The 235984-nt window shown below is 43.2% G+C and overlaps 3 protein-coding genes across 16 annotated transcripts in view; all 3 read left to right on the plus strand.

The window, feature by feature from the left end:
* TENM2 (teneurin transmembrane protein 2) overlaps window positions 1–336 on the plus strand; it is a 1578682-nt gene extending 1578346 nt beyond the window's left edge. For all 5 annotated transcript variants that reach the window (XM_030572355.1, XM_030572352.1, XM_030572354.1 and 2 more), the window contains one exon: window positions 1–336. This exon is cut by the window's left edge and continues 1562 nt beyond it. The gene's annotated coding sequence lies outside the window, so the exon portion shown is untranslated.
* Window positions 337–43707: 43371 nt separating this feature from the next.
* Window positions 43708–187976, plus strand: WWC1 (WW and C2 domain containing 1). The gene is made up of 23 exons (XM_030574090.1): window positions 43708–44275; window positions 120266–120375; window positions 128560–128763; window positions 131094–131170; window positions 132130–132209; window positions 135747–135876; window positions 136359–136487; window positions 138876–138949; window positions 145064–145306; window positions 149043–149132; window positions 151819–152351; window positions 161091–161199; window positions 161780–161860; window positions 162920–163006; window positions 163954–164146; window positions 165684–165836; window positions 166136–166236; window positions 167184–167334; window positions 169958–170122; window positions 173039–173131; window positions 174098–174328; window positions 186090–186211; window positions 186825–187976. The coding sequence occupies exons 1-23, from the start codon at window positions 44157–44159 to the stop codon at window positions 186889–186891; spliced, it is 3342 nt and encodes a 1113-aa protein (XP_030429950.1). The 5' UTR covers window positions 43708–44156; the 3' UTR covers window positions 186892–187976.
* Window positions 187977–193810: 5834 nt separating this feature from the next.
* Window positions 193811–234766, plus strand: RARS1 (arginyl-tRNA synthetase 1). Of its 10 annotated transcripts, none has more exons than XM_030574091.1 (16): window positions 193811–194188; window positions 195530–195646; window positions 202897–203031; window positions 203998–204186; window positions 209287–209398; window positions 210551–210651; window positions 220620–220741; window positions 221021–221141; window positions 221473–221602; window positions 222490–222594; window positions 224004–224182; window positions 225204–225313; window positions 229366–229471; window positions 232220–232392; window positions 233547–233794; window positions 234542–234766. In XM_030574091.1, the coding sequence occupies exons 1-16, from the start codon at window positions 193997–193999 to the stop codon at window positions 234649–234651; spliced, it is 2250 nt and encodes a 749-aa protein (XP_030429951.1). In that variant the 5' UTR covers window positions 193811–193996; the 3' UTR covers window positions 234652–234766. The 10 variants fall into 10 exon arrangements, with proteins under 10 accessions (XP_030429951.1, XP_030429954.1, XP_030429956.1 ...); XM_030574094.1 differs by having other exon boundaries at window positions 193811–194041; XM_030574096.1 differs by lacking the exon at window positions 195530–195646 and adding an exon at window positions 200300–200376 and having other exon boundaries at window positions 193811–194041.
* The last annotated feature ends 1218 nt before the right edge of the window (window positions 234767–235984 follow it).

Here is a 235984-nt window from a genome sequence, read left to right on the forward strand (position 1 = left end):
TTACACTATTGCAAATGGGCACCACTTCAGATCACCCTGTACATACATCAGCCAGAAGGCACAATCACTGTTTCAGATTTTAAAATTATTAGTGTGTTTGTTTGGTCGAGAAACTGAGACAATCACATTATGGTCACCACAAAAAATTTAAAAAAAAAAAAAAAAAAAGCTAAGAACTTTGGTACAAGAACTTTTTTGTAATATACATGTATGAATTGTTCATTGAGTTTTTTATATTAATTTTAATTTGCTGCTAAGCAAAGACTAGAGACAGGCAAAGATAATTTATGGCAAAGTGTTTAAATTGTTTCTACGTAATAAAGTCTCTAAAACTCCCGTGAATTATTTGTCTCTATTGTGGAAATGTTTTGAGAAAGAAAATTAGCTGTGGGTCTGTCTATGTAACCTAGTACATGAAACCTTTTAGATGCAGAAGTGAGGTGCTAGTATCATACATTCTACAAATTCTTTTAGTATCCCTTCCTCTGGACTCCAGTTAAGCTATGCATTCACCAGCACCTCTGTTACAAGTGTTAAACTGGCAGACATTTTTGAAAGCGTTTGCCATGGAGCAGAACAAAAATAATTTGGGGAAACCAATGAAATACGTTACGTTAATAAAGCGACTGAAAAAGTTAGGGGGGAGGAGCCCTACAGGTAGATGTGCAAATATAGGACCCAATTCTGCAACTGGATATGTAAACCGCAAACAGAGCCATTCTACCATCACTGACTCAGTTTTAGAGGCAGGCCATAATTACTTTATTGCATCCTACCTTTACGAAGCCTGTAGCTGTTTCTATCTACCATTGTACAGACAGTCGAACTACTACTGCTCTCATTTACATTGGTGTACATTGACTTAGCAGAGTTTTTTTTTCTCGACTCATGCTAGTATATCTCTGAGCAGACTTTGTTCTAGTGACATCTTATTCAAGGTTGTTGTCCAATTGGTGAGACAGCTGGCATCAGATATTTGTGCCAGCCTTTTAGAAAACTTTTCATTTAGCTCTAGTGGCTACCACTTTGGGGTTCTTAATTAGGGTTGCCAACTTTCTACTTGCACAACACCGAACACTCTGCCCCACCCCTTCTCTGGGGCCCTTCCCCCTGCTGATTCCATTCCCCTCCTCCCTCCATCGCTCACTCTCTCCACCCTCACTGATTGACTCATTTTCACTGGGCTGGGGCGAGTGCTCCAGCTGGGGAGGTGGCCAGGGATGAGGAGGTTGGGGTACAGGAGGGGGCTCTAGGCTGGGGGGTGGAGCCAAAGGGTTTGGAGTATAGGAGTGGGCTTCGGGCTGAGGCAGGGGGTTGGGGTTAGGGAGAGGATACAGGCTGTGGGCTGCGGGTGAGGGTTCCAGGGAGGGGCCACAAATGAGGAGTTCAGAGTGCGGGAGTGGGATCCAGGCTGGAGCATGAGGGGTGAGGGCTCTGGGATGGGTCTGGGGTTGAGGGCTTTGAGGTGCAGAAGGGGGCTCTGGGCTGGGACCGAATGGTTTGGAGGGCAGCGGGGGGGGGGGGGTCAGGGCTGGGGCAGGGGGTCGGGGTGTGGGAGGGGGGTCAGAGGTGTAGGATCCGGGTGGCGCTTACCTCAAGAAGCTCCCAGAAGCAGTGGCATGTCCTCCATCCATCTCCTACATGGAAGCATGGCCAGGTGGCTCCCTGCACTGCGCCGTCCACAGGCGCTGCTCCTGCAGCTCCCATTGGCTGCAGTTCTCAGCCAATGGGAGCTGGAGAGCTGGGGCAGGGGCTGTGTGAAGAGCCCCTTGGCTGCCCCTACGCGTAGGAGCCGGAGTGGGGGACATGCCACTGTTCCGGGAGATGTGTGGCACCACAGCCGGCAGGGAAATGCCTTAGCCCTGCTGCGCCACCCAGTCACTGGTGCTGACTGTAACCGCCAGTGTCCCTTTTTGACCAGGCATTCTGGTCGAAAACCAGACACTTGGCAACTCTATTCCTAATTCAAGTCCAAACACCTACTCTTCATTCTATTAATAGTTCCAGATGGCTTGCATGGCCAGATTTTTATATGGCTGAAGGAATGCTGAAATGCATCTGAGCAGTTCTGAAGCGGAAGCTTTACTGAGTTCTATTGTAAATTGCAATCTTTTCCCTGAACTAAGACAGTTTATTCACATTATGTAGAAGTTTAATTTTACTTTTGTGAAAGGCTGCAGAGAAGATATTGCTATTTCCACTGATATCAATGAATATACACTATTCATTGTGTCCACTTATTAGGCCACATTTTAAGAAGTGAATCCAATAATTTCAGTTACATTTTTTTAAAAAAGCGCGCACACATTTTTATCAACTGCCTGATTGCACCACTACCACCCCACCCTCCAGGACTGGTAAACATGTAATTGCCATTCTTTGCTCGTGTAATTAGCAAATTTCTTGAATTTCAATTTTGTTTTTGAGTATGCTTTAAAAAAAAGTGATTATCAATAGCTATACAAAACAGATTCACTCTGTTGATGAGAAACAGCCAGCCATGAAAATAAAGTTAAATATTTCTGCTATATGCAAAAACAGGAGGAAAGTTTGAAGTTCCTCTCTAATGTGACTAATCCTTTGCTTCTGGGGATACTAGAAGGAAATTTGTCAGTGTCCAGTTTCCTCCTGCTTTTAGTTTATTTATGTAATTAGTCAGGAATCATCCCAAGGTGAATTTAGAGAGCAGTTCTATATTTGGGACTTTGGGCCTCTTTATAACCCAAGAGGTGATGTTCTTATGAGTTGTGATGGCAACAGAGACCCTTGAGTTAATTGCAGGCTTGAAGTCACTGCGTTCAGTTGTGCTGGAAGCAAAACAATGTGACAAGTTGTGTTGTACCTTCAGCACTTGGAAAGTGCGTCCATTTATTAGTATATAAAAACTAGTGTAGAGTTTGCTCTATCTAAAATAAGTTTTATACAATAGACTCAAAAGCTGTATGTTCCCCTCTGCTGAATGACTTAGTGCATATTTACTAACCACATATGGGCTATTTTGTTTATATCACATTGACTGTTTGCCTGGGGTGTTGGACTTGATGCTTCATTTTATTATCTGACTTTTGACTACAGGGTCTAAACAGGTGAGTTAAGCAGTGCCTAGCAGTTGTTGGAAGTTTACTTTGCCTTCAATGTAGATGTGGGTTATTTCTGGCCTGCGCTAATAGGCCAAAATTTCAGTCCATTTTGTATTATGTGTGACAGACCCAGACCAGTGGGGTACAGGAGTCTGGTAGAGGGCAAATATACTGGTCGCTGGATGAGTAGTTTTCTGTTCCCTGAGTGATTGGAGCAGGGGCTGCACTAGAGTAATCAGGAAACTGCTAGAACCAGTTAAGGCAGACAGGCTGATTAGATCACCTGCAGGCAATCAAGGCAGACTAATCAGGGCACATGGGTTTAAAAAGGAGCTCACTCTGGTCAGGTGAGGGGGAGCCAGAGGAGAGGATGTGTGTGTGAGGAGCTGGGTGCAAGAGGCACAAGGAGCTGAGAGGGAGAGGGAGAGGGAGAGGGTTTGCTGCTGGAGGACTAAGGAGTACAAGCATTATCAGACACCAGGAGGAAGGTCCTGTGGTGAGGATAAAGAAGGTGTTGGGAGGTGGCCATGGGGAAGTAGCCCAGGGAGTTGTAGCTGTTATGCAGCTGTTACAGGAGGCACTATAGACAGCTGCAATCCACAAGGCCCTGGGCTGGAACCCAGAGTAGAGGACGGGCCCGGGTTCCCCCAAACTTCCCAACTCCTGATCAGACACAGGAGAAGTTGACCCAGACTGTGGGGAAGATCACTGAGGTGAGCAAATCTGCCAATAAGCGCAGGACCCACCAAAGTAGAGGAGGAACTTTGTCACATACGGGATTGCTTTTGTGTTAAGGAAGATTTGAGGATGGTGAGGGGAGGGGAGGAGTCACTGGAATTCCTCCTTTATTCTTGTACTGAGATCCTATACATTTAAAAATCAAAATCAGTGCTCCTTTATATTATCCCTCTGCATTCGAATAAAGCAAAAGGGGCCATGATTACAGACAAGGGTTAGGAGCTATTTTATATTTAACTTCTACTAAGTGGGGAAAAGGGGGCTGTATCATGCTGTCAAGAGTAGGATTCTAGCTCTGTTCTATCTAATGTGCCTACATTTTAGTTCACTAATACGATCTGATTGTTATGAAGCATTGACATTTCATTTAATGTGTGTTGATAAACATTTACCCATTTCTTATGCAATCATGTAACAAGAGGCTCTCTAATAAATGCCTCAGAGGAAGGTGACAGACTGAAGACAGCATTCTCTGAATAGATTTAAAGCTTTAGGAGACTCCCCCATAACAGGAATTACGTAGGATTATTTTCATACCAAACATCAGACAGAGCTCCAGCTACATACTGCAAGTGATATAGTGCACATTTGAAGAGAACAAATATTAATAGCCCCTACGGATGTGGAATCTAGGCATCAAAACAGATTTTGCCCTACATAGTTGATTAATTAGAGCTTTTATTGACACTGTATGCCTGTCCTGAGTTGGTGTTACACAAAGAGTAATGAGTGCAGTCTGAGTGTTATAATCAGCACTGTTGACTTTACAAAGTTATGAAAGTATGTTATCATACACAATGGCTACTGGCTAGCTCTTTTCAATGTAATTACAATAGAGGAAAACTTCAAGTGTATTTTACTTTCCCATTAAAAAGTTTACTGAGGCCTGGTCTACATTGGGGGGGATCGATCTAAATTATGCAACTTCTGCTACTTGAATAACATAGCTGAAGTCAACATATTTAGATTGACTTACTGTGGTGTCTTCACTGCAGTGAGTCAACTGCTGCCGCTCGCCTTTCGACTCTGCCTGCACAGCTCACAGCGGTGGAATACAGGAGTCAACAAGAGAGCGCTTGGAGATCAATTAATCACATCTAGACTAGATGTGATAAATCAACCCTCACTGGATTGATCGCTGCCCGCCAATCTGGTGGGTAGTGTAGACATACCCTCAGAGTACGTAGGACTTTGCAGACTTCACTCTCAGGATTTGACTTATCCTAATTTCTGAAACAGAGACTGCATCTGCAGGGAGATTCCAAATTACCCTAAAACGTGTTGCTTTAAGATGATCTTCCATTTCTATGCTGAAATATTAAGTTAGCTGCCCTGCCCAACTCCTTTCTCCACAGAGCTTCTCCACCTAGTGGTTCGTAGGTAGAGCTGATTGGAAAATGTTATAAACGCCATTTAAATATTAGCCAAATAAATTATGATCAGATACTATTCCCCTTTTTTCTTTAGATATTCAGGGTGGGGTTTTCAAATGCATTTGCATAACTTAGGAAAAGCACAAATCCTGTTGATTTTCAATAGAATTTTTCCTGAATGTTTTGGGTATTTTGAAAATGTAACCTTTTATAGCACCTACTCTACTGGTGGTCTTTATGGTTTCCCCATTTCCCTTTGCTGAATCTCCTTGTTCTAGTCTCCCCTCCGTCCTTCTACAATCCCTTTACTTTCCCCATTCTCTCTCACCATGACGCCATCTGACATATGTCCATCCCCTCATACCTCTTCGAGGGTTCTCCATTCAAATCGGCCTCTTTTTCTACCGCTCCTCTACTTTCTTTTAGGGTTACTTATGGGGTTGTGATTAACCTAAAACCAAGGCTTCAGTGGAGCAAATCCTGTTTCTACTGTGGGAAAGCAATTTAAGTGATCACATTTCACTCTCCCAGGTTCCTCAGTTACACTGTCCCAGCTAGCCAAACCTGCCTTTACATTTCCTCCACTTAAAATGTATTTGGTCATGTGCCAGACTAAGGATACCCGTTTCACAGAAGTCTTTGCTCTGCTGGATGTCACAATCACTCCCTTGCCATGCTCAGGCTGGCCTCACTCTTCAATCAATCTGAATATTAATTGGTTTTTGTCTGGTATATCTGCAGACAGGTATGAAATGGTTACCCATTTGAGATGCAAGCCAGCAGCACACTGTGGCTCAGCTATCTCCAGTGTCCCAGACATGCTGGGACAAAGGCTGCTCGTATTGAGAGGTGCCTTACTCTGCAACTAGCCTCATAGATGTCAGTGGGATTATGCCTGAAGAACAATACTCCTCAGTGTGAGTTAGAGGAGCAGAATCTGGCCTGTTGCAACCAAATGACACGCAAACTGCAAATACACAACTGTGTGACACGTACGTCTGCTTTGACTTTTCAAATCCAAAACTCAAAGGGTAGTGAGGCAAGGTTTTCCTGCACTGTAAACTTTAAAGCCCAAGAATATGGTTCTGTTTTGCACTACTGGTACAGTCAGATGGAGAGACAGTGTTTAAGAACATGTTTCCTTAACTGCAAGAGTAGTAGCTTAGATTTTTTTATAACCAAAGGACTTCTACAGGTCTAATTTTGCATTTTTAGCTTCAACAAATGAGAAGTCAGTTTTGCTTTTCTGGTTTTCATGTATTAGTGCAATGAATAGGCTGGGCCATGGTTGTGAATACTTAGAATGTTTGATTTTAAAAGCCACCTGCTAGCGTTGCTTTTTACAAAGTAATGGAAACATTTAAACTTCGGTTTTAAAATCAAATTTGTGTTTCATCCTCAATGTGATAGTGTCCCTTCAGCTGCCTGTGGAACTTACAGCTTTTTTTTCCTCTTGCAGCTGTACCACCACCCTAAAGCCACACGGTGGCATCTTTGTCTGCAAGATGTTCAGCAAGTCAGCGGCCTATTTTTGTTTTGTTTTTGATAGAATGAAAAATATGCATTTTAAACTTCTGGGTTTATTTGACTCAAGAGTGTTGCAGCCTGTAATAAGACAAAGGCAGTGGATCCAAACACCTCTGATATTTGTGAGAAAGCAGTGTGGAGAAGGAAGTATTTAGAGACAGATTTCTATTTTATTCAAGCACCTTTTTTTCTAATGGCTGATCTAATACTAGATCAACCCTTAGATCAAAACACCCTATCCATCAATTAGTTTGAACAGCAAGGTGAGAGGGATACACAGGGTTGGGCTGTTCAGTATGTATCTGAAGAACGTCAACAGGCTTGGATACCTTAGGACTGTTTCTGTAATATACTTTCATTAACATTGCATTAAAAGAGCTCTGGTCTCTATGGAGTCCTCAGGATCTCTACTTCCTGTAAATAAATACTACTCTTGGAGAGCATGATACTACTTCGCTGCCCAAGAGACCGAACACGTGACCTCCTATGAGGTCTTTCTGGGTTTGTTGGTCAAGTGTGCCTATGTTAATAAGTAAGCATCAAACTTCCCCAAAAATCCAAGTGCATCACACCTGACCTACACTGCCCTGGGAAGCAAAAGGTAATTTACAATTCAGTGCTCTGTGCTACTCCATGTCTTGTGCCCACCAGATTAATTCTCTTGTTAATAGCCTAGCAAACATTTCTAAAGGATATATTAAGTGTAGATCAAAGATCCAAGAATGTTCAACGTTAAGTTTTGTGATTTCCAAGCTAGGAAATTCAGAAGGTAAGGTCACCACAACAATTTCCACTTCATCACCTTGCCCGTCTGAGGGGCTTTCACTATCTAATCACAGCAGGCTCACTCACCAGAAGGGTCACACCCTCACTCTGGCAAAAAGGAGACTAATTAACTACTCCTGGCCTGTTCAAAACTAGGGAGGCACATCTGCAAGGCTTGTTCTGCGGAGGGGGTTAAAAGGGAAAATCTGCCCCAGGAAGGGGTGGTGAACAGGAAATGGGCTGTCCTGCCTTGTCTCTCTGATGGCTGATACAGGAACCCCAAGAGAGAGTCAGCAAGAAGCCTCACTGCTCCCAAAGCTGCAAGACCAAGCTGCAGAGCAATATGCCCTACAAGGAGGAGTTGGAGTAGACACCATTTACACTAAGCCCAAAGGGCTGACCCAGGAAGACTGCCTAAGTTCCAGGTCACCCTTACCCCTCTTTATTTTCCTATGGACTCTCCTCTCCCATAAGAGAGGAAAAAGGGGAGAGGACTCTTCTTTTGTTTGCCCCAAGAACCTCCTTGGGCACCCTGCCTTCTCTCTCTGGCTTCTAGGATAGAGAATTGTCTAAAATGGTAGGGCCATGACTGGGGAATAACCCTCTGGAGTGGAAGTTTGGGCTCTATATTGTGTGAAGGGCACCAATTTTTTTTCCCCTTGGCTAAGATTCTCAGGACTTGATTTAGGCATTCTCTACAAAGACAGTGTAAGGACCTGAAGCGGGGTCTGGAGGGGACCCCTGCTGCCCACACACATACTAACCTAGTATTTATTTTAACTAGGTGGAGCTGTGCAAAGGTGTCTAGATCACTGCCTATATGAGCCTGTTAGTCTAAGACCAGTTAGCAAAGATTTTTCTCTTGAGCCAAAACCTATTCAACAATTTGACTTTCTTATCTTCAAAGAAGGAATTAGGAGTGGAGGTCCCAACTGAGTTAAACAGAAAATGTGGAATATAGGAAAGTGTGACCATGGGGCTTGGATGAGTTATCCATTTAGTACAGTAGCACCATTGACAGTTGGCATTACTAGGTGCTTCAGTGGAATATTTGAGGAACACTGTAATAGGCAGCTGTAGAATAATCTGCCCATAGGGAGAGTTTCTTCCTAACCCCATTCATTGATGGCCTGAAGTAGGAGGTCTCTCTTTTTCTCAACTTAGTTATTTCAATCTTTACTCCAAAACTTGTCATGTGGCTTTTCCATATATGTAATAAGTAATCCATCCTTGGTGAATCACACTAAAATCTGCCTCATTGATACTGTGTGGCACTGAGTTCCATTGTTCATGGCCACAGAGGAAGATGGAAGAGAACCATTAGATAATCAAATCCCTCCCCCCCTGCACTTGATCTTAGCCAAAAGCCCTAGAAAAAGCACCTTTAACTACCAGCCTGTCAGAGAAGAGATGCCTCAGTGCTTCGGAAAAAACAGTCAGAACTCTATCCTGGCAATTTCATCTCAGAACATTTGTTATGATTAAAACTTTATTAAAAAATTCTATCAGAGCCTCTCCAGAAGGCCTGGTTAATACAAGATCACTGCACTTTGCAGGGTTAGATATGTGGTTCTGAGCTTTATGTTTGGAATCCCCTAAAGCAATGATTATTTTATTTCTCTAACTAATAGAGACGTTCACTAGTATTTAACTGGCATCCACAAATTCATCATATAACACCATATGCAATGAGTTTCATTAGAATTTACAGAAATCCATTACATTAACCTGGCTAGATTAGTAGAATTCATATCAGTTTATATATTTCAAGTTGGGTTTGATAATATGGTATATACTGAAGAACCTACAGTACTTTGGGCCAGTCAGAGGCTACCTGAAGTCAGCTACCCAGTCAAATAGCACCAAAAGGCCCAGAAGAAGAAACCTCTCAGCTGAGCTTAAAGTTACTAAAGGGGCTGGATCAAGGCTGCCAGCATGCTCTACCCCAGCAAACCTAAGACTCCTGTCACAGGTGAGCACAAGTCACACTACAGAAGGGTGAATATAGACTAGATGTATCTAGTACTGCCCCAAAGAGCAGTTGGGAACACATGTCAACACAAAACACAACAGGTTTTTGCTGCCTCAACACAACAGTTGCAAGCCTGCCAGTATCTCTCACTGGTAGGGCTTTGTATCTTCAGTTAGTTTACAGCAATTTCTCAATGTAATTAGATTTCAGTGTCCTCCATTCTGAGCCCTTCCCAGGACAGGGGAACTAGTTTGCTGTCAGATTCCTGTAGAAGTCTGCTCTGTTAATATTGTGTCAAGTAATGAAAAAATACCTTTTGTTCTAAAGGTTGGGGGTTCTGGCAAAGTTAGTCAGAGTTTTGCAATGACTAACTTGTCTTGTCTCTATTTGAAACAGTGAGGGCCAAGCCTGGAACCATTTATCCAAATCAGCCACATTATTCCCCATCCTCTTCTTCTGACTTTGAGAGACTTTCAGTTGAATGAGACCCAAATCCAAACCACTCCTAGTCTTGGTTTTGCATAACTACGCTCCATGTACTAAGGTGTGGCACATACACCACCCACTTTTGGCTATCACTGTTGAATCATTACAGGTAATAACAAGAGATTGGAGCATCAGAGATGTTCCTAAATTTCCCAGCGTTGTTGCATACTTATTTGTGTAGTTTTCCTGTTCACACAAGACAAGATTCTGTTCTCAGGTACACTGATGTAAATCTAGAGTAATTATATTGATTTCATGGTACTCAGATACAAAACCAATCAGCACAGGCCAGATTTTAGCTAGGTATTTCAACTATTATGTATACAATCATAAGCAGAGATTTTACCAAGATATAGTAAGGTACGATTACTGTACAAAATATTACAATAAGCTTTATCAATAAGCTGAACTTTAAAGAATTGCCCCTCAAAATTAACCACTTTATAATGACTTTTCCATAGAAGGCACATCCTCTCTCCACTCTGCAAGGTGGAGTGATACCAAACAGGAAAGATTATAAGACCCTTAATTTTAAAGTAAGCCTGTTATATAAAGATATGAGGGAAAGTATGGGCTTTCCTGGTAGTCCCAGTGGAGGTATTACATGCGACTACGGCTCTCTCTCTTTAATTGCAAGTGATCGGTCTTTAGTACTTTAGTTTAATACTTGTAACTCAAATGCCTGAATAATTTTCAACAGCCTAAATAAAAATCTTTGCCCGCAATCAGATTCCACTTATATGTCATAACTTGATGTCATGATCTTAGCAGTGCTCTACTCATCTAGACTCTCTTTCTGGAAAAACAGGGTAGACAAGACTTGAATTTCTAATATAAAAAACTACACCCCTTTTGAGACTTTTTAAATAAGCAAGTCAGGACATTTACTTTTTTCCTTTGTGCTACAATAGAGAATTAAGCAGCCTCAGATTTTCTCCCATGTTTATGGTGTTTAGCCTGAAGGGCAAGGAAACTGAGAAGTGGGGGCCTACATAATTCAGAACAACAACAACAATTAGAAAAGGCAAGTGTCCACAAAAAGATTAGAAAAGATAATGGTTTGTTAATTGTCACTAGAGATGAACAAAGATTTTGGGCCAAAACATGCAGGTTTAGTGACACAGAAAAGTTTTGAGAACTTGTCTGTTTTGCCAAATTGTTTTAGTTTAAAAAAAAATCAGAAATAATTGAAACAGTGCATTTTGAACTTCTTGAAATGTTTCAATTTTTCAGTTTGAAATGACTGTGTCCAAATTTCCTTTAATTTTATTTTTAAAAGTCAAATATTTTAAGATGGTCCAAATGAAATATTCAGATTTTGTGACAACAAAACATTATGTTCAAACTGAAAAGAAACTATTTTTAATTTTTTTGGCCTTGCCAGCCTACTGAAAAATCCATTATTCAGACTGCATTGATTGCCACACATTCTTCATTACTAGTCCACTAGAAACAGCATGGACTCTCCTCAGAGAGCTAGAACAAGTATATCACTAGGCGACAAGTTCTGTTTCTGATGGGGGTCAATGAAGCCTTGGGAGGCACAAATAGTAATTTGGGCTTCAGTCTCAGTAGGAGCTGGGTAGCCTGGGTGGGTTTCTAAGCTGTATATTGCTGCACCCATGAGTGGCAGGTGAAGCTTCCCCTTCGGAAGGCTAGCCCCCTTCCCCGGCTCTTCTGGCTGAGGCTACATCTCCACTTGCTGCTTTCAGCCCTCCCATGACCCTGGCAAGGAGGGGAGGAGGGAAAGGGGTGTGTGGCTGACAGGTCGGCCTTGGCTGAGACCACACCTGAGCTGTTGGTTCTGGCTGGAGCTCTCAGCCCAGAGCTCCTCTCCCATTCCGCCCCTTCTGTTCGCAGCCTCACCCATGGCCCGACCCCCTTCCACCTCTTCCCCTGCAGTCCTGTCCCCATTCTGCCCCTACTCCACCTCTTCCCCTCCGGCCCCTCCCACCGCTCGCTCCTTCCCCCCGCCCCCACTGCTGCCCCAAGATTAGGAAAGCTCTGTGCCCCCGTCGCAGCTGCAAGGCCACAACAGGCAGTGAGAGCTCCTCCAGCCCTGTGGCTGGGGGGAGATTTTTCTGAGGGCCCCAATTCCACTACTGTCTCCCTCCCAGTGGAGTGAGGTTTGGGGAGGCTTAGCCTCCCCGAGCCTCCATTACACTCTACCCATAGCTGCACACAAGCAGTCAGCAAGATGCTGATGCCATGGAGCTGAAGAACTCTAAGGAGGTTGCCAAAGATCATTTTCGAAGCACCCAGGGATACACAAAAGTTAAAACATAAGATAGGTACAACAAAGCCAGAATGTACAACATTAGGTGCTCAGGGAAAAGTTCTGCATGGACTGGCTGTTTAAGCCTGCCATTCAGCACACGGACTAAGGACACATCCATGATAAAATTATTTTACTGTGAGTTTATAGGATTAATACAGGGAAGCATAGGCACCGGCTTTTTCCTTTGCCTGGGGGTGCTCAACCCCAGCCCCTACTCCACCCCTTCCTGCCCCACCCCCACTCCACCCCTTCCCCAAGCCCTCCCCACCTCTTCCTGCCCCACCCCCATTCCACCCTTTTCTTCAAGCCACCACCCCTGCCCTGCCTCTTCCTGCCCTGTCCAGCGCCTTCCCCTCACACACCTTCTGCGCACCACAGAACAGCTGATCATGGCAGGCAGGAGGTGCTGGGAAGGGGAGGAGTTGATTGGCGGGGATGCCAGCGGACAGGAGGTACTGGGCTGAGGGGAGGAGCTGGCTGCCAGTGGGTGCTAAACACTTTTTAATTTTTTTTCCATGGGTGCTCCAGCCCAGGAGCACCCATGGCATTGGCACCTATGCAGGGAAGGAGGAGGAGAGTCAGGACTAAGTCAGTAGTTAGGAGGATGTGGAAAACTCTAGGCCAGTGTGTGGTTGGAAGGGGAGTTACTGTGACTGCCTCCATCTTGACTCACAGCAGGGATTGAACCCAAAGCATGAGTCTCTACAGCTCAAGTGGCAGGCTGTGTTGAGGAGAGTTGCAATAGTCTCACATCCTCTGTGGATCAGGCACAGAGGAGGATATATAACACACGCTGGTGCATAGGCATTGACTCCAAGGGTGGTCCGAGGCTCAAGCACACCTGGGGAAAAAATAGGGGATGCGCAGCACTCACCAGTCATAGCTATTAGGCAGGGCCACCAATGTGCGGTTTGCTAGCTGGCCGGAGCCCTTGGGGGAAGAGGTGGAGCAGAGGCAGAGTGGGGGGCACCCACCCAGAAAAATAAAATTCAGAGCCTATGCACTGACGGGTGAGTTACATACTGCAGGGAGTTTTCAAAACAGCACTGAGACAATGTGGGGAATCAGTGTACAGTTTAACTTGTTTGATACTAGAGACTCTATGTCAGAATGCAAACTCCATTTTGAATGTGGGACTTGTCTGCTTTCTCTGTTGGCTTTTTACTTCCATATTGGATTGAAATTCCAAAGGATGGGGACACAGGGCTAACAATGGAGGGCTGTTAAACCTTCAAGATCCTCTAGTCAATGGAAAACCTCCTTGGACAATGAGTTGGCTTCTGCCCAGCAGAACCAGCCTGCTAATTTAGCTGGTAACTAAGCAACAGATTACCTTGTGGGGGACTTTGATCACCTGACAAGGCTGATCAGGAGATCACATGACAAAAGGGACTGGAGGTTATAAAAGAAAATGTCTTTCACGTTGAGCGGGGGAGAAGAAGAGCCCAAAAGCAGAAGGCTGGTTGCAGAGGCAAGTGGAGACTCCATGATCTGGGGGAGAAACCACATGGGGAGAAGGATCCTGGATTCCTTAAAAGAATCTGACCTGAGCCCAAAGATAAGGAAGGTGAGGCAGGAAAACGTGTATTGGTGTTTTATCTAGATATATTTCTTGTAAAGTAAAGAAATATTGTATTAGAAACGTTTGCACGATCTGCATATTCTGTGCTTAATTATCATGCTCTCTCAAGAAGTAAAAAGTAAATCAGAGTGCCCACAAGGTTGAAGCTCAGAGAAACATGTGCTCAAGCAACTGGTGTGTCTTGGGAGGCAAGAACTGTTCCTGAGGCCTAGAGCAGCTGGATTGCATTGTCCCCCTTCCACAGTAGGGTAACAGACACTCTGCATCCAGGAAACGTACAGGGAGGCCATAGAAAGAGAGAGAGCGGCAGCCTACCCAGATTAAGGGAAGCTTAAAAGCACATTGTTCTCAAGTGAGAGACCTATACAGAGCAGCCTGAGGAGTGTCCGGCAGGCAGAGCTTGACCAAAGCTGTGGCAAGCACCAAAGTCAGGCTGCAGTAAAGGCCTGGGTCTGTACTTCATGAAGCAACTCAGGGAAAGGAGGGAGTTGGCAATGGTGGCCAACGTGTCCTTACCCTTTGATGAGGATCTGTTATCTTCTGAGGAACCTACATATGCTCAGGAGACAACCATGCACCTCTATGATTAGATGAAAAGTTGGGGGGAGGCATATGAGCCTCAGTACAAGTCAGGGTCACCATAGCATACAACATTTTTTGTAGAGAGCCATCAGCGACACTGCTATTGCTAGAGAACTTTGCAAGCACTAGCATTTACACAGCCACAGATCCATTAGCTTCCCTAAGGCTGGAAAGCCCCAGAACCAAATCTTGCAAAAATTTTGTCATGGAATCTTCCCGTATATCCTGGCCATTGTAGATAACATTAGGAGTTGGTGTCAGAGGGAGCACCTCCTTTGCTGCTTCAGTGATGACTGTGCAAATTTGAATAAATCTATTGCAGAGGAGGGATAGCTCAGTGGTTTGAGCATTGGCCTCCTAAACCCAGCATTGTGAGCGCAATCCTTGAGGGGACCACTTAGCGATCTGGGGCAAAAATCAGTACTTGGTCCTGCTAGTGAAGGCAGGGGCCTGGACTCAAGGTCCCTTCCAGTTCTAGGAGATAGGTATATCTCCAATTATTATTATAAAAGAGCTACATGAGAGGTGGCTTTTTTCTCCACAAAAGATTGCAAAAGCTTTTGGAAGATCACTGTAACTTGCTCAGCTTGGCACTCCCTAGGACCATACTTGATAAGTTTCCCCAGGACCGTACTGGGAAGAAATATCATACACCATTTTAAAGATAAACAAAACCACATACTGTAATTGCCAAGATACATGTTATCATGCAGAGTCAAACATATGACCTGCCTACTTTGATGGTTCACTTTGTTGCACATGTTACTGCCATGGGGATTTTAAATTGCCAGCCTCACAAATAATGGTAGAAATTATTATTACATCTGATATTCTTAAAGTTCCCAGCCTGAGTCCCTTTTTATGCTAGAAAAAGTGTTCAAAGGAAACACTGCCGCTCATTTAAACAGTTACAGACATGCCACTGGGAAAGCTGTAATAGCACATCACACAAGCCTGCTGATGCCCTTAAAGCCCTGGCTATTAGGGAGTGAAACCCAAAACTGGGCAAGACTGATTACAAACCAACTGGTCACACCAAGATTTCTCATTATATTTAAAAATAACTAATGTTTTGTCTCAGATGTGACCAGGGTTTGGGCTAGTAATTAAAGATTAGATGAGTTAATTTCAGTGGCATGAAAAGAATGGCCAAAGCAATTCCTTTGATCCCTCTGTATCATTATAATTTTTCAGCTTGCTATCTCGTATAGCAAGTATATTAAGGCCCCAATTCTGCAAGCATTTAAGTCACATACTATATAACTTCACCCATCTCCGTAGACCCATTGGTTTCAATGTGACTACTCACAAGGTAGAGTAACACATACACACACACATGTTTGCGGGATTGGGACCATATGTGAAAACTAGCCCCAGATTGCTAGCATCTCCAGTTTAACTAGAGCACTCTAAACAACATGACCAATCCATCAGTATCTGTTACTAATAAGTAATTAAAATGCATCTGCAAGACAACATGGCTCAGAACACTAATTGGGTCATGGCAGACATGCAGTTAAAGAAATAACTGATAGTAATTCTAGGAGAAAAACACAAGTGTTCAGAGTACATATGATCGGATCACTCCCTGTTTCTGCTCCCATGCACTGAGGGGTGTATAAAAGTTTGTCCCTTTTGTATTTCTAGGTCTTCAAAAGGCTTATGATGATGACTACCACCCTTTTGTTACAAATATTATTCATTAGAACTAAACATACAAGTAAACTGTGCTTCTGCAATTTGAAGATTTCTCTTCTCATAAACACTAAATAGATTTAATTTGTTTTATAAAATCAATATGATACCACTCCAAAAAAAAAGTCTTCTAGCACTGTAGGGAAGACTGGAAACAACAAGCAATAAGACAGAGAACTGTAAGACAGACATTCACCAATGGGAAGATCTAAAGGGTGATACACTAAGCCAAATTCACCCCTGCAATAACTCCATTGCACCCCAGGGAAAAGGTCAGTCCACTGAGTTTAAAGCAAGTTGGCCTGGAGTTTCATAATATGAATCCACAGGATAGAGAGACCTGAACCCTTAAGAAACTAGTTTGTATTCACCACTTATTTTGTACGAGTATTTTTATGCTGCAGAGGCTGGATCTTATGAAGGACTAGGAGCTAGTCATGGATTTCCTCACTGAGTAGCCTCATGCTTCCTTGTAAATTATTTGCTAATATTTTCCATTGCCCCTTCAGTGGCTGCTGTTTAGGATGGTATAGCTTTGAAAAGGTGGGGCATTTGACACACCATTAGCATTGTCCTGCCCCAAAGCTTCTACGTTCAGTGGCAGTATGCCTTTGCTCAATTTTAACAACTAGATGTAGGAGTCTCTTAACACTACTGGCTCCTGCTGCCTAAAGATTTCTTTTCCAATCTGTTTAAAATACAATTTTCACTTTTACTTAGGCATGATATTTTTTCAGGCCCTCTCAGTACATCTTTAGTCCAAAGTATGCAACTAACCATCAGTGAGAAATTCTTCTACGCCAGAGATTCTCAACCTTTTTCTTTCTGAGACCCCCCCAACATGCTATAAAAACTCCATGGTCCACCTGTGCCACAACTGATTTTCTGCATATAAAAGCCAGGGCTGGTGTTAGGGAGTAGCAAGCCGAGCAATTCCTGGGGCCCCATGCCACTGGGGCATCTGCAAAGCTACATTGCTCAGGCTTCCACTTCAGCCCTGGGTGGCGGAGCTCAGGGCCCTGGGCTTCAGCCCCATGTAGTGGGGCTTCGGCTTTCTACCATGGGCCCCAGTGAGTCTAATGCTGGCCCTGCTTGGTGGCCCATCTGAAACCTGCTCGTGGCCGCCCAGGGGCCCCAGACCTTTGGTTGAGAACAACTGTCCTACACAAATTAAAATAAATCTGATAAAGTGGGTGCTACTGAGTGGCACTCAACCCCATAATCATCATCCAGGCTATTCTAGGTACAAGGTAGAGCTGTTTAACTAAACCAGTGTTTCCCAAACTTGGGACGCTGCTTGTGTAGGGAAAGCCCCTGGCGGGCCGGGCTGGTTTGTTTACCTGCCGTGTCTGCAGGTCTGGCCGATCGTGGCTTTCACTGACCACGATTTGCTGCTCCAGGCCAATGGGAGCTGCGAGAAGCGGCGGCCAGTATATCCCTCGGCCCGTGCCGCTTCCTGCAGCTCCTGTTGGCCTGGAGCAGCAAACCGCAGCCAGTGGGAGTCAGAATTGGCCGCACCTGTGGACGTGGCAGGTAAACAAACCAGCCTGGCCCGCCAGGCGCTTTCCCTACACAAGCGGCGTCCCAAGTTTGGGAAACACTGAACTAAACCCATTCATCCCATTACAATAGCTCTTATCAAAGTTACAATGTGCTTTCCCCAGTTCACTCCAGTTTTAAAGATGAATTCACCTTTTCCATTTGTGTACCAGGAACTTTTGAGGGATCCATTTTTACTAGACAAATATAAGTGTGTAAGGCAAGATCTAGAGCACACATACTTGAGTATTTGTGGAAATCAAATTTCAGTTCTGTGTGCACAAATATTCAGATGCTGTATTTTAATGTGTAATAGCAGGGAATCAGATCTATGCGCTAAGTTCTAGCACCAAACATTACCACAAGAAAGCTTTTAAGATCTAATCTACATTTAGTAACATCCCCAATTCAGCAATAAGCAGATCTGATTAACTATACGAGAGTTAGGTCTTGTCTACACTTACATTTTATAGTGCTCTAACTTGCTGGCTCAGGTGTGTGAAAAATCGCCCCACGGAGCACAGCAAGTCTGAGCATTTTAAAGCGCTAGTGTAGATAGGCTCCGAGTGCTCAGAGCTAATTCCCTCATGGAGGTGGATTACCAGGAGCGCTGGGAGAGCTCTATCCCAGACTCATGCGCAATCACACTCGCACTTCAAAGCGCTGCTGCGGGAGCATCCCCGCGGCAGCACTTTGAAGTTTCCAGTGTAGAAATACCCTTAGGCTAATTTGTATCACTGTAGGCTCCTTTTCAAGTTATAAATAACAAGTCCCATTACAGGTCAGCCTTAGACTATGTTGAAAGGTTTTAGTAACTGCAAAAGTCCTACCAAATCACAGAAGAGCTCTGGGCCAATCTGTAACCTTATCTCTTACCTCAATGCTACTGTCTCACTGCTGAAGGCCTTTATCAAATGGTCTTTAAAGAACACATCACAAGGCAGCAGGAGAGGGGGAGGATAGCTCAGTGCTTTGCCTATTGGCCTGCTAATCTGAGGCTTGTGAGTTCAGTCTTTGAGGGGGGCCATTTAGGGATCTGGGGCAAAAATCTGTCAGGGGACTGGTTCTGCTTTAAGCAGCAGGTTAGACTAGATGCCCCTCCCCCTCCAAGGTCCCTTCTAACCCTGATATTCTATGAGGGGTGAGGCTGTTTTTCCAGGCTGTGACTGTATACTCACTTGTCCATAATAAAGATAAGAAGTTAGTTTCCAATTTTAAGTTTCTACATCCATACATAAAAGGGAATCTGTGTGTGCCTGTCTCCTCAATAGTCTGCACTGAGATGAAGACAAAGTGGCTGCCTGCTACTACAGACAGCAGAGTCCCTGGAGATTTAATCTCCATTCACAAAGTAAGGCATAACCCAACTCCCCCCACAGAATCTCTTGCTTTGCACAACGTTAGCAATTTACCTGAACTTTCTCTTCTATCAATACACAAGCCACCCTTCCACTGATTGCAGCAATGTCTAGTTCTTAATTCTTCACTTGCCCTCATTTTGTTTAAAGTACAGAGTTAGTTTCGCTTTGCCCTCAGCACAACTTGAACAGATGTCTCACTCTCCAAGACGCACATAAAGTGCCTATTACTAAGAGCTATGGATAGTCAGACTCGTATTACCTGACAATATGAGACACTTGTGAAGGCTACTGCTTTCTTCTTTAACCCTTCCTGTCCTTTTTACAAGCTAGGGCAGAGGTGAGAAACTTTTTGGCCCAAGGGCCACATCCGGGTATAGAAATAGTATGGCAGGCCATGAATGCTCATGAAATTAGGGATTACGGTGCAGGAGGGATGAGGGCTCTGGCTTGGGGTGTGGACTCCGGAGTGGGGCTGGGGATGGGGATGAGGATGAGGGATTGGAGGTAGGAGGGTGTTGGGACTGAGGTTCGGAGGGCTGGGGAAAGGGGTTGGGGTATGAGAGGGGGTTGGGGGTACAGGATCTGGGCAGCACTTACCTCAAGCAGCTCCCCGAAGCAGAAGCATGTGTCCCCTCTGGTGCCTACACAGCAGAGTGTCCAGGCAGCTCAGTGCACTGCCCTGTCTACAGGTGCCACCCCTGCAGCTCCCATTGGCCATGGTTCCCGGCCAATGGGAGCTGGAGGGGCCAAGCTAGGGTCGGGGCAGTGTGCAGAGCCCCCTCACTGCCCCTATGCATAGAAGCCGAAAGAGGAACATGCTGCTGCTTCCAGGAGCTGCGTGGAGTGGGGCAAGCTGCTGACCCTGCTCCCTGGCGGGAGCTCAAGGGCCAGATTAAAACATCTGGAGGACCAGATGCAGCCCTCGGGCTATTGTCTGCCCAACCCTAAGCTTGGTGGCTTGTCTATAAATAACACATAGGTTTAGATGTGGAGTTAGCTTAAATTAGCTGACACATACAAATGTAAAGTTTGGGCAATGTGATGGGGTGTGTCCCCCCACCCCCAGGCATGAAAGGGTTATGGTGGCCAAGCAGGACAATTAACTCCCCAGGCTGCGCCTGGAGGAGGAGCCAGGGAGCAGGGATTTAATTAGAAGAAGTTGAGCTAGGCAGGAAGTTGGCAACACAACAAGCTGCAGGATGTAGGCTGCAGTCAGTACCTGGGAAGAAGGAGGTGTTTGTCAGGACTATAGAGGGCAGCCCACAGTTACTCCATGGGAGGAGGGAGTTGGGAGGCTGGCAAACTCAAAGAGCAGGGAAGCCAGGAAGGTAGGAGAAGACTTGGAGGAAAAAGTAGCAAGGAATAGGAGTGCAGACCTTGACTGCTGATTTGAAGGGCCCCTCAGCTGGAACCAGAGTAGCGAGTAGACCTGGGTTCCCCTACCAGCCACTGGGAATGTGGCATAGACCAGGCAGAGGACAGTGCACTGCCTGGGATAATTTGTTCTGCAAAGACTTTGTTACACACATTCCCCGACAACCCCCAAAGGAAATACTAATAGTCATGTGGCTGGAGGGCTATGTCACAAAGAGGAGGCTGCAGTTTCTGGAGCAACAGGGGTCCACAGGCTGAGAGGATGAAGGGAGAGACACAGCCAGAGGAGAGTGCAATGCTTGGCCAGACCTGATCCCCAGAGCGACCAGAAGGAGGCACATCTAGGCGTGAGTGCAACACATGACAGGGAAACAAATTGAAATCAAGAACTGATAACAAACTAAGTATGTATTGTATTTTTTCCCATACACTTGTGAAATTCTCATCCCCACACACAGTCTGAAAAGAGAGATTTATGTGAGGGATCAAGTCCTCCCAGGGCATGAAACCTTCACAGCTGTCCCGTGACAGCTGTACAACTCCGCTTATGGGCTGCAATAGAAATGATTCAGCCTCTTTCAAATTCATCCATGTAGTGTTTATTGCCAGTGGCGCTGCACAGTAAATGGACTCAATCCCCAATACAACCTCCCCTGTGATCGCAGCTGAGTTCCACAGCAATGTTCCCTGCCAGGGCCGGCTTTAGGCCAATTCCCTTGATTCCCCGGAATTGGGCCCCGCACCTAAGAGAGCCCTGCGCCTTGGGCGCCTTTTTAATTTTTAATTTTTTTTTACATACCTGGCAGCGGTCAGGGTCTTCATCGGCATTTCTGCGGCGAGGGGTCCGGAACGAGTGAAGGACCCCCCCCGCTGCCGAAGTGCCACCGAAGACCTAGACCGCCGCTGGGTATTCGAATTGGGCCCCACAGTTCCTAAAGCTGGTCCTGTTCCCTGCACCACTTCCCCTCAACCTGTGCTCCTGCTTGATTTGGGGCCTTCTGTAGCTAGAAGGTTTCTGCCACATGCCCCTGTCCTCTTCCCATGACAATGTAAGAAATCCAGGTAGTAGAAGGCCTTAGGGGCAGATTTTTAAAAGTATTTAGATGTCCAGAGATGTAGATAGGTGCCAAGTGGGACTTTCGGTTTCAGTGCCTTATTTTAATTTTAGGTGCCAAAGTACATTTCACAAAATTGGCCCTAAGTCCATTCCTCTCAGACAAAGTTTGGCCACAATAGTTAAAACTTGCGTGTTCATTATAGTGGCTGTTCATCACTAGAAGACACCCCTGGGCTGCAGTGATGGTCCCATGAACAGCTATGCTGGCTTCAGGGCCACTTTGCATTTGCAGTGCAGCACAAAGCAGCCCAAACGCAGGGGAGAATGTGTGCCATAGACCAGAGGGTACAAGAAGTGCAGCCTTCTCAACTGTAGGCCCAAAGAGCTGGAATACCCTCCCAAAGGAGAATGGGAAGAAACCTACCCTCTCTATCTTCAGGTCACGAAGCCAGCCCTCACCTCTTTGCATGTCTTAAGGGTAGAAAAGAACTACATCTCACAAACAAAGTCAACAAGTAAACCAAAAGCAGAGAAGAACTACCTGAAATAAAAGGCTAGATCAGGGCAGATATGTTTGAAGATCTGGGCCTTAATTAACTATCATTGATTTCAGTGGGAGTTAGGAACCTTATTGCCTTTGAAGATATAGGCCTCTTCACTGGCAGGTCTCCCTTGTTTTGGTATTTTTTATGCTTATGTATGATGCTTAGATATTGTGCCAAAGGGTGCTTTAGAAATGCACATAGACAGAATACTCAATTCTCACAAAGATTAGATTACTAGGAGTAGATTAATATACTTCTTAAGGGAATACCTGCCTTTTTTCAAGATTCTCTCACTCTTCAGTGTCTCAAGACTTCCTTAGGCTCTGCTGTCAACTTCGATCATGGCATTTTCATGTTTGCCCAACAGAGGGAGGCTTTAGAGTTATATTTTCACTGTTATTCATTATGATTTTTTTTAGGTGTATATTTAGATAATTACAATAGAAAACAGTTCAGGACATACATTTTTATACCAAATTTAGCCTGCTAGCTGGTTCATTGATTTAATAAGTACTGTGTTGCTTTGAAATAGCTCCAAAATATTAAAATATAGGCTTTGATTTGGTGCTCCTAATATAACATGCAGTCTCCGAACAGAGTGTGTATGCAACTGTCTTGCTGAGGTGTGCCACCTGAGTTCCTGGCTTATACTAGTTCAGGGTCGGCAACCTCTGGCACGTGGCTCACCAGGGTAAGCACCCTGGCGGGTTGGGCCAGTTTGTTTACCTGTGCGTCAGCAGGTTCAGCCGACCGCGGCTCCCACTGGCTGCTGTTCACTGTCCCGGGCTAATGGGGGTGGCTGGAAGCGGCGGTCAGTACATCGCTCGACCCGCGCCGCTTCGAGCAGCTCCCATTGGCCTGGAGCAGCGAACCGCGGCCAGTGGGAGCCACGATCGGCCGGACCTGTAGATGCAGCAGATAAACAAACTGGCCCAGCCCGCCAGGGCTTTCCCTACACAACCGGTGACCCAAGTTTGAGAGATACTGCTAGAGGGCATATATGTGTCAGTGCTCCATCTGAAGACTTCTGCCTAGCAATAGAAAGCCACAAATAACCAATAGTACATTGATCTTGTGTAGGAGCATGTCTCTGGTCATGGTAGCTTTAAAACCTGTTATCTGTCAGCTAGGGGAGAGCTATAGCTCAAGTAGTAAAGACCTGTGGTTTTGGTGCTGAATATACTGGGTTGGCGTTTCACTAAGAGCTGTATGTATCTGCTGCTACGGTTAGTTACATAGGTCACAACTAAGGATTAGAAAATGCTGATTAATGGGATGAAAGAACTGAAAAATCTGCATGTGACTGGTGTTCCTGAGGGAACTAGAAGAACACGATGACCCTGAACTGGTCTATACTTTTTTGGCTGTTTAAAGTTTTTGATCCACCTGGGTACATGCACTTTGAAACAAGTTCTACCCTCAGATTGACTTCACTGTGGTTGCATGAGAGCAGAATTTGGTGCCTTAATTCAGTCTCCCTAGCAACTAATGAGTGCAATTCAATTCATGCACCATTCTGATGTTCTGTGTATCTTTCTGTGTTGCAGAGGCTGCTCTAGGACAATGGTTTTCAAACGTCTGTACTGGTGACCCCTTTCACACAACAAACCTCCGAGTGCAACCCCCCACCATAAATATATTTAAAAGTGTTTTTAATTTAACACCATTATAAATGCTGGGGGCAAAGCGGGCTTTAGAGTGGAGGCTGACAGTTCACGACCCCCCACATCATAACCTCATGACCCCCTGAGGGGTCACAACCCCCCGTTTGAGAATCCCTGCTCTAGGAGATATATAAAGCCCCGCAAGTCAGCTTCCCAGGCAAACGATCAGTGGGGGGTGTCAGCTGACTATGGTCTGCAGACTCAGGCGGGGAGGGGGAAGCAATTTCCAACCTGCAGACTCCACAGCAGCCCCCACAGGCAAGGGCTTAGCATGCTCTTCACCCACCCCCTGCTGCCCTGGGTCCTGCCCCGAGGAAGCGTGGGGCTGCTCCATCCCCTAGGCACCCCCCCCGCTTAGCTACCTCTCTAGCCAGTTTCGCTGAAGCCCCTGCAGTCAGATTCCCACAATGCATCCTTAGGACTTAACCCCTTCCTGCCTGTGCTGTAGCCAGGGACCAGGAGGTGACTGGGTTATTTCGATGGCCAGCAGCAGCCTGGAGGTGTTAGCTGCCTTTCAACACTGTATGCGCGGGAAGAGACAAGCTGATTCCAGCCATAGGGGAGAGGGGCTTAATGGGGAAGAAATGAGCTCCGCAAAGATATGGGCCAGGTTAGTGTCATCATCCCACCCCCGCACGCATGGCTGGAGGTAGCTCCTGTCCCTTCCCTCCCTCACAGTGCCGAAACGCTGCTGCTGGCCATATTCTGTTTCTTCGGGAAGACATGGCGCCAGGTACCAGAAGAGGCAGGTCAGTCCCTAGGGCCCAGCCAGGCATGGAGGGTGGAGAGCACCAGGCAGGGAGGGTTGGGTCGGTCGGTCACCGCTCCGTGTGAGAGAGATGTATGGAAGTGTGGGTGTGTCACCTCTCCCCGTGTGGGGGATGGGGGTGTATGACCCCTCCCCATGTGAACCCTAAAGATAAGGTAAATTAAAAAGAATCCAGCTTCACAGCAGTTCTTTTTAACAGGCTCAGTCAATCTTATGTTAATTGGAGCGTTTGTAGGGCATAGTTCTGATTGATTGTCGCTGAACTTGCTTGAATACGAGTAATTTTACCAGGTGTCCCATATTCAGTATGGGAAAATATGGTCACCCTATCTAATCAGAGAATTCATAGGTTGATCTTCTGCACTGTCCATGTTGGCTAATAATTATACACGTTGGTTTGTAAATTTGACAAAATAAAGAAAAGGCCTAATTGTCATCATTGCCAATTACTACACAGCAGAGTGAGTTCTTAAGCTTACTCCGTTAGGGACAAATTTCTACCCTTGGATATGTGCATATTGTTCCCATTGAAATCAATGTCTATGCTGTGTATACATCTGAGTGCATTGCTTATGGTTAAGGCTACGTTTTAGTCATAGGTATTTTTAGTAAAAGTCATGGACAAGTAACAGGCAGTAACGGCCTGTGACCTGTCCATGACTTTTACTATATAACCCTGACTAAAACTTGGGAGAGGGCAACCCGGTTGCTTGGGGGGACAGGGACTAGTGGCTTGCGGCCTGGGACCCTTGCTGGTGCTAGGGGTGGTGCAGGTTTGACGGGGCCAGCAGGCTCCCTACCTGGCTCTATGTCTCCTCCCACAGGAGCAGTAGAGTTTGGGTGTGGAAGGGAACAGGGGCATGGAACAGGATGAAGCGAGCTCTGGGTGGCGTTTATCTGGTGGACTTCTGAGAAGCAGCGACATCCCCCTCACTCAGCTCCTAGGGGGAGGCGTGGCCAGGAAACTCTGCATGCTGCCCCGGACCAGAGCACTGGCTTCGCAGCTCCCATTGGCCGGGAACCTGTCATCTGTACAGAGACACCTTTAAGTTGGCCTATAACATGTAAACATTTGGGGATCCTTGAAATGAAAGATGCTATAATCAGCATCTTTGATGTTGGATGACAGTTATGTACCTACATCCATATTTCAATATATAAAGGTCTCCTGATTTTTCTGAAGTGCTGGCTACCCACAACCTCCACCAACTTCAGAGATTTGCCTCATCTATCTCCTCTAACTATTCTGTCTCAAGCACACACATTTTACTAGCCCAGCAAATTCTTCAACTACTACACTCGTTTCTCGTTTATCCTCTTATGTTTCCTTTGAGACATGGTAGGTGTATAAACCCGCCCGCTTATTGCTCTAGCTGGGAAATAAGTGTTTACGTTCATATGCTGATGATCCTCATTTAGTTGAATAAGAATCAAATCTCTTATTTTATTCTATGGGCTCTCTTGAGAGCAAAGGTATAATGATGGTAGTGCAACCCAGTAGAATTTAGTACCACTTCACACTTCAGGATCGGGGCATAAAGTGGAAGTCATAAAATAGCATCTGGATTACTTAATCAAGTAATAAGAATTCCTTAAGGAAAGCCCCAGTCAGATGGTAGATGTCTCCCTAGTGAAATGATAGTCTTTTAAATAAACATTGTTTCTTTCTTGATTCTAATTTGCATAGTGTCTTGGTGGGGGCCACCACTTCATTAGCAGTTTCAGTCAGTCCCCCTGCTCCAAAGACTTTTAAAATTATTTATCCACAGTGGAAGAGCTTCAACAGAGAGACTGAGGGACCCACTTCTGCCTCCACCCACCAGAATATCCCGTAACCCAGTGGTTAGAGCACCCCCATGCATGGGTGGCAAGTTTGTAGAGATTTTGGTGGTGCCCAGAACCTGCCCCCCAGCTCTGCCCCCCCAAACTCCGCCCCCACCTACCTCAGGCTGTGGGAAGGGGCTCAAAGGGGGAGGTCTGGGGTGCAGATCCTGGGCTGGGGATTAGGGTGCAGGAGGGGTGCAGGGTGCAGGCTTTGGGCTAGAGTTTGGGTGGTGGGTGCAGGCTCTGGGCTGGGGCAGGGGGTGGGTGTGCAGGAGGGGGTGAAGGGTGCAGGCTTTGGGATGGGGTTTGAGTGCAGGCTCTGGACTGGGGGGGCATAGGAAGGGGTGAGGGGTACAGGCTCTGGGAGGGAGTTTGGGATGGGAAGGGGGAGAGGGTGCACCTTCTGGGGAGGGAGTTTGGGAATAGGAGGGAGTACAGGGGTGAGGGCTTTCGGTCTGAGGATGAGGGGTTCATGATGTGGGGGGGCTCAGGGCTGGGGCAGAGGATTAGGGTGCAAGGGGATGAGGGTTCTGGCTGAGGCTGGGGCTGAGGGGTTCATGCAGGGGAGGCTCAGGGCTGGGACTGAGGATTAGGGTGCAGAGGGATGAGGGTTGGGGCTGAGGATGAGGGGTTCATGCTGTGGGGGGTGCTCAGAGCTGGGGCAGAAGATCAGGGTGTGGAGAGATGAAGTTGGGGCTGAGGATGAGAGGTTCATGCTGTGGGGGGTGCTCAGGGCTGGGGTAGAGGATCAGGGTGTGGAGGGATGAGGGTTGGGGCTGAGGATGAGGGGTTCATGCTGCGGGGGGGGGGGCTCAGAGCTAGGGCAGAGGGTTGGGCAGTGTGGGGCTGAGGACGAGGGGTTCATGCTGCGGGGGGGCTCAGGGCTGGGGAAGAGGATTAGGGTGCGAGGGGATGAGGGCTCTGGCTGAGGATGAGGCGTTCATGTTGCGGGGGCGGCTCAGGGCTGGGGCAGAGGATCAGGGTGCAGAGGGATGAGGGCTCTGGCTGGGGATGAGGGGTTTGGGGTGTTGGAGAGGCTCAGGGCTAGGGCCGAAGGGCAGGGTAAGGGCAGCCTGCCTTGCCATTAGTGGATGGCGGGCGCTAGGACCCTGGGGCAGCAGACAGCAGTTCTGCCGGGAGCCGTTCTACTCCGCAGACAGAAGCAGGCAGGGGAGAGGGGCACAGTGCTTGATGCTTTCTGTCAGGCAGGGACGCGCTGGGGCGGGGCGGGGCGGGGCGGGGAGATCCGCAGGGGTCAGGGCCAATCCAAACAGGGCTGGGGGAGAGACCCAGCTCCAAATATTGCTGGAGCAGGTCCCCCAGCCCTGAATATTCCTGGTGCTCGGGCACCGCAAATGTATATAACTTGCCGCCTATGCCCCCAGGAAGTGTGGGGGGTGTGGACTTGTACTGGACATCTTCCACCTCCCAGGTGAGTGCCCTAACCATTGGGCTAAAAGTTCAGGGACGTCCACCGTCTCCATCATTTTCAGCTAGTAGCACCTGCTCTAGTGAGTAATGCCTGGAAACACGTACCAAATCAGACCCTACAGGAGAGTAAGGTAGAGGAATGCCTGTCTGTTCCTGGTTTGTGCATCACTCTGAGGCTTAAGTGTCACGTGGTATGGTTCACCAGGACACATGCTCAGAAGCATAGATGCCTAGGGAACTTTTACTGCAAAAATTTAGGTACCAAGCTTGGGGGCAACTGAACAAGGGTTTTGTGAATCCCAATTATGCCTGATTCTGGGATTTAGCTCCCTAAAGTGGCAGTTAGGTGCCGTAGTGAGGTGGTTACCCAGCTCCAGCCCTGAAGTGGTTAAAGCAGCCCTGGAGAAGGCTGTAGCTGGAAAAAAGCTGGGCTGATTGGAGAAGCAGGCACAGCTGGGGCCATGCCCCAATCAGGCTGTGGCTGGCTCTATAAGAGGGCTGAGGCTCAGAGGCTGAAGAGGATGCTCTCTCTAGCTTCAGAGAGAGAAGGACTTGGCTGTCTGGGAAACTGAGAAGAGTATCTAGGGTGGAGCAGTGCTGGGGAGCTCCAGCCTAGCAAAGCTGCAGGCCAAGCTAAGGGCCTATAAAAGGGTACTAGGGTTGCAGAGGGGCAGCCCAGGAATAGGCAGAGGCAGCTGGCCAAATGATGAGTGGTTTACAGACTGCCATCTGCCCCAGTGAGTGGGGACTAAATGGTGACTGGCAGTAGCCACTGAGGCAAGGTGGGGATAGAGAGTTGGGGGATTCCCCTGGGTGGAGAGACCCAGATTGTGGGTTGCTGTGTGTGGGCAGAACCCCTGGGTAAAGGGCACCAGGGTCTGGGAGGGACATGGGTCCAGCGGCAGGCGAGACACCGGCCTGCAGAGGGCACTCAGCACTGGAAGAGCTAATTGCCTGGACGACCAGCAGGAAGTGCTGCAGTGGTGAGTCATTGCCCCACCACAGGTGCCTAAATCCTTTTGTGACTCCAGCCCTTCAGTGCTCTCTGCCTCAGTTTCCCCATCTATAAACTTGGGGATAGTGACAGTGACTTCCTTTGTAAAGTTTTAGAATTCTAGTTAAATTATAAGCTCTTTGGGGCAGGGAATGTCCTTTTGTTCTGTTTTACAGCACCTAGCACAATGGGGCCCCAGTTCATTGCTGGGTCTCCTGGGTGCTATGATAATAAACATAATAAAAATAACATTACACTGATTAAAGGTGCTAGATTAAAAACATGGTGGTGGTATGAGTGGATGCTCAAACTGCCATGGGGGCAAAAATATTCACTTTTATCTGTAACCAGCTGGAGCCTGGCAAAAAACTGGCTATCAGCCTTGGACATTGCCACTGCACTCTATATATTTGCAGCCTTGAGGTTTGATTATTGCATCTCATATCTAGGAATGAAGCCACATAGCTTGAAAAAGCTGCAGCTGATACAAAATGCATCCGCTTAGCAACATAAGTTGCCATGAACACATCACTCCAGTGCTCTATTCACTGCATTGACTCCTTACTGAACAAAGAGCCTAGTTCAAGTCTCTGCCCTGACATTCAGAATTCACCCTGAGATTGGCCCTAGTTAGGTGGGATTCTCATCTCTTCTTCCAGGACCTGGATTACCCATAACTGCTATGCTCCTCTACAAAAGAAAATCTATTAACCAATAGTGGGAGGCTTGTGTAGGAGACTGAACTACAAAGTAACTCACATTGGAAAAATAATCCCAACTACTGTATACACCGATAGGTTCCAACGTAGCTGTTACCACCCAAGAAAGAGAGTGTAGAGTTACTGTGGATAGTTCTCTGAAAACTACATAGTGTGCAGCAGCGGTCAAAAAGGCTAACAGTAGATTAAGAACTATTAGAAAAGGTATAGAAAATAAGACAAAGTATCATAATGTCACCATATATAAATGTGTGGTGTGTGCCCACAGCTTGATTACTGTGTCTGGTTCCGGTAGCCCTATCTCAAAAAGGATATAATGGAACTGGAGAAAGTTCAGAGAATGGTAACCAGGATGAGCAAGGGTATGAAATGGTTTCCTTATGAGAAGAGACCAAATATATTAGGGCTGTTTGTCTTGGAGAAGAGTTGACTAAGAGGCAGGGATATGATAGAAGTCTATAAAATCATGAATGGTGTGGGGAAAAAAGTGAACAGAGAAATGTTATTGACCCTTTCACACAATAAAATCAATAGGTAGCAGGTTTTAATACAAACAAAAAGAACTTTTTCACACAGTTAACCTGTGGGACTCATTGTCGTGGGACGTTGTGATGGTCAAAAGTATACCTAGTTTAAAAAAAGAACTAGATAATGGATTTGAGCCAAGATGACCAGAGATGCAACCCCCCATGCTCAGGGAGACCATACACCTCTGACTACCAAAATTTGGAAGTGGAAGAAGGGGTGACTCACTCTATGATTACCCTGTTTTCTACCCTCACCATGACACTCTGGGCAAGATGTACCATAGTCTGACCCATCATGGTAGCTTCTGATCCTAACTTTCCCAATATCTAGTCTAAACCTAGACTCTGGAATCCACTTCTGCAACTCTATTACTACATAAGTAGTGAGAGAAACAGAAGTGTAAGGTATGTTTGTTAAACAACATCTATTTTATTTAATGCTCTCTTTGTTCATAACCAAGGATATGTTGTTGTCATACCAACTTTGAGAATGCTTGGGTAACTTGTGTCAATAAAGGTATATGATTAATTCTGAAGGGGTTTGCCAATGAAATCTGTTTCAAGTTATAAGAATCAGGTATATGTCTAATTTAATCAAATCCTACAAACAAGCTTCTCAGATACACCACTCCATAACTAAATCCACAAGGCTGATCCTAATAAGATCTTTTCTATCTCATTTCAATAAGTTACTTAAGATCTGTGCTATTCAATAATATGAACTGTATTTTCTACATTACTTACAGATCAGTTTTTGTATTTCATTTTCTTTCAAAAAAACCTCTACCAGTATAGGGGATAGTAATTTTAAGATTAGGTTGTTTTCTGATTTGATTTTATGTTGTGGACCATTTTTACAATATAATGAAAAATTAAAGGACATGTTAAAGAGTTTCAGAAGTGCCCAATGTTGTTGCAACTATTTAGACAGTGCACCGGCATGTGATAAGGAAAGACAAAGTTTTCTCATCTTCTGGGCAACTACAGTGAGGCAGCAGGAATTACAAGTTGACTGAGACTCCTGCAGTATTTGTGCTGATCCACAGAGATTTTTAGGAGGTGGGGGTGGGAGGCTGATTTTGTTTTACCTCTGCTTTTTTAACTAAAAGGAGCTGGCAGTATGGACCAAATCCTGATCCCACTTCAGCCAGTGGCATAACCACTAATGGCTTCAGTGGGAGCAGGTCTAGCCCTATATCACAATAATCTCATTTTAAATAAGCAGTGGATTAACAACAGAACCTTGGGCTCCCACAGTCAAGTGGGGCAAGATCTTGCCTTGAGTTAGAGGCTGAGCAGCAGGCAATGGCAAGGTGGGCTTTAGCTCTCTGGGAGGCCATATGTGGCAAGAAAATGAAGCATGTTGAACTAGGAGACTCCATTTGGGATAGTGGTAGCTGCAGTTTCATTGGACCCATTTCCTATATAGTTTTAATCCACTGTGTGTTTGTAAAACAAGTAACAAACACCTCACTGTTCAGTCTCCTACCCTCTATGGCAGTGGTCCCCCAACTTTTTACCTTGTGCCCCCTCTTACTCCTGTCTGCTCCCACCTCTCCATCCCCGAGCTGAGGCCAGGAGTGTGGGGGGGGGAATGTGGACAGGGGAAAGAGGACCAAGGTGGGGGCCACATCTGGGGGGCGAGAGCAGAGTCAGAGCCCTCGGGGCTGAGGCTGGGGTGCTGCTGGCTGGAGGCCAGGAGTAGAATGTGGGGCTGGCAGCCAGGACCCCAGATGTGGGGCTGGGAGCAGTGCCCCAACTGTGAGTCTGGGGGCCAGGAGTGGAGCGGGGTGGTGCTATCTCCTCAGCCCCTATGCCAGCTGGCCTGGGCCCCAGCCGCATCCCCTGAATGTTCCTCCATGGCCCACAGTTTGGGAACCTATGCTCTTATGGTTTAAGAGGACATCAGGGCAGAGAGCTGGCCCAATCTTCCCACCAATCAAGAGTGAGAAGAGAACAGCTCAGTTATTTTAACATGCATGAGAATGTGATGCTGGCAGACTAGGTGCCAGCTCTTGCCAAGGCTTTAGGCCTCAGCCAAACACTGAGGGTATGTCTACATCTAAAATTTTGCAGCGCTGGTTGTTACAGCTGTATTAGTACAGCTGTATAGGGCCAGCGCTGCAGAGTGGCCACACTTACAGCAACCAGCGCTGCAAGTGGTGTTAGATGTGGCCATACTGCAGCGCTGTTGGGTGGCTTCAAGGGGGGTTCGGGGAACGCGAGAGCAAACCGGGGAAGGAGACCAGCTTCGCCGCGGTTTGCTCTCGCGTTCCCCGAACCACCCTGCAAACCGCAGGGAAGGAGACCTGCTTGCTCGGGGATTCGGGGAACGCGAGAGCAAACCGGGGAAGGAGACCAGCTTTGCCGCGGTTTGCTCTCGCTTTCCCCGAACCCCCCTGCAAACCGCAGGGAAGGAGACCTGCTTGCACGGAGGTTCGGGGAACGCGAGAGCAAACCGGGGAAGGAGACCAGCTTTGCCGCGGTTTGCTCTCGCGTTCCCCGAACCCCCCTGCAAACCGCAGGGAAGGAGACCTGCTTGCACGGAGGTTCGGGGAACGCGAGAGCAAACCGGGGAAGGAGACCAGCTTCGCCGCGGTTTGCTCTCGCGTTCCCCGAACCCCCCTGCAAACCGCAGGGAAGAAGACCTGCTTGCTCGGGGTTCGGGGAACGCGAGAGCAAACCGGGGAAGGAGACCTGCTTGATTACCAGAGGCTTCCTCAGGTATGCTGGGATACCTGCTTATTCCACAGAGGTCAAGAAAAGCGCTGGTAAGTGTCTACACTTGATTACCAGCGCTGGATCACCAGCGCTGGATCCTCTACACCCGAGACAAAACGGGAGTACGGCCAGCGCTGCAAACAGGGAGTTGCAGCGCTGGTGATGCCCTGCAGATGTGTACACCTCCTAAGTTGCAGCGCTGTAACCCCCTCACCAGCGCTGCAACTTTGTGATGTAGACAAGCCCTGACAAATGCATTGGTTGAAACCAATCCAGCTAACCTGGTATGGTTAAGATGGGTACTGGGCTTAAAATAATGTTTAGAATTTAGACTTTAAGTTGCTACATATATACATCCTACTTATGTCTGTAGCCAATGCTTTAAGTATTATTCCTTATGTGTTTGTTGCATAGGTCCAAACAAACATTTTACAGCTATGTAGCTCACCCCACAAGAAAAAACTTTACCTAGTGCAAAATGCTTAAGCTTTATGAAAGATATTACCTCTTGTCCATCAGGAAAGACTGTCAAAACTAAACAGGCAATTGTGGGTCATCACAATACAAAGACTTTAATTGTCCCTTCACACTCATAAACAGGCTACATGCAAAAGGGCTCATCCTATCAGTTTGAATTCTGGAAGAAGGCGGGTGGGGTGGGAAAGAGAGTGAACAAGAACATTTTTCATCTCTTTTTTGCTGTTTGGACTCAGGGCCCAGAGCTATGAAACAGAAGCAGAGATCCTCAGGGTCATCCTGGGTTTGCCCTAAAAGACATTCAGTGCTGACCGATTACTACAACTCTGTCATGTTTTGTAACCACAGACCGTAACTCATTTGTGTATATCTATTTGCCTACTTTAACCTGTAAATAACTCTCATTTCTTTTTCCTAGTTAATAAATTCTTAGTTTACTATAGGCGTTGTCACATAAAAATTGACCTGGGTACGTAACTGGTCTCTTGGAACCAGAAGCAACCTGAATCTTTTGTGATCTTCGGTGTATAGCAGAATTCAGTAAGTCCAACTTGCCTGTGTGGCAACATACACTGGAATGCCCAAGCAGACTGTCTGTGACTCCATGGCAAGATTGTTACAGTGCTCCAGGAGTTCATATTTCGGGGTTGATGCTCTATAATTACATTTCACACAAGCAGTCTGAGGTCTCTACCCTGCTTCTTGACAGTCTGCCCTGGGGCTGGCACGCCTGGTCGGAATCACCCCAGACAGCGTGGCGGGGAGGCTCTAACAAAATACTGAAGATAAAGGGCAGATTGTAAAAGGCAATTTGTTTTAGGTGAAGAAAACAGGTGGGTGACCTTGCAGCACCTGGAGGTCACCAGGAGGAATTTGTTCCCTCTCTGCAGACCTGTTTGCCAAGAGATAAATAGCTTTTTAATGCAGGTGTACAAAGTGCCAAAGATTGCAAAGGTGACACGTAGCAAACAGACAGCTGAGTAACTTATAATCACCAGCCCCGAAAGTGAAATTCCACATGACTCATGCTTTTACAGCAGGTGTCCTCCAGAGAGTCACATTCCACTTGGACAGAACTCATTTTAAAGAATCTTTACATTGGATTTAAGAGAGAAGCAATCCCAAACTTACCATATTGTAAGCCAGTTTCTCTCAAATTGGGGTCGCCGCTTGTGTCGGAAAATCCCCTGGCAGGCTGGGTGGTGTGTTTACCTGCTCTGTCCCCAGGTCCGGCAGATTGCGGCTCCTACTGGCAACGGTTCGCTGCTCCAGGCCAATGAGAGCTGCTGGAAGCAGCGCAGGCCGAGGGACATACTGGCCACCGCTTTCAGCAGCTCCCATTGGCCTGCAGTGGCAAACCACAGCCAGTGGGAGCCGTGATTGGCCGGACCTGAGGATGCGGCAGGTAAACAAACGGGCCCAGCCCACCAGGGGCTTTCCCTACACAAGCGGTGACCCCAGTTTGAGAAACACTGTTGTAGGCTGTTAAGGGAAAAGCTCTTGACTGTTTGTTTGCCCTTGTTGTTGTAAATATTTACAACGTCTCATAGAAACCCCTCTTCGGACAGTGCTGAAGCCCTTTGCCATAATTATGAACATAAAGCCATCAAAACATCCTAATCTTGCTTACATAACTAAACCTATGTGATGTTGGGCCCAATCGTGCACTTATCATTCAGGATTCTTCATTAGGCAAAATGCCCACTGAACTGGGCATCAAAATATTTTTCATTTGAAAATATTGATCCATGTTAAAGCCAAAGAATTTCCCTGCAATGCATATTTCTTTATTGGATAAAGGCTACAGCCTTTAATGGAGTTTGCAAAAAAAAAAAAAAAAAAAAAGGTGGGGGGGGGGATATCTCAGCTAACATTGAATTGGAATCACATGGAAGGCTGAGAAAGAAGCAGCAGGTAAGAGAAAAATAACATATCTTATTCCAAACCTGATTTGTTAATTCCTTGAAGTTTGCAACTAACAGGAGATCTTATTCATTATTTAGTATTTAACATGTTGATTCCTTATTTACCCTGTCAGTCTCTCCACAGCCTTATGCTGAAGAAGTTGAAAAAAACAGCTGCATAAATTATTTGAAACTTCTTAAGGAGTCATTTGGTTTCCTTGCATACTATGCTCAGGTTTCTTTAGTAACTGGAAGCAGTTACACTTTATACATCTTATCATTCATTTTTTCCATTGCTCTAGATGAGATCTGTTACATAAAATTCATGTTTGCTGTAACGCTAGTGTTGTACATGGAGCTGTGTCTGGGGTGGATTTAGACTATGTAGACCAAGGCACTGATACTCAAAGGTATTTAGGATCCTAATTACCATTGATTTAAATGGGATTTAGGCACCTAAAGACATGGACCGAAGGCCCCAATCCTGGAAAAGGATCTGTTTGGATAGACCCCCTATACCAAGTCCTACTGATTAAGTGTTGCCAACATGATCCTATCACAAGTCTTGAGATATCTGCTGTTTCTTAAAGCAGTTTTTGTGATTTTAGATTTTATGGTTGTAGTGAAAAACTTGAGGAGGTGGCCAAAGTGTACCCTACATCCTCAAAACCTGGAAAGTAAATAACAGAGCAGCTGCAATTTATTTTTAAAAAATCTTATGATTTTTGAAGTTGTCATGATTTTTGAATGCTTAGGGCTGGCAATACTCTTGACTTCGGTTTGATTTGCAGAATTAGGGTCTACATTACTAGGGTTGCCAGGTGTCCGGTTTTCAACTGGAATGCCTGGTCGAAAGGGACCCTGGTGGCTAAGAGTCCGGTCAGTGGCACAGGAGGGGCTAATGCCTGCCTGCCGTGACTCCGCATAGCTCCCGGAAATAGCAGCATGTCCTCCCTCTGGCTGCTACATGGAAGCGCAGCCAAGTGGCTCTGCACGCTGCCCTGTCCGCAGGTGCTGCTCCCGCAGCTCCCATTGGCTGGGAACTGCGGCCAACGGGAGCTGCAGGGGACGTAAGCCTCCGGGAGCTGCCTGAGGTAAGCGCTGCCTGGAGCCTGCACCATCACCCTCGCCTACACCCCTGTCAAGCTCCTTTCACTCTTTACAACAAAGAAAACAAATAAAGAATTAAGCAGTGTTATCAACAGGCCTATTTTAAAAGAGTTCAGTCACTTGTTGCTCCATGTGGGCACTCTATTCCAGAACAAAAGTAACTTTCTGCCAGAATAATTAGTGCACTTCCCAATCAGAGTAATTCTGAAATAAAATCATTTTATTCCAGAATATCATCTGCTTGGGGAGCTATTTCAGAATAGCTGGTCTGGTCAATTTCCCCACGTACAGGAGTCCTAACGATCCAAAAAAACCCAACCCACTTCTGAGGGCCTCGTAGCTCCAACAGGCTCCATGCCAGACTAGCAGTAATCAAAGCCCATTTTCTTTTCCCTCTGAAAAGCCACTTCTCTAGGGCTGGTTCCTGTTTAAATAGCTGCCTTCCTGGGATCTAGTGAAAGATTCCATGCCACAACTGGCGAGTAACAAAGGTTTCATGGCCCTAGGGTGACCAGATAGCAAGTGTGAAAAATCAGGACGGGGAGTAGGGGGTAATAGGTGACTATATAAGAGAGAGCCCCAAATATCAGGACTGTCCCTGTAAAATTGGGACATCTGGCCTTTCCCTTGCCCTGCCTGACTGCCTAACTCTTGTCTCACTATTGCAGTGTGGGATATGCACCCTCCAGGACAAGTGGCTTCTGGTGTTTTCACCACCAAGTTAATTACATCCCAGTGTAAGCACAACTGCAGTGACTTGTGTTTAGGTGAGAACATAAGTAGATTCTTAAATAAATAAAAAACATAAACCAGGCTTTGGCCAGCAACTCACTGTTTACTATATTTAGAGAGATCATGGCATTAAAATGGCTGCTGCTATCTAATAACTTATAAGATAGTCTATCAAAATGGACTATACAAGGTGTATACAAGCTACAACTGGGTTCCTTGGTGCTCTGAAAATACAATAATAATCAATGGAATGGCAGTGGATAGCACTGAGCCAGGAACAGAATGTAAGAGTTCTGAATGCCTTGTTCTCTGCTCTGTCCTACATACAACACTTCCTTTTCCATATGTAAAGAACTTACCTATGAATCATCTCTTCCTTTTGTTTGCTTGTGTGGCAATAGTCACCTGTTTGTTTATTACTTCATAATTCAAACAGATTTTGATAACACTGAATTCCTTTGTTGTGAGTAAGAATGGAAAAAGAGGATGAGTAACAATGCAATAAATTCCTGCTTGTGTACATGCACACATTTTAATGTGCAGACATTCATAGGAGTTTTTAAAAAAAGGAGTGAAAGAAAATCATGGACTAATAAAGGGCTTTGAAGTTGTATATACCTGGAAATATTTCTCTATATATTAAAAAAAAATCTCATTTAAAACAATATATCAAAGGGTAAATACAACTTAAACATAGTGTGCGTTACAAGAGAAGACTATGCTATCTGAATACACGTGTATTTTGAGCTCACTGCTCTCCTTCTTCTTTCTCTTTTTTCCTCATCCTTCTATGTAATTTTAAAATTTTAACTGCTGCTGATCTTTTTCTGCTATACTATTACCTAGCTCTCTTATAGCGCTTTTCATCAGTAGACCTCAAAGTGCTTTACAAAGAGAGATAAGTACCATTATACCTAATATAAAAATGGTTAACTGAGGCACTTGCCCATAACAAATCAGAGGCAGAATGTAGAACAAAGCCCATGTCTCCTGACTCTCACTCCCAGATCCTGTCTAGTGGACTGCACTTCTGTAAACAGTTTTGATTATTCACTAATGGACTGATCTGTTCCCAGTAAAGTCAACGGTAGTTTTAATGTAGAGACACAGGCATTCCTATTCTGGATCAAGTCAGGGGACCATCCAATCTAATATCCTGTCTCTGACAGTGGCCCATCATAGATGCTTCACGGGAAACTGCAAGAAACTCCACAGTGAACAGTTATGGAATATCCAGTTATGGAAGCTTCATCTAATCAGTGACTGGTTTATGCCCTGGAGCTATGCCTTTCTATTCCCTTTAAAATTCATTTTTAATTCCTTTCTAATGGTGATGCTCTCATTATCTACAAATAGGAAACCTTAAAAAAAAAGCTACTAAGCCCGTGGCCTCAATGATATCAAGTGTCAATGAGTTCTGCAGGTTAATCAAACTTTGTGTATTTTTTTTTTTAATTTTCCTTTCATCAGTTTTAAAATTTGCTGTCTTTCAATTTAGTTGAATGTTCCCTTGTTTTTCTGTTATCAGAGAAAGAAATAAGAGTGCCTTATTATGGGTAATATGAATCTTTCAAGAGCCAAAAGGGGTGTCTCCTGGTTAATGTTTCCTCATGCCCCAGTTTTGCCTCACCAAAGAAAGAGGCGAGGGGTATGTAGAACCTAGAGGATGTTTCCCCTCAGCAGCTCAAGACAGCTGCAGCCAATCAAGGGGAGCATATATAAACAGGCAAACCTGGTAAAAGGTGGTTGCGGCTCTGCAGAGGAAAAGGAAAGAGAAGACAACACATGCATATGTGTGCGACTACCAGGGCCGGCTTTAGGAAGCGTGGGGCCCAATTTGAATACCTGGCAGTGGTCTGGGTCTTTGGCGGCACTTCAGCGGCGGGTCCTTCACTCACTCTGGGTCTTTCGCAGCACTGAAGGGCCTGCCGCCGAAATGCTGCCGAAGACCTGGAGCGAGTGAAGGACCTGCCGCTGAAGTGCTGCCGAAGACCCGGACCACCACCGAGTGAGTGAAAATTAAAAAGACATCTAAGATAGGTGCTGCTTTTTAGGGTGCAGGGCCCTCTTAGGCGCAGGGCCCGATTTGGGGGAATCAGGCTAAAACCAGCCCTGGCCACTAACACCACACTTTGTGACCTGTAGGCTTTCAAGATGTATGTATTTTGTTTGTGGTTTAATTTCTGCTCTGAGCATTACTTTTTCAGGAGGTAGTTTCAAGAGCTGAAGATTCTATTAAAGGAGTTTACTGTATGGTTTAGTCCTTCTAAAATAGGGTGACCAGATGTCCTGATTTTATAGGGACAGTCCTGATATTTGGGCCTTTTTCTTATATAGGCATCTATTACCCCCACCTCACCCCAATTTTTCACACTTGCTATCTGGTCACCCTATTTTAAAATAAATTATTCTCTTCCCAAAAGGCTTCTTTTTTTCTGCAGGGCTGTTTCATACTCATGAGAAGGCTGATAAAACCAGGCATAGAATATGTTTATATCCTTTGTAGATCTTATAATATCCCCTCAGTTTTCCTTCAAAACCAAACAGTTCTGATATTTTGTTAGTTTGTACAGAAACTTTCCTTTGCCTGTAATATTCCTAATATCTGTCCCTGAATTTGTCTCTAATTATGCTGTTATCCTTTTTGAGGTAGGATGACCTGTTCTGAAGTAAATGCACTATTTTTTTTTCTCCCATACCTTATGACTCCTGATGCTTGTTTGCTTCTTGAGCACTAGCTTCTCCATGAGTGGCTGTTACTTTGGAACCTAGCAAAGTATAAAAGTAGTTCAAGCTTTTTCTTACCGTGAAACTATTAATAATGGATGTCACTTCCCATTGTGATGTCCATTTAATTAGCTTTGTTAGGTCACTTTGCAATACCTGTCTTTATTCTAGACTAGGGTTGATGATTAATCACAGTTAACTCATGCAATTAACTAAAAAAATTAATTGTGATTAAAAAAAATTAATTGCACTGTTAAACAATAGAATGCCAATTGAAATATTAAATATTTTGGATGTTTTTCTATGTTTTCAAATACACTGATTTCTATTACAACACAGAATACAAAGTGTAGAGTGCTCACTTTATATTATTATTTTTATTACAAATATTTGCACTGTAAAAATGATAAAAGAAATGGTATTTTTCAGTTCACCTCATAGAAGTACAGTAGTGCAATCTCTTTATTGTGAAAGTGTAACTTACAAATGTAGATTTTTTGTTTTGTTACATAACTGCATTCTAAAACAAAACAGTATAAAACAAGTCCCCTCAGTCCTACTTTTTGTTCAGCCAATAGCTAAGAAAAACAAGTTTGTTTACATTAACGGGAGATACTGCTGCCTGCTTCTTATTTTACAGTGCAAATATTTGTAATAAAAAATAAATATAGTGATCACTGTACATTTTGTATTCTGTGTTGTAATTGAAATCAATATATTTGAAAATGTAGAAAACATCCAAAAAATTTAAATAAATGGCATTCTATTATCGTTTAACATTAAAAAAATTAATCAATCGCTTGACAGCCCTATTCTAGACTAACATATTCTTCTGTGTCCTTGACAAATTTTGCCACCTCTCTACCTTTTTCAGGTCACTAATAAACAGGTCAAATACTAGTCCTCACACAAGTTAAGGAACCTCATTATTAACATCTGCCATATTGAAAATTCCCCATTTGTTGTTGTTGTTTTCTTTTAACTAATTTCTCATTCATGACAGAACACCACCTATCAGCCCTTGTGAGGGACACTGTTGAAGGCTTTGTGAATGCTAATGAAGTGCTAGTGGATATTTGGCTAATATGCCCAATAGCTGTAGTAGGTGAGAAGCACAGCTTGCCTCATGTGTCATCCTGAGCTCCTGCAGATCCCCTTTGGATCTCCTAGGTTTGGAGTTAGGCCCTGGAACATATTTTCTATAGGAAAGTTTGGAGGCAGGGGGTTGGGTGGGGTGAGACTTTCTACCTGGGGAGATTATCATTTAAATTTCCTCCCCAAAATGTCCTTTGACATAATCAGAAGAAGAGAATGAACTGGGCCTGTATATAGCACATATGAGACAATTAGAGTCTTGCATTCTGTGGATTACTGGTATATCAGGTTTAAAATACCTAGGCTCTTTCAGACAGCTCAGATTTGCTCTTCATCCGTTCAAGGGCAACCTCTTCAGTATGGGTTCCTTTGTGTATACGTCAGTCACTGAGATTCTGTTAGCATTAAATACAACATGGGACTTTTCAGAGGAGCAGAGATTTGTCCCTACAGTCTTGCCTAAACGTGTCTCCTAGTAATATGAAAGTGGCAGCCTTCCCTAATAGAAGTGGGTGTATAGTTCACAAAACATGCTGGAATGAAAAATGATGTATAAATCAAAGATGATTTCTCTAGTAGTGAAAGAACACAAATGGGAGAATGGGTTTCATTCCTGACACTGACTTTAATGATCACAGGGAAAACCCCTAAGTGCTCTGATTCTCAGTTCTACCTTGCATGGGTGATGGTATTAATTTAATAAATGAAGTGTTTTGATATACTCAATTGGTATTAAACTGAAAGGATTAATAAATGTATTTTACCTTAAAATGGTCACTAGTCAAAAAGTATAGGTAATCTAGCTAGGGTGACCAGATAGCAAGTGTGGAAAAGCGGGACAGGGGGTGGGAGGTAATAGTAGGGTGACCAGATATCCTGATTTTATAGGGACAGTCCCGATTTTTGGGTCTTTTTCTTATAGATGCTCCTATTACACCCCACCCCCTGTCCTGATTTTTCACACTTGCTGTCTGGTCACCCTAAGTAATAGGCATCTATATAAGAAAAAGCCCCAAATATTGGGAATGTCCCTATAAAATCGGGACATCTGGTCAACCTAAATCTACAGACACATCGGGATGCTTTCAGCATCCCAAGAAACCTTGGCCAGTACAGTGTGTGTGTTCAGCTTTGTGCTGTCTTCCATACACTGCTCAGTGTGCCTAGGATTATTTTTCTCTCTTGGTGCACGAGATGTGCAGGGGCGGCTCTGTTTTTTGCTGCCCCAAGCACGGCAGTCAGGCGGCCTTCAGCAGCACGCCAGCAGGCGGTCTGCTGGTCCCGCGGATTCGGTGACATTTCTGTGGGTGATCTGGCAGTCCCGCGCCTTCGGCGTACCTGCCGCCGAATTGCCACTGAAGCCGCGAGACCAGCAGACCTCCCGCAGGCAAGCTGCCAAAGGCTTCCTGACTGCTGCCCTCACAGTGACCAGCAGGCTGCCCCAGGCATGCGCTTGCTGCGCTGGTGCCTGGAGCTGCCCCTGGTAGGGTGGGAGCCACAAAGGGACATAGGCATTGCAATGGTGAATGTCACAGCTCCTAAATATTAGGCACTAAGAAAAAATCACAGGAACAGAACTATGATCTGAGCTAGGCACCTGGGCAGCTAGGCACCTATACAATGCATGAGGAGAGAAAGGCAAGTAGGAATGTGATCCATAAAAGCCAGTATGTGAGGTGGGGAGCTGCCTAAGCTAGCCAATGGGAGATGCCAACAAGGGGCGGGGTACTTAGCCCCACCCTGTCAAAGACTTAGACACCTAAGCACCTCCCTGCAGCCTAGACTTATCTCTGCTTATCAACCCACAAACAGGAACCTGCTGCCCAGAATCAGGTGGTTTAGGTGCCTGTGCTGCTGCTTGAGGAAATGAGTGAGCCCCTGACTCACTCCACACAAAATGGGAGGCGAGATGGTGATGTCACCCCTTTACCCCATGGTTAGAGCACTTGCTTGGCATGTGAGACCCCAGTTTTCAATCCTTCCCCCCTCTGGCAGAGAAGGGGAATTGAACCAGTCTTTCATCTCCCCGGCAAGTGCTGTAACCACTGGGCTAAAAGTTAAAGGTGTACCCCACCATGTTCTTCTCTTCCTCCCCCACCCTTGATTTTGAATGGACCCAATTCAGTAAGTGACCTCTGAGCTTGTGAACTGGATCAGGCCCCACACACAATTGAAGTGGCTGAACCCCTACCTTTCCTGGTTTATGAATCATTCTGGGGTGTATGCAGGAGCTAGGCATGTGGATGCCTAGAGAGAGGAAGCAGTGTACATGCCCAGAGTCTGCAACACAGGTGCCAAGGGAACTTTTACTTTAAAAATGTAGGTGCCAAATGACAATGTATGCCACACCAAGGTGATGTATTCCTCCTGTGATCAGCTGTGACTTTCTGGATTGGAATGGTAGGGTTTCACCTGTAAACTCACTGGGGTAAGGGCTATGGCTACTTAACACTGTGTACAGAGCAGAGACATGCTGGGCTTGGCAAATAATAAATCCATGCATTCATGATCCAGCTCACAACCATGTTAACCTGAGCACAGAGGGAGAGCAGGATTTTACAAGTGGGAACGCTAGGGCAGAGAGAGCCAAGGTGATACAGAGGGGGAGGGAGGCAGGGACGGAATCCCACCAGCATTTCCCTGTTCCAAGCACCAGCCCAATCTGCCTAGGAGCAGGGCTAGCTTGAAACGCCCCAGCCCATCGCCGCCTGGGGGAGCAGATGCCTTGGGGCCCACCTGACAGAGGGGAGGTGCTGCGAAGGGCCCTGGCCGGTGCCCTGGACAGGTGCTGCTCTGTGCCCAGCCCCCAGCGCCTCCCCGCCTGGGCAGAGGGAGGCGCTGTGCTGTGCCCACCCCCGTGCCCTGGGTAGGGGGCGGCGCCTGGCTCCGGTGCACCCCTGTTTACAGTAGCGGCGGCGGCGGCAGCGCTATTACCTGCATTACAGTAGCACCTGGAGGCGTGAGGCGAGCCCAGCGCTCCCCGGGCAGGCGGGGCCGGGCCGGGCCGGGCCGCAGCGGCAGGAGCCGTCTCCCCAGCTCAGCCGGTGCCGGTGCCAGGCTGGGCCGGGAGCAGGCGGATCGGAGCCACCCCCAGGCCCCGGCCGCTCACCGGGCAGCAGGAGCCGAGCGGAAAACGGAGGCGTGAGGGGAGCTGCCGCCTCGGGGCGCTGGATAGCGCTGGGGAGCCTGTGCCGGTGATCGCCTGGCACCGCCCCCCCCCTTGGCGCCGGGCACCTGGCACCGCCCTGCCCCGTTCCCCCCGCCCCAGCGCCGGGCACCGGCATCACCCGGCACCGCCTTGCATCGCCCGTTGGCCCCCGAGCGGAGGATGTGACTCCCGCCGGTTCCTCCTGGCAGTGATCGGTGCTGCTCCCGGAGCTCTGGGCCTTGCAGGGAAGGGGAATCCTCGCCCACCCCCCCAGCTCTTCCCACCCTCCCCGCTTCTTCTGCTCTTGCGAGGACCAGGGGCTGAGCTCTTTATGGGGCAGTTCAACCCGGCCTGGAGAAGATGCCAAGGAAGGAGCTACCTTTGCCAGAGGGCTGGGAAGAAGCCCGGGACTTCGATGGGAAAGTGTATTATATCGACCACACCAACAAAACCACCAGCTGGATCGACCCGAGAGACAGGTATGAGGCCGGACCGGTTTGACTCCCTCGCTGCCATTCAGGGAAGCCAGGCAGGTGCAGGGAGAAGTGTCTGTTCACCCAGCCACCGCCTGCCCTTGGCAGGAGCACAAAGAACCTGATGCTAAAGGGGCACCTTCTTGAGACCTAAACTGGGGCTCACTGGACTTCCCCCGACAGCTAGCCCAGGAGATAGCTGTGTTTGTTCAGCGTGTGTTGCTTCAATTGCCAATGGCGCAGACCAAAGAGGCTTTATTACCAAGATTTGTAAAGCACCCAGCACTGGGTGCACGTTTACATGGCTTGGATTACTTTGATTTCCCTCCAAACCACTTCTCCTTCTATGCGGAGGGAGCTCTCACCACTATAGGATATACCGCCAAACCTGGGTAGTAAGCTCAGTGTTAGGGAACCAGAGCAAAGAGGCTGGAGAAAGTGATGTAGCTACCTTGAATTTTGCCTGATCCCCACAATCTTTTGTCAGGGCACTGCTAGGTTGGAGCTTGACTCGTAATAGCTTTCATATTGGTGGAATGAATATACCAAAACATATTTTCAGGGACTCCCTGGTGCTAATCTGCTACTCCTGGATAAGGTTTTTAGTAAACAAGTGATTTGGTTTTCATTGATGAATAAATGCATTGATCAACCATATTTATGTATTGATCCTGTTTGGCACTTCTACATGCTACTATAATAAAAATTAAAAATGGTTAGGACTAAATTCTCTGTACCTTTCTGTGTGTGTGGGATGGGGACTTTACATTCATACCCAAGCCTGCAGTTTGACTCCATTGAGATGATTCAGTTTATAGTCTTTGGAGGGGCAGGGGGATTTCCACTCCTGTAACTTTGGCTACTAAGAGCCCTATTTATAATGTTCTTTTTGTCCTCTAATCATAAAAAGTGACTTCTTAAAGTTTTGATCCTTAAATACATCACGATGATATATTACTATATAAAGTGTGACTTGGGGAGTTTACCTTGGAATGTCCTGGTTGCTTTAAATTTGTCAAGACTATTAACATTCTGCAATTTTGGGCCACATTCTTCCCTAGTTAGACAGGTGCAGCCTGACTGGTTGCCTTTATTATTTTTGCACTGCTGACACTCAGAGTTGACTTTAGCCTTTTGTTTATGTGTGTTAAACAGTGGAGAGCTAAGTGGCAGTGTAACAGCTACTTGGTAACCATTAGAATGTTAATGAAAGTGAGAGACATCCCTTGGCTGATGTAATGACCTTCTAATTGTCCTGTATGCTATAGTGAACCTCTTGCTCAGCTCCAAAAGTGCCAATTGCTTGAAGAATTTTCAAAGATCTGCTTTGATATGCTAGTAATAGTCCTCTTATATGTCTACCCTTCAAACTAATTTAAAATTCATAAAGCCACCACCTTATTCTCTTTCTTTTAAATCTATTTACAACCTGCCTCTGCCATGATGTCTAGAAATCATTTCTGTCTGGCATTGGTAGGGAAAGTGGTCAGTTGAACTGTTTTTTGTTTTCCTTAGCCTTTCATCCATCCCTCAAACCTAGACTGTAAATTCTCTGGGGCAGGAACTATCTTTGTTGCATGATGTACAGTGCCTAGCATAATGGGGTTCTGATCCTTGATTGAGATTTCTAAGCAGTATTACAAATATTTGGGGGAAGGGTCTTTGTTCTGGCTTTTGTTTCCAATTTCATTCTTTTCACAGAAGTGTCTTGTCCCCTTTGTTACTTCTGCAGATCTGACATGCAAGCTATTCTTGTTAGCAAACATATTGAAATCACTATTGCATTGTGCTAACATCCAAAGAATCCAGTCAGGATTGGGACCTAATTGTGATGTGCTCTACAAACCCATAGTGACTATGGGGCAGGGACTAACGAGCTAAGATCAGTGGTGATATTACTATTACTATATTATAGTATACCAGTGCTTTACCATAGCACATTCTAGGTTTTGGCCCATCTCTTTAAAACAAAATATCATGACCTACATTCCTATAGGTTATTCATGGAGTCATTCGTCTCCCACAGTGCTTTTCTTTTTCTCTGTCTCCTTGTACTACTCTTCAGCTTCCTTCTTGACCCTCTTTGCTCTGATGTGTGCACTATTCTTGTGTTGATCATTATTATAAATTACACTCAAGTATTAAAAGCACCTGCTGTGCATGATTATACCAGTTATTTTTCAAATGTTTTGTCTACTTAAGTCTGTAAGTCTCTTTTTAAAATTTTACAGTTAAAATTAGCAGCATATGATCAATTCAGTTTTCCTGCTAAACAGTGGAAAAGTCACTGAAACTGTCAATTATATTTTAGGAAGAGAGATAAGGTGAGGAGAGACAGATAGTGTTAACAAATTTTAATTACTTGTATGTTTACTGCAACAACTGAAGAAGGGAACTGCGCCTCAAATACTATGTTAAAATTTCTAAATGCAATAGTGATCTATAGCTATAAAATTTCATACTTTGTACTTTGATGAATTTCAGGATTCTTTGACTTAATGAAACTATTTTTTAAAGAAGGTCATAGTCCAAAACAATTGTAACGAGCACAAGGTGTTGCAGAATGCTGTTGTAATAATTTTAAATAGTTAAATGGAGTAAGTATCTTAAGAGAGTCTTTCCTGTTGTGTGATAATTTACAGGTCTGGTTCAAGCTAACTTTTTAAATTGATTATTTCTCTTCCTCCCCTCCCCCCCCCAGCAATTGATTCTTTGTATCAGTCTTCCATTATATTTGTCAGGATGCCAGTGCCCACACATTTGTTTGATTCTAGTTCAGTTATTCATCTGACAGCCAAATGTTTGTTAGCCATGAGAATGAATGATTTGTCCACTTCCTAACTTTACAGGATTTCAGGGAGCAGCTCCATTCCAGGAGTAGTCTTTTTTGTGCACCCTTATTATTCTAATGAAACTAAACAAAACCAAAAATATGTTAGCACTGGTGAGGACTAATAGTGGCTTCTAAAAATTCTGGTCTTCTCCCATATAGGTAATCACATAGAATATAAACAATTGCAATGTACAACTATGCACCTTATTTTAGGTGTGTGTGTTGTGCTACTGCAACAACATGGACTGTGTATTTACTACTGATAACCAGGTTTTCACTGTTTTCTACAAAACAACCTGATATATGAAATTTTTCAATGATATTATGCTAGAAATACATATGGTACTGAGAAGCCTTGAACCTGAAGCTGTTCTTTCACTGGTATGAATTAGGAATAATTACTGAACATTGGAGTAACAGCAGTGTGAAACTGGTGTGAGGAGGCCCACCAGGCCCTAGCATATTTTCAGACTGAAATGATTTTTTACCTAGTACTGTTACAAGTAACCTTTAAAATTACTGTAACATAGTTCACTGCAATTGATAGCCATTTGTAAATAGTCAGCTTCACTATTTTGGGGGGGAGTGGGGTCTTTCATGCAGCAAAAAGGCAGAGATAGTATATAAAAAAGTGATTTGCTGTAAAACCACAGATTGCAGTGGATATGGAGGCAGATAGGACTTAAAACTGCTTTTTGAACTCATTTCCTTTAAATTGGCCAGATTTCAAGTTGACAATGGCCATATAATATCTGGTCAATTCATTCAGCGAGATGGTAACTAAAGATAAGAGACTCAACTTTTAAAGCTTCCCTAAATCCCTCTTTCCAGTTTAATTTTGTGTAAAGAAATATGATTAGGGATACTGTATAGGTGTAGTGCTTAAGTTTGTCTGTATAGTTTTTGTTATATTAGTTGATGTTGGATTTGTAGTTAGACATGTTTTGTGTTAACTGAAGCTTGTTAAGTGAATTATTGCAGGAGTGTGTCTGGGGATGCAACATAATGCAACACCGGGAAACTTGATACTTAGGAGAAGTGACTGGCAGAAAGAGGGTTCTATAATCATCTAAGAATCAGCTGACCTACTAGAGTTGATTGTATCATCTGAAATTATCCAATTAAACTGTAGAATAGAATCTTTGGCAGTTGTTTTCAGCAGTCTATCATTCTCCTGTCCATAAGCATGGGTCACAGCATCTTCTTGCTTATATGTATAAACAAGTGATGTATGACAGCACCAGAAGGATTCAGAAGTTCACTCTCATGCTGGATAGAATGAGCCAAAAATTGTATGGTGTGCTGCAAGAGACATGCCTTCAAAAGCTGACCTGAATTTCAAAGCCCTGAAGGCTTCTGTAGACTTTAAAGTGATGATGAAGGATGAGGAAGTGTAACTCAGGAGTCCTCAAACTTCATTGCACCGTGACCCCTTTCTGACAACAAAAATTACTACATGACCTCAGGAGGGGGGACTGAAGCCTGCGCCCCACTGCCCTAGGTGGGGATGCCAAAGCTGAAGCCCAAAGGCTTCAGCCCCAGATAGGACACCTGTAACCTCAGCCCCACCACACAGGGCTGAAGTCCTTAAGCTTTGGCCCCAGGTGATGGAGCTCAGCCTTGGGCTTTGGCCCTGGATGGTGGAGTTTGGGCTTGGGCTTTAGCCTTGAGTGGTGGGGCTTGGGCCCCGGGCCCCAGCAAGTCTAACGCCAGCCAACCATTAAAAAGTGTTCGCGACCCACTTTGGGGACCCCGACCCACAGTTTGAGAACCGCTGGTCTAACTTATTCTTTTGAGCCTCAGTTTTGCTGTGGCCTGTGTGACAGTGGTCCCTTCTGCCTCGAACCATAGCTTTGGTCAGAGCAGAAACAAGTGCGAGGGATCCATGTCTGCTTTCTCAGTTGGTCTCAATGCACTGCAGAAAGAGAAGGGTGTATAACAGGGGTGGGCAAACTTTTTGGCCTGAAGACCACATCTGGGAATAGAAACTGTATGGCGGGCCATGAATACTCACAGAATAGGGGTGAGGGCTCTGGTTGGGGGTGTGGGCTCTGGGTGGGGCCAGAAATGAAGAGTTCAGGGTGAAGGAGGGAGCTCTGGGCTGAGGCATGGGGTCGTATGGGCTCTGGGGTGGGGCTGTGGATGAAGAGTTTGGGGTGTAAGAGGGTGCTCTGGGCTGGGACCAAGGGGTTTGCAGTGCAGGACGGGGATCAGGGCTGGGCCAGGGGGTTGGGGCACCTGGGGAGACTTAGGGGTGCAGGCTCTGGGCGATGCTTACCTCAAGTGGCTCCCGGAAGCAGCGGCATGTCCCTTCTCTGGCTCCTATGTGGAGGTGTGGCCAGGTGGCTCTGCACGCTGTCCTGTTCGCAGGTACCACCCCTGCAGCTCCCATTGGTCGTGGTTCTTGGCCAATAGGAGCTGCGAGGATGGCATGTGGGGAGGGGGCAGCATGCAGAGCGGAGCCCCTTGGCCTCCCCTATGCATAGGAGCTGGAGGGGGGCTATGCCGCTGCTTCTGGGAGCTACGTGGCACGGCCCCTGGCACTGCTCCCTGGCTCCAGTGGGAGCTCAAGGGCCAGATTAAAAGAGTTGGTTGGCTGGATCTGGCTCACGGTCCGTAGTTTGCCCACCCCTAATGTATAAGGAGTGGAAGAACTTTTGAAAACTCCTATTTTGAGATTAAAGGACAAAGATTTAGAAAAAGCAACTATAATAAATTGCTTGCATGTTGCACGTATAGCATCACTTCAGTAGCATACAAATGTCGTACAATACAAATATTTACCAATGCAAATATCTTAATATATATAAACAATGGATGTTCACATGATGGTAAATCTTCTCTTCCTCAGTCAACATAAGTTTTAGACTAGAAAGCTGTCAGGCATTTCTAATGGCCTGCTAAATTACTTCACCTAGTCAAGTGGCTTAGTCATAGTGTGTTTCTGCAACATGAAGTTGAAGTAGCTACTTATTTATGAAACTGTGAATTATGAATTCTTTCCTTAGGGCTAATTCAGGATGAGGCTTCCTACAGACTGGTGTTCCAGAGACCTGCATTATTCAATAATGCATGTTCCTGAAACGATCGTATTCTCTGAGTGACAGCTTCATTTATGCTGATGCAGACCACTCAGCACACATTTTGATACAATGGCGCTAGAATTCTCATGGTCATTTTTCAAATGCAGAAGACACACCTGCATAGTAATTTAGACCCTGGGTTTTAAGCTGTTTTTATGATTACCACTTCGTTTTTACATAAGATAACAGGAAAATTCCAGAAATGTGATAGTTCAGGCTGGTATCTGATCTCAAACGTAGATGTAAGTCAGGAATTGTACCAGTACAAAATTAGCTTGATTTGAGACAAGAATTTCACTTACTTTTTCAGAATAAAGAGTGTTTTGATACCAACAAATGCATCCGGTGAAGTGGGTATTCACCCACGAAAGCTCATGCTCCAAAACGTCTGTTAGTCTATAAGGTGCCACAGGACTCTTTGCTGATTCCAACAAAGGTATTGTCCCTGGATCCTGCGAGGGAAATAGGGGTATTATTCCATCTTCAGAGCCTATGACTAGCTGGAGTCTGATTAGTCTGAAACTCCCTTCCTCTCTGGAATGGAGAAGCAACTTCCCCACCGTCTCCTCAATTTTGGGTCCTCACCACAGTAAATAGTTCTATGCATTCATGCCATGGTATGGCTCACAGTCTTCCAAGGTTACCTCAGAATGAAATCAGCTGGACTCTGATCAATTCACCTCTGATGGTTAGGCAGTGAAAACTGATAAGATTCTGGCCAGTTCTCACTCTTCTGCAGCAAAGCTGCAATAAGCATCAGAGGCATTAGAACTGTCTGTAGACTCTGGAATACAACAAACATCAGTTAGCCTTCCAAATGTGGAGTATAATCTCTGCAATCATAAAGGCTTGAACGCCTTTTAAATTGAGAGTTCAAATTTTGCAGAAGTTGACGTTTGCCTGGAATAGCTTTCTCCTCCAAGTTCAAATGGATTTCCAAAATTTGGCTATATGATCCTATAAAACAGTTAACTCTTTGGAAAGGGAATGGAGTACATGACTAACAGAAGAAACATGCCATTTAGGGGAAATGTTGATGTTTTATTCACTACAGGTTGAATTTTCTTATACAGGGATTAAGATTGAAACAAATCCTTAGAATTTAGGAGTTATAGTTTTGAAAATGCTTGCTATGGAAGGGTTAGACCCAGTATGTATCTATAAATTGTAATAGCCTGCATATAAATACATTTTTCAGGTTTGGTGTGATACTTCAGTGTGACTTGGCTCCTCTGTTTGGTTTTACTTTTAAAACAAAATTTCACAGCCATAAGTATAGCTCTGTGATTCACTGTCCATCTCTGCTATTGGCAGCTCAGTGCATTAATCTGCTTCAGTGGAATGCAATTAAATTTAGCTAACTAAAATGTGAAAGCTCTCCACATGCCTCAAAATAAAAGGGCAATGAGAAGCACAAACAACAAATAATGGTGCAGTGCTGATTTGCAAATGAAAACCAATAGTGTACGAAGGAAAAATCTCAGAGATGTGGGGCATTTCTCCTCTGCTTTTGTTCCGTATCCAGACTACTTTCAGCATGCATACTGGAAGAAAGGCTTTCCTAACCTAATGCCTGCTGTTGCCCTTTTTTACTGGTAGCCAGCCAAATACCCAGTTGTTATGTGAATCTGTTTCCCTCTCACATATACAGTCTCCAAAGATAGTTGTTAAATTAATTATAAAGAGCAGTCTGTTTAAGTTACTGTTAAGAGCCAGGTACAGATTTCACAGGATTCTGAGTCTAACCCTGACTGTGTGGGTGATAAAGGGAACTGAGGACCCTTTCCTTTTCCCTATGACGGTTTTGTGTTCTTCAAGTACTGTGCTTGAATACAATTGTGTTTTTATTTTTTCAGAGCAGTAGGGTTGAGTGGGTTTGTACATGTTATTTGTGTACACACATGCTTGAAGGGGGAATATGGAAAGCAGAATTATTGGGACATTTAAGACTTTGCTTAAACTAGAAACATTGAATTTTACAAGATGAACTGAGTGTAATTGGTCAGGAGGTGCTTCTAATTGAAGCAAGTAAGTGAATCAGAGCTTGAATGGGGAGCTGAAATCAATGTAACCTCTTCAGTTATGTAAATCGAACTTTCTTTTGGTTATCTAAGGGCTTGTCTACATCAGAAAGTTGCAGCGCTGGTGAGGGAGTTACAGCGCTGCAACTTTGAAGGTGTACACATCTGCAGGGCACCACCAGCGCTGCAACTCCCTGTTTGCAGCGCTGGCCGTACTCCCGTTTTGTCTCGGGTGTAGAGGATCCAGCGCTGGTGATCCAGCGCTGGTAATCCAATGTAGACACTTACCAGCGCTTTTCTTGACCTCCGTGGAAGGAGGAAGCCTCTGGTAATCAAGCTGGTCTCCTTTCCCGGTTTGCTCTCTCGTTCCCGGAACCCCGAGCAAGCAGGTCTCCTTCCCTGCGGTTTGCTGGGTGGCTCCGGGAACGCGAGAGCAAACCGCGGCGAAGCTGGTCTCCTTTCCCGGTTTGCTCTCGCGTTCCCCGAACCCCGAGCAAGCAGGTCTCCTTCCCTGCGGTTTGCAGGGTGGTTCGGGGAACGCGAGAGCAAACCGCGGCGAAGCTGGTCTCCTTTCCCGGTTTGCTCTCGCGTTCCCGGAACCCCCCTTGAAGCCGCCCAACAGCGCTGCAGTGTGGCCACATCTAACACCACTTGCAGCGCTGGTTGCTGTAAGTGTGGCCACTCTGCAGCGCTGGCCCTATACAGCTGTACTAATACAGCTGTAACAACCAGCGCTGCAAAATTTTAGATGTAGACATGGCCTAAGACTAACAGGACAAACCCCACATTGGAATTTGTGATCATTTTATGTGGTTGCAAAGACTACCTGTAGTACAGTGGTTCTGTTTTCAGTTGAGTATTAACACTGTCATATATGAGTTAGGGGAGGGGCATTACTGTTAAGTACGTATCTCACAATTTACCCTCTGAAGTATACTGCTATGGCTTTTATCTTAACTATAGTAGCCCCTGTCACTAGTTTTGTTTCAGGATGATAAAAGCCTCATTTTTTTCTCCTGTGTTAAATTCATGTTAATACTTGCTTAGCCCCCTCATTGATCTTACTGCATGGCCAGCTGATGAGGTATATCTGCTTTATTATATAAATATTAGTATTAAACAAGAGTGTGAGCTGAAATATCAAAAAATATTTCGATTCTGAGAGAGCTTCACCAAATTGAAGGAGGGTGGGTATAAGGACAAATCTTTCCTTTCCCCAGCTGGGATGTATCTGTGTAATTCAGATGAAAGTTGCTGAAACTTGATTCTTTTCCAGACAGGTCCTTGCTCATTCTTAACTCTTTTGTTAAGAAATTAATAGCAATATGCACCATAGTCATATGATAAATTTCAGGGAAGGCATAAGAATTTGCTTCTGTCTAGAACCTTAGCCTTGATCTATGCTACAAATTTATGTCAGTATATCTGCATTGCTCAGGAGTGTGGAAAATCCACACCCCCGAGTGATGTAGTTATGCCGACCTAACCTGCAGTGTAGACAGCGCTTTGTTGACAGGACGGCTTCTCCCACTGACATAGCTACTGTCTCTCAGGGATGTGGAGTACCTATGCTGACAGGCGGAGATAGCATCTTCACTAAGTGCTACATTGCCTGTGCTAATGCAGCTCTGTAAGTATAGGTGAGCCCTTAGTTGTAGTCTGGAGAAAAAATATCTACTTCCAGGATCCTTAATTTATCGGTGACATTACTATCAAACACTCCCTCCAAGAGAACATTTCTCTTCCTTGCCTACTTATTTCCAGGAGATGATGCCTAAAAATGTCTTGATTAACACTCTAGTCAGGTATTATACAACATCTCACTAGTCATCACTTCGGTGAAAACACAGAGTGACACTTTGGAAACTTTTTGATACATCTCCTTTTAAAAAACTCCACTGCTATGAGAGCACTAATATATTTTTGGAAACTTTTACATCAGCCAACTTCAAGACTGTGCTAAAAGAGTTACTTTATCTGATATTCTCAAGAAGATTTCAAACTTGCTCCTGGGTAGTCAACTCAAATATGGTTGAAGGTCTATTAGAGCTGTCTTGTATCCAGACTTCACATTAAAATGTTTGACCAGTGGCGAATTTAGAGTTAGTGGGGCCCTGTACGCAGCTTCATGTTCAGCCTCCCTCCCTCCCTCCCTCCCCCCAGGACCAAGCCAACAAAACCAATATTCTTTCTTAGCTGCCCTCCTCCCCCGATTTTTCATTCTTTTTTTCTTTGTCTTCATTGTATATTATACATAATGGGAAGTAAATGAAAATAAAGTGAGGTACCTTGATTGGGTCAGGGAGTTGGAGTGTATAAGAGGGGTCGGGGGGCAGGCTCTCGGAGGAAGTTTGGGTACTGGGTGCAGGCTCTGGGCTGGGGCAGGGGGTTGGGGCATGGAAGGAGGGGCGAGGGGTGTGGGCTGTGGGAGGAAGTTTGGGTGCGGGCTCAGCTGGGGAAGGGGGTTGGGGTGCAGGATGGGGGTAGAGGAGCAGCACTTACCTTGGGCAGCATGGCTCCCAAAGCAACTGGCACACAAACCCGTCCGGCAGCGGCTCCTAGGTGGGGCAAGCCAGGGGGTCTCCGTGGTGCCCCTGCAATTTCCATTGGCCAGAGTTCCCAGCCAATGTGAGCTGTGGATTCGGCACTTGGGGTGGGGGGCAGTGCACGGAGACATCCCCCATCCCAGGGACATGCCAGCTGCTTCTGGGAACGAAGTGGCACAGAGGGAGGGAAGCAAAGTGGGCAGGGAGCTGCCTTATCCCTGCTGCTGGCACCTCTCTGTGCGCAACTTAGGGGGAGGTGGGTTAGCAGGTCTCTGGGCGCTGCCAGGGGTACATGGAGACATGCCAGCAGGCGGTTGCTTCCAGGAGTGGCGTGGGGCCACCAGACATGACACGAATGCAGGCAGCCTGCCTGAGCCCTGCTGCTCCACTGGCCAGGCCTCAGGGGCAGGTTGTCAGATATTTGTCCTGCATTTTGGGTACTCCCCTGTCATTGGAGGCCGTGTGCCACCACACAGTTTGTTTCATGGTAAATCCGCTCCTGTGTTTGACTAATAAATATAGAAAATACAGGATCTTTATATTATTTACATTATTACATATCTCTTGGTATGATTTCAAATCAGGACCGACGAACAGCTGTCCAAATTGAGTAGTCTCAGCTCTTATCCACAATGAATAGTCACTTTGATATTTCCTATAGATAAATTCCTGATGATTATTGATAAAAGTAGCTAAAGAACAAGGCTTCGGTGACAGGAATTTAGAAATTTTGTCCAAAGCTATCAAGGTGGCCTGGATGAATGGGTGATTTAAAAAAAAAATGTGATGACCTAAATTTAGTTTTAAACCAACAGTTAGTAAGAATGGCTATATTTTCCTTCAGTTTTGTTTTTTACCAAGTGTTTGGATGGCCTATTGTTAACTCAATTGATCATACTTTTAATTGTGATGCATAATAATATTAAGATAAATTAGGGAAAGCTTGTCCAACTTTAAGATTTCACCTTTTGTCTTTTATATTTCCATATGAATTTTAATAGTGCTTCCTGCCATGTTTTTAATGTCCTATCAGGAATGTACTGAAACAAAACTAATAACTTTGAGAGGCTACATTATCTAGCCAAGAAGTTTCATATTTGTTCCATTCCTTCAAGTTTCTTATTATTTTATTCCACAGTAGAGGATAATTTGCCTTAAAAAGATTTCTGTTTTTTCTCCTAAATATTATTCCTAAATATTTTAAAGATTCCTTTACTCATTTAAATGTATTTAGCTGACAACAGTTTATTTTGACTCTTTTGGGAATATTAATTCCTAAAATTTCATTTTTTGGTAGTTTAGTTTGGAATCTGATACCTCCCCAAATTCCAAAGTCAATTGTTCTATAATTTTTAAGGATAATAGATCCTGCAACTATAATAAGACATTGTAAACATACAAAGCTATTTTGTGTTCTAATCCAGAAGATGTTTTGATGCTCTTTACCAAGAAGCTGTTTCTCACATTTACTGCAAAGGACTCTATTACCAAAGCAAACAAAAGGGGATTAAGTGGGTTTTGTACCTCCAGACAAATTAAAAGGAGGAGATTGATGACCGTTAAAGCAGATGCTCAAGGATAAGCGTACGGGGCAGGGCCACCCAGAGGGGGAGGGCAAGTGAGGCAATTTGCCCCCACGAGAGTTTTTCAGGGCCCCTGAAGCGGGGTCCTTCATTCGCTCTAGGGGCCCCGGAAAACTCACACGGGGCCCGGGAATCCAAAGCATCTTCTGCGGCAATTTGGCTGCAGGGGGTCCTTCCACTCTGGGACCCGCCGCCGAAATGCTGGGTCTTCGGTGGCAATTCGGCGGCGGGAGGCAGACCCCAGGCCTCCTGAATCCTCTGGGCAGCCCTGATACAGTCTGTAAAAAACTGACTGCTAAAACCAAACCTTACCAAAATCTTCCTTGGGTACTCCCACTCCAGCTGGTCAAAGGTTTTCTCAGGCCATGTCTACATCTAAAATTTTGCAGCGCTGGTTGTTACAGCTGTATTAGTACAGCTGTATAGGGCCAGCGCTGCAGAGTGGCCACACTTACAGCAACCAGCGCTGCAAGTGGTGTTAGATGTGGCCACACTGCAGCGCTGTTGGGCGGCTTCAAGGGGGGTGCCGGGACGAGAGAGCAAACCGGGAAAGGAAACCAGCTTCCCCGCGGTTTGCTCTCTCGGTCCCGGAGCCAGCCAGCAAACCGCAGGGAAGGAGACCTGCTTGCTCGGGGTTCCGGGACCGAGAGAGCAAACCGGGAACGCCGCGGTTTGCTCTCTCGGTCCCGGAGCCAGCCAGCAAACCGCAGGGAAGGAGACCTGCTTGCTCGGGGTTCCGGGACCGAGAGAGCAAACCGGGAACGCCGCGGTTTGCTCTCGCGTTCCCGGAGCCAGCCAGCAAACCGCAGGGAAGGAGACCTGCTTGCTCGGGGTTCCGGGACCGAGAGAGCAAACCGGGAATGCCGCGGTTTGCTCTCGCGTTCCTGGAGCCAGCCAGCAAACCGCAGGGAAGGAGACCTGCTTGCTCGGGGTTCCGGGACCGAGAGAGCAAACCGGGAACGCCGCGGTTTGCTCTCGCGTTCCCGGAGCCAGCCAGCAAACCGCAGGGAAGGAGACCTGCTTGCTCGGGGTTCCGGGACCGAGAGAGCAAACCGGGAACGTCCCGGAACCCCGAGCAAGCAGGTCTCCTTCCCTGCGGTTTGCTGGCTGGCTCCGGGACCGAGAGAGCAAACCGCGGCGAAGCTGGTCTCCTTTCCCGGTTTGCTCTCTCGGTCCCGGAACCCCGAGCAAGCAGGTCTCCTTCCCTGCGGTTTGCTGGCTGGCTCCGGGACCGAGAGAGCAAACCGCGGCGAAGCTGGTCTCCTTTCCCGGTTTGCTCTCTCGGTCCCGGAACCCCGAGCAAGCAGGTCTCCTTCCCTGCGGTTTGCTGGGTGGCTCCGGGACCGAGAGAGCAAACCGCGGCGAAGCTGGTCTCCTTTCCCGGTTTGCTCTCTCGGTCCCGGAACCCCGAGCAAGCAGGTCTCCTTCCCTGCGGTTTGCTGGGTGGCTCCGGGACCGAGAGAGCAAACCGGGAAAGGAAACCAGCTTGATTACCAGAGGCTTCCTCCTTCCACGGAGGTCAAGAAAAGCGCTGGTAACTGTCTACATTGGATTACCAGCGCTGGATCACCAGCGCTGGATCCTCTACACCCGAGACAAAACGGGAGTACGGCCAGCGCTGCAAACAGGGAGTTGCAGCGCTGGTGGTGCCCTGCAGATGTGTACACCTTCAAAGTTGCAGCGCTGTAACTCCCTCACCAGCGCTGCAACTTTCTGATGTAGACAAGCCCTCAGTATCCAAAGAAAGCAGCACTCAGGAACAATTGCTAGAATTAGCATTATAGTTCAAATTTGGAGTTTTTCTGATATCAGCCAAAAACCCAGAACAGTCAAGGTGAACATATCTGGGCAAGATGACTATCAGTATGTTTGCTAGTATCCAGAAAAAAATTTTAGTATCCATGTTAATTTGAGAAATAGGTCTGTATAATGAATAGTTGTTAAGCTCTTTTCCTTCTTTAGGAATGACCACATTTTTGTCTCTTTTTCGATGAAGCTGGAATCTCGTTCCCCTGCAATATACCATTAAACAATTCAGTTGAAATAGGGGATATCAGTTGCTTCAGAGCTCTATGCTACCCAGAAAACTCATCGGGGCCTGGAGCTTTGTTGGATTTTAAATTCCCAGTTACAGCTTCATCTGGAGCAATTTGCCCATCAAGAGCTGCCACGTCATCTTCTGAGAGCTGACGTTGTTTCATGCTTCTCAGGTATCTATACGTTCAGGATTTGGATGTTATGAAGTGTACAAAGTATGGTAAAAGTTAGCAGACGTTTCAGAGATCTGTTTGATGCCAGTTCCTAAATCTCCTTTTTTATTTCTAATCAGTGAGATGGCTGATTTATCCTTTTTCTTTAACTTTCTGTCTAAGGGTATGTCTACATCTACAATTTTGCAGCGCTGGTTGTTACAGCTGTATTAGTACAGCTGTATAGGGCCAGCGCTGCAGAGTGGTCACACTTACAGCAACCAGCGCTGCAAGTGGTGTTAGATGTGGCCACACTGCAGCGCTGTTGGGCGGCTTCAAGGGGGGTTAGGGGAATGCGAGAGCAAACCGCGGGGAAGCAGGTCTCCTTCCCCGCGGTTTGCTCCAGTGTTCCCTGAACACCCCCCCACAAGCAGATCTCCTTCCCCGCGGTGTGCTGTTGCGTTCCCTGAACCCCCGTGCAAGCAGGTCTCCTTCCCAGCGGTTTGCTCCGGTGTTCCCCGAACCCCCCTGCAAGCAGGTCTCCTTCCCAGCGGTGTGCTGTCGCGTTCCCCGAACCCCCGTGCAAGCAGGTCTCCTTCCCAGCGGTTTGCTCCAGTGTTCCCCAAACCCTCCTGCAAGCAGGTCTCCTTCCCAGCGGTTTGCTCCGGTGTTTTTTGAACCCCCGTGCAAGCAGATCTCCTTCCCCGCGGTGTGCTGTCGCGTTCCCCGAACCCCCCTGCAAACCGCGGGGAAGGAGATCTGCTTGCACGAGGGTTAGGGGAACGCGAGAGCAAACCGTGGGGAAGGAGACCTGCTTGATTACCAGAGAGGCTTCCTCTGGTATGCTGGGATACCTGTTTATTTCACGGAGGTCAAGAAAAACGCAGGTGAGTGTTTACACCTGATGACCAGTGCTGGATCACCAGCGCTGGATCCTCTACACCCGAGTTTCAACGGGTGTACGGCCAGCGCTGCAAACGGGGAGTTGCAGCGCTGGTGATGCCCTGCAGATGTGTACACCTCCTAAGTTGCAGCGCTATAACTCCCTCACCAGCGCTGCAACTTTGTGGTGTAGACAAGGCATAAAAGTCTGTCAGTCTTATTGCCCTTTTCATAGTATTTTTGTTTTAAGTGTTTGCTCAGCCTTACCTGTTTGGTAACAGGCTAATCTTCTCTCTTACCTGTTATAGCTTTCTTGCAATTCTTGTCCTTGAACCCAGTACAGCTTGAGCAGTTTTAAGGAGCCATCTCTAAATCTACTTCATTTCTTTCATTGTGGTGTCTGTACTAAACCTGGCACCAAAACTACTAATGGTCTAAATGTTTGGGAGGTTAACTGTTAACATGCAAACTATCTTGAAGTACTTAGCTGCCTTCAGTAACTCTTCTGTCTCAGAGAGAAAGCATTCGTGTGTTAATTAAGTTTATTTTATTGAATAGTCAGTACTGAAACCATACAGACACCCTCTGACTTAAGCAATCATTCTGTTCCGGAAAGCCTCGTGTAACTCGAATTTTGCATAAGTCGGAAACATATACCCATATGTTACGCAAAAATTTCCGCAACTCAAAAATCCTATTTTTGGCTTATGGAATTTTTTCCGTAAGTGTGAATTTGCATAAGTTGGATCTTATGTAACCCAGGGAGCGTCTGTACTAACTTGCCTCAGTCCATCTTTTGTAAAGTTTCCCAAGGTTCTTTTTTTCTCTTCTGTATGTTGCCTTTTGGATGATCTTATATTAAAGTGGCCTTTCGTATTGCATACATTCTGATAGCATTCAAATATTTGTGAATATGCTTCTTACTTTGACTTTTCCTATTTTGTTGCCTACGTCCAAGCAGAAATGCCTAGAAATACTAAAGTTGAGTCAAACTTCTATACTTTTCCCATTCTTTAGGGCAGTCAGTCCAAATTCAGTTTGCTTAAATTAGCTTGAGTTTGTTCAAGTTTCACAGGCAGGACATATGTGCTTTACACCTGCATCTCATGTCACTAACCTATAAGATGAACTGACAAAGTTATCTCTTCAGTGCATCTAGGGTAAGGTTCATGCTTAATCAAAGAGATGCTGCTTCGTTCTTTAACAGCTGTAAGATTAGAATGTTGTAAAGCTCTTTAGTCAAGCTTTACACTGTTCGGACGTGAACTTCGTTCAGAATGTTGCCACCTATTTTCCTCTGATCTGATCATATGATGTTGCCTCTCTCAGACTTTCACTTGTGTATTATAATTTCTGGATCTGTTCAGCTAGAGTTTGTGTGTCAGGAGAGTTCTTTCATCCAAGCATCTGTTTATTTCCTTCTTGAGTATATTCACAACATTAGCTTCTGTTGCTGCCTTTTATTATCCCAATTTTTCACACATGACCCCTCAGCATAGGAAGGGACACATTCAGAAGTTGACTACATAGGTGTAACTCCATTAACTTGCATTGCTCTGAATGTACCCCATGTAGCAGAGACCAGAATCTCTCTAAATAGAGATTTCAGTATAAGTAGGGCATCGCTTTACGGTGGAATAAGATTCGTCACTAATTCACTTTGAGTGAAAAGTCGTTGAACTACACCTGTTGATTCATTTTTGAAGTTATTTCTAGCCATATTCATGTTGGCTGAAATCAACGGAACTACTCAGAGTATTGTCCTACTCAAAGGAATTACCATACTGACTGAGACTCAAAATCAATCTGGTCCACTATCCTATCTCTGATAGTTACCAGTACTAGATACCTCAATAGCTTCTTATGGCAGTGAGTTTCACAATTTCATTACACATATAAAAAAAAAATCTTTTGTTGTGTTTGCATTTCCCACCTTTTAATTTCACTGACTGTCCTCCTATTCTTTTGAGACAAGGAAAATAAAAGCTCCGAATATACCTTCTCTAGACCATTTGTTGTTTTACATACTTGTGTCATGTCCCCACTTCATCTCTTTTCTATGGTCTAGTCCTCTCAGGGTATGTCTACATCTACAATTTTGCAGCGCTGGTTGTTACAGCTGTATTAGTACAGCAGTATAGGGCCAGCGCTGCAGAGTGGCCACACTTACAGCAACCAGCGCTGCAAGTGGTGTTAGATGTGGCCACACTGCAGCGCTGTTGGGCGGCTTCAAGGGGGGTTCGGGGAACGCGAGAGCAAACCGGGGAAGGAGACCAGCTTCGCCGCGGTTTGCTCTCGCGTTCCCCGAACCCCCCTGCAAACCGCAGGGAAGGAGACCTGCTTGCTCGGGGATTCGGGGAACGCGAGAGCAAACTGCAGGGAAGGAGACCTGCTTGCACGGGGGTTCGGGGAACGCAAGAGCAAACCGGGGAAGGAGACCAGCTTCGCCGCGGTTTGCTCTCGCGTTCCCCGAACCCTCCTGCAAACCGCAGGGAAGGAGACCTGCTTGCACGGGGGTTCGGGGAACTCAAGAGCAAACCGGGGAAGGAGACCAGCTTCGCCGCGGTATGCTCTCGCGTTCCCCCAATCCCCCTGCAAACCGCAGGGAAGGAGACCTGCTTGCTCGGGGATTCGGGGAACGCGAGAGCAAACCGCAGGGAAGGAGACCTGCTTGCTCGGGGATTCGTCGAACGCGAGAGCAAACTGCAGGGAAGGAGACCTGCTTGCACGGGGGTTCGGGGAACGTGAGAGCAAACTGCAGGGAAGGAGACCAGCTTCACCGCGGTTTGCTCTCGCGTTCCCCGAACCCCCCTGCAAACCGCAGGGAAGGAGACCTGCTTGCACGGGGGTTCGGGGAACGCGAGAGCAAACCGGGGAAGGAGACCAGCTTCGCCGCGGTTTGCTCTCGCGTTCCCTGAGCCCCCCTGCAAACCGCAGGGAAGGAGACCTGCTTGCACGGGGGTTCGGGGAACGCGAGAGCAAACCGCAGGGAAGGAGACCTGCTTGCTCGGGGGTTCGGGGAACGCGAGAGCAAACCGCAGGGAAGGAGACCTGCTTGATTACCAGAGGCTTCCTCAGGTATGCTGGGATACCTGCTTATTCCATGGAGGTCAAGAAAAGCGCTGGTAAATGTCTACACTTGATTACCAGCGCTGGATCCTCTACACCCGAGACAAAACGGGAGTAGGGCCAGCGCTGCAAACAGGGAGTTGCAGCGCTGGTGGTGCCCTGCAGATGTGTACACCTCCTAAGTTGCAGCGCTGTAACTCCCTCACCAGCGCTGCAACTTTCTGATGTAGACAAGCCCTCAGTCTCTTCATATGACAGTTTTTCTAGGCCTCTTATCACATTTGTTGCCCTTGTCTGACCCCACTCCTGTTCAGTTTCCTTTTTGAGATGGGGTTAGCAGACCTGCACACAATATTCCTGATCAGGCCATAGCATTGATTTATATAAAGGTAACTATTATTTATGTATTATTGACTAGCCCATTCTTTATGCAACCTATCATCTTGTTTGTTACTTTGATCACAGCTGCATGTTGAGCGGAGTTCTCATCAAGATGTCTGTAATGATGCTCATGTCCCTTTCTTGAGTTGATACAGTTAATTTAGAACCTTGTCAGATGTAAGGATAGCTTATGTTTTCCCCTCCAGTGTGTATTACTTTGTATTTATTGACATTGAATTTACTTTGCCAAGGTGTTGCCCATTCACCTGACTTGTTTGATCCTGACTAAACTAAATAACTTACCCACCTGAAAAATTTTGCTTCCTCACTTCATGCCTCTCTTTTGAGATAATGAATAAGTATATCAAACCACACAGAACGTTGTCTGGAACCTTGAGGCACCTGCTCCTAGTCTTTCTCTTTTTCTCTCCCAGTGATTGTTCCATTGTGGATAAATACTTAAATAGTCATTGGACCAGAAAAAAAGAGGGGGAATGTCTCTGTAGCCTTCTAGTTATGTTACCAACCTGGAAGGTGGCAGACCCAGGGTCCAGTCTCCCTGCTCGAATCACCCTTTTATGATTTATCCACGGTGCAGACAGCATCAGCAGAGGACTGAGGAAGGCCCACGTCAGAATATCCCATTTCTCAGTGGCTACAGCATGTCTCTTGTGAGGTGGAAGACCCCCGCTAAAATCCTTTCTCCCCTGGTGGCAGAGAAGGGGGGACTGAATTTTGATCTCCTTCATCCCAGGCAGGGTCTCTGATCACTGGGCTAAAAGTTCTAAGGTGGGTGGTGGCACCACCATCTTCTCCTCTGGCTAGATTTTGAATGGGACCTGATCTGGTAGATGACATCTGAGAATACCTCCCCAAATACCTACAATCGCTCTAGGGATTAGGTGGGAGATTGACAGCTGGATGTCTTGAGGGAAGGAGTAGTTTGCAGGCCGATGCAGAAACATGGTTACCTGAGTGAGATCTAGGTACCTATAAGGTTCAGCAGCAGTTTTGTGGATCATATTGGAGCCGAAACAGGGAGTTAGGCACCTACACCAAGGACATAGGTACCTAAGTACCTTTGTGAATCAGATCCCTAGTCTATTTTTTGTTTTTGTTTAATTCCTTTGTCTGACACCCTAGTGACTTTACAGAATTTACCTCCATTCTTATCGTTTCCCTGTTCTAGTTCATTTGTAATTTGCACCTTAGCGGTCATTGGATACACAGATACCATTGTGTTACTCATTCCTTTAACAGATGTCTGTCTGACTTACGTGCTCCTCAGCTCTCATTTGCTTCCCTCAGCTCCTCTACCCCCAAGCTATTTATTTTACATTCCAGAAGACTGGTTCTGTTTTAAAACGGAGACCACTCCTCTGTCTAGGCTCAACCTTCTTCCAAATGTACCACAGTACCTAATAAACCCCTATTCTTTCTACCATCTCCAACCATGCAATAAGATCGTGAAGTTCCTGCTATCTAGTTGGGACTAGTGCATGGAACCGGAAACACTTCAGGGAATCTACTTCTGGAGCTATGGACCTAAATCTTCTACCAAGGAGCCTATATTTAGCTTTCAGGAACTCTCTCCTACTTTTCCCTATATCACTGGTACCAACGTTCATCATGACAACCAGTTTCTCTCCAGCTCTCACTAAAAAACTGTGATGTTTCATACATGTCTGCTGGGAGCAAAGGTGACAGGTAAGTCATCAAGCAGTTGTCACAATAATCACTTTTATGGTTGCAAGTCTAGCTGCACCCTTGATTTCTCTCTGGTCTCTGAGTTCACTCTCTTTAGATCCCAAGTCACATGCCTTACGGTGGGTGAAATCCTGTGATTCTCCCATTCTTAGACGGATCTGTCATCCTGGTCTACAGTACTCTGTGTATCCGCTTGCTTGCTCAACTGGTCCAACTGGGTTTGTGCACCTGTGGGTCTTCCCCTTGACTGAGAGTCTGTGACCAGTGGCATAATGACTGAGGGCTTGTCTACATCAGAAAGTTGCAGCGCTGGTGAGGGAGTTACAGCGCTGCAACTTAGGAGGTGTACACATCTGCAGGGCACCACCAGCGCTGCAACTCCCTGTTTGCAGCGCTGGCCGTACTCCCGTTTTGTCTCGGGGGTAGAGGATCCAGCGCTGGTGATCCAGCGCTGGTAATCAAGTATAGACACTTACCAGCGCTTTTCTTGACCTCCGTGGAATAAGCAGGTATCCCAGCATACCTGAGGAAGCCTCTGGTAATCAAACTGGTCTCCTTCCCCAGCTTGCTCTCGCGTTCCCCGAACCCCGAGCAAGCAGGTCTCCTTCCCTGAGGTTTGCTGGGTGGTTCCGGGAACGCGAGAGCACACCGCGGCGAAGCTGGTCTCTTTCCCCGGTTTGCTCTCGCGTTCCCCGAACAAGCAGGTCTCCTTCCCTACGGTTTGCAGGGTGGTTCGGGGAACGCGAGAGCAAACCGTGGCGAAGCTGGTCTCCTTTCCCGGTTTGCTCTCTCGTTCCCCGAACCCCCGAGCACAAGCAGGTCTCCTTCCCTGCGGTTTGCAAGGTGGTTCGGGGAACGCGAGAGCAAACCGGGAAAGGAGACCAGCTTCGCCGCGGTTTGCTCTCGCGTTCCCCGAACCACCCTGCAAACCGCAGGGAAGGAGACCTGCTTGCTCGGGGGTTTGGGGAATGAGAGAGCAAACCGGGAAAGGAGACCAGCTTCGCCGCGGTTTGCTCTCGCGTTCCCCGAACCACCCTGCAAACCGCAGGGAAGGAGACCTGCTTGCTCGGGGGTTTGGGGAATGAGAGAGCAAACCGGGAAAGGAGACCAGCTTCGCCGCAGTTTGCTCTCGCGTTCCCCGAACAAGCAGCTCTCCTTCCCTGCGGTTTGCAGGGTGGTTCGGGGAACGCGAGAGCAAACCGCGGCGAAGCTGGTCTCCTTTCCCGGTTTGCTCTCGCGTTCCCCGAACCCCCCTTGAAGCCGCCCAACAGCGCTGCAGTGTGGCCACATCTAACACCACTTGCAGCGCTGGTTGCATCTAACCACATCTAACACCACTCTGCAGCGCTGGCCCTATACAGCTGTACTAATACAGCTGTAACAACCAGCGCTGCAAAATTTTAGATGTAGACATGGCCTCAGAAAAACTTTCTTAACACAAAGTATTGTTTAATCTTATCAGTAGGAGCAAAGCATAACAAGTGATTTTTAAAACAAAAGTTTTTACACACATATTTGGGGTCTGGGTCTGTCTTTCCCCTTAACCACCCCCTCCCCTTTTTAAATCCAGCCTAAGTTCACCCCACTCCCACACTTGGACCTGTGGCCCAGAAACAGCTGGAGCTCTGCAGAAGGGGATCAAGACAGTTCATCAAAGAAAATGTCTCTTGCATAGTCTCTTAAGCATTAGCCAATGAGTTGCTATCTGAAACCATTACAAACTTCGCTGCCTGTGTGCGGTTAGCCGTTTCTTGAATTAACTCCAAGTTTCCATACAGTAACTCTCTTACAACAAATTGTATTCCTCAACTATTATAGGCAGCTCCAAATCTGTCACAACTACATACCCAGTCATCTCAGTTCTTGACTGAAGGACCTGTCATCACAGCCTGTTTCTTCATTTTAATTCCATCCCCTGGAACAACCTCCTTGGTGCATGAGGAATTGCTATTCTTTATTATCTCAGATTGAAGGAGGACTTTCTTGAAGGGTATGTGTCCCTCAATTCCACTTCCCCTGGTCTCCAGTTGAGCAAGCCAGTTTCATGATGGAAGCCTGGTCTGAGGTGGGCCTACTGAATAATATCCCTAAGCCATATATTTAAATAGTTCTGTCCCACTCTTTCAGCTCAATAACATTGGACTCTACAGACCATGAGCTGCTTGCACAGGGGGCATATATAAACCACTTGGCCACAAAGGAAGTACTGATATGTCCTGCATTCTGTGCAATAAATTGGGTAGCACTCATCCTAATTAGTCTGCTGCTGGTCTCCTCCTGCAAAATAAGACTGTTATTTTTAACTCTGAGTAGAGATGGATTTAACTTTTGTGAACTGCTAACTATTCAGAGGAACTGTTAACTATTCTCCATGCATCTGAAGAAGTGGGTTTTTACCCACGAAAGCTTATACTCAAATAAATCCGTTAGTTTTTAAGGTGCCACCAGACTCGTTGTTTTTGTGGATACAGACTAACACGGCTACCCTTCTGATATTCAGAGGCAAGGTCTTAGTATAAAGGTTTTTAATTTCTCAGTCTACTAGCCTATTATTCATTAAATTTAGAGCCTGCTTCTCCATGATGCCTAATTCCCACTTAATCCAAGCTCCCCTGTGCTCCTCCATCTGTTGTCTGTTCACTCTGTCTGGGGCCTCTCTTCACTCAGTGTGAGAGGTGGCAAAATCTGTCCCTAAAGACTGTTGGATGACGCCTCAGGCTTAATGCTCAAAATCTGTTCTTCTGTTTCTTTATGTAGCTCCCTTCTTGGTGTAGGCTTACATTTATTTTAATGTACAAATGTTTGGGGATTTGACTTGGTCATCTGGGGTATTCTTTTCTGATTAAGAGTACAATATTAAGATAGGGAACTTTTTAATTAAAAATGTATTCACGAACAGATCTGCAATGAAATGTCTAAATTAGTTATTTTTGTTCCAGTATAGACAAATGCTTAAGTATATCTTCATGTTTCCCTTTCTCACTACTTTTAATGCCACATTTAAAACATAGTTCAAGTCTCTGTGAAACCCCCTGATGTGGCTACATTAAATGCACTATACAAATAGAAGACTATACTTGCACAGTTCATAAACTTGTTTCTTGTATTTGGAACCTGTTTAAATCATTTTTTTTAAGAGCAAGAAATTAAAGATCAAAATAGACTTTTTTGTGCATTGGATAGATAGGCTAACGAGGATAAACAGTCTATTTGGAGAAATGTTATGGATTTCTGTTATGATAAATGGCCTATGAATATGCATGAGTAATTAACAAACCCTTTTAAAGATTAAACCTCTCCATCCAAACTCGGTACAAATAAGTGACCTTCCTATTGAAGTTGATGGCATCCTAAGGAGACCAATCCTTCGCCGGTAGAGGAATGGACTAGAATGACCTGATAGACCTCTTCCATCTCTAACTTCTGTAAACTTTATAAACAGGGTCTGCTCATTTTGAAAAGCAAACGATTCACAAGAATAGCCAGTAACTCTTTGATGGGATATCTGAAGCAGAAACTTACAGAAAGTGTTTACTATTATGTGTGTATGCAGCACATAGTGGGGGATTATTAATCAATAGAGTAAACTTCTACTTAATTAGAACTCCTGGTTATCGATTCAGTTAAGCAAGTCTCCCCATCTAAGGTGCTAGCAAATCTCACCAGTAACATATCACATGCTTCCCATGAACCACACGAATGTCTAATTACTGAAGGAATTGAATCAGTAATACAGAGTGCATGTACATTTTAAGTGCTGTAGAATGGTACAATGGACCTATTCAGAGGTTCATGACAAAACTCAGTGTAAAAGGTTTATGTTTTCTCCTAAACAATGAGTTTCAACATTTAGTGTGTTATCTACTAAATATCGAAGTTCAGACATGTGAGAGAGGAAGGAAATAATATTCTGGTAGCTGAAGCCAAAAACATGCAGGTGTAGATTGTCCTTTGTGGGTGAAACATACCCATGGTGTGGAAGGCCAATAAAGCCTTCTCTACCTCTTGAGCCCTGTGTCATGAGTGTGGGCACAATGTTCATGCAGAGGTGAATCTGCTGGACAAAAATCAGTCTGAATACCTTTATTGTTTTATATCTGTCTTTAAAAACATTGTACACTGCACTCTGTCGTATGACTTAAACTACAGTTGATGACTCCAAGGACTCTGCACGTCCATTAAAGGATTTTTCTGTACTCTGAAGAATGTCAGTTACTAGCCTTTACCAGGAGAAATCTGCTTACTTGCAGTGTAAATGAAAACATTGTTATTGATTTTTGAGCCAGGATCTCAGAGAGTCTGCAGTATGAACAATAGCATCAAAGGGGTCTTTTCGTGGTAATTGGAAGGGGACAAAAATTTCATGTGATTTGTCCGACAAGGCAGCCTAACTGGTGAAAACATGCATACTGTGAGCGTATATATTTTCTCAAATTAGTTTATTGTGCAAAACATTTTGGCTAGATATGCTTCCAATACTTGGTTTTCTAAAAACCCAAAAAATATAAATATAAATGCTTCAGAGATTTTTTCTAACTAAAAATCTTGAGTAACAAACGAGTTCTCACAGTAAGTACTACCACATCAAGCATGCAAACACAGAATAATATTAGCACCTGATGCAACACTGTAGCAAAATCTAGTTCAATTGTGCATAGTAACAGATGTGCCTCTAAGTGGGCAGGTGAATATCTGAAGCAAGGAAATAGAGAGGAAGAAAAGATTAAATGGATTGGGGGATGGGCTGTTTCAGGAGTTGGTAATCCAATAGGACACATAACTGTACGATAGATAATCAGTGTCCCTGATCTAGCAGGGGAAATCCATAACTGTGAATACCTCCTAGAGTTGTGCTACCCTCCAGACTATGAACTGACAGACCCAGAGGAGCTTAGGTCAGGTCTCCAGTAGGAATTTTTACCTGTATAATAATGTTGGTTAGGGTTGTGAATCTTTTTACAATATTTTTATATTAGCAAAACTCTCAGGGTGGATGCAGTTATACTGGCTAAAAAGCTAAATGGGGAAAAAAAAAAAAAGGCTGGTCTTATTCTAAGAGTGTCCATGAAGAATTTAGGGTTGCCAGGTGTCCAGTTTCTGACTGGAATCTCCAGTCGAAAAGGAACCCTCGTGTCTCCGGTCAGCCCTGCTGACCGTGCTGTTAAAAGTCAAGTCAACGGCACAGTGGGGCTTAGGCAGGCTCCCTGAAGCAGCGGCATGTCCTCCCACTGGCTTCTAGATGTACGGGCAGCCAGAGGGCTCCGGGTGCTGCCCCCACACCAAGCACCAGCTCCGCAGTTCCCATTGGCTGAGAATTGCTGCCAATGGGAGCTGCATGGGTCGTGCCTGTGGACAGGGCAGTGCACAGAGCCACCAGGAAGTGCTTCCGCATAGGAGCCAGAGGGGGAACATGCCGTTGCTTCCGGGAGCTGCTTGAGGTAAGCGCTTCCTGGAGCCTGCACCCCTGACCCCCTCCCACACCCCAAACCCCTGTCCTAGCCCTAATCTCCCTCCCCCCCCATCGCTCTCTAAACCCCTCAGTCCCGGTACTACAGGCTGTCTGTATCTGTGTAAAAGGTGGTTTATTTTGTTGTGATGAAGCTTTGGATGTTCGTTGGCCAACTGGAAGATCTTTCCTGTATGCTAGATTATATAGCCAGCATTGAGAATTGGAGTCTCATCCTATCTTGTCAGATCATCCACTCAGGTAAGTTGGTGGCCATCCACATAAGGGGAAAAATGTAACAATTTGCTTCTTTGTGGAGGTTTAAGATTCTCTTTTGGCACTTGAATGGGAGTCAGAGGAGGAAGGATAGGAATGAAGTCCTCTTTCTTCTTGGATTGAAATCTAAATGGAGAAACTCTTGACCTATGGGGTAGACATCTATTAACCATTATTTTTGTTGGGGGGGGGAGAGAATAAGAATTGAGATAGGTTTGATACCCTAGCACTTCTGGGTTTATAGGTTTTAGCATTGTGACTTCCTCATGCTTTCACCCTGCTTCAGAAGCCAATCTCCAATCTTTCTCCAAGTTTTTAAAGCAGTAGTATTTGATAGTGACTTCTCTTGCAATGTGTTTAGAGATATGAATGATGAAATTTATATTGGGGTTAATGTGGAGTCGAACACTTCCAATTATCCACTTTACATGAGCTCCCCCTTTTCTCTTCTTCCCACCCCAACACCAGCACTTTGTCTATGCTAGCAAAAATGAGACCTATAATGCTCCATCAGTGCAGTGCAGCTACAGCAGTGTTAGGAATGTTAGATGCTATAATGTAGAAGTGAGTAAATTATGTCTGTCATTTCATGCAGTCATTTCTGTCATGAGTTACTACTGCGGGGCTGTGCTGGTGATAAACTAGAGCCCCTAGTTCCTAGTGTAGATGTAGTCAACACTTCTACCCAGCTCTCTCATTCTGGATCTGTCGACACTGCAATTAGACACCTGCCGCTAGCTCATGACAGCTGACTCTGGCTCACGCTAAGGGGCTGTTTGACTGTGGTGTAGACATTTGGGATTGAGCTGGAGTCCGGCCTCTGGAACCCTGTGAGGTGGGTCATTCAAACAGTCCCTTAGCCTTAACCCCATGAGCTCTAGTCAGCTAGCATGGATCAGCCAGGAGTTTTTAATTGCAATGTAGGCATGCTCTCTGTCTCTAATGGTATTACCTGCTTCTATTGAACAACAACTCTGCAGAGAAATGCTTGGACCAATTTCCCCATGATTCTTTTTCCCTTCCACTGACTTCAGCTGGAGTTGTGGGTGCCAGTACATGTAGAAATCTGGGCCTAAGATGTGTCAATTTGGACACCCAAAATTTGGCCCCTCTTTTTTATGTCAAGAAGATACACTTGGGGCCTGATCCTGTTTCTGACTCAAGAAAAAAACTCCTTTGGTTTCTTTTCATCTCTGAAGGAGGCTACCAGCCGTAGGCAGCTGAGGCAATGGTATTTGGTCCAAGAAGCAATACTGGACCCAGCCTGCATAAATAGAGAGCCATTAGACTTGTGGTCAAAGTGACATTCTGAACAGTCACAGGTGGTGTTTTTACAGTAACCACCAGGAAACACGCAGAATGAGAAGTATGTTTACACTACTGTTGGGTTGTAGATGTACTGCTGCACTTTAACCCTTGTGTACCATATTGATTCTTCATGGTGTCTGGTTTAATGAACTTATTGTGGCAGACAAGCATCTGTGTGGATCTCATTGCTGGCCTCTTGGGGTGTGTGTACCTTGCACTGTAAACCCAGGGGTTAGTGGGACTCAAGTCAGTTGACCTGTGTTAGGGAACCCTGGACTTGAGTGTCTATGCTGTTTTTTTTAATTCATATTAAGACTTTTCTAACCCATGCCTAAATCTGGGGCTTTGGCATCCACACTGCAGCATGCATACCCCAGTCAAACCAACCATATTCCGTAGTCTATAGCAGGTGTAGGCAACCTATGGCACACATGCCAAAGATGGCACACAAGCTGATTTTCAGTGACACTTACACTGCCCGGGTCCTGGCTACTGGTCTGGGGGTGGTTGGGAGGGAGGCTCTACATTTTAATTTAATTTTAAACGAAGCTTCTTAAACATTCTAAAAACCTTATTTACTTTACATACAACAATAGTTTAGTTATATATTATAGACTTATAGAAAGTGACTTTCTAAAAACGTTAAACTATATTACTGGGACGCAAAACCTTGAATGACTTGGCACACCACTTCCGAAAGGTTGCCGACCCCTGGTCTATAGTGTCCTCCCAAAACATGACTGCTGTAGCCCTATGACCATGACACATTGTGGGCAAGCTTTACTGCCTGCTCTGCACATTACGGGAAGTTTGAACAGTCCACTAACACAGTCTGCGGAGCAACCATTTTGGCCGGTGAGCTCCGAGCTACCAGATGGAGCCAGCAATGTGGAGGAGGCGCCATTTGAAGAAATTCTCTTGCTTGTGTTTTCACTCCTGTCTCAGGAAACTGACAGAGCATCTGTAAGGTGCGAGTGGACATTTTGGTGCTGATTTCTGTCCCACCAAAGGTACCTGACAGATTTCCTGATGGAGCAGGAGCAGGAGGAGGAGGAGTACCCTGGCATGGCAGATTTGCACTGAGCAGTGCAGCTCAATAAAATTGGCATAGCTGCTGATACTCCTTGCATAGGCCAGCTTTTATGATGCAGGGCAACAAACACTGATGGTGGGATTACATCATCACAAAGACCTGGATTAACCAGCAGTGAGTCCAGAACTTTTGCATGAAGAAGGCTATATTTCTGAAGCTTTGTGAGCAGCTTGGCCCCATCCTCCAGCATAAAGAGAGACAGCTGAGGTCACCCATGCCAATCCAGAAGTGACTTGTCCCCTGCTATAGCCAGTGTTCCCTCTAATTTTTCCCCACGCATGTGTGGAATGAATTTTATTATGTGCACTGATATGGACATGATGTGTGACACATCACCTCCATATTGGTGCGCATAACAAAATTCATGTGGCAGGAGTGGGGCTGAGGGGTTTGGCATGTGGGAGGGGCCTCAGGGCTGGGGCATAGGGTTGGAATGCAAGGGTGTGTGTGCAGGCTCTGGGGTGGGGCCAGGGATGAAGGGCTCAGGGCTGGGGCAGCGGAGTGAGGGCTGTGGAGTGGGATGGGAATGAGGGGCTTGGGTTTCAGGCTGCCGTTGGGCTATGGTTGGGAGAGAGGACTCCCCTCGGCTCTTTATTCCTTGCAATAGCACTTTGCCTTGGCTTCTCTCCTCACCATGGCAGCTCCTGGACTGGGGCACCTCTCGCCTGGCCATGGCGGGTCTGGGCTGGGTTGGGGCTGGGGGCGGGCACCTCTCTCCTGGCCACGGCAGGTCCGAGGATGGGCTGAGGCTGGTGGGGAAAGGTTTCTCTCCCCACTGCAGCAGGTCTGGGGCTTGGGGAGAGAGCTTAGAGGGAACTTAACTGGCTACCTTTGATTGCTACAGATCCATTGCCAGGTTGGTGTTGGAAAGTCAACTGTGGGTAAAATGGTAGTATAGGTAAATCAGACACGTGGTTTACTCCAAGGTGGCAGGCATTAAAGGTTTTTCGGAGGTAATTGCTAGCTTTGAGAAAATGGGGTTCCCGAACTGCACCAGGAGTCGTGCCCATAATTTGATCTCGTCAAGGAGCAATTGTGTACATAAACAGCAAAGGGTACTGTAACGGCTTGGATCAAAGAATCCCCCTTGGGAACTGCCAACTGATGTGCCAAGACTACTACTTCCCCTGCTTTCCTTGCCAGTTCAGGACTCCAGCACCTTGTCTTGTTGAGTCAGACATGCCAGTCTGCTCCAGCACAGACCCAGGGTCTAAACCACATGCCCCAAAGCTGCAGACTTAACTGAAAGCAATTTGAGAAGTGTTCCTGTCTTTACCACTCAGATGCCCAACTCCCAATGGGATCCAAACCCCAAATAAATCTATTTTATCCTGTATAAAGCTTATACAGGGTAAACTCATAAATTGTTCCCCCTCTGTAACACTGATAGAGAGATATGCACAGCTGTTTGCCCTCCCTCTCCCAGGCATTAATACATATTCTGGATTAATTAATAAGTAAAAAGTGATTTTATTAAATACAGAAAGTAGGATTTAAATGGTTCTAAGTAGTGACAGACAGAACAAAGTGAATTACCAAGCAAAATAAAATAAAACATGCAAGTCTAAGCCTAGTACAGTAATAAAACTCATTACAGATAAAATCTCACCCTCAGATGTTTCTTTCACAGACTGGACGCCTTCCTAGTCTGGGCGCAGTCCTTTCCCCGGTACAGCCCTTGTTCCAGCTTAAGGGGTAGCTAGGGGATTTCTCATGACGGTTGCCCCCTTTGTTCTGTTCCACCCACTTATATATCTTATATATCCCATAAGGTGGGAATCCTTTGTCCCTCTGGGTTCCCACCCCTCCTTCTCAATGGAAAAGCACCAGGCTAAAGATGGATTCCAGTTCAGGTGACATGATCACATGTCACTGTAAGAACCTAAGCCTTCATTCTTCCTAGCCTGACTCACAGGAAGGCCTGCAAGCAAACAGATCCATCCACAGTCAGTTGTCCTGGTTGATGAGAGCCATCAAGATTCCAAGCCACCATTAATGGCCCATACATTGCATAATTACAATAGGCCCTCAGAGTTATATTTCATATTTCTAGTTTCAGATACAAGAGTGATACATTTATACAAATAGGATGATCACACTCAGTAGGTTATAAGCTTTGTAATGACACCTTACAAGAGACCTTTTGCATGAAGCATATTTTAGTTACATTATACACCTCTACCGCAATATAACGCTATCCTCGGGAGCCAAAAAATCTTACCGCGTTATAGGTGAAACTGCATTATATTGAACTTGCTTTGATTCACCGGAGTGTGCAGCCCCACCCCCCCCCCCCCCCCGCCCGGAGCACTGCTTTACTGCATTATATCTGAATTTGTGTTATATTGGGTCGCATTATATCGAGGTAGAGGTGTATTCACACTCATCAGCATACTTTCATAAAATCATATAGAGTGCAGCGTCACAGGTACTACTCTATTGTTGTGTAGGCCCCCATGGATCACAGAGGTCATTTATGAATGTCAATGTGGGCTGTACTGGAGAAGTTCACACTATTTTTCGACACTTGGGAATCTATATTCATGGACAGGCTGGGACCCTATACCTGCCAAATGACATTGACACAAACAGAGTTACTGTACCCACTGTTATTCTGGGGCTCATCCTCACATACCCCATTTTGTTTTGGCTTATGAAACCATACCCTGATTTCAGAGGCCTGGGCAAAAGAAGGTTTAATTTATTATCGGCAGATGTAGGATGGTTGTTGAATGTGCTTTTGGAGAAGAGAACGTTGGAGAAGTCTACAGACCTATTAAGATGCCAGTGTCGTCAATGCTGTCCGCATTACTGTGGCTTGCTCTGTTCTTCACAACTTTTGTGAAGCCAGAGGTGAGCCATGTCACCCTGAATGAACCTATGACAATGAGGGCCTGCTGAATCGGTACCCTCAGCTAGAAAGTGTGGCTACCACTGCAGGAGCTGGTTGCACCCAGGCAGCCGAAACCAAGGATGCTTTGTGTTCTCACATTATGGACTTGCATGGCCCAGTGAAAGAGGGGGAATAGTACCCATATGAATGTGTTTTGACAGGAGAGGGTCTAATTTGGGGCCCCAAACTGGAAGGTATGTGGGCTTGATTACCATATGAATAACATGATTAATTAATTTGGGAGGAGGACATGGGTTTATTTGTGGAATTTATTGAAATGTGAATTACTGTACCTTGGTAAATAGAGGAATATAGCGTTAGTAGTAATTATACATTACTAAACAATCTAAACATTACTAAACAATGTATCATGGGATGTGGTGATAGCAATAAACTTTATTGAAGGCCTAAAAGGCTTTATTTGTAAACTGGTTAAAAAAAACAACAGTACAACAGTCACCCAGTGCTGGAGCAGCTAGCTGCCACAAAACAAGTACCAGAGGAATTTTTTTAAAAAGGTGTGAAAACAGCACAAACCTGACCCAGATCTTCTACTACTACATGCTTCCTGGCCCTGCATTGTTTTTCCCCTTCTTTCTCCATTTTCTGCACCTTTGTTGGCAGTGGACGGGGATGGACATATCCACAAGAGAAGGGTTGAAGAAGGAAGGCTTATGCGGTTTAACTGCCAGGCCCAGCTGCTTGTGAGGTCTGAATGCCTGGGCCTCTCTGACATGGAGTTATCCAGGCTACTGCATGCCTGAGGGTATGTTGCATGGGGATCAGGTCATGATGCAGAGGAGGCAGCAAGAGACAGTGCTCTTACAGTCATGATGAACATGAGTTGCTGAAACAGTTCTCTGTTGAGCCCTGTCCTCCTCCTTGAGCCACCATTCCTGTTCCAGAAACTGCTTTGCAAGTGCCTGCTCCCTCACTGAAACCCTGACCTCTGTCTCGATGGCAATCATCAGTCTTTTCTCCTGCCTGTCAGCATGCTGTTGCTCCAGTCTTGTGTTCCTCTGCTTCTAATATAGGACCAGCTGGTCTGCCTTCTCAAGAACATCAGCCATAACTTCATCACGAAAACACTTCCTTTTGGAATGGTCTGTGAAGGTACATTGGGCCAGGGATCAAGTTCCTGATGAACAGTGGGCAGTAGAAGTTGAGTGGCCTGAAACAGGACAAGAAACAGAGGGTTACTGTCTAAAGTAGCTCAGTGGAGGAGCACAGAATTAATTCTTGTGGAATCTCAAGGACATAAAATGTTAAGTTTCTAAACTGACCCAACTGACGGGGATGCTTCAGTCCACCTACTCTTTCTGAGCACAGCCTCGTTAATCACAGTTACAGAATTGTAGAGACAATGGTAAGGTTAAAATTACAACCTTTTTTCTGTTTTATAAAAATGTCATAACTAATCAGCTCATGCAGTGTGTGCGGGGAGCAAGTGCCCTTGCTGCAAACTTCTTTTTCTATCATTACAAGCCTTTCACACTTTGGAGGCCATGACTGTTCTTGTGTGCCCTACTGGCAAAGAGATGTTTTTCCAAGCTGCTGGTGGGAAACTTGCAGTGTATGCAGCTGAAGTATTCAAACATATAGTGACTGAACAACACATTGTGCTCTAAGATGTGAGAGAGTTGCATTTACCCACTTGTGAGAGAGCCCTTTGTGCTAACGACTAGTGAAGATTGGTGGGGAGGTTTGGGTTTCTCTGTACTGGCTAAGGCCTGGTCCACATACGCAGTTAAATCGATTTAATCAGCATTAAATCGATTTAACGCTGTACCCGTCCACACTACAACACACTTTAAATCGATTTTAAGGGCTCTTAAAATCGATTTCTGTACTCCTCCCCAACGAGAGGAGTAATGCTAAAATCGATATTGCTATATCGATTTAGGGTTAGTGTGGACGGAAATCGAAGTTATTGGCCTCATCATTTTACAGTAGCTACCCACAGTGCACCGCTCCAGAAATCGACGCTAGCCTCGGACCATGGACGCACCCCACCAAATTAATGTGCCCTAGTTTGGACGCATAAAATCGATTTTATAATATCGGTTTTATAAAACCGGTTTTAGTTATTTCAATTTTATGCTGTAATGTAGATGTAGGCTAAGTTTGTTAATGCTCCCTCTTGTAAAATCAGGATGCCAGCTGCTTTTACAAAACAGCAGAGGCCCGGCTCAACAAGCCATCCAGTGTCACTAACAAGCTTCCCATTTCCCACCCGTCACCTCCTGATTTCTAATCTACCATCCTAGGGTGGTGCTGAAACTGCTGCAGTCACACTGAACTTGTCCTTGACCTCATACAGTCTGACTTCAGGCATGAGTCTGCTAAAGTAGCATTGCCATTCGTGGTTGTCTCCTGCTGAGAGGTGTAAGCATCAGTGCATTTTTAACATTGTCCAGTAGGCTTTAATTTTTATCCATGTCAGCCAGATTGCACAGGTGAGACCCACAACAGTGTCTGTTCCTTCTTAGACATCACACCTGGGATTCACACACAAAGTTGAAGGGTGCCATTTTGCCTTCGGTGTTCAGTGTGTTTGGCCATTAAGGGAGCTAGCAACACTGCAGACACTCGCTAACATTAGATGGCATTGAAATTCTCTCTTTTCGCTGCAGTTTCTATTATCTCTGTATCACCTCTTCTTCACCAGGGCTGCCCAGAGGATTCAGGGGGCCTGAGGCAGGGCCGGGTCTTTGGCGGCGTGTCCCTCTCCGAGGGAAGGACCTGCTGTCAAATGGCCACCAAAGAATGAAGTGGTGGCAGTAGAGCAGCCTAAGTGCTGCCGATTGCAGCTTTTCTTTTTTTTACTTTTTTTCCCCGCCACTTGTGGCACTTGTACTCACCAGGTGGCGCCCGCCACCGAAGTACCGCCAAAAACCCAGAACAGCTTGTGGGGCCACTGCGGGGCCTGGGGCAAATGCCCCCCTCCCCCCCGTGGCCCTGTTCTTCACATATATTGGAAAGCAGAAGTTTATTAAGTTGTTTAATCTGGAAAATATTGACACTGATGCAGGGGAAGCATTGTAATTAAACGAAAGTGCACACTTGGTTTCTCAACCTTTTACCAGAGATCCTTGCAATACAGTTTGCAGTTAACAGCCCTATAGGATCCATTGCTGCTCCTCAAATCTCCTAGGAATTACCATACTGGATAAAACCTTTTGGGCTTTCTAGTCCAGTATCCTATCTCTTGTCAGTGGCCAGTACCAGATGTTTCAAAGGAGGATAAAGAAACCGTATAGTAGGCAAATAGGGATATTATGTGTTCCCTCCTGGATTCTTATCCTCATAGCTAATTGTGCTTCAGCCAAACTATTTGGTTAGCTATGGATGAGATGCTGTGGGCATACTACCACTCATACTGAGCATTCTGCACTGGCTAATTCAAGGTTTTGGTTACAATTCGTAAAGCCCTGGCTGATGTAGGCTCCATTTAATCTTAGAGCTTGCCTCTCTTTTGATGCTCCATCGCTGGAATTAGTCTAGGTTGTTCAGTTGGTTCCAAAGATCAAATTGAGGCTGGTTGCAAGGTATCTTTTGGAGGGCCCATATTCCCGAAATCTGCTCTCCCCAGCAGTCAGCCAGGCCTCATCTGGTGTGCTGCAGGGCACACTGCAAGATCTAGATAGCCCTTTAAATAAACCTAAGGATGAATATAATAGATTTTAGATAGGTACCCACGTGCTTTCGCAGTAGCCAGTGATGTATATTAACACATTCCTTGGTATGTATTGAGTGATCCAGAAGTTATAACCAAATTACTGGGTCAGGTAACCACAGTGCCTACTGCAATGGGGGTAGGGTCACTAGGCACTACTGCAATGCAAATAAATACATAACCGTGTTCAAGCACAACAGAAAAACAACTTTCCTCAAATGATTAATAGACTCCACACAAGCAGCAGACACCATAACTGTTGTGATGGCCATTCTCAGGTTTGATTGGTTGTTTGGTTCAAGGTGCATGCAGAGAGCCTTTGAGGATGCTGATGACTTCTTGTGGTGATCTTTCAGATAGGACTTTCCTCTCTGACTGCATTGTTTTTGCTTTGACCAAATGTTTATCTTCATGCCATGAGTGTTCACTCTTTATTAAGTGCCATTTTGAAATGGTATTTGCTTTGTTTCAACTTCCTCTTATTATCATTGTTTGTTATAAAATGCTACAGAAGTAGACACTTCAGCAAAAGTGTGTACCAATTTTTCCCTTTCATTGGTCTTGAACTGCTGGTTCAGAACAATGAGTATCTTACATTCGCTTTGATGAGTCTTTCCAGTTCCTCTTTCTTTTTGCTTTTTTGGAACTGTGAGGTATGCCAAAGGAGGCATGTGTAACTTCCAATAATGTTAATCTATGGTGAAGAGAACCTTAAAAAAAATGTGAGCCAAGGTAATGGGTACAGAGATGTCTGAGGCTGTGTCAACACTACAAAGTTTGATTGACTTTAGTTAAATCAGCTTACAACCCTCAACTTTTGTATGTTGCTTGAGTGCGCGCACTCTTGGCTGCTTATGTGAGTGTTGAGTGTCCTCAAAGAGCTGGAACAATAGCATGTGAGGTATGAACTGCCCTCTTCTTCTCAGAAGAGACCCGGTAGTGATGATTTAAATAGTCAACATTGTCAACTTCCTTCTTGAGGTAGGGCTTGTCTACACTGGCACTTTACAGCGCGGCAACTTTCTCACACAGGGGTGTGAAAAAGCACCCCCCTGAGTGCAGCAAGTTTCAGCGCCGTAAAGCGCCAATGTAGACAGTGCACCAGTGCTGGGAGCCGCGTTCCCTGTGCTGGTAACTACACCCCTCATGGAGCTGGGTTTTTTAGAGTGCTGGGAGAGCTGCCGCAACTACACAAGCCACGTTAAAGCGCTGCTGCCAATGTAGACACATTGCCAGTGTAGACAAGCCCTAAGAAGTGTGTGTGTGTGTGTGTGTGTATTGCAGATCTGCACAATTTACTAAGTCACCACTCATTTTGGTGGTACAAGTGTGTGGCATTGAGGAAATACCACCACTCTTTTTCCCTAGTCCAGGAGCCAAGCAGGCCCATAGGTATAATCAAGCCCTACTGAGGGATACCATATATACTGGATCATAAGCCGGTTCGTTTATAAGCCGACCCCCCTCCCCAAGATAGATAAGTAAAAATGGAAAAATTTTATAATCCATTCATAAGACATCCCTATAATTCAGGGGTCAGCAAACTTTGGCTCCCGGGCCATCAGGATAAGCCGCTGATGGGCCGAGATGGTTTGAATACCTCAAGCGTCCACAGGCACGGAAGTAAACCTAAGTAAACAAAGTGTCCCGGTGCGCCAGCTGCTTATCCTGACAGGCCAGGACAGCAACTGGTAGGGAAATTTTTTCGGGGGAGAAGCTGGGAGTCAGGGGAGTAACCCCTGTGACCACCCACCACATGACTCCACCCCTAGCCTGGGACCCCCTCACTCTTCACATTCTATCCCTTCCCACCTTATCTGGGGAGGGCCAGGGGAGGATGTCTCTGGCCTGGCTGGAGCTGCTCCGACAGGCTGGGCAGTGCGGCTGTAGCCTGCTCTGGCAGGCCAGACTGGGCGGCACGGCTGCAGCATGTTCCAGCTAGACTGGGGGCACAAGGCTGAGTAGCATGGCTGCAGCCTGCCAACCCCAGAGCTGCAACTGCTTTGGAGGCTGGAGGTAGAGCAGTGTGGCCAGAAACGGAGAGACTTTGGCCCCACCTCTTCCCCTCTGGCTCTGCTGGCTGTGCTGCCTTTTCTTGCTCCCTCTGTTGGGGGAGTGGATATGTCCCACCTCTCCCTCTGTATACCCATTCATAAGCTGACCCCCATCTCTGGTGCTTCCCTTTTTTACTAAAAAAAAAAAATTGGCTTATGAACAAGTATATACGGTAGTAGCAGTGTTCAAGGAGCCCAGCAGAGCCCACATAGTCATACTCTGAACATCTGCCTGGTGTATTGTGAGGATCATCCCACTTTGCTGACTTGTGGGCAGAGCTTGTTGGGTGTGTGGCGCATGGAAGAGTACCACTACCTTAATGCCCCAGTTTAAGCCCATCTTAATTGGAACTAAATGCTTCAAAGGGAAGAACACCCTCTGCATGGGCTATCGATAAGCAGATGCAGAGGCCATGTCTATCCTAGGAAAAAACTTGTGTTTTTACCTTGTTAGGTAATGTATTAAATTCCTAGTGTAGACAACACAATTCTGAGGGTTGCTTTGTTTAGTTCACATGTTAAAATCTTTTCTTGTGCATAACACCTAAAGAATCAGGATCCTAATCAGCCATTTTCTCTTCCTGGTGCTTCCCCCAACTTTGTGAGGAAGCAGTGGGAGCAGTTTTTAAAACTGATGCTCACAGGTTTGGCTCTTTACTAGATCCTCAAAAAATTATATGCTTTATTATAGGCACCAAAGGGTCTGAAATCCTTAACTTTGAAGCTTACTTTAAACAATAATCCTATTTTTAGGATCATAGTAGTTAGAGAGGGGAAAAGACTATATCTGAGTATTGAGTGTATCCCTCTGAAAGTGAAGAATAAAATTTCCCAATAAAGGATTTATCTGATAATAAGCATTCTATGGGGGTAAAGCCAATCAAAGGAATGGACTTAGTTTTCAGGCATTGCAAATCACTTTGATTTTATTTTGTCCCAAAGTATTCAAATGAACCCTATCCCAAAGAGTGTTTTACCCAGATAGGCGCCAGAACCTCAGTGAAATCCACAAGGGATTTGGTTTTTAGAGTAGTGACTTTATGTGGAAGGTACTCAGATATTGCAGTGATGGATCGCAGTATGAGGTCTTTGGATAGCTAAAGAATGAGAGAGCAAGTGGCATTTCAGAAGTAGTTATGAATTCCAGGTTTTGTGCCATTATTTATATTATCCTTTACAATTAACAATAGAGTAACGTTACAATTTACAATATTTTCTTTGGTTTTTAATGTAAAGATGGAAATGTATCAATGAGCACTTAACCCTCCAAATCTGTTATGGTCTCTTGCATAACCGTATAGTCAGCCCATTTTTAAGGATATATTGCTTATCCATTTGTATACAGTTAAAGTACTTTTAAAAAAAATACAGCTTAATCCCACTGACACTGAAGTCAATGGAAGCAGGAGTAAGTGCTTACAAATAAGGACAAATAAAGCAAGCAAAGGGAAAACCCAGTGTTTTTAAGGGCTGACAATTTACAGCGTTATCTGTCTGGTAACGCCCTAGGACAAGTACTTCCATCTGGCATCCTCTCAACTGTACACTGCTTCTTAACAGCTCCGAGTGGCTGCTGTCATAGCAACCCAAGGATTCCCTCTGTGCCAGAGCACAGTCTGGAGGGACCTGAGTTTGGGATTAAACTCTTGATTAGTTGCATGATAGCGAGTGGTGCTACAGGCTTAATAGCTGAGCTGCTTTCACCATTAAAGTAAAGCAAATTACCATTTTCTCTCTCAACCTTTATTATACCTTCAAAGTGGGCATAGTTTTTGGTTTTTAAAAAAAGTTTTCTACGTTAAAATCTGCAGTCTCAGCTTGTTGCAGAATGTTTCTTTATGTTGCAAACACCAGAAAATATGGAGGATTAAAATCAAACACTGACCAGACTTTAAATTAGTGATGCTGTGCAGGAACCTATAGGTCACACACATTCAGTTCACTTCTTGGAAGTCTGTGGCTTTCAAAGATACTCAAATATACTGAACACAAATATCTTTAATATGTGCATCGTACTTGCCTCTTCTTGCTATGTCTAGGCACACAGATTTCAATAGTGAGATACATACAAAGCATAATTCTCAGTGTGTTTTCACAACTGAATGGCAATATATTGCCTGCAAGCATACTTTTCCCTGTCGGTCCGTGAACAGAATAGGCCCACTGCTCTTCCTGCATGTAGGAAGAGGTGACTAAAAGAGGGCTGCCTGGAGAGGGATGGACTCTGCCAAGTTATAAATTTTTCCAAGACACACCATATGATGAGCAAGTCAACCATGTCCATACCGGATTGATCGCAGCCCAGCTTAATAATGACCACGCCATCCATCTCGCACCGGGGCGGACGCGATAAGTATACTACTTGTGTAACCCGAATAAAGAGGCTCCATGGAAGAAAGAACATCATCGTAGCCACATGGAATGTAAGGATATAGAGAAAAATGGGGGAGGTTGAAAGAACTCACGTACAAAATGGAACAATACACTTGGCACCTTCTAGGAATCTCTCAGGTCAGATAGAAGAACTTTGGAAAGGCTCTAACAGAAGAAGGCAATGTACTCTATTACAGTGGAGAGGACAAACATGTCAATGGCATAGGATTTCTTGTGCATAAAAATACCAAGAATTCGGTATTAGGATGCCGCCCAATGTCCAGCAGGCTTATTTCCATCCATCCAAAGGCTGTACCATTTAATATCACAGTGGTACAAGTCTATGCCCCTACAACAGACTATGACGATAAGCAAACTGAAGATTTTTACAATCAGCTCCAAGACATAAACGATAAGGTACACAAGAAAGATATCCTGATTGCACAGGGAGGTTGAAATGCTAAAGTGGGTACTGATGCACAGGCAGATAGGGCCACAATAATCTTGCCAATCTGTAATGCAGTAAGCAATGAGAGAGGATTGAGACTTTTGGAGTTTGCCAACTATAACAATCTAGTTCTTGCAAACACATTAGGAGCACACAAAGCATCCAGACGATCAACGTGGCACGCACCTAATAGTCTACATCACAGCCAGATCGACTACATCATGGTGCAAAACTGATTTCATTCTGGGATTAACAGAGCTAAAACAAGCAGCTTCCCCAGTGCTGATACTGGAAGTGATCACAACCTTGTGATGCTAAATTTTTGGCTGCAGCTAAGGAAAATTGTCAGGCCAAAGAAAGTTCACCACAACCAAGTTTGACTCTAGAAAGACTCAGAGACCAAAACATTGCAGAGTCATTCCAAGCAATGATCGGCAGAAAATTTGCCCTGCTGCTTGCTGTAGAGCAGTGGTTCCCAAACTTGTTCCGCTACTTGTGCAGGGAAAGCCCCTGGCAGGCCTGCCACATCCATGGGTTCAGCTGATCGCAGTTCCCAGTGGCCGCGGTTCGCTGCTCCGAGCCAAGGGTGGCTGCTGGAATCAGCGGACCATTAAAAATAGCAAACGAGCCTTCCAGGAGGTAAAAGATCTGATAAAGGAAAAATGGACCAAAGCTAACGCAATTCAAGACAAAGAAGGGAACAATCTTACAGAAGAAAGGAACATCATCAATAGGTGGACAGACTACTGCTCTGATCTATACAACCCTCAGACAAATGGAGATCCTAGTGTCTTAGCCTAGATTCAACAGAGGAGGATGACTTTCCAATACTGCATGAAGAAGTGGAGACAGCTGTGAAATCACTCAAGAACGGAAAGACTACAGATATTGACAACATCCCAGCCAAACTGATGAAATTCCAAGGTCTGCAACAAGATCTGGCAGACTAGTGAGTGGCCCTCCACGTGGACACAGTCACTAATCATGACTCTGCCAAAGAAAGGCAACATGCAACTGTGTCAAAATTACCGGACCCTAAGCTTAATTAGCCATTCCAACAAAGTGATGCTGAAAGTCATATTGAACAGACTGAAGCCACAAGCAGAGAATATCATGAAGACCTGGCTGGCTCTCATGCTGGAAGAAGTACCACAGAAGAGATTTTCAGCCTTTGTGCTCTATGTGAGAAGTACTTACAGCACCAGCAGGATGTCTACCATGTCTTTGTTGACTTCAAGAAGGCGTTTGAGTTACCACAGAGAATTCTTTCCCAGGTGTCTGGCTGGTGGATCTTGCCCATGCACTCAAGTTCTAACCGATCATCAAATTTGGAGTTGCGGAAGAATTTCTCCCCAGGTCAGAATGGCAGAGACAGTCAGGGACATAGGGCACAGGTCACTTGCAGGTTTCAACTAATGTAAATAGAAGAGGAGTTCAGACTAGATGATCATGATAGTCCCTTCTGACCTTAAAGTCTGTCTGTCTTGTTCTGCTGCCGTAGGCAGAGAGGATGGGTCAGCCCGTGAGTTGTCTGCATTTGAGGGTTTGTGTTAGGGAAGTCCCAAACAGCTGCTATGCTTAAAGATAGGCCTGATCAGTTCTGTGTAGAAATGTGCTGCAAAGCATACAGTGGGAATTGGACAATCACAATATCAGGATCAGTTTTTTATTCCGACTATGCCACCTTCCTGTTAGCTCTACAGATAAGTATTTTGTTAACTTGCAAGTGCACGCTGGATATATTCAAGGTGCTTGCTCCCATCCTCTATTCTACGGAGACACAGTAATTGGGCAGTTATGCTTAAGTACAGGAATAACTGTTGGTCTGCCTGGAAGCAGGTAATATTCCTCAGCTCATCGGTTCTGAGGTGTATACCAGCCTAGGTAGCCAATTTTAAAGCAAATAACAAGGCTGAGGTTTACTGGCTCAATGGAATGTGACAGGTTGATCTGGTATCTAGGATACATAGAGGGTGTGAATATAAACAAGGGCCTACTACTACATTCTTGGAATTTCACTTCAGCTGAGAAAGGAGGGAGGTGAACAGGATCTTGAAGTTCTTGCAAATTCTTATCTAGATAAAGTGCAATCAGTGAGCACATTCCTCCTAAATAAATGCACTTTACACTGTACACTACTTAACTATACTATCAGGGACTGTAGCCTGTATATCTGTATTAAACTGCTTCTTATTAGAGGTCCTGTAACTTTCTTTGGAAGTTATTTTTCTCATAGGAGGAGTTTATAAACATTCCCCTGTTATTTTAAAGTGCATTTTACCAGGAGGAATGGCCCCAAGTGACTGTCTGTCTAACATTTTTAAATGAAGTGCAGTAATCTGATAACAAAGCGTAATGTGGGTGAACATGGCATCAGGGCAAGGTTAGAATGCTAGCGGAGATAGCAGCCAAGTCAGAAACTTGGAAGTGTGTTCATTCTGTTGTAGAATAGCAACGGAAATCCCAGTGCACATCCCAGCAGTATATGTAGCTTCATGACAGAGAAAATTACAGGACTTGCACAGAGTAGTGGGAGAAATCCCCTTCTCAAGCAATATATCCAAAAATAATCAAACTTTTACCATTGATCCTTAAGTACGCACTTATCTTCTAAGCTCTATCCCTTTTGATTATCTCAACCAGTATGCACAGAATAGTAGTACTAATCCCTCCCTAAAAATTCTTTCCACTCAACTTTAAAAGGGCCACTAATCTTCTCTTTAAATTCCTCCCTTCCCCACTCTAGCTATTGTATTTTTAAACTTGCTTTCAGCAATGACGATTTATTGTTTACTATCTCACCACAGAATTGCTTGCGATAATTTGCCAGAACTATGCAATGTGTGCGCACATGACTGTTTGAATAGCAGTAACTTGCGCAATGTCACTACGAGGACAATTCATGACAAATAACTTGTCACTGTTGTGTGTGTATGGGTAATACAAAATCATAAATACGTGCATTCCATTAAACACAAATAGCTTTCCAGCTTGCACAAAATGATAGATATTTTTGGCATTTAGGTTAGAACTAGGGGTATGCATCTGATGTAAACTGCTTAAATCTATTTTATTTTTATTATCTTTCCAAAGGAGGGAAGGAGAGCATTCCCTATACAGTATGGGCTCTTTCCTGCTCCAGATTAAGTCAATAGTAATATTCCCATTGCCTCATCCTGATCCCAGTGAAGTCTATATATATTTGTTCCAGAACAGTAGAACAGTCTACCTCTTGCTTATTTAGAAACACCATAGAATCTATGGTAGAATGAAGGGCATACTTTTGTCTCTGTGAACTTGTGTTCATTTTTCAGTTGCAGTTGTTGATGCAAAGAAAATCAGGAGAATTGCATAGTCTGTTCAGACAGAGAAGGATCTGAACCCCATAAAGAGAGCTTAGATTTATATGCCACTATTAAAACTTTGTTAATCAACTCTGGAAACTCATTTTCTCCCAGTATTCAAAAGAATGTTACCCACTTAGCCTTCCCAAAGTTATTCTGGACCCACTGTGAAGGCAATGTTGAACACATTTACTGTCTGCTATATAAAAGGCAGGAGAGGAGAGGGAGAATCAAACACTGCTGCTTCAGAAATTACTACCAACCTCCTTTACCCTGAGCCAGGGGTGTGCACATGAATACAAATTTGACCACTCTTGAAGGGGCACGTTCTGTGCCCTCTCCTCTCCCCCCACAGCACTGGGTCTAGAGGAGCTCACTCTCCTCTTTACAGTCCCGGGGCTGGAGGAGCTCTGTGCCACTGCCAATTATGGGAGGGTGGGGCATGCCTCTGCTTGCCTCCCCTTCTGCGTGGTCCTGCTCTGAGCCAATGTCCAAAGCCACAAATCTGATGTACGAACACCTTTGATCTAAGATGAATATTTTTTTCTTTGGCCATCTGCAATCTTCAACCAAATATTATATGCTAATTGTCCAGTCTGTTGACACTATAGTTTCTCATGTACGTAATCTTTTTTTACAAATGCCCTTTATTTATCATTTAAACAAGTGGAGTTACTTTAACTTAAATCTATACCAGGTTTCTATCTAGAAGCTTGAGTGAAATGCAGCATCTTCAGATTCTCAAAGCTTATTTTTGGTAGGTTATAATTATATAATCCCTTAAACTATTAATAATAAAAACAAACTAATAAGCAGGCATCCTACTCTGATAAGAACAAATCACTGGAAAGAGAGCATCAACAAACACTGACCCATCTACATCTTCCGCCTCAGAGTTCTGAAATAAACAATTTGTGTGGTCATCCATGTATTGTTGTATAACCCATATACCTCCTGGGTGTGGTGCTCTGTCGCGTGTGTGTGTGTTCCCCAAGGAAATGGAAAGTAGAAATTCTTTCATGTCCACCCCTCTTCATCTCGATAGAGTTGTATTGTTGTGCCTGAAAGAAGAATTTGGTTCTGGGGTCCCTGATTGGTGCTAAGACTGTGTAGTTCCTATTGACACCTGGAGGTGGATGGTGTCCAACTCTCTTAAATCAGGCCTATAGTTCAGAAAACACAAGGAAGAATATTACAATCTGCTTAGTGTTTGGAGGTGCTCCTTTATCTTGCTGGAATCTTTCAATAATTTCAGGAGTGACATGACATCCATTTGCAGAGCAACAGATTCTGATTGCAGAGTGAGATGTTATTTGAGAATGATAAGGAGAGCTTTTGTGCTTTAGTTTCAGCAAACAAATGATAAAGGAGTGGAGAAACTATAAGAAGAAACTTTTGATGTAAGTGGTTATCTTTTGTCTAGAATTTATTGGGGAGTATCATGGGGTGGCGGGATTTATGACTTGCATAGAGATTCAGGGCTCTTCTTAAACTCCTGCTGACCCATCCTAATAGTAAAAGAGTTTATTTAACCTGATGAGGAAATTTTTTCAGACCTATTGTATGGGGGTAACCTCTTTACTCCAGCACAGTATAAAATGCGGGCATGAAGGAGCTATGATCAGACTGGGAGGTTCTGTAGGAACAGCGGGGCAGTTTGGGGCTGAGGTTTATGTTCTGTTGTCTGTCACTCTTTTCCTGGCCTTTGGTTTCATTAATCAGTTTGACCTTATGCTGTCCTCATACTATACTCCATATGAAGACATTTTTGCCCCTCCATTCCCATGCTTCCTATTAACAAGAATGAGTTTGTATTTAACATGTGAGGGCAAGTTTTGTACAGCACTTTCATATTGCTTTATTGTGTAGTCATTAGTTATTTAATGGTATATATCACTGTTAAGTGGTCAGGGATCAAATCATTGTAATAAGCAGCTTACATCTTGCAACATTTAAAAAAAAAAAAGCTTTTGCAATTGGGCTTTATAATTCAGAAATAACAAATAGGAAGGCAGTGTGGCCTAGAGGAGAGAATACTGGACTGGGACTTAGGTGCTACTTCTGGCTTTGCCACTGAATTGCTGGTTAACTTTGAGCAAGTCATTTCACTTCTTTGTGCCTCAATGTTTGCATCTGTAAAAGGAGGATAATGACTGAACTCCTTTTGTAAAGTGCTTTGAGATCCACAGATGAAAAGAGCTAAATCAGAACTGGGTCCTCGGTAGTGTCAGTCTGACTTGCTCTTTTCCACATTGGAACAAAGGGTAGTGCCAGAAAGTCCTATTTGTACTTGACAAAGGTTACCTGGAGGAGAGGTATGTAAATAGGCAACTTGCTAAATAAATATTCAATAAAATGTTTTGACTCAGGTTATCGGAGATATTTGTCACTATCTAGAGCAGGGGTAGGCAACCTATGGCACATGTGCCAAAGGCGGCACGTGAGCTGATTTTCAATGGCACTGATACTGCCTGGGTCCTGGTCACTGGTCCAGGGGGCTCTGCATTTTAATTTAATTTTAAATAAAGCTGCTTAAACAATTAAAAAACTTTATTTACTTTACCTACAACAATAGTTTAGTTATCTATTATAGACTTATAGAAATAGACCTTCTAAAAACGTTAAAATGTATTACTGGCACACGAAACCTTAAATTAGAGCGAATAAATGAACACTCAGCACCCCACTTCTGAAAGGTTCCCAACCCCAGATCTAGAGATGCTGTGGCAGAGCAGAGTGTGTACAGGCATCTTATAAGAGGCTGGACCATGTAATATAGTGTTGTTTTCCTATCTTGCTGGAGGGTTTCTATAGAACTCCATAGGCTTTTTGCAGAGCATTCTGGGTTAAAGCTCAAATATTTGCTAGACTGATGTTTAGTGTAAATGCTACGGCCAAATCCTTTTCTTAAATGCATAGGTGTGACTTCTGTTTAACCTCAAGTTGGGCCCCACACATATATCCAAAGGCATTTAAATGTGTCCTCATACATGGCTCAGGGAGGGTGTAGAAAAGGAAATGAGTAGAGAAAAAGGCGGCTAAGAAAGGGGGCAATATTAGCGCTGCCCATGTGCTTATCTTTCAGACAGCAATCAAATGTGGCAAATCCATGATATAAGTTGGAAGAACAAATTTGTGTCTGAAGTTCATATGGAAGATATAAAGATCATGTGCAATGGAACAGCCAGGTAGCATAGGCAGAAGAATTGAACGCGTAAGAGTTGTTGCTTACATTTAGGCTAGACCAATATCTAAACTCCAGAATGAGTCTCAATGCTTCTGACAAAATACATTTTTATCTTGTCTTGTTGAGTGCCTGCCTGGGAAATGCAGACTTATACCTTTTCCTTAAAAGAACAAATTGCTGATGTCTGGATAGCCATATGTCTCATTTATCAAATGCAAGTAGCAGTGCCAAATCACTCGGGCTTTGTCTTCACCACCAACAAGGTAGGTTTGTGTGTATGTGATCGTAGGATAACGTGTAGTAGGTATCCCATTGTAGAATCCTAGTGGAGACAAGGCACCTGTAGTTTTTACTGTTAGGTAGCTAGGTGAAGTCAACACTGAACCAAAGCCTGTGATTGATCTTACCTACCTATCTCATAGGAAAAACGAAAGGTGCCTTATCTCCAGTAGGATAGCTAATGCATGTTTGTTATCTCACTGCGAAAAAATCCACCTCATTTGGACTGAAGACACTCTCTGTTTCTTCCAACGCTCTTGGTTTTGGTGTCCATTTGTGATTCTTGATCACAGACTGGTTTATTACTAATACTTAACTGTCATGGTTTGAATTTTTGTATTTCTCTTAGGTTGGGCAATGAAAACTCATGAAGTCAGTAATGCTTGTTCACAGACAGTTTCACTTTCAGGTTCTCAGTGTGACAGCGTTGGGGATATATTTGTGTTTAAGCAACTGTTTCTACTGGTATTCTAAAAATGTTGTGGGATATTTTCATGGTCTCTGTTTAAAATATTTAACCGTTGGTTCAAATTTGAGTTGAGTATACCTTTTAGAAGTACACTGGCAACTCAAAATCTAAACAAATGTTATGTGTTCAAAAAGAAAAAAAACACTCGCAAACAAAACCCCTTTGTTTCAGATATGACCTTTCCTGGAGTCTCCTTGCCAGTGTTTGTGGTTTTTACAAGCACATTTGTTGTATTTCTTAAATATTTTTCTCTTCCCTGTGACTGTGAATTGCCCACAAACAAAGGCAATTCAATAAATATACTGCCAGTGTGCTATGAAGGATCATTCAAAATAATTACAATTAAATGATGCTTGTCCAAGTGAATGAATAAAACTTACATTGTGATGCAGATCTCCTATTTTGGTGCCTACTTGCTGGTTTGCAAGTTTCAGTAATTACTGATTTGGACCAATGCCTGGAACACCTGAAATTCTTTTGCATCAGAACTTGAATGCAGCTTCCTTTCTCTGTATTGGTCAAACTACAGGTGCACTTCAGAAATTTTTAATTATCAGTTAGACTTTATTATAAATACAACCTCTGGTCCATGAGAGTAAAACCAAGGTGGTAAGATTGTACTGATGAACCTGTCTCTTTGCCCCCTGTGCTTAAATCTCCCATGATGTTTTTGCACAATTTGTCCATACACCCTATGCCCTCTGCTGGTTTTGACTTTCTCAATAGTTGATCTGAATTTCTATTTGTCATGACTTAGGCATTCGAGGAAAACCAATTACATCAAAACCGACACCAGAGATTATAGTGCTAATGCACAGTATAGTGCAGGGGTCGGCAACCTTCAGGAAGTGGTGTGCCAAGTCTTTATTAATTTAAGGTTTCACGTGCCAGTAAAAGGTTTTGCATGTCAAACTGGCAGCGTGGGCAGCAAACGGAACCCCAGACCGGCCCGCTGCCGGTCTGAGTTTCTGTCCACTGGCCCCTGCCAGCCAGGTTCCCAGCTGCCAGCCCCGCTCAGCCCTCTGTCGGCCGTGTTCTGTCCATCCAGGCTGGCAGTGGGCTGAGTGGGGCCAGCGGCCGGGACCCAGCTGGCAAGTGACCCACAGCTGGGACCTCAGACCGGCAGCAGGCTGAACGGCTCATCCCACTGCTGGTCTGGCGTCCTGGCCACTGGCCCTGCTCAGCCTGCTGCCGGCCCGGGTTCTGTCCATCCAGGCTGGCAGTGGGCTGAGTGGGGCTGGTGGCCAGGACCTCAGACTTGCAGCGGCCTGAGCGGCTTATCTGGCTGCTGGTCTGGGGTTCCATAGTCCAGGCCGGCAGCGGGCTGAGCGGGGCCAGCGGCCAGGACCCCAGCTGGCAGCAGCATGCCACTAAAAACTAGCCCGCGTGCCACAGGTTGCCGACCTCTGGTATAGTGGATGCTGCTTATTAGCATTCCTGATATTAACAGCTTCTGATGAATTGCAACATTTTGCTAGGAACCAATCCCATCCCATTGACTTAAATATTAATAGGTTTTGGATATTGGTAACAGCATGCTGCTTATTGACAACTTTTTGGCGTGGCTTCTCTGGCTGCAGCCCTACCAACCTACCTGTGGCTAGAAGGGGTGGCTGTGGACACGTCAGTGGCTGGGCAAGAGGCTGTGGCCCAGGTGTTGGGTTTTCCACAGGGTGCGTGGTATCTCTCTGTGCTCTTTGGGTTGGGCCTTGCCCTGGCACCAGGCGTCTGGGCTTGGCACATACCTGCACTTCCTTCTTTGACTGCAACAACGCAAGCCTGCTTGTGGCTCTGCAGCCAGAGAAGGATGCTGAAATGAGTGGAGCACCAGCCATAAGCAGGTGTGTGGGACTGCAGCTGGAGAAGGAAGCTCTGGGACACGCCAAGCACTGGCCACAGGTAGGCTTGCGGGGATGCATTCAAAGAAGGCACGTCCCAGCGCTTCCTTTTCTGGCTGCAGCTCTGCAATCCTGCTTTCCAATTATTGGCTACCTTTGGATAATAGCAACTTTTTGTTGAGAACCAAATTTGCTAATAAGCAGAATCTATTGTATGTGGAGTTGGAGTCTCCTACATTAACCATTGTTGGACCAATTAACTAGGTGACGTGACTTTTTAAGCTTTCCTTAGTTATTAGAATAGCTACTAAAGTCTCATATCACACCTTTACTATGAAATCTCTTAATTCAGAATAGAAAAGCCAGAGAAGTCCCATGCCCAGGTTAGATGATGGATACTTTTTGGCACATGGCATATCCACTTAGCTTCTTCCTTGAAGGGATCCTCTCACTTTTTTTTAATTAACCTTATTTTATAACAGGTAATCTTAAAAATGCTGTGGGATACAACAGCCATGCAAAGATTTGATTCCAGTATCTTAATCCTCCACTGCAAATTACAGTAGTGTCTCTGCATTTATATTAGCTCAGTCTGATGTGGGGGACAGGGCTGATGTGCCCTGCAAGGTTTAATTTCATTTGAGCCTAGGCGTTTTTTGTGACAGGACCTGAAGAGACTGGGCAGGGAGCAGAAGATAAGCAAGTGCCAGTTGATGATCTTGATACCACTCTAAGGATTTGTTTACACGAGATTTTATTCTAGTTATACCTATGTAACTCCCTCGTGGGGATCCTCTTTCTTATTTCAGAATAAAATGGGCCTTTTTTGGCTTCATTTAAACTGCTTCCAACGTAACGTAAGCTAAACGAAGAAAAGATAATTTTATTATGGAATAAGAATGGCCACCTCTGTCTAAATTCACAGTTTATCTTATTTATACTAGTATAGTTTCCCCATGTTGACAAGCTCTGATTGAAAAGATTGAGGACCAAACCGTGAAGAAATGCAAAAGAAACCATCTGTAAGCTAATGGGCATTTTGGAGGATGTTATTTCAATATAAGCAAAGATCAAACATTTCCAAGTGCTTTATGAAACCTCAAACCTATAGTGTGTTCCTCCCTTCTGTGTGCCTAATTCAAAGGTTCAGAAGTTGAAACGTGAAAGCTAGTTCTCTTGAGACTTTTTACAAATATTTTTGTTAGTTTCCAGAACCATATAGATTACTGTAAATACAGCATATGGGCGGTATGTTAAGCAATTGTTCTGAAAATATTTCAGTCTGTGTACAGGGGTGCTGGAACAATTTGTGTAGTGGGGGGTGCTGAGTGCCACTGAACCACATTGTAAACCCTGTATATAATGGAAACCACTTCAAGCCAGATGGTGCAGCAGCACCCCCAGCACTCATAGTTTCAGCACCTCTGTCTTTGTATATGTGGGTAGTGTGACTTTCATAGATTCAGCAGCACCAATATAATAAATTACAAGGGAATTGCCTGACCAGGGCAGATCAGTGGCCTGGTCACCTGTCATGGCTAAAATATTAAACTATAGAGGAAGATGCAAGAAACTCTTTGGCTGATAATTTACAGAATAATCTGCCCATACAAAAAGTTTCTTCTTAACTCTTGTTGGTCAGTAGTTGGAATATGTTTAGAAGCATTGGGTTCATATTCTTGATAAATATTTTAGCCCAGCTAATGTTACTCTGGATGATCTTATCCATACAAGGGTTCCATATATATAAATGCCTAATCTGATTTTGAATCTTGCTAAGCCTGTGGCCTCTGTCACATGGCAATGAATTCCACATGCTAACTGTGTACTGCGTTTTTAAAAATCCTCTTAGTTTTGAAGGGTACTGCCTTTCACAGACTCACGCCTTGTTCCTGTATCATGAGGATAAATAGAAGCCTTGACATTATATCATGTATATGATTTATTTCCTTTGTAATATTTTCAGTCTCTCAATGTCTCTATCTTCATTGTGGGTCTCCAGACAGACTCTTCCTATTTCTGCTGTATTTGTTCAGGTACAGAAATGCACAGTATTCCAGGTGACTGTTTATCATTGATGGCACTAAACTTTCACTGTTTACTATCTGTCATCTTCACTTGTGGTGGCTGCTGCACACTGAGTTTATATTACTCAGCCTGTACTGAAATACAGGCTTTTCCTATGTGACTACTTCATTTAGAATCCAGCATTGTGTGTTTTAACAGGTGTTTCCTAAGCTGTATCCACCAACAGTCCACTATCTGCCAAAAGAAAAATAAAATAAAATGAGATTCTTAAATATAAAATGTCTTCACACTAATAAGACCAAATTGTGGCTTTTAGCCACTATCTGACCTTTTGGCAGGGGAGGGGTGCCATGCAAAGCTGTACTACCTGTGGGGAGAAACTTTGTCTCTGAGAGATGCTATCCCTCTCTAAGTGGCCTGGTGCACATTGGGACTAGGCTTGCTGCATGGCCTTTAGAACAATACCGCTTGTTTCCTCTGGTGCCTCTGGCATGAGTATTTGGGCCAGTGCCCCTTTTTGGACAAACTCTGGGACCATGCCTTGTGAGCTGCATTTATGACAGGCCCTTCCGTGGGCCATGTAAGAGAACCAGAGGCTCCCTGCATGCTCCCCCTGTGTATCTATTTAAGGGCCTGTCACAGTCTCTGGCTCTTAACATGAATTTAGCATGACTGGGGTCAGGGGCGGCTCCAGGCACCAGCGCAGCAAGCGGACCATCTGCAGGCGTGCTGCTGAAGGCCGCCTGACTGCTGTGCTTGGGGTGGCAAAAAATATTGAGCTGCCCCTGATTGGGGCCCGATTCTGTGATTACTGTTCTTACCTTTAAAGGAAGGGCAGTGGAACTCCTCGTGGAGCCAGATGAACAGATCCCCACTGATCACAAACATAGGGATGGAACAACTTTTAAGTATATCACTCTATTTTGAACTTTTCATATTTGTCTAATTCCTTAGTTGATGGACTAATTGATGAGTTGATTAGAGCCCAGAAGAACCCAATTAACAAAGAAAATTTTCAATTTAAGCTGTTTGTGCAAGACAGAAATTACTTGAAGGATGGAAGTGTTTATATGTGCTCCAGAAGCATAAAGCACTAGAGGGATGAAGAAGTTTGGCCAATTGGACTCCTCATGTGAGTAAAATTGTTCATGTGGCAATGACTGCAATATATCATTAGTGGCATGAATGGGTAAAGGGCACGGTGGGTACAAATATGTTGCAAACCTAGGGCATGCTCCCATTCATTCATAATAGCTTTGTGAATGAGAACAGACTACATGGTCTTGAGAGCCAATGTGTGTTTGGAACGAGATATGCTGAGGCTTTCTAAAAGAGCAAGGGAAGGGTACTTTGCTCACTTTAATTGGGAGGCTGTTCCAGGCACAAGGAACAGAATGAAAGAAGATAAATCAGGAGTGAACAAAGGAAGCAGTTGAAACCTTAAGTATGTACGAGTATCTATATGTGACTCTAATAGCATTTATACTGAGCTCCTCACAATAGTATCGGAGCCCCTTTCAGCAGAAACTTATAGAGTTGACTGGAGTGCGCTGCTTACTTTGTGCTTCAAATCTGAAGGCTACACAGTTTGCCAAAGCTAATCAGTTCCCATAAGCTGCTCCCTGTAATCGTTGCTGGAGGGTTACATATGTCATCATCAAGACGTTATTATTTTCAAAACTAATGACACTGTTTCATAACCCAAGTATATTTTGAACATGCCTATGCTTGACTTGAACTTAAGATTTCCCACTATGGCCTTAGTGGTGAGAATGCTAATATGGGCAATCTGCCAATCTCTAAATCACTGTATGGTGGTGCTGATCAAAGCAGGAATATACACAGTGAAAACACTGGTGGCTGCTTGTGTTCAGTCTACATCAGTGCATCCAGCAGTGGTGGCAACACTGTGAAACCTGAAGAAAATATTTTGGCCCCATCTGTGCTGAAAGACAATCCTTCATGGCCTAAAACAACCAGCCCAGTTGCATGTTAGTCTTTCTTGAAGCTGTAGCATTAGCCTTTCTCCATGTTGTAATACAGCACAGTAAAACATTTTAGGTAATTGCACAAAATTAGGGACTACTGACTGGATTTTTTGTTGTGCTTTTTAGTGCTTCACCTGAAGAGAAATCGCTATCATGTTCATGCTAACCTAGAGCATCAAATTCTAAAACAGTTTCCTGAACTGGAATTCAGACTACCAGCTAGATTGGAAGGCACTGAATTATGATTACTGTAAAACAAGTGTGGGGTTTCTAAAACTATCTATTCCATCATCTTATTATTGATAACCCTAAAATGTGAGTTTGTCTATGTTGTGACTTGAGACCATCTCTCTCTATTACATTATGATTTTGTATAGATTCTGGCTCCGCTATTCAGGACAGTGAGTTTTGTATAATAGAGGGATGGTGATATGAGGGATTAGAAAATTATGAAGACATTAAGCCCCTTTAGCCTTTTTAGTTGTAAAAGGAACCTCCCACAAGTTGTGGTCTCTTCTTGAGTCTGTGCAAAGATGGCTCTAGCCCATTTGCTGCTCATAGCGTTGCCAAGGAGCTGCACAGTGAAATTGGAGAATAGTTAATTTCTTTCCTGCTACTGGGAACCCTTGGGGAACCAGTGGAACTGTCAGAAATCAAGTCAGTTTCATTCTGCTACTTCTTTGGGAAATATATGAACAGCTGTTGAGGAAGACAGTGGAACTACTTACTCACAGTAGAGGAGGGCCCAAAGAAGGGAAGCTGCAGGAGGGAGAAACTCTCTCCTTTCTGCAGTATTCAGGAGGCTGGGGAATGGGTAGTGCTAACATCAATGGTAATTAAGGAAACCAGTCCTGAGGAATACTGCTGTCTGTGTCCCTTTGCATCACTTATAATGACCTTTTTATTCTGGTTTTGATGTATGCTCAGTTCATGACTACAGGGCATAATTCTTAGATTTGTTTCACTCAAACAGAAGTTTTAAAATGAGCTGCAGCATTTGCCAGAGCTGTGACATCAGCCTTAAAGTAGAGAAAGGGCATGATCCTGCTCCCCCGGTCCATCATCTTAGTGACACCAGGGTCAGGCCTGTAGTGTCATACAAATTCACAAGCATCAAAGTTCTGTGTTAAGGGAGCCAGAAATTCAGGAAGAATGTGAAGCAGGAGTGGCTGTACTCAAGGCTTAGAACAAAGTCCAAGTTAAAGTCTTTGAAATCTTTTACCTTTTGATCTCTCATTCAGTCTCGTATATGATTATATGATAAGCTGTGTGTAGCATTTTTCACTGAGCAAAACCACTGAGAACTTGACTGTAAAATTCCCCAGTGTGTAGATAAGGAAATGTAAATTTCATGTAGTTTAAGTCCTTTCTTCCTATAGAATTCTCCCTGCTTGCCTGGAAAGAATTTTCTGACTCACAGTTTGTGTCTGTAAGCATTTATCTACTTTAGGGATTCTTAACATTTCACAGTGCTGTTGCTAGTGTTCATATCTTATAAGAACATTCCCAAGTGTTACACCTTTTTATGAAATAGCGTGGGTAAAAGTTGTGATTGGAATAGGTAAAGAGGCTGCAAACTTGCAATGCATGCATAGACTGAATTAGAAAGTTAAACCCCGTCGGACAACTCTGCTGCATCACACCATCAAAAAAAATTAATATACATTATTTAGTTTAATAAAAATCAAATTATTTGGCTGTAATTTCTAGTATGGAATACCTTTGAAGTTGCTATGTCTCTGCAGAAACTAGACACCCGCAGCTGATCCATGCCTGCTGACTCAGGCTCATGGAACTCAAGCTGTGGGGCCGTTTGATTGCTGTGTAGACTTCCAGGCTTGGGCTGGAGTCTGAGCTCTGGGATCCTCCCAGCTTGCAGGGTCCCAGAGCCTTTGCTCCAGCTCGAGTCCAGAAGTCTACACAGCAAGGAAACAGCTCTGCAAGCCTGAGTCCACTGGCATGGGCCAGCTGTGGGTTTTTCTTTGCTAGGTAGACATACCCATAGTCTCTTCATAAAGTGCAAAGGCAGCTTTACTTGCACCTGGTCAGCTACTGGAAATGGTTCTTAGGGTCTCCAGTTGCAGAGTTTATCAGAAAGATGTCCCTCTTAATTACCAATGCTGCAGATTACTGCACTGTAGTGTGGCTATTGAAATATGAACTCCAGTCTGGAAAGATTTTAAAGAACTCTTACCTTGTCTCAGACACTTAAAATACATGGGATTAGGCAATTCTTATGCTAACATTTTAGCAAAAGATCATAGCAAGGTCTTGCAATCCTATTGGGGTTGGTGTAACTAAAGGCACAATTTGGCCACATGCATGGCTGTTGCTTCACTTCTGTGGATACTGATCATGGGTCTTGCACTCTGTTCTCATCACCTTTTCCCTAAACTGTTGGAGCTGGAATCTAAAGGAATGTTTAGTAATCTTAGGTTCATGGTGACTGCGTGAAGAAAGACCTGGCAGGAATACCATCAAAAAGAGCTCTTTGCTGCCACCCCTCCTGCCTCCAGAGGTAATTCTATCCACTCTGAGAAGGCACTTGGAAGGAAAATCAAGTGACTGTAGTGTCTATCTGCTCTGATGTTCTTGAGGATTGGAGCAGAAAACTGAATAATAAATGTGTAGGTGCATATACCTCACAATTGCTCTTGTAAAGAGAGGATTTCTGTAGTCTTAGCAAACTACTTGCCGAGATAACTGTGCTATACAGTCTAGACCAAACTGTCACCATGAATCTAAGAAGCAGCAGCATTACTTTTATTTATTTTAGAAGGATTGAGACATGTAAAATAATTATTTGTACTTTAATATTGCCTTTCATCAGACATTGTCAAGGCTCTTTACAAATAGTGTGTCTCTTACCATTCATGTGATGAATAGCAGTTGTTATGCTCACTTTATAGATTGGCGGACTAAGGAATGGAGACTAAGTAACCTGCCCAAGGTTATCGTATAGCTAGTTCACTGGCAAAGCTAGAACTCAGTTGGTCTCCTACTCTAACCAGTAGATAATAAATCTTATGAGATTACACAAATTGAGTTGTGGATTTTGTTGTTTGACAGGAACAAGACCTGGTAGAAATGTGAGGCTATAAGTTGACATTTATTTCTCTGCTTCACCCACAAAAAACAAAACCAAACTCTCGCTCCTCTTTTCTCCTACAAACCTAGGGTTAAAAAAAAATCTTCCAGTTTTGCAAGAAAAGTGGTGCAAGGACTGGCAGACATTTCACTTTGCATGCATGACATAGTCGCGTTTGAATTGTTGCCCATGAAACCTACAGGCTTTGTAAGAAACTCATCTGGTGGAGGAGGAAATTAAAAAAAAAAAAAGTCCAAGTTGTTGAAGCAATTAACTTCTAATGCTAATGCCATAGTCTTAAGTAGAATCTGACACAATGTGCCTGAGTGATCCAAGGGTTCTATTTGTCAATTATTCAGTAGGCTGTAACTATCAGTCCAGTGAACTGTAGGAAATACCCTAGTCTGGAGGTCTGCCACTTATAGATAGCCAGTATCGTAAAAGGTTTTATGTGAGATCATGTGATCTACTCAGAAAACAATTCTGAATTCATTAAATAAGATTACAGATATAAACCCTCCCTTTATTTCTTTGAAGGTATAAGAGGAGCCATGTGGCATGGGGGTCAAAGAGGATTTAAGTGAAATGTAGAAATTTGAAGTTCTGTTGTTACCTGAGGGATTCTCGGCACTGGAGAGCTACACAGATTGTGCAGTACATAGACACATCACAGCAAGCAGTATGTGTGGCTTCGGATATGACTCTTAGGCACCAGCAAGATGTACTGAAACCAAATGGTTATAAAGATGACTTTGTCTCTTAATGTAAATGAGCTTTTAAAAGTAGTGCCAAACTGAGACATTATGAATGTATTATTAGCAAACTATTCTGAGATATAGAGGTACAATTCCCATTATTCTGTAGCTTCAGTCAAAAACCTTATTGTATATGGATGTGATGTTACATCCATGTGTAACAAACTGTCTGTCAATCAAAAGTTTTGTTATACATGCATTTACCTTCAGATGTGTATATATAACGAGGTTTTTGATTGACAACTGATGAGCTGGATGGAATATATAGAGACTTTCTTAATTTGAAATTAAGGGCTCTCTGAGCTAATAGTGTTTACACAAGATTGTGCACCAGTTTGTATAATATCTGAATTAATAAAAAAAACCCACTCTCTTTAGCAGCCTTGATAAATAGAAAAATACAGAAAAAGCACTGAAACATTAAAAATCAACATAACTTGCAATATTGAATCAAGGAAACTGTCTGTATGCCCCTCTGCATTGGGTAATCTACTTATAAAAAATTTTGATGCATAAATATTCAAGGATTATATGGAGTCATAAAATCTTTCACAAATTAAGGAGATGTTTAATTCTTAACTTTCTAGTTCCTGCACTAGAACATGAGGAATAGCACTAACTTAAATTTTGTTTTCTTTTATTTTTTTTTTACTAATCTAAAATCCTAAATTATCCCCTTTCTTCTGCCTCCAAGTACCACTAACTAACAACTTGGGGGCCAGAATTGCATCGGAAATCATGGCTATGTCACTTTAGGGCCATACCCCTGGGGATGAGTCTGGAATAGCAGTGTACAAGCGCTGTATGAGCTAGATCTGTGCTGTGCTCTTGGCTAGATTTCTGTTGTGAGAACATTAATGGGCAAGCTCACCAAATGGTGCTGGACATGACAGATCATTTGGAGGTGTGCACAACCTGATCATATGTCAATCAGATGTTGGCTATTGGTCCATATTTCTTTTATCTCAGCTGCCAGAACAAAGCATAGAGATTCTTGCAGTAGAATTAATCTATTGTGCATAAAATTGTATTTGCGTATTACAAAATATATGCATAGGTGTATATATAAGCATATCTCCTAAAGAGAAAAGAGTAGAAGACTCCATGATGTCTGCTATGGACCTTTCCATATAGATGTAATTAACCAGTGAACTGTTTGGATACTACACCAATGGACACTATTAAAAAAGCCTAAGATCTCTAGCACATCTTTCTGTGTGTGCCTTTTTCTTAAGCATGGAATGGAAGTCTTCATGTATCTGACTTGGTTAAAGTAGACTTAGAGCAGTACTGAAATTCATTCTCTAATAAGTTTTTGGCTGTCTTTCTGATATTTGACTACTGATGAGTTTCTTTTCAAATACATATTTGGAGCTGATTAGTTAGGATGTTCCCTTGCCATGTTACTTGCAGCATTGTTGGCTAAACTGCTCAGTGTACCTTCATGAACAGCTGCAAGAGAAGGAAAGGTTGAGGTGGTTCCTTTCTGACTCCCCTCCTGACTAGCTCCTGTCAGACTCTCCCACTACTGTTCTGCTGCTTCCTCCCCCTGTCGTAGGTGGTGGGAACAAGTAGGCCCCAGATCTGAGTAGCAGCCTGTAGCCTCAGCAGGGGGGCTTACTGTCTCCTCTGGTTTTCAAAACTATTGTGCCATCACTGGGAAAGGAAGGAATGGCCATGTAAGGCACTGGACTGAGACTTATGAGATCTGGGTTTAATTCTGACCTATAAACATCTCATGTGATCTTAGGTAATTCATGTGCAAAAGGATTTCCAAGAGGCCTCCACAAGGTGCTTTACAGAGGATTTGGTAAAGGTGAATCTTCCATGCAGAATGTGAATAGTGCTGTGCTGTCTGATTTCTCAGCTGATTGCCCATCTCCTGATATTTTTAAACCCACGATGCTATTATGCTGTGCCTATGCCCTCCCTGTTTCTAAATATCTCCCTGCTCTCAAGGTCACTTAATTTATGACACTGGATTTATGTTCTCTGTATGTATATCTGTCTCTCACTATATGTTCCATTCTATGCGTTCGATGAAGTGGGCTGTAGTCAACGAAAGCTTACACTCAAATAAATTTGTTAGTCTCTAAGGTGCCACAAGTACTCCTGTTATTTTTATTGGATGTATGGCTTCTTATAATACACTGTAACCCACTAACCTGCTCTTTTTTTCACTGTGACTGAAGAGGTGTTAACATGCCATTCTGCATTGAATGGTCTCTGACAATATGTACTAACTACTTATGCTAAACCATCTGTTCCACCTTGCATTTTGCTGTGAGACTGAGAGTACCTTTCCCAGACCTGAAGAAGTGTGTCTCTGAAAAGCTTGTCTCGCTCATCAACAGAAGTTCGTCCAATAAAAGATATTACTGCATCCATTTTGTCTCTCCAAGGTCACTTAAGGCATTTCAGTCTTCTCATGGGACATCTCTGGCCTACTGGAAGAGTATCCTCAGCACCTTCAAGAAAAATAACAAATAAAAACAATCAGAGTAGGATCTTTAATCTTTCCAGTGAATCAGTTTAGTTCTTCTTAAAAACAAAATTAGTCCTTTTTGAAAAAAGAAAAAAAAATCTTTGCAGATAGGCTTTTCTGAGAATTCTCCGTAGAAAACTAAAATGATACATTCGTTATTAGTGATGTAGTGAAAATCTGCTATGCTCCCTTAATCAAAGATAGACTGTTCTGTTTGCAGTGGTGCATTCATTATAAAGATGATGCCAGCAAGTCAGTGAAAGAGAATGATAAAAGTAATGTCTAAATTTTTATTGCGGTTGACTGACTTTTGGTGGTTTTCATTAATATTAGTGCTCTGCAATGATAAATCACATACATATTTTTATTTATGTATCCCATGAACCCAGTGCTTTGGCTTGTCATTTGATTCTGGCTGACTACCATTTCCAATTATTTGGTATTGGGACAAATGGTACAAAACCAGTTGAAACACCTGAGTAATTTAATTGTTTTTGTTTCTCTAAAAAGAACACTCCTCTCTAAAGCTAGCCCAAAAATATATTTTTGTGAGCACAAGATTTTTAATAACCCTAAAATCAGTAGATTTTACTCAATTTAAAAACACACTTATGACAAGAATTTTTTTAAAGAGAATCATTCCCTTGCTGTTGAAAATCCAAACTCTGTAGTATTAAGGACCTGAATGTGAACAGGACTGTAAATAGAAGTGCAGCCACCTTCACAGATTTCCATTTTTCCGTGTAAGAAACACACACACAAGGATATAACAGTGACAAAGGAGACTTAAACAAACAAAACACTTTCCCATTTGAGAAGTCCAAGGTGATGGTAACAAATGTGGGTTTAAAATGTGCACCTCTTTAGTTGAAAGTATCCCTTTAAACCTGCCTTTAGTTGAAAGTATCCCTTTAAACCCTTAGCCCTGGTCTACACTGCGAGTTTAGGTCAAATTTAGCAACGTTAGAGCGATTTAACCCTGCCCTCATCCACACAACGAAGCCATTTTTGTCAACTTAAAGGGCTCTTAAAATTTCTGTACTCCTCCCCGACGAGGGGATTAGTGCTGAAATCGACCCTGCCACGTTGAATTTGGGGTAGTGTGGATGCAATTTGACGGTATTGGCCTCCAGGAACTATCCCAGAGTGCTCCATTGTGACCGCTCTGTGCAGCACTCTCAACTCAGATGCATTGGTCAGGTAGACAGGAAAAGCCCCATGAACTTTTGAATTTCATTTCCTGTTTGGCCAGCATAGCGAGCTCATCAGCACAGGGGACCATACAGTCCCAGAATTGCAAAAGAGCTCCATCGTGGACGAAATGGGAGGTACTGCATCTGATCCCAGTATGGAGAGATGAATCTGTGCTATTCGAACTCTGTTCCAAAAGACAAAATGCCGGAATATTTGAAAAAATCTCCAAGGGCATGAAAGACAGAGGTTATAACAGGGACCCGCAGCAGTGCCACGTGAAGCCTACCAAAGAACCAGAGAGGCAAATGGCCGCTGCAGGTCAGAGCCCCAAACATGCCACTTCTATGATGAGCTGCATGCCATTCTAGGGGGTGCCCCTACAACTACCCAACATCTCTGCTTCCCTCTTCCCCCACCCCTCCCAGGCTACCTTGGCAGTTATCCCCCCATTTGTGTGACGAATTAATAAAGAATGCATGAATTTGAAACAACAATGACTTTATTGCCTCTGCAAGTGGAGATCAAAAGGGGGAGGAGAGGGTGGCTAGCTTACAGAGTACATTGAACCAAGGGGGTGGGTCTTTAATGAGGAAAAACAAACAGAACTTTCACACCGTAGCCTGGCCAGTCATGAAACTGGTTTTCAAAGCTTCTCTGATGCACAGCACACCCTGCTGTGCTCTTCTAACCACCTTGGTATCTGGCTGCGTGTAATCAGTGTCCAGGCAATTTGCTTCAACCGCTCACCCCACCATAAACGTCTCCCCCTTACTCTCTCAGATATTGTGGAGCAAGCAGTAATAACTATGAGAATATAGGTTTCATTAAGGTCTAACCGAGTCAGTAGACTGTGCCAGAAAGCTTTAAACATCCAAAGGGACATTCTACCACCATTATGCACTTGCTCAGCCTATAGTTGAACTGCTCCTTACTACTGTCCTGGCTTCATGAGCCATGGGAGCAAGGGATAGGCGGGGTAGGTGCAACCACGTGGTGCTGCCGACTGGGAGAGCAGCCTGAGGCAGAAGCCTCCAGCTGGCATGATATTTCAGGCAGGACTGAATCTCCATTAGATGAAACTTAGAGGAGAATGACCTGGAGTCATTCCCATTTTTGTCCAGGCATCCCCGACCGACCTCACTGAGGTTGGCCAAGAGCACCCATGTCTGCCCAGGTGCCCCCGACCAACTTAACTGAGGTCAGCCAGGAGCACCCATGGGACAATGACGACGGCTAGCAGTTGTATTGCACCATCTGCCATCCGCAAGGCAAGGAGATGCTGCTGTGTAGCACTGTAGTACTGCATCTGCCAGCAGTACCCAGGAGACACAGGGTGACAGTGAGCTGAGCCGTGGTATGTCGTCTGCACGGATAATCCAGGAGAAAAGGTGAGAAGTGATTTTTTGCCGTTGCTTTCACGGAGGGAGGCGGGTGGCCTGACGACATGTACCCAGAACCACCCGCAACAATGTTTTTGCCTCATCAGGCATTGGGAGCTCAACCCAGAATTCCAATGGGCGGCGTAGACTGTGGGATAGCTACCACAGTGCAATGCTCCAAAAGTTGATTCTAGCCTCGGTACTGTGGATGCACTCTGCTGACTTAATGTGCTTAGTGGGGACACACACAATCAACTGTATCAAATCGATTTCTAAAAAATCAACTTCTATTAAATTGACCTAATTTAATAGTGTAGACATACCGTTAGTGGATGAGTGCCCTCAAAGCCTGACTTTAGTGTGCGGGGAGGGTGCTTGGGTCACTGCAGGATTGGGCCATACATACCTGGGGTGAAATCCTGCCCCACATTGAAATCAATTGGAGTCTTGTCATTAACTTATTAATTTTCAAAAGTACTCCAGTGACTTTGGATCCCAAGTGACATTGACTTCAAAGTTAAGACATGAAGTTCAATGAGACCTGCTCCTACATCATTTGGGTGCTTTTAGGTAATCTCTCCCCCGATGATGCAATATGATCTAGTCTCATTAAAGCCAACCTCCAGGGGTCACCCACATGGAATAGCTAGCAGGACTGTGCCTTCTTTTGGAACACCAGATATTTTTATTGAACTACATTTGATGGCTACACTTTCCCCGTCTGTTTTAATGATACCCTTAGTCTTAACTGTCTCTTGCATAGGAACAGCATTATTCTGTAGCATGAACCTGACTAAAAATGAAATTTCTTTCAAGTGAATAGGAATCTGAGGATTAAAACATGGGAAAATGTACTTCTCTCCAGCCAGATCAGTCTCTGAATACAAGCTCTTTCAAATGTACAACTTTCTTAACTGAGAAACTTTCATTTTAAAAAGTGCTTTATGTGCTGTCTGAGCGCAGGACTGGAGTATGGGATCTCTAGAGTTTAAATTTGTTAACAAGATTACATATAAAATATCTGGTTGAGATGTGACTTTGGACAAGTCCTATAAATTGTGGTTCTGCTCTGAGAAGTGATTATAAAATGGCATAATGGGGTTCCATGTTCACTTCTATTAGGGTCTTATCTGGCATGGTGCTAAGCATCACCCAGGAGATGCTACTTCTGTGGATTATAGGGGAGTTGAGGATGCTCAGCACCTTGCAGGGTGAGTCACTGAGGGTTTCTTTAAACTAGCAAGAGAGAGGTCAAGGTCAGTGAACCCCTAACCTCAAAGTCCCTTCCTCATCTAGGCAAACATTCAGCATCTTCCTTATCACATCTGATCAGTTTCAGTAAATACCCTTTTCCTTTTTTCATTCAACTTAAAATCTGAGTCAGTTCAGTTATTTACTTTTTCATAAATTACCACCAGTAAAATTCTATTTACATCTATTATCTTTGTAGAGCCAGCATAGCTGAGAGTGAGCAGGATTCTCTGTCTTTATGCATCAATAGGGATGGTTCAAGTTCTAGTCAGTTACGCTTACTCCCACACACTGAAGGCTAGTGGAGTTGCAGAGGTGTCACTGAGCCAATAGTATGGTGACAGTAGGGTTGTATGAGTGTAACCCAGGGCAGGGCTTGGCCTGCAGATCTTAAGACACCAAAGTTAGCTTCCCAGAGTTAATACACTGGGATTGATTCACCAGTGCTCCCTGGGCAATTTACATTGGTTATTCTAGGACAAAGTTGGCAGCACAACTTTAGTAAGGCATGTCTCGAGCAGAGGCAGATTAGGGGTTTGTGGGGCCCTGGGCCAGAGCAAGTAGGGGCCCCACCCCTGCCTTCTTCCCTCTCCCTCTGCCAACACTCCTGCCAGGGAAATGGGGTTGGGCATGGGGGCTCACCCCACCCTGCCCCTCTGCCTGGCACTCCTTCTGGGAGCAAGGTCATGGCATGGGGGCTTCCCATGCTCCCCAGCAGGAGCGCCAGGCAGACGGGTGAAACAGGGCAAGACAAGACCTCACACCCTGACCCTGGCAGGAGCACTGGGCAGGCCCGCATAGCAGGTCAGGGTGCAGGTATTTTTTGGGCATGGGCCCCGTTGGCCCAGTGGCTAATCCTTCACTGATCCTCAGGCTGGACCTCGTTGTCTGGGGAACAGCTGGCTACTCTGCATCTGCATGTTTCTGGTGTGGCAAGTGTTCCTGGGATGTGGAAGAGGCGTGAATTGACTATTTCTATGCTTTGACTGTTTCATGGCTGTTGTGAGGCTGATAGGTCCCACACTGGGACCATGCCAGCCTATGTACAGAGGAGGCACACACTGCTTTCTGCTGTCCTGGTGCTGGAATGAATTGGATCCATAGTAAAACCTGATATTAGCCTCTGTCTCAGTTTCCCATCTCACAGTGGTACTGTGTTCTATTAAATTGATGCTTATTCAGCACTTTCATGATGAAGAATGTTATACATATATCATGTCATCGTGGGATATGTTAGGAACACTTCGTTGCATCCATTACTTGGATCTATGTGATTGACCCTTAGGAACTGACAATCTGAGAAGGCATCCTAATGTATCAGTGAGTTGGACAGGAGAAAACGAGACTTGCTCAGCTTCCCCAGTTTATACAGCTATTTCACCAGTAAGCAAACCCTTCACTGTAAGTCTGGAAGAAACTGGAAGTGTTTGCTGCCTAAGTAGTGCCCCTTCCTTCCAGCCACATACGATCTCACAGAAGGTAGCTCATTTTTGAGGGTGCTGGTTTATGCACAGTGTATAGAATGAGCTTAATATCTATCTGTGTACTTGTAGGGGCACAGGGAAACTAAAGGAAGGTCTGAGGAGTAGGGGATGAGATGTTTAAGGTCTGTCTCAAACGAGCATCCATGAATGCATGGCAGCATGCTCGTTCAGTCTTAATCACAGAACAGGGAGAACCTCATGAGCGCAACTTCATTAGTCATGCAGACGCTGCCTGGAGTAAGGACCTAATATCGTACTGCTATGTCAGATAGAATTGGGCCTGTAATAGAAATACTGTTTTCTGCTACACACAAAAATCTAAGTATTACTAACTTCCTCAGATGATTCTGGGTCTATGCTTGGAAGCCAGAAGCCTGGCTTAAAAACGTTAATTTGTTTTGCAGGTGGAATTTCTTTAGAGAGAAACTTTTAGTAATATGTGCACTAACAGTATGAAAGGTAGATGGGAAGGTCACATGTAGTTAGAGCCCGCCCTCCAAGGGGAATAACACTTACATGAGTCAGTTGGTACAGTCCTTTAAGAATGTGTGTGTGTACGGTGAGAGGGAATGGAATCTTCAGGAATGGTTACGACTGGGATGTTTCACATAATGAGACAGAAGGACAAACAAGGTTTGTCTCTGATTCTGAGCGCTTCGGAGACTCCCTAAGTCTACTAGTAGCTGTCAGTGGTGATCTCTGTGTTCAAATCAAGAAGTAAGTTTCCAAAAAGGAGAGCTGTCCAAGTATTGTGCAAAAATGACATGTCGATAACTGAAAAGAGCCTCACCTTTTAAATGCCTCATAAAATTCCTATTGCATAATGACTGTGCTTAAGGAGGGAGACACCATCAACTTAAAACTACACTGTCTGAAAGCTTGCTTATCATGCTATAGTGACAAAATAATCCCAAATGTCCTTATATCTGAAGGAGAAGAGAACATTTTTTCCCCTTCCTTTTTTACGTTTTGTTTATTTTATGAATCTGGCTATACAAAATACTCTCAAATTCAGTTTCCACTAGATAGATAATGTCCCTCACCCAACCTCTCTGTGCCTTTCAAACAGTAGCAGGAGTGAGAAAAAATGAATGAAAATTAGGAAACTCCTAAGTCTCATTAAAGTCACAAATATGCAGGGGGAGTAATAGCGGGCAGATGTAGTACCTGAAACAAAACTAGGTTTATTTTGTCAGCTTTAAACTAACCACTTTCTGTCTCTTCACCATCTTAATGAGGTATCTGTACTTGTGTCTGAATCTATAATAATGCCCTTCAGTATAAGAAATATTTCCTTATCTTGATACAACTCTTAGGGTATGGCTACACTTGCACTTCAAAACGCTGCCGCGGCAGCGCTTTGAAGTTTCGAGTGTGGTCGCAGCGCCAGCGCTGGGAGAGAGGTCTCCCAGCGCTGCACGTACTCCACATTGTCTACGGGTGTAGCTTGCAGCGCTGGGAATTGTTTACACTGAGGCTTTACCACACTGTATCTTGCAGCGCTCAGGGGTGTGTTTTTTTCACACCCCTGAGCGCGAAAGTTGCAGCACTGTAAAGCGCCAGTGTAGCCATGGCCTCAGATGAACAGGATGCAACTTGCATCCCCTCCCTTGGGGGCATCTGCACCAAAACGGATACCGTGTGGGAGGGGCCAGTTGGTACCTTTACACCTTGCCTAGGGACAGTAGCTTCAAACTCTCAGGTCACATATTAGGGTGACCAGATGTCCCGATTTTATAGGGACAGTCCTGGGTTTTGGGTCTTTTTCTTATATAGGCTCCTATTACCTCCCACCCGCTGTCACAATTTTTCACACTTGCTGTCTGGTCACCCTATCACATTTACATAAGATTCTAGTAAGTGAATGCTACCTGAATCCATGCATCTTGCAGATGCTGTAACCCTGCATACTTTGTGGATTGTGCTGGCCATCTCCAGATCTCCAAGCAGACCTGGGGTTGTAAATGGCTTGTACTGCTGCAAATGGATTTTCCACATCTGGAGGACTTGAGCCTGGGTTCCCAGGGCAGAAGTCATGGCATGAATCACATCTACTATCTTTAATATAAAAACAGGAATATGTTGTAGCTACTTCATACTGGACTTCCCACCATTGTAGATATGGTATTTTGCTATCAGTTATAGTGTCTCATCTCAAACATCTGTTTACACTTATTTTCAAATGTCTGTATAAATCATAGAATTGTCAGACTGGAATGGACCTCGAGAGGTCATCTTGTCCAGTCCCCTGCACTCATGGCAGGACCAGGTATTATCTCTAGACCATCCCTGACAAGTGTCTAACCTGCTCTTAAAAATCTCCAGTGATGGAGATTCCACAACCTAGGCAATTTATTCCAATGTTTAACTACCCGACAGTTGGGAAGTTTTTCCTAATGTCCAACGTAAACCTCCCTTGCTGCAATTTAAACCCATTGCTTCTTGACCTATCCTCAGAGGGTAAGGAGAACAATTTTTCTCCCTCCTCCTTATAACAACCTTTTATGTACTTGAAAACTCTGTCTTCTCTAGACTAAACAACCCAATTTTTTTTTCAATCTTCTCTCATAGATCATGTTTTCTAGACCTTTAATCATTTTTGTTGCTCTTCTCTGGACTTTCTCCAATTTGTCCACATCTTTCCTGAAATGTGGTGCCCAGAACTGGAAACAATATTCCAACTGAGGCCTAGTCAGCATGGAGTAGAGCGGAAGAATTACTTTTCATGTCTTGCTTACAACACTCCTGCTAATACATCCCAGAATGATGTTTGCTTTTTTTGCACAGTGTTACACTGTTGACTCATATTTAGCTTGTGATCGACCATGATCCCTAGATTCCTTTCCACAGTACTCCTTCCTAGGCAGTCATTTTCCATTTTTTATGCATGCAACCAATTGTTTCTTTCTTTGCAATTGTGCTTATTGAATTTCATCCCGTTTACTTCAGGCCATTTCTCCAGTTTGTCCAGGACATTTTTGAATTTTATCCTATCCTCCAAAGCATTTGCAACCCCTCCCAGCTTGGTATTGTCCACAAACTTTACGAGTGTACTCTCCGTCATTATCTAAATCATTGATGAAAATATTGAATAGAACCGGACCCAGAACGGATCCCTGCAGGACCCCACCTGTTTGTTAGACCCAGACCTGAACAAAACCCCAGTCCAAACATCCTGGATTCTGGGAAAGGTATGAACTGTAGCTTACCCCTGTTTTAAAAAATAGGTTGACCTAAAGCCTCAGATCCAATCATCCCCTGAACTTTGGAGTACAATTCAGAAGTTTGCTGTTGAGGCCCCTCAAGTGTGCATAGCAGAAATTTAATTTATAAAATATACTTTGCACTTGCAGGACACATTCCACTGGAGACTCTAAAGCACTTTACAAGCATTAATTAAGCCTGGTAGCACCATTGTGTGGTTGGTACAGCATTTAGTAGTATACCCATTTCATAGATGGAGAAACTGAGGGATACAAATTCAGGTCACTTGCCCAAAGTAATATGACATGACAATGGGAGTTGTTGGAGACAGGGTTCCAAGCTTCTTCTAATTAAACACGTCCTTATATTCGATGGAAAATACTTCATCCAGGCTCTAGAACAGTGTATGAGTATTGTAAGATCATGTTTACATTTTGAGCTTGATCTGCATGATATAAACAAGTTGCTAAATAATAATTGCTTTAAAACCTATTTGTTATATTAAGCCTGTATTACTAATCAAGTAAACCACTGGAAAGACTATTTTGAGGTTGCTGTGAGCCTTCTAATAGTAATGAGTGACTCTGTTTTTTTGTTTTTTGTTTTTTGAGTGCTAAACATAGTTTTCACAGATAATTGAGGTTTATTGATAGAATGATTTGACTTCCTCCAGGTTCTGAATTGTCACTAAGGAAGTGTTCTGCTTATCGTCCAGAATGAATTGAATTCCAGTGGTGAAAAAGCCTCTTCTGCATTGGTTTGGATTGAGCAGAGAAAAACCACCCACCCAGGAGAAACAAAGAAATATAATAATACACAATGGTCCTAATAAAGTATCCAGTAATGTCATTCTTCCACATGCTTCCCAAGCCTGTATGAAGATGGGAGCCCATCTACTAGAGGTTTTCATATTCAGCCATTATGGGGTAAATTGCCAGAACAATTTGAACAGTGAACAATTTAGGAAATGGGTCACCTTTCAAACTTATTATTTCAGCCATAAATAAATCCAGAGAAACTTTTTAATTCTTGATAGAACAGAATAGGAGTGCAACCTCCTAGGGCATCATTCTTTTTAAGGAATACCTACCTGGATTGTCACTATTTAAAAGGGGAACTGTGTCTGCTTAGTAACAGTGTGAATACTCTCTGAGAGCCTGAAGGTAAAGGAGTGCCATTCTGAGACTTGTTGTGCAATCTGAATTATGGCAAACATGCATGTGAATTACCCAAGGCAATAAGGAAAGGCCAACTCAATTTCTTGTTTAAGCTTGAATGAGAAGAATAATTAAGCTTTTAGTTTATGTTTTAAAATGTGACTTTTAGGATCCTATGGTGCCCTCTTGCTCATCTCTGGATTGTGGACCAAGGGATTGGAGGGGGTGCAAAGAGCCCTAAACTTATGAGAACAGAGAGGAGCCAACAGACCATGCTGACTACGTCCTTCACAGGAAATTCTTCACACCTGTTCTGCACAAGTGGGGCAGTGAATGGGGGATGCTGAGCCAAGAAGAGGGTGAGGGTGGGGAGTATCCTGTTTTTTCTTCCATGATTATAAATCTTTCTAAAAGGTGACAGGTATAGTAAATACTGTCACAATTATTTTACAGGGTTCTATTTGCGAAGAGAGAGTAGTAGCTTCTGTTGAGATGATTTTTCCTGGGTTAATTTGGCAGCCATAAATGTTTAAGTAAAATGTGATGTTCGTATTGAGGACTAGAACTGGAGGATCCTGACAAATGTGTTTTATATCTAAAGTGGGGTTCACAGGGTAATATATGAACATCTCCATTGTCACATTGCTATAACCTTTCATCATATTATGCTGTATTAATCCTGTTCAGAGAAATTTTTCATTATTAGAATTCTGTATTTTGATTAACAGCATCTTTGTCTTCAGTAGGAATTTTGCCCTAGTGAGGGCTGCAAGACTGAGTCTTTGGGTCCAGATTAATCTCTGTGTTGGGAGAGAGGGAACGCTGGTTGGACCTCTCAGTATTGTCTGCTGGTGAGGGCCAAGGCAAGGCTAGGGCAGCTCTGGGGCTGCTCTACTTTGGACCTCCTACAATAATAACCTGTGTTGTATTTACAACAAGAGGTAGCTGTCAGGGCATGGCCATGCTTCCTCCAGTTCACCTTGCAGGGGCCCTTGGGCCAAAGTGTTTTCAGAGACAGCACAGAGCTGTTAGAACTAGCTCTGCACTGGGCTGTGAACTGCTCTGCATCAGGTGAATTCCCAGGGGCCTGTGTGGCCCCTCTGTGTCAGCATAGCATAGCTGGTGTGAAGTGGATAAAATTACCTCACATATATCCCTGGGCATGTAAGGCCCATGGTCACTAGGGAGAGAATTAGACATTTTCTTGTGAAATGAAGTCAAAAGTATTTAATGCTGCTGCTTTTTGTAGCCAATGACATTTTCACTTTAACCTTTTGGAATTTAGTAGAAGCAGATGCAATTGTAAGAATGAAAAATGAAAGACAGCACTTTAAGTTACACCAGGGGTCGGCAACCTTTCAGAAGTGGTGTGCCAAGTCGTCATTTATTCATTCTAATTTAAGGTTTCACGTTCCAGTCATACATTTTAACGTTTTTAGATGGTCTCTTTCTCTAAGTCTATAATATATAACTAAACTATTGTTGTATGTAAAGTAAATAAGGTTTTAAAAATATTTAAGAAGCTTCATTTAAAATATAATTAAAATGCAGAGCCGCCCGGACCGATGGCCAGGACCCGGGCAGTGTGAGTGCCACTGAAAATCAGCTCGCGTGTCACAGCTACCCCTGGGTTACATAGAGATTGCCAGAGGGGTCTTTTCCACTGTTTAAAGAGACTTGGTTTTAAATACCTGATTTTGATTAATTGTTAATCAGGATCTATTTTTGCCTTCTTAAATGTCTCTACCCTAGTTGGTTTAATTGAGTGGAGAAGAATGCAAATGTTAGTATCTTTTTTTTAATAACACTCAGCATGTGTCCATGGTGCTTTAAAACAATTGCCGTTTGATACAAACATTAAAAACGTAAGCTGTAAAATGACTTATCACATTTTAAGGAACTGTAGATGGCCCAATGTTCAGGGCTCAAATGGAAACTTGGGCCTTGAGTGAATTCTAGGGAATTTTACTTAAATCTGCTGGTGTTTGTTGATGTAAGCTTCTGTGCACATCAGTGGCATAGCTAGCATGGGACATTTGGGTGGGCCCCAACTTCGGGTGGGCGGGCAATGACAGAGGGCAGGAGGATGGAGAGTAAGAAGGATTGGGGGGGCCTGCCTCTTCCCTCCCCTTCTAGTCCAGCCAGCCTTGTGGGGAACGATGGATGCTCTACCCAGAGGCTCCTGGGGGCCCCGCACATGCACCCATCTCTGGGAGGGGATGCCGCTCTCCAGCATGTCCGGCTTCTGGAACCTGTCCCCATCGCACCACCCACGCTGGGCCTGGTTCCCAAAGGCAGCAGGCCTATGTTTTTGATGATTGTTGCTACTGGGAGGACCAGCTAGCCACCCTCCTCCTCCTCCTCCTGCTGCGGCATGCATGGATGCTAAGTGCGTGGGCCACAGCCCACCAGATCCACCCATAGCTAAACCTCTGGTGCATATATTTATTAAATTTTGTTATTCATTTAATGAATAATTGATATTCAAATCTAATATCTGAATCTGATCTGAATTTTTGGTGCCCAAGGAATGCAAGATTGGATCCGTGCTGGGAAAAGAAAACATACACAAAGCAAATGAGCCATGAAGTGCAGACTAGTGTAATATTGTAAAGCAAAACAAATAATAAAAATGAATTGGAAAACTGTTGTATAGAAACATCACAGCAACCAAACAGGTTATTTTAAAGAAATAAAATGGTTTTATTTCAGCAAAACATTTGATTTTTTTTTTTATTAAACTGATCTTTTTTGGTTCATCTTGCAGGTTGGTAAAGGGTTATTTGTTAAACACTGCAAAGTTTATTGAGGAAACCAATAAAGAAAGAAAAAGTTCTAGATTTACTCTGAATATGCTGCTGGAGGGTCAAGTCAGTGACTGAATCGGGGTAGTCTGAAACCTTTGTGTTTTAAATGTCTCAGAGGGCCGTGCCCTCGCCTGCATGTGCTGTTTCTGCCTAGGAAACAGGGAAACTTTAGGGTGGACAGTCCTTGTGGGCAGAAGTAATGGGGTTTGTTGCCAAAATCTCACCCAAGATCCATGGAGGCCAGGGCCCTCTATGCTGGCTTTCAACTTCCTCCAGGCCTTAGTAGTATACTTCCTGTGAGAACCATATCTCCAGAGGTTTAACCCATTGGCTTAGGTCCTTCTCAGTAATGGAAATTCTGCAGCCTGGAGAAGGATGGCAAGTACAGTGAGCTGCAGTGGAGGTAACATAACAGTGGAAAGGGCAAATGATGGTGCAGAGTGATTGGCCCACTGGCCAATCCATGTGTGTGTGTGAGGGGGGTAACCAGGCCACAGAATTTGGTGCTTTTTCTCAGTGGCCCTTAGTTTTGCCAGCTTTTTCTCTCTTCTGCCCATGCTGAGAGGGCTGATGTGTCCTAAAGTGATTAACTTCCAAAAATCTGATTAGATAGTATGTCTTATGACTTCTCTAAACATTTTTAAAGTCCAGTTGAATATAATTATACATGGGAGCCAGTTTATTTTGGAAAGAATATGCCATTTCTATACTCCCTCGCTTTGTGAATAGGAAATTATAGTGATGTGCTAGCTATGACTATGGAGTTATAACTTGGTGAGGTACTACAGTTCTAAAGGACTGCTGAAACACCATAACATCTTCTGGGTAAACATGTAGGTTTCAGAAATAAAATAACTTGACCCAAAGGTACAACATTGAAGCTATAAGGTTAGGAGAATAAAATCTCATACACTTCTACCTCGATATAACGCTGTCCTTGGGAGCCAAAAAATTTTACCGCATTATAGGTGAAACTACGTTATATTGAACTTGCTTTGATCCACTGGAGTGCACAGCCCTACCTCCCCCACCCCCCCGCAGAGCACTGCTTTACCATGTTATATCCAAATTCATGTTATATCGAGTGGCGTTATATCAAGGTAGCAATGTACTGATAATCTCTTAAAGATGCTCTTTGGACATATTTATTTGTTTTAAAATATTTGTAATAGAATTTTACAGTTATTTACCTGGTGATTTATAGATATCCTTTACTGATGTGAATACCTGAAATCTATATGTACACTTTGAGTTTTGCTAGGGAAACTTATTTAACAATTTGCTATAGCAGACTAACTATTTTAAGGGAACACATCTAATAAGGTTAAACTAAAATGCAACAGAGATTAGGTTTAGAGACCTTCTTGTTGTCTTACATAGCTTTTAGGTTTGGGATCTGGAAATTTATGAGACCCAGACAGTGACAAACTGTATTTTTTTTTCCTTGTCAAACATATTTTAAATGTTGGTTTTACCAGGCACACAAAAATGCCTGTTTGTTCTAAAGTGCTACTCTATTCTAAAAAGTAAAGATATCCAGGATGAGAGAAGTGATGTTGCTTGTCTGTCTCTCAGTGACTCTAGATTAAATTTGCTCAGTTTACAAGTAAAGATGTTACCTACCTAGCCAGCCTTGCAGACTTGCCCTTGGATCTGAAAGCCATGCTGGGTTCATCCAAGCTCGTGTCGCTCACCAGTAATAAAAGTTGTCTATAGGAATATAGTTAATATATCTGTTAATGTGTGAGTCAGAATAGAATCCAGCTTAATCTCCCTGCTAGCTCTGCAAAGCAACAGCCATATGAATGCAGTATGAATAACTTCAGTGACTAAAATCAGTAGAACTGACTCTAAATGTTTTCAGGGAGTACGTGTGTTGGGTGTGTTCTCTTTTTACCTGCTTTTCTGACCATAACTGTACTTGAGGATAGATCACAGGTAGACTCTACTAGAAAAGCTAGTTAGAATAGTTCTTATTGAAGTACAGTAGAACGGCCATACTGGACTAGACCAATGGTCCATTTATCTCAGTATCCTGCTTCTGATGGTGACCAGTGTCAGATGCTTCAGAGGGAATGAAGAGAACAGGGCAGTTTTGAGTGATACAGCCCCTGTTGTCCAATCCCAGCTTTTGGCAGTTGGAAGATAGGGATATCCACCACAGGAAGTTGTGTCCCAGATCACCTAGGCTAATAACCATGGATGGACCTATCCTCCATTAAATTCTCTAATTCTTTTTTGAACCTAGTTATATTTTTGGCCTTCTCAACATCCCGTGCCAGTGAGTTCCACAGGTTGACTGTGCATTGTGTGAAAAAATACTGCCTTGTGTTTGCTTTAAACCTGCTGCCTATTAGTGTCATTGGGTGACTCCTGGTTCTTGTGTTATGTGAAGGGGTAAATAACACTTTCCTGATCATTTTCTCCATACCATTCGTGATTTTATAGACCTCTGTCATATTCTTCCTTAACTGCCTGTTTTCTAAACTAAACAGTCCCAGTCTTTTTAACCTCTCCTCATCTGGAACCCATTTCAAACCCCTAATCGTTTTTGTTGCCCTTCTCTCTACCCCAGTTCTAATGTATCTTTTTTGAGATGGGGCAACCAGAACTGCACAGAGTACTCAAGGTGTGGGTGAACCATGAATTTATATTGTCTCTTTCCTGATGGTTCCTAACATTATTTCTTTTTTTACTGCTGCTGCATATTGAGCAGATGTTTTCAAAAAACTACTAACATTGGCTTTCAGATCTCTTTCTTGAGTGATAACAGCTAATTTAGACCCCTTCATTTTGTATGTATAATTGGGATTATGTTTTTCAGCATGCATTACTTTTCACTTATCAACACTGAAATTCATCTGCCATTTTGTAGCCCAGTCATCCAGTTTAGTGAGTTCCCTTTATGACTTTTCGCAGTCTGCTTTGGACTTAACTATCTTGAATAATTTTGTATCATCTGCAGATTTTGCCACTTCACTGTTCACCCTGTTTTCCAGATCATTTATGAATATTTTGAACAGCACAGGCCCCAGTACATATCCTTGGGTGACGCTATTTATCTCTCTCTTCATTATGAAATCTGACCATTTATTCCTGTCCTTTGTTTCCTGTTAGATTTTAACCAGCTACTGATCCATGAGAGAACTTTTCCTCTTATCCCATGACTCCTTACATAGCCTAAGAACCTTTGGTATGGGACCTTGTCAAAGGCTTTCTGAAAGTCCAAGTACACTATATCCACTGGATCATCTTTGTTCACATGCTTGTTGACACCCTCAAAGAAGTTTAATAGATTGGTGAGGCATGATTTCCTTTTACAAAAGCCATGTTGACTCTTTCCCAACATATCGTGGGGATATTGTATATATTGATATTATAATCGCTAGTGTCACCTCTAGAGCCTTTTTTAAAAATTGGCATTACATTGCTATTCTCCGGTCAACTGGTACAGAGGCCAATTTTAAGCAATAGGTTACATACCACAGTTGTTAGTTCTGCAATTTCATATTTGAGTTTCTTCAGAACTCTTGGGTGAATACCATCTGGTCCTGATGACTTACTACTGTTTAATTTATCAATTTGTTCCAAAATTTCTATTGACATCTCAGTCTTGGACAGTTCCTCAGATTTGTCACCTTAAAAAAATAAAAAGAACTTCACTTTTCAATTAGTTGTATTACACATTTTTGTAAAACTGATCTAATTTAATGTCATTAATAAAACCAAATTTATTTCCATGCAGTGACTGACGTCATATAGCAAATGTCCCACCTTCCTCGCCTCCTTACTATTGATTATGCAGCTTTAGCTATTCACACTTTGTAAATCACATTTCTCATCTTGCTCCTACTTGTCTACATTTTTTTTTTTTTTTGGATGCATGACTCGCCCGCAAAGAGTCTTCAGTCTTTCAGTTATGGGAGCAGAACTCTTTCTGGCAAAGTTCTTAATGTTCTCCTGTTGAATGAGTACAGGCTGAACCAAACTAAGGCTGGGAATTTTGTCAAAAAGTGAATTAATCTTGCTGTTAATTTAGACAGAACAACTTGTGGATGATCACTGAAAAAATGAACCCTTTAAAATGTAGGCTTCCATTATTTTCCCATTGAATCTTTTCAAGAAGGGCTAATATATTTTTAAAGCACTTAGCTGGACATTTAGTTTGTAAAATCAATTATTTTGTTTTGCATTTCAGGTATACTAAACCACTAACCTTTGCTGACTGCATTAGTGATGAATTGCCATTAGGATGGGAAGAAGCTTATGACCCTCAAGTTGGAGTTTATTATGTAGACCACAATAACAGTAAGTGATATATGTTCTGCAATACATTATTGTATATAGCCCACTTATTTACTGATTCATTATGCACACATTATTATAGCATATTAGAAATAAGCTCCAATGACCAACCAACATGATCACCACAAATAGACCACTCCCTGCACCTTGACTCCATCCAGAAGACCTAAAATCTCCAGAAGCTGGATTCTCCGTCTCGCAGGATGCAAATATCTCCTTAGGAGTTGCATTCATAGTGTGAAGGGGAGAATTGGGCCTCTGCAGTTCATCATCCTCTATCTGCTATGAGTGGGTTATCACTCCCCAGCTGATGAAGAGGCCAAGGTCCTAAAGGACCTGGGTGCTGAGGACGGCAGTCCACTCTCTGGATGAAATTCACCCCCGTGCAGAAGGTCAGCTCAAAGCACTTAAATGGTGCAAAGATCTTGTGCTGGCCTTCACACATGGCTGAATTTTACCCATTGTCTCTAAATACTTCTCGGAGTTCTGTAAGTGTATGGGGGCGGTGTTTTCTTAATACAGCTCTTCAGTCTCTCTTCAGAAGCAAAAGTTTTAGTGAAGTAGATTTGGAATATAATAAATAGTACACCATCTCGAGATTGTTAATATTTTGTAAGTTTTCATGCAGTTTCATTCTCAGCACTAAGAGGCTAAACCACTGGATGCCCTCTTGATAAGGTTGCTCCATGGGCCCAAAATATTGTGCATTACAAAAAGCTTAGACGGCTTTCAGAGAAATTGAGTGCAAACGTGCATATTTATTTCAAACTAAAGTAGCCGGATACATATTACAAAGGCTGCTGATAGGAAATGTCAGTGTAAGTTTGTTTTTGAGCTGTATTAGAATCAGACCCCTATAAGGCATAGCTCTTGCAAAGAAATAAACTTCATTTGCTCCACACTATTGTTATTTAGAGTATGGTAAGAGGGCAAGCCATTTTCCCAGTCATGTAATTATCCCTTTTAATGAGAGTGTAAATAAGACCAACCTTAATAGGGTATGGTCATCTTATTGTCTGTATTTGTTTTGAGTAACAAGGTTATAATGGAAATGGTGACAGGCAGTTATTGACAGCTGTGTGCACTGCTATTGATATGACAAAGGATTTCAGTGCACTTAATTTTTATTGGGGGATGGGGGAGGGGTATCGTAGCAGCTCCTAGATACCCAGATCAGGTTTTCTGTTTAAAATATAGTTCTCATTCTGATGCTGGGTACAGCAGTGTGCGTTTGAGATTCAGCTACTGTGCATGATCTAATGTTCCCAAAAGATCACAAGTTATATGGGCCCAGGTGGCTGGCATTGGAATGACGACTGAAGTGAATGGCAGGGCTAAGGAGAAGCTCCAACTCTAGTGATAGGGTAGTTCAGGGGGAGACTCGATAGAACTCATCCAAGAAACAGATGTGACTTGACAGATTCTTTTTGGAGAAGACTGTTCCAATCAATCGTCCAAAAACCCACCACAGTGCAATGTTCAGACCCTTTTTCATAGTTAAATTTCTACAATTCACATCAAAAGAGAGATTGTTCTAAAAGACAATAGTGAGGGAAAGAACTGCTCTGAAGCGAGTAAAAGGGAGTGGGAGAGGTGTTCCCCCCTTCCCCCCCCGCAGGACTTCAGCAGAGAACTTGAAAACTGTTCAGCTGTTTTTTTAGGCCATGTGATTAGTTTTCTGGGCAAATTATACGGATAACTGTAGGTGGGCAACATGCCTGCAATTACCTGATTTGCAGGTGTTGCAGTGTTACCCAATTTTCACAGGAAAAATACACGTTCTCATATACACAAATATGCTAATTCAGAAGACTGCTGAAAATTTAACCTGTTTCTTACTTGCTGCCTTCCAGGAGAATAAACTTGAGACAAATTGCAAGTAAATACTGTGTGATAATATTTTTGTGTATTAAAAATAAAACAAGTATAGGTAATTTTTATTTCTGCCAAAAATAAGTTACCCAACCTAGCCCTGCATAAGATTCAGATATAAAGTGAATACAATTCAATGCAAATACCAGGTGCCCCATTTCACTTCTGAAAGTGACCTGAATATTTTATCTTGTACTTATATGGCCCCCATCATTACAGTATCTGGAGGCCCCACAAACACTGTGTTTACTTTAGCAACACCCCTGTGAGCCAGCGAGTATTAGGATTGCCATCCTATAGCTGAGGATACTGAGATTAGAGGTCTTAGACCCCTGCCTAAAATCAAATAGGAAGAGTGGCAGAGTAGGGAATTGAGTGGAATGCTCATGAGTCAGTTCTGAATCACAAGACAACGTCTGAAGTTCTGTGTCCATAAGCTAGTTGTTTTGCCAACACATTCTCCAAGACTTTGTACGTTAACATTCATGCTCCCACAAGATAAGGGCTGAATACTCAAGTCCTTACTCAGTTTAATTAGGTATGGATTGCTCCCTCTGCTGCCCATATCCACAAATGGAACATACCCCTCTGTGCTTGGAACTCACTCATCTCATGTGAGTGTGCTTGTTGGGCAGAAAATAACTCAGCAGCACTTCCTCCTCCTTGCCCCACATACCTCCATTCCTAACACTGCTAATTACTGGGTGTACCGGAGAGGGGAAGGAGATCAAGCAGGCCAGCAAGATGAGTTCATGGGAGAGAGTAGGGAGTGTTGGCCTTCAGGTGAACATATTCCATTCCTCCTTAGTCCAATCCTACAGAGACTTACTAGAAAACAGTATATAGCCTGGGACTTGCCTTTCCAAGAATCCTTGTTACCAGGATGCTAGGGGACCAAAGGCAATTCTGAGGTATGAATGGCCCAGACTCCCGTGGATCCTTAGGATTTGCCAGGTTTGGGAGCTAAATGAGCCCCACAACCTCTTCTGGTGATAGGGAAACTCTGCCTTGATGGATTAACAGAGGCCTCCACAAGGGGAGTCTCTGACATGATCCCTGTGAGCCTTCTCCCAGCGGTTTTGCCCATAGAGAGGGGTTGACCTGCATTTTTGTTTTTACTTAGTCATAAACTCCAGATGAAGCCAGCTTGACTCAGTGTTATTCTTCCTGAATAAAAATAATTCGATTTGGCCCCCCAGAAATGAAATCACTTTACTCTAGCATATATAGAGAAAAGTAGTTTATTCCACAAAGCAAGGCCTAACTTGCTGTGACTCATTCAGACTGTCACAGCTAACAGATACTCAGAGAAATACTTTGGACATTAGAGGCAGAGCATTGAAGGCAATTCTGTCATTAAACTGCAAGAGGAGTTGCTCTGTTAATCTTCCCAGCAGGATTCTAGAAGGAATACAAATCAGCTTTGTCTAGCTATTTCTTACCACTGACTCTTAAGAGAAGAACTCATCAGAGCAATTCTTCAGACAGGGAAAACTCCAAAAAATGTTCCCACTGACGGTCCAATCTTGCTAATTAGCATGGTCTTTAAGACACTATAAAAAAATTTTAAAATAGCCTGCTAGTTCTTGCTGACTCATTCTCACTGTAAGCATGTATGACTTTTATAAAGTAGCCTATCTATCAGTAATATCAGACAGCTATTAAATTAATAAACTGGTATAAAAGAAAAAAATAATATGGTAGCCATTTTTATTCAGTGCAGAGAAGGCATTCAGTGAAGTTTGTTGGAAATACTTGTTCTGCTTTCTCCATAAATCTGGACTAGACAATACATTTCTGTAGCTGCACTGGGCTCCTGATATTTCAGTCTGATTCACACTGGCATATCTTCACTGAAGTCAGTGCAGCTCTGCTTGTGCAAATCTAATTGAAGGATTGAGGCCTAAAGGACCACTGTTAAAAGCTTTGGTTTCTTATGGATGGCAAACCCCACAGATACTGGGCACCAGACAGTTTAAAGAATATTGCAGGTATGTTGGAGGCATCTTCTTACTCAGAACTAGAACTGGCTCGAAACTTTATCAACAAACTTTGATTGGGGTGAGGGGAGGGGAGAAAAATCACTACCCCCATTTTCCAAATCAGCTCTATTCATAACCGTAGTAGATCAAACCATGTTCAGCTTTCTGTGGCTGATCAAGAGTCATCTTTGTGTTGCTCTCTTACAGAATCACTTGGAGAAGAGACTAAAGTGTTACCACTCCCCAGGGACTATTTCATATTGCACTGTAGGGGAAAGAATTTTCAGTGTGGTAGCAGGTTTAAAATATTTCAGTCCAATTATAAGCAGTATGCCCAAGGACAGAGCTAACTTAAATCTAACGCCAGCAACCAGTCAGATGAAATGAGCTGAGAACACTTCTAACCTACTATCTGAGATAAAGTAAACATAATTAAATTGAATTGCATACTCAGAATATTATATATCCACAGTGCATTATTAATGAACTTCCCAAATTAGTACTTCTCAGACTGCAATACAACTTTTTTTCAGAGCTTCATTTGAGATAACACTTACAAGTTCTGAACTGAATGATAGACACAGGTAAAAACAACAAATTACATTGTATTATTGGTACTTGTATAATCTCTTCTTCTGACAATCTCAAGGCACTTTCTCATAGCAGGTGGGATGAATCAAGCCCTGTACCTGAATTTTATTGATCATGATTACATATTGGGTAATTGGAGCTCAATTAGTGCTGCAACTAGGGGATGTAGCTTACTGCTGTGATTACTAGTTGTGATGAGTTAAATGTTTTGATGCAAGAGAGAACAGACTGTGGTTTCCCTATACAATTGCATAGTTGATTTTCTGTATTAGTCCCCTGCCAAGTATCACTTACGTGGATGAGACAGATTTGCCCTCGCTGTGTGTATTATATCAGCTGAAGTGTTCTCCTTTCAGCCCATCCTCCAATGACCAGAGGCTGTCAGGGCTTCCTCCCTTTTCCCTTCTGGCTCCCTCATCCCTGCCAGGCTTCTTAGTGCAGCACAGTGATGCAGGAAGAGGGGAAGAATTGGTGGCCAGCACAGCTGCTGATTGGTCCTGAGCATTCACAGGTCGCACCATGGGCAGAGACAAGAGGGTTTAAAAAAATTCAGAGAGAGAAGACTGAGAAGTAGGGAGTGTGTGAGACTCCACCACAGCAATAATAGGGTGGACAAGGTAGTGGACTGGAGACCATGGTGAGGAGAAAGGTGAGTATATGTGAACAGAAAACTAGGGGGCAAGGTGGTTTTGGGTTAATGCACAGGATTGCACAGAACTCCTGGGTTTTCAGTCTCCAGCTTTTTCATGGTAATGCAGCAAGTTAATAGCAAAGTCACATTGCCTGTGCCTCAGTTTACCGATCTGCAAAAAGGAGATAACTACACTGTTCTCTTTCTTGGGTAGGTGAAATCACCTTGCAATCCTTGGCAGTATTAACACTACTTATGAGAAAGCTAACTTTTTAATTCAGCCTCACTTCACATGCTCACATCTGCAAAATGTCACTTGATTAAGAACTGCATTGAAAAATGCAGTATAGATATGTTAAAGAGGGCTAGGGAAGAACCAAAACTGTTTTTTAAACAGCACAAAGGGAATTCCTGTCAGCTGTCACATTTAAAAAAAGATTTTTGCCAATTTTTTAGAAGTTCATAATGTGTTTCATGAAACTTGGAACAAACGTAATTTTGATGTTTGAAAAATCAGCTGCTTTCTCTCAAATTAACACTTCTGAATTGTGGTGGTATCTCAGTTCCCCAAATGCAAAATGGGGGCATTATGTTTAGAACAAGTAGTCTCTGAAAATATACAATTAGAGGTTGTAGCTATGGGCAGGTAAATTATCCCCAGCTTACTGACTTGGATTCCAAGATTCTAAGGTTAAATAGTATTCCTCAGAGGCATTCTGACTTAATGTATTAAGCATGGAATTAAGAATCAGGAGACTGTGGTTTCTAATCCTGGTTCCAATGCTGACCTGCTACATGATCTTGGGCAAGTCACATGCATGGGAAGTTTCATACAGTTTCCTTGGGGTGTTCTGCTGAAGAGATGGCCCTTCTGGCTTTTGACACAAAGCAAAGTGAATTTTCCAGACAGGAAGAGCTGAGTGGTTCACTGAGAATCAGAGTGGTTTTGAATTGCTAAAATTTAGCTGGAAGCTAAATCCACTTGGATTTTCAAATTCTTCTTGCTTGTATGATGCTGTGCATTCCAGATACTGCTCCTCTCCCTGTCCCTACACTAAGGTTACCCGGAACACCAGCAGCTTTGGTGTCCTGCTGGAACAGTGTATGGCCTCACCCACACCTTGAATGGATGACAGGCCTCAGATAGCAGAAACTAGCCACCGGTTTTTGAAGTGATTTTAAAACAGCTTTTCAGAACCACAGCAGCTCACATCTTGCCTATTCTAATAGTAGCAATATTAAATTAAATATTAAAGGCTGTGTCTAAACTAGACTGCTCCATCTCTTGGGATTCTGTTTTGTATTGTTTTTGTAACCTGTATGTTCAGGCTGTGCCAGTTATCGCATTACTTTCACTTCTTTAAACTGCCGTGTCTAAACTGTATGCCGCACATCATCAGCTACACATGCACAGCAAGCACTTATTTAAAAATACATTACTGGAGGAATATTCTGTGTTAGAAGGCTTTTCCCCAGCAAAATTGTGTCCCCTTTGTAGTGTAATGCCAACAGCATTGAGGCCTTGGTTAAACTGCTGTAAGTATTTAGAGAGATGTCTAGGGTTTTTATCAAAACGTGTGTGCTTCTTTTGATCCTGTGTCTTCCAACCATGAAGATAATATTCTGGCTGACTTTAGACCTCTTCAGAGCTTCAGCTCTGGCAGTTTCTACTGAATATTTAAAGAAACTCTTAAAATATGCAGATGAGTGTCCCACAGATGGTTTCAACCAGGCCCTTTTTATTAATTATTCAATTCTTGGTAACTAGACATCCTCATTCAAGCATGATCAGTTCAGGCATCCTAGAGCATTTAAAGTCAGCTGAATAATGGCAGCTCCTGTTTTTGCATTTCAAATTGGCACATACAGTAGAGCTGAGAGAAAGAGAGACATTTTTGAAACACCTGCTCCCACCACCAACATGAAGTAATAGAATTAAAATATAATATGTATTAAGAGTGGCAACGTATGTGACTCTTATGTGACTTTTCTTCATAGAAACCCCAGAAGGCTGTGAATTCATTGTATTGGAATAATGGAGGCCACAAAGTCCATTAAACTATCCAGGATAGCGACAGTTCCATTAGTAAAAATGGTTTTCCTTATAACAGTTCTTCCCCTTGCTCCTTTGTCTTAAAATGAGTAGAATGATGATGCTGTACATCTTTTAAATGTGGAAAATAGAAGTTTAGTCCTTTCTCAAGGCACTAATGATACAACATAATTAGGCCATTTTTATAGTATTGACGCGACTTCTACAATGCCATGGTATAGATGTAGACTACGGCCATGGAAGGTTTTTTTCAGTTGTTGTAGGAACTACACTTCCTTGAACAGTGGTAGCTAGGTTGATGGAGGCAGTTGCTGCCTCTACATTGAAGACTAGGTTGGTATAGCTACAATGCTCAGGGTGTGGATTTTTTACACCCCTGAATATTCGTAGCAAAGTTGACCTAGGTTTGAAGTGTGGACCAGGCTTTAAAGGGATGCACCTGGCTACATTAAGTGACTTAATTATTCTGTATTTGTAATATTCTTTTAGAATCTGATGAAAATATTGATTCCCCACTACAGACTTAGTCCTTCTTCACTGCGAAACATTTTATTTTGTAGTCTTTGTTGCTATGATTATAGGGAAGTCACATGGATAGTGTTGTATCTGTAACAATGCTTTCCTTAAAATTCTTGGTTAGTGAAGTGGCATTTATAAATTATATATTTAGAACAGATGGTGGCCCCCAATAGAACACATCTGTGAAGAGTCTCAAGCCCTCAATATTTTTTTGGCCTTTCTCTAAAAAAAAAAAATTAATAAGAATAGAAATTGTTCCACAATAACGTTTTGTATTACTTGAATCTGTTGCTGAAACTAGCACTTATTATTTTATCATTTATCATTTTTATACAGTAATTCAACACAACCAATTTCATTTTAGATCAGCAGATTGCTAGACACTTAACAGACAAAAATTATTAGTAAGTTACATTCTAAATACTGACATAAGTGAGGGGAGGTAATGCTAGACACACTTTTTCTCTCTGTGTCTTTATTTTCTCTTGAGTGATATTATCCTGTCCATCTTTTGAGTAAGGGCTTTTATCTATGCTAAGAATCCACACAGATAGAGGACCCTCGTGTGCAATGGCGGCGGGAGCAGGAACATATGCTGAAGGACTATCTGATACTGGCCCAAGAGGCAATCGCTGCTCAGAAAGAGATCTACCAGGTGAAACAGCAGAGACTTGAATTGGCCCAGCAGGAATACAGGCAGCTACATGATGTTTGGGAACACAAACTGGGCTCTCAGATCAGCTGTAAGTATTAAACTGTCTAGCAAGTGGGAAACAGCATCATGATAGAACCAGGAAAACAATTTGTAATAAAACTGTCTGGTTTTGTAACTTGTTTTAGAGTAAAGTTAACTCTTTGCAGTTGGCTCCTGATAGGGCAGACCTGTTACAATAAGGGCAGTATCTTGCCTGTTCTCTCTGGCTTATCTGTCTTCAAAACATTTTCTATTTTTAGCATTTATTTTATAAAAGTATTGCAGTCCCTTTATATGAAATCTCTCTGCATCACAGTCTACTAAATCATTGCGGAAGAGGAGAGACACCAGTGCCTCAGGTGTGCAAATGATCAGTATGGGGATTAGCCAAATGTAATTAATGCTGGATCCCCAGCTGTGCCTGCCAGTGTGTGGTGGGAGGGTAAAGGGACATGGTCAGATGTGCCTATCTGCCACCTCTGTGCTCCTCTAGAACCTGGGGCTGTCAAGGAATGGTTTGGTGCTCACATTCATAGCAGTTCCCTAGGTGCTGTGTAATTGTACTTGACAAGCAAATCCATTCACATGCACTCCTTACAATGGGGCTGGATGAGCAGTAGTGTAGAGCTAGCTGTTTCTGGTCCGCATCAAGCAAAAATTCTACATGTGATGTTTCAAGTTAGGAAAAATCAAGGACTGCTTCTGAAACTCTGGCCTTGAAACAATTGTCAATAGCTAGTAATGATTCAAATGTTCATCTTATTTCACAGATGTGTCAACTGTATGATGACTAGAGTGTTATCTCCTGCTTTGTAACTGAGCAGTCAATTTTATGAAGATTCCCTGTTTTCACTTTCTGTATAACTGGTCTTCCAGCCACTTCTTCCTGTCCACTCACACTGCCTATTTTCTCTTCTCCTTTCATCCCACTTCCTACTGTTCTCTGGGTCCATCTGTGAGAGTACTGGGCCAGACCGCACCTCTTCCAGCAGCCACTGGGAGCTGTGAGTGGCCATGCAAATGTAAACAAACTGTCTGATGGCCCACCAGAGGATTACCCTGAGAGAGCCGCATGCTCTAGATGTTCTCATTATCCATATAAATGACCAAACTTTTTAAAATCCTGCTGAGCAATTTTCCTCAATTATATCTTGTGTCAATGTGTTCTATAGGCTAATTCAGATTACATTAAAAGGTGGTTAAGCAATTTAAATTTTGCTACCTTTCAGTTTCATTGAAATGTTCATCTCCACTAGGAGGATAAATAGAAGTGCCCAATCTAACTTTGCTATGCCACTATTCCAGCTTGTATGCCATTATGTCCCCTGTGTCATCTCTAAAGTAAACAGCCCCAGACATTTCAGTCTCTTCCTGAAGCTTTTCCGTGTCTCTAAATCCCATTCACTTCTGTTGTATATTACTCATGACTCTGTGAACTATAAAACTGTATGCTCACACTGGAGGGTTCTGTTAGCATCCTGCCAATGTCTCTGAAAACAAAACTACAGTTTCTTACTACAGGGCATAAATGGATCATTGCACAGATCAAAAAACTGTTTCCTTGTCCCTAGCCACCCCCTAAAATAGCTCCCAGTTGTGCAGTGCTGTGCCTTCTGAAGCATATGGGTTTTGTCCACTGATGAAGAAGACAGGATGCTGCACTTGATGGAACATTGGTCTAATCCAGTGAGGCACATCCTATGGTCTGCCACATTCTCAGGCCTTTCAGAAGGCTGTAGTGCATTCTTCAGTTTTCTTGTTGTGTTGTGTATTTGATGGATTATTTTACAAGAAAACCCTATTTTAAAATTGAAATCCTACATGTAATCTCTCTCCCCCGACTCCTCCCAACTGCCTACGGAGTGTGGTTTGAGTGTTTTATTTTTGTTAATGGATTTGGTATTGCAGGAGACCAAACAACTGGGCATGGACCTAGTGTTTGGGCACTGTGCCAAGTAGAAGGGAGGGATTTTGATTGCTAGGAACTGGTGCCAGATCAGGACTTACAGATGGAGCATGATCAGCATCTCCAACTTTCTCTGGCATGCATTCCCATTTTGATTATTTGACCATGCTACTGGGTGCTGTCAACTGGAAGAAAAGGTGCAGAACTAGCATAGTGGGGAGAAGAGGATCTTGAGGTGGGAGAGAGCTGGGGAAAGTCTTGTGGAGAGAGAGTTGGAGCATGAAGTGAAGCAAAGAAGATGAAAACAAATAAATTGGTCTCCTCAGGAGAGAGCATTAGGGCTCAGAGAATAAATATTGAATCTTCAGGTTGTGTGTATAGTACTGGAGTCCTTTCAGATTTGCGTGATGTGTTGTAAAGCTCACGCTATCGTAAAATAGAATTCTTAATTCAACATATTCTCTTCATTCCAGTGCACTCTGGCTCATCGTCTAGTTCTAAATATGACCCGGAGATTCTTAAAGCTGAAATTGCTACTACAAAATCCAGGGTAAGAAGTACAAATGGACCTTTGCTTTCTGCTAATGATCTTAAGAAGCTTCAAAACCTCATGATAAATATTAAAGGAGATGCCAGGGCAGCTGAGTGAACTAATGCTGCTGCCCTTAATCTAGAATATAATTTATCAGAAAGTTTTTCTGAAGTCAGTGTCCCAAAGTTCAACTATAACACATTTTTGTTGAAGGCTTTGAGCTTGCCTGAAAGCTGATAGAGCATATTTTGCAATAGATATTATCAGATATTTAACTAGGTGGTGACTTTGTACTGCAATTTCAAATACTTAGGAATGGTCTCCAGAAATGAGTAGCTATTTTGTGTTCAGTTCAGTGCAGACTGTTAGAGTGCTGTTTCTTTCTCATGGAGACTTTACTTCTGGTCATTTTTGTTCCCAATCTAAAGCAGGTGAGACAGGCGTCTATGGAGGAGCACAATAGAGAAAACTACAGGGTCCATGTATTTACAATTTGCATTATCTTCCCACTGTGTTAGTTGTACAATGAAATCTCGTAACTGGGACAGCCCAGTCGGTGGCTTATATTATTGCAATTAAGCAGCTGTTTTATTATTTAACCATTTTTTAAAAGTCAGTAAAGACATTAAACATTGAATAAAAATGACATTTATTGCATTCAATATTTGCCTCTTTTGAATCTTTATATGTCAACTTGTATATTTAAGAGTTAAGAATTTCACATCTCTTGCACCTAACTTGATGCCACATAACTTCTAGGAACTGGATGAATAGATCTCCACTAAAGGGTGATTTTATAATACTGTCCAGATGAAACAGTAGTTGTGGCTATTCACTGTTGTGCTAAATTGGTATTCTAGGAGATTCAGCCTGAAGTGCCCATCCTGATTAAGCATTGTGTGGATAATACCGTGCCTTTAATCTTAATGGATGTATTAGTCTGAAAATGTAACACTTTGCTCTTCCAATTACTACAGGTTAATAAATTGAAGAGAGAAGTGGCTCATATGAAGCAAGAACTGCAATACAAAGAGCATGGCTTCCACACACTAAAGAAGTAAGTTTAATGCACAATCTTATTTTCTGGTAAAAAGTTCTTTCCCTTCCCACTCCCTCTCCCCAGTTCTTTAGCTGCTTGAATAATGCAAGCCTTTTCTCTGCCTGTGTATGCTCCTAGGGTGCTAACATCTGGGCACACAACTGACAGACTCGAAAAGCAGTACACACAGCACATACTAGAATCTGTCACTTGCGCATGTAAGTGCTAGTGTAGCAAATGTGAGCAAGTACAAACGGACTTAACTCCAAAAAGCACTTCCAACAATGTCATGAGGCCACATTATGTCATCATTTAAAGTACAGTACTGGCCATTGTATCTAGTACTGCTTAACACTGATGTCATGGTAGGGCCTAGAGTCTTGATTCAAGGGATCATTGTTTTTAGGGGCATTGAAAAAAAGCTGTAAAAAGACAAGGACCCTGATGCTTACCAGTGTAGGAATAACAGTTGGCATTTCTTAAATAATGAGACATATAGTGTAGGTGGTTAATTTTTACCACTTACAAATTCATAGATGTGCCAGCTCCTCTCAGTAGAATTCCCTTGGGAGGAGGGAAAGACCAGCTGTCAAGTTGTTCAGCCTACTTCTGTTGAAGAGAATACACCACTTCAACATGACGTCTGTGCCTTGTTTAAAATGCAGAACATATCGAAACTGGTTTCCATACAAATTAGTAGGAAGTCTTTCCTCTGTAATTTACAAACCAGTTGCTTAGCCACTACTATATTGGTTTCAGATATATGTCACGTCTCTGAGGAGTATTAATTTATATTACCATGCATCCTAGAACCCCTACTGATGGACCAGGACCCTGTTGTTCTAGGTGCTGCACAAACACAGAACAAAATGACTTTTTCACAGCTTTTATCAGAGGCTTCTTAAATTTAAACCCACCAATCTTTCTCCTACTATGATGAATTCAAGGAGAACTGGGGGAGGAATAGCTCAGTGGTTTGAGCATTGGCCTGCTAAATCCAGGGTTGTGAGTTCAGTCTTTTAAGCGGCCATTTAGGGATCTGTGGCAAAAATCTGTCTGGGGATTGGTCCTGCTTTGAGCAGGTGGTTGGACTAGATGACCTTCTGAGGTCCCTTCCAACCCTGATAGTCTATGAAAATAAAATTATCCTGTTTACTGAAGGAAGATCTCCAATGTGGAAGCAGGGAAAATGTGCAAAGATTCACTTTGCCTGTCATTAACCAAGAGGATTTGGTTAATAACACTTTGAAGGAAGGGATATATTAACTTCATGGAGTTTGATGTCTGTTTTCTGGTAGTGTATAGGAAGACTCCTAAATTTGTCGGAGTTCATGTTTTTCAAGAGAGGGCAGTATCGAGAGAAAAATCTGTGCTAGGGCACCACTAAGGAGGAAGAAGAAAAGGAATTCCTGTTGCATAGATTCGTCTACCTTTTGCAGATGTCAAAGACCTCTGGGCATAACTCTCAGATCTCAGTCTTGGCTTACTCTTGTATATACCTTTTACATTGCACCTACTAGTGTAAGTGGTATATTCTAACAATGTGTTCGGATGATGACATTTGTGTATGCAAATCCCATGTTCCATGCTTGCACTCGGGTGCTAGCATGCCAAAAGTGCCAGGACTAGCAGAAACCATGCTGAAGCCCTACCGAAATGCAGGCCCTGTATCATCAGGAAACCTAAAATGGATTATTAGCTTTCGATGGGTTGTGGAATCTGTAATTGTCACTTTGGGCAGAGAGGTGGAGTGGGTACTAGTTGTGGCTTGAAGATCTCTGTGTACAATATTTGTGTCTATTAATGCCTAAGTGGTACTTACATCTTAACCGGTTTTAAAATGTTGGAGTACATCAATCAATCCTGTACAAATATATTAAGCATAACTCACCCTGTGGTAGATCTGTGCAAATATCCCCATAACCTCCCTGCAGTCTGCAGATCTCTGCCTGCTGCTGTTTGAAGTAGTAACAACAGCAATACTTCTAGGCCAGAGATTGGCAACCTTTGGCATGCGGCCTGTCAGGGAAATCTGTTGGTGTTGTCAGGGACATCCAGGGCCGGGATGGTCTGTTTACCTGCAGCGTCCGCAGGTTTGGCCGATCGCAGCTCCCACTGGCCGCAGTTCACTGTTCCAGGCCAACGGGGGCTGCGAGAAGTGGTGGCCAGCACATCCCTCGACCCACACCGCTTCCTGCAGCCCCCGTTGGCCTGGAACGGCAAACCGCCAGTGCATTTCCTTGATGGGCTGCGTTCCAAAGGTTGCCGATCCCTGTTCTAGGCAAATACTTCCTCTTACTCTCCCCCTATCTGTGGTGGTCCTGCTTAGTCCTCGGAAGTACAAAGCTCTTATACTAGAATCGAGAAGAGAGTACTGTGAGGGGGGTTCGTATGTTTTAATTTTGTACTCACACTGAAGTGACACTAGCCTCATTTTGCTGCAAAAATGTGTCTGATACTCTAACTTTGGAGCACTGAGGTGACACTTTAGGTTGCAATTTTCAGATTTATTTGTCATTCAGGAATACCATATTCCTTGGGTTATACAAGTTTACTTACATGTTTTTGTAATGTACATTGTATAATACATTGTTTTATTTTCTACTAACATAAGTGATATAGAAAACTACAGGAGCTCCTTCATCCTGAAGATATCAAAGTAGCAATATGCCCAGTACCTGGAAACTAATTAAGGGCATATTCTATAAAACTCATGCCAAAAGTGTCTCCCTTGTACCATTCTGAATACAAATTTAGACAGATCCTGCCATTGTCCATGTGGAGAAATCCTTGTAATGTTCTACAATTTTGAGACATCTGAAAACACCAGATCTGAAGATTCATCTTAACTTTTCAGCTGATCCAGGTGCTTTCTGGAACATGACTTTTGGACTCTCTAATTCTGAAAATGCTTATTACATTGTGAATAGGACAATTGAGTATGGTGAGCATTCCAAACAGTGTTTGCAGTGTCAAGCTGTAACTTATCACAGAGATAGGAGAGACATATTCAATAAGTTAGTTCTTTTGACATTTCCAAACACATGAAGGAAGACAGGTAAAAGTGTCTATGGTCCAGATTCTGCTCTTGTTATATGGACATCAGCTTGGAGTAATTCCATTGGAATTTGACTCCCAACATATAATGTTGGCAATAGTAGGAATTTTATTTCACTGCACTTGTTTCTCATTGTGGGCATGTCAAAAACCAAAGGGATGGCATTAAAGTAGCCCTTCTTAGCTTCAAAATAGTGGAATTCTCAAGGCTAATATAACTGCATATCATGAAGTAACTTATTCAAAAGGGGGAAAGAACCATGATCATTCACTAACTCTGTTCTCTCCTTCTTATGGGTGAGGACAGCCCATGATTAAGAATGTTTACATGCTTGAAAGTGGACACAGAAAGTTGCATGTGTTTTAGCATTTGAAACGCGTTCACCTAAAATTTCTTTAATAAACTTGAACTACAGCGTCACATGCCTAAATTATTTTGGGCATATCTTGAGTGTTTTAAGTCTCTTTCCTCTTTTTATTTTGTAACTTTTCATGCAGAATTGATATGAAAATGTCTGATACTCAAGGTGGATACAAACTTGATGAAGCACAAGCCATATTAAGTGAAATGAAAGCTATCAAGAAAGCAATCACTTCAGGAGAGAAGGAAAAACAAGATCTCATTCAGGTACTGAAATAATTTTAAATAATGAGCTATTGATGGAAAGGACAAGGCATTGCCTTGAAACACTCTTGCAAAGTTGATCTTATGTAACTAGAAATGTTCACAATATCTAGGGCAGACTAAATCTTTTATTTTAAAGAATATAATTATTAGTTTAGAAGTTAATATAAAATGACTCAACGTCACGTTTGGAGTGGAACAGTCATCCTTTTGGTTTTATTTATTGATCACAAACTCAAAGATGGTATGATGTGACATTGGCTTAAATTAAATCACTTTATCATCCCCAGGTCTCTAAAATGAGAGCAAGAACATCAAAGAAAAGCTTGCTCTAAGATGCATGTTCCTACTAAGGAACTTTTTATCAAAGAAGGGTCACTGATTTTTAGTCAAGCTTAAATATCTCATTCAATGTAATGATGTTGTGCAGCTGGTGATATTTTTTCTAACAAGAAAAGAGATGACTTTGTGAATTCTTGTTTTAGAGCTTAGCCAGGTTAAAGGATGGCTTTGTGACTGACAGAGGATCGCAGTCAGACCTGTGGGACAGCAATGCATCCTTATTACCTCCACAGTATCTGGATGTTAGCTCCCAAACAGATGTTTCAGGAAATGTGAGTAACATGTTACACAAACAAATGCAAAAATTATTCCTCTGCACTGGATCAATGTTGCCATATTGCAAGTTTTCACGCTAGGGCAAATAACTATTAATTGATGAGCCTTCAGAGTTTCAACATCAGTGTGGTTTTCACTGAAGTTTCATTTGATCTGTTAATGTAAGTCTTACGGCAAGTCCACTCAAAATGGAGCAGGTAGTAGCAGTGCTGGCACCTGCCCAACTTATAACTTTTAGCCTAGTGGTTAGAGCACTTGCCTGGGAGGTGGGAGACCCAGGTTCAATTGTCCCCTCTCTGCCAGCAGGGGAAAGATGATTTGAGTAGTGGTCTCCCACCTCCCAAGTGGGGGCCCTTACCACTGGACTACAGAGATTTCTCTCTCTCTCTTCTTCCTCCCTGCCTAATAGTCATTGGGCCTGAGTGTGGGAGAGTGTCTCTATAATTCAGTGATTAGTGCACCCACCTAGGAGGTGGGAGACCTTGGGTCTGGTCCCCCTCTCCAGTCATTCTCATTATTCTACCACAGTGGAGCAGCTTCAGTAGAAGAGACTGAGGGAGCCCCCCCCATCAGAATATCACATAGCTCAGGAGTTAGAGCATCCTCCTGAGAGGATTTGAGCTGGGCTTTCCAACCTTTCTCCCCTGCTGAACCTGGGTCTCCCAAGTCCCAGAGGAGTGCTCTAACCACTGAGCTAAAAGTTATAAGGTGGGTGGCAGCAGCAGCTGCTCCTCCTCCACCTCTGGCCAGTTCATGTGCTGCAAGAAGCAGCTGAAGTGTCTAAACCCCGTGACTCGAGGAGGTGGGTTCCGATTTGTGGATCTCAAGCGGAGATGAGCGTCTCCCTACAGTCTAGACTTAGGTGCCTATATCTGTGAACCGTGCAGGACTTAACATATATCCCTCTGATTGGCATCTCCCATTGGCTAGCTTTGGCAGCTCCCTGCCTGGCAGGTTGGCTTTTGTGGATCACATTCTAAGGCCTCTGTCTCTCCCCATGCATTTTATAGGCACCTAACTCGGCTTTGGGGATTCCAGCGTTATTCCTGTGATTTTTATTTTTTTCCAGGCACCTAAAAGTTAGGCACTATGATGCTCAGTGTTGCAAAGCCTAAGTCTCTTTGTGGATCTCACCCTTTCCTCCACCTAAATATTTCTTCCTTGAGGCATGGAATATTCTGTTAACCTTTCAGTTATAAGGCAAGCATTATGACATAGGGAACGTTTTGAGGCTACCTATGGATTTAGCTTTGAGGAAGATTGCAAACTTGCAGGCCTAGGTCATTCATGAAGTTAGTTTCTACTAGTTGGGAATTTGAATTGTAAATGAGTAATGTTACCAGTTTTTTAAAAATGTCAACTCTTTGTTACAGTATGTTACAATGCAACCCTGTGTAGAGGACAATCGCAGCCTTATGCACCTCTTAAAAACATAGATGGCATGTAAGTGGTGCATAACCCTTGTGCTGGCCCTCTCCACAAGAGTGTACTTTACCCTTGATCCTATTATTGTCAATGGGAATTATGGAATAGGTGCATATCCTTAGGGCTTTAAAATTAATGATTCCTTGGAGTGAATTCTTCCAATGTCTGTTGATTAACATCCTTAGCTTTCAAAGATATATAGAAGCCCTCTAATGCACACATCTTGACTTTTGCACATAAAGGTGGCTTCTTGCCACTTCTTAGTAAGATTTAATAGCAGGTTGCAGTAGTATGGTCTTGTATTAAAATTATAAATTTTCATGATGCTGTGCAAACATTGGGCTCTGATCTGGCAATCGGATCAGCGCAGGCAAACCGTTGTCACCCTTGACTGGGGCTTTGCATAGGGGCAGCGGGGACAACCCATGTGGCTCAGATGGCAGGTTTGGTATCATCGTGACCAATCCTGCAAATCCTCACTCGAGTGAGTAGTTCTCGTTACTGTAGTTTTATTTGTGTAAGGCATCTATCAGCCCAGTCCTAATAGCCATTATGTTCCTTGCCCTAAAGATTTTTCAGTTTAAATAAGGCAGACCAACACAAGACATATTGTAACATTTCAGAGATAGTAAAAATTACCTTGCAAAAAGTCCTCCGCTGTAGTTTTAAATGCAAAGGGGGAAAAATCTGGGCCCCAATCATAGATGTGAATTAGTCAGATTCTGCTGTACTCTGTAACTGGTGAGCAAGATAACCCTTGCATCTTATATCAGTTTTTAGACACCTGAAGCACATAATCATAAAAAATCAATCAAAGGAAACAATTTTCAGTCTGATCACCTCTTGAATCTATGAATTTAATTCAATTGACAAGTTAGCAGCATTACAATTTGAATATAAAATGTCTCAAGGCACAACAGCTGTTTATTAATTCACTGGTGTTATACTTTATTTCCTAGTTTATCACAAGCACTAATAATCAGTTGGCTGAGAAGGTCAGATTACGCCTCCGATATGAAGAAGCAAAGAGAAGGTAGTTGGTGTTTTTGTCTGTTGTTGCTTACCATCCGGACTGTACAATTCAAAATGTAAACAGATATCTGTGATTGAGAGGAAAAACCATTAAGAGCACAATTCAGTGGGGGGAGTGGGGCATTCACTGAAACTTTAAAAGATCTTTTGTGCTTAGGGGCCAGCATGCAGTAACAGTTTCTTTGAAAGACTCCAGCTTTTAATGACAATAAAGACTGTATGGAATTGCAAATGCAAATCAAATGTTAGGATAGTGTCTTTGTAATTAACCAGAACACTCAACAGAGTAAACACAAATTTTTAAATAATCACAGTACATAAGATAAACACAGATTCTACCCTTCTCCTTACTTAACTTTTAAAACACCCTGTATAACAAAAATGAAATTTTAAAAAGTTAAGAATAAATTGATCCACTTAGGCTATTAAGAAAATTAATTCCACATAAGTCTTTTCTTAACTGGGTAAATAAAGTAATTGTCTGTATAATTGAAACATCATTGCTACATAACCAATATTCAAATTGTTGAGCTAATGAGGCAAAAGGCTTCTGAGTCAAAACTGGGGAAAGTCATTCTAGTTCTCAAATGACAAAAGTAACGTGGATGGCATATACTGTTGTGCCTCTCAATGCCTCTAAACCTCCCCTCCTAATGAGCCAACTGTGTCTGAAAACAGAGCTATGAAGTCCCCCCCAGCTTAGTATTCAAAACTTCCAAATATTTCTCAGATCTCTGGATGACTTTTAAACCAGAGCCTGGGAGACATGTGCGTTGCATTAATGCCTGATTATTTACAAACATCTTCAGTTCTAAGCTTACGCCTCTTAAGCTTACGTTCTTAAAGTTCTGACCAAACCTAGTTCCTGAAACCCCCAAGAATGCAGACATTGGACTTGTAAAAATCTTGAAAATTTTGAAGTTCTAGACTTAAGCTGTTCCTCCAGACATGACCTTGGAAGCCAATGTAAATTCATATTCTGAAATTGCAGCTAATAATTAACAGAGACATTGCGCTTTGGTAGATACAGAGCATTCACTCACCTCTGTCCTATGTAAAGCATCTGGAGATAATTGAAGAGATGACGTATTCTCCTCAGAAATTTATTTGGCATTTCTCTAATGATCTTTCCATCCCCAAATTTCCACATATAAAATTTAATGAGATAATATAATTCAATAATATAATTTTTTAGCAGAAAGGTTATGAATTTTGAACTTTGAACAGTCTGAGAGCCTGTGCAATTAAATAACTCCGATGCACACTAGAAAAACAAAAAATTGTTTGCATGGACCAAAAGGCTCTCCCCGTAGCTTCCTATATACATTTATCCCATTCACAGCTGAATGTAAAGCATATAAACAGATAAGAAAAAGACTTACCCTGTTCAATATAATGGTCATCAATTATCCATTTATGGAACTTTGGTTTATGTCCAAAAGTAAATATTTTAGTTTTCAGCGAATCTATAGTTGTGTATTCCTGCTGATAAAAAGTGCCAAAATCCCATAATGGACATTTCAGACTCAAAGGCGTTTGGGACAACAGAACCGTACCTGCCTATAGCAGGACACTGGTCAGTTCAGAATTTTAGGGGCAAAATACTGCTTCGCCTCAAATAGGCCCAGTACCATTTAATATAAAAATTAAAAAGAGAGGAGGACAGTAAACCATGATACACACCCTTTATAATAGACATAGGATCTGTTGGATTGTCCTTCCACCCCATCCTAACCCTGGCCATTGTTTTGCCAAGAAAGGCTCTCAAAAGATAGTTAACCTGAGACCTTACCAAGCCCTTGCAAGTTTCTCCCTAAAATAGCTTCTGTCAACAGACTTAAAAGAAAATTACATATCAGTAAAGGCCACATAAAATATTCCCCCATTGGGGGAAACAGTATTTATAGATCAAATGTGAGAGCATGAAACAATTAACTATAGCTGAGAAGCTGTATTCTTAAAGCTGGCTTGTCCGCTGCAAAAAGGTTACAGCTGTCAGCCCTAAGAGGTATCTGGAATAGATTTTGAAGACCACATCTAAAAGGCTGATTGGATGGTAATTCCCAGGTTTATTTTGTAGCCCTCTTATCATAAAGTGAGACAATAATAACAGTAGACCAACCTGCAGGGAAGTCCCTGTATTATTGGAACCAACTTTCAAAATCTATTTGAAATTACACAAAGTTTGCAACCCCAGGTATTTCTTACCTTCTCCATAGATTGGCAAAGTGGAATTAAAAGAAAGGCCCCTTATGCTGAGTCTGTAAGAAGAATAAGAATGTCTCTGTCCCCAGGACCTAGTGGAGCATTACTCTCCCAAAAGAACCAAGTAAGCTAATGAGTACTTTTCCATAAGTGAGTCAGGGATTCAGGCACTATGTAGAGAGACCCACTGTAAACAGGAGAGTCCCAGTGAGAAGAGTAAACATTCAGAGCTTAATAAAACAGATTTATCTGGAAAGATAAAACTGAAGGCCTGGAAATAGGGGTTACTTAATGTTAACTTAGTTATAACATTTAATTTAATTGAAACCCAAAGGGCCAGACTACTTTTAGGTCTCCTGCTAACATTCTTAACATCCCTTTCTGGAAAGATTCAAGGTCCTGGTGATAATCTCATCCTTAGCTGGCTGGACTTCTCGAAGGAAAGGTCAATACAAAGTGACTTGTGCCAGCCTACTTTTGTAGTGCAGAGCAGGCCTAAGGGTATGTCTACACTATGGGGACTATAGTGGCATAGTGATGGTGCTATAACTCTGCCAGCATAACCCCTTAGTGTAGGCCAGCGTGTACCATGGAAGGGGTTTTCCCATCACTGTGGGGAATATCACTTCCCCACGTAATGGTAGTTAGGTTGATGGAAGAATGTTTCTGTCATCCTAGCTGTATGTACACTGGGAGTTAGGTCGGCATGGCGATGTTGGTCAGAGTGTGGAATTTTCAGACCCTGAGCAGCATAGCTATGTTCACCTGAATTTAAAGCGTAGACCAGGCCTTAATCAAATTGGGATAAACAAGATTGGAATTGGACAGCAGATACCAGCCATTGTGACTGAATCATTGACCAGGACTTGTCTGAGAAGGTCTTAAATGGATGTTTTAATGGCTTAATGACATATTTGACACCACTGCTGCAGCAGTGGAGCATTACAAAAGTTTAAGAATGTTCTTGTGAGCACACTTCCTAAAGGTCCACCTCCATTTTGGTGGGTGCCATTTCATCAGCCATTGAAGTGCAGAAGCTGTTAGCTAGGGCTGTAGAGCAGACTCATTTTATCTCTCTCTCTAAGTGGTCTCGGTGCCACTAGATGGGACACAACACCACACCCAGAAGGTGTGTGGGTTACAGGTGCACACAGGTATAGAAGTGCACATGCTGTGATTTGTTCCTGCAAAGAGGGAGCCACTTGTTTGGATCAATAAAGGAGTCAGATTGCATATCGAGATAGCAAACAAACAATCTAGAATTATTGTTCTATTTAAAAAGAGTACCATTAAACGTAAAACTAAGCATCCTTCCCTCCACTTCCTTCAGCCTCAGAGGTGATAGGCAGAATGACTCTGTACCTGGCACCTCAGAAGCTACTATTGCTGATTTCTTTGTAATGCAAATCTAGACTTGTGCATGAATGATATGGTTTAAATGCTCAGTCTGTGAAAGCTGAAGGGCTGGAGTTTTCAGCCAAATGCCAGGTCGTTTGCAAAGCAATTAATTATTCCATTACAATGAAAAAAAAATTTTGGACTTTAAAAGTGGGTTTATTTTTTTAGTCCAAAAAGCAAAGAATGGTTGCTTGCAAAGCAGGGGCAAATTCAGGGTTAGTTTTAAAAAAAGGTGTAAGAATATGTGCAGAGCATTGAGAGCAAATTCCATTGAAAAGCCATATCCATGCAAATGTATGCCAGGAGTGATCAGATTAATACCAAGCAATCCTCTTATAAAAATTCATATTCCTTCAAAATGTACTGAGGAATTCTTGGATTATAAATTAATGCCACTGTTAATTCTTCGTTGGAGCACACTATTGCACTTAATCAGGCAGTCAGAAACAAAATAGCTCTAAGAAGACCTAAAAACAGTCAGGATGAATTTCTAATAATTATAGAATTTAAATTAATTAAGAAGAAGCAACACTCCTGTGGGAACTGGCTCTGCATTAAGAATGCCCCTCTCCCCAAATGTGGCTTCTGTGCAGAAAAGTGACAGAAAAAGCGTTAACATCCATTGTAGTGTCATGAGAATAAATTAGATAGGCTTAGTCCTGGCCAGGTTGCCTCCCTTTCATAGATCCCTATGGACTTCTGGTCTTCCTGTGCTTTGGAGCTGGAGGACGGAAGTTGAATCCTGAGAGCCTTTGATAACCATATAACAGTGGCTGACACCTTTTCTGTGATCCTGCTAACTCTGAGAAGCCAATCAGGGTTTGAATTTAGTCTGTACCTGAGGGTGTATTTACACTAAGATTTTTAATCCCAGTTAGTTGGCTGCCCATTTACCTGAGTTGTTAAATATAATTGTACATGCTCAGCCTAGCATAAACATCAAACATCTATGTTCTGGAACAATGTAGTATGTTTGGAGTACAAAAGAATTTGCAAACTCAGATTGGCAACCAATTGACTTCAGTTTAACTCCAGTCTTATTACACCCTGAATGAAATGTGTAACTACTGTCCCATGAGGACAATTTGCATGCCAAACTTCATCTTCCCAAACACCAGCCTTTTCAAGTGTAGAGCTGTTAAAAAGAATCCCCTCAAACAAACAAAAAAACCCCATCTTTCATATTTTATATCAAAACTGCTGAACTTTTTTTTTGTATAATCTTTTCGCAAAGGTCCACGTTTTGTCAGAGAAAAAGCATGGAAAACTTCATCCTTAAAGGGGAAAGCTAAAAAAACCTAAGTGATTTGAGTCCAGGTAGCTAGAATGGAAATTTATGTGTTCTGATCTGCTATATAGCTACCCACTAAAACTCCAGCTATTACTCTATTTAAACCATTATAGTTACTGCTATACCTGCTATTGCTGTTGATTCCCTTCTTTTGGTTATTCAGTACCTATCTGTCCTTTCTTAGGTTCTTGAACATATGATGCAGCCCTGAAGTACCAGTTACTATAAAGTTTAATGTTGGGCTTTGGAATAATGCCTGTAATCAAAATAGTTTTTATGCTGTATCCATATAAGTGGCTAGTGATTCAGAGTGATATTTTGTCACCCCTTTAACTGTTCACATACACATATGTTGCTGCTGCCTGAGGTTTAAGTTTTAATGCTTTGATTTTTTCCAAATCTGGACTTGCACTGAGCAACTTTGTTCAAAATACCAGGGTGCTGTGAAACCCAGAGATGAAAGTTTAGGAACAAGCTCATTCACACAGTATCCAGATGCATTAGTTAAGGTTATAAATGTGAACATAACAACTCATACTGTTACACTTCTGACTAGCAATATATGATGTAATTGTACTTTAATGTGGCCTGTAAATGTGCTTTACTAAAACTGTTCAACATTCAATATTCAGATTATTTTAGTACTAGCTAGCATCGTATTAGCTTTGTCAATACAGGATCAGTTTTTTCATTTGAAATGTAACTGACTTAATCCAGTATCCATAAAGAGCACTTCACAGTCCTGAAGTACAAAGTTCTGTCAATCCACAAAACAGGTAGAGCACTGACAGTGGCAGTGTGTATCAGCCTGTGTATACCAGCTCTGACTTGGATGGAACATCTCTAAGGTATACACCAAGATGTTTTTTCACTCCCATAACTTCTGTTGGGTATAGCTGGTGGAAGCAGTAGTGCAGGCAATTCTCAGATGAGTCTGGTGTCTATCACTGTCAGAAGATGTGGTTAAAAACTTCTAGGTCTTACATACATTTCAATTTCCTGCCACCTGTTGTGCTGCACTGTTGACAATCATGAATCTGGAAAATCATAGTGTAAACAATGCCAGCAGGTCAGGGTAGTTCAGTCTCCAGGCTGAGCAGCTTAGCAAGGATGCTTATTGTCATGATGGTTCATTATGCGGACATGTGTCCAGTAGCAGCTGGGCTCAGGCCACTAAACACAAACACTGTATGTGAAGTGGACTTTATTTCTTTTCTGTAGAATAGCAAACTTAAAAATACATTTGGCTAAACTGGACAGTGAGGCCTGGCCAGGTGTGCTGGATTCAGAACGGGACCGACTAATATTAATCAATGAGAAGGAGGAGCTCTTAAAGGAAATGCGGTTCATTAGCCCCCGAAAGTGGACTCGAGGTGAAGTGGAAAGACTGGAGATGGAGAGAAAACGTCTAGAGGAAGACCTTCAAGCTGCAAGAGATACTCAAAGCAAAGCCTTAACAGAGAGGTACGTAACCAGAGCAGAGCAAACCTTAAATTACTGGCTTACAGATAGAATAAGAATAAATAATCAACTTTTATCATGGCAAAATAGCAGGGTGCCCTGAGGTTCTAGGAAGGTCCACGTGCAGCTAAGAGTCTTCTGCTTTTAAGGTTTTATCTGAAAGAACCTCCTCAAGCACTCACTTCCTTTCTCTTTTACTCTGTGTAATTAGCTGCTGTCCTACGCAAGTATGCTAAAAATATATTCATGCGTATTGGAAAAATTCCAGACACCAAAGAGATCCCTAAGCGCATGAGTTTTTACTATTGTGAAACACTTCTAGCTAAATGAATGGCTCCTACTACCATTCCAAAATTAACTCCTTTACTTGGAGCTGATGGAAACTCTCATTTTGGGATGTCACAAAAGAATTGAGGGCAGGAGCAGGGAGGAAAAGCTTATTTTTAGACACATTGCCCCCTTTGTTAATGATGCCACTGAGAATCCCATTTGATTTTTGCATTAGAAGGGTAGCCGGGTTAGTCTGTATCCACAAAAACAACGAGGAGTCTGGTGGCAGACTAACAGATTTATTAGGGCATAAGCTTTCCTGGGTAAAAAACCCACTTCTTCAGATGCACTTGACTTCTGCATCAATCAAATTTTTACCCTCTATGAAGCACAGTATACTCAGATATATGTGTACACTTGGAAGTGTGTACAGCTATGAACTTAATTAGTATTTCATAAGTTTCTGAAGTGAGATGAAACTAGAATTTCAGCTAGAAATTTAGTCTAACAAATTTAAAAACTACCCTCGGCCAAAGGTATCAATCAAGAAAAGCCTACAATGCGACAGCTGTCAGGGTAGGGCTTCTATTTTTCAAAATAAATTATGCCTTATGAAGTTGAAGATATTTTAATATAATTAGGACAGGAAACATATAATCTAAATGTGCAAGTTCATTAAAATCTCCATCTGGTTTCCTCACTGCAAAACTTGTAAGCCCTGAAAGCTTGCTTTTCAGTGCTTGTGCTGAGTTTTCTTTATGTGGAAGGGCTGGATTCAATGAGAACGTCATATAGCTGAGTGATCATATTTTGCTTTCTAATCCCTAGCAAACACCCGCTGCTTCAATTGCTTGGGTTATCCCACTTTTCTCTCTACTATGGAAAATGTTCTAACTAAGGGCAGAAATGCAAAATTTGCTTTCTTACACCATTGTAAATCTGAAGTAATGCTAGTGCTTCAAGGGAATTTCTCTTGCTTTACCTACATACATATAAAATATGGTTGTGATCTAAATCATAGAAGTGTAGGACTGGAAGGGACCTCAGTAGGTCATCTAGTCTAGTACCCTGCACTCAAGGCAGGACTACACAATAGCTAGAGTATCCCTGACAGGTGTTTTTCTAACCTGTTCTTTAAAACCTCCCCTGATGGAGATTCCACAACCTCCTTGGGCAATTTGTTCCAGTGCTTAACCACCCTGAGAGGAAGTTTTTCCTAATGTTCCGCCTAAACCTCCCTTGCTGAAATTTAAGCCCAATGCTTCTTGTCCTATTTTCAGAGGTTAAGGAGAACAATTTTTTATCCTCTTCCTTATACTAACCTTTTATGTATTTGAAAACTCTTATCATGTGCCTGATCATCTTCTCTTCTCCAGACTAAACAAACCATTTTTTTCAATCTTCCCTCGTAGGTCATGTTTTCTAGACCTTTAATCATTTTTGTTGCTCTTCTCTGGACTTTCTTCAATTTGTCCACATCTTTGCTCGTATGGTGCCCAGAACTCTCTCAGGAAACAGTACTCCAGCTGAAGCCTAATCAGCATGGAGTAGAGCGGAAGAATTACTTCTCGTGTCTTGCTTACGACACTTTTGCTAATACATCACTTTTTTTGCAACAGTGTTACACTGTTGACTAATATTTAGCTTGTGGTCCACTATGACCCCCAGATGCCTTTTCGCCATACTCCTTCCTAAGCAGTCATTTCCCATTTTGTATGTGTGCAACTGATTGTTCCTTCCTAAGTGGAGTACTTTGCAATTGTCCTTATTGAATTTCATCCTGTTTACTTCAGACCTTTTCTCCAGTTTGTCCAGAACATTTTGAATTTTAATCCTATCCTCCAAAGCATTTGCAACTCCTCCCAGCTTGGTATCATCCTCAAACTTTAAAACTTTCATGTGTCCTAACTGAGTTGGCCTTGGCGATCTGTTTTTTATTGGTGTTATAGTAATGGTTAGAGGCCCCAAAAGAGAGTCAAATCAAATTGTACTAGGTGCTGTACAAATATATAATGAGAGAAGGCCCTGAACCCAAAGACCTTCTAGTCAAAATAGACAATGGACAAAGGATGGGAGAGGAAACTGAGGCACTGAGATAAATGACATGCCCAGTAGCAAACAGAAGGTTAGTGACGTGCTTGGAATAGAACTCAGTGCTCCTGATTGCCTGCTTAATGCCATATCCAGTGGACCATGTTACCCCTCTCACTCCCAAGCTCACTCTTTATGCTTTATTGTATAAGTAAGTAAAGATTGTTCCTGCTCCTCCTCTTGGTCTCTAAGTTGAACTCTTCAGGCTTGATGGCAAGGCTTTTCCAGGAGTTCTTTGGTCTGGAACTTGTTTTTTAAGTGGTCCAACACATTTTGGCCATTTTAGAGAGGGAGCTCTTCTGGCTGCCTTTTCCATGACTCCTGGGATTGTCTAAACGGTGAGTAAGTCTCCAGCAAGCCAGGGTGTGCAGCAAACAGGGTCCACATGGCGAGTTGCTGCGTGACCACTGGTGTACTGTAGATTTACATTCTCTAGCTTGCCGCACACTAACTGGCTGCGTAGACTAGCCTGGTTTTAGCTAGACTGGATTTAGACTCTTGATGGGGCATGAAGCCTCAGGCAGTGTCTGTACAATACCTAACATTAAGTCTTTGTTCTATTTACATAAACTACATACCGGGTACTATGGTGAGGAGTTTCTAGTAAAGCTCCTTCAGTGAGAGGAGAGGTGTAGGAGGGAAGCGCCTGAAAAACCCCACCTTTCCCATTAGGTGTGTGAGTGTGTGGAGAATCTCCCACTGAAAACCAAATCACGACTATATCATGCTTCATTACCAATTATAGAGGAAGATTCTGTGGTCTGCTACCGCTGCTTAGCAGAGTTCTGGTGACATTAAGTAGCTGAAGGAAAATAATGGAACTGCACGTGCTCGTTAGAATTTGAATGCTTAGAAATATGTTATATAAATCTGGAAATTACACTGCATCAAAAATGTCTTTAACGATGTGATTTTTTTACCTATTTTATTTAGCAAAATATTTACCATGAAAAATGTATTCCCTCTCCTTTTTGAAATTGAGTAAAAGGATAATTCACAAATCCACATTCTTGATACATTGACTGTAAGACTCTAACTGTGTGACTGGCAAAATGCCTCTTGAGTTATCCAGAAACTACCACCAAATGTCTATGTACTGATCCTAGAAACACAACCAGGTATAGTGCTTGCCACTCTACCCAGAAATAAGCATTTGCAGGACTGGGCCCCAGATTTTAGTGTTCCTTGAAGCTGTTTAAAAAACCAAGAAAACAACAAAGCATGAAAAAAAGTATAGAACTGTGTTACACAGGGCTGATTACTGTCCTAATTTACTCCTACTTAGTGTCACCAGAATTGCATAGTAAGGGCACACTTTTTTCATTTTAATTTTAAAATGTCATTTTAACTTTTTGTCCATCTTTGCTGTCTTCTCTAGATTGAAGTTGAATAGCAAAAGAAATCAGTTGGTCCGCGAACTGGAGGAAACAACACGATTAGTTGTAACGTTACACACCCAGCTGAAAAAGTGAGTTTTCAGTCTTTCAGAGGTTTACATATTTTTTAAATGGGCATCATGTGACTGCCCTTTCTCCTTTATCATAGTGCTCAAATTTTGTATAATAAGAGTTGAAATAATAAAATGCTTGGATTCGGGTGAGGGATGGGAATAATAAAATAACTGATCACAGAAGTTGACATTGCTAAAGGCCAAAACTTAGCAAATAAGTATGCATTATTATGCCTGATAATTAAGCCACTTACAGCACATGTATCTCTGAAAGTGGACTTCAGATTTATGCTCCTGCTTGTAAATGTGCCTGTTGTATTTATGGTATCTTTGAACTTAGTTCTAATGAAATATTGTGTACTCAGTTTGTTCAGACTATCTTTTTGGAAAAGGATAAGTAGCTATGGAGAAAGCTATTAGTAGCTATGGAGAAAGTACACGTATTCAGGCACTAAAATCATCCTCAGAACTCGATTAAGAGTTGGCCCATCCATTGGAGAAATAGGGTTTCTATCAACTGGGCAAACTGAGCTGATGTTATTTACTGTTTTTCCTTTTGAATTCTGCTCTGAGGCACTACTTTCATTAAGGCAATAGTGAAAAGAGCGGAAAGAAATTTTAGTGCAAGATACCTGACTCTTAGAGAGACCACTTAGAACTATTGCAGGCAGGCAGCTTTTCCCACGTGGTGAAGTAGGCATTATTTCTAGCACATCATGCATTCATTTCCCAATTCACCGAGTGGGCTGTGTAACTCATTACTTCCTTACTCTGAACGCCGTACTTTCTGTTCTTGACACATTCACTCAGTGACTAGGGCAGACACACAGTATGAGCAGATGCTTGTATGCATGTATTTGCATGTGCAGTATAATGAAGATCAGCCAAACTTTCTGTCACGGAAAAAATAAGAAGCATTCTTTTAAAAAATAAAATTATAACTGTTTTATAATAGAGTGTATTTACTAGCTCTCAGTAGTCCTACAAACATTACCAAAGTTCCTACTCAAATGCTGGTGGCCTCTTTTAAGCCATGCTTCACACAATAGGTGTTTTTCATAAGACTGATGTGATACACATCTGCCATCCTAGTGCAGAAGGCAGTCTGTGCTAAAACTTTGCTGAAATCTGCATGTTTTCCTCAAAAGAACAAGCATATGGTGTATAATTTAGTTAGCACCACTCCTAGACAGTGTTGCTGATCCATAAATCACAAATAAGTAATGTTATGCTTATTAATTAGCATTCCCCTAGCTTTTTCAGCATTAGGAATTTTTTTTTTAAATCATGTTAAAAATAACCCAAGTGTAAGTTTTTAAACAATAGCAAATCTAGATCTGAAGTGAGGACTAAAGGCTCTAAGACTACTAATGTTTGCAGTATAGTACTTACTATGCTGAATAATTCCATTGACTTAAATGAAACTGCTCTGCATAGTAAGTACTGTACTTGGTAATTAAGTATTTGTAGGATCATGCACAAAGAAACGCCTCACTGGTAACATATGTGAGGCCTGTTATATAGTTCTGTTTTAGTTTGGGAATGGTATTTTATTTTGTTCTTTCTGATCTCATAATTGACACAAAAATACAAATTGTTCATCATCTTATTAAAACAAATCTGCAAGTCCAGCATTCTTACTTCAACAAAATCCTCTTACACACTTTACCCCATTGCATTCTGCTTCTCTTAAATAAAAGTTGGTGTGAATTTCTCACTTGTGAAATGAAAGCCAAATAAGGCTAGCTTAAAACAGTCCTAATACAGGCTTCCCACACACACATCTGCCAATATGTTGCTGCCTGATTTATAACATCTCCTATGTCAGTTCTGAGTTTCTACTGAGCAGAAACAATTGTGCAGAATTGTCAGGGTCTTTTTATGTGAACAAGCATCCTCCAAGGACTCAGCTAACATTTACTTCACTGGAGATTAATTCTGATTTGAGGCAGATCTCCAGATGTAAATTGCTAGTCAGAGCTGTGTTTAGTCACTCACTATTGTGGCACTGGAATAACTGAGACTGATTCTGCTTGGCAATCCTAATTTTTCACATAGCTGAATCTTGCAAGTCAGCTCAGAACAGCAGGTTACTGGGCCCATCCCAGATAATTGCTGGCTGAACTTCACAGCAAGCCATATACTGGGTTGGAGTTTGAGGTTAGACAACTGGAAACTATTCCTGTGACATGAAGGGATCGTCATCTCCTCACTGTGGCATTAAGCTCATCTTTCCTGTATGGGGCAAAGGACCTGTTCTCATGCTCCATCTTGAAGGTTAAGAAGAACCAGAGGGCCTCCGCATAACTGAACAAAGAATGCTATTATTCTAATCCTTTGTTGCTTTGAGTTGATGATTATTTGCGTGTGTGTGTAAGAGAGGGCTCATAGGATGATGAATACAGATCGTTGAAAAAAGCAAATTACATGACCTATTTTCATTGAAGTGTCATCAATTGAAGTTTGGAAATTTTCAATCAATTGTACTGCTGGGTGACAATTCCTGTGTGGATTTTAATTCTAAATTGTCTGGGTGCCTAACGCTATGGACTGGTGTCTTGTTGTTTAAAAGCTAAAATAGCAAACTGCACCAGCATTTTGGTGAGTGTGGTGATGAGTCATGCATAAAAATGTCACGGTGTCTTTCAGAACTCGCATGGTGTAAAAGTCAAGCTTTCTCTGACATGTTTGTATTTCTCTGCAGCCTCTCTACCAGCATGCTTTCCCTCTCTTCGGGCAGCAGCCATGGCTCTCTCGCATCGAGCAGAGGATCTCTTGCCACCTCTAGTCAGGATTCTTCCACCTCAGCCAGTTTTACTGATCTCTACTGTGAGCAGTGGGAACAGTTGGACTCAGACTATCAGAACAAAGTCGACTTCTTACTCTTGGAGGGAGCCGCTGGATTTAGGCCTTCAGGCTATATCACCACTATTCATGAGAATGAGGTGGCAAAAACTCACAAAACAGATGCCACCGGTCGTATCCAGGCTTTGAGATCTTTGTCTGGGACCCCCAAATCAATGACATCCTTATCTCCAAGGTCATCTCTGTCATCTCCTTCTCCACCCTGCTCCCCACTAGTGATAGATCCTCTCTTAACTGGAGATGCCTTTTTGAGCCACATGGACTTTGAAGATACAGATATAAATACAAGTCTTTCTGAACTCTCTCTAAATGCTGGAAGTGGCAGCTACAGATTGGAAGAGCCTAGGGCTGGGGACAAACATCTAGGCCAAGGTACAGTAACAGCTCAACCTAAAAGTAACTTTAAGATCCTCTTTTAAAACTATTTTTAGCAAAGCAATAAGCTAAAATTCAGACATTGCAAACATTGCTCAACAGTCTTTAGTACAAGGACTTCTGGCAGCCTCTATCCAATAATGCATTTGTGACATCTAACTATATACTTTACCCCAGCTGGAGAAGCGTTGATGATTTAATTCATATCCAGGAATGAATTTCTTTCCTAACCACTTCAGTCCCTAACTAGGCTTAGCAGCATTTGATTTTTATTTTTCCTAACAATTATTAATCAATTATAAACATGTTTTATTTTGAATGATTTTTGTTTGTACAGATGTGAGAAATTAAAAGGAGGTAGGGTTGGAATTAGAGTTCGGGCAGCGCTGGCAGTGGGGCTGCACTAGGCTCCCAGCACTGACAGCAAGGCTACAGGGGGTTCCTTGCATGGCCAAGAGGCCCAAGTCTCCAGGACACAAGGTGTGGGGGAGGCTGCAGTCCTGACTCAGCAGAGCAAAGCCTCTGGTCAGGACTGCAAGAAGGAGGACGGGCCCCGGCTGTGGGGGGCTGCGGAACAGTTCCTGCCAGGGGATGGCTCCCACTCACCTGGTTGGCAAGTGAGTGAGTGGGGCTATGACAGCAGAACTGCAGAAACCTCTCTGCTTAGCTGCAGAGCCAGTGATACCCAATCTCTGCAGGCACAAGATATGAGGAAGACTGCAGATCGGTTGGGATAGAGCAGAACCCCCCACCCACAGAGGAGGCTGTTCTGCTGCTGAATGGCTCCTGCTCAGGGATGGAGCCATTCAGCAGCGGGGTGGCCTACCCTATGGCCAGATGTCATCCCTATCCTCCTTGTAGCCCTGGTCAGGGGTCTCTGCTTTGCCCTGCCAGGACTGCAGCCTTCTCCACACCATTCATTTGCAGGGATTGGATATCAGAGGCCCTGTGGCAGTGCAGGAGTGAATGTGTGGACCGTGACAGTGGGGCTACAGAAGAGTCTCTGCGCTCCTGCATAGCCAGTGGCACCTGATCCCAGCAGACACAAGGCAGGAAGGCTGCACTTGTGCCGATTGTTAAGATCAGGTGAAATTGACATTTACTGGCAAATAATACAATTCGAATGCTGCCAAGCCTGTCTATAAGTGTCTCTGTGTGTGCGTGTGCGCGCGCGCACACACACACACACACACATGTATGTACGTAGCTTGGAGCTAATTTTCAAACTTGAGTGCCTAAATTAGGGTGCCCAGTTCTCCATCAAGGTGCTTAATTTGGCACTTCAGAGCCCAAATACCTATTGTAGGTGCCTAGTGGCTAAGCATAAAATTGAGTGCCTTAACGTGAACTCCCTAAAAGGACACAGTAAAAAAGCTCACGGGTGGAAATCTGCAAGGTGGTCCTGCAGGTCAGTTACTCAACAATTAGAGAACCAAAAAAATCCCAGAAGGAGCACATTGGGACTGACTTTGCTCCCAGGAAATTCAGTGGTTAGCCCTTCCATGGACTTCCGCAGAGCAGGGATGGCTATGTTATGTTCTGAGAATTAGCTGTTTCAAAGGTGAAGTCTCTTAGCAACAATAACTTGTTTGGATAATAAGCATGATAAAAATGAGACACTTAAGAATACTGGATTTTTGTTAAAAGGGTTCAATACAGGAGCAAACACTTTCCTTTGTGAGGCTACTGACCCTGTGCAAATAAATTAAAAGCATCAGATACCAATTAGTACAATCGATCCACACAGGCAGACACTAGCATCTGTCAGATGTCAGTGAAGGTGGGGCCTATGTGAATGAAATGGTTATTTTCTACTTCAGTGGAGAAAAAAAGTAGAAAGTCAACATTAGTGCTGTAGGATATGTTAAAAAAAAAAAAACCTACATAAATGTAGGGGAACTAGTGAAATGTGATGACGACCTGATACCATTTTGTATCTACACAGTTGTCATTTTAAGGCTTCATTTCATAATTAAAATTCCCTAAAGTGACATTACCCTGACCCTACACGATAGATGCTTTTTCATCTGAGTATGAAACAGTATTTGTTCCTGTTAGAACTGGATGGTGATTTGTTTTAACCTTTTTAGCTCTTCATGATTGTTAAGGCTGTTAAATGAAAGCTAAGGTGTTAAGGAGATTAAGTGATTAGTGCTGTTATTCAGTCAGCAGACAAAGTAATCACCATAAGTAGTTTATTTCAGGGCAATAAGGAGAAGAGATTTCACTCTCTAGGCATTACTCACACAATTCAATGTAACACTAAACATTGTGGCTGAGTGTTATGGTCAGTACTTGGCCTCATTGGACAACATGTGCTCACGTTCTTGTAAGCAGAATTAAATCGTATATCCCTCAGGGGTTTTCTGTTTTTTAACAAAAAATGTGACCAAGTCCGTGCTGCTTTGAAATATGCTTCCTTTTCCATCTTAAATGTGTGGTGGTTAGAGTCTAGTTATTTATCATTGAGAAGTATCAAACATGTATATAACAAGTGTATATTGGGCCAAATTCTGATGTACCTGCAGAGTAATTCCATTGAAGTCAAGAGTGAAACTGAACAGAATCTAGTCCATAGAGAATGATAAAAAAGCTCTATACTCTGACTTCAGATGTTCGTATGGCCCACAGTTGCTTTTCTGAGAGCAGCTGAAATTGCATGTGTGAGAGGTTAAGAAAAATCCTACTAAGAACAGAAATCAAATACATGTTAGTGGTGTGACCAAATTTAATGAACTCAGATTTATGTTGTCATTTCATTTATATCTTATGCATGCAATGGAGCCTGTGCAGTTGTCCGTCAGGGCAGAGAGTGGGCCTGTAATAGGAAAAAATCTATCAGCAGTGCTTATAGCAAGAGACTTTGGCTATGGCTACACTACAGAGCTTACAATGGCAAAAGATGCAGCACCGCTAGTGCAGATGCTGTAAAATGGCAGGAGAGAGCTCTCCCGTCGACTTAATTATTCCAGCCCCTGCAAGCAGAAGTAGCTGTGTCAGTGGGAATAGCTCTCCTGCCATCATAGTGCTGTCCATGCTGGTGCTTAGGTCAATGTAACTTACATCCCTCGGGGGGGAGGGGTGTCTTATTCACACTCTTGAGCAAGCTGACATATCCATGTAAGCTGTAGTGTGTACATAGCCTGAAAGCCAGTTGTTTGGTTCAGTTCTTGACTCGGGGGCGGGAGGGAAATCAGTAATTGGTATAAAATGGGGATTTAAAGCTCTTGTTCAGTTCTTATCTCACTCTATTCTTTCTAGGAATGGCACATCTTACTGGCAAAGTGGTGTTACTCCTTTAATTTTAGGTGTAAGGCCCTGAATAGGATAGAAAATATTCTTTTTCTGAGATTCATCACAGATATGAAATTTGGTCAGGACAATAAAAGAGAGTAAGATATAGTGATTAGTTAATTTGATTATTAGTCATTTGAATCCAGCCCTTGATGGTCTAACAGGGTTACCTGACAAACACACAGTTGCACATAATTGGTAACTACTGGCCTAATCTGCGTGGTTTTTGATGGCTTCAGGTTCCATTTATTATCATGTACAAAGACTTGTATAAGACACCAATATGGCTCTTTTATAGTATCACTTCAATGCAGTGTAAGCGCAAATTCGTGATGTCTTCCTCTTCATGCAGTTGTAAGAACCTCTCATGTGTTGATGTTTTCTTTCTCACATGTTTAAATGTCCTGGCTTGAACATAATGGTATCAGATGGAAAAATGTTTGGTACTCTATGTTATCAGATGAATACCAGCTAGGGGTATGGGCTCTGGGGTGGGGCTATGGATAAGGGGTTTGGGGTGCAGGAGGGGGCTCAGGGCTGGGGCAGGGGGTTGGGGTGCTGGAGGGGGTGCGGAGTGCAGAGTCTGGTGGGGCTTACTGCAGCTCCCAGGAAGTGACTACCAGGTTCTTGCAGCCTCTAGGTGCATGGGCAGCCAGGGAGGCTCCACATGCTACCCTCGCATCCACAGGCATCGCCCCCACAGCTCCTGTTGGTTGTGGTTAGTGGCTAATGGGAGCAGTGAAGCCGGCACGTGGGGCGGGGCAGCGCACAGAGGCTTCCAGACTGCCCATGTGCCTTAAGGGCCACAAGGACCTGGCGGCCACTTCCAGGAGCTGCATGGAGCTAGGGCAGGCAGGGATCCTGTCTTAGCCCTGAGCCACCGCTGACTGGACTTTTAACGGACCAGTCGGTGGTGCCAACCGGTACCACCAGGGTCCCTTTTGGACTGGGCGTTCCAGTCGAAAACCAGACCCCTGGCAATCCTACCCACCAACTGCTTTTAGAGCTTTCTAGCCTATTCAGGATGCCTATGGTATGTTAGCTCTGATAACTTCTGTTATGTCTATTTTCCATAACACCCTATCCCAAATATCTATGCACTGTGGCTGTAGTATCTAAATACTTCTTTTTTACTATTTGTATATGGTAGAACTCTCATTGTGCTAGGGGTTTCCCAGACAGAGCATGATTCTTACGCTAAAGAATGTGAGAGTTTTTACTAGGGCTGTCAAGCGATAAAAAAAATTAATAGCGGTTAATCGTGCAATTAATCGTGCTGTAAAACAATAAAATAATACCATTTATTTAATTTTTTTCAATGTTTTCTACATTTTCAAAAATATTTTTCAATTACAACACGGAATACAAAGTGTACAGTGCTCACTTTATATTTATTTTGATTATATATATTTGCACTATAAAAAACAAAAGAAATAGTATTTTTCAATTCACCTAATACAAGTACTGTAGTGCAATCTCTTTATCAAGAAATTGAACTTGCAAATGTAGAATTATGTACAAAAAATAACTACATTCAAAAATAAAAGTGTAAAACTTAAGAAACTACAAGTCCACTCAGTCCTACTTCAGCCAATGATTGAGACAAATAAGTTTGGTAACAATTTGCAGGAGATAATGCTGCCCGCTTCTTGTTTACAATGTCACTTGAAAGTGAGAACAGGCGTTCACATAGAATAGGCACTGTTGTAGCTGGCGTTGCAAGATATTTATATGCCAGATGCACTAAAGATTAGTATGTCCCTTCATGCTTCAACCACTATTCCAGAGGACTTGCATCCATGCTGATGATGGGTTCTGCTCAATAACGATCCAAAGCAAAGCGGACTGATACATGTTCATTTTCATCATCTGAATCAGATGCCACCAGCAGAAGGTTGATTTTCTTTTTTGCTGGTTCGGGTTCTGTAGTTTCCGCATCTGACTGTTGCTCTTTTAAGACTTCTGGAAGCATACGCCACACCTCCTCCTTCTCAGATTTTGGACAGCTTTTCAGATTCTTAATTCTTGGGTCAAGTGCTGTAGCTGTTTTTAGAAATCTCGCATTGGTACCGCTTTGTGCTTTGTCAAATCTTCTGTGAAAGTGTTCTTAAAACGACCATGAGCTAGGTCATCATTCAAGACTGCTATAACATGAAATATATGGCAGAATGCAGGTAAAACAGAGCAGGAGACATAGAATTCAGTCACAAATTTAATTAACACTTTTTTTTTTAAAATGAGCATCATCTGCATAGAAGCATATCCTCTGGAATGGTGGTCCCCCAACAAGCCCCTGTGCATCCGAATCCCCCACTGAGCTGTCCAGATTGCCCCAGACAGAACTCTCTCAACACACACTTGGATCCCCCCCCCCACCACTAAGCTCCTCCACACTTGGATCATGCTTTGCTGAGTTTGCCTGTCACCACCTGGTGCACCTGGCACAGAGGTGCAAGGCCCTGGGATGTTTCTGGGGCAGGCCTGGTTCTTGCACTGTATCAGGGTTGGGTGCAGGCTCACAGCTGAGTCCATGTCCTGGGGCGGAGCGTCACAGTGATCTCCCACCTCTGTGCAGCCACTGGCCTGTGCTTCCCAATGCCATGCTGGATCCTCCACATTTATTTGACAAATAAAATTACTGTACACAGAATTTGGGGGTTTTTGGTGCAGAATTTTTAATTTTTTGGTGCAGAATGCCCTCAGCAGTAACACTTTGTATTCTGTAAAAAGCGACAAAGAGTCCTGTGACAGCTTAAAAACTAACAGAGGTATTGGAGCATAAGCTTTCGTGGATGAATATCCACTTCGTCAGATGCAAGCTTATGCTCCAATACCTCTGTTAGTCTTGAAGGTGCCACAGGACTCTTTATTGCTTTTTACAGATCCAGACTAACACAGCTACCCCTCTGATACTTGACACTTTGTATTCTGTGTTGTAATAGAAATCAGTATGTTTGAAAATGTACAAAAACATCCAAAAATATTTAATACATTTCAATTGGTATTCTATTGTTTAACAGTGCGATTAATCCCCATTAATTTTTTTTTAGTTAATCACATGAGTTAGCTGCGATTAATCAGCAGCCCTAGTTTTTACCCTTATCTTCTGCATAAGTCAGTGGTGGTTCGGGATGATTTGTTTTTCTTCCCTATACTTCAACCCCGTTTTTCTGGATTACTTTTTCTGACTTCCAGTTTAGCAGTTTTTCTCTTTTAGAAGCACAAAAGGAAAGATTCCCTGGGGTCACAAAGAGCAGGCATGGAGCTTTTTAATAATGGCTGACCCTGGCTTGTCTCCATTCAGGGAAATTTGCATTGGTAACACAGGGGTGTATTGCCGGCCACCTGTATGAACTTGACACCCAGAATATGTAAGTGGGAGAAAGCAAAAACAAAAACAAAATAAAATTTTAATAGAACTAAGTGGTTTCCCTTAATCTCAGAGAAGTATGGGTGTGTGAGTTGGTGGGGGGGCGGGGACAGGGACAGGAAGAAGGCAAGAAAGGAGTAGTAATTGAATTAGTAAGGGAAAGGATGCTACCTGGCCTTAGAGGGGAAGGGATAGCTCAGTGGTTTGAGCATTAGCCTACTAAACCCAGGGTTGTGAGTTCAATTCTTGAGGGGGGCCATCTGGGGCAAAATCAGTACTTGGTCCTGCTAGTGAAGGCACCAGGCTAGACTCAATGACAGGGTCCCTTCCAGTTCTAGGAGACAGGTATATCTCCATTAACGTATTTGTCCATTGTAGCAGTATCCTGAAGAGTGATCCTGAATAGGAGGACTTCATTTTTCTGGCAGACACTATCTGGTTGAAGTGTTTAAATGGCATTGGTAATTGAAAAGGGACAAAGAGCTCTGGTATGTGAGGACTAACTTGCAGTTTTCTTGCCTAGGAAAAGAAAACAAACAAACACACGCGCACACACACACACTATCTCTGTCTCTGTCTCTGTCTCTCTCTCCTAGCTTTGTACTTTTGGAGGCAGTGTGTAAGTCTCAACTGACAGGCTATAAAACAAGCTACCAGCGAAGTTTAACGTTCATATTAAAAGCCAGGGAGTAAAGGCTATGCCATGGTAATAAGGAAAGAAACACAGAGATTAATCATGCCATCCCTTATATCTGAACCATAAATATAGGGCTTGCTTTGATACCTACAGTAGTCCCATGGATTTCAGTGGGAATACAGCAGGAGTAAGTCTGCTAAGACAGCACAAGAAAAAATAAATAGGATTGTAAATGTCATTTTTAGCCCTGTCTTCATCATCTGCCTTGTTTAATGACTACTACACCATGAATGCTTGCTAGCCTGTTTTTATGTTCTAAGGGGGAAAGCTTAGATTACTTCTCTCACTGACAGTTCTGTACAGGAATGCAAAGGAAAATATTCCCCCGCAGCATATTATAAAAATAACATTGATACTAGTTCACGCTGCCACCTCTGAGCCGAATCTTTGCAAAATTAATCAGCAATTATAGGAGTTGCCTGTAGTGCCATCTTCAGTTAACTGTAAAATAATTTCTAAGCCCCTGCTTTCATCTGTAGCATTCACCTTTTGGACTGAAATTTTCAAGATTGGTCCCTAGCTGGAAGTGACTTTTATATGAGTGTGCAGAAGTTTGAACAAAACTCTTTTTCAACAGTTTGAGTCAGAGGAGAGTGAGGAAATAATTTGTTTTATGATCTATTTTACAAGAGGGAAAATCAAACTACACTCTTTAAACAGGACTACAGCCAAAATGGTAAACCTTAATGGAGTACATGCTTTGCTAGGTTTGAGGAATGGGGGGCTGTTAAAAAAAGCACACTGATGGAAAGTTACATCCAACTTTTTGCCTAGTGGTCCTGGAATCCCTGCCAAGGCTGCTGCTCTCAAGGTAACACTAGTACAATGTGCACGCAGATTTTCTGAAACCTACAGAGCAAAACCTTTCCCCTTCCCTTCCAAAAATAGCCTAGAGTACACTTTGGGTAGCTAAAGTTAAGAGACAGATCTAAATTCGATGTACAGCTATAGCAGATAAAATTCATATCCTACCACATTCCTCAACCATTCTTTCTAGGTTTTATATTTTTCTCTATAGGTTTTGGTGGTTCGAATTGAGGCACTCTTCAGGCTATGTGAAGAGGCTTGTCCTGCTGCTGTCTATGCAGTGTCTGCTGTGAGCTCATACACCCATGGATGGAAATAAAGATACTACTCTTCCTTCTGCTGTCTTAGGTTAAAGAGAAGCTTTTCAGCCACCAAGTCTGTCAGTGTGGCCCTGTCCACCAGGACTAATTTCACACCAGCTAAAGAGTAGTTCCATCTAGAGTCAGAAGCCTATTATCACTTGACACATGAGCGAAAGAAAGACACTTGCCTTGAAAACTACAGTTGCAGATGCACCCAGCTCTTTTTCATTAACACCTTTGTTTTTCCTCCCTTCATTTTGTCATAGGTGTAAATTCAGCTGGAGGGGCCACACTGAAGGTGGCATGTGTGTCAGCTGCAGTGTCAGATGAATCTGTTGCTGGAGACAGTGGGGTGTATGAGGCAGCTGTACAAAGGTATACTGCAGATTTGTTTAGTAAGAAGCTCATGATTCAGATATCAAGCCAGCATTACCTTTTTGCAATTTGGTTAAGATATAGACTCTGGGATTTTACCAAATTTCTGTAGATATGATAGGTAGGGCAGGCAGCACTGCCTGTTAAGGTTACCTGATATTTTCCATCACATAACTGAAAAGGTCATAATTTTGCCAAACATGACTGTTTGGGCTGAAATATTTCCTACCAGGTGTCTGCCTCAGGCTGAATTTATCTGGAAAACTTCAGCCAAAAAGGTTCAGCCACTTCAGAGAATGAGGCCAGGCGGCATTTCCAATATAGCTTTCACCCCTTGAGTTTGTCTTGCCTCCTATCTCACATTTTTGCTGGTAGCAGAGGGGAGACATGTAACTCACTGTAAATATGTATCTCTAATATGCACACTTAAAGAAATCCTAAGAGAAAGCAAAATCCCTTAACAGGTGTATGCCCAGTTCCCTCAAAAATTTGTGTGGAGAGGAGAAAAGGCTGTGCCTCCTAAATTAACTGTGTCTTACTGAAATTCCACAGGCCCTTAATTGTCTTTGATTTCTTTCAGACTCTGTGTGTCAGAAATGATAATGTTTGACAGTGATCATACAGAAGCAGCTGGAACTGCCAAAGTGCAAATTGCTATGAAGTAAGCTGGGTGGCTTCTGTTGTTTTTGAGACTCTGATCTTAATAGTTCTTGATATATCTTGTTCTCATAAGACTTGCATGCTCTCTATATCCTTTTCCTTCCAATATCTTTATTTCCTTGTTATTGGACTAATCTTGCTTAATGTATGCTATAAAGTGTGATTATCACCTTGTTACCTGGACACTCTGGGCCTGGTTTTGCTCTCACTCATACCAGTGGAAATCTATTGGTGTTATGTTCACCAGGATAAATCAGCAATGAGAGAACGGAGACCTTTTGTTTGTGGCCTCAGTAGACTAGATGCATCATGGAAAAAACAGGATTTGGTCTCTGGAAATCATCTTGCTGGGTTTCTCCATCCCCTGCTGACCAACTAATAGGGTGGCTATTAACCCTAATAATAAATGCCAGGCTAAATTGGCTATCCCGTCTGTATGATAAGAGCAGCAAGAGGGGTTGGCAACATGATGGGCTGGATATAGAGGGCCTTCCTCAAATGACTGGGGGGGCCGCACCAGAAACAGCTCTGAAAAAATAACTAGCATAAGACCACTCGATTTTGTTTTGTTACTGATGTTCTGGATTGTTTACTCCTAACTTCTTCAGCATAAAAATGCCTGAACCACTGGGCATTCTTAAATATAATTGATTTTCTTCTACGATGCTATTTTTACCTAGATATGATTCTAAATATCAAAATCTTTTTTGGAATTCAGCTATTTACCTGAATAACAGGTAAAAATACTCTAATGCCTTGGTTCAAATTTATAGTACACCTTATCTGAATGCCTTAAACCAGTATATGTCCACTGGTTGTTATACAAAAATTTTATACATAACTAAAATGTGATTGATTGAATTATACGTAACAAGCTATCAGAAAATAATTTTTAGACTCCCATGGTGTAGTTTTCATGTCAGATTTCAAATATCTTAGTGCAGTAAATGTCAAATCAGCAAATCTGAAGGTGTCTTGAAAACAGAACAGTTTTTCATTGTGTCTAAGGCAGTTTTGTTGTTGCTAATATGTCTTCTCAAATTTTTTCCAATTAATTCAGGTATGATGACAAAAATAAACAATTCGCAATATTAGTCATGCAGCTGAATAACGTTCCTGCTCTAATGTTACAGCAAGATCAGAAAGTGTAAGTAGATTAAATAAACATTGCAGAAATGGTTGTAATAGACTTCAACCGGGATCTCACACATCTTATTTTATTTTTCCATTTTATATAATGCATGTAGCCCTCTAAGCACATCCCATTATTTATCCTACATTTACCATCAGTTGTGAGCTCATACATCCATGTATGGAAATGAAGATGAACTTCTTCCTGCAATAATCTTTAGATTCATTTTTTTCCTTTTGTTAGCAAAACTTTTATGGAATTAACATTTAACAGGCAAGATTGTCAGCTGTGGCTGATTGCTCAGTACAAGTGAGCAGAGAGTGTGCAGAGTCCAGATATGTGGACTTTCATGGTTTGCCAGTCCCATTTAAATGAAAAATTAAGCATTAACTCAGTAGATCACATTCAGTGCTGCCAACAAAATAAATGGAAGATGTTGCTTTCACATCAAAAGTGCTATGAATGCCATGTATGGTGAGCCAGCAGCTATTTGGCAGTGTTTCCAGCCCTTGAAATACCACATTTTTGGTGCAGATTTTTTTCCCATTGGCAATTAATTTTTTGAGTATCGTAAGTACAGTGTTACAAAACTCAAACACTTCAGAAGTTCTCTCCAGGGCATTTGAGCTTCCTAGCTTTGTCCATTTTAATTCCATCTCTTCATGTTTTTTTCTCTCATCTAAATGTCAGTGACTAGTCAGTGACTTTCAGAAGATTCTAGATCCTGTTTTTAGGTACATAACTCCACTTGTCCTAAAATTATAATACATTTCATGTTTGTTTTTAACAACTTATGTGCCCTAAAAGTTACTCGTTATTAATATTCCAAAGAGGAAAGTCTGACTATGATAGATGCTCTCATGATGGAGTGGGGAAATAATAGTGTTTTGTGATTTATGGTAATCTCATAACAGATGCTTACAGCAAGTTAATATGGCACTAATTAAAATATTTTTCAATAGGAACATTCGTGTGGCTGTTCTTCCTTGCTCTGAAAGCACAAGCTGTTTGTTCCGCACAAGACCCATGGAAGCTTCTGATAGTCTTGTATACAATGAAATATTCTGGGTTCCAATCTCTTACCCTGCTTTACACCAGAAGACTTTAAGAGTTGATGTTTGCACTGTGGATAAGTCTCACCTCGAGGAGTGCCTGGTCAGCATTCATTTCTGTGTGAATCTTTTTTTCTATCCCTTCTTAATTTGACAGATACCTAGTGTTCTCAAAACTCAGATTTGGCCAGTTTTGCAAGCTTCCCTTATCGTCCTTAGCCGTAGGACTCTGTAGCGATGGACTTTCATTATATCGGAGAATCCCAGTTATGCCAATAAGTACAGTGGCTTAAGATCTGAATTACAAACCCAATTCCTCAAACCACTAGACTTCTCTTTCCTTGTGACTTAAGGGTGTGAACCACAGTTTGCACCCACCCCTTAGGGAAATGTTCTGTAGAAAGTAATAGAGAATGATCTCCTTTGCAGAGGATTTTTAAAAAAAATCTGTAGAATTCTATAATGGAGGCAGTTTTATTAAATTCTTTAGGATTTTTACAAAATCCTCTTAGAAATGTGATCGTTCCCTCAAATTCCATAGAAGAGTGTAATTTGTAAAGAACCCTGTAATTTCCGTAGAACTCTGTTGGTATGGGTTCAACTATCCTTTTTAATTGTCAGTATTCCCTTAGTAAGGGAGTTGATTTTAATTAAACTGCTTCTGGAGTAAGTTATTTTACTTAATATGAGTAAGGCTTGTAGAGCTGGGGCCTAAGTAATTGCAAAGCAACAGAAAGTTAATTCTGTTTGTATGTTTCTGGAGTCTTTCATGTCTCCCTTAGTAGATGCTATTGTCTGCATAAACTTTGGTTGGGAATCCCAGCACACTTTTATGGTGTTCCTGCTTTGCTGCCTTAACCTGCAAACCACACTTGGGCTTAAAAAACAGCAAGAAGCAGCTGTATTCCAAACTGATTTCCCATCTGGTAGCCCACATGCTTCTACGTGCTTATTGCCTCGGTAAACTCCAGATTGGGCTGAATTTAATTGCCGGAAATCTGTGCAATATAAAATTAACTGTACTAAGCTCATTAGTAGTGTCTGCTCAAGCACAGGCCATAAAAATTGTAACAGAATTGCAATATATTGTGCATATGCTATGATGTAGTAAAACAAGACAAAATGAGGGTTCACAGTGGATCCAGGCTGAGTGGACACAAAACCAAGCAGAACCTTTTTAAATGATCAATCGCAAGCACCTATATCTGAAAGAGCAATTTGATGAGCCCCTGAGGTTCCTTAAATTAGAAAAGAATCCATCTCTTTTTTAATTGTTGTCTTTTATTCTTCCTAACTGAAAGTGATTGCAAGTTACTATGGCCACAACATAATTGTTCATCATTCTTGACACTTATTTGCACGCAGCTGCTGAAGTTAATCTTTCTTGTATATTGACCCTTGGAAGCCCCCAACAATATGGTTCAATTTAATATCATACAGTCATCACCAAGACGATGCCTGAAATAGCGAGAGAGTGAAGATTAGTGGTGGTGGCGGTGGTTTTTCTCAGGGATAACTAAACCTTCAGCTCCCAAAGCCTTGTTTTTTGCTGTTACATGTTTCTGCTGACATTTTATTGCTGCAGTCACTTCTTTCTGATACGGCACTCACAACTCTTTTTTTCCCCTTGGTTCCAACAGGGTGGGGCACAAATTAGCCTGGCTGAAATATGTCGAACTGGAGAGAAGTCAACACGCTGGTACAACCTTCTTAGTTATAAGTATCTTCAGAAGCAAAGCAGAAAACATAAACAAGGGGATATTTGTTCTGCAGTATCCTGTGTTGAAAAAACAGTAAGGGCGAATGCTAAACGGAAGCTTGCATAAATGTCCTCTATAATATATTAAATTGCTGAAAAGAAATCAGGAGTTGTGTGTTTGCATGGCATTCTTATGTGTAAAAAATGTCATTATGATACTAAATGAGTCAATAAAACTAAAAGTTTGATTTAGGATGTAACTTTTTACCTGACTGATGGACCTTTTCCTATTTTTCTCGGGTTTACTGTGAGTAATATGGAATGCTCACTCTGATAGTTGATAGGGTTTAGGAATGAATACTGTCTTTAAATAAAGCCCTTTCTTCTATACAGGACTCTGTATCTGCACTGCTGGAACAGACTGCTGTTGAACTGGAAGCAGTAGAGAAGAAGCTGGAAGAAAGCAGAAGCACTTTAACTAGTGGAGAGAATTGGTAGGTGGCATCCTATTTGCTTATCATAGTGTAAGAGTGTGTGGGTTCTATGGGTTTGACATAGTGTTTCAGATGAGGATGTCAATGAGTCAAAGTTTAATGTGATAATATGCAGACAAAGGTGCAATCGTTTAATATTGAAATGTGTCTAGTAGCTGATCAAAGTTCTTGAACTTTGCAGAAGATCATTGCTGGCATCTTTTTCTACATCCATAGCAACAGAAGAGCATGTGCCTGAGAATTGAGACTGGAGCTAGTAAAAGTTAAAATTGGAAGAGATAAAATATATTAATCCGTGGTACACAGTGCTTGATGGACCTGTGAAATACCATACCTTCAGTTCATAGGAATTTGCATGAGCTCTTTAACTGGCTGTGAATTACATGGTCAGTCCCACATTTCACTGAGTGTTAGGTTCAAACCAACCACAAAATTAAAAGCAAAACTTAGCACAAACCTTGGTGGGGAAGCTATCAAAATACATATTTGCACTCAGGTTTGCCAAAAGATTCTCAAGAACATGTTGTTTAACATAGTTCTAGCTTTCACACTGAGAGTACCTCCGTTTGGGGGAATCCCCAAGTCAGCCTCCTAAACCCACCATACAGTTGGCCCAGCAGCACTAAGTCAAACCCAAATGCACAAGACCCAGTATACAGCTTGTGGCAGAAACTGATGCAAATGTATTCAACCATAGTCATCACCTTATCGTAGAATGAAAGATGAGAAAATTGCCTTTAACTGTTTCACTGCTAGTTCTTCCACTCCAACCGGTGTACTTTTTTATTCCCTTGTTCCATGGAACATCATGAGGGATCTGGTACAACTGGCAGCACTAGAGGTGCTTTTTGATCAGCATACTTAGGACACCAGCCAGCATCAAGGATGCTATGGGGGTATAGTCCCAAGTGGGTCCAGCCCAGTAACAGAAGCAGTTTATATGACAGGCAAGATGAGGAGGTTGCTGAGCAAGAAGAGCAGGATGGGAACAGTGACAATGAAGCAGAAGAGGAGGAAGAATTCTATGATGGAAAAACACTCTGGGAGGTGGAAGAGAATCCAGAATCGCAAGTGCATGCAGAGTCGATAGCAGTAAAGGTAAAGCCCAGAGTAAATGTTGTCGCTTCCATAAGCCTGATATTTAGTAAGATTAGTTAAGCACTACATTGTTCACTATTATGATCAACCCTAATTGCTGGACTTAATGCAATTCCTTCTGCTTTTTGGTTTCTTGGAAAATTACATGGAGTGTTTTTCTATTTCTTATAAAATCACAGCAAGCAGCACTTCATGGGAAATAAGAGGCTTGGTGGAGTAATTATACTGTGGGATGAAGGTTGTGGGGAAGGTGATGCACTTCAGTTTGGAAACGTTTCCTTTTATATTATTTTTGTTCTAATCACTATAGCCCAAACAACTTACCACAGGCCTATCAAATGAAAAGCAGACTTAATAAAGCTAATGTTAATGTGTTCATCTGCAAAAGTGCATGTACATATATATTATGGCCATTCAGCCCTGCATTTACCAACAACCTCCTGCATGTGCATAAGCAAATCAGGTCATTCAGATGCTTCCCTGTTCAGTTACCTGATTTACTCATGCAAATACAGGAGGCTTTTGTTGCAACAGGGTGTACATTTGCAACAAATTCATTTTGAGGTGAAAGCCCATGAATTTGCATTTTTGGAGGAAAATTTGCTGGCACAGCTTCCAACATATAGCCGTCTAATGTTTTGTTTTGGACTACATACTTGTCATAGTCTGAATTGCTTGTATCTTTCTACTGCTGCTTTGAAGTTTTAGGATTTAAAAAGAGCTAAAAATAATTCTGAGTGGAACATCTTCATATTTCTTGATCTCATTTTTTTCCCTTTGTCTTACTCACTTGTGATAAGTTTTTTTTGCGGGCCCTGTGTTAATCATAGAATCGTAGGACTGGAAGGGACCTGGAGAGATCATCTAGTCCAGTCCCCTGCACTCATGGTAGGACTAAGTACTATCTGTTGCAAAGATGACCAGGCCAATGTTGAATTAAGCAGAGCTACGGGAGTCACACAAAGTTTAAGATCTCTGTTACATTAAAGTCAAACCTCAATTTTAAATAAAACTACATTTATGAAATACCATTTAATCCAAAATGCCATGTGTCCCCTGGTCTTGGAAGCATTCTTCAGCTAGCACTGTCAGACAACGTGATTAGCACATGGGATCTCCTAATTAATCCTAAATGATATTACTATCTAATCACCACCTATTTACCTAATCAAGGGCCTGTTTTAATGCTCAGATTGTCTTGTCTCTGTCAATTGTGGGTGTGCAGTAACAAAAAGATGGTCTTTAATGGATAATCTAAATTTAAAGGCTTGATTTTTAATCTGCTACATTGGTGTAAATCTGAAAAGTTAGTGGAGTCACTCAGGATTTACACAGGTCACTTGCAACTGAATCTATAGGAAATGATACAGTTGTAGAAATTACTCACAAGTTTGGAAAGGGCAGGACTACAGCGTATTGCATAGGGAGAGTCAAGAAAGAGACACAACTTTGTCTGCTCTAGATCAGTGCTTCTCAAAGTCGGGCCGCCGCTTGTTTAGGGAAAGCTCCTGGCGGTCCAGGCCGGTTTGTTTACCTGCTGTGTCCGCAGATTTGGCTGATCGCGGCTCCCACTGGCCGCAGTTCACTGCTCCAGGCCAATGAGGGCTGTGGGAAGTGGCATGGGCTGAGGGATGTGCTGGCCGCCCTTTCCGCAGCCCCCATTGGCCTGGAGCAGTGAACCGCAGCCAGTGGGAGCTGCGATTGGCCAAATCTGCAGACACGGTAGGTAAACAGACCGGACCGGACCGCCAGGGGCTTTCCCTGAACAAGCGGTGGACTGACTTTGAGAAGCACTGCTCTAGATTGTAGTTTAATTCATGAAAAACTGCTCTTTAGTGTGTGAAAGTAGAAGTGGGATTTCAGGCGAAACACAAAAGCAGTTGTCATTGATGGGTTGGTGGGGGGACGCAGTTACAGGGATAAATAACAAAACAGTAAATATCATAATGCTACTATATGAATCCATGATATATCCACATCTTGAATACTGCATTTAGTTCTGGTCACCCAGTCTCAAAAAAGATATATTAGAAATGGAAAAGGTACATAAGAATATAACATAAAATGATTAAGGATGTGGAACTGCTTCCATATGAGGAGAGACTAAAGAAACTGGGACTGTTCAGCTTGGAAAAGAGACGACTAAGGGGGGATGTGATAAGAGGTCTATAAAATCATGAATGGTGTGGAGAAAGTGAATAAGGAACTGTTATTTACCCTTTCACATAATAGACAGCAGGTTTACAACAAACGAAAGGAAGTATTTACTCACACAACATACAGTCAACCTGTGAAACTCATTGCCAGGGGATGTTGTGAAGGCCAAAACTATAACTGGGTTAAATAAAGAATCAAGTAAGTTCATGGAGGATAAGTTCTTCAGTGGCTGTTAGTCAAGATGGTCAGGGATGCAACTCTAAGCTCTGGGTGTCCCTAAGCTCTGATTGCCAGATGCTGGGACTGAACAATAAGGAATGGATCACTTGATGATTGGTCTTTTCTGTTCATTCTCTTTAAAGCATCTGGCACTGCCACTGCTGGAAGACAGGATACAGGGTTAGATGGACCATTGGTCTGATCCAGTATAGCCATTCTTATGTTCATTAAAGTGTGTTTCTTTCAGGTAGATAAAGAGACAAACACAGAGAGCCTTGCACAATCTTCTACTGTAGTTCGTCCAAAAGAGAAGAAAGCAGCTAACCCACCACAAACTCAGTTTGTCAGAAGTAGCACCATAATCCGCTCCAAAACATTTTCGCCAGGACCACAGAGTCAATACATCTGCCGGGTAAGGAAACCACATCCCCAGACTTGGTTGTAAATGTTTTCCCTTAGTGATTGCACAGTATCTTTAGTTCATCTGATAATACACTGCACTGATGGTCGGAGCTGGGAGAGTATATAGCATCCTCAATGACTTTGAACTTCAGTGGAAGTTGAGGGTGCCGCACCCTTTCTTGCATTGTACATCAGAGGACCACAGAGCATTTCACACCTGTTAAGTAAACCTCACAATGGGAAGTGATAGTGGAATCACTACACACTCCTGAAATGCAGCTGTTTTAGTAGTTGTACCACAGCAGCACAATACAGTGGCTTAGGGCAGGGAGTGTAGAGAGAATGAATATAATTAAAATGCTAGCATGAATTTAGGTAGGATTAAGATAATTACCCAGATTAGAACTTGGCCATAACAGTGGTGTTAGTACCTGAAAAGGTTCTTTAATAAACCAAGTTGTCAGACCCTCACTTTGCCATCTTTTGTAGATGTCACTTTAGTAGCATGATACCTCTGACATCATGCTCAAACATTAGTAACTGACATTACAGAAAGCGCAGTTGTCTTGTCAATACCAATTTGATTAGCCACTGATCTGTAATAGTCTGGGGTAGGCAGCTTCCAGAGGGCAAGAGCAACACAACACACCTCTGGACAGGTATGACCTCGTATCCTGGCAGTGAAGGACCAGAATGCAGCTCCAGAAATATGGCATTCCTCGTGCCAAAGTTCTGGACCCACTGCTGGTCATCCCATGTCCATGTGATGTAGTCCCACTGCTCTGCACATATGGTCCTAGTCTAGAACTGTCACTCAGCATAGGGAGATTCCTCTGCCATTAGAAACTGAGTCAGCTATCTCCAGTCCTCCATCTCTGCAGACCGCTTGCACATCTTACTTAAAGCACACTGCAATATTCTTCTGGCACCAAGCCCCTGCCAAAGTGCCTGCCACCACATCTCATTTCCTGGTTCTCCCTCCTCTTGCCAAAATAAGTTGCATTAGTGCCAACATTTGGTACAGAGTCATTGCTCTGACACGGACCATGACTTGCCACTGGTTGGAATGAAGGCTTCAGACAGAAATATGAAACATGTCAAACTAGAACTGGGTCAATTTGGGTGAGTTAAAATAAATAACAATTACTAATTAAAATAGCACATATGTCAACCAAGAATCTCAATGTTTTACCAAGGTAGGCAATTAATTTTACAAGTGAGGAATATACATAGACAGATTAAGTAATTTGTCTTAGATCTCAGAATGAGGAGTGACAGTTCTGAATAGAACCTTGTTTCATCCTCAGTCTCCTTTTGTATCCAGAAGAGCCTTGCTGCATTTAATGCTGCTTAAAGATGGATGTTAAGGCTATCATCAGACAGAGATGCTATAAGTGTCTGACTAGTGTTTATCTCCTCTAAAATGAAAGGTCGTGATGGAAATCAGAAAGTAGAGACGACTAACTTCAATTAGTAGCTTTGAGGGAGCGTGAAAGACTCCACTGTGCTGTGTGTGACACTAATTGAACAATCTGTGTACTGAGTGAGGATGTCAGTGCCACCTCTTTGATTAAATGTTTATTCATAATTAATTAGTTCCAGGATTGAAGATCAGGATACACTATAAATAACTCCTTTAGCTTCAATCAATGTAGAATACAAGTAAACACTGTCAGGAAACTGCTTTTGTGAAGTATGTGCTGGTCTAACTGAAGATTGAGGTGTTATAGTAGAACATCAAGGGCTGCCTAACATTGAGTGCACCAAAACAGTACTTCAAAAAACCTGTATCCAGTTCAGATGAAATCAGGCTCGCAGGTGTAAACTGTTTTACCTTTGCTTTAGCTCTGAGTTTAATTCTCTTCACGACAGTCTCGACCTTTGAATTGTATCTTCTGTTTGGCCTATGAGCATTGAGCCATATAATAAATAACACTCAACAGGGCATTTAGGCATAGCAAAGAATATCCATGTTTCAGGGCTCTAGAAAGTACATGGCCCATGGCTCAGTGGTTTCAGCATCCAAGGGGCACCTGGACCTTACTATAGATCCTGGAGTACAGTAAATTAGTGCTCATATCAAATGGAACATTTAACATCACAGTTGTGCATAATAGGTACAACCTTGTGATGCCAACCTGCACCTTCCCAGTGGAAGCATCATATCCTGGAGCTCCCTAGCATGCAGGAGGCACATGTTTGCTCCTCCTCCAGCCCTTGGATTTCTGCATTTGCTCTCCTGAATGCTTGGCCCAAAGGTACACAAGAAGAGAATTGTCACTAAGCTTGGATTATGATAGTGTCCAGCTGCTGTGGAAGTAGCACAAAGGAAAGAGGTTTCTTGCTCTATGTTTCCAGGAAAAATCTGACCCCAAATATATAAAATGCTGCAAAAAAAAACCCTGAAAAAAGTCATGGTATCCACACATGACACACTAAGTTTGTTTCATATATAGAAATAGTTTGTTTGAAAAGGGAAAAAAGATTACTTAATCCTTCTCCAATGTTATGCTCTGCTAATTCATAGAAGTTACGGATGAAAATGACTTAATCCCCAGCCAATGCAACATTGTCCATTACATCTTAATTTTGTAGGCTCTTGTCTGACCTAGTTATTGATGTTGAGTAGGGGAAGGGGACTGTGTGTGACCTGTGCAGAGTTCTAACTGAAAGTGATAGTATCTTCCAACCTCTTCTATAACAGCAGCATTGAAAAGCAGAGGGAAGGAGGCCAGGAAAGGACAGTGGCCATGGAAAACAGCCAGATTTGGGCATCGGGTGGGTTTCATTGCACTGTTACATGTGACTTTCTCAGATAATTCTCAATCCATGGCTTTCTATAAATGTCTGCAGCTCTGTGGGCTCATTCGTAATAGCCTTGCACTGCGTGCTTGTTTCGTAACAATTACTTCTCTCTCTTTTTCAGCTAAATCGCAGTGATAGTGACAGTTCAACACTGTCTAAGAAACCACCCTTTGTTCGGAATGCTATGGAGAGGCGAAGTGTCAGAATGAAGCGGGTAAAAACTTCATCTACAAATTTTTCCCTTAGCTGGCATTCAAGAAAACAAGCATGTTCTTAAAGTATTGGTTTGTGAGTTACTAATAGATAATTCTATTTAAAAGGGGTTAGCAAAGATAATTCAGATTAATTTCAGATATAAACCACCTGTCTTCATGTGCTCATAGCATTAAAAAAAAATTCTCTATTTGGGCTGAAATGTTCTTACTAGTCTGTCAAAAGGTGACAAATGTCTGTTCCCTTGAGTTACTAGAACTCCTACTTTGAAAAATTATATCTCACAATTTTCCTTCCAAACAGAATTCAAAAATAGCTAATTTTTTAGATGTGGCATGTAAAATATGCTCTAATTGGCTCATATCCATGCCAAAGGAATTGGTGGGATAACTAATTTGTAAGCAATTGAAAATCACTTTTTCAGATGTTCATTGAAATTTAACAGTGCTTAATGAGCTCCACACCCATTAATGACATCATTGTGTGTGTTCTACTAGGATGTGAATGGGGTGGAATTGGGCTGCTGTCCTTGGGAGGCCACTAAAACATTTTGCATGAGGCAGATTGTCTGATTGAAATACTCACGTTGTGCACTCCTCAACACTAATGTTTCTGACGTTGGGGGCAGGAGAAAATCTAGTGGTGTGAAACCAATGCTAATATGTTGTCTTGCAGCTTTCTGCAATATTCTGATAATTGATAATATTTTGAGTACTGATGTAAGGAAGACACTCCTCATTTCAGCCCATTGTCAGCTAAGTACAGAAGCCCTTGGCTTACTTCAGATACCATCAGTGTTGATGGAAGCTGCAGCATGGGCAAGTTTACTTTGCTAGACTGTGAAACTGCAAATTCAGGCGAGCAGCCACCTTGCAAAAGCAGCATTACCAGAGATGTTGCACATATTCGGACCAGATGGGAACAGTTTGACACTTTTTATTCCAATCATAAATCCCTTCTGTTTCAGCCTTCGGTTAAGTCCTTTGGTGCAGAGCGACTAATCCGAACTTCACTAGACCTGGAGTTAGACCTGCAGGCTTCAAGGACCTGGCACAATCAGTTAGTGCAAGAGATCTCTGTACTGAAAGAACTGAAAGAACAGTTAGAACAAGCTCAAGGTCAAGGTGAAAAAGAGCTGCCACAATGGGTGAAGGATGATGAGAGATTCCGGCTTTGGCTGAGACACGTCGAAAAACGGGTAAGTAATTCTGACTGGGTTTTGTTAATATGTTTAGTCAAACACATTTTCCCAATCTTCTGGATACCAGAATGTTCAAATCTTTAGTGCTGCTATCGTCCAAATCTTATCCCTTTTAAATAAACTTATTTGATGGAGCTTTGTACTGAAACTTCTGTTTTATTAACTTTACATACTGACAAATAATTAGAATTGTAGCCCTTGCAAATGCCCTTTCCTACTATTTGAATTCCACTGTCACTTGTCATTGGATGCAAGGCCAGGTGCAGGAGGAGTCTGTGACTGGTTCCTCCCTGGGGTGCCACCTGGAACTAGGGTACCACTGAGCCCTCACCAGCCTGGGCTCCCTCTCACATTGTGTTGCTGTGACAAGCTGCAGACCCGCTCCTGGTCCTACACTTCCACCACCATTCACACAGATAGGGACAAACCCAGCTGCAGTTACATACAAGCTGACCAGCCACAGCACGAACCAACAATAGAGAGGCTACAGCCAAAATAACCACCAGCTTCTCCAGTCTAGGACCCCAGAGCTGTACCATCCGGCCCTGGTCAAAACCCTGACCAGTTTGAATTTGTTATCCAGTTCACCTCCCCCTCAATCACCTGGATCAATCGGTCTTCAGCTATTGTTCAGACTGCACCGATCACAACACGTCCGCCATTCTTCTTGCATTCTTGCCTTTCTTCTCCATGTTCTTCTGAAATATTTAACAATGTCATCTTCCCATCTTCTTGGAGGCCGACCAGATGGTCTTTTTTGTTCTTGCAGGTACCATTCAGTAATGATTGCGGTCCACCTATTGTCCGTGAACCGTGCTATGTGGCCCGCCTCAATGTGGAGAGGAAATGCAACAGCCTTTGCCCCTTGAGCTAAGATTTCCAAGCACTTAATTCAGACTCACTGGTTTACATAAAGCAAAACCAAGTTTATTAACTATGAAAGATAGATTTACGTGAATATAAGGGATAGCAAAGAGATCAAAGAAGATTACCTAGTAAATAAACAAAAATTCAAACTATGCTTAACATTGTAGATTGAGAGGATTTGAATTAACAATCTCTCGCCCTGACTGATGATAGAAGCAGGCCTGCAGATTCTCAGCTTACAAGATGCACTTGCTTTACAGCTTGGGATCCCCAGGTTTTCATACACAGACTAGAAATTCCTTTAGCCTGGAACCAGCATGTCCCCTGGTTCCGTCTTTTGTTCCTTAGGTGTTTCTAGAAGTTTTCTTGTGTGGGGAGTGAAGGTGTCACTCCCTGCTTTATATAGTTTTAGCATATGGTGGGAACCCTTTGTCCCAAACTCAGTTTATGGAAAAACAGTGGTATCCAAGATGTAGTTCCGTGTCATGTGGCCTGGTCACATGCCCTTGCATACCTTGCTGAGTCATAGTAGCCATTATTTACAGGCTGTCTGGAGCATTCTCAGGAAGGCTCACCCTATGGGAGATACGCTTCTCCTAAGGCCTGTTGTTCTTCCTAATGACCCATTACCTTGAATAGGCCTTTCAGAGCCAGCCGTCTAGACTGGAAGCATTTTGCCTAGTGGATATCACTGAGGTGTGACTACATGTGAAATACAGATACATAGTTAATATTTATAACTTAAGATACAAAAATGATACATGCATACAAATAGAATAATCATATTTAGCAAATCATAACTTTTCCAATTACACCTCACATGACCAGTCTTGTACAAAATGCATCATAATTATGCCGTAATAATATCAGTATGAAGACTATGGAGTTCAGTGTCACAGAGTCATTGACTCCAAGTGGTTCCTGCATGTAGAAGGATAGTACCTACTGGCTACTACTTTCTTTTGTCTAGCTCCATTCTTTTCAAAGCTCAGTGGCAGACCTGCAAAGCCGTGATGAGAGAGAATCTGGAACTTAATGTACCCATTGAATGTTTCATAAAAGGTCTTTATCAGGTACACACAAGAGTTGCAGCATGTGGGGAAAGTCTGTTTCATGCACCAAGGAGGAGTAGGTTGAGGTCACATTTTGGGGGGGCTGTGACCTTTGTTAGTGGGGGAGTGCCCAGACCATTAGGGAGGGAGGCACTAGAATGTCTCAGGAAAAATTGGATCTTCTGGATTATCTGTATGTTGGTTAATAAAATTAAATTCTGTTTTGCCTTCTCTGAATCTGTGTGTATTGATGGATTATAAAATGCTGTAATATGTTTAAAGTACTATAAACAGCCTTCTAGAAAAATCTGAGGGTTCTAGAAGCCCATGATTACAAGATGCTGTAGGATTTAATCCACAAGCTCTGCTGACTATCCTGGGCCCAATTCTTCTGCACTTATTTATGGTATCATTGGAACTCCTTGCAGAACATGGTACTATTTGTTGGAAGGGCTAGTTTACATGCAGGCTTTACTGCTTTAACCATACAACTAGAAAACTGCACTCGTAACTTGTAAGTAGTTTTAGTAAAAAAACCTGTGTGTAGACTAGGCCTAAGTGCTTTAGAATAAGGTCCTCTGCTGTTAAACATACGTAATTAATGCAAAAGTCAGAGCTCTTGCCTTATTGAAATCGAGATAGATATTTGATACAGTTCCACATGGGACATTATTAGTTAAATTGAAGAAGTTGGGGATTAATGTGAGAAATGAAAAGTGGAAAAGAAACTGGTTAAAGGAGAGACTACAATGGGTCATACTGAAAGATGAACTTCAGGCTAGAGGGAGGTTACTAGTGGAGTTCCTCAGGGACTGGTCTTGGGACCAATCTTATTTAACATTTTTATTATTGACCTTGGCACAAAAAGTAGCAGTGTGCTAATAACATTTGTGGATGACACAAAGTTGGGCGGTATGGCCAGTACAGATGAGGACCAGAATATAGTACAAAAAGATCTTGTAAACTTGAGTAATAGAAATGTGATTAAATTTAATAGTGCAAAGTGCAAAGTCATGCATGTAGGGACTAACAAGAATCTTTGCTATAAGTTGGGGATGCATCAGTTGGAAGTGACAGAGGAGGAGAAAGACCTGGATGTACTGGTTAATCACAGGATGACAATGAGCCACCAGTGTGATGTGGCAATGAAAAAGGCTAATGCAATCTTAGGATGCATCAGGCAAGGTATTTCCAGTAGAGATAGGGAACAATTAGTAACATTATACAAGGCACTGGTGAGATCTCATCTGGTTACTGTGTGCAATTCTGGTCTCCTATGTTAAAGAAAGATGAATTAAAACTGGAACAAGTGCAGAGAGAGGCTACTAGGATGATGCGAGGAATGGAAAACCTACTTTATGAGCTTGGCTTGTTTAGCCTAACCAAACGAAAGCTGAGGGGAGATATGATTGCTCTTTATAAGGACATCAGAGGGATGAATAACAGGAATATTTAAGTTAAGTGCCAATGTGAGCACAAGAACAAATGGATATAAACTGGCCATCAACAAATTTAGGCTTGAAATTGGAAAAGGTTTCTAATCATCTAGACCTAACTAGCTTCAGTACTAAGCTTGATAAGTTTATGGAGGGGATGCTATGATGAGACTGCCTAAAATGGCATGTAGCTGATTTGCAACTGCAAGAAGCAAATATCTCCAGTGGCTGGTGATGGGACACTAACTGAAGAGGGCTCTGAGAAATCTTTCCCAGATGTCTGGTCAGAGGATCTTGCCCACATGCTCAGGGTCTGATTGCCATATTTGAGGTCGGGAAGGAATTTTTCCCTGGATCAGATTGGCAGAGACCCTCAAGGTTTTTCACCTTCCTCTGCAGCATGGGGCATGGGTCACTTGCAGGTTTAAACTAATATAAATGGTGGATTTTCTGTAGCTTGAAGTCTTTAAATCATGATTTGAGGACTTGAGTAACTCAGCCAGAGGTTATGAGTCTATTACAGGAGTGGGTGAGTGAGGTCCGGTGTCCTGCAATGTGCAGGAGACCTACAGGAGATGATTATGTTAGTCCCTTCTGACAATAAAATCTATGAGTCTATGTGTAACCCCTAACAGAAGCGGCAACTTGTTATAGTTTTCTGCTTAACCTTGCAGTTTCAGATCTCTGTTATAAGCATAAGCAAACAAAGTGCTAGTCACTTTGGTTTCAAATATCTAGTGAAACTAAATAAGCTTACACTAGAATACAAATTGCTCTGTCACTTGTCATTTGTCTTTGAAATGCACAAATAAATGGATCTTGTGATTCAAGCTGGGGAATGCTATAATCTCCTTTGAGAGAAATCAGTAGCAACACTGGCTATTAAACTGGTAGAAAAAGGAAACCTCACATTCTTCTTCGAACTTGGTCACAGCTTCTGTCATACTTAGGCTGACTGTAGAAAACTAAACCAGGAGGATAGTGAAAGATGACAGACAACTTGACCGATGTTTTCGTAGTTTCAATATTCATCTTCTAGCAGTCGTGCTTTCAGAATACGTTTGGTATAAAAGAAACAAGGCACTAACTAAAACTTTTCAGCAAGTATTTGTTTTGGTTTTAAATCACTAGAATGGAAATCCTCGGTGGCCTACCTTATGTCACAATGAAATGATTTGGGAATATTAATCATGCAGGAGGCACAGTTGGCCATAACAGAAAATGTCTTTTTTTTTCCAGATTATTAAAACTGCATTTTATTTGACAGTTCTGAAAGCATCTACCATCAAGGAGTGGGTTAGATGGCAGTGATGAAAAGGATACTGATGAAAACTGGAAACACTAAAGATTATCACACAAAACAATTTTTTATCTTTCTGAAAGTTGCCTTTCTGTTCAAAATGCATTCCCTTTCTCTCTAGAGAGTTTAAAAATAAAACTCAGTGCTTCAAAAAGAATGAGATTTATAGATAAGGCGGGGGAAGCTCCAGAAATGACTGAATAGCCCTGAGTAGTATACCGCTCGATAGCATTCATCATCATGCATTTTTGTCAGGTTTCCATGCCCCATTTAGGGCTTACGTCCCGCCTTCCCACCCTGTTTCCAATTATACTGAAGTTTGGTTGCATCAGCCATTTTGAAAAATTGTGTGTGTGTGTTTGTGCTTGGGTACATTGAGAGAAAAAGATTGAAAGAATAGTGTGAGAGAGTTTCAAGATGAAAAAAGAAAATTTTGGGTAAGGTTTAGAGAAAAAGGGAAAAAAAGGTTATTGGATGTGGTTGAGTAAGGAGAGAGGTTTGTAAAGGGCAGGTTATGAAAGAATGGAAAGATTTTTGTTTTTGAAGGTCTAGTTTCAAAGAATAGCGATTTTTAGTGAGTTTGAGTAAGGAGAAATGATGGTAAAGGCCTAGGTTGGTAGGCTATTAAAGAATAGAAAATTTTGAGATAAATGTAAAAGGTGTATTAACCATCAGGGCGGGTTAAGAAAAAGTTAATATTGAAAACTAGGTTTAAAAAGGGAATTTACTAAGGCAGAGCCTGTTTAGTAAGCACATGATAAAAAAGTGAATACAAAAATGCATTTAAACTATTCAATACCAGTGTAGGTTAAGAAAAAAAAGAGGTTAAAAGAAAGAACAGGGCAAAAAAAGGGGAAAAAACAGAGCCCCCTTTGCAAAGGGCAAAGATACAGAGAGCACATGGTTGAATCAGAAAGAGAGGGAGAGAATGAGAATGAGAGAGAGAGAGAGAAAATGTTTACCTTTCAAGTCTTTCTGTAGAATGAGGCAACTTCCCAGGTTCAGACCCTCTCAAACTTGTTATTACCACCTTTGGATCGGACCAATCAGAGTTTGTTCTACAACAGTGTCATAGAATTCATTTTCCTGAACCAATCCTAGAGTCCCAAGATTTTAAACAAGAGCCATCTCCCTCATCTTTTCCCTCTGTTCCTCTCCCCTCCCCCAACTGTCTTATTCTTATCTAAAGAAACAGACCTCCAGCATTTTTCCTGCCATGTAGCCCTTTTACATAGGGTTTTTTATAAAAGTTAAAACCATAAGCTTTTAGTAACAAACAATTTTTAAAAGTTTCCCCCTAGGTTTTAGACTAACGGGTTATTTTTTAGTAAACACAATATGAAACAACAGGCTTTTGCAGCAAAGCTCCTGTTAGCCAAGCAGCCTCTGTGAGTCAGTGGATCACAGAGAAGGAGTTTGCGTCTCTACCTGCTTTTTAACAAACACAAGTAAAAGTTACATTAAGTTTTGCAAAGATATAATTACTTGAAAAGACAAACCTAAGACACAGCCCTTTATTTACAGGAGTGTTTCAATAAAAAAAGAGCAGGCAGAAGCACCCCAGGTTTAAAACCCCAGGTTTTTAGTAACAGACAGTCTATAAAACCCTTACTTTGTTAACCATTGGATTAGAGAGAAGTAGTTTGTTTCTTTTCCCACTTTTTAACAAACAGAGGTGAAACACTTGTAAAGGAATAAACACTTGAAAAGACAAGTCTATCTGAAGACACATTTCTTTATTTAGTCCCCTTGGCATAAGTGTTTTAATTAAAAAAAAAAAGCATGCAGAAACAACCCAGGGTTATAAAAGTAATGTATAGTGACAAAAGTTTTAGACTAATGTGGGTTATTTTTTAGTAAGCACAATTTGAAACAGCATGCTTTTGTAGCAAAGTCAAGGTTAGCAAAAACGGCATCTGTGAGCCAGTGGATAAGAGATAAGAAAGCTGCTTATTCCCCAAACTTTTTAACAAATGCAAGTAAAAGTTACATTAAGTTTTGCAAAGGGATAAACACTTCAAAAGACAAACTTATATGAAGGCACATCCCTTTATTTACAGGTGTGTTGTAATAAAAAAAAGCAGGCAGAAGCACCCTAGGTTTAAAACCCCAGGTTTTTAGTAACAGCCAGTTTACAAACCCTTTATTTTGTTAACCATTGGATTAGAGAGAAGTAGTTTTTCTTTTCCCACTTTTTTAACATATAGAGGTGAAAGGCTTGTAAAGGTATAAACACTTGAAAAGACAAGCCTATATGAAGACACATTTTTTATTTAGCCCCATAGGCATAAGTGTTTTAATAAAATGTAAGTATGCAGAAACAGTTCAGGGTTTAAAAACACAGAAAACCTGTTTATAAGAGTAATGTATAGTGATAAAGAAGTTTTTCACTAGGTTTTAGACTCACATGGGTTGTTTTTTAGTAAAAACTGTGAAGCTGCAGCAAAGCCCTGCTCTGCTCTTATCTAAACCAGGACCCTGTAACAAAAGCTGAATAACGCATACTATAAACAATTTTAAAATGTGGTTTTTAAAGTAATGTTTAAAACCCCCTCTTTTTAACTTATTAAATAAACACATTAAAAAACAAACCTACCTGAAGACACATTCCTTTATTTATAGGTGTGTTTCAATAAAAAGAGCATACAGAAGCACCCCTGACCTAAATCCACAAAACCCTTACTAAAAAAAAGTTTCCCCCAAGTTTTTAGTCAGAACCACTTGAAAGAGCCTTTTGAAGGTAGTGGATTAGAAAAGAAGACCCCTTTGAAAAACAGGCTACCTGAAAAAACTTTTTTTTCATTTAGCCCCATTGGCATAAGTGTTTTAATGAAATGTAAATATGCAGAAACAACTATTGGTTAAAAACACAGAAAATCTGTTTATAAAAGTAATGTATATTGATAAAAAAGTTTCCCCCCAGGTTTTAGGCTAGCACTGGTCATTTTTTTTTTTTTTTAGTAAGGACAGTTTGAAACCAGGCTTTTGCAGCAAAGCCACTGTCAGCAAAAACAGCCCCTGTAAGACAGTAGATCAGAGATAAGAAAGCTGCTTCTTTGCCTACTTTTTAACAAATACAAGTGAAAGTTATATTGTTTTGTAAAGGAATAAACACTTCAAATGACTAGCCTATATGAAGACACAGCCCTTTATTTAACATTTTTACATGCGTGTTTCAATTACAAAAAAAAAAGCATGCAGAAAACATGCCAGTGTGAAAACCACAGAACCTTAGTAACAGCTAGTTTATATCCCCCTTATTTTGTAATCCAGTGGATTAGAGAGAAGTTTATTTTCCTCCCCACTTTTTAACAAATCCATGTGAAAGTTATGGTAAGCTTTTATTGTCCTAGGGCTTTTAGATTTAAGTATGAATTTTGTTGTTGCATAATTAGAATGTCTTTGTTTTTAAATGTTTGCAACCCCTGTGCTGAGACACAGTTACAAGCTCCTGTGTTGTTTTTGGGACCATAGATTTTATTAAAATAATACAACACAGGCTGCAGCTGGAGCTTTCTTTACATTTTAAAACAGATAAGACTAATTAGGCTAGCAATGCTTCATGCACTATAGTCTGCCTTAGCAAGGCTCCAGGGGTTACTCCTCCAGTTTGCTGGGTTTTTTATACAGACTTCTTTTCTAACTTTTTTATAAATGCTGTTAAAGTTTTTAAAAATAGCGAGATTGCATTGAAAGATATTTTATGAAAGTTATAACAAGTATTTTATTCCATTTACTGATTGTAAAAGACAAAAATCACCACTTTGTGACTGCATGAAGCTTAGAGATAGACTGTCTGAAGAATACCCTCACCTCTTGACTTTCCCCCCGTACTTTTAACACTTGCTAAACATGCAGTGTTTCATTATATAAAAGTTTTTAACATTTAACACGAAAATACAGAATTGACTGAGATGTAACATAATGTGACCTTTTAAAAGGATATTCTGTATGCAGAGAGGCCTATTTGAAGCATTGTTTTTTTGTTGCTGTTTTTTTAAGTTTATTATGAAAAAGCAGTATTGCCTGAGCTGTAACAAAACAAGGCCCCTCTTATGGATATTTTGTAGAAGTTTAGTGAACTAAAAAGGCTTAAGATACTAGCCTGTTCTTTTAAAAATAGTGTTTTTAAAGTACCAAAACAACAACTGGGTATGAATATGAAAACTGGCAATTGAGGGGAGTTTACATATGTGGTTTTAATAAAAAAACAAACCAAGATTGCTTTTTTAAAGTTTGGATTTATACAAAAAACAAGAAAAAATAGCTTATGTAAAAAAGTTAGCTGTTTTTTTACCAGAGAGATAGAGCCTTCCTCATCCCCGCTCTCCACAGCCACCCACCTACTCTCTTCTCCCTCCCCTTTTTTCTTCTTTTTAAATGTTTTTTTTTAAATCTAAACCAAGGACAATTAAAAAAAAAAAAAAAACAAAGCCAGAGCCACAGAGATCAGGCCATGGGAGTAAGAAAGCTGTCCTGAGTTTTAGGGGGCATGTTGATAACTCTTTTTTAGTGAAACGGCTTTGTAGGCAGCCTGTCTGTGTTAGTTGTTTTTAGCGTGGGCAAGCATTTAACATTTGGAAGCACTTTCCCACTTTATGACGTATTATCTCCGCCATCTTATGGCCGATCAGAAATATTAACAAAAACAAGCTAAAAGATAGTTTGTAGCAAGCTCTGCAAAGCAATAATTACAAGTTTGTTTATCGTTATCTTGTCTAAGCCCCTAGAGGATATATTTTGTTTTGTTTTTATAAAACACTTTTATGCAAACTGTAACCCTAGATTATGTACAGCATTAAATAATATGAAACAGTAGACAAGAGACTTGAGACATTGTTGAAATCAGAGGGGCTATGATTAAGTCCTAATGCAGAGGGCCTTGGGGTGGAAAATGAAAAGGTACAGCCGAAGCGAAAGATGGCATGATTTAAGAGGGGTTCTGGGGCTGCTTTGCAACGGTCCATAGGGAGCCTGTAACCCTCATGCACAAACACCAGGGCTGGGTGAGGTGGTTGGGCCTTTGTTAGAGGAACAGGCCGTTCATATACCTTTTCTTCTTGTTGACAAACTGTAACCTAACTGTGCATATACTACAGGAGCAACCTACCGCCCTTTTGATAAATCCCACATCCCTTGAACTCCATAAAAACACGCTTTACACAGTTATTTTCAACTGACATTTTATTTTACAACACAGCCCACTTTGTTCCCAAAACATGCTCTAACTGTTGGTGTTTTTTCTTAGCAAGATTTTGTAATTTTGCTGAACGAAGAAGACGTTCAACATTTTGCATTAAACATTTATTTGTCGATTTGAGTCTTTCATCTAAAACGCTATCTGGGTCCTCGGCCTCTGTCACTTTGTCCACCAATTCTGCCCCTAGAGCTAAATGTTTCTGGGTTAAACAGAGGCACTGCCATGCGTATCCCAGCGTGATGATGACTTTTAACACACTCTCCATACACAAACTACCGCTAATTTCTTTAATTTTACAATTCACATCATCTAAAGACCAGTACACGGAGACATGATGCCTCTGACCAGGGTCCTCTATGGCACACCCAGGACAATACTCATTTTGTTTCTCTCTCAGGCAGTGCTTGATGATTCCGTTGCACAGCCGCTCGTACAATTACATGCATCACAGTTATGAACTCACACCTGCTTAATACCGAATTTCTCCCTCAATTTTAGATAGTACAAGCCTACAGAATAAGCGTCCTCCGCTGTTTCAGCATTCTGTGGAGCATCTGGTTTTGTGTCTGGGCAAAAACAGATCAGGCCCAAACCGCTTGGTCCTTTGGAACTGTTGGTGTCCAAAACCTCCAAGTCCTCTGAAGAACCATCGCTCAGCTGCTGAAAAATTGACAGTAAGAAATGTGTGTAAGACATCTTTGTACTTTTTCATAACATGATTTAAAAACCTTTTACTCCATGTATCAAGAGATCCCTTCCGCAGGCAGCTTTTAAAAACAACAATTGAAATATGTCTGGTCAGAGGATCTTACCCTGAGATGCTCGTTGGCTAGAGTCTTTTGGATCAAGCCTGCACAGAGCCATATTTCAATTGTTGTTTTGTTATTTTTAAAAGCTGCCTGTGGAAGGGATCTCTTGATACATGGTGTAAAAGGTTTTAAAATCATGTTATGAACAAGTAAGCATGTTAGACCCTGAGCATGTGGGCAAGATCCTCTTACACGCATTTCTTACTTACTTACTGTCAATTTTTCAGCAGCTGAGCTGAAGTAGAGGCAATAGCAAAGTTGGCAGGTTTCTGGCAATTTCACAAAAAAAATGGGATTGTTCTTTATTTGATGATAATCCCTTTGATGATAGACTTCTAATTGTTAGCTAAACTTTCAACTTTTTTTTTTTATCTTAACTAGTTCCCCAGGTTAGTCCAAAGAGAGTGCATCTGGAGGCACAGTGCTTTCATCCTCTTTCATATGAAAGGCACACATCTCATCCCTCTTATACTTCAGCTTCCTAATCGTGTAAATGCTCCCCCCCCCCCACACACACACACTGTGCCATTGACTTATATTATTCCTTCTGCATGAAGTCCACCCAGGTGCTCAGGGCTCCCTCTATACAACACAGACTTTGCAAGAGCCCGTATGCTGGAATTGAGGCAGACAGTACTGATGTGCAAGGGGGCTTTTGAATCTGCTGTGCAAGGGTTTCATTCTGGCTCTGAACAGGCTGGCATGCAGGGGGCTTTTGGGATTGAGCTGCTGATGGTACTGCTGGATGCTCATTGAAGCTGATCTGCTGGTCTCAAACCCCAGATAGAGGGGTTGCCCAGGGGTCAACAGCCACAATTCCAGCCAATAGTCTGGAATAGACATTGCAGAAGGGCTGCATTGTATTCAAAATGAATGGGCATATTAGAGGTGGAAAACTCCTATTAAATCTTATTCCAGCTTCTATGGTTTATGGCCCCACATAGTTGATCTCACCAGAATGCCTTTATTTCTCCTCTTCAACATACAAATGAAATAACCTTTTTACCATAACATGAGCTTGTTGGTTTAAGGAAGAATGAGTTGGTATCTTCTAAATTGTACATAAGATTTCACTCTCTTCATCACTCAATTAGGCTGAGAAAACAGAACACAAATGTGAGCTGAAAGCGGATAAAATGATGAGAGCAGCGGCCAAGGATGTACTCAGGCTACGAGGACAGAGTCGTAAGGAGCCCTTGGAGGTACAATCATTCAGGTAGGAATGTCTCTAAAGAGGAGAAAGTTATTGCTGCAAAAAAAAAAAACCAAAAACAAAACAAACTACTTTTTTTTTCTTTTGGATAACTTCAGTTCACCACAAATTTAAGTGTCCTTTACAAAAGACAGTTACTGTGCTGCCTGAGATAGAGAGATCTGCATTTTCTTATCCAAGATTAAAATCCTGTGCTCATTTAAATCCACAGAATTCACATTGATTTCAATGAGAACAGGATTAGATCCCAATATTTTCCGTAACAGGCAGTAGCACAATGCTGTTTAATTTATCTATCCCTTTGTTTAATAAATGAATCACCTATGGCTGTCTTTTTGTAACAATTTATGAGACCTAAAATGGTATGATAGTTGCAAAGTGACACTTTTTTGTAACAAGTACAGTTTTGTTAGTTTTACTGTATCCACTTACAATGCCTGTCTCTGAAATGTAAATAAGAGGCGTGTTTTGTGTGTGGTGAAGCATGGGGCTTTTATTTTTGTGTATTAGTTGCCTGGGCAGTCTTTTGTCCCGGGCAGTTGTTCTTCTCTTAGAATGTCCAAATCGCTAGTGGATTCTTTATTGTATTAACAACTGGTGGTGGTCTTATTTTTAGAGAGAAGATGGCATTTTTCACACGACTGAGGATAAACATTCCAACCCTCTCTGCAGATGATGTTTAATCACCATAAAGTATTTGTTTTCCCTGACCATTCCATAAATACAGTTCGGTTTTGCTGAAGTTATTTATGTGGTATTATGAAGGTACCAATCATTTGTACATTAGAGCTTTTGTCTGTTTTTTAATGTCTAAAGACTTTTTTAGTTTTGTTCTATCATTAGAAAAACCAGCATTAAAGTGACAAGATTGTATAGTTTGTATATTTAGGAATGTATTTTTGGGAAAGAATTTTAAATAAGAACAAATGCAGCCTGAAGTGCTGTTCTTAAATAATAATATTCTATTTAGACTTATTTTGTACAGCTCTACCTTTTAGAGGTTTTACTGCAATAAAATAAATCTGAAGGAACCTCACTGCTATGTTCTATGGCTATAACACATCAAACTCTTCCTACTTAATATTTTGTACAATATAGAGAATGCAGGGAACCATTTTTTTGATTCTAAAGTGCTGTGAACGAATACTCTGAGCTGTGAAGTGTTTGCATTTCCCGCTAGGTCATAAACATGGGTGTGGAGCTGAAATACTTGCACTTTTTTGAGATTTGTACTTTCAGCTCATGTTTATAATGGATCTGTTTGTTTAACAAGTTCCAAAAGCCCATTGAAAGCCACTGCTGTAGGAGGAGGGCTACATGGAATGTAAGTCAATTTTAGGTTTTTTTAATAAAGTGAGCTTTCTGGATGAATTTATCTTTTTTCTCTTTTTTGTTATTTTAATACAATTATTCCCATCAAGTGGGGCACAGCTATCTCATTCCTTTTCTAATCCACTAACCTGGGATAGCTATTCTACCATTTTTAAACTCTATTTTCAGAGTATTTTTTAGCAAGTAACTCAGTGGGACTTAGGCTCCAAAGTCATTCAAGTGCTTTTAAAGATTTTTGTCCTTACATATAAAGAGAAGTCCCTACAGTTGAATATTTTATTACTTATTTTTCTACAGTTTAAAATAATAATGCAGAAAAAGCAACTAATATGTATACAAATATACAAAGTAAACATGTGAAAGCACCAGTGTTTAACCATCCTGTCTTTTCTAGCACATCCCAAATTGATTTGCATGATATACTTGACAGCTTTGTCACTAAGGGCTTGTCTACATCAGAAAGTTGCAGCGCTGGTGAGGGAGTTACAGCGCTGCAACTTTGAAGGTGTACACATCTGCAGGGCACCACCAGCGCTGCAACTCCCTGTTTGCAGCGCTGGCCGTACTCCCGTTTTGTCTCGGGTGTAGAGGATCCAGCGCTGGTGATCCAGCGCTGGTAATCCAATGTAGACAGTTACCAGCGCTTTTCTTGACCTCCGTGGAAGGAGGAAGCCTCTGGTAATCAAGCTGGTTTCCTTTCCCGGTTTGCTCTCTCGGTCCCGGAGCCACCCAGCAAACCGCAGGGAAGGAGACCTGCTTGCTCGGGGTTCCGGGACCGAGAGAGCAAACCGGGAACGCCGCGGTTTGCTCTCTCGGTCCCGGAGCCAGCCAGCAAACCGCAGGGAAGGAGACCTGCTTGCTCGGGGTTCCGGGACCGAGAGAGCAAACCGGGAAAGGAAACCAGCTTCGCCGCGGTTTGCTCTCTCGGTCCCGGAACCCCGAGCAAGCAGGTCTCCTTCCCTGCGGTTTGCTGGCTGGCTCCGGGACCGAGAGAGCAAACCGCGGCGTTCCCGGTTTGCTCTCTCGGTCCCGGAACCCCGAGCAAGCAGGTCTCCTTCCCTGCAGTTTGCTGGGTGGCTCCAGGACCGAGAGAGCAAACCGCGGCGTTCCCGGTTTGCTCTCTCGGTCCCGGAACCCCGAGCAAGCAGGTCTCCTTCCCTGCGGTTTGCTGGGTGGCTCCGGGACCGAGAGAGCAAACCGCGGGGAAGCTGGTTTCCTTTCCCGGTTTGCTCTCTCGTCCCGGAACCCCCCTTGAAGCCGCCCAACAGCGCTGCAGTGTGGCCACATCTAACACCACTTGCAGCGCTGGTTGCTGTAAGTGTGGCCACTCTGCAGCGCTGGCCCTATACAGCTGTACTAATACAGCTGTAACAACCAGCGCTGCAAAATTTTAGATGTAGACATGGCCTAATTCATCTCTGCAGACAGTGTAGTTTTTAATGCTTGTGTGACTCTGAGCCCAGCTTTCAGATGTGGGTGTTCAATCCACATCCGGGTGTTTAGTAAGAGCTGAACTGCTTAGTCTATTTTAATCCCGAGTGCCAACTGGAGTATTCAAATGGCAAGTTTGGATCCAGTGTATCAAGAGATTATGCTTTCCATAGTATTAGAGATACTGTTTATTTTTTGTGCACTCCCTTAGACTGAACTCCTTCTCACAAAGTTTAACGTACGCATTCCTTTGGATCATTAATTTGTTTGGGGCATTTGGTGACTGAACAGGTGCTCCACAGAATAGAGCACTGGAAGCTTTATATGATACAAAAAAGAGTTAAATGAGTAAACCTACACCCTCTGTTCTGCAAAAATGGACTATTCCAAGTAAATAAGACTCTCTGCAGACTGAGGGCACTACATACTAATATATATATGAAGGACCACAGTTAGCCCCTGTGTGAGAAGGTGTAACTCTGCTGAAGTCATAGAGCTGCATCCCAGTGCTGAATTTGACCCAGTGTTGCACTACCAAGAATCTAATTCAAATTTTTAGCCGTACAAGTTGCACTGTTTTGTAGGAGTGGGAAAAAAATACCCTGATCATTTTAGGGCCTGATCAAAGTCCCGTTAAATTCAATGGAGTCTTTCCATTAATTTTAATAGGAGTTATATCAGGCCCTCTGCCAAGTCAATACAATGCATTTCACTTCTCAGACTTGTTATTGGCTGTTTGTAAAAGATATGTCAAATAATGGATTTCCAGTCAGTAAGAATAAACTATGAAACTTGGTGTATTGCTGCTAAAATAAAAAAGCTCTTAAAATCTTATAATTTTGTAGTAAATTACCTAGTATTGAGTACTTGAATAATGCTGCTTTAAAAAAAATCTACCATATTGCTGTACTCTACAAAATTATGAAAAAGAGATGTGACTACTTTGTCCAGAATTACTGTAATTGATAGCTAAGTTTTATCAAACTACTAGCTGCTTTGTTATATAATATTTGGGTAATTTAACTTGAAAAAGCTGATTTAAATGGTTTTTATTGTGCTAATTTTTTATTTTCTCAAAAGCTTCTAACCTTTGCAAACCACCTTTATAGTAATGACTCTACTATGGTGGGGTGGAATTGGGGAGAGAATGCAATTAAGTCCAGAATAAAGACTAAATTACATTAGTCTCTGTCCATTAAAGCTGACATATACTTTTAAAATGCAGGTCTCTTGATGTATATACTATTTTTCTATGTATGAAACATTTTAACAGGCAACAACTATACATTTTTATCCTATGTATATTGTAATGGTTTTGTCAGAATTAATGGTAATTAAAAATATTACAAAATTACATAGTTGGTCTACACACTTGTATGTTTGGGGTGGGAGTAGGGGATGTTTCCGAACTAACTTTAAGTGGTCATAATAAAATAAACCTGCATCAAGTCTTTAAAAAAGATTACTCCTAAGAAATTGTATTTGACTATAATGTAAAGTAGGAGATAAACTTTCATGTGGACACTTACATATAAATCTTACACATTAGAGGAAACAACAACAGTGGCCCTGGATGTCTGGGCATAGTTCCCCATAGACTTCTGGACACAGGGTTTTAATACTCTCTCTGCCAAACACTCAGTGGAATCTGCACATCCCCTCACAGTGGGATACAAGAGGAATCCTTTGAAGAAAAATACGACTGGTGGACTGGCTCAGTGGGAATTGGACCTGGAGAGTGGCTTGTTCATTGGGTCATAGATATCTTACAATTGTATTTAGCTTCCAAAGTACGCCAGATGCATTCCAAACCTCTAAAGTGATCAGTTTAACAGTCTTATTCATGAACAGCTCCACCCTGTAGCTTTAACTTAAAATTGGTATCCTCACTCACAAGCGCCAACAGCTGTTTTGCAGTGCTAAGCGCTGGGAGGGAGGGGGGAGAAGTAGGACGCAGCAGCGTGCTCAGGCAGGAGGCGGAGAGGAGGCAAGCTGGGGTAAAGGGTTTCCCCAGGGGTGCTCCAACCCCGGAGCTCCACAGAATCGGCCCCTACGTCCTCAGTGAATCATGTACTTAATACAACAGTGTTGAGAACTATAGACAAATCTTAAAGCTAGATTAGATGTGTTAGTTAGAGTTAACCCACTTAATAAAACACTCAGTTGACACAGCATTCTTCATTAAAGTCTCTTGACAGGCGAGATCTTAAAAGACTTCCACTGCTTGATAATGCAGTGATACGTAGAAAGAATGAACTTTGTATAGGGATTTGATATGTTTTACTTTATTTGTAGTGACCGTAGTAGTTAGACCATGTATAGCAATGTATGCATTGACTTTTTGATGTTACCTTCAAAACTGACTGGAGTTAAGAAAGTGGTGGAATAAAAAGGGTCACTTTGTAATATGAGTACTGTAATACCTTTTGATACCTCTGTACTCAACACTGATTCACATATAGTGATATAGTTATGATTTAGAACAATTAGTAAAAAATACAATGTAGTTTAATATACATGCCTTCCAACAGTACATATATTGATTAACTCCGCAAAGGGGGAATTTGTAAATCAGTAATATAAGCAACCTTCTGGCTATCTAATTTAATGGTAATTACATATTGAAAACAAACCCAGTGTGGTTACTCAATAATTGTAATGTAACTATTTTGTAATTACTGTACTCTTAAAATGCCAAAAGTTAGCTGAAATGTTAGTCTTTGATACATCCCCACCTAACTATGTTAGCGAAACAAAAGCTTAAATTTTAGATCTTTACCTTGTCTCCTTCAAGTCTGTTTTAGGAGAAAACAGCAATCCAGCACTTGTAGGGAGATGGATTCAGCAATACAAGGTCTTTGCCATCTCTAGCTATCTTTTGAATTTGAAAATTAGACATGTTGGAACCCCTTGAATAGCAGATTCTAACTAGCATATAAGAAGTACTAAAGCGAACAGTGAATTATATGTAGAATCCATGGAGAAACAGATCTCATGAATGACCTTAAAGACGGCTGAGTTGTAATCACATTATTTTAGTATCAGCTGGCCTGGAAGTAACAATCTTGAAAAAACTTAGGCCTGGTTTACACAGCGCTCCCTCCCTCCCCCTCATGGCGGCTGACCTCAGCCCTGCTGCATCCTCCTGAACATTCCTCCATGGCCCCCTGAGAAGGTGTGTCCTGCAGTTTGGGGACCACTGATCTAGCCAGTCCCAGCAGACAAGCACAGATGAATCCCAAGAAGGGAAAGGGACCTTGGATAAATGTGTGCATGCATTCTTCCTTACAGGGTTTAAAAGATAGCGCCTAGTCCATCCCCCAGTTAACTAACACAGGTATTGACTTCTCATTGTTTTACTTGTATGAGAAGAGGTATAAGTACAACACATAGAGGTAGAGTGGGTATCTATTTTTCATTCTGCTGTTGGGTTAGGCTGGGGGAGTGTGAGGGAGGGCTATGTAGAACATCTTATTTATGCATACAGAAATGTCTTTTGTAACCTCAATGAAATTTCAGAGAGAGACTGCAATCCTCTCCCAAAGGTTTCTAGGGATGGCTGCCTTATTTCTTCCTTTGTGGTAGGAGGCCATTCCATGCCACTCCCTGGTAAGACTGGATAACACCAACGCAGTAAACAAGTTAATGGTATATGGGCTCAGGTGGCTTCATGATGCTAATATCAGCTGTGTTCTCTATACCTTTATTACTCTCAGCACTGAGATGTCAACTAAAACTACCACTGCCTGTAGCAGTATAGTAACAATATTCAGTGCCATTGCCCTATACTCCTACCCATGTTATGGGGACAAAAATCGTATTATTTTGTGCAACCAAAAATCCATTATGCCCCTTGCCGTTACCATGGACAGTGGTGCTGTGCAGAGGCACTTCAATGCTGAAGCATCAATAAGCATATCTTATTAAAGCAGTTATGGGAATAAGGGAATTAACACTACACACTGCATGTGGACTTTTGCTGTACTGAGTAGGGGTGCTCTCCTAACCCTGGAACTTTAGGGAATTCTTGTAATGGCATGGCAGTAATCATTAATCTCCAGCTGCAGCCTCACAATGACAAATTCCCCTCTGCACTGTAAATTCTTCCTCCTTGACTCTGCTGTAGCAGCTCACCCCATCTCACCCACCAACCCACCCAATTTATCTCCTGTATACCTTATCAGTTTATTTATGCACACTACATAACAGCACTGAACATTCAGTTGAATGAGTCATTGTTGCTCCGAAGAAAGAGGGTGGTGACTGGCACTGCATTCAGAGCGCCTGGTGACCACCTGCCTGGACTCAATGTGACAAAGCCTCTGAGGAAATATCTTTTATTGAACCAATTTCTGTTGGTGAGAAAGACAAACTTTGCACCTACATAGAGCTCTTCTTCAGGCTCCAGGAAGAGCTACGTGTAGCTAAAAAGCGTGTCTTTCTCACCAACAGAAGCGGTCCAATAAAAGAGATTGCCTCACCCGCCATGCCTCTAAAATCCTGGGCCTCACTCACTCTGGGCCTTTTTTAAATCAAACCGCACCCCATGGATAACAGCGAGAGCCTCTATTTCCCAACAGCTCCACGCTCGGCAGGCACCCAGTCAATCTTTAGTAAAGAGAGGCAGGCTCTGGCGCAAGCACACTAACTGCTGCCCTCCGCCTGTGGGGACCGTTCATGCGCACCGCGCAGCTGCTTACACGCTCAGATCCTCCACTGAGCTGCCAAACCGGCGCTGTGCCTGTGCACGTCCGTCACGGTGACATGCTGTCGGCAGCCCAGCGCGTTCACCCGCCCTGCCCGCGAAGGAGGGCGGCCTCTGCTCCAGCCGCCCCCTTGGAGCAGCGCAGTGGGACACGCACTCAAGTCAGGCACGGCTCCGCGTGCGCAAGGGTCGGACCGAGCCCTGGGGGCGCACCTTCCCTTGCTCTTCCATGTGAGTTTCCCGTCTCTGTGTGGCACGTTCCTTCCGCTTCCGGCGCATAGCTCCTTCCGCTTTGCCCAGCCGCCGGGGCCCCGGTGAGAATGGAGGCTCACGTGGCTCAATATTCCGCTCGGCTCCTGCAGCAGGTTAGCCCCGCCTCCCCCGGGAGAGGGACGCTCGCCCCAGCTCGGGTGGCTCCATGTTGCGCGCTGTTCTGGTTCCCGCTTCCGTCCTGGGCTGGAGGGAAGGAGCTCGGCCGCGCTGCCCGCAGCCTGTCCTGGCACAAGGGTTCAGTGGGTGGGAGGCTCGTAGCGGGGCGTGTCCAATGGGGAGGCTGCTCCGCGGCCCGAGAGGGTCCAGTGGCCCCGGGGGTCAGGGCCGGCTCCAGGCACCAGCATTCCAAGCTGCTGCACGGGCGGCCATCTGCAAGGGGCGGCAGTCCCTGTGTGCCCCCAAGCAGCGCACCGAATTGCCGCCGCGGAGGGCGGGGCCAGTCCGTGTGCCCTTAGGGCGGCAGGCGCGTTTCCGCGGCGGCTTCAGCTAAACATGGAAGCTGCCTCTGAATTGCCGCCGCCGCGGAAACGCGTTTGCACACGGACTGGCCCCGCCCTCCGCGGCGGCAATTCGGTGCGCTGCTTGGGGTGGCGAACACTGTAGCGCCGGGCCTGCCGGGGGTTCCATTTGCACCGGGGTAGGCAGGCTGCTCCGCGGCCCGAGAGGGTCCAGTGGCACCCGGGGGGGGGTTGGGTCCTGTGGGCACCGGGGTAGGCAGGCTGCTCCGTGGCCCGAGAGGGTCCAGTGGCACCCGGGGGGGGTTGGGTCCTGTGGGCACCGGGGTAGGCAGGCTGCTCCGCGGCCCGAGAGGGTCCAGTGGCACCCGGGGGGGGGTTGGGTCCTGTGGGCACCGGGGTAGGCAGGCTGCTCCGCGGCCCGAGAGGGTCCAGTGGCACCCGAGGGGGGGGGTTGGGTCCTGTGGGCACCGGGGTAGGCAGGCTGCTCCGTGGCCCGAGAGGGTCCAGTGGCACCCGGGGGGGGTTGGGTTCTGTGGGCACCGGGGTAGGCAGGCTGCTCCGTGGCCCGAGAGGGTCCAGTGGCACCCGGGGGGGGGGGGTTGGGTTCTGTGGGCACCGGGGTAGGCAGGCTGCTCTGTGGCCCGAGAGGGTCCAGTGGCACCCGGGGGGGGGGGTTTGTGGGCACCGGGGTAGGCAGGCTGCTCTGTGGCCTGAGAGGGTCCAGTGGCACACAGGGGGGGTCTGTTGGCACCGATGTAGGCAGGCTGCTCTGAGGCCCGGGGACAAGTTGGTGCTGGCTCTGTGGGGGTGGCACAGGGGCCTGACTTGGGACCGTGGCGCTGGGTGTGGGTCTTTGGTGGTGAAGTCACACAATGTCATGGTGACACTTGACCACCCTAAGCCATTGTAGAAGAATCAGGGGGATCGTACCAAAATGGGGCAGTGACACTTTTGGGGTCATCTGCCTGTTGCTTAGATTGTAAGCACGTCAGGTGCAGGGACTGTGCCTTCGTGTCACACAGGGTTGAGTACAAAACACATGGGCCCCTGCCAGCTGGCTACCAATCTGAGCCCTACCAATTGCATACTAATGGACCAATACCCAAATATACTGCCTCCTAGGGTGACAATGCTGCTGTACAAGAGGCCGGCCTGTCACTTCATTCCACACCAACCTGGGATTGTGTTTGTGCTCCAAGGACTTCTCTGCACATGGTTTTGGTATCAGTAAACTATGTGGTATGGGTGTGTTTTTAAAAAAAAAAAACTGATACAGTTATCCTGGTACAACCAGGGCTGGCTCCAGGCACCAGCTCAGCAAGCAGGTGCTTGGGGTGGCCAAGGGGAAGGGGTGGCACATCAGGTACTTCGGTGGCAGGTCCCTCGGTCCCTCTCAGAGGGAAGGACCTGCCGCCGAATGGCTGCCAAATAAGAAAGCGGCACAGTGGAGCAGGCGCTGATCACGATCGTGGCCTTCCCCCCCCCCCCCCCCCCGCTGCTTGGGATGGCAAAAGCCCTGGAGCCGGCCCTGGGTACAACCCCTAATGTGAATGCAGTTCTGCTGGTATAACTGCATTCATGCTAGGAAGATTGTACCACTTTAGCTATACTGGCTTAGTTAAAGCAGTATAACATTTGTGTGTAGGAAAGCCCTTAATTATGTCAGCATATTTGTCAAAATCTCTGAGAGACAGATCTGCTGTGCATTGTTAGCCACTCACCACATACAAACACCCTGCTGTACTTACCTTGTCATTTCTTACAGGGGTTGCCACCTAACTATTGTATTACTTCAGAATTGCTGTACACGGTTTTCACCTACAGAAGGAAAGATTAGTCACATATAATACGGGCAAAGCATACATAAAGCATGATTGCTGAAGAGAGCACTAAAATGAAGGCAGGAAAAGGTCAGAGGCAAAAAAATGCACAGGAAGTCAAGGAAAGAAACAAACAGATGGGGTGAGGAAGGTAAACAGAAAAAAATTGAAGAGGGAGATATCAGATATGAAGGTGCAAAAATAAAAGAACTATGCTGCCCACCAAAGTTTAGAGAAGGGCAACATTAGGCCCAATTCAGTGCAACTCACCATGGGTGAAGGGATCTTCAGAAACCTATCTGACTACAGGATCAAAGCTCAAATGTGTGTAGTTAGCCTTTTCTTTCATATAATAAAATTATTTGTCCAACTCTTAAGTAGTATAATGACTTTGGCTTAAAAAGGTAATCTACAAAGGGGAAAAAATGGGTTTGTTCTGCTGCTTTGCGATGTGCTCAGAAGACCAACAAGTTTTAGGCTTAACCTACACTGGGGTGAGGGATCGATCTAAGTTATGCAACTTCAGCTACATGAATAACATGGCTGAAGTCAACGCACTTAGATCTACTCACTGCAGTGTCTTCACTGTCAACTCTGCCTGCTCCTCTCACGGCAGTGGCGTACAGGAGTCGATGGGAGAGCGTTTGGGGGTTGATTTATCGTATCTAGACTAGACACGATAAATCGACCCCTGCTGGATCGATCGCTGCCCGCCGATCTGGCAGGTAATGTAGACATATCCTTAGTTTTTTAAGAGTTTTTTTCCTGCTTTCTCTCCATTAGAATTCAGAATTTGTCTACCCTCAAAGATGGTGAAGACCTAGTAGGATTGTGACAACACTTATCAAGAGATTTTCTGAAAGGGAAAGAGTGTTTGAAGATCTTTTTATGTTTTGTTTGATAGTAACATCTGCTTAACTAAACGTTTGGAAGAAATTATGTCTCTTAAGGAGTCAATAGCCTGTCCCCTTCTGTGGAGGTCTCAGAAAAGTCCGACCACATACATCTGAGACCTCAAATGAGTCTTCCAATAAAACTGAGGAGGTCAGCCATTAAAACTCTTGACATCTCTGAAGTAAAAAATAAATTATAAAAGGTAAAACACCAGCCACAGTCAGGCCTTCTTCATTGCTCATGAAGAAGATTCTGATTCAGTTTACTATCAGGGCTGTGAAGTGGGGTCAGATGAATACCATGTAGGTCCATGAGCTGCTTTTGTTTGTAGCAGTCATCCTAAGTGCTCCACTCATTCTTCTTGAGATCAGGGAGAACAAAGGAAGCACCAAACAGCCCCAGGAACCCTGAGAGCTGCTTGCGTGGGCACTAAAGAGCCACACGTTATTCCAGAGCTAGTGACTGAGTGTGTCTGATCTAAGCTATTACGTCCCATTTTTGACGGTATTATCACTGCGGGAATGGTATTTTTTTAGTTCGCATTTCCTGCTTTGGGAATAAAGGGTTTCTTGGACTTTTATTAACTGAAATCTACCTTCAAGATCCGTTATAAGTGCGTACCTTTGTGTTTATTAATAAATAGCAGCCGTTCGTGCCCTTCTAGGTTCTGTAGTGTGCTCTATCAATTCCAAACAAATATTCCTCAGAACTGTAAGTCTAGTCTTTTTTATTTTGTTTTGGTGGGTTTCTGGCTAACTTGTTCAGGCAGGCTTTATTCTGGTCCTGCCTAAAGCAGCATGTGTTGCTGCAGTTTGATTTCAGGAACGATTTGTAACATTTTGCCATGCCACACACACATGGAAACCTCTTGTTTTGGTTCCCTATTCCTGTTGACTTCATGCAGCTGAACGGCAGTCAGAATTTGTCCTGCCTTTGCTATTGCTACCTTGCCTGCTTATGGCAGCCTCAAACTAACATGGTTCATGTAACTTTTGCTATTCTGCTCCAGCATCATCATCAGTGAAGTGCTATGTGAAGGAGCAACAGTACTGGGGAGACAAAGGGAAATTGGAGCAGTGTCTGGGGATACTCAAACAGGGAACAGAGAGTTGTGGCAGTGGCATAGTGGCAATATATACATCTACAATCAAACACTTAATCTCTTGCTCACTGGACCAAACAGGGATGGTGATAGAGATGCTTCCATCCATCGGATGGAATGAGGAGTATGGCCATGCAAGACCTGGCGTAAATAGTGAAACAAAGATACAGGAGGAGAAAGAAACACAGGAACAATAGGGTGGGTAGAGGGAGAGGGGGCAGCAGAGAGGAAAATAAGTTAAATTCAAAGGTGCTCAGGTGCTACAGTAACAACCATGGTGTAAATGGTATATAGCTAGACAAAAGGAAAAGATCAAAAAAAAGAGAATTGCTCAGTTTTAGGGGAAAGATTCCATGTGACTGTTTTGATTGCTGATCTGATTAAAGAGGGTAGTTGGTTGTTGGTAGCTGAAATAAATTTTTGGAGATAAACATCTGATTCCACCATTCAGGAAGAGAACACACCTCTCGCCCCTCTTCTCCCCACTCCCCTGCCTGTTCCATATTTAATTGAGTAGGCATGTGTTAGTAGGAGCTAGCCCACTGCTCACAAATAAAGGCAATCCTTATAGTGTAATACATGCATGCCATTTTAATGCACCATTCACCAGTGGTATCTGGGGAAGTTTAAGGGCAATACTAATCTTGTTAAAAAAAGCTTTAGATTTTGCATTCACGGGTGAGGGGAAGATTTCTAGAGCACAGCTGACCAAAGAGCCTTTGGAGATGGCAGCATGGCGTCATGCATTCACCACAGCTTCTCATGAAGTGGTCATCAGGTATGACTCTCTATTGACAAGTTGTGTTTAGGCCGGGGGGAAGGTTACCTTTTCACGGCAGCAGTGGGACAGATGGCACTGTTACGCATGTAATGCTGTCTCCCACTCTTGCTCTTCCAAGCTCTAAGATATTATGAAAGAGAAGTCACAGATAAAAGATTCATAAGCCTTTGCGTGAGTGTACTTGTGCACCCAGTTTTCGTGGTATGAATTTCGGATGGAAGATAGAGAATTGATGTATCTCATTACTGCCGTTAGGGATTCACAAGTGATTACCCAGAGGGCTAGGTAAATCACAGGATTTGCATCACAACAGGATATACCAAAGGAGTCAATATTTGAAGTTTTGTACTAGGTTGATCCTGGCACCCGGTTTAAGTTGTAGCTAAACAGGAGTACGTTGACGTGGTTTTACACAGACAGAACCTTATTAAGTGGCCAGTTTCCAGGCTGGCAGTTTACTTGAGGGCAGATCATGGATGGTGCCAGTTTGGATGACACTGCACTCTCTACGGGCCAATGGAAAAACCCACACTGGGCCTGGCTATCCTCTGAGACAAAGCTACTTATCTATGCCAATCTCTTCTTCTTGGTGCTGCCGTTTGTGTTGTGGTGTGCTGAGGCAAGGCTACCAGTTCTTCAGTGGAACTTACCCTGGGATCAGAACTCACCGAGGAGAGCCTTACAACAGGTGGCTGCACTTGAGCAGGAGCTTTTAAGAAGTCTTGATGCTTTATGCTAAGTAACCTTCCTACTGCATTCAGACCAGCTTGTGGTGAGCAAATATTGAGGGCCTCCAGTGGCAACAAAGAAAGATGGGATATTTTAGAATCTGTCATATAATAAAACTCTTTGCTTCCCCCTATGGTTAAGTAATGTCAGGGGTTTGGCTAAAACTTTATAAAGGAGAGGGGGAAAAATGACGTTTCAAGTGACAACCTAGGCTGACCTCTCAACGTCAGATCACTGTGAAATGGGGTCAGCCTCACTGCCACATGAGTGCATGGGACATTTGTGCTGCAAACCTCTTGTTTCTGTACAATCATGGGGAAATATGTGAATGTTTGTTGGGGGTATGGGGGAGAGGGCAAGCCTTAGTGCGGAAGGGCATGGTTTTTCTTTGTGCAGGATAATCATGCAGCAGTAGACAAATATCTCAGCATGACCCTGCCCTTTAGATTGATTTTTTCCACTGGAAAAATGAAAGCAATTTGGCCATTGGGTTGGGCCATGAATTGCATTCATTTCGACAGCGAAAATTAAATTCCTTGATAAGGATAATAATTTTCATTTCTCAGAAATCCTTCGGTGGCATTGACCGACTAACTTGTTACAGCACTGCTTTGAAGCTGTTACTGACATTGCTGCAGAAAAGGTATTATATGAAGATTTCAGTTTGTGTGCAATACGACAGTGTTAAGACTAGTGTGTGTGTTTGCTTTCCTTAACACACACACTGACTTTTCTGAAGCTTAAACTTGAGTTCACAACACTGCTGCTGGGTATATTGACTGCTTTGTGATGTAACTTGTATTATTCTATGGAAAAACTTAATTGTAAAATAGTAAGATTCAATTAACTCTCTGTCTCTATTCATTTTGCAAGATCTCTAACTTGTATTTCAGTGTGAAGCTCTTTGAAAAATGTGTCTCCAAATGATATCAAAGTGCAAATAGTTTGGAACTGTACAAAAATATGAGGAAGGGTGAGAAATATCCTGTCCACCAGTTAGGATGTTGTTGTTTTTTCTTTTTTCTTTTCTGTGAGAGCAAATTGGTCATTGATTTATTTTGTCTTTGACTTGCATTTATTTCAAAAACAGAAGTCAAATACCTGGATCGAGGAGCACTTGTATATGGAAAGTTTTAAAATGGTAGAATATTGTGTATAAAAGAAACCTCGGGAAAGACAGTTTGCTCTCTGCCTGGTCACAGGAATTCCTATAATGCAATTTTATCATGAGTCTAATGATGATATTAGGTTATTTTTCCTAGAGACCCTAGAATCTCAAGAGACTGCATGAGAATCCCAGCCTTCAGTAAGTTTCTGACTGTCATGCTTGCAGAGAAAAAGTTGAAAATGTGAAGCATGTTCACCAAAGAGCTCAGAAAGCAGATAAAAAGAACCCCACATTTATTATTTTTAAATCTAATTTTTTACACCAGCCTCATTGAGGTTTTTGTGGCCTGACTCATGCTTTTGGTTTGCTTGAGGTAGACAGTACTGGAATTCTTAGAAGATGCTGCTTGAAATGCTCGGAAAATATAATTCCCAAAGTTCTGAAGACCTAAATTGTTCAGTTGATACAAATAAAAAGGAATATGAGGTCACATGACAGATTATTAATGAAGCTGAGCCTGCGGTGCAATTGCAATGCAAATGTTTCTGTTCTCAGGGGATTCTATGGCTTTTAACTTTGGTAGGATAAAATTGCCCATTAAATGTACCTCTTTGCTCTGCCCTGTAGAGAGAAGCAAGTGGAAAGGTGAACAGAGGCTCCATTCCGCATTGTCTCCCATGGAGGTCCCTTTGCTTTAGCTCTGCAGGGTTGGGGCTCTTTGGCTTTAGGAGAGGTCTGGCTGGAGCTGGGAGAGGGGAAAACCTAAGGAGCAATCAGTCTCTGGAACATGCTTCCTTGGAAATCAGTCACCCACGAGTTACTATTGATGGGAATTCTCTGGGTCTTTCCCCCTTATCAAGGGGCAAGTATCAGGAGCTGTGCTGCAAGAGAGGAGAAGAGGTTAGGCAGTCAGATAGGAGAGAGGATATCTGCAGAGATGGCTTCACTGTTCCCCGTGGATCTACTCCCTGAAAGGCTGTACACAGCCCGTTCTCTTGTGTGTGACCATTGTCTCTTCCCCCCCTTGGAATCAGTGAGTCAAAGAGTATGTCTGCACTGCAATTAACAACCCACATCAGGCTCAAGCAAAGAGGTGGTTTCACTGCAGTGCAGACATTCGGGCTCGGGCCAGTGCCTAGGCTCGAGAACGCTGCAAGGTGGGAGGGTCCCCAAACTCGGGCTGCTGCCTAAGCCACAACATCTACACTGCAATGAAACAGCCCCTTAGCCTGATCCCCACATGCCTGAGTCAGCTGGCACAGGCCAACGGCAGGTGTCTAATTCCATTGTACCTCAAACTTCTTGAGGCTTGGACTTGTACCACCTAACATGGATTTATCCCCAGAGGAAAATGTGACCCTGCATTTGGTCTGATGAAACTGAGTGTGAAAACTCTCAGCCTGAGGGGGATTTTTAATAAAATCAGAATGGTGTCTGTGTGGTTTTTTTTTTCCTCCAAAAAAGAAAGGTGTGGGGGGAGGGACTCTAACTTTGGAGTTACTTAGCTTTAGCTGTAGCCCTCCCAGCCCTCGGTTGACAGAGGAGAATGGCTTACTGCACTGAATATAGCCTTATTGTTCAGCCTTTAGTTAAAGGGCTATTTTTCCTTTGTGCAGTAGTGGTTTTGTAAGGTACTTTTTTCATCTACAAAAATATTAGACCTTTTAAAAAAAACAAAATGATGAGCTGACTCTGCAGACGCTTACCCTTGTAAGGAGTCCTATTAAAGTCCCAGTAATGTCTTTGAAGCTAATAGGACTACCCAAGTGAGCACAGTTGCTCTCATGTTTAAGTGTGTGGGACAACAAGACCTATAATTACTCTGAATTTTCATTAACTATATGCTAATATCAGTATCAGAGTCTGTCAAAAAACACTTGTGCTAATTGTTACTAATTACTCTTATAGCAGTGTTCAGCTTCGTTAATGTTTTCCTTTTGGGCTATATTTTAAATAAATGGGCTAATGATCAAAGTTCTGATGCAGTCTACTCCAAGAGTTACCTCAGATGCAAACGCAGCAGCTGACGTTCATTATTTTGTTTTTACTTACCAGGAAAAAGAGATCAAGATCTTGGCTGCAGAGATTGATCAACTAAAGAACTTTGGCTGCTTGGAAGTATCTCCAAGTTTGGAAGGATTGCGAGACGAAAACGCAAAGCTTAAGTACCGGCTAAACGTTCTTCAAAAGGTGAGGGAGGAAGAAGGAATTGGCAATATAGTACATATTGGTGTATGCTTTCCTTCACATCTGGCAAAGAGATTTTATTTTGTTATAGCTAATACTGGGTAACAACTTTTCACCCTGCACTCTGCTGCCACAGTTGTAAATGGTATGTTCATAGAGCTCTGTTCTTTAACAATGCTTTGGACAATGTGGCCTTTTGCCAACATTTTGCTATAATTGCCTGTAGTCAGTTAAGCACACCCTATAATCTCTTCTGCATTCTTGGAGTAGGGCACTTTTGTTAGAGTTGAGACCTTACTGAGGTCAGCGAATGGGCACATACATAAAAGTATGAAAAGGTTTGCTATACCTGAACCAGTGAAAGTATTAACACTCTTAAGTTCAAAGGGTAGAGGTTCTGTACTAAAAATCTCGAAATGAAAGCTAAAGTGAGAGTGGTAGGAGAAACTATTTAATCTAGAAAGTAGTAAAAACAGGGAATAAGGTATTGCTGTGTAAAGGCAACAAAGATAATTGGCATATTTCAGAAGAGATATTTAGTTAATAAATATGCATATAAGGTGAAACTCACGCCAAAGCAGAGGGATCCAGGCAAGTTCCTATGCATCACGTGAACGAGCCATAATGCATACACTATGAAAAGGCCCAATCTTTTCCCCATTGACTTCAGTGGGAACAGGAGCAGTATTAAGTCTGACTGTTGTCAGTAAGAAGTTCCTAAAATAAAATTTGTAGCGCTTACTTGAGAATGTATAACTGTAGGGTACGTCCAAAGACTATGGACTGTGGAAACTAAGAGCCAAATTCTTTGATGATAATGCTTTTGCATTTCTGTTGTTTGTATTGCATTAATACCTAGGTGCCCCAGCCTGATCTGCTCTGATTTGCCAGGCAGCTTTTGAGTGAGAGTGTGAAGTAACTTCTTCTAGAATGTTGTGACCTTAGAGTTTTGACATTGTTTTCTTTCAGAGTCTTCAAGAGGAGAGAAATAAGTCAGTGAAAAGCATGATTAATATCAACAGTCGCATTCAGGAGATCTTTAGAGATGCCATCAAGGCTGCATATCCAGATTTAGAGAAACCCCCACTGGCAGTCACGCCAAGTCAGCAGCCCAAATTTGGGGATTACCAGTGTAACAGTGCTATGAGCATAACAAAGGTAACTCTATTCAAAAAAAATTCTTGGTGCATGGGACTTCTGTGGGATCTGAAGCTCTGTAAGGATATATCCAAAGCAATATCAGGTTCTACATTAGACACGTTTTAGAGTCTGATCCTGCAGTCTTCACTTATATGATGACACTGAACTTGGGGAATTTTGGGTGCAATGGGAACGGGCCCTTAGACTTCTGTTTTGATGAAGAATGCAAGACTAAAAGGATTCTGAAGACCCTCAAGGCTAGCTGAACTACCTCTGTAGTCTCGGTTTTTGTAGCTAGGTAATGGGCAGTGTTTGTGCCTTCAAGGAAGTATATGTTGCTTTTTTAAACATTTCAAGTACTTTTCAACTGCAAGTTAAAGAGACTTGAACCTCTGGCTTAATTGTTTTATTGCCACTTGTTTTATTGCTTTACACTTGTTCCCATAAAATAATCTACTGTTCCTAAATACACACTTACTACAATGTTGTACAGTGTTACTACAATGAGTTCTAGTTGTATTAATTAGACAACAGTAGAACTGCAGCCAGACACAGCAGAAACCCATTTATCTGACCCTCCCTTTACTGCAGGGGTTCTCAAACTGGGGGTTGTTACATGGGAGGGTCGAGAGCTGTCAGTCTGCACCCCAAACCCTGCTCTGCATCCAGCATTTATAATGTGTTAAATATATAAAATAGTGTTTTTAATTCATAAGGGGGGGCATCGCACTCAGAGGCTTGCTGTGTGAAAGGGGTCACCAGTACAAAAGTTTGAGAATCCCTGCTTTACTGGTTCTCCCCTGTTACAGAACAACCAGGACTGCAGGGCCAGAAGCAGGCGATCTTTCCTGTGGCCACTAGATGGCACTGCAGCATCACATTTTTTCATTCTCCAGTTTATCCAGAGTTTTGATCATTGCCCCAGTTAGACCAGATAAACGGGATTCTGCTGTAATTTGGCCATGTGGTCTCATGCACAAATGCAGTACTTTTGGCACCTTATTTAATGCATGTAACATAAATCAATGATGTCAAGCTTTTAATATGCCCCAAAATTATGCATTGTCTGAGCTGCACACCACCAAAAGATAACATGCAGCAAAACGTACTGTATAGTTTTCTGTCACTTGCTCTGCAAAGTACCTGTGAGAAAACAGTGATATTAACCATTGTTCAGCAAAGTGATGTCCAAGGAAGTTGAGGGTGGGCGATGAAAAAAGAAACTGCAGGAAGGGAGAACCAATAATCCTTTGTGAGAGATGTAGGATAATAAAGGAGAGAAGGGTGTCAGATAAGAATGCATGGCATGCAGTTGTTTTAGAGTGTCTTCATTGCAGAGTTAACCCAGGTGATGGGCACCAGGGTCAGCCTAGCTCAAACCACCGAGCTATCCCTTATTCATTTATTAAACATCATAGTTCTTTATTTCAGAGCCCTTGTTGTAATAAGCAAAATGCTCATTTCCCCATGGCACACATACAGGGGTTGTTATGTGCGTACTTGTCCCGTGGGGTTTCACTCCTGGGCAGCATTGATATTTGCCAAACAGCAACCTCTTCGTTTGAACTGCCAATGCAGAAACAGCTCTCACAAATGTGTGTTGTCTTCCTTAGATCTCGTTAGCATATTATGACAGCCTCAGACGAAAGATCTGTCTGTCTCTTAGAGTAACAGGTCCTTGGGTGACTGCACAGATACAAACTTTCTGAGTAGTGCCTTTTTTTTTTTATAACATCTCTTGACCGCCACTTTACCCCAATTAAGTCATTGTTAGGATTCTCATACAGTACTGTCTTCTCTGTGTCTACTTTGTTTTCATTACTTGATGCCCAAACGCCTCCTCGCATTTCATGGTCATTTATATAGTTTCTCAAGTCCCAGACTGACAGAGGAACTGATGCCTTAAGGCTTGCTGTATTGGACTTCGATACAGGCTTCGTTCTTTCCTTACGCATGTCTCTAGAACTCTCTGTGTTCATACAGGACTAACAGTGTGCTGAGCACTATGGAATCGTAAAGGAGCATGATTCCAACTCAAGTTAAGCTCCCTTGTTATAATGTGCACCTTGCTAGATCATGTGGCTCCCAAGAACTGCCTTCAAAAGAGAGAGCAATCTGTACACTGCTGCTGTGTGGTAGCAGGAATGAATCTGACGCCTGGGCAGCACTGATGCGTGCCAGCCAACAGCCTCCCCATTTGACCTGCCAATGCGGAAACCGCCATCACAAATGTGTTTTGTTTTATTGGGAGTTCATTAGCATATTGTAACTGCAGTTTCAGCCAGAAGCACTGCTAGAGTAACAGATATATGGATTATTGCCTTCATAAAGACTTGGATACCATCACCTGTAATCGTTGGCTCAATATTTATTTCCCCTGTTTTGGCAGCTTATCCCTTGATAGAGCCATTGATTAAAGTTATTGCTGCTGAAAAGAGAGGATATTTTCCTTGCCTATTCTCAAGCTTTACTCAGGCCATATTGTGTTGATAGTAGGATCAAATGAATCATATAGTGCTGCATTATATCTGAAACTGAAACTTGTTAAGCTGTCACATTTCATGGTGGACTGGAAGTTAACAATATAAACATCCAAGTGTCTGGAATCCAAATTGCTGAGAAAATAATAGATCTTATGGCCTTGATGTGAAATGGTGCTTACCTCGCAAGGTGATAGATATTTTGAAAACACCACAGAATGACCGAAGAAAATCAAACTCCATGAAACACATTTTTATGGCAGATTTCACACAGCGTGAATGCATAGTTTGTTCAATGAATTGATTTATCTCACAGAATGTCAGGTCCTCAATACAATTTTAAATATCAGGGCCCTCTTAAAGGGTAACTTGTAAGATTCAATAACTTCCCCCACCCCGTATAAAGTTTAATGGAAAAAAATGCTATTTTACAACAAATTTGCTAAGCTCATAGATATTTCATTGCACAGTTCTCCTTACTGTAGTCCTAATGCAAGACGACAGATCTGCCTGATTGTGATTCACAGAACGTCATTTGCAATACTTAATGGCAGCCCAGCTCAGTCTTATATAGTTATTTCTCTGAGATAACTTTTACAGATTCACTGTCAAGTTAAAAATTATAATAAAAATAAAACCAATACACTTCCTTCACTTTGTTAAAAATAACACTTTCGGTTACCAAAAGTGAACATTTTAAAATTCTGATTTGCCCATCCCTGTTTATATTGCATAGTTATTTTTCATATGATTCTTCTCACTTGTTTTTTTCCTGGTCAGTTTCACATTTTGGCTCTCAGACACTAGGACATGGTTAGCACTCTGTTGTAATGTCTGAGTTCAAAATTGGGCAGGGGAATGTTTGTTTTAAAATCTGATCTTCATTACATTTTGTAAAGTAAATTTTGAAGATTTGTATGAAGTTTTGGTGCACCGCGAAGGACCGATATGCCCAGTTTTTGGACAACAAGGGAGAATTATAAGGGACAATGTGGACACTGTTTACTTTTTAAAAATCTGCTTTCCAGACTGAGCATCCAGCTAATGGGATTTTCAAAGTCACTGCTGTATGATGCTGTATGCACCAGGCATGGCTGCCCTCCCGGGTTCTAAATATTACTCCCCTTCACTCCAACCAAAGTCACTCAGAACACTTCAGCATCCTTTTGTTTTCACCCAGGGCCTGCCAAGGCAGTACAGTGACCTCACGTGCACTTGAATGGTTAGAAAATCCCCCCAGATTTGGTCATGATGTGAGGGAATTAGTCACTGATATTTTTAAGTGATATTAAAGCTGTTTTTCCCTTTCGGTTCTTGCAGAAGTGAGGAAGAAGCAGAAAGGGGCAATTCTACACACAGTCATCACCTTTTTTAATGCTTGGGCAGGTGCAAATAGTCAACTGAGCCCCTCATCAGGCGCTGGGTACTGTGGGGATTTTCAGATCTAGTTTTGGCTGCACCCAGGGTTGACTGAATTAGAAAAGAAGACGCTTTTGTTTTTGTTTTAAATTCAATTGGTGAACATGACTTGAAACAGCTTTCCACGCCTCGTGTAGGCACAGTTCAAACCACATGAGCTAGCCTGGAAGAAGCTTAGGTTACGGCCAAGACCAGCTAGCATGATTTGAAAGGTATTCACTAGATGCTGAGTGGTGCTTCAAATTAAGTTGGCTAACTCGATAACAAACAAAAACGTAGCCTAGAAAAGGCCCAGATTGCCAGAGGGCTTAATCGGGGTGACCTGAGAACAAAAATGTTTTACGTTTGCCACCTACATGTAGGCTTCCAGAATAGCCCTTTTGCAAGGTTTCATTGGTCATTTTTGCCTCTTTCTGTCAGCTGCTCTGTGTACGGTGAGAGGATAAGATCAGAAATTAGAGTAATCGCCGCCAACCCAACAACTGCCACCTCCAGCACTAGTTCAGTTTCAGTAGCTTTCTTGGTATGGACATATAAGAATGGAAGACCAATGAATTCCAAAGCATGCGTGTCAGCGATCACATGGGTGCCAAAAGTTTTGATGGCACAACAAGATTGCCAGTGACGAACATAAACTGAATATACAATCAGATCACTTTAAGCACCTTGCCAGAGATCAATCCGAGTGTCTCTTGATTGCAAGAAGGCCATGTTCCATTGAGATTTCCCATGATGATGATTAGTGCTTAGTGGAATTTTCAAAAGCAACCATGCAGATTTTCTGGGGGTGCAGTGGGTTCACATAGCATATGATATGCTAGTGAGGCCTGGATACTCAGTCTTGAGCAGAGTAAAAACTGGTTATATTTAGACCTCTGGTGTGCATGATGAGCAAAGACAGTATTTGAAACTAGCTAGTTACATATGTTGCAGTTAAATTTTTCTTTGCACTTTTCTATGTTATGAAGTGTAATACCACCAGGACATCTTAAGGCGGTACCAAATTCCACAGGTTTTAGGACCAGATCTTGGCAGGGCTTTGCATATAGCACTCCTATTAACACCCATGGGAATGCCATGCATAACATGCTTACAGATCTAAGTTCTTAATATTCCACAGAGATTATTAGAAGAGAAGAATTTAGTTGGTCTCAGTGTAGTATCAACTCATATTTTATTTTCCATCAGGACTGTACTGAATCCTTTCATTATGTTTCAGATGCTTCCCAAAACCAGCGAACAGAAAGTGAGCCCAAGAGAAATTGCTGAAAACATTTCCAGATATATTCCTGAAAATGAATACATTGAGAAGGTTGAAATCGCTGGTCCTGGTATGGTGACTCTATTGTTGTACCTTCCCAACATTTAAATTTGATGTTGCAGCTGTTCTGCCAAGTGGCAGTAAAGGAGACAAAATCTAGTTTGATTATTTATAGAGCTAAAAAATAGAATTAACATTTGAATTACATTCAGTTTTGCCTGATTAACTTGGCAGCATAAAATCTGTTTACTAGCACTTGCATTAGAATCCATGGGTGAAATCCTGGTCCCAGGGAGGTCAATGGGAATTTTTCCATTGGCTTTACTGGGATCAGGATTCCACCCTATAGGCTTCTAGGTTTGTCCATAGTACAAAATCACCACCAAAATTAGCACTCTTGGGAGAAAATGATTGGGCCTGGAACCCAAACCAAGCTATCTTCTTGTCCTCAAAGGAGATCGTTCCAGCTCAGAGCTAAGGCACAATGGCAGAGCAATGTGGAAAGTATGACACTAGTACTGCTCATGCTCTGAAGGAAGTGGAAGACTTCTGTCTCCTTGGCACTCACTCTGACCCCATTCATAAGCACTAAATAAAAGGAAGTATTTTGCAGATGGATGGGGAAGAGAATCTCTGTTAGCGCTGCAACTCAGTAAAATCAAAGTAGTGCCCAAATGTTCTGCAAATCTGAATTTTTCTAAATGTGACACCGTGGTTTTAAATATATGGGAAGTGATGGCACTTACAGTAAAGCCTCATGTGCATAAGTGCCTACAGGATAACTCATTGGGACATCTGTGAGTAATGTCACTTAGGTATACAAGTGTTTGCAAGATGTGTTTGCAAAACACCCCAAGATACGTTTTTTGTCAAATATTTCACTCTTGGGTTCGCTCTTGATTACAGAAACCCCAAAAAAGGTTATATACTTAGCAGATCGTGTAGCATTTCATATGTATAGTTTAGACTTCTTTGCTTAATAGCAATTTGTTTGTGGAAAACAGTCTCTCATAACCTAGTAAATTAACTCTCTTTTTTCAGAGTGTGATCATGGTTTTTTTCCTATTACATAAACAAAAAGTTCATTAAGATGTTCTGAAGTTAGTTTTAAATACTGTATTTTCCTTGTATCTAGGGAATTGTGAACTTTAGTACTAAACAAAATTAAATGGCTTTCAAGGATACTTTTACAGCACCAACAACCATTGTTTTTCCTCTAAAGGTTTTATTAATGTCCACTTGAGAAAGGATTTTGTGTCCAGACAACTGAGCAGTTTACTGGTGAATGGAGTTCAACCGCCGGCTATGGAAAACAGGAAAAAGGTGTGCTAGTAAACTTTCATTAAAGTCTCAGTACTGCTTTCAGTCCAATAGCAAGTGCTGATGAATGGTTCTGACCTTGAGTTTGCTTGGTATGCGTGTACTTTCTTACTGAGCTTATAATGAAGCTTTTAACAAACATTCCAACCACAAATACACAGGTTATTACTAGTTTAACTGTGGGCACTTTGGGGTTAGTCAGTTTGCAGCTGTTGGGGCAGCGGGGGAGACTTAGACTGACTTGGCAAGGAGATGTGGACAAAAAGTCTGAGGAGTGGAGACTGGGTTGTTAAGGGGAATGGGACATGGGTGGGGAAGAGACAGGAGAGGGACAGGTGAGAGGGAGCAGAAGGAGTCAAGCTTGGGAGGAATGGACAGAAGAACTTGTGTCCACTTGAGCACTCTCCCTTCAGAGCCTGCAATGAAACCCGAGATTCCTGAATCTCACTATTCCTTTTCTGTCAGCAAGTATCTGTACAGGCCATGAGCAAAGTGTATGTCTCATCCCCTTCTCGTGTGGTCCACACAGAGGACGTCAGCATGCTGTTGCTGTCAGTTACTCAGCTCAGGTGGGAGAGGTCTGTGCAGCGCATCTAAAGATTTCGGTCCTGCTCATGACTCATGTGGATGTCAGTATGATGCCATATGATGGAATTTCTTGTTTATTCAGTTTGCTGCTTTGAAAATCTAGGAAACTCCACACTCAAAAACTGTTAAAAGAAGGTTATTAAGGTTGCAAAGTCAAGTATTCAGAAGTGAAGAAATGCCAGAATTAAGGTTGCCTGTGCAATTGAATGCTGCCCTGAGAACTGGATTCTATCCCGGCCTGTTCCAGGGTTGTAGTTATGATGCTAGGAAATTCATTTGTATCAGACTTTTCACAGGTGGGCACTAATGCATGTTCTTTATTTTCTGAGTGCCTGGAATGAGACCCTGGGTCTGATTTGCAGAAGTGCCAAGCACTCTCAGCTAAAAATAAATTCAGTGGGAGCTGTGCTTTGAATATATAAAGTTTTGTATAATGTTGTGTGTGCTGAAATGTCACGTCCTAATTGGGCACTCAAAATTAGTGGAAACTTTTAATCTTAATCTCTCTATGCCTCAATTCTCCATCTGTAAAATGGGAATAATATCCCCTCCTTGCACATGGGTGTGGTGAAAATTGTTTGTGAAGCACTCAAATGCTATTGGGATAGGCATCATCGAAAATCCCATGAGGAAATTACAGTTGGTTTGACTAATGTGCAACAGATAAGGCATAGGGTCACACGTTGAACGATGAGAAAACAAAATATTGAATAGCTTCTCATTAAATGAGCACCATCCATCCTGTGCACTGAATGAAGCAGGGATCCTGTATGTCATAATTAGGGCTGTTGATTAATTGCAGTTAACTCACATGCTTAACTCAAAAAAAAAAAAAACCCCACCATGATTAATTGCACTGTTAAACAATATGTTTAACACATGTTAAACAATTAAAATTTATTAAATATTTTGGATGTTTTTCTACATTTTCAGATACATCAATTTCAATTACCGCTCAGAATACGAAATGTACAGTATTTACTTTATATTATTTTTATTACAAATATTTGCACTGAAAAAATGATAAACAAAAGAAATTGTATTTTTCAATTCACCTCATACAAGTAAAGTAGTGCAATCTCTTTATCATGAAGGTGCAACTTACAAATGTGTTTTTTATTACATAACTGCAGTCAAAAACAAAACAATTAAAACTTTAACAATGTAAAACTTTAAAGCCTACAAGTGCACTCAGTCCTACTTGTCCAGCCAATCTCTAAAACAAACAAGTTTGTTTACATTTACAGGAGATAATGCTGCCCACTTCTTAATTACAATTTAACCTGAAAGTGAGAACAGACATTCACATGGCACTGTTGTAGCTGTCATTGCAAGATATTTATGTGCCAGAGGTGCTAAAGTTTCATATGCTCTTCATGCTTTGGCCATCGTTCCAGAGGACATGCTTCCATGCTGATGACACTCGTTTAAAAAAAAATTGTTAATTAAATTTGTGACTGAACTCCTTGGGGGAGAATTGTATGACTCTTGTTCTGTTTTACCCACATTCTGCCATATAGTTCATGTTATGGCAGTCTCGGATGATGACCCAGCACATGTTGTTGTTCGTTTTGAAAACACTTTTACTGCAAATTTTACAAAATGCAAAGTTACCAATGTGCAATTTCTAAAGATAGCTACAGCAGTCGACCCAAGATTTAAGAATCCGAAGTGCCTTCCAAAATCTGAGAGGGACGAGGTGTGGAGCATGCTTTGAGAAGTCTTAAAAGAGCAACACTCTGATGCGGAAACTACAGAACCCACACCACAAAAAAGAAAATCAACCTTCTGCTGGTGGCATCTGACTCAGATGATGAAAATGAACATGCGTCAGTCTGCACTACTTTGGATCGTTAATGAGCAGAACCCATCATCAGCATGGACGCATGTTCTCTGGAATGGTGGTTGAAGCATCAAGAAACATACTTATGTGCCAAATGAAGATTCGTGTCTTGTGATGCCAGCTACAATGCCTTTTCTCACTTTCAGGTGACATTGTAATTAAGAAGTGAGCAGCCTTATCTCCCGTAAATGTAAACAAACTTGTTTATCTGAGCGATTGGCCGAACAAGAAGTCGGACTGAGTGGATATGTAGGTACTAAAGTTTTTTACATTGTTTTGTTTTTTAATGCAGTTTTTTTTGTACATAAGTTTACGTTTATAAGTTCAACTTTCATGATAGAGATTGCACTACAGTACTTGTATTAGGTGAATTGAAAAATACTACTACTTTTGTTTTTTACAATGCAAATGTTTGTAATAAAAATAAATATAAAGTGAGCACTGTACACTTTGTATTCTCTGTTGTAATTAAAATCAATGTATTTGAAAGTGTAGAAAACATCTAATAATTAAATAAATGCTATTTTATTATTGTTTAACAGTGCGATTAATCGCAATTAAATTCTTAATTGCTTGACAGCTCCAGTCATTATGTAATTAAAATCTGTGTCGTAATGTGAATGCACACTGAGTCTGACCTCAAACCTAGTATTTCCTGATTTCTGAGTACTTGACTTTGCAACATTAATAATTTTCTTTTAACGTAGTTTTTATATGCAATATATGTATAAAATCTCTGTACATCCTTCTTGTTTCTTAAATGATCCTCTTTTACATAGCATTGTATAAGCTTCCTGGGGGTACAGGGGTCTGTGCCAATGGATCTGATTTTCAGGATTGGGCCTAAAAAGGGTGTGTTTTGCTCTGAATTGTTTGCTGGAGTTTGGAGCTAAAAGCCACATTTAGAGTTTGACGTGCCAGGTCATTAGGTGGTTATTCTATTTTTTAAAATCTATCCTATGCTGTGTAAAGGAGGAACATTTATTCTTCTTCGAGTGATTGCTCACATCCATTCCAGTTAGGTGTGCGCGCCGCGCGTGCACGTTCGTCGGAAACTTTTTACCCTAGCAACTCCAGTGGGCCGGCAGGTCGCCCCCTGGAGTGGCGCCGCCATGGCGCCCAATATATATCCCTGCTGGCCCGCCCGCTCCTCAGTTCCTTCTTACCGCCGTGTCGGTCGTTGGAACTGTGGAGCGCGGCATAGCTGTCCTCCACGTCCCTAGCTCTCCTAGTTATCTATCGTTATCTATTGTTATTCTCTAGTTCCATTACAGTCGTTAAATAGTTTGTTAAGTTGATAGTTAAGTTAATTAGTTGTAAAGTACTTCTTCGCCGGGGGCTTAGCCCTTCCCGGCACCCGGCACCGGGCTCATGCCTGGTTCGCCGGGCTTCAAACAGTGTGCGGCCTGCAAGAAGCCCATGCCTACCAGCGATCCCCACGAAGCGTGCCTGAAGTGCCTCGGGGAATCGCACAGATCTGACAAGTGCCGCATCTGTAAGGCCTTTAAGCCGAGGACAAAGAAGGAGAGGGATCAAAGGCTCCGAACTCTCCGGATGGAGGCGGCACTTGACCCGACGGCTTCGCAGGCCGTGGTATCGGCACCGGCACCGGATCGCTCCGGCACCGAGAAGACTCCTCGGCACCGACCCTCTCCGGCACTGGAGCCAGAGCCAAGGCCGTCGAAGTCTAATACTCCGGCCAGGCAGACCCGGCTAGAGCGCCCGGCCTCGACATCGGCCGCGGCGCCGCCGGCACCGTCAGCACCGTTGACTCCGGGCCCGGCGGGTCCGTTGAGTCCGGTGCCGCCGAGCTCCCCCATGAGATCTGGGGTTGAGATAGTGGTCCCATCCACACCGGAGACCTTCGCCTCGGCTCGGGACCTTATTGCCCTGACGGAGCCTACTCGGCTGCCACCCCCGGTACCTCCGGTGCGGGTCGCGTCCAGAGGCAAGCCCATGATGTCGGCACCGCCCACAGACAGTCGTTCGCCATCCAGGTCCCGACGTCTTGGGCGCTCCAGATCCCGACGCCGCTCGCAGTCCCGGCACCGCTCCCCTCACCGGTACCGGTCGCACTCGCGGCACCGGTCGGCATCGAGACGGTCGCGGTCAGGCTCCAGTCGACACCGGCACCGCGACTCCAGGAGCAGGTCCCGACGCTACTCGCCGCACCGGTCGACCTCCCGGCACCGAGCTGGTGGCAGGTCCCGGTCCCGGTCCCGGTCTCGCTCGACCTCCCGGCACCGAGCTGGTGGCAGGTCCCGGTCCCGGTCGATCTCCCGGCACCGAGCTGGTAGTAGGTCCCGGCACCGAAGCGGCGCCCGGCACCGAAGCGGCGCCCGGCACCGTGACAGATCCCGGTCCCGGTCCCGATCCCGGCACCGATATGACTCCCGGCACCGGTCCCCGGCACCGAGACGATCCTCCGTGCCGGCCCGCGCAGACCCGTACTATCCAGGGTCGGCCCCACCGTGGCCCTCGAGGCAGCCGTCCGTATCCTCCCAGGCGGACAGTGGCTATGCGCTGGGCACCGACCGGCAGGCGGCGCTGTTTGCTGATCCGCCGCTGCAGGACCAAGGCCCACAACAGTGGGGATTCTGGACACCCTGGGCGTACCATCAGGCCCAGGGCCCCCAGCAGCTCCCTGCTAGGCCGGCGACTGCGGAGCGTAGGGCCCCTGAAGCCTCCTTGTCTCGCCCCCCTCCCTCCCCGGAAGGGGACGAAGGGTCCAAACAGCAGGACTCCGCTGTGGCTCCGGAGACAGAGGCGAGGGCTGAGGAAGACCCTCAGTTGGACACTATTGTGCCTGGGGTCTCATCATCCTCCTCCGCGGATGAGGCGGTGGCGGGTACCTCCTCCAGCAGTCCCCCCCCGCTGGATCTTAGGGCGCACCAGGACCTCCTCAGGCGATTGGCCCAAAACCTGAATCTGCAGGCAGAGGAGGTCTCGGAGATAGAGGACCCAATTGTTACCATCCTCTCTTCGGATGCTCCCACCAGGGTCGCCCTGCCCTTTATACGGACCATCCAGGCCAATGCCAATACTATCTGGCAGTCCCCGGCCTCCATCCCTCCGACAGCGAAAGGAGTCGAGAGAAAGTACATGGCCCCTTCTAGGGGCTATGAATATCTACATGTTCACCCCACTCCCGGTTCACTGGTAGTGCAATCGGTGAACGATAGGGAGCGTCACGGCCAGGAGGCTCCGGCCCCCAAGTCCAGAGAGGCCAGGCGGATGGACCTCCTTGGCCGTAAGGTGTATTCGGCTGGGGCGCTGCAGCTCAGGGTCTCCAACCAGCAGGCCCTGCTGAGCAGATATGCCTTTGATTCCTGGGTGGCAGTGGACAAATTTAAGGAGCTGCTGCCACAGGATGCTCGCCAAGAGTTCACGGCCATCTTGGACGAAGGCAAGAAGGTCGCACGCACGGCCTTGCAAGCCTCCTTGGACGCTGCGGACTCGGCTGCCCGTACCCTTGCGTCAGGAGTTACGATGCGTCGCATCTCCTGGCTGCAGGTTTCCGGCCTTCCGCCGGAACTCCAGCATACTATACAAGACCTTCCTTTCGAAGGCCAGGGCCTATTTTCTGACAAAACAGACCCCAGACTCAAGAGTCTGAAAGACAACCGAGTCGTTATGCGGTCCCTCGGGATGCACACTCCCGTGACGCAGCGTAGACCTTTCCGGCCGCAACAACAACAACAACAACAACGCAGGCCGTTTTCCCAGTTCCGCCAGCGGCAGGACCTTTACAGGCGCCGCGGCAGGAACGGGAGGCGCAGGCAGTCGGGGAACCAAGGGGGGCAGAACCAAGGCTCCTCAAAACCCCCGCCTGGTCCTAAGCCTTCATTTTGAAGGTGCGCTCGAGGGCGCAGTAACAGTTTCCCCTATGGATCCTTCCCCCCCGTTTTCCAACCGCCTTTCGTTTTTCCTCCCGGCGTGGTCCCAAATAACATCGGACCGCTGGGTCTTAAGCGTGGTGCAGACGGGGTACCGCCTGCAGTTTGTTTCGTTTCCTCCTTCCCGCCCTCCTTCCTCGTCCCTCTTCAGGGACCCCTCTCACGAGCAATTCCTTCGGCAGGAGGTGCAGTCGCTCCTCAGCAAAGGAGCTATAGAGGCGGTTCCCGAAAACGAGAAAGGCAAGGGGTTTTATTCCCGCTATTTTCTGATCCCCAAGGCCAAGGGGGGCCTCAGGCCTATCCTCGACCTGCGAGAGCTCAACAAATACCTCGTGAAGTTGAAGTTCCGCATGGTATCCCTGGGGACCATTATTCCATCCCTGGATCCGGGAGACTGGTACGCCGCCCTCGACATGCAGGACGCGTATTTCCACGTTGCCATTTGGCCACGCCACAGACGCTTCCTCCGCTTCGTTGTGGGGGCTCGTCATTATCAATTTGCGGTCCTCCCGTTTGGCCTGTCCACGGCCCCGAGGGTGTTTACAAAATGCATGGCAGTTGTCGTGGCGCATCTTCGGCGCAACCGTGTCCACGTGTTCCCTTATCTGGACGATTGGTTGATTCGGGGCACGTCGGAACAGCAGGTGAACAGCCATGTCCGCGTGATCACCGGCATGTTTGCGAGTCTGGGCCTCTTGATAAACACAGACAAGTCCACCCTGAGGCCCACTCAGAAGGTGGAATTTATCGGGGCCGTCCTGGACGCCACTGTGGGCAGGGCCTCGCTGCCTCGGCAGCGGTTCCAGACCATGGCGGCGATCGTTCAACGCTTGCGGTCAGCCCCGTTGACGTCAGTGAGGACATGTCTAACCCTGTTAGGCCACATGGCGGCGTGCACTTTTGTGACCGACTACGCTCGGCTCCGCATGAGGCCTCTCCAGCTGTGGCTTATCAGTCATTACAGGCCAAGGCAACCGTTAGACATGTTAATCACAGTCCCACAGAAGGTCTTAGATTCCCTCGGCTGGTGGTTGGACCAGTCCGTATTGTGTGCGGGTCTTCCCTTTCACCCGTCTCAGCCCTCGGTATCCCTGACAACGGATGCCTCAGATCTAGGCTGGGGGGCCCACCTAGGGACCCTGCGGACGCAGGGCCTATGGTCCCAGGAGGAGGTGGGGCTACACATCAACATGAGGGAGTTGAGAGCGGTCCGCCTTGCTTGCCAAACGTTTTGTCATCAGCTTCAGGGTCGTTGTGTAGCCGTGTTCACGGACAACACGACGACCATGTATTATATCAACAAGCAGGGCGGCACCAGGTCCTCCTCCCTGTGCCTCGAGGCGATACGACTCTGGGACTTTTGCGTAGCCCACTCCATTCACCTCAGGGCTTCCTTCCTTCCCGGAGTACGGAACACGCTGGCGGATCGATTGAGCAGATCCTTCCTGTCACACGAGTGGTCCCTTCGCCCGGACGTCGCTCTCTCCATTTTCCGGAGGTGGGGTTATCCCCGGGTGGACCTCTTTGCGTCCAAGGGGAACAGGAAGTGCCAAGCGTTCTGCTCCTTTCAGGGCAGGGAGCCGGGGTCGATAGCGGATGCCTTCCTCATCCAGTGGTCGACCCACCTGTACTATGCGTTTCCTCCGTTCCCTCTGGTTCACAAGGTCCTCCTGAAGGTGCGCAGAGACAGGGCTCGTGTGATCATGGTGGCCCCGGCATGGCCCAGACAGCACTGGTACACCATGCTGCTAGACTTGGCCGTAGCCGAACCAGTTCCCCTGCCCCTTCATCCGGACCTGATTACCCAGGACCACGGGTCTCTCTGTCACCCAGACCTGCAGTCGCTGCACCTAGCGGCGTGGCTCCTGTGTGGCTAACTGGTTCCGAGCTGCGCTGCTCCACGCCTGTGAGAGAGGTGCTCTTGAGCAGCAGGAAACCGTCCACAAGAGCCACATATTCGGCAAAATGGAAACGCTTCTCCTGTTGGTGCGTAGAGAGAAATCTCCGCCCTATGGAAGTTTCGGTATCCGAAATCTTAGACTATGTTTGGTCCCTCAAAGAACGTGGTCTGGCCTTATCGTCGTTGCGAGTCCATCTGGCAGCTATCTCCACCTTTCACCCGGGTGCGGACGGTCGCTCCGTTTTTTCTCACCCGACGGTGTCGAGATTTCTTAAAGGGCTGGAACGGTTATTCCCTAACGTCCGTCCCCCTGCTCCAACCTGGGATCTTAACCTGGTGTTGTCCCGGCTCATGGGGCCCCCCTTTGAGCCGTTAGCTACTTGCTCCCTGCTTTACCTCTCTTGGAAGGCTGCCTTTCTAGTAGCTATCACCTCAGCTAGACGGGTGTCGGAACTCCGAGCCCTTGTGGTAGACCCCCCATATACGGTCTTCCACAAAGACAAGGTACAGCTTAGACCACACCCTGCCTTTCTACCCAAGGTGGTCTCAGCCTTCCACGTCAACCAAGAGATTTTCCTCCCGGTTTTTTTCCCAAAACCTCACTCCTCAGGCAGGAGCAGCAGCTCCACTCGCTGGATGTCCGTAGAGCTCTCGCGTTCTACATAGAGAGGACCAAACCCTTCCGCAAATCCCCCCAGCTTTTCGTGGCGGTAGCGGACCGTATGAAAGGGCTTCCTATCTCCTCCCAGAGGTTATCCTCGTGGGTTACGTCCTGTATCAGGACCTGTTATGACTTGGCCCATGTCCCTACGGGCCGTGTGACTGCGCATTCTACCAGGGCGCAGGCGTCGTCGCTGGCTTTCCTTGCCCGTGTGCCCATCCAGGAAATCTGTCGGGCAGCGACCTGGTCATCGGTCCACACCTTTGCTTCCCACTACGCCCTGGTACAGCAGTCGAGAGAGGATGCGGCCTTCGGAACTGCAGTGCTCCGTGCCGCGACTTCTCACTCCGACCCCACCGCCTAGGTATGGCTTGGGAGTCACCTAACTGGAATGGATGTGAGCAATCACTCGAAGAAGAAAAGACGGTTACTCACCTTTGTAACTGTTGTTCTTCGAGATGTGTTGCTCACATCCATTCCACACCCGCCCTCCTTCCCCACTGTCGGAGTAGCCGGCAAGAAGGAACTGAGGAGCGGGCGGGCCGGCAGGGATATATATTGGGCGCCATGGCGGCGCCACTCCAGGGGGCGACCTGCCGGCCCACTGGAGTTGCTAGGGTAAAAAGTTTCCGACGAACGTGCACGCGCGGCGCGCACACCTAACTGGAATGGATGTGAGCAACACATCTCGAAGAACAACAGTTACAAAGGTGAGTAACCGTCTTTTTTTAGTTACTAAAGATTTGTTTGTAGAGTGTAAGTAGGGATGCAGATAATTTTCATAGGCAAAAATATGATGTAGTCAGAAGAGTTCTAGACATTTAGAGCCAGATTTTCAAATCAGCACCAAACTGTAAAATGTCTGCAGTTATACGCATGCAGAAAATTGAGCTTGCCCAAATGGCCAGTTGTAATTGGCCATTTGCCACATGCAAATACATCACTTGTGTATGCAGTCATGATGACTGCGCGTATCCATGAGGCACGTATCCACAACTTTGAAAATCTCACCCTGAGAGCAGGATGTCATACAGTGCGGCATTTAATAATGTTTCTCCCTCTTCATTTGTTGCCCTGTCCAAGGTGGTGGTTGACTTCTCTTCCCCTAACATTGCCAAAGAGATGCATGTTGGTCACCTGCGCTCGACTATTATTGGAGACAGCATGTGCCGTCTGTTTGAGTTTGTGGGCTATGATGTTCTGAGGTGAGCAGTGCTGGACTTGGGACACAAGTTTGTTCATCTCGATTTGTACAAGTGCACCAATGATGCCTGGCTGTATGTTCTAGCCACCCTTGGTATAACTTAAAAATGCATCGTAACTAATACTGTGAGTGTAGAAGCACAGTTCGGTATTACCCCCAGCAAGCCATGTGACTGAAAAGCTCTAATCACCCTTCCCTCGCCAACAATGTTCAGCCTGTTTTAGTTCTGCTTTCTTGTATGATGCATAATTTTGTTTTGCACTCTCTAATTGTTGTCCAGGTTAAACCATTTAGGAGATTGGGGCACCCAGTTTGGAATGCTCATTGCTCACCTCCAAGATAAATTTCCAGATTTCCTGACTGTTTCACCCCCCATTGGGGATCTCCAAGCTTTTTACAAGGTATTTTAGCTAATATGTCCACTTGTTCTCCTCTTACTTTTAAGCGAAGCAATAATTCAGAACTGTTGTGAATTATCAGTATAACATAGTTGAAACAAAGTGAATTATAACTGGGTTTGTTAAAGAAGTAAAGAATTTCTTATTGTAGTTTATGAAATACAGGTATCTGGTCTCAGGAATTGTATACTGGTTTAATAAAAGTAATTTGTCACCCTGTCCATTAAGCCACACTGCTTTCCTTCCACTAAATAAAAAATTGCTTTAAAGTGTCATAAATACTGATTTGCATAGGAGAGAAAAGACTTTTTCTTACGTATGGTTTTTAACCTAGGAATCCAAACGGCGATTTGACACAGAGGAAGAATTTAAGAAGCGAGCCTATCAGTGTGTGGTGCTACTACAGAGCAAAAGTCCAGACTTCATTAAAGCATGGAAACTGATTTGTGATGTATCTCGGAAAGGTAACAGTTAAAATTAGTGCCTCTTTCTTTAAACCACTGTTTGTTTTAAGTGGATCGTTTTATGTTGATCTGAGACACAAGTTATTCGTTAGGATAAAAAGGAGCAATATGGCTGAGGAAGGTTTGCGCCATAGAACTCCACTATACGTATCAGAGCAGGATGCAGAATTCACTTAAAATGAATACAGCCGCACTTGAAAATCCTAGGATCTTCCCCAAACAGGTTTATGAGTCTTGCCCTTAATACTGTCCGGAAAAGTGGTTTTGAAGACTTAGCACCAATGACATTAGCACCAATGTAGAGTGTATTAATGCTGATTGATGCTTAACAAATATCTAATATTAGTAACAATTGATCATTTCCAAACAAAATGTCTGACCTTCATTCTTTCCTGCACCTCTGTTTAATGACCTGTGTTTCAGAAGCAGACAGAGAGAAACCCTTCATCTCTTTCTGACAACTTGTTGAAGTGTTTGCTGTGGCCGGTTTTTTTTATTAAATGTTGCTTACCTCTGTAATATGGCATTCTGTCCAGTCTGGCTCAGAAATTGAAGGTTTTGCAATATTGCCTTAGTATCTGAGTACTTCCCAGTCACTGATGAATTCAGCCTCACCCCCCTGAGGTAAGGAAGTACAGTAACTCCATTTTACAGATGGGACGTGAGGCACAGAAAACAGGTGACATGCCCATGGTCACAGATTGCAAGAGAGCTGGAACTGAACCCAGATCTCTTGGTTCCCAGGCTAAAGGCTTAGCCTCAGGATCATCTTTCCTCTCATTTAAGCCATATTTTAAAGGGCCTATTTGCTTCGAGTCTTAAACACAATCAGTCAAAATCTTGTGTGTGTAATTTTTTTTATAGTTCTCTCTGTTTTCTCTATTCAGAGTTCCAAAAAATCTATGACTGCTTGGACGTTAAACTAATAGAGAGAGGGGAATCATACTACCAAGACAAGATGAAAGATATTGTGCAAGAATTTGAAGATAGAGGTAACATGTTCCTTAACATTGTCAAAAAATCAACGATTGTTCAGTCAACACTTTTTTTTTTTCAGTTTGAGAGAGAGCTAATTTCTACTAGTTTGTTTAGAGACACTTTCAAGATTGATGTTCCCCAGATTAGACACTGCCTTTCATCCTCTCTTGTCCTTTCCCTCCAGTATATTTTTGACTAGAAAATGCTGTCCTGCTGAGTGACGCAGGCTATTACTCTTGTTTTTGTTGTTCAGAAAGGTCTGGGAATTTGGGGCCCTGATGCAAAAATGCATTAGGAGTGTGTTGGATTTATATCAGGAATTACCAGGAGCTAGAATGTGACATTACACATATTTATGTTCGGTACAGTTAAGCTAGTCAAGTAACACTTTAACATCGAGATGCACCGGCACCTTAGATTGGCCCTAATCAGTGGGGGAAATTCTTTCCGTAGTAAAACTTCCGAGAGCCTATTCTGGCCAGGTTGGGGTCCTGTGACACAAAAACCATTGTGAAGTGATGGACGCACTCAATTCCCATCGACTTTATTATTGTCATGAGAGAAAATGGGGCACAAATAATTTACAGGCCCCCTCTCCTAAAGATTGCCTTCACCGATTTCTCCCTGGTCTTAGCAATACTTAATCTCTGTCCATCCATAGGCGCCAGCTCGCCACACTTATAGGTCGCTTTTGAAAACCACTGTGTTATTGATTGCAGTTGGTTTCCACATGCTGCCTCTTTTGGGGTGTTTTTTTTCCTTTCAAATCTCTCACTTCCCAAACGCCCTCTTCACTGTTGCACTAGTACATCAGGATACCAACTTACAATGGTTTTAAAATCAAGCTAGAACTCTCTTAATAATAGCCTGTCATTTCACCAGCAAAACTAGGTTTGTATAAATCTATGCTCTCTTTGCAAATTATGATTGGTGGTGTGTGTTTGTTTTTTAAGGAATCAAGCATTTAATGTGATCTGCACAAAATAGGTAGAGTTGTCTTTCAAGAATGTGAATAGATAGGAGCAACTGGTTTTCACAAGCTTTAGAGCAGTGTTTCCCAAACTTGGACGTCACTTGTGTAGGGAAAGCCCCTGGCGGGCCAGGCTGGTTTGTTTACCTGCTGCGTCCGCAGCTTCGGCCGATCGCGGCTCCCACTGGCCTCAGCCCACACTGCTTTCAGCAGCTCCCATTGGCCTGGAGCAGCGAACTGTGGCCGGTGAGAGCCGCAATCAGCTGAACCTGTGGACGTTGCAGGTAAACAAACCAGCCTGGCCCGCCAGGGGCTTTCCCTACACGAGCGGCATCCCAAGTTTGGGAAACATTGCTTCAGAGTATTATCACTTTTTACATGTAGCATCTAAAAACGTGCATATTTCTTCAAATCTCTCCTGAATGCTTACCTTCAAATGACGTCTTTCCCTAGGATTTGTACAGATGGATGACGGGCGGAAGATTGTGTTTGTCCCAGGAGGCTCTGTTCCTTTAACAATCATGAAGTCAGATGGAGGTTTCACATATGATACATCTGACTTAGCTGCTCTTAAGCAAAGGCTATTTGAGGAAAAGGCTGATATCATTGTTTATGTAGTGGATAGTGGACAGGTGAGTACCCAGACCTCTGCTTTGTTGTTCAGTCAGTCACTAGATACTGCTCTAGCCTAGAGGACAGGGGCTAAGAAGGTGTTATGACATGATGATTATTTATTGGCCCTTATGTGAAATTATTTGATAGTTACCATCCAGTTCCTGCTGGGCTGTGCTGGGCCGTCCAGAGCTGAGGGGCAAGTGGGGCAATTTGCCCTAGGCCCCGCAGGGGCCCTGCGATCCCTGGGCTGGCAGCGGTCCAGGTCTTGGGCGGTAGGGGACCCTTCAGTCACTCTGGGTCTTCGGCGGCATTTCGGTGGCGGAGGGCCCTTCACTGCTGCTGAAGACACGGAGCGACTGAAGGGCCCCCTGCTGCCGAAATGCCGCCGAAGACCCGGACCGCCGCCGGGTGAGTACAAGCGCTGCAGCTCTCCTGCTTTGCCCTGGGCCCCCTGAATCCTCTGAACGGCCCTGGGACTGTGAGCCAATCACAGAATTCGCCACCACAGTTTAAACTCATGACGATCTCAGCAGAGCCCAAGGATTTAACATTCGGGGAAACTAAACCATCTGCACATCTAGGTCAGTGCTGAATCTGAATGGCTGGAGAGAGTGATAAATCTGCACTGTCACTGCTCATGCATTGCCTTATCTGTGGAGTCTTCAGAGCTGTCCATGGAGTACCTTTCACCAGCATTTACATTCACTTAAATGGGAACTGTAAAATGCAGGCAGTGGTGATGTACTTGTCACACTCTCTTATATTGAGAATTGAGGAGGGATCTTTAAAAGTATCAGGCATTGATACTTTCTGAAAATCAGAATAGTCTGTAGAAACTGATGACAGTAGTGGTTCATCATTACAAGTGTCCTGTGCAATGAGTCTAAAGCTGATCAGTTAAGGGAAGCTTTCTTTTTCCTTGTAATAGCACTCTTGGTACAAAAGCATTTTACAGTATTTATACCAGACTCTTAATGGGAAAAAGACAATTGGAAAATGCACCTGACAACTGCTTTTTATTTTCTTATTCCTTTGCAGTCAGTGCACCTGCAGACAGTATTCGCAGCAGGTCAGATGATTGGCTGGTATGACCCTGCCGTGACCAGAGTAGTCCATGCTGCATTTGGAGTGGTTCTGGGAGAAGATAAGTAAGTTAAATGAATCGCCCATTTCGTGGTACATTTAATGGATGCTGTGATTATACTCTGTCAGGCTGTCTCAGCGTCAGACAACACAAAAAGAAAAGAGGTCAGATCATATTGCAGTTTTCAGGGTCAGATTCCAGTAGACTCTGAAATGTTTGAGACATATTCTTGTATGAGGACCTAACAAACCAGGAAGAATTAGTAGGGGAAGCAAAAGTGGATGGGAACCTGGGAGGCAGTGACCATGAGATGATCGAGTTCAGGATCCTGACACAAGGAGGAAAGGAGAGCAGCAGAATACGGACCCTGGACTTCAGAAAAGCAGCCTTTGACTCCCTCAGGGAACTGATAGGCAGGATTCCCAGGAGAATAACATGAGAGGGAAAGGACTCCAGGAGAGCTGGCTGTATTTTAAAGAATCCTTATTGAGGTTGCAGGAAAAAAACATCCTAATGTATAGAAAGAATAGTAAATATGGCAGGTGACCAGCTTGGCTTAACAGTGAACTCCTTGCTGGTCTTAAACACAAAAAAAGAAGCTTACAAGAAGCGGAAGATTGGACAGATGACCAGGGAGGAGTAACACTATTGCTCAGGCATGGAGGAGTGAAATCAGGAAGGCCAAATCACACTTGGAGTTGCAGCTAGCAAGAGATGTTAAGAGTAACAAGAAGGGTTTCTTCAGGTATGTTAGCAACAAGAAAAAAGTCATGGAAAGTGTGGCCCTTTTCTGAATGAGGGAGGCAACCTAGTGACAGAGGATGTAGAAAAAGCTAATGTACTCAATGCTTTTTTTGCCTCTGTCTTCACAAACAAGGTCTCAGACTACTGCACTGGGCAGCACAGTATGGGGAGGAGGTGACCAACCCCCTGTAGAGAAAGAAGTGGCTAGGGACTATTTAGAAAAACTGGACGAGCACAAGTCCATGGGGCCGAATGAACGGCATCCGAGGGTGCTAAAGGAGTTGGCAGATGTGATTGCAGAGCCATTGGCCATTATCTTTGAAAACTCATGAGGATCAGGGGAGGTCCCGGATGACTGGAAAAAGGCTAATGTAGTGCCCATCTTTAAAAAAGAGGAGGAGAAGGATCCGGGGAACTATAAGCCAGTCAGTCTCACCTTAGTCCCTGGAAAAATCGTGGAGCAAGTCCTCAAGGAATCAATTCTGAAGCACTTAGAGAAGAGGAAAGTGATCAGGAACAGTCAGCATGGATTCACCAAGGGCAAGTCATGCCTGACTAACCTAATTGCCTTCTATGAGGAGATAACTGGGTCTGTGGATGAGGAGAAAGCAGTGGATGTGTTGTTATTCCTTTACCTTAGCAAAGCTTTTGATACTGTCTCCCACAGTATTCTTGCCAGCAAGTTAAAGTAGTATGGGCTGGATGAATGGACTGTAAGGTGGATAGGAAGCTGGCTAGATCATCAGTCTCAACGAGTAGTGATATGTGGCTCCATGTCTAGTTGGTAACCGGTTTCAAGACCCCAAGGGTCGATCCTGGGGCCTGTTTTGTTCAATATCTTCATTAATGATCTGGAGGATAGCGTGGACTGCACTCTCAGCAAGTTTGCAGATGTCACTAAACTGGGAGGAGTGGTAGATACACTGGAGGGTAGGGATAGGATACAGAAGGACCTAGACAAATTAGAGAATTGGGCCAGAAGAAACCTGATGAGGTCCAACAAGGACAAGTGCAGAGTCCTGCACTTAGGACGGAAGAATCCCATTCACTGTTACAGACTTAGGGATCGAATGGCTAGGAAGCAGTTCTGCAGAAAAGGACCTAGGAGTTACAGTGGACGAGAAGCTGGATGTGAGCCAAGAAGGCTAATTGGCATTTTGGGCAGTATAAGTAGGGACATTGCCAGCAGATCGAGGGATGTGATCATTCCCCTCTATTCGACATTGGTGAGGCCTCCTCTGGAGTACTATGTCCAGTTTTGAGCCCCACATTACAAGAAGGATGTGGAAAAATTGGAAAGAGTCCAGCGGAGGGCAACAAAAATGATTAGGGGGCTGAAGCACATGACTTATGAGGAGAGGCTGAGGGAACTGGGATTGTTTAGTTTGCAGAAGAGAAGAATGAGGGAGGATTTGATAGCTGCTTTCAACTATCTGAAAGGGGGTTCCAAAGAGGATGGATCTAGACTGTTTTCAGTGGTACCAGATGACAGAACAAGGAGTAATGGTCTCAGGTAACAGTGAGGGAAGTTTAGGTTGGATATTAGAAAAAACTTTTTCACTAGGAGGGTGGTGAAGCACTGGAATGGGTTACCTAGGGAGGTGATGGAATCTCCTTCCTTAGAGGTTTTTAAGGTCAGTCTTGACAAAGCCCTGGCTGGGATGATTTAGTTGGGAATTGGTCCTGCTTTGAGCAGGGAGTTGGACTAGATGACCTCCTGAGGTCCCTTCCAACCCTGATATTCTATGAAAATGCAAATATCACACAAGTACTTGCACTTTGAAAATTTGCTTTACATGTTGACATCTAAAATAATGAAGCAATAAAGTTCACTTATTAATGACTGTCTTTCCATATATTCTGTTACTATTCTGTAAAAGTGAATAATTTTTCTGGAATCTAAGCAGATCAAGTTTCTGGGGTGTTTTTTTTTTAAAGCCACCTCTTTCCATCCCAAACCAACTACCTCTGCCCTGTTTTCATTTGAGAAAATTCTATCTTAAAAAAAAAAACAGATTTCTTGTAAATGAAGTTAATGTATGTCTAAATTAACATTGCAGACCAATGTTTCATTATTCGTTGGTAAAATAACTGCAAAATAAGAAATCTGAATTTATTTTCCATAAGAGCAATATTTTATATATTACCCTGGCTCAATCATACTGCCTAGATTGTGGGTTTAGATTGCATATTGTTTGACAAAATTATTCTGTCTACTCCATAGCAAATGTGTTGATAGCTTGTGTTTCTGTTTTGGTAATTGGGAACACCTTAACCACAGAATTGTCCTGTAGAATTCTCTCTGTGAAGGGGATATATAACTAGTTCAGCATTTTTTTACAATCCTGTTTTATCCTTTTGCTACAAATAGAAGTATATAGATTCATAGATTCTAGGGTCAGAAGGGACCAATGTGATCATCTAGTCCGACCCCTTTCACAAAGCAGGCCACAGAACCCTACCCATCCACTTCTATAACAAACCCCTAACCTATGCCTGAGTTATTGAAGTCTTTAAATTGTGGTCGGAAGACCTCAAGCTGCAGAGAATCCACCAGCAAGTGACCCATGCCCCATACTGCATATGTGGGCATATGTGGCCCACAAGAATCACAAACTAATTCCAGTATGGCTTGAAATTCCATGTCTGTTTTTCACAGCTTCACACTGCAGTATTGTGACTCTGTGTCACAAGGAACATATCGCATAGCATGTTCAAGTGTTATACTGTGGGTCGGTGCGACTCCATTCTAAGTTATGTTCTCTGTCTCCCTCTTTCTGGTTGGTGAAGGGATGGTTTTCGTTTCTCCTTCACCTCTCCCATCTCCCTTGGCTGCATGGATATTGAAAGGGATCCCAATGCCCGTCTCTAGGTCAGATACTTAGTACTCCATCTCAAGCTCCTCTTGCTTCTTGTAGGTGATACTGCAATCAGACCTATGCATTCTGCAAGAGCTAGATGTAGCTGAGAGTCCACAGGCTGTCTCCTTGCTATTGCTTTTCATTATTAAAATAGGGGGAAATATTTTGAGCTGTTTTCCTGACAATTGTTGTTGCTCTGATGGTACAGTAAAACTGTCCTACACATATGACTGACACCCTGACCAGCCAATTGTAAACCTTCTTTTCTCCAATTAGTTTTATTACAGTTCCCATCCGCCCTTATAGATGCACCAGTTTGATGCCTGTTTTATACATTTAACTCAGGGGTGGAGACTATTGGAATGTGCAGCTGACTCTACTGGACTATTGAGAAATGTGGGCCACTCAAGTAATTGTAAGATTTAATTCTGCAGGAGCTTGTATATAGTGATGATTGTGACCGGAGGGGTTTCTGTTGAGCCAGGCAGGATTTTTGTCTATGTGCTTTCAGAAAAAAGTTCAAAACTCGTTCAGGGGAAACAGTGCGGCTCATTGAGCTACTGGAAGAGGGGCTGAAACGATCAATGGACAAACTGAAGGACAAAGAGCGTGACAAGGTAATTGTGATGGCTTACTTTCCTTCTTGGAAACAAGTATGTAGTGAGTTTCATCATGTACTGGCTGCTTCTGTATAATGGGTCCAAGGAGAATATATACAGAGCAAGACTTTCCCCTCTATCACATTGCTCACTTGACTTATTTTCAGTGTTACCATTCTACTGCATGTTGTGATTAGCAAGCAGCTCTGTTCTAGGGCCTGGAATTGTTCTTGACACCAGTAGGAGAGGCTCTCCTCCTCTGAAGCTCTTAAATTTCCCTGTACTGTGGAGAAGACACTGATGCTAATTCCTAATGGATTTAGTGCAATTCTGGGTTAATCATAGCTCATTTGAGCTGTCAAGATTGCACTGCAGGCAAAGCCTCAGCAGTGGCTGGACCTTGTAGTTTTGAAACATGCAGTGTCTGGGGGCTTGTCTGCATGGTGAAGGGGAAGTTAGTGGGCAGGAAGCTAAGGTGTGAATTGAAAGCCACTAGCTACTCTGCATTTACTCCCTGTGGGGACATGCTGAATGCCCTCGGGCAGTTTAGCTTAATGCATTTCTCAAATACCTTAAGCTACTATGCAACAAGGCTCCCTTACTGTGCACAGTAAGAGGGTCCACATGTGTACACTAGGTACTCTGCATTCGCTGCTGTCAGCTTTTTCCCTTTGGAATATTTATTGCACAGTTGGATCCAGGAGAATAAATTAGGATGGGTGAGATATGAGCAAGGTTTAGAAAGGGGCAGGGTGTGAGATGAGTAAGAGAGGCAGAGCCAGCAGACGGGCAGTTGATGTTGATAAGCAACTCCAGGACTTGATCCTGTTGTTTGAGACAGAAATTCTCTTGCCAGCAATAGGTGGGGGAGGTTAGTTAGGTGAGGAGATGTCACGGGCCATAGAAAAGCAGGAGCAAAGATCGATACACTAAAAATTAAAATGAACATTCAGTCCACCAGAAACCCCATTAGCACTCGCAGAGCTGCTATACCAGTGTCAGCAGTGGCCACCTGGTGGAAACAATTTTAAAAAAAGAATTGAGGCAGGTCTGAGTGAGAGAAGTTCCTGCATTGTAAAACAGCGTTAAATCTCCACTATATGCTGGTGAGATGCAATGGGGGGAACAGCTGATTTCTTAAAGGTCCAGCAGGTGGTGGTAGAATACAGGGAGTATCTGTGTTAGTCTGTATCCACAAAAACAACAAAGAGTCCAGTGGCACCTTAAAGACTAACAGATTTATTTGGGCATAAGCTTTCCTGGGTAAAAAAACTCACGAAAGCCTATGCCCAAATAAAAGTGTTAGTCTTTAAGGTGCTACCAGACTCCTTGGTTTTTTGGTAGAATACAGAACAGTCAATGCAGTTTTCCATACAGTGCAGCCTTTGTTACCTCATTGAGCAAGAATGTATGTTGAGAGTGAACTTGATTCATTTGCTTTGATGTGAGCTCCGGTATGGCTCAAACCTTTCCTCTCTCTGGATTGGCTCTGTGGCATATCTACTGGAATCTCTGCATGATTAAACTCCTATTGGCTGTAGCTAGTTATTTGCTAAGTTGTTGGAATTAAAGCAGGTCACACATGAGACTCCATGATCGCAAAGTATAGAATTCTATCAGTGCCTGAATTGTGGACAAGTCACCTTCTGATTTCAGTATGAGTGATCCAGTGTTAGAACCAGGGCTTTGGAGCGGAGCCCAGAGCTGGAGCACGGACCAGTAGGTTTTTGCCTGGAGCTGGAGCAGAGCAATTCAGAAATTTGATTGCTCCAAATTGCTAGTTACAACAGCCTCAAAATAGCTTCAAAAATGTATAGGACGGCAGTTTGCTCTTGCATAGCCTTCAGCTGTGTTGCCTTGTTACATATTGTATTCCACTATGTGAGGTGATCTAATTGTGAAGAGATCCTCATTTTCTGGAACATAAGTCAGAACTTTCAGACCATTCTGTTATGCTGATGGGGGAAGAAGGTTGCCCTTTAGAATATAGGAGATCATGCTAAACTGTTCCTATACCTCTCTGAGGTCCGTCAGACTGGGGCAGAATATTGATTTTTAGTTACATGGCATTTTCTGCCTTCCAGAGCACTTTACCAACATGCAGCTTCACCACTAATTAGGTGGGGGCCACAACCAGCTGACATTTTGGTTAAAGGCACTGGGCCCAACCACTAATTTTGCTGTCCATGCACACATGACAGGGCCCCAGTTTTGAGTGGCACAGGAACAAAACCTGCATGGGACTTCTTTGGCAGCAGGAAGTATTGCACTGATCCTGCTGTGTTTCCTATCTCATAGAGCTGGAAGGGACCTTGAAAGGTCATTGAGTCCAGCCCCCTGCCTTCACTAGCAGGACCAAGTACTGATTTTTGCCCCAGATCCCTAAGTGGTCCCATCACAGCTCTGGGTTTAGCAGGCCAATGCTCAAACCACTGAGCTATCCCTCCTCCTTGAGCTATAATCTAGGTGTCCACCTTATAGTAAGCCTTGATGAAATAGAAAATTCACTTAAGGGATAAGGACATTTAGCTGAACAATCATCAGTGATTTGAAATGGGTTCTTACTAGTTAATTTCCCTCTGGAAAAAGCAGTCAAAGCCCATGAGTTGACCGTGTTTTCCCCCAGCATGTTACTTGGCTGGTGCCTCTAGAATATTTCCTGCTGAGGCTTTTCCATTTCTCTGGGTTTGTGGTGAAGTAAATTCTATGTAGGGGACAGAATGGTTACAACTTGTTTGTTTGGGGTTTTTTTTGGGTCTTCTATAGGTCCTAACTGAAGAAGAACTGAAGGCTGCCCAGACATCAGTTGCTTTTGGCTGCATTAAATACGCTGACCTCTCCCATAACAGGATGAATGATTACATCTTTTCTTTTGATAAAATGTTGGATGACAGAGGAAATACAGCTGCTTACTTGCTTTATGCCTTCACTCGAATCAGGTAGCGCAAGAGTATTTTGGTCGCTTTAAGACCTAGTTTAAAATGAGTTGTCCTTTAGATTGCAAAAAGTGTAATATGTCTGTGCCACCTTTTATTAACTAAAAATAACAGAATTGATGGGAGAATCTCAGTTGTGGTCTCCCTTCCTGTCCTGCCACTTACTTAAAAAATTATTTGTGTTTGGGGCCTTAAGCCTGTTTCATTTTGTTTGCCGAGTTGCTTGCCCTGATGACATCTTTAAATGCCAAAGGAGGAGTCTAGCTGGACCTCTCTGAAAAGCTTTGCCTTGTTTAGTGTAAAATATCTACCATGCTTCATAACAGCTTAGCCAGAACTCTGTGCTGGGCTGAAACTTCATCTCTCTTGGTAAATCTGTTACCAGTATTATCAGGTCGTGCATGCTGTGATCTATGCCCCATATGTTCTGAGAGGGCGTGGAAGTGGATCTCCTCCTTGGCCAGTCACTGCAGGCTGTCCTGCCAGCTGGAGGGAGAGCATATCTAATTTTTCTAGCAGTGTGGCCAATGTCTTGATTTCTGCCTTCATGTCTAGATGGAGCCTACTTAGTGAACATGTTCAACTTCCTCTCTCAGAAGGGGAAGGTCTGTTTTCGGTGCACATGCTCCAGCAATGAGTGGAGTTTTCCAGGCAGGCATCTCTGAGTGACATTACAGGGTAGAGCTTTCTCCCAAATGAATATTTTTATAGGTTTATTAATAATTACATAGCCCACTCTCACAAGGGAACTGTGCACCACCACCTCTTTTGGGTACATGTCCCAGCTTCCCTCTCCCATCTGTTATTGCTTTCCCTCTTTTTTCCACTCCCCCCACATACATTTGAGCCCCCAGGCTTCTTCCCACATCAGCGCCTGGTCACCTTTTAAGCTTCTCATCCACTCTTCATGTCCAGTCCCTTGCTGCTTCCACGCACTAATGCCTCCACCCAGTGCATGCCTCCTGCATTAATTGTCTATGTTCTTGCAATGTACTGAATATTTTTCTGTGCGGTTCAGGCTGTTTTCTAATATCCGTTTAAGTTACCTCTCCGTAGCTAGATCACTCAAATAAGAACCCCTTTGCTTTCAGCCCTTCAATCCTGTTGCAAAATTCCATACATAAGCATGACCAATGCTGGGCTGTTTTTTTTGTCAGATCTATAGCACGTCTGGCCAACATTGATGAAGAGATGCTGCAGAAAGCAGCTAGAGAAACAAAGATATTACTGGACCATGAAAAGGAATGGAAACTGGGCAAGTGCATTCTGAAATTCCCTGAGATTCTGCAGAAGATTTTGGATGATCTCTTATTACACACACTCTGTGACTACCTCTATGAGCTGGCCACCACCTTCACAGAGTTCTACGATAACTGTTACTGTGTGGAAAAAGACAGACAAACTGGTGAGTGCATCCTTTAAATTTGCTTGCAGCAACCACATCTCTGTAAGGTTGTAATTGGAGAATTCTAATGATACAATTGATCAGGTTTGCACCAGCATTCCAGGCTGAAAGGTCGTCATAATATCCAGGAGTAGGGACTTTTAATTTTGTGTTAAGGATGCTACTACTACAGTAATTTTTGGTTGCAAGGTAACTAATGCTCAAGCATGTCAAGGCAGCTTTTTGTTGTTGTTTCTGCAGAGCTACTGCTAATAGTAAATAATATCTAATTTTTATGACAAGTGTTACTGATTTTTATAAACAAGTGCATGTCTTGGCCTATTCAAAAATAGAGCTATTGCTGTGTTTGAAGGAGGGCTGTCTGTGGCCCACATTGACTGCTTTTTCTCTGCTTTAGAGAAGACTCAACAGATCCCATTTATGTTTAAAAAAGAAATTTATCATATATATAAAAGCAGCCTCCAAGTGCTCAGAATAAGTTTAGTTTTCCAAGTGCTAGCACACGTAGCAAAACTTTCTCAAGTAGAGAAGAAAGTGGGTATTAGTGACCATCTCTTGTGAAAAATGCTACTTGTTGTACCTCTTGGGTGTATTAAATAGTGCATTTTTACAATCCCTTTTAGTGTAATAGAAGCTACCTAATTCTAACTGTACTACATCATGGAAACAGCACAAATGCCGTGACTGTAATTTGTGAAGCTTCCTGACACCTCATTCAAACTTTCACTGTTTTTCTTTCTTCTTCAGGAACGATAGTGAAGGTGAACATGTGGAGAATGTTGCTGTGTGAAGCAACAGCTGCCGTCATGGCCAAAGGGTTTGACATCCTGGGCATCAAACCAGTCCAGAAGATGTAACTACTTCTGCATTTGGACCTCTTGTATTTTACTAAACTAATTTTCTTAGCTGTCAGAATGGAGTCTTATTGAAAACCTACTTTAAAAATAAAAAATTGCTAACGTGTGGATTGAACTTGCGTATGCTGCCTTGTATGTGGGTGGCATATTGTCAGTGTAATGGTTTAAAGGATATGTGACTCTTACACACAGGTGCCTGAATTTATATATCGCACGCTGAATAGGTACATAAAAAACAAGGTCAAGAATGTATCAATAGTGTAACCTGGAAGAGAGACAAAGAGAGAACAGAGCTGACAAGTGTTTGAGGGCTGCACCTTTATTAGAGGTGCTTTGTCCAGGCCGTTACAATCTGAGTATTGCAACCAAAAGTATTTACAGAAAAGGAACAAAACTGAGTAAATACAAATCTGAGGAAAGTGGTTAAATTCATATGCATATTAACATTCCAGACTTTCAAAATATATAAAGCTATAGTACCCGAGGCTGCCCTGTGCATACTATGTTGCATAGCCTCTTTTCAATAGCTTAAGTTTCTTTCTTTTGAAAGATGCAGTTGTAGACACACCAGTTAGATCAGTGCTGCTCAGATCGCTAAGAGTGCAGGAGACAAAGAGCCATGGCAGCGTAAGTCATTGTTTCATTTACTATATGTTCATATTTAAACAGTATGATGGGAAATGTTTAGTTTTTATTTATATTATTCTCACAGCAAAAGGCCTGACCAAGTATTCTTATTTTATCAACTACAATTAAATCACACTATCAAAGAGCCATGAAGATTTAAGTTCAGTTGAAACCGTTGCCTGTTTTGCATCTTAGTACTAAAGTCATTACACCCATGGCTTGTCTTAAATTCATTCTCACTTATCAGCACCTAGAAAGAAGACAGTTAAAACACTGTTTCTGATACTTATGTAGGATACAGGGATGTGGCAAAGCCTCCATAAATTACCAGCAGCTGGCACAGCTATGTTCTGCATCTACAGCTGTGCCAGTGAACTCAAAGGATTTTTTTAACTATTGTAAACTAGAAATAGATTAAGTAAAGCACCTGCTTATAATGTAGCATTGCATACATCCAGCCAAACAAAAAGTTTCCTCTCAGGGCATTTAGTGTACAACACTAACCTCACTCGCTTTAAGTGTGGTACACTGGCATTTAAAAAAAATCGCTCTGTAATATGTAAGCTTTAGAAAGTCATTTGCTGTACCTGTTACAAAATTCAGTATGGCATCCCTGACCATATATTGCTAAATTTTTACATGCATTGTCATTGTTTGTGCTTACATCAAAATGTTTAGATGGTTGGGTTGCTTAGTTTTTCTTAAA

This window comes from Gopherus evgoodei, chromosome 8, assembly GCF_007399415.2.
Source record: "Gopherus evgoodei ecotype Sinaloan lineage chromosome 8, rGopEvg1_v1.p, whole genome shotgun sequence".
Classification (NCBI taxonomy): Eukaryota; Metazoa; Chordata; order Testudines; family Testudinidae; genus Gopherus; species Gopherus evgoodei.

What these genes read in the sequence shown, in the direction of transcription:
- WWC1 (XM_030574090.1), top strand. Translation starts at nt 44,157, where the DNA reads ATGCCAAGGAAGGAGCTACCTTTGCCAGAGGGCTGGGAAGAAGCCCGG. An exon ending in TATGAAGAAGCAAAGAGAAG is followed by an intron (nt 138,950 to 145,063) that starts GTAGTTGGTGTT and finishes TCTTTTCTGTAG; the next exon opens with AATAGCAAACTTAAAAATAC. An exon ending in AGAGTCAATACATCTGCCGG is followed by an intron (nt 170,123 to 173,038) that starts GTAAGGAAACCA and finishes TCTCTTTTTCAG; the next exon opens with CTAAATCGCAGTGATAGTGA.
- RARS1 (XM_030574091.1), top strand. Translation starts at nt 193,997, where the DNA reads ATGGAGGCTCACGTGGCTCAATATTCCGCTCGGCTCCTGCAGCAGGTT. An exon ending in GTGCTATGAGCATAACAAAG is followed by an intron (nt 204,187 to 209,286) that starts GTAACTCTATTC and finishes ATTATGTTTCAG; the next exon opens with ATGCTTCCCAAAACCAGCGA. An exon ending in GGTTGAAATCGCTGGTCCTG is followed by an intron (nt 209,399 to 210,550) that starts GTATGGTGACTC and finishes TTTCCTCTAAAG; the next exon opens with GTTTTATTAATGTCCACTTG.